This window comes from Syngnathus typhle, linkage group LG15, assembly GCF_033458585.1.
Source record: "Syngnathus typhle isolate RoL2023-S1 ecotype Sweden linkage group LG15, RoL_Styp_1.0, whole genome shotgun sequence".
Classification (NCBI taxonomy): domain Eukaryota; kingdom Metazoa; phylum Chordata; class Actinopteri; order Syngnathiformes; family Syngnathidae; genus Syngnathus; species Syngnathus typhle.
In genome coordinates, this window is record NC_083752.1 from 8434890 (window position 1) to 8684775 (window position 249886).

A 249886-nucleotide genomic window follows, 5' to 3' on the forward strand; every position below is an offset into this window, starting at 1 on the left:
GAGCCCCATCCACCGTCCCTGGACAGCCACCCGGCCGAGCGCCGGCCCCCGACTTCAATCCACGGAAGTGAAAGAGAGCTCCGTCGAGTCAATCTTTGTCCTTTATGTAAACAACCGCCGCGCCACGCCGCGTCACGCTGCTGACGTCACTTGAAATTCAAATCACAGTAATCCCTTGCTAGATTGCGGTTCGTTTATCGCGGTTTCACTATTTTTTATTTTATTTTTTATATTTTTGAAAGAAAACACATATAAGTCGCCCCTTATTATAAGTCGCCCCCCCACCCAAACAATGAAAAAACCCGCAATTTATAGTCCGAAAATTACGGTAGTCATTTATCAAGCTGGGAATATAACAAACAACCTAAAGTTGAAGACGTTCAACCTTTATCCCAATGATCAGTTGAAACTGTCTCGAGGGCAACTTTTGCTATTAATGAATAAAAGAAAAGAATCCACATTTCTGGACTGTGAGGAGGACATGCCAAACCATCCTGCCACAGCGTAATTCTTTCTCAAAAGTATGTTTTCATGAGAATGTGCACGGCAAGCACAGAGAGCAACGACAGTTTTACTAACCAAGAAAGGAAAGTCATCTCATTTCCTTGTGATGAAAGCCCCATTATATTGAGAAAGGACAGATACCAGGACCTACATTTAGTACTTCTATTCCTTGAAAAGCAAAAAATCCGACACTCTGCCTAATTAGAGCGATTCTACGAAGCATTGATGAGCTGGCCCCAACTCCACAATGAGCACCGCTGTGTTGTGATGTTAATTTTAAGATGCGTGTTTGTCTTCGTTTGAAGCCTTTTGTTTTTGTTTTTGAATAGTATTCAGTGAAAGTGTCCTTTCAGTTTCTGAATGGTGCCACTTTGTAATGCGTTCTCAACAGCTCCACAGCCAAAACGGCTCATTCGTGGAGGACAAGCAACCATACTCTGGCAATAGTGTTTGCAATTAAATTAATTAGTTCTTTACAAGTGCATGTTTCCTGTCAGTACCAGTTGAACATACAAAGTCAGCATTGTGTGTTATGTCGTGAGCTCCTTGGCAGCATTGGAAATTCTTACAGTTAAGCCATTTTCAAAACCAGAATGCAATATTTCATGTCGCCTTGCTGTGATGTTTGCAAGCCTCTGAGCTCATCCATCTTGTTTAGCTCAGTGTGCAGCCCCAGCTTGCTAGCTCTGCCTTTGTGCTGGTTCTTTGACTGCCTGCAACAAAAATGATCCCAGTCAACTGATGAGCTCCACTGGCATCCCCCTGTAGTGAAGGTGTGAGTCGATTCAATCTACTGCGGATTTTTTAGGAGATTATGGTAGTTGTTGGCTTGAGTATGTCTTTGTGGACCTCTTGGGAAAGCAAGCTCATCCTGTGTACTTTTATGAAATTTCCACCCTAAAATAGTTCCCTCAAGCTCAAGCACAGTTAAATCCTGCGTTTCTGCAGCTCTCAGTTTTTTGGACGTAGACTCAGATTTCTGTCGGTCTGTTTTACCAATTCCTCTTATTTATGCTATATCCACAAAGAAAGATTGTAAAATCTAAACACTGGGCACGTTATGCACCGCTTCGGACAAACGAGAATCCTTACAAGTTCAATGGCTGTACGTGATTAATTCAGCATAATGGCTCTGCTGCTTGCAAATAAAGTGCTTTTCTTCTGGAAGGCCGTGTTTTTGGTGTTTTATTTTTCTCCTGCTGGCGATTGACCAATGAGACGTTTGGTCAAAGAGAATAACCTCGAAATGAGCAATGTAGCCTACGACTGCGATGCATGGTTACCCCCAATCGAGATGGATGATCAAACGCATCCGAGTGAGCCAGCCTCAACCCAAAGAAATCCCAATGGTTTGGGTATGAAGGATGGAGTACGTCTGTGCTTGTCACAGCTCTTCTTCACCCTGATGAGAATGTAATGAACCAAGAGAACAAAAGTCTTTTTGATTTTACCTTTTTTTTTCATTCAATAAACATGCTATCCTTATAATGTGCTGTAGGATAAAACCAAAACCGAGTGAACCAGGGTTTCTTGTTATTTTGTTTGATTCATAAATAAACCCTTCACAAAGCAATAATAAAGGGAGAGCTTGTGGCGACAGTGAGTGGCTGTTATACAACATCCTCTATTACTATCTTCTGCACTGAACCTTCTCACACACATTTTTGTGCACCTCAGCTCGGTGAAACATCCACTAAACAAAAGTGCACCACCTGTGTTTGTTAGCAAACTTGTTAGCTTCTTCACAACATAACATAAACACAGACTACAGAGCTTAGGGTCACGTTTTTCTTGTGGAATGTTGATTTACCAACCAGTACATTGCAACAACTTTCTAGTGTGTTTGAATGACGTAGCCCAGTCAAAAAAAAAGTTTACCCCACATTAACAATTTCATTAAAAAATAATCAAAGTCCATTCAGAGTTTCATAGCCATCCCTGCCCTAAGTCAACTGAGATAGGCTCTAGATCACGAGCGACCCTAATGATGCCAAGAGGTCAAGGAAATAGATGGATGTAACCGCATTACAGAGATTGTCGATCAGACTATGGCAAACCACTGCAGGCAGGAGGGTGGGTATCTCAAAACAACACATCCTGACATTTATAATGCTGGACTTATAGATGCAATTAGGAGACGTATTACCATCCCACTTGAGTTCAGATCTAATTAGACTCCCTTTCATCCAAGTAATAGGGAATAAGGAGGAAGCACTTCTTATCTCAGTCAACCTTGCTTTGTAGGATGTGAAAGGAACCCAATCAATATCATGTAAACATCATCGGCCAAGCATGAGACAGATAAATGGCTTGCTGTGTACTGCTGTGAAAGGTAGAGAAAAGAATATGGTGGGAGTTTATATTACATGCTATGACCTATAGCTGGAAAATTCAGTTGTAACAAAACATTTTGGTTGGAGAGCTGCTGGTTTTGACAAAACTGTTCATTGTGCAGGACTTTTAGATTTTAAACCGAATTACAATCGGAGGAGGCGGTTCCAGTTTATCATCTATTCCTTTCATATTTTAACGTTCCTTTTGTAGTAAAGGATGACATAACTGGTACCTATTGGCTGCTGGGAATATCTTCTGTGGCAGGCAGCAGGCTTCTCAGAATAGCTGTGTAGTGCTGGCTATCAATTATTAATGTGTCAATGTTCTTTTGGAGACCCTCGCACATGAGGGATGTGCTGTCTCAGTATTATGGTTATTATCTGCTTTTTGACTCTTGGAAGTGTTTTTGTATTCAGGGTAGTCACCAAAAATTGTGTGAGGGAGACCCGGGACCATGTGATCATCGACAATCCGATAAAGCTGGGATGGAATGATGATAAATTAAAGATGTTAAATCCAGTCAATCGCTCCAGCTCATAGCTCTTGTACTTCCTGGCTTCTAATGTTTTACAGCCCATATTATTTTTACCGCGTAGGCTGTACGCTAGCATTGTCTGCTGTAAGTTGCTGTGAGAATAAGCATTATGTGATGGTAGAGCTCATACGGTGAAGAAAAAAAAATCAAGTGAAAGAGGTTGAGTGATTATTCAGTTTTCAAAATCCTCATTATGCTGTTTGTGATTGCAGAGCTTATATTGCAGTATGGCAAAGAAAAAAAGAGATGAACGAGGTTGAGTGATTAGTCAATTTTCATAAACCTCATTGTGCTGTTTATGGAGTAATTACCTTAGTATGTCTGTGCAAGAATAATATCAAATCACTGCGATAGATTGATGGAAACCGGACTGAGTTTGGCTCTTCAAGAGTTGGATTAGATTGGAAAACTCCTCTTGCATGCACACACTTCCATCGATCAAATATTATAGCCGGCGGACTTATGGCAGACCTTAACAACATTTAATTCATAAGAGAAGAAGACTGAGATGGAGGTAGGCAAGGGGGCGTGTTTGGGCTGACACGGTGATAAATCCATGGAGTCTTAAAGTAGCCCATGTTTTAAAGTGGAAAGAAGAGAAGGAAATATTTCTGGCGGAACATCAATAAAGCATCGTAAGATGTGAGACGATGCCTGAGCCGTATTACATAATAAACTGGCACTTTTCTTTTTTAATCAATGACCAATCAATGCCCCCCCCCCCCCGTCCTCTCTCTCGCTAGTATGCCGTTGCTCCTCTGGTTTTTGAGTCCCTCTTCTTCAGGATTTCTATGTCAAATTTTATAATATAATATAATTTTATAATCAGGAAGTTCGGCATCTCATATCATTGCTATGCGGACGACACCCAGCTATACCTCAAACTTGATCCCCCGCCCTCCATAACCCAGCCTTCTCCATCTCCCTCATCCATCCTCTCCCTGTGTCTGGAGGAGATAAAGGCGTGGATGAATCTCAGCTTCCTGCAAGTTAACAGTGACAAAACCCAAGCCATGTTAATTGGCAGTCCCCATCAGATCCATACCTGCCCAATAACAAGCATCTTATTCGCCGGTCTCACTATTCCCCTCTCAGCCACTGTCACCAACCTGGGTGTGAAACTGGACCCTCAACTCAACCTTGAGTCACACATAAAACACATCTGCAAAACCTCCTTCTTCCACCTCAGAAATATTTCCAAACTCCGCCCCACACTTACCCTGACGGATGCTGAGAAACTTGTCCACGCCTTTGTCTCCTCAAGGCTAGACTATTGTAACGCACTCCTCATCGGGATCCCTAGCAAGAGCCTCCAGAGGCTTCAGTACATTCAAAACAGCGCTGCTAGGATCCTGATGAGGGTGCGGAAAAGCAATCACATCACACCCATCCTCCGTTCTCTGCAGTGGCTCCCCATCAAATTCCGAATTGATTATAAGATCGCCCTCCTCACTCACCATTGTATCCTCGGACATGCTCCCCCATACCTCAAAGAACTCCTTGCCCTAAAACCTGCCACCCGAAGCCTCCGCTCATCCAATTCACACCTTCTCCACGTTCCAAAAACCAAGCTGCGCACCATGGGCAACCGGGCCTTCTGCCATACAGCCCCTACACTGTGGAACTCCCTCCCCGACCACCTAAGAGCACCCCAATCCACTGACTCTTTCAAAACCAGACTTAAAACTCACCTCTTTACATTAGCATTTCCGTAATTTCTCTCATATCTTGGTTGTTTTCCAGTTGTTTTAAACTTGTCCTTGTTTTGTTTTCTTTATCTGCCATGTAGCACTTTGAGATTTCCCCGAATGTAAAGTGCGTTATAAATATAATTTATTATTATTATTAAATTTTCAGCCTTGAAACATTTCAACAAATATAACAATTACAGCACACTCTTGTAGGCATTTATTATAGATCTTTGGAAAACACAGCAGGAAAACACTACTCTCCTGTAGCCCTTTTCCTCTGGATGAAAACACGACTTGGCTACGGCTGCTGTTGCCTTGGAAACCTGGTCACTCGCACTCCTTTACCCACACTCTTCCCCACTCGCTTCATTAAGTGCATTGCTACTGGCAATTAGAATGAAACCAGCGGCAGGCCTGGCTGTCTTGAAATGCAGTCTCCAATTAAATACTTTCAAATAGCAATGCTCCTTCAAGCTACATCTGCTCTCAATATAATAAACCACGCACCTGGGAGCTATGTTTCCAAAAGCCTGCACAGTTGTTCCTATATTGATGGATTACCTCAAAATCCATGTTTTCTTTTCTTTATTTCTGTTAACTTGTTTTAAAGTGAACGTGTCTTGTATTGTTAACGCAAGGCTTTTTCAAGCCGGCACTATGCGCTATAAATAGGTAAATGAATGTTCTCAACTTGATATTTCACTCTTGTCGAAGTGCAACACGTTACATAATATTAATATAAAAAACCAGAATGTTTTGTCAAGCATCAATGGCTTATCAACACATTTATTCAGAGTCACTCATTGTTTTAAGTGGATAAGCACACTTGAGAAATGCACGAGATACGTTTCATGTACAGTTGCGACATAGGAAGTGGAAGTAGAGCTATCCACGAATGAGACCGGTGATGGCTTGATCCTGCACTGGAGTTATTTTGTCCTTGAGCATAACGCTTGACCTTACACCTAACCACTCCTAATGCCTTTGCCACCAGTGGATAAATGCAATAGAAAAATGTGATGTCAATGTAATCCATTTACCTTTCAGTTTTTCTTGCTCATACTGGGAAAAAAGAAGTCTTTGTGACATGAGCTAATTAACTGATAAAGGCTATCGAGCTGCAATATCATGACACAGAAAACATGTTTATTTTTTTCTTGTTGTCCTATAAACTCAGCAGAGTGCAAAATACATTCATATGAAAATAACAGCTGTCACTCATGACTTCTCTATATACGTCTCGGAAATTAATATTCTCACTTCAATAAATCACTGTCCCAAAGAAGCCAGTGGCTGAATGCTACTCAACATTAATTCAAACGGAGCACAACACCAATGAGATGAAGCGTCTGTGGCAACAAGACCGCTCTTGGCAAGATCGTTGTAATGGTTTGTTTTACATGTAAGCTAAAGAATGACTGTAAGGTTAATAAGAGAAGGATTACTTGAATTCCTGGAAATACAAATATCAATCAGTGAATTCATTCACATTTTGACAGGCCAAGAGGAATGAAATTGTTGGAGACTAGTTGTGTATTTTGTCAAACTCTGCCGTTGCCATAGCATCAGCCTGGGCTCTAACTATTTGTGTTTTATTGAGATAAAATTAGCCCATCCATCATAGCTAATGGCAAGTAATGATACTGGAAGTGGTAAAGCAGCAAGCAATGTCAATCTTAAAAAGGCTTTCCAGACAATGTCACTGTCTGGCAAATGACTCGAAGAAAAAGTGTGCGCCTGCAAGAGACGGCCATCAGTAATATGTTGGTACGTTTATTTATTTTTCATCGGTCAACAAATGAGCCAATACAAATCAAGTGTCTTCACAAAACTCTGAGCATTGATTTATATAGCTACAGAATAAAATATCACCAATCAACATCGAAATCATGTATAAAAAGAACGGGACGTGTACTGTCGTTGACTTATACCATAATCAGCTGATGTGGCTCGTGGTGGTATTTATTGCTTAATTTTCCTTCTATACAACGCTTCCACACGCCCCCAAATCTGCATCTCATTAAATATATTAAACAACTTGTCTTTTCGTTGACACCGGCCATGTCTCATCCGCTGGTACCATCACCTTCTAAAGTGCACCTGCTGACTTTCCATTGGTGCTCAGGATTGATACAACTCAGGTGTTGGATTGCGGATTCACCACAGTTGGTTGTGGCCCGCTCGGCAAAGCAAGCCCACAAAAGGCTGTCAAGCTGGGTGTCGGCCATCTGAGCAGGTGAGCGATGCTGGGAATGCTATTTGACTTGTTTTATCTGTAAATGAAGAGGCACTTACAGAATGTAGCTCTCAGGAAATGACTGAAAGTAAAAGTGAATTTCCATTCAAATGAGAATAAATGAGTAAGAATGCAAATGTTGAAGTTTTGTGATAATCATGTCCAGATTCAATTGTTTTAGTGATCAGACTGAATGAAATCCCACACTAACCACATGACCTCTTACTTAGCTACTGGACAAATGTTCAATGCAGCCTTAAATGATACATCTAATGTTTCCATTTGCATTTCTTAACCTTACAAACATGGCATTCAAGCAATAATCTAATGAGGCAGCACTTATGCTCTATTAGGACATTCCAAATTTCCCTAATATAAATTCAGCATGCAGATATGCTCAAATGTTTCAACTGCATTTCTTTTCCTTTCCAATTATAATCAGTAAAGTGCTGCAGTGCATTTGCAATTTACTGCGTTGGACTAGTTTAATATGCTTGTATTGTGGACATGGAAGTCTTTGGTTTAGTCTTTTACTTACATTTTTATTCATGCATGAACATGAATGTACTTACTTTTATTGTTCTGTTGGTAGAAAATGACTGCTTGGCGCTACCTGTTTTTTTTTTTTATTAGGGTATTACAAAAAGTATAAACAGTACATGTAAGGTAATCCAATATAAAGATAAGATTATTTTTTCTGTTCCTCTTGACTTTGGAAGGTAATCCACAATATTACACTTTTTTTTCCAAGACATGGGTAATTCTGTGCTTGTATAAACAAGCAATGGATTATTGGACCACACTGATATTGCCTAATGGCCTGAACACTCTTTCATATACGTATGCAATATCGTATGAGAACAAAGACCGATGGAGCTCAGAGAAATGCTGCGGGGAGTGAAGATGTGGGACACTTTATGTAACCACCAGCTTTCTCAGCTGCCCTCGAGAAATTTCAAATCGATCATTGCACTCACACAAGGTGGCACTTGGGTGGGGACGGGTGCAGCACCACTCAGTCGAGAGACAAGTCAATAAGCAGTTATTGGGAGAGCTACTTGTTGTTTCGTTGTTTTTAAATTGAGAGAAAAGAAAGAACAAGATTTCAAATACAGACCACGGCGCACAGAAAACATGTAGGAAGAAATATAAAAACTGTTTGATAAAAACAGTCAATACGATACAATTCGGTCTGTTTAGCACAGCAGCATTGCTAGACCCACTACGTTAAAAGAATTTAAAAAAAAGAAAACAAAGACTTATACACCCCATGGTTTACAAACCACAGATAATAGATACAAGTGTTGGCAACCCTCCAATACATCTTTATGATATATAAAAAAAAGAAATATGTTAACATAGCCTTCGGCAGATCTGAGGTTTTTAAAATATGCAATAGAAGAGGTTAAGATCTGTTTAATTCATTACGAAATAAGATGCATTCATTACGAAATAAGATGCGGAACAGGAAACAGGATGTTACAACATAACCACCTAGAAATCTCACAGCAAATGAAACGTTAACAGAGTGTAAAGTACTATAATGGCCTCGGGCGTTGCAGTCTACTGTTGGATGATTGGCTTAGTTATGATAGCGTACACGCTCTGATTTGTAATTAAATGTTAAAACAAATTGTCGTTGATGAATTTCTATTCAAGAGTCTGCAGGAACCTCGCTCTCGCAAGTGCGTAGCTGAGGGGCTACATCTTGCTCCAACTGTGGGGTGATTAAAATACTACCCATGGCACTGGTATTTCTTTTTCAGTGATATCGTATAAGAAAAGCAGTTTCAACACTTTTGAGTGTTTGAATGTCTTAAACTGAGGAGCAAGGTCGTTAGAAGAGTTTTTCAGTGACTTATTGGTTCTTCGTTTTTAAACTTGATAATAGTTCGCTAAGCAAAACATATGAACTAATCACCCGCCTTACACAATCTGTCAACCTTTCATAGAAGCCTCTAGGTGACAGAATAATTGGTTGTGGTTTGCTTTCTTCTTGGGATGAATTCCTTTTTTGTTTTATGTTTCTCTCTCTCGCAGAGCGTATTTTGTTTTTTGGTGACAGTGGAGTCTGCCTTGTGCATAAAAGAAACTCCCATTGCCATTTTGAAGGCCGTAAAACTTTGCTGAACGCTGCAGTGAAACGCAGCCAACTGCCAGCACATCTCAATAATTGATTGGCTAATTAGGGTTGCTTCGTGCATATTTCGCCCATGGGACCATTCATGTAGTTTTTAATACTCTCATAACTGTTTAAACAAGGTTGATTTTTGCACGTAATTCACTGATGGTTTTGACACTCTTTTGAAACTCACAAATGTTTAACCTCACACTATGCAGATTATATCGTTAAAGGCTGTGGACTTTTCGGTCTTTGAATATTTTAAAAACATTTATCTATTATGAACGCTGTCTTTGCTGAGGTTCCGTCTGAGTAATATTAGTATGCTTCTTATTCATAAACTGCACCGTTTGTAGTGTTTGCAAGCTTACAAGTTATTCAGTCTTCATGTTATATTTCTTTTATGTGTCTTCCCTTTTTCAAACAGTACAGGTGTGTTTGTCACAAACCCATCTGGAGTGCGGTGTTAATCATGTATTGCTTTGAAGATGAATGCTCCTATTGTTTTTATCATTTATAGGGAAGAAAAACACTTTACCTTGAATATCCACGCAATAATTAGTGAACCGTTTAGCCGCCCTTCATTTTTCAGACACAAATACCTTTTCTGGTTATCATTATAAAGAGATGACTCTCCTTTTATGGAATAATACTAACCTTTAGAGGGAACTGACCCTTCTCCTCATGGGCGCTGTCAGTGCAGACAGCAAATTCACAGCAAGCGTTTTAAGAATCCGCCAAAAGGTTGAGGGGAATGGCAAACAACATATTGCTTGATAATTGGTTGTTCGGTTACTCTCCAGTGATTGCCAGTATAGGTTCAGCTCCTTGGGTGAGTCAGTTATTTTTGGGTTAGGCTGTATCTTGTGTGGTCAGCTGTTTACTTCACGTCCCCCGAATAAGAATGCATTTCTGGCATTGCAGTCAGTTATTCATGGCCCAGTTTCAAGATGGTTGTAAAAGATTTAGTGCTTCGGATGATATTCTGGATTCAGGTTGATAAACTAGAAATGGGAAACCATCTTTGAATTTTGTCTCTTATGGGCTGCCAGCGACGATCAAACTGGTGTGATTGACTTGAAGTGGATGTCGAGTGGGAGAGTTTTGGACCAGTTGTACTTTACGGATTTATTCAGTAGGGCAGTGAGAAGAAGTGAGTTGCAGTAATCGAGATGAGATGTGACTAGTGTATGAATAAGAGTGACAGGGTTGTTTGGAAGAAGGATGGAAAGAGAGAGTACATGTGGAGGTGAAAATAACCAGACTGAGAGATTGTGTGACTGGAATTACAGAATGATATCAAGGATGGCAAACCAGACACTTGACCTGTAAAATGGAGGAAATTAATTATTGAGCTAGATGGACACATTTTTCAAAGGGTAGCTTTCGTGCAATCTGAGAAAATTTCAGAGTTTTGTGATCAGATCAGTCAAATTGTATTTTTGATGCAGCAGCTATGCACTGGGTCAATTTGATCTAGTTCCTGTGCCACTTGTTTTTGTTGACTTTCTCTTTTCAGGCCGGGCGGGGCGGCTTCTGGGGTGCACTCGTTCATTGTTGCACACCTGCAGCAGCTGATCAGTAATTAACTGCGGGTCTTGAGATTACGCCTGATCCGTGTGCAGCTCCCATGAATGAAACAAAGGATCATTTACATGCCCATCTTGACTATGTTAAAACTCAGAGTAGCTTCCTTTGAATGCAATTGAAAATGAGGTGTACCTAATATTTCAACTAAGAAATTGGACATTTTAAATTACAGTTGTTGTTGTGGCCTGTAGATCTGTTTGTTGTGGGACTATTTCCAATGGTGTTTTTATCCCTGCAGCTTATAAATTTAATTTCACAACTTTTTGGTATATAAGCTAAATCCTTTGGGAATCAATTTTGAGATTTGTTTGCTTGAGTTTTGTTATTTTAAAACAAACCCGTTGAATTTAGGGGCTCAAGGAATCCAACTTTCCAATTGAGCTGCGAGTACAATCTGAGCCCCAGAGCAGCCTCACATAGCTGCCCATCTTGATAAATCGGCTGGTGAAACACTTTGATCTGAGAGTAAACGCCACAATCCTTCGGTGCCAAATCGTCCAATTTGTGTTGACTTTTCCCTTTAGTGTGCTTCTACTCACATTTGCTCGCAAGTGATATCGGAGAGTGCCCTAATTTTACCAAACATGCCCAGGAAGGAAAATATCTTGTGCCCAATAAAGTTGTCACTTCACGGTGTTGTGGGGTTCAACCGGTCTGGCAGCAAATGACAGCCGGTAATGAAATTTAAATTGGCAGCAAAGTAATTTGCTAACAAAACCAACTATAAGAGCTAATCACATATTCTATAAAATGTCACCTGTGATTGAAAAGATACACAATCTGTCTTACTCCCTTTGTTTCATTCAGTTATAATGAAAAAATTCATACAGTTTAGTGATCTCACTCGCAGAATGTTTTCTTTTCTTCACCCAATTAAAATCCACTACAACCTCTTTGCTTCACTTGTTAAAGGTCTCTGAGAGTGTCTGTTCTTCTCATCATCTAAAGGTCTGAATCACACTTTTCCTAACGCTGTCGGTTAAATTTCATTCAATATAATTCCATACTTTTTGTTGAAGGTATTTGACGAAATACAACATCTGTATAGTTCCATCATTTTGGAAGGTTTGTTTTAAAATGGCTGTTTTTCATCTGCAGTCAGCGTTCTTAATGCAAGTGTCATTTTCAAACCAATATTTGAGACCTTTTCTACTTATTCTTTCATCATAGCCTCGTTTCTGCTTTTACCAAGATAATAATGCTAAAACTAATCTGACATGTCATCGTTACGTTGTGTTGCTGACAATCTCATGACAAACTACAATGATAAATGTGAAGCTTAATGCCTCTCTGGTGTCAATAGAAAGATTATTATTTTTGTCAAGGCAAAATCTTTCTTTGTATATTGCTAGAAGTCTGCTAAAGTGTACCTAATGTGGCATGTCATTTCTTGTATTTGATTCTATTACTGTTGAATTACTCAATGCGGGGTATGGCTATATGAAGCTTGCGAGCCAGCTAAAACCCCGAAAAGACAACAAAGAGCATCCACTGCAGACTTAATTTCCCTGAGGTCTTTGCAGATTTTGCACCAATTTGTGAACTTGTATCAATAGTTGAAGCTCACTAAAAACCACAGGTCAACAGTCATGTCACTAAAATACGGAAAGTTCCTTCGCAAACCTAGTTAATTTTGTTTCGAAGCAACTTGAGAACCCAGCGGCTAGCTTTTTCCTCACTTGATGAGCAACAGCTGTTACATTCTGGATCCAGAGATTTCTGTGCCAAAACAACAATGACAGTGACTCAAGTGAACTGCCTCACTTTAGTGAGTGACTCAAAGTACCCAATAAATTCAAAAAAAGGTTTACCACCAGTCCAAGTTATTGACACAAATTATGTTGGAATGAAAGAATAACCTACAAATCCCTATTGTACTAAGCATCCGGACACCACGTCACTATAAATTGTGTCCGATCACGCTAAGCTGTTTCCTGCTTGTGTGTATTCTGAAGCTAATGGAGCCTCCTGATTTCCACCGCAATCCCTTGCTGAGATTAAATGTGACGTGAATTTAAATTTGGTTTTATTAAATGAAGCTCGCTGACAACACTTGTTTATTTGTAGGAGGTGTACATCTTTCTCCCCGGCACTTTGTGCCACATGCTGCGTGAGACGATACGGGGCTATGGTAAAGTGTATCTGCGTGTTAGACGGAGATAACGGCTGCGCATACTCCACTTCGGCTGTTTGTATCCTCCAGTCCAGGAAGTGTCTCTGAGAGCTAAATGGAGCCAAATTAAAAGCTCACATCTCACTCCAAATGCTTTATTGATTTATTGCATTTGGTGTAATCATGGTGGGCGCAACATGGATGACAGCTGTATGTCTGCTGCTAAACACCTCGGGCACAAACAAACCCGGACAAGCTAATTACAGTACCTAGTCAATGAAAAACCAAGACTTACTCCTGGTGGACAGACAAGGTTGGGGGGTATTCTAATACTTCTAATCTGTGAGGACATGGCGAAAACAAACCCTCAGCAGCTTTCAGCCACAGTGCCAGGGATCAACTCAAGCCAGCTACCTGGAAAGTAAAGACATGGCATTATCCCCTCACTCAAAGGAACCCATTCATGTAGTTGTTAATAACACCGTGTGAAGTCACTCTCCAGGTGCTTTTCGGCTGGATGCGCTCCAAACCTAACTCCATCACATGCAATTGGTGAGGCCTGTCTTTTTAAGTAGCAAACCTGCGCGTGTGTAATTCACGGGATGCTTTGTTGAAATTGAGCACTCACAGACGAAAAATGATGGAGATTCCTCCAACGAAGCGAAATCCCACCCGGCCAAGTCATGCAAAATTAAAGACACGGTTGTCTCTCATGTGTCTAGTTGTCCAACTAAGCGTGCTTGGCAATAATATGCAAGAGTAGTAACTAATTAGACACAGAGTATTATCCAAAGGACTTTGAATTTGTCATTGGAATGACATATAGCAATCCCCACAAGACTTTAAAATGACTGAAAGACTTTCTTGATTTGTAATATTTTCGCTACTGAACCACTTTTGTCCAAACATAATTTGGGATATTTTTTTTTACTATAGAGGACACATTGCATTAAAACAAAAAGCATACCATGGTCTTCTCGTTCCAGGAGCACAATATGCCCTGTCAAGAAATAATGTGTGCCTGTTTGGAATGATTGCACAGCCCACGTGTGTTGACTCTTTTTGTTGTGTGTTTTGCCATTGGGCTTTGCGAAACTTTGACAGTAAGCTAGATAGCAGGAGGTGTGTGCACTGCACCTGCTTTCCGTGGACACGTTCACATTTTACCTTATCAGAGTCCACAGAATAAATCAAATCTTTTTTGATGTACATGACTCATTGCCCCGAGGCAGCGTTTCTTATCAATTCTAAACGTTGTCACCTTCACTGTAATTTGTAACACTATCTCTTGCAAAACAGCAGATTAATAGCACGGGGAGCCAATAGTCACGCAAAAACTCGACCGCCAGATCGGATCAATCTTGGAAGTCGAAGTTGCTAAATGCATGGTAGGTTTGAGTTAAGTGTTCTATAATTACCGTATTTTCCACACTATTAGGCGCACTTAAAAACGTATATTTTACTCAAAAAAACACAGTGATATATAATGTAGAGCGCCTTATATATGGATCAATTGATGAATTTGTTTATCCATACTGGTTGTACACAGTGCTCTGCCAAAATGTTGCAGTACGTTTTCGTACGACTAGTAAATTACAAGGTCGCATCGCTTCCCAGCCTTACGGCAACCGTGGTCAGGCGGCGTCACTGAATAGCTGTTGTACCCGCGAATATCCAACAGAATCATAAATATGCAGCACCAATATGTTAAATCAGTCTTTAGTGGGTTCCGATCACTTTTATGGGAGAGAGTTTGAGAAACGTGATTGTTTTCAGGGGGCTGCAACGACACTTTGCTGAGGCTCATGGGAGTCGGCGAGCTGAGGCTCATGGGAGATTGCGGGTTAGCTATAATGCTATAATGATAGCTGCTATACACACGAGGCTATTTCATTTCAAAATAGGCTGCTCCCTTAATGTTTCGAGTAAATTTACGGATCGATATGGAAGCAAAACATAGGTAAGAAGTACCAATGTGTTAGATCAAACTTTAGTCAGTTCCGATCATTTTATAGGAGATAGTTTGAGAAACGCGATTGTTTACGGGGGCTGCCACGGCACTTTGCTGAGGCTCATGGGAGTCTGCGAGCTGAGGCTAATGGGAGTTTGTGGGTGGCTAATGCTATAATGATAGCTGCTATACTCACGAGGTTATTTCATTTCAAAATTGACTGCTCTGTTAATGTTTTGTGTAAATTTACGGATAAACATGGAAGGGAAACATAGGTAAGCAGTACCAATGTGTTAGATCGAACTTAAGTCAGTTCCGATCATCTTATAGGAGATAGTTTGTGAAACGTGATTGTTTACAGAGGGCTCATTGGTTATTGGCTAGTGGATGCATACCGCAACCCTAGTCAACCTCAGTTTATTGCAGTATAGCTTCTATTTTATGCGCCTTTTAATCCGGTGCGCCCTATATATGAAATAATTTCTAAAATAAAAAAGTCAAGAGGCTGCGGTGCGCCTTATAATCTAGTGCGCCTTTTGGTGCAAAAAATACGATAGTCATTTAGAAAGTGGCATGTTTTAAATTGCAGACACTAAAGTTTAGAATATGACATAGTATTTAAATAAAATGAAAATGAAAAAAAGCCATCCATCCATCCATGAACCAATTGCCAGCCAATCGTAGGGCATATCTAAATATGATGAAACCTAATTTTCACACTTGACTTTCTTTTACATTTGGAAGACAACAACCACTATTACCCCGGCACAGAAATCTTAGAGTAGCGTAAATTTGACAAGCCTGGCAGGCAGTGTTCCCTCTAAGTTGCGCAACTGCGCAATTGCCCACTGCTCGCCGAGTCTCTGCGCACAAGAAACTCCATGCTGCACACAAAATAAAATTCAGCATACTCTAGTTGCTCAGTATCTAATGTTAGACGTAATCTAATCTAATTAAGTGGACGGATGATTTTCTTTGTGCTTTTTTGTCGTGTAAATCAGTAATTGATAGGTGTCCAGCCAATATGATATGGTTCACTTACGCTAAATAGCCAATCATAGCATTGACAGTGCCTGAAAATGTGTTCTATCCATTCGTGCCGTGCAGGTTTGCTAGCTAACAACACTGCGGCGGAGTCAAGAGATGCAAATGCTAAGTTAGCGAACCCCTTATCATGGCAAAACGAACGAGCAGCGACGCATCCACTCGTCAAGCCAAAGTACTGTAAATAAGAGATGCCGCGGTTCTTTTAAGACGGAATGGTTGTCAGAGTGTGTGCAAATAAAAGAACAAACGGTGAAGCTGGGTGTGATTTTCTCTTTTTTGAGTGAGAATGGTTTTCTATGCAAAACATGCAGTGAAGCCAAAGTGGCGGGCGAGTTTACGGAGGGAAAAATATGGACTGAATGGAAGTTTGGCTACCTCAAGCGTCACATTTAGCAGAAATGACATTTGAAAGCTGTTGGAATTGTACAAAGACTCAAGATGGGACAGAGGATCGGTACATTATTGTGGGAGAGCGCAAAAGCCCGACAGAAAAGGAACGAGCTGTCACACAAAACCAATTCCGACCCTGAGTATGTTAAAGTTCTCGTTGACAATATTTTATTTATTACAGGGAGCGTGTGTGTTTGTACAGACACTTGAAAAATTAGAGGGAACATTGCTGGCAGATTACTTCTAGTCAACCACAAATTGAAGAGGAGAAAGCTGCAACTTCTGAAGCCAATTTCTTAAGTTTGCCCTATTTTCTTTCGGCCTCCTCTCACAAGAAAGGATTCAAAGAAACACGCCTCTTATCATATGATAATAACGTATCGTGGCCTGCATGTTTTTATGTGCCAAGTCATCTTCACATCATCAATTCCTTTTATTTTTGTGGTGCATTGTAATCCCACCCTCTTCGTCTGGGGGAAAAAAAAAAGGTACTTAGACGATCCTTCAGCTGAATAGTCCGTTTCCGTGCCGCTGAAGTGTGCCAAGAGAGAACATTTACTCTGAGATTCTTTGCACTATTCTGTTAAGACTCTGGATGCTGGTGACAAATCAAATGCATGTCAGTGGGAGTGTGAGAGGACAGGGAGAGAGCCAATCATGCAAAGCTGCATGGCCAAGCTGCCAAAAAAAAGATTCATATCATGAGTTGAATAGCTGTTTTTCTGGCGGGGAGCCCAAGACTACAAAACACCCACCAGCTCTTGCACCCACCACAAAGTATTGGAAATATCTATATTGATGCCAAATAACTAAACAATAGAATCTTAAAAAAAAAGAAATTTGACAAACATGATTTCATATCACAAGACATCGAAAAAATTGAGATTTTTTAATGCTTTTCTCTAGGCAATATAAACTTTTTTATTTCATAATGCACACAAAGTATAACATGAGGGCCAGGTGTAATATGTCATGTGAGGCATGTGATATGTTTTAATTGGACTTGTCAACCAGCTGGCAGCATCATATGCTGAGGTCCACAGGGGGAATGTCAATTGCTTTGAAATTTAATATATCATTTCATGATACCAATCACTGGACAGGACTTGATAGTCCTGGAGCGACTTTCTAGACATACTACAAGATGAGAAAAAACAGTGATGAAGACATTTAAAAGCCTGGCTGCGTTTGATTCAAACAGCATAAATACTTTGGGGTTAATAAATGGTGTAAAATTAAAAAAGAAAAAAACACAATGGGAGTAATTCCCCTATGTGACATTTCAGACCAGACCATGTGTTTGGTTTAGACGGACAGATAGGATGCATTCTGATAGAGATCTAAACCTTTTCCAGCATGAAAACCCAAATCATGTTTTCGACCTTTCCCACATTCTGACTGTCTGGAACTATCAATACTGTGTAAATGTGATATTTATTTTGCTGCAAATGAATCACATTCTTGCATTCCGATGTACTCATTTAGTTCAATTATATTTGTATTTCATCTTTCTTTGCTTTTGTGTTCAGTACTTCTTTTGTGCATGACTTTCCCTTGTGATTTATTTGCATCGTCTTCATCTCATTTGGAAACTACAGCAACAATGAAGATGTTACAACTACGGTACGGCTGTAATAATTCATTACAGACTTGACAGCATGCACCTTTTGACATGTGAGACGTTTTGTCTCTCAGCTCGACTTGTGATTTTTTTTAAACCTCATTATGGTGAATATTTGTTTATATGATTAAAGGTTTGCAAACAAACACAGCACACAATGCACACACAACTCATTGGGTCTGGGATGAAAGGAAAAAAAACTTAAGAACCCTAAGATAATAGAACTTGGCCCAGAGTAGAAATAATATTAGTCAGTGTTATTTTTAATTCATGCATTGACTCCAAATATTATTTTCTCAACTTACTAACAGCTCCAATGAGCAAGATCCTTAAAGGCTTTTCCATAATGCATTGTTTGTCCGTTGTGTTTTAATCCGCTCAGTGTAATTTTAGTTTGAGTGGCCTTTTCTTGCAACATGCATATTCATGTTTAGTGGTTGGTGTCCTTCACATTTCACAAGTGAGCATTTGGGCCACTGGAAATACTCTTACATAACTCGTGACATTTTTTTTTTTTTTGTGGAAGCTTCTAATAACTTTCCATTGCAAGTATTTGTGAGAATACGCCGCCTGAAATCACACATTTTGACCAATTTGGGATCAATATCAGTATTGGATCAGAATATTATGGTATTATAGCACATGTCTTCACAGATGCATTTTCCTCTTTGACAGATTTGCCCTCTTGTTTAATCTTTTTGACGTCAATGGACAAGATGTCAAATCACCTAGTATCATTTATTTATTTTTTTTAATTTGCGTGTCATTTCTATTAGTACTAGCCCAGATGGATTTATGAAACAGTCTTGTAAAACAAGCCATCTGGCATGTCAGTTTTGTTAATTTGCCCATACACAACTCTGCTTATCACAGCACAGCGGATTTCTCCATGATTTGGAGAAAAGGCCAAGACACTTGTCCTAATTACAGAAGCTCATGCGATACCTCTGGCTGTTTGTGCTGCTGCTGCTGCTGCTGCTGCTGCTGCTGCGGCTGCAGTGACGAAGATCAACAAATCACTCGGCTATATTTATTTGTGACTCCTCCTTCTCGGTGGAGTTATATAGGGATATTGGAGTCATTTGAGAGAAAGCTAATTCGGATGTGCACAGTGTTAGTGGTGGAATATCCAAGAATGGATACCCAAAGGTATTTTGCAACTGGTCGCAGTGAATTGGAGTAAAGCTCTTGCCATATGTCACGTTCTGAATATTTCCCTGGCTGTGTTGAGAAGAAGCTTTTACAGAATGGTGGCACAAACAGAAATCCCATCACGAGGCAATACTAAAGAAAGGTTTGCAAATGAAATGCATTGTCATACCTATTCATTATCTGGACCATATTTTGGTTTGATCTAATTTAGATATTGTTGCTAAGTGTTGTTGCTTAAAAGGAAACCTATATCTATCTAGCCACCTGTCCATCGGTCCGCAATACCAAAGAAAATAATGCAAATGAAATGCATTGTCATACAAATTCATTATCTGGGCCATATTTTGGTTTGATCTAATTTAGATATTGTTCCTAAGTGTTGTTGCTTAAAAGGAAACCTATATCTATCTAGCCACCTGTCCATCGCTCCGTCCGTCCAGTCCAATGACTACAAGATGAGCGAGTCACAGCTCACATAGAGATGTAGCATATCTATCTTCTTGATAGGGGAGCAGCTTTCTTTAATGGTTCTGCGGTGTTGTTTTTGGCCCAGCAGCAGTGCAAACATGTAACTGGGGGAAGTATGTACCTGCACTGTAATGTATTTACTGTCTAATTTGTGTCTCAGTGTGAGGCCATATATCCTGTTTAGGGAGTGACACCTCTCCTCCTCCACTTTATGGTGCTGCACAGGCATTTGATGAGGACGTGAACACGCTGTGCTGATGGATGAGCTTGTCAAGGTGCCACCATGATGCTCTGCGCCCCGCACACAGCACATGACTAAAGACACTCCAGCGAAGACAACAGTATAGGGCTGTTAGTCAAAACAGTTAACATTATTTTGTGGGTGCATATACTTTTAGTTGAAAGTGCTATAGTGCCATCATTTCTAATCTACTTGAAATTGTTTGACAAAGAAAGAAAAATGCAAATTTACCATCGTGACAGCTCCCTACGTATGTCAACAAGCTTTTATTTATTATTTAACAAATCATGCCTTTTTGTTGTTCCTGCTGTTTGCTTTCACTTCTCTGTGTCAGCTGCCAGTGTGCAATGTTGTACCTTTTGCCTCCACAGACAGAAATTCAGCTCAGGAATAGGAGTGTGATTCCCTGAGGCAGAAGTTCTGAATCACTGACAGCTATTTCAAAGTATTCAATTTGTGCAGGTTCTAAAACAAATCCTCGGGAAAAAAAAATCCTTTAACATGTCTTGCTTGAGTTTCTTTCAACACTATTTTGGTGCTTCTATTTTTGCTCTTGAATTTCAGATTGTAAAACAGCAACAGCAGAAGCCCATAACCGCATTTGTTTGAGCTGTTATCTGTAGACACACCAGCAAATTGTTATTGAAATAATATGAAACTTGTATCTTGTATTTATTTTATAATCTAGCCAAGAATTATAGTAAAATTCAACTGCCCTATACTACAACATGAGTTGGGGTGAAGATTTTTTTGGGGTGGGCGGGGGGTCTGGAATAATATGCTGGACAAACAGTTTTTCCATCTGGAAAACCAAGCAAATTGGAAATGTTATGTACGAGTACAGTCAACTGATGAAGAAAAATTGTGAGAGAGAAAGCATCGGCACAACATTCAATTCAATCCACTAATTAGGCACATTACACATCTCAAGTCATGGGAAAAAAAAAGCCTGCAGCATTATATGGTACCACTTGAGTTTATTTTTGTGTGTGTGTGAACCTCCATTTTCCCACTGAGGCATACTACGATGACATCCGTATGCTCGGATGAAGATGTCACAATGACAAAATGATGTGCGACAGTTTCGAAATCTGACCAAATGATTCATTTAAGTGCATCACTACCAAATGACAAACTATAGTAAGGCAAAGATTGACCTCCACGCCTTTGCGTACAAGGTTGTTTCCTTTAGTTGCGGATCGAAAGACGGCAAAAATGCAAATCTACGGAAATGATAATAACCTAGTCAATAATGACGCTGATCACAAAAAGCCAAGTGAAGCGATGACTTGAAGCCAACACAGCTGCATGTCTTTGTCTTTGGGTAGTGGCAGGAAAGCAGTGGTAGCTGATAGAGCCACAGAGCAGATCAGTGTTCCACACAAATGTCTTGCTCTGAGCTTCCATTAAGAACCTCCAAATATAAATGAGTTGTAAAAAAGAAACACACAAACACAACAAAGTCTTTGTGAGTATTTCTTATACTTAGACAAACTTTATTGTCATTTTGTCTGCACAGGGTGCATACAAAACGAAATTCCGTTGCATACAGCTTCCAACAATGGCGTGATATTGCGGTTGAATAAAAGTAACATTCTATATCAAAATATAAGATAAAAAAGATAAGTATAAAGTGCAGCAGTGATAAAGTATGTCATAATGCCGGAAACAAAACAGTATTTAAAAAGTGTGCAGAGGAATTCTGAAACCAGGTTGCGTACTTTTAAATTTACATGGTTTGTAGTATCATAATGTACAGATTCTGTGAATGTGTGATGCAGAGTCCAGTTTAGAGTTCGAAGGAAAGAGCGACACTACCAAATGTAATATTTCATATATTTTCCGTCATTTTCATTATTTTCATTATTTTTCATTATTTCATTATCCTGCATCATAGAGCTTAAACATTTACCTAGCATCAAGATTTGAGATGACTTTTACCTTATCTCAAACATGGCACAAGGTTGAGTATGTGTTGATGTTCTCCTTCATGTGTTTGCATGTGTCCGGTCCTCCTCAAGGCATTACCAAGACATCAATCCACACGAGCTGTCTGCAGTTATTTAACTTTCCTTTAATATTAATGGACACGTTCTCATGAAAAAAATACATGAAATATTAAACGACATTAATTCCCTCTGAAGATTGACATTAGTCATTTTACCTGCCACAGTCCCAAAGCCTGCATGTGAGGGAATTATTACAGTAAAAATCGAAAGTTGAGTGTCCACTGTGATAAAAGCCTCAGGTGGTCGACCCAGGCGGTCATTGACCTCAGCAGACAGCTGGTCAGAGCTGAATGCAGGCAGGCAGGCAGGCAGGCAGGCAGGCAGGCAGGCAGGCAGGCAGGCAGGCAGGCAGGCAGGCAGGCAGGATTTAGTTCAATCCCCGTGCGCGCTCATAAAAGCAGCACCTGCTTCAACAAGAACCGCATAACCTTTTGAAGAGCCATCTAACCTTTTGAACTACCATTAATTGTCGGCGGTGCTTCACATAATATTGGTAGAGTGTGAGCCACATGCAAAGTGCACAATACGTGGTGGAACACAAAGTAGACCTTTCCGCAATATTGATATTCCCCAGGATTTTATTTAATGTCATTGGCAGTGGGATATGACCAGGATCACCAACCTCCAATTATACTGAAGGTGTACCTACCATGAAGGCATCCTTCTATCGCCTTCACTTAATTTGGTGAAAGAAATAATAATTTTAGTCTATTACTTCCACCGCTGAGCACTGCTTTGCTAGATCAGGAAACAACCGGGCCCTTGTCAGAAATTCATTGTCTTCATTAAAGCATTATGATCTATTCTATGATTCATGATGTCCATGTAGGAGACTCATGTAATTGGATTGTGAGAGAGCGAGCGGGCGAGGGAGGAAAAAAAAGTGTCAGTACACAGAACGGGATTTGGACTGTGTGCTGGGAGAGTCGTTACCGTTCCTGCACCATTTGGTCTTTCCTTTTCTACTTGCACATCACATCAAAGTGACATTTCAAGCAGTGCCCAGCAGTAATGATTGCCCCACATTTCTGAAGCTTAAATGCATTGCTCCATTGAAGGTTTTTTTCCCTCCCACCGCAACTGTTTCTTGGCATTCTAATGTCAGTTTCCTGATTTTAGAACATTGTTGAATGTGGATAATGACTCCACTGTTAGTGAGAGTGGAACTGTAGGAGGTAGTATGTTTGCAAGTGGTACCTTTTTGACAAAAGATAAGATCAGAATAGTAAAGGTATGACATTCCCTCGTTTTTCTTTTTCTTTCTTTCAGTTATGGCTATTATTTTAGTTTCTCTACACAAACAGAAATGTTCCTCCTCTTATTATCCCTATTCACTTTCAATTTTAACCTTCAAATCACCTCAGACCAGTAGGCATAATATCCACATCAAAACAGGTAGAGGGCAACGTGTATAATAATCTCAACAATAGCCTGCTTGTGGCTTAATTTGATATTTTTGTTTTCCATTACCATTCAGTTGAAGTCTGTCATCAAATTTATGATAATTCTAAGAGGCATTTGGAGGCATCAAATTGCTGATCAGACAGTGATCAGCAGTTTGGTTTAATGCTTGTGTGTCTCCTAAGCAGTCTGCTCGGACTCTTCGTGGAGGATATTTGTGTATTTAATACCTGTTGTGATTTTGCTATCGCTTTCGCTGCAAACTCGTCTGGCAAGAGTCTAGATACAACTTAACATATACCGTATTGGCCCGAATATAATATAATATATATATATGTATATATAAATATAGTATAATTAATTATTAATTATTATTAATATTAATAATATAATTTTTTGCATTTAAATAGGACTGAAAAAGTGGGGGTCATCTTACATTCGAGGTCTAGACATTATACCCATTCACTTGTGGTATCGTCTGAGTATGTTGCTGTGATCGTGTGCGTCTTTGACACATATATTATGTATATACATACTATACATAGTACATACAGTTCATTGTTACTACTGCCCACTGTTGTGCCGTTTGTCCGATCGCGGTTTGCTTCGTGTGTGCGCAGTTAGATTGACAGCTCCGGCGCGCTCTTTTAAGTTTGCCTCGCATCGTACGAGTATACGAGTAGCTGTTACGCAGCGGCACGGCGGCTAACGGTCGCCAGCAAATGTATTTTGTTGTCTCCATGACTTATGTTTGGTGTGTTGCCGAGAGTATTTCATTTATGGTTATTTAGTATTGCAGACCTGTTATGCGCAGTTAGTTATGTAATGTGTGCCGTCTACTAGTGTTGTGTGACGTCAGAGGTTGAGCGTTGACTTACGTGCTGTATTTCTGTCTGTTGCAGAACCACGCACACACATCACCCCCACACACCCACACACGGTTCATACAATAATCTCACACACAAGAATCACATTCACACACCCAAAGAATCACCCATGTACACTACACACATCTGCTCTCACATCCTTACTACCAAACATGTGCTTATACCTTTTTGCCAGTTTGCCGATATTCCCGATGCCAATTCCACGCCACTGCTGAATATGTATGTTTTAAATTGTCCATATAATTCAGAAGTTTTGGTGGGCCCATTCTGTTCATAATTTCATGCAGGCTCACAAACATATAAAGAGTGAATCAGACTTATTATTTGCAAATCCTTTTTTTTTTGCGATAACTGCATCAAGCATTAGACCCATTGACATCAGAAAGTGAATGCAATATTGTGCATGCTCGATAAGGTTTGGGTCCTTTGACTTATTTCCCTTGATAAACTCTTTGGGGGTTTGGCAGTGCGCTTTGGGCCTTATGGGCCTTATCTTGCACCATGATGAAGGATTTGCAATTAGTTTGATTGCACTGCTCAAGTTAACAGAAAAAATGCTTCTGTAGTCTTCTCAGCTCATTTTGCTGCAGCCATCATGTTGTTTATCAATTAAAATTGTGATTAGTGAGCCTTTCCCAGATGAAACCATGTAAGTCCGAGCCATGACATTATTACCACTGTGTTTCACAGATGAGCTTTATTTTTCTTTTCAAAGACCGAAACACTTTCCAGCCTTGCTTTTCTATTCTTCTTGCTAATTAGTGTTTTGGATATTCTGTACTTTCCTCTGCGAACAGACGACACTTTTACCCTCTGGAGGTCGTTGTTGATGTCACCAAAAGTTGTTTTGGTGTCTTTTGACAGCTTTGAAAATGTTTTTGTCTCACCGCCTGCTGATGTTTTCCTTTGTCTGCACATTTGGCATTGAAATTCCATGAATCAATCCTCAAATTATTTTTCATGTGTTTTTATAAAGATGTGTTTCACTCTATTGTATAAGAGAAAAATAAAACATGCATCAACTAGTTTATGGGTGTAATTATTGCACATTGGGACAAGACCCCAAATCACATCATCTGTTCTGACATTACGGAGCTTCAATTTTCTTTGCCGGAGGAAACCTTTGTCGAAATCATATTAAAACTTACACATCTTAGTCAAAATGCTCACTATGTGTTTTAGTCACTTAGACCTCAGAAATATTTCATAGTGTGCAATGAAGCAACCAAATGAGGCGAGGCGACGACTTCTTCCAGGCCTGGCCGCACTTCTCGCATTAGACAGCCCATCAACGGCCACATTTGCACAGGGGGGTGGAAACGCTGATGGTGTGATGAGGCTAGAGGTCAATCCGAAGGCGTGAGCCAGGAGTTGATATCTTGAAATTCAAAGGCCATAAACATCGTCCATCCTGCTATCTGGCCACTTTGTCGATTTTTTTTTTTTCTTCTATTCCCATCAGTTGCAAATCATCAGTTAACATGTCTAAAATAAGGTAAAATGCGTTTTTCCAGCTGACCATTAGAAAGCAGAGTACATTTGCAACATTAGCTACGAGTCTTGAATTGTGGTGGAAGGACACAAGACAAATCTTTTAATCCTGTACAATCTGGACAGCAATTGGAGGGAAAAAAGAAAAAGGATGAGTGAATCTGTGTATAGCCATCTGGGTCCACAGATCGAAGCAAGTGTTGCCTGTACATTCACAAATTCCACTTCACATTAAACCGGTAACAAACCACGGACCCAAGATAGCTTGATGTTGTGAAAACATGAATTACGACTATTAAAAACTATTTTCACGAATCTCACTTCTTAAATCTCATGCTGATAAATATTCTTGTGTTTGAGTTTAGGACTTTTGGTCAGATACAAAAGTCACAAGAGAATGGCATTTTATAAAGTGAAGTTTTATCTTGCTCTCGCAGGAAAAAGAGTCTGGTGTGAGGAAATCTGTGTTTTGACAGAACAAATATCAGAATGTTGCAGCGCTCCGAAACAAAAAGCAATCTCGCTACTCCAGTATGAACAACAGAGGGACATTCATATTCTTTCAACAATTTTGTGTCAATTCAGAAAATTGATAATAATAATAATAATAGCTACATTTCATGATCCAATCAGATTGTGATTTACAATCTTTGCTTTTATGGATTTTCTCTCTTATTTTTGCAGGCCTCATCAAATCTATGTGCACAAAGGCAGGTGCGCTTTCTATTGTTTCAGAAAGCGCAAAAGCTGTCGACAGCACTTTCATACAATAACAGCCGCAGGAGCAAAAAAAAAAAAAAAAAAAAGGGATGTGAATCGTTACACTTGCCTTTGTCCATTGTACTCACTTTTCCCTCCCCCACTGACCAAATCTACTCATTAATACAATTGGCCAAATGAGTAGATATGATCAACCATTTTTAACAACAATGCGAACAAATACATAGACATTAAAGACAGTTTTGGCAAAGTCTCCATCGTTGCTATATTTGTATTTATTTCATTCTATATTTTTAAAAGTCAATATTCTGTGAGCCAAAACAGAGTTATGGTGTTGACGAAAGGGCATACAAAACTATGAGTAATACCCTATAAAACACCTTTGTATGTGTTTGGCCCAAGTCGACAACAAAGAAAGGCCACTGCTTGGGCTGCAGCAAATCTGGTCAGAGAACTGATGCTTGCATGACCTTCTGCCACCCACCAACCCACCCACCCAAGCTGAAATGCCCCAAGCAAGACTTTAAACAAGGCACGAACAAACTGCAGTGCACAGTGGGTTCCGACACCAACAAAACTATCTCACATCTGCAAATGGAGGCTTCAGCCACCCGCCCCATAGCAACTGCCGTATGAAGAATCGTATTTTGGAGTGAGCACAGCTTCTTATATACCAAGAATATCCCCACTATTTCTGTTGATGTGTCTGTGTGCTGCCTCTAGAGTGACAATCAGTTTGGTAGCCCTTTAAGTATTTGAAAAGTGGCTGCCTCCAAGCACTCCAGGCCCTTTTTCTTCTTTCTTTCGAGATGGGCACAAGTTGACTCAGCTATCTGAAAGAAGATTTGGCTTAATTGAGACTGTCACCATTCCAACAACTTGTGCTCAGCAGGATATAACTTGGCCCCCTAGGAATATGACTTCTTTGTTATTGTGTGTTATTTTTTTAATGGAATACGGTGCAGTATGTACGAATTGCATTTCTGCTAGTATTGAATATAGAGGTGCTTGGAAATGTTTATATAGAAACAATGTGGGAGGTAGGAACACGGAGAACTGCAGTTAATTAGTGGGATGGGGTCTGCCTTGTTCACTAATGAAAAAAAATACATTTTACATCAGGGCAAAGAAATTGCTCTGTTTCAGAGATTACTTTGAGCTTAAAATCATATCAGATGTGGGGCAAGTCTCCTGCAGCAGTCAGTGATAACATCCTTAGTGATCCATATTTGTCGGCAGTAATTAACTCAAGGTGAAGATTGTTGGAGATTTCCGCCTTCCACGCCATGTAGAATTCACATTGTGACCGACAAGGCCAACCCAATGTACGTCAGTGTAAGGAGAGATCCCCTTCTTTTGTTTTGAAATGAATAAATCATTGACTATACTTGAATTGCATTGAACTTGGGACGGCTTTCTAATTTATTAAAGGCTGCTCAAAGGTAGAAGCAAGGAAGTTAGAAATGAAAGTTGGAAATGTTTCAAAAATTACTTTGTATTTTGCCTTGACCTTAAATCTGTCTGTATAACATCCTTTATCTTAGAAATATGGATTTGGGCATATCTGCTCTGAATGTTGTTATGATTCCAAGGCAATAAAACAGATTGGGGTGACGACAAAGAATACTTTATAAATTCAAGATGATGAACTAAAATATTTCTATTTATATGACAATCCACTTGAGAACAGTGCTAAGATAACTAAAGTCCAAAAAGTACTTAGATAATATCACAAAATGTATAAAAAAAACTAAACAAAAGAAGCAATATGGTTGCAAGTTTGAGCTTTACTTGACTAAAGTAGCAGTTAATTGAAGTATATGATTCTTTTTAGGTAGGAGTCTATCGACATGGCACATCTTGACTTCGCTTTATCTGCCCAATCCTTCTTGTAAAAGCAATCTGAATCAATCAGATTGTAAGGGCACCTCGTGTGTCAGCCCTCTTTAGGTCACCCCGCAGATTTGCAATTAGATTCATGTCTTGGATTTGACTGGGCCATTCTAAAACAAACCTCTTCTTGTAGCAAAGACATTATTTTGCCGATTTGATTCCTTGACTGAATTACAGGTTCCGACTTCAATCAGAGAAGCTATTTATTTTGCGTTTTGGGGTTTATGGTTTGGGTTAAGTTAAGATTGTCTTCATTTTCATTTTACAGGCATGTCGGGAGATTTGATTTTTTTTTTTTTTTTGGAAAGTATTACAACCAGATGAAAACAATCCCAAAGCGTCACGCTGCCATCATCATGCTTCATTGTGAGTGTGGTTTACTTTTGGTGATTGGCATTGTTAGCTCCGGCAAGTAAAAAAGAGAGACGTGCTGAATTTGTTAATCATTTACCGGATGACAACACTAGCAATCAACGATGATTTAAAGAAGACTCATAATTGGAAAGTCGCAACGTTCCCGCCCAGCTTTACAGACAGGTTGTGTCGGAATCAAGAAGTAGCCTGTTAACTAACAAGCAGATGGACAAACACAGGCTGTCCCAGTTCAGCTTTGGCAGAGGCCCGGTCTGTACCGAGTGCCATATTTTTAGTTACTAGTAAGACCGCTGTTCCGACACTACGGTTTGAGCAGCGCCAGTTTTCCTCAGTCCTCTGCTTGGTGCTGCGGCTGCCATCTGTTGAGATCCATTGCCTGGCCTAGGAATTTTAGTTGGCCCTGGTGTCCCTGCCGTCCTCCTATAATGGCCTCGGTGAGACCCTTGGACCGTACTGCCTTAGAAAGTCCCCTTGTCCTAGAGATCTGTCCTTCCACACAGCCCACTTTTTTTCTGAACAGTTTGAATGTTGGATATTTGCACAGTGTAGCTAAACCAAACATTTTCATGTGGCTGTACAGTTCAGCTGTGCAGAAATCCCCAGTCTTTAATCGTGTCAAATAGTTGTCAACAAATGTCGTAAGACACCAGATATCCGTTTGTCAAGCGTGCCAAGAGTTGACGAGCTGTCACTTGGTCCTTATCGTGCTTCTAAACTTAAGCTAAATCATCTTTGTCATTGTATTGTATGCAAATATATTCTTAATGACCACTTAAGACACTGTGCCAACTGCCAAGATATAAAAAGAAATAGCTGTGTGTAATCAGAACTGCGATATTAGTTTTGATGGTTGATAGCGTTTAGCATGTGATAAACACCTATGTATATAGTAGCATCGCTTCTTAAATGACATTTTCTTTCATGAGCATTTTATAGAGTATATTAAAATTAGCCTTATGTCAAAACAATTGCAGTGACTACAAAAGGCGGAGCGTCTTTTAGCTAAAAGTCAATGGCTATGAATAAAAATTGCAATAAAAATTGTCATTGCTGCTGTGCTGCAAGGCCTTCAGTGAATAGTCCAATCATGAATTAATGATAAAGAGGCAAGACTTTTTATGATTACACATTAGCTAGTTCAAGAACAATTGAAAGCTTTGTGTGTCACTTCCCAATCCATTATATATCAATCACTAACCTTACAAAAAGCCATCTCTTGTGCTCTGTGATTACCACCGAACCCAGCAATGGGTTTGAATATTGAAGTTGCTGCTATTAACGGAATTAATTCCAGCCAGAAACACATCTCAGAGAGAACATACCAATTCCATTATCTCAGCTGGACGGTGGCCATTCTGAGCTTCTCTTCCGCTCTGCTTCCAAAGTGCTGCAAGCATGGAGCCCAACATAAGCGTCGCACTGCGAGATGCACCTACTCTCAAATGCACTCGATCAAAGCCGTACTGCTTGAAATATTCATCCAGCTGGAAAACCACATTGGAGTCTTTCGGGGGGGGAAAAAAGTACAAATATTTAATTTGTTTTGCATTTCCTTGAGTAAGTTTAAATGAAGTCAATGGAATAATTGGTTCACTTATTTGCCAATTGTGATTTTCTTGGGGCAATTTGGTATACATAGTTTCCATTTCCTTGCTGTTGAATGCATGCAGTGATTGTCACAAACAACAAATCAAAATTCAAAAACAGCCATGGAATGTCAGGACAGAAATTAAACTTAACAACCACCATGACTGACTGAACAGAAATACCATTATTGTAAGAACCATGTTTGCCATGCACTTGTTGTTCAGAAGAATGATATACATGCTTTTAATAAAGACCATCTCCAGTTCTAATTTGAAATAAAATAAATAAATACTAGTGACACCGCAAGGTCAACCCCCCCCCCCCAATCATAAAAAACAGCTTGGCATTTCTCTGAAGCTCCTTTGAGAAAGCACGGCTTGTTTGCGCTTCACAGTCAATTCATCACTTATACAGTCGGAATACATGAGGGAAATAAAGACACTGAAGGGTGCAATTATTTTCATTTGACAGGTTGTGCACTTCATGCCTCATGTAATACCTGAAGAGGATATTTATTCTTGACTACGTTAGGTACATGAAGTTCATGTGTTTGAGGGTGCGTGCGTGTGTTTTGTGCTTGCCTCACACAGCACGGTACGTGACAAAAGGGAAAACGATTATGATAAAGGTTTTAGCTGTTTTGCATGAAAATTTGTGTATCTTATGTATGGTTAAGAATATTCCATTTGGGTCCATGTTCTGCCTCCAACACCACTAAAGTCACAGATCAATGTGGTACTCTTTGTTAAATGCGTTTTAATCAAAACATTTCGAGACTGAAGAAAAAAGTGTCATCTTTAGAAGTACAACACTCTTGAGAATGTGAGAGAACACAACGGGATGTCAAACAACATCGCTGCACCATTTCATAATATGCAGAAATGCGACAAAGATTTATTACCGTTCCTTTGACATTGAGCAAAACTTATGTTCCTTCTCTCACAGAGGGGAGAGTGCACTCTGTCAAAAGAAAAAAAACAACTCAAATCTGTCTAAGACAAAAACAGAACAAGTGTATGTCTCGGTGTTGTTCAGAGCAAGCATCAAAGGGAGACGCACACACAACCTGACAAAGACGGAGAGGGAGCAGCATTATTCCATATGCAGCACACTCTTGTGCGATCGCCTGCTTCATGTGGGAAAAATCATAGGGAGTGTTAGATCAAAACAACAAAATGCAATGCCGGAGTCTTGTGCGGAGGATGTCGGCACAGACTTCCAAGATAGGGATAGAACATAAGTGACCAACTTGCCCACATTGGCAGCATAGAGTTTCAATCCGGCAAACAAAAACACGTTAATGACACAATTGCATCCTAAATATAACTTTTAGGGTACATGACAATAATATAAAATTCAGATTTACTGAAATTCACGCACTGATGCCTTAAGGATCACAAATTCACACCTTATCTCAGACCCTCATTTTCAATTATCTTAATTGATTCGTGAGTTGCAGAATCTGCTCAAAGGGTAATACTGTGCATAGAAACAGGAAATTTCATCTTTACAGATCTTATGGCACCGCTCCAAATATTGTGCGTGGTGTTCATAAAGGTTTACTGTGTCGGAAGAAAGGTGACTTGGTCATGATAAGCTTTTAAAGCTACTGAGCTTTGGAGAAAATATCAAGGGGTTGCACAGGTCACGTAACAAATGGCCAAGCACTGTTGTCAACTTATAAATAGAAACTATGAGAAAAATATGGCTCACTGACCGGACACTAACCCACCTTAAATGCCGTCTGTGTGCATTTGTGTTCAAGCGTACATATACATAGATACATACACACATATTTTTGCAACATCGCAGGAATATTGGCAGTGATGTATCATCTCGCAAAATGCTGCATGGCGCTTTCCACCCTTATGCCCACCTGTCGGTGCTCTAATCTTAATAAGTTGCAAAAAATGTTGACTGGTATTATTGTGCTGCTCGACCAAGCAAAAGAGCAAAAGGGAATACAAACACGGAAAGAAGATTAATATAGTGAAACGCTGCACATCGTAAAGGTTCAATGGGGTGGGACATTCCAGTTCCTCTCTGCTTTCGCATTGCGTCTAATTCATATTTATTGGATATTATTAATAGAGAATTTAAAAGGAGTTGAAACACTTCAAAGAAGAACACCTTGAAACTTGGACAATACGTTCACAATTTGCACTCTCAAATTTGGCAACAACGGTTGGAATAAATTAAACAACGCGACTGAGTTCTACCAATCCTTTTTGCATTCACAGACAATCACGATGATGATGAAGGCCACTATTCTTTGAAACACCATTAAATAAGATTGGATGTGCGAAGATGATTCTTTTACTTATTCTGCAAGCTGTCCTAGCACAGTGAATGCACTCAGGGCTGGTTCATTTAATTCGTGATTAATCCCAGCGAGTGTGGCTGATCAACCACATGTTTTTCAGCTGCCGTGCCAGAATTGAAGCAATTCTCAAAGGTGGGCCAAAAATAATTGTGTTTGTACTTGGAAAATATTTTGTGTTTGCAAACTTTCCAGCATGTTTGGATCTGTAAAGCGTAGACACTTGTACAGTGACTGCCATTGATCTATTTGTGGTTACAACGCCATTAATCTGGTGATCCATTGAAACAAAATAATTTGTGATCCAGAAATGTCAATGCTTATTGGAATAAAAATTATTCTGTATATATAGCCATTTGTCAGCTAAAATGCATAAGACCATGACTTTTACATTTAAAACTTGGAAGATGTGCATATGCAGATTTCTTTTTGATATTTTGGGACATGAGCACAGGTGATGCTCCTAATCTGCTGTAATAAATCCAACCAAACATGATCAAAACAAAATAGATGAATGAATTATAGACGTGTGTATCTAGAGCACTGCAACATGCTACATACCCTTCCAAATTAATTTTACCTTAAAGAAATCATCTCAAAAGAAATGAACAAAGTAATTATAAATGTCTTGTAGGCCTCCCAATCTTATAATTTCTAAAAAAGTGCAAGCAATTTCCTGCCAGTATGATTTTAAACAGTGCAAATTGTTTCCAACATTTCTTCAATTGTCTCTTCTTTGTATTCCGAATTTGAAATGTATTCCCTTTCCGCTGATACTTATGGGCCAACTTGTGTTCTTTCAGATCTTGAGATCGGAAACTGCTGTGCACAGTTTTGAGGTCTTCAGTGTATACAAGCTTTATAAATGAGCCTGCAGAGATCCTGTGTATGATCTCTGATGTCACATTGATGTACAGCCTGAAGCAGTTCTTTTACTTCAATGGAAGGGAAAGTGGTTGGTTGAATTTTTGCATGACAAGAAATATCGCTCAAGTTATTGTGTGGTGCGATTGCATTCCCGTTCGTCTCAGGTAGGCTACAAATATTGCCTCCTCACATTGAATATCCAACATTCACTTAAAGTAGTTAAAAATCAGATTTTGGGCTTGTTCCATTCATTACATACAGCTGAATCACAAGCTCACTCAAGAAGGCATGTTGTTTTTTTAGTTGTCCTTTTTTCCAATACAATCAAAAGACTAGCACAACCCCCCAAAATTAAAACCATCTATCTAATACAAGCACAGCATCAACAAGTCTAGCATTATAAATACTTGCCATTGCCCCGCAGTTTCTTTGAATGTCATTCCTATACTGCTCAAAAATCCCAAGGGCATAATTTGCAAACAACCTGGGATTGCTGTGATGTATGCGCTGGGGTCCCTGAGGAAATTCTTTCTTTGGCATGTTGGATTAGCCGCAGCTTCTCAGCATTCTTCTTAAGCACTTTATGTGGAATGTTCTTTTTGGCTAAAAAATGCCACATAATAATATTGTTACGTCGTCTACATACACATGAGCCGTAGCATAATATGTTTCGTGGCGCTAGTTTTTGGGTGGCTCATGCATCGAGTTAAAATCCCTCTTGGGCGACACGTTCTGGACACAGTGGAGCGACTGGCCTTGGGAATTCCCCGAAGAGCTGAACCAAGTAGCTGGGGAGAAGGAACTCTGGTCTTCCATGCTTAAGCTGCTCCCTCTGCGAAAGAAACCCAGATAAGCGGAAGAAGATAGATGGATGGAATTAGAAATCAGTTTAGTGTCTCAGTCTTGGGTTTATTTTTTTTACCCACCCTCCATGAAATGAACAAAATAAATTCCCAGTCACATCATTTGGATGTGTAATACATTATTGGAATTCAATGAGGCTTTTGTGATTTACAATTTGAAAAGCTCGAAATGATTTCTGTAGAAAGAAGAGCAGCATCTGCATGTTAAATGCCACTGAACAATTTCTGCTTTTATAGTGACTAAAAGGTTAAAGGCTTTTCATCCAGGAGGAAAAATGCTCTAGCCATGCATTTATTTATACCGTGGCTGTAACTGCTTTTTCAAGTGTTCCTACAGGAATGTCTCCACTTCCAGAACCTCTCCACTCCAACACACTTCCCCTAGTGGGTCTTGACCATGCTTGTGCACATGTAAAACTCCTCTCTGAGCACTCTCTCCTCTGCCTGGGGAATGACACCCTAAGAGAACACCTACATGAAAATGCAATTAAAAGCTTCATATCAGAATGGCACGGACTGTTTTTAGGGGCGAGTGGCGGGAAATGCAGGGTGAGAGCAACATCGTTTAGGATGGGAAGGAGCGAGCGAGGAGAACCACCATGTGCCATCTGCTTTCTCCATCCAATCTACTCACTCATCTTCCATCATTTCAGCACTCTGACTTAATTTAAGCATTTTTCTCTGATGAGACACACAGGCACACACTCTTCCTATTTATAGCTGTACTAAACTCAGTTTGCGGTCGGCTACATCGAAAAATGCAATATTTAACAAGCTTTTTTCCTGCATTTATGCACACAACTTAAAACTAATTGGATATATAGCTAAAAGAAATTACGATAATTTTCTACACATTTAAAATCAATCCCTAAAATGTGCAAGGTGCAGTCGATGTGAACGGACTGGCCAATTATGTGAATGTTTCTGTGAAGGATTAGTAGGATGTTTCAACTCCATGCATCTCGCCATGTGCTTTACTTATCGATTTTTAAGCTTTAACTAGCCCCAGAGAATTCAGGTAGTATATACTGGAGAGTACATTTACACTAGATCTTCATTAACCCAGATTTTATGAACTCAAGCAATTAAAAGAGCTCAGTGTTACATTATTCATTTGAACGCAACAACGGGTACTGCTAATGAAGACCTTTTGAGGAGAATACAAAAATTAAAAGTCCAAAAGTAAAGACATTGTCTTCACATTCATCATCAAACTGTTTTGTAGATATCTTGCATTGTTTGCATTTTAGCCCTTCAAATAATACAGTGATGGACAGCTAAACATGTTAACCTTTTTACAAGTTGAAGGGTGTTGATTTTAGGTGGGAAACGAAGGTGCAAGACAATGCTAGCGCCATTTTCATAACAACCCTGAAGGTAACGTAACACGTTTTGATTTGAGCTTGCATATTTAGTCGCTACTCTGAAACGAGCACAACTACAGCCTTAACATATTGTCATTATGCAAACAACTGTTGCCATGCAGGTGTCTTTTTTAAATGTCACTACCATGCAAGTGTGGCACTCCAACAGCCCATTACCACAAAAGGAAGTAATCTTGAGTTGCCATGGCAATAACAGAAGCACTCTTCTCCTTAGAACAAACCAGTGTCCCAGCCAAACAAATGGACCACAAGACAGTGTAGATCCAAGCAGCCCACAACATATTAGATTTGGATTCAATTGACATAGAACTTACCATCAGCCTCTCCCTATTTGGTTTCTTGGGACGCTCATTAAAGTGTATAGAAATGTCCTTTCATCACAAGAGGCGCCCACAATCTACATTAAAAAATAAAAAGCATGAGGTCTTTTTTCCATTTGCCACCAGGAATCTGGATGGCCTTGCCCTGAAAACATATTTATAATTAATCTGCAGAGTCTGGTGGTAAGTGGCTTCTTCGATTGAAAGGTCTGTGCACGACTCCAGCTAAATATGAAAAGATGTAAACTTGGCATGCACAATGATTGCATTTGAATTGATGCTTGCATAGAGAGCTTGCTGTTAGGGTGCTTGGGCTTGTTATGAGATGTAAACAGCAGGTCAGCCAGCACTAAGCATCACAAGTAATTTTAATTTGTCTGTTTGAAATTGGAATTAAATAAGACAACGTTCATAATGGTCACACTGGGTTATATCTTAAGTGCATAAATAAAGCAGTATGAAGTTGCTTTGCGGTTGAAGGTGCTGCCATCTTTAGTATTCAAATTGATGTAGATAGAGGTAAGCGAGGGCTTGGTGGACTTGATGAATATGAATGGGCCATGCGGTGCGGCAACAAACATTAAAAATCAAGAAGTGTTGCGCTTATGTGTTGCAACATTTGGAAACGTACAGAAATCCAAAAGCAGTGACTGCCACCAATGACTATGTTACAGCAAGGCAGGAAAGCTAATGGAGACAAGCTCTTTCCATTAGAGCACCATCTGCTCCACCACAAACGTACTGCTGGCAGCTGCATACATGTTGGAGCAAGACCTCCAAATTGAACGGAAAATTCGGTGCCCTGGCAATGGGTCAAGACCTCATCGGGTCAGTAATTCAAGGATAGAGAAATAAGCAGCTTAATTTCCTAAATTGTCTACTTTGCAAGAAAACAATACGAGTGTAGCTTTACATTTTGCCAATGGGGCCAGGGTAAAGGTCATAACTGCAACTAAATAAATCCCTCAAGTCATTAAAAAATAAACGTAAGCTACAAACTATGCATAAGGCATAATGAACTCATATTGATTCTAAGGTCTGAAGAAAAATGTAGATCAGCACTATGCAGAATAAAAACTAAAATCTACCAAATTGTTTTTTTCTTATTTACACTGGTCAAAGGATCAACTGTGAAGCCATTCTTCTACATTCAGCTGTATTTATCCAAATTCTCCTCGCACAACTTTTCAGCGGTAATAAGGCGTTTCTTTCCGCTTGGCCGTGCCAGTTGAACGACAGGAAGACTGTAGGCCATAATTATCCTGTTTGTTCAGTGGCCCAGTGCTTTTTATTATTTAAATCTCCCAGGGCTGTGTAAGTGCTGAGAGGCGATGCTTTCTCCCCATTTTTCCCCATGCTGCGTTACTCAATGTTAATGCTGCTCTGTAATTTTGTTGTTCAGTTTGCTTGGTATTCACCATCAAGAATGGGGTAGATGCCTTAACCTGGGAAAAGAAGTGTCATGACTGTGTAAACAAATAAAACGAACAAATTGCCTTCCAGACAGAATGCGGCAGGATTAAGAGCTGTTGATATTATTTCTGGCAGTTACCTTTCCACTTAAGCTTGAAAAAGACAAATGCATATGAGATAATCATAATTGAAAGAACGAAGCTACGTGAGGAGAGAGCTAGGTGTGACAGGTTAGTGCGAACCCCCCCAGCGAACCCCCGGAATGAGAGCCCAGCAGGGCAGTACTGTATCCTCCGTTAACTCAAGTGTGGCGGAATAAGTGAAAAGGCCATCAGCTCTGCCTTGGTTAAACCCTCTTGTCATTAGTAGTCATGCATGCCTTCCCATCCTTCGCTGTGTGGGTTTTACTTCTCTCCAGTTGACAATTTGCACAAGTTTTTAACAGACTTCAAGGAATTCTTCATGTGTTGATGGCGCCTACACTTAGAGATGGACCTTTTCAAGTATTTGCCCAAAATCTGTTGGGTGGAGGGAACAATTGTGATTTTAGGTTGTGTTCTCTCTCTGACTAAATGTGTCCCTTTACCCATCCCGTCTACTAGTTAGGTGTAACAAGTTCTAGTTAGCCATAAACATATGACAAGGAACACCTTGTCTCAGCCACTTGTGTCAAGGTGTGCCTTGTTGCCTCATTGGTTTGCTTGTGTTTAACTCCCTGCATTCTGTCAGTCTGTGCGTGGGCATTGTTGCTGTCACCTGTCATGTAACTGCTGTTGTCATTTTTTTAGGCTTCAGTGTTGTTTTGCTTCTCTTGCATCTCTTTATTTATGAGTGATTTTTGTGACTTTTAATTCAGTTTTTGCACTGGAGAAAACCAATTCTCAATGAAAACCAAGAATAGCCTCAATACACACTATGAATGACCTGACAAAATTCAAATGTAATGTCTTTGATAAAGTGAGGTGTTCTGTCCAACTTAGTTTGTAATAGATAGGGAGAGCGCCAAAAACTAGCAATGCTGCTTGAGCAGATCCAATCGAGGTCTGCTTTCAGGTCCCCGTTTGAGTTGTCACTCTCCATTATGATATCCTTCAGGAGGCATTTGTGGGTGCGTTCAATGATGCTGCACAAAGTTCTTTTGAGGGTAGAGGACCTCCTCATTCAGACATGGTCATTCATACTAGATTTTAGAAATTTTCAACCTACCTATTTGTTTGCATTTACAGTATTTCAATGTTTTCTTCATTCATCACCAAGTCCCCACAATAAATGGATGTACTTTCTTACCTCCCTGATCCTTTTCTTTACCTGCTCGATAAATCTGTCTCTAAATTTATACCTGCCTTATATTTACTACCCTTAAAAGCCATTTGACGGCCCCACTATCAATTTTAGTGGCATTTTTATCAGTAGCAAACCACACCCAACGTTTAAAGGAAACTATCCTTAACAGATACAGCAGTTGTTGTTCGAAAATTGCCTGGACTCCAACTGTAAGAAATTCACAACAAAAGGAACCATTATCTTTTTTTTTCCTTGGCTCCAAAGACACTAACATACAACATGACATTAAAGTCCAAGACCTAAGGGGGGCATTGTCCTTTTTATAAATGCTGAGAAGGCACAATGACACCCCCCCCCCCCCCCCCCCTCTCATATGCGGGTTGTTTACAGTAGGCTGAGTAACACACTTTGGGATTTATTGGCAGTTGTGCTATGGCTGAGCACAAACACATGAAAATGTCACACTTTGTTAAATGGCTTCTGACCTGAAAAGAGAAAAAAGGGGTCGAGCAGTGGAAGCAGCACGGTGTTCATTATAGCACAATGACCACAAACAAATACCTTTTATTTGAATGCACTTTTGCATCAAAGGTTCACTAATATGCAAAATAGATGTATTTTCTCCGTGTGAATGTACTTCACGGACCTCCAGCAGCTGTATGAACAAAAACACAACATGTAGTTTTTTGCATGAATAACCATTATTTTCCTGCAGCGTTAAATTAATGTAATCTTGCATGTGGACAGTCACTCATTCCACTGTCAACAGAAATAATACAAAACAAGCATATTCAAATGAAGCACAGGGCGCCACTTTCCTCCCAGCTTAACAGCATTTCATTGTGACAGAATGAATGGCACCTGCATGTGTTTAGCCCATTGCTTTGCAATTATCTTCTGTTATGATCCCCCCCTAGGAAAAAGAAAACATTTCACTCTCAGCCGCTAGAATAAATCATATCATGTGTTGATAAAAAAAAAATTAAGTACATTTCTGCATAACACTGGATCCTTATTAACATTAAAGGGGATACAAATACAGATCAACAAAGATGAACTGCGTCACCAACTTTTAGTCTAAAACAGAAATCTGGTTACAATCTACATCATTAAGACAAAATGTATTTTCATTACTTATGATGATGATGTGTCCCATTACTTTTGTCTAAAGCGGCCTGGAGTTTCATTCTACCTCCTGGATATTATCGCTTATCCAGAACTTTTTGTCCACAGACTGGAAATACCGTAAGTAAAGATGATGCTGATGTCTTATGAATTGTAGAGAATAAGAGTGCTGTCTTTGTATGCAACTGTACAGTACGACTGAGCTAGTGATGCTGCGTCCTGATGCTGCACTGCGATTTCTGCATTAGCACACAGTTCATGAACTTTTTCTTTTAAGTTTTACATTCCCCACAACAGAGAACAACCAATAAAAATGAGGTGTCATAATTACAAACTATCTTCATTTCAAGGGAAAGTAATACAGCGAGCCATTATCCAAGCATTAAATTGATAACTTCATATTGCTGTGTTCTGGACCATTTCTTAATTTGCTTGTAGAGATCAATTATGGCTAATGAATCCTGCTGAGTGGGCTGTGGCATTGAAGGAGAGACAGCTGTACAAATCTTACGTTTGAAAAACGGATTGTTCCGTGGGAGGATCAGCTTGTTTTGCATCACTGTCATTTTTTACAATCAAATGATGAAAATACTGACAATTAGTTTGGTTCACAAATATTGCTTAGATGATTAGGGTCACAGGCAAGCTGTCCCTACAGACAAACAAGATGTTTGTAGACAGGCGCGCAATGCACCATGTTAGCCATTTGTGATAGTCTACGTCTGTCTAATTCACCCGCACCGCTACGTCTCCAACATACCTATGTCACTTTTCTACCAAATGTCTTCTGCATATTTGTAATATCTATGATACTAGCAGGCAGGTATGCCATCTTGACATTTTAGGCCGATATTTTCACATGCCAGTACCAATAGGTTTCTCTCGCCGTCTCCCCATTCCCACTTTCCGCTTGAAATTTGTACGCCCACATGGCTTTGAAGGAAAGTGAATGTCAAGACATTTCACAAAGCAACAATCAACCTCCTGGTTATGAGTGCTGCCTGAAGCGAACTTTCTCTGCGTTTATTTTTTCCCCCTCCTGCTGCTTTTGTTCCTGCTTGTCAACAGCTTTCACCATGCTTGTCGAAAATAGTGACATAGCATTGAAGATGGATCCGAGACAAAGAGTTCAAGTCCTAATTATCCATACCCTTATTTTTCTTTTATTCGAAAGCAGTATACATACGAGTACATGTACCTATTTATTGTATGAATGTATGCATTTATAGTAGTGTATGTACGTGTGGCTGCAAATTACAAGAAGCTCGTGCCGACAAGACAGCGATGTGCACAGATAGACCCCTAGTGGTGCTTGCACCTCAAGTATGTCTTCTTTTTCTTTTTTTTTAAATATTATTCAGAAGCGGATATTCAAGATTTGATTTTTGCAGATACTGATGGCTTCATGGTTCATTTGTCTGACTTTTGTGCAGGTAGTGTGAGTTCATTTCCTTCTCAGTGACTGTGCAAATGGTTGTCTTTCTCTGTGTGTGCCCTTTTGCCCAGTCAATTGGGATAGGTTTGAGTTCTCTGTAAATCTGGAAAGGAAGAATATAGTTGAGGATGAGTAGGTGGGTGGTTCATTCTTACATTGAAAATGCAGAATATAGCAACACTCATTCCATTTTACATTGAAAAGATTTTTTTTTTTGAATGAGACTGGCAGAGTATGTTGTCATAAATGCATTGTGTCTTTACAACCACAAGATGACAGCAAAGCTCGTGGGTTTGACAACTGATTGTGGAGTGATTGAATGAAATTGATTTCTCAATATGATGCAAATCAAGCCCAAAATGCGAATCAAGTGTCCTCAAAGCAAAGTCACCTTGACCAAATGCAAACATTAATGTAGGGTTTAAAATATCAATTTGACGTGTACCATTCGTGTGGTTTTGAAGTGTACATTTGCCTTTAATTTTGTTGTTGAAAATGTACCGACAATCAACAAAACAATCAAAACGCTCACCCAACCATGTGCATCTGCAAGATTGTGCGCTTAATATAATAGTCTGTAAAGAATGTAAGAATGAAACTACCTTTATTTTTGTTATTGATAGTTTGCAGTAGCGTGCAGAATCATGCAGTTCTCTTTGATAATGCAAAAAGAGTGTCTCGTGTCTGTTACATTGGGCAAATTACTACGTTTGACCACTTGATGGCAGTGCAACTAAAGGGATGAAGACGCTCGAATGAATGCCGGCTTTGTGACGAAACGTAGTCAAACAAGATGTATGAACGTGCATTCACTAGTCGTCAATCAGAGAGATAAAGCAATATGTTATTTGTATGACACAAATACAAATGGCAGCCTATGTTTGCTTATTTAATAGAAAATGCAAGTCTTCATTACGGAATATATTTAAAGAAATGTTTTGTGTTTTTGAATTATTCTTGAATCTTCTTCCTCATACTTGGACACACTTGCATGTGCATCTTTCTTGTTCATTGGAGCAGAATTCCATTAGGCAAAGCTGTGTTTGAAATACAACAGTAAACAGCATCGCAGAGCTTGCGCCAGTGTTGGGAAGAGTCTGCAGCCTGCTGGCCACATTTTCATGTTAAACACGCCAGTGTTTACTATGCCCATATGAATATTTTACACTGCAGCAGCAAGCAGTCTGATGACCTCGGCATTGAGCAGAATTTCATTATTAGCATTCTGTGTCTATCTATTTTGATTGCTATGATGGGGTTTTATAAGTCAGGTAGGCAAAAAGATAAATGTTGATAATGTTATGTTAGCATCTGTAAATGAAAACTCTTGAAAGCATTGAAAGATTTGAGGCCATGAATAAATTCCTTATCATTATAATTGCAAATTCACTCTGTTTTTCCATTGCTTTTTAACTCCAAGAGAAATTAAGGCAGCTAGAAATGTACGTCAATCCAGTGGAAGAACAGTTTTTACATGCTTGTGTTCTGCCAATCACACGTCACCAAGCAAAAACAACTTAGTACAGCAGGGCATGTGACTTTGACCTCTGAGGTCAGAGTCCTTTACCCTCAATGAATTTTAAATCCTTTATTTTGAAATCCCAGAACTGCTCTTGCAAAGTCAGCACTCATGTCCAATATTCCCTTTGCACGCTGCCTCTATGCGTTGATGGCCTCTGCTTCCATTTTCATTAGCATCTCCAGCACAATTGACCACAGACATATTGACATTGTCTAAATGCTTTGCTCTGCCACTTGAGTATTTTCATTTTTTCGCGGTAGCATTTTATTGTGGCACCGAGTGGTTTGGTTAACTGAAAACCTCGGTGTGCACTTGTGTCAATGTTTAGGGTAAATTAACTTTTCTCAAGTCCTTCCTGTCATCCCAAGTTAGACTCTGTGGCTGTCATTCAGTGGGGAACATGGGCAAGTAGTACAAGGTGTGTCAGTGAGATAGCGGAGAGTCAAAAGCCCTCGGCGCCGCGTCTGCATTAAGGTTAATTTGAACTGATTAGATGAAGCAGGAGGGGGTTGTTGCTGTGGGGAGGGAAAGCATTGTCATGCGTCTGGCTGCGAACTGGGATTTATAGTTTTTTTTTTTCAAGTGTCATGTTGGAATTCCCGTTGGAAAATAACAGGTTGAATAGGTTCACTTTTTGATAGCTGGAGTGGCAAGTCTGCGAAGGAGCACTTATTCCTCCATTCTCCCTTAAATGTTGATTGTATTGAGTTCCATTTCTCCCTTGATGTGTCTCCAGTGAAGTCATTTCAAGGTGAATCTTTCATTCTCTCAGCACATATTTCATTCCATTTTTCTTCTTTGATACCATGCCACATTCTTGCTCTACATGCTTATTTTAAACCATGTTTAGCTTGTGCACTCGCAACCTTAGAAGATCTAATGTTCCCTTTTGAGGTTGGTGGTCACTTCATAAACACATTACTAGAAAGTAGAACTTGAATTTCTCCAAGGTTAAACGTGTCCAAACAAACCTCGAACATGCCACATTGCCATACGTGCAGTAAAATTCCCTCACCAAGCGATTGTTACCATGAACTCAAGAGTCTGCCAAAAAATAAGACTAGGAGATAATTTATGGTAATCCATCCAGCAGTTGTCAAGACGGTTCACAAAAGACTCAAACGTCTGCCTGTGGTGGCAGATGAATTTACTCTGGTGTGAAAAGTCTCACAATGACCATTTTCTTCTTTTATCATTTAGAAGCTGAAAGATTGGGCACAGCATGTTGGGACAAAATTATCATAAACAAATATGTCTATAAAATATCAATATTTTGCATGGTAATGATTTCTTTTTTTATTTCTTCTTTTGGCTCAGTTAAACTGTTTTATTTTCAAGGGTTTATTGTGGTAATTACACATGAATTAAAAATGAGAGAGAGAAAGTAAGCAATATAAGTCAATACAGATCTGCATTCAGTAAAATGTCTGCGAGAGAAAAATCCTCCAAGATGCTTGAAGAAACGATTAGCAGCTTGGATAAGCTGACAGGTCTTAAATCTGTTTGTGCTGGGACGCTGTATGGTGGAATTTTGCTCACGCCTGCTCAATTAGAATGATGGGGACAGATGGGAGTGGCAGGAAGAGGCACAAAGCACAACAAATTACCTGAAATTATCAATATCGGAGAATTGCGAAACATGAACTGAACACACTAATAATAGTGTTCATTTGGCTTGCATTAGGCTTTGTTAGGCTAGGTTTAGTTTTCAAGGACGGTGAATTGAACTGTTCTGAAATTTGTTTTCTATTGTCTCTATTGTCTCTGTGGTTACATACTTTAAGCCTTCCATGCAGCAGGACACAGATAACCTGTTTTTGTAAAAAGTCAAAATTATTATTTTCGTTGGATAGAAATGATAAGAACCCACTTTGAATTTCTTAATCCAAAAGTTTGAGGATTACATATCTTGCAATTTTAGAATATTTCTCGCTCCGGACTTTTTCGCACCAAGGAACTGTATATGTAATAGGATGGCAACTTTAAGCTGAATTTAAAATCTTCCTATCACAAGAAGAAATGAAATCTCACAGCTACAGGGTGGATTTGGGTGGTTCACTTGCATTAATGTTAACATGCATTAATGTGAAAATTGCATCAGCCGGGATTGAAAGTGTCTTTCCAACAAGTCTGCCTGTAGTACGTATTAACTGCTCAGCATAAATTGTAGAAATTGTAGGATGAAGTTCATCTTCACTTATTTGCAGGATGACGACATCCCAATTTAACTTTTTTTTTTTTTTTGACAAATATAAATGTTGCAATGTATCTTCATAAAAATACAAAGTAGGTTCTCCTGGATTTTTTTCTCACTTTCTCGTAATTGGTTTATTACCAAGTTTTAAGTTTCTTTTTAATTGATTACAGGACATGAAGTCAACCCCTTTAAAATTGTTGATTTTATGATAATTACTTTCTTCAAGCAAAAATGTTTGGATTTTTCCATGCCATGGAGTGAGACTGCGGATTCTTACGTATATGAGCGCCTTTGCTTCCTGAGCAGAACACCATATTTTATGTATGTGGAAGGAATATCATTTTTTCTCCCTGAATAATCTAAGAATAGTCTGATTTTCAAGCTAGATATGCAACGCGCCTCTCCTGGGAACGAATGCAAATGTGTTGGATAAATTCCTTTGTTTTTTTTTGCACTGTTGAGAGTGCCATCTATTTTATATTTATGTTTCAGCTTCTTGCATGTCTGTTTGACGCCCAAAACAAAAGCACTGAAGTGTTGAGAAGCTACTGGAAACACTAACATCTTCTGTCGTCTTTATTGTTGTACATTGTTTTGCATCAAATAGCAAAAAAGGTCTTGTATATATTTTAAACTCATTAAAAAAAAAAAAATCAGTATCTTGGCATTGGTGGTTGCTCTGTCGTCTTTGGATATTTGTGAGATTTTTGAAGGACTGAAATAAACGTTTCATATGTTGCAGAGCTGTCATAAAGACAGCGCTTGCAATCAAGTTGGACCAAGGATATCGCATGAAATTCACAAACATATATATTTTTTTAACTTATTTTTATTTTTCAGTCATGTAGTGCTTTTATGGATACCCTTGGGGCCATTTGACGGACAGTCAAAGCTAGAGAAGCATCCTGCAGACCAGAGCCTGTTAGGTGGCCATCTGAGCCAGTTCAACAATTGCGTTAGCTTCCCGAAGGCCTCAGGGACTTTGTTGTTGATGCTTGGGTCGCTCAGGACAGCTAACCACTTGGGTGGGAGCTGAGCAGCCTGTTGGGGATCATGTGTGCAGTGCTTAACAACATCGCTTGTGGTTGTTTGGCATTGTGGAAACTTCCAGGTACTAGGTGTGGCCTTGTGGTCCCTTTGTCTCTGTCTACTCCAAGCTACTACTCCACTGTATGCTCGCTGCTCTTCACACTGTCACACACACACACCATCTGTCTCCTCAAGCGCTCCTGGCTTGAATAAACATCGTCATAAGTAGGTAATGGCCCAGACACAACTCCTGACCTTGACATTGTCTCCTACGTGTGATCAACACCGAGAGAGCAAGTGTGAGAGAGCTACATCAGATTGATGAGAGAAGTCAGGAGCCCTTTTGAGTTTGGCTTGTGTTTGAGGTAGCATCCCACGTTGCCTGGAAACCTGTCCACGAGTGATGAAAGATGAGGGAGTCTTTTCTTGATGCAAATCAAATCACATCACTCAATACTAGACATGGGCTACACCAGTGGTCCCCAACCACCGGGCCGCGGACCGGTACCGGTCCGTGGGTCACTTGGTACCGGGCCGCCAAGCCGCACAGAAAAAAAAAAATAATATCGACGATCAATTAATTCAGGTCAAGACACTCGTCCCGGTCACGTGACATGTTTCCCCAGTCGAGCCCGCAAAGCTAATATGTGGCGACAGGCTAACTAACCAGGCAATGAAGCATTCCAAACTGCTTCTACACATGGAGAACAAGCATCCTGCAATAAAAGACAAACCTTAAACACTTCGGGTGTCATTGTCTCCGATTATGTCTAGATGGGACCGGCTCGTTTCTGAGAAACAAACTCAGTGCTTCCATTAATTCAACGTAATGGTGAGTTTTATTTTTGTCATTTGTACTTGTTTTTATGTCAGTCGTATCATTTTATTTCATCGTATTTATTTATTTATTTATTTATTTATTTATTTATTTATTTATTTATTTATTTATTTATTTTGTATTTATTTATTTATTTATTTATTTATTTATTTATTTATTTATTTATTTATTTATTTATTTATTTATTTATTTATTTATTTATTTATTTATTTATTTATTTATTTATATAAATGTATTATTTATTTATATAAATGTATTATTTATTTATATAAATGTATTATTTATTTATATAAATGTATTATTTATTTATATAAATGCCGGTCCGCGAAAATATTTCCGACATGTAACCGGTCCGTGGCGCAAAAAAGGTTGGGGACCACTGGGCTACACCATTTCTTATTTCAACCCAATGTTGGAAATTAAATGCCATCATGCATTCATAATTCCGACATGGAATTTTTATCTGGATTCATACATTTTAATGCAAAATTAAACCTTACTAGAGTGCACGTTGCTTGTTTTCAGTCAAACATAAGGGAGGTATTGTGGCTCAAGCAAAGATGTCCCACATTATAGTCAGTCAAGCGCTGCAATGAGCACATACGTATATTTATCCTCAGATTTACATGTATACAATAGCTAAATCCAATATAATTAATAAAAATGAAACAACATTGTAATCTCAGCTGAGTATGACGAGTGCAGATTTTTCCTCAAATGTCTGTAAGCCAGAGGCGTAGCCAGGAATTTTTCCAGTAGGGGCGCGCGCCCACAGGAAAAAAAATCGAACATCACCCACGCCGTTCGCTGATCGCTAAAACAACATCCGGGTCCGGGAGGCAAACGGTGAATGGATAACATCGCGCACATAGAATAGCGCTAGCACATTTGCTCAAGACCGAAAGAAAAAAACGGCATGAAAATGAAGAATCGAAAAAGCTCGATTTTTTTCAACCGGGGCGCAAGGAGTCCTAACCGGGGCGCCGCCCCGGTTCGCCCCGGCTTGGCTACGCCATGCTGTAAGCCTTATCATAATGATGGCGGAAGACGTGTGGGAGTGGAAGACGATCAAGTGCTTATAATAACAACTCATAATAATGCAGAGCACTGGGTAGTTGGCACAATTAAGTTTCCTCTTCATATTATTAAGATTCTCTTGGATTGATTTGGTGAGTCTTTATTTCTTTAGAAGCCAATTTATCATTCTCTCTTCTTGCATCACTGAAGAAAAAGACAAGATGAGCTTTGGGTTAAGGTCAGATAGAAGCGCCTTGCATACATTGACATTATTTTGCTTTCGTGCAGATCATGCCACTTAGCTGCACTTGAGATCTTGCAAAGGCGTGGACAATTCTGCTCAAAAGCCCATTGAGTGCAAAGAGGCTTCCACCACATCACAACGTGAGCTGTCGCCATAAGAACAATGAAAATGGGGAATGCTGTTGAACACATTGTTCCTTGATGAGTGAGATTGCTCCAATTTTAAAGATTGTATTCACTTTCCACCCTTAGCCACATGCTGACTCAATTAGCTATTGTCTGTAATTGTTATTCGACCCACTGGCATGAACACTGTGCCAAAAATGCTTTAATGTCAGCTTCTGGATCAATAGCAGCTCATATAGCCATTCTTAAAGCTGCCTTTATATCACTATTGACAATATTGAGCGATATTGACAACCAGCACCTTGGGCAGTGGGAAAGACTCACCTGCCATTTCTTTTTGCTATACACTCTTAATGACTCTTGCTAGCAATATATTAAATCAGCAGTGTGTGAAGCCAAAGATTTATTTCACCTTGCTTATTTTGCTTAACCGACTGTGTGATTTGATTTTTCGTTTTTAAATTAGTATTGGACTACTGAGAAAAGCTGTTACTCCAAGACCCCCGCCCCTTTTATACTGCGCTGCACAAAATATTGTACTTTCCAAAAGCCACTTAGCTAAGACTTCGATGTAAACACAAGGAAAAAAAGCATTAATCAAACTCATACGATTTGGACGTGTTTCATTTCTTATTCAGTTGGTTCCATTCTCCGTTTTTTTTTTCTGCACTCCCAAAGCATCAGCGTGGAGAAGGAGGGGCTCTGCGAGCTGCTGCGCGCGGTGCCCCTTCTCCTGCATAACCCCAACAGCGCTTCTCATCCCACAACTTGTCCCGCATGGCCAAGGGTGCGCTTCCCCGTCTCGAGAGCCGCTAAAAAAAAAAGTCCCGGTGGTTGAGAAGAATGTGTTCAGAGCCGGTCGGGTCCGCTTTAAAGTGTAGCGCGCGGGGCGTCGCTGGTGTTGTTTGCAGTTGGTGACTGCAGAAAGAACACCAACGTGTCCACAGACCGCCGCTCACCGGTGCGCTTTTATGGAGAAGATGAATGTGAACGAGAGCGCTGGTGTTTTTTTCTTCCCTCGCTGAACCGAGTGTCTTGATGGCTAACTTGAAACGGTAGACATTTCAAAGTCACAAAGGTGAAGACAGGATTGATTGATGAATTGATCGCTTTTTTTCCGCTTGAGGAGAAGGAATTCATGCGCCGCTAGCTGAAGGGGTCAATATGCCAGAATGGGTCCTATACAATATTTGGTTCTCTGTGGACTTTTATACGCCAAAATGAGCAACGGTAAGACCAAAATTATTCCATTTGATTTGTATAATCGTTTGTCTCAAATGTATTGTTATTAATACTCCATTATGTGTATGGAGCCATTACAAATAAATCATGTTTTATGTGGATGGCATTTTTCTCATCACACGCGCTAAATTATATACCGTGCACACAAATGTGTCGGATCGGCTATGATATGCATATTTTTTTACCATAATGGTTTGTTGTGTGCGCTGGTAAAACTTGAATGATGACTTCATGGAACAGTTTAACTCGCTTTTTGCCATTACAAAGTGCTACAAATAAGGTCATGATTCAAATTATGCGCAGCTTTCCCCAATATTGCCTTGCATGGGTCATTACTGTATTATGTGACTCAACAATTCATTTGCACAGGCAGATGATAGAGTTTATGTCCTGCAGTAATAACGGCTAATGTGCTGTGGAGAAGGTGCTTAGTTTGAAAACTGTCCTCTTGAGAATTTATATCCACAGGTTACTCATAAAGTAAAAGGGTATTCTGGACTCCCAGAGTTTGGATTATAGCAGGACTTCTTCCTGGGTTCTACAAGTCTCCCCCTCGTCCACTGTGTGTTTGCTAGTTCACGACTGATTAAATTCAGATGACATAGTTTGTGAATATGTACATATTAAAGTCATGACAATATGGTAATTTCTAACTAGCATCAACTTGAGAGTGACTCATCGGAACTGTATTGCTATGTAGAGTTGACGCCACCTCTATTTGAAAGTATCCCCAATAAGATTGCGACCCAGCATTTCAGCACCACGGATAGGTCCCGACAGTAGCCTAACGGAAAATCTGAGTTTGAATGAGAAAAAATGCGGTACTTGTGGACTGCAATGAGAGAATATTGCTTGCTCAAGTTTGGGTAACATTCCATCGCCACAAATTATTGATGTTTTGATGGCTCCACTGCTTTCCTTGAGTTTGTACTCATGGCTTTACAAAATGGAATTGTACTCTGCCTTTTCAGCCCTGGAAGAGCTACAAAGAGTTCACTTTAATTCCATTAAATTATCTCTTTGAGGTGCATCCGTGTAGGTTGTAGCTTGAAGGACAGAAATTGCATTCTTCTGCACCCCTACTTCCGACAAGTAAACAAGCTAAATGCACCAACCAAATGAAAAAAACCTGATGCAAAAAGGTTCAGTAATAACATGAACCTTCGGTTTACCTTCAGACAAAATAATATGGCAGCAACGGATATTAGATTGCATTTCCGAGGTAAACATTCATCTCCTAAAAGGGATTACATCACATTACAGATATACAAGATCTTGCAAAGAATGACGGAGAGGCTTGCTGAGATTACTCTCCTTTAAAATAAGACGTGTACTGATCCCATCTGTAAATGAATGAATCAAAATGGGTCACATTCCGACAAAGACACAATTAACCAACTTTCAAAGTAGAGTGCAACTGCCAAAGTTGAACACAATGACAAATGACAATAGTGTAAAAAAGTCATATCATTGCTGAGGATTAAGTGTAACAATAAGTGTTACTGCCTTAAAATAATTTAAGAGACTCCAGCTTTAAATTAGTAACAAGCATCACAGCTAGCTGGCAAGCAAATGTTGTCTGTTTGTGTCACGTCACACATGATGTCAGTAATGATAGTTTGCTTGTATTTGATTGGATGCCTTTGTTGCCCAGCAACCATTAACCAGACCAACGTTTGCAGAGATTCAACAAGAACTACTTATGTACTATTTTCCTAAAGGTCCTTTGAATCATACTCTTGTTTACGTCATGAATACAATGATGGTCATGATGCGTTCACGTATTCAAACGGAATGCTTCAACATTTTGGTCACCTGAGCTACTTGATCAAATAAATAACGCTATTGAATGATGACAGACAAAATGTAATGTTTCCTTGTGAGGACAGTCCATCATAGTCATATGCAGGATGCTGAATGTTGCAACATATCCATCAAGGACAAAACAAAGTAGGCGAAGGCATACCTCGCTATTGTTACAGTACAAAGTGAACCATCTGATGTACGGCTCGCTCTCTGTTGTACACTCACAGTGACAACATCTTTGATGATGCCAGCGTTTGATAGAACCCGTTAATGAAAAAGTTAATGAGACGTAATGACTTCTCAGTTCCTGCACGTGATGGCAAACATTAAAGCCTGTGTGTGAGAAAACTGCGCAGCCGAAAAGACCCCGATGCTAATTAATTTGGCTCTTGAGGACAGGACCCAAATGATCATTTCTTCCATCTGCAATTGCATGTACAAATTGGTATACATTGATTTACAGTCAAATTCAATCGGGACTGGATTTAGATTGGATGTTTGAAGTTATCAATAAGGAAGATGTGACAGTGATGTGACACCGTTGACTTCTAACGGAGTTTTGTGCTTGCTTCTGGCCCTCAAGGGTCTCGTCTTCGCCAGGAAGACGCCCCTCCCCGCATCGTGGAGCACCCCTCTGACCTGATTGTGTCCAAGGGGGAACCAGCCACTCTCAACTGCAAGGCAGAGGGCCGCCCAACCCCTACGGTGGAATGGTACAAGGACGGGGAGCCCGTCGAGACGGACCGCGACAACCCTCGCTCGCACCGCATGCTGCTGCCCAGGGGGTCCCTCTTCTTCCTACGCATTGTCCACGGGCGGAGGAGCAAGCCGGACGATGGCAGCTACGTGTGCGTTGCCCGCAACTATCTGGGGGAGGCTGTGAGCCGAAACGCATCTCTAGAAGTCGCGCGTAAGTCTGAGATTTCCTCTTACGCTTCTGGACTAGTGATGACCTGGCTAACACAGCGTGACAAGAGTGCAACATGAAAATAAATGACAGTATAATAGAATCATGCAACTTGAGGATATGTTGGCACTCTGATCTAAAAAGGTAGATTTCACACTAAATTAAGCATAACATTTTGTGGCTTTGGAATCCATAGATTCCATCTGTCATAATATGTGTAATGTCACCTATTCACTGAACCTACAAGTGAGTGAGTGCATGTGAATGTGTGCTCAGCATGCGTGTGCATATGTGTTTGTGTGTGTGTGAATATGCTTTCACCCTGCAAGTGAGACCTGTTTGGATGACCTGTTTGAGTAATGTATGGGCAAAGCTGTGAATTGCTCCAGGGGAGGAGAGAGAGAAAAAGGAGCCTAGATTTTAACCCGGCAAACTCCCTTTCACTATTTGGATTTGGAAAGATGCATCGTGCTCGCAGCCAGCACTCTCCCTGTGTGGGAGAGGGGCTTGGGGCTATTCGCATTTCCATTATGTGCTAAACTGAGCTGATTTCTTGCCATGAACAAGATGCACTCACGCTCAGATGCGCACACACAAACACCACAGATACTTGCTTGCACACATGAACACCCACACTTATTTCTCCTGCTCTCAATTTCTCATCTCGCAGTGAAATGAAATAGGTGGGAGCGAGAAATTCCACTCAACCAGCATTGTCCTGACTGAGAATGTGATTTAACGACACTGCCGGTGACTGCTGATGAATCCAGGCTGCTCAGTCAGCTGGGTTGCAACTTACTGCCACCCATAACAGGTCACGGTAGAAAACGGTGAGACCGATTGTGCATCAATCAAATGCAGTGTGTTCGCCAACCAGCCACAAAAACAATTGAGCAAAATCCTGCATCAAAAAAGGATGAACGATTGAATTGTGCTCCTGCTAAGATGAAGTCATACAGCTGTTTTTTTCACTGAGTTTATATTACATGAATGGAATATTGCTGGAAAAACCTTTTTATTTTTCTCTACACAAGTCCAACCTTTATGTTGCCATGACTTTTAGTTCGGGCACGCACACACACACACGCACACACACGCACACACACACACGCACACACACGCACACACACACACAATTCTTAATGTACACTCTGCAAAAATTCCACAGAAAATTTTAAGAAAAAAAAAATGTTAAACTGAGAAAATAATTTTTAGTATAAGCAAAATTATCTGGCAACAGAACAAGAACGATTTACCTGATGTACTTGACAAGATTTTGAAAAATAAGAAAATGATACTAGGCCCATATCTACAGCATTCTACAAACAAATTAGTATTTTCAAACTTAAATCAAGTAAAATATTTAAAATCTTAAAATAAGGAAATCAACATGAAACCATATTTTAGGTTCTTTGTTGTTGGACAGTCATCTTAAAATGTTGAAAGTGTTTGTTCTAAGCTTCATAGTAATTGAAATTGGCTTTTAATACTCATTGACAAGACTATAAGATCAAATAATATAATCAAGTAATAAGTATCTTGAAACAAGCTGAATGATCTTGCCTGACAATTTTATTTCAAGTAAAAATAACAACACAGCAAAATAAGCTTTTAGCTTGAATTTAAGAAATCATATCTTACTTAAGATTTCCCTTTTTACAGTGTATATGCGAGTCTAGCATGTGTTTTTGTACTCAACAGTGCATCCTTTTCATATGGCAATATGGAATGGCACTTGAAGAAAATGGATAATCTTCCAAAGAAAGAAGCCAGAGAATCAGGATTTTACTCTTTTAATCCCTTTCAATGAATAGAAGCCAACTCTAGGCACGACTGCTATGTAATGGCTGAGACATTTTGTGGGGCTTTCCTGGTTCTGCTCTAAAGCTAATTCACATTTGAAATTCAAAATATCAGTTAATCACCACATACCGTGCCTTGTCTGCCTACACAAGCTTCCAGTATTTTGCATGTTAGTTTTAGACTGTAAAGGGGCTTTCAGTATTGGATGAAATTTACAGGATGTAAATCCAAATCATGTTTGTTTTAACACAATCTGGAATTATGTAGCATATCCTAATGAATCATTTATGAGGCTTGGCTAACGTGTGTTAATGAATACATTTATAGTGTTGGGTTTATTTTCCCAAGAACATATTGTGAGAAGAAGTGGAGTGAAACCTTTTTCTCCCGCATCACAGTTAAAGGCCTGAGTGCCCACATCCCCAGTGGACATTAATTTTCGAGCATCTGCTGATGACTATGTGAGAATTTAATTGTCATCTTTCATCAGGATGGATATGAGTGGATGGTAAAGCCCGTCAGTTTTGTTGCCATAGTTTTAATAGATGTGTGTCAACACCTAGACATTGGAGGCTGCAGCACAATGTGAGAAATAAAAGTTGTATTCCAGGCATCATCTAATTTACGCGCTAAGGCTTGTCATAAATGACCTTGACCTCTGCTTGTGTTGCGTCTTTCCTGCCACGTCTCATTCTCTTGCTATGATTCCTTGTCACTGCGTTCTCTTCAGCGTTGAGCATTCCTTTGAGTCGTTCAGTGCCGCGGACTGTGCAGTAAACAACATTAGCCTAATTGGCATAATCTGAGAGTCAACGCCATGCTTTCCCCAGGCATGAAATGGTGTTCGAGCACAAAACGCCTCGCATGGATGGAATCATTTAGGCCCACCTCCGTGCAGTATTTGTGCTTTAGAGCTGGCACACACCATGTGGGCGGGCGGTGGATTACAAAGTATTTCTGTTTGGTCTAGATTCCAATAGTCAAGCCAGACTTCAAGGCGGTTGGGGATTGCAAACATAAGATTGTGGTCAGTCCATGAAAGACCGTTTTGGTGGCTATCTGAAATTTTATACGCTACTTTAAAGTTCAGAAGGGCTTGAGCTGGGAATTGGTCTTTGGTGTTTTGGAAGGTGGCACATTGCCCTTCATCAGGCATTTCACTCATAGCCGTTGCAATAATCCAAAGTGTTCTGGCTGCCAGCTCTGTGTGTTTCTAGGCAGATTGTCAATGTTTTCTGTGAGTAGATATGTTGACCACATTGCGCCATCTGTTGTCAGTCACAGACAGTCAGTCCTCTTGTGTACTTACAGTATCCACCAGACTTCATCATCCATCTTATAAACTCTTGGGATGGAAGTTTCGACCAAATCGTTTGATGCAACTTTGTGATAAGAACTCATTGTAATGTTTGTGTTATTTATGAAGTTGAATCTAAACGGTATCGGAATTACTCGCTTAACAACAGCTGTGCTTTCAGCATTTTTTACTTCAGAACATTTGGAGTCGAGTGAACAGCAGACATAGCACCCCGAGAAACCTACTAAGCTCGCCACTCAGGCAAAGTTTTCCAACCATGCAAATATTAAGGCTGTGATGGAGAATATAATCATAACGTGTCTCCGCTCATGTGTGTGGCAAGATAGCTGCTGCCTGGGCAGTCAGGAAGGACTCAAACATTCTTTTTCTTTTCTTTCTGTTGGCTCAAGACTGTGTGATAAGGGGCTAGCATCTGGTGATAACTGGACCATGCGTACTCCTTGGAGGCCTGCACATTATGAGAAATGGTAAGTTAGCTGAGGGCTAGCATCTGTTGTTAACTGGACCATGCAAACACCTTGAAGAGCTGAGGTGTACTTTCTTACAGTTGGTTGGGGATGAAAGCATATACCGGATATAAAGAAGCATACAAAATGTTTTGTCGCTTGTAGCCTTGTTTCAAGTGTTGAGTAAATTCATTATGCAACACAAAAGGTAGCGATATGTGCTTTTCATGTTTCTGCAGACAAAAGAAATCCCAGAAAATGATTTGGGTGTTTTTATTATATTTTGTGCAGCTTTTGCAACAGTATGAGACCTAGCAGGCTGTCAAACAGTGTAATGTACTGGTGACAGAGATAGAGCGATCCCTCTAGCACCAGAATTGTTTTTTTATTGTCTCAGCGTAACCATGCTGTCCATCTAAAAGCATAACAACATTCACACGCAGAGGCACACACGCACACGGACTTAAGCTGAAAGTGAGCAGTATCTACAGTACATAATGCCCGAGCTTTCCATGCCCTTGCAGATGTGTTTACTTTTTTCCACATTTATGAGACAAAAGCCACAATTACAAACCCACTTGACAGACAGAGTCATTGATCAATTCAAAGCATAGTTAGCCAATTGCACGCAACAAGGTCGGATCATGGATCAATAAGCGAGGCAGTCTAGACGAAGCAAGCTTTTTCAGCAAAACACCCCTTTGCCCCCGGACTCGTTGCAAACTGGGGCTTGAGTGTCAGGGGCTGCATCCTATTTTCTCCAACTCCAACCTAAAATGTTTTTGTCTGAAATAGCTGCCTTGTTAGCCGTGCCATCAATTGTTCTTCAAATGCACTGACAACCCATTAAATAAACGACACATCATCCCAAGTTTTCTTAGCAAACGGAAACTTTTTTTTCAGAATTGCTGATCTGTACAATCAGTTTACAGGGTGACTTTTTTAAAGAAATTAATATTCTATACTGCTGACTACAAACATGATGCCATACATTTTACATTACTAGGTGTAATTAAACGATGTAATATCCTAACATTATATTTTGAAATATGACTACATATCCCATTTTAAATGACTTGGCAGCGCCTTAAACTACTCCATTAGAACAACTCGGTGAGCCTTCATACGATACTGCGACGGCAATAAATCATTGCTGCCGTCATTGCTGGAAAACGTGTGGCACTCTGTTGCCAGGGACTTGAATCAAGTTATGTTTTATCGTGATTATGTATTCGGTTATTAAAATATAAAGATGTTCAATGGGGATAATGTTAAAGATGTAAAATGACTTTGGGAATATTAAAACCCGTGTTTGTCTGCTGGGAGGCAGGACACGGAGCACTCATGTCAACTTGCTTGGATCACGTCATTGGCTAAAAAGCCACGCAATGAAGGGGAGTTTGCCAAAATAGAGCTAGAGAGTTTTAAATTAAATGGGAACAATGATTTGTTATACAAGTAATATGGGTGATGGGCTCAGTCATGGAGCGGTTTATACTCCAGGTACCTCAGGAATGTCTTTAGGAACGTAAATGACTGATCAATCTGCCTTATTGGTCAAAGGAGCATCTTCAGCCAGTCAGAGGGTCTCCATAGTTCATTATTCATGTGGCCTATCCGACAACCAACATAATCTAGGCCAAAGCACTGTTAGTAGCGCTAAGTGTCCCATTCCAGACTTCCGCTCGTCCATTCATTCATCCCAAATGTCTCAGTTTGCCTTTAAAAGGTCAACCCCCCATCCATTGCATCTTTTGATTCATAAGAAGTCAACATCAAACGTAACAGCATATGCACCTCTGTGAGTGGACAACTATCGGGAACCTTTATTAATTCATGGAAACTAGTGAATGCAGCATCTTTCTTCAAAGGACATACACTAAAGCACCTGTTTTCTGGTGTGTTTTACCTGGATGCTTCATAAATGCATCCTTTATTCAAGACAAGAGTGACCTAGGTGGTCTTTTATAGCAGTGACTGTTCAGAGTGCTGCGGCTTAACAGCCCTTTATGCATCTTGGTGTTTGCGGCCATGCTATGCTTAATTCATTCTGGCTGTGGTGAACTAACGTGAGGTTGAAAACATTTCATACTTTTCCGCAATAACATGCCATGTAGTTGTATTTGTTGCACCCCCACCCCCTAAGTCTCTGAGGAAACTTTTTTTTCTATCAGCTATTTTTGTATCATGATTCCTCCTTTTACATTTTCATGGCTCTCTTTATACTCCAGGCACAGGCTTGGGAGCAAACCCTTAAAGAGTGTCAAGACCATTCATCGTATTTTAGCACTCATGCACTTAAAGGGGGAGCTGCAGTGAGAACATGACACGAGTTGAAAAGCATCCTTACAAATGAGGAGCTAAAAAAATGGAAGACAAAATGGAGCTGGTCAGTTGTAACTTCTAGCTTCTAGTCTTTTAAAAATAATTTCAACAAATTTTAAAGTGTACCAGTCTGAATTTTGTAGATTTTAGCCGCTCATAATCTCAGGTCTTCAGAATATCCCCAAATCTTTACAACTGTGAGCAAAAACTTGGCCATCGCCGAACTGTGTATTATTTTAAACGTTGCGCCTCAAAACTTTTAGTCTCAGACTGTATAGTCCATGGAGTGTCCTACATAACATTTGATTGGCTTTAAGTTTCAGAGACCAAGACTAAGTGACGCCTCACTCCTTTTAATTGCCCATCTATATTGCTGCCAATGACCTTTTGAATGTCTATTGGGTTTGATCACTGACACGGACAAAAACTAGCCTAAGGGAGGAACTTTTATCTTAGTGGAGCAATTAACTCTTGTAGATCAATGTTAAAATTGTATTTGAGTTAATGAGCTGTTCGATGAGAGTACCGTATTTTCCGGCCTATAAGGCGCACCGGACTATAAGGCGCACCTTCAATGAATGGCCCATTTTAAAACTTTATCCTTATATAAGGCGCACCGGACTATAAGGCGCACCATTAATGCATCATGTCAGATTTTTAATCCAAATCAAATCATTCTCCATTTTATCTTTTTTATTTCAACTTCAGACGGAACAAATTACTTTATAATCATAAAATAATGATCCATAGTCTTTTTGAGTCATGATTCATAGTCTTCAGCGGGCCACTTATGATTGATTTCATGACACAATGCTTTGGGCCAGTTTAAATTTAGGAATTTGGTCCATATATAAGGCGCACCGGACTATAAGGCGCACTGTTGGTTTTTGAGAAAATTTTAGGTTTTTAGGTGCACCTTATGGGGCGGAAAATACGGTACTATGGATTTATTGAAAATAGAAGAAGACAGAAAATGATTTTGAAAGGTTGACAATGAAAGAGAATGTAACACCACTTGATAACGCCACGGTGTTTTGCGTGTCGAGGACGGCGCCCTGGTGTTTTGTGGGATAGCTTGGTGTCACGCTCCAGTAGTTAATGTGCACTAGTTTATGGCTGCAGATGTTTTCCGCATTGGGGACCAGGACTGAGGAGTGACCAACACCGCTCAGCATGTGGAGGAATGGACCGTGTGCTGGAGAACAGATGTTTGCAGCCTCTGTGCGTTTGTCATTCGGGCTTTAATCTGGTCAGTGAAGGGCACCAAAGGCAATGTGCAGGGCTATTACATGCATGGGGACCCCACGTCTGCCCAAAGCTCCCAAGTCTTAAATGTAATGCCAAACATACAGCCAAATCAATAGTGACCGTACACATGCCGAGCAAAACCATCTACTTTGTAATTGGCTCAGATTTAGGCCACATGTTGTATTGTCAAACCTGTGGAGATTATGCTTTATGGTGAAATCTGCGGAGATTATGGAGCGGGAGGATATTATGCCTCCATTTTCTCTGATTGCTTTCTTTGTGTCGTTTCCCCTGCATGTGAACATCCAGCTTGTTTCATCCCTTGCTTTCTCCCCTAATGGTGCACCTTGTTCTTTCTCAATTCCCATCTGTTGTTCTGTATCCCCAGCCCTTCCAACCTTGCTACTGTTCTCTTCTTCCCCACCTCCTCCTCCTCCTACCCTTCTTTCCACCTCTTCTCCTTAGGGCCTCTGGCTGTCTCCCCACAAGTGATGTTCTCCTGGCCAGATGATGCATGCATATCTCTTGTGTCTTCTTGACGCTAACTCACGTCGACATTTGCACAGCATTGTGGGATTCTGCTCTCGGTCATATTTTGTGTAATGATGAAAATGATGATGGTGATGAGGAACTTGGGGCGGGGGGTGGGTTGATGGTTATTTTTTGCCCTTGTCTTTTCTTCAATATCAGCCAATGCGCTCGGTGGAGAGGGAAGATAATGAGTGTTTGTGGAATGGTTAAGCTTTAACTCTGCATGTGCTTATTTTGAGGCCCAATATAGTACATGCGGAGTACGTCATGCTTGTCAGGCAGCCATTGCAGTGTTGCTCAGTGTTGAACATTCGCTAATGACAAGAACTGTTCCTTACACCGGATTTGCCTCACAGGCCACCGCATTTGCCTCACAGGCCACCGCATTTAAAGTAACACCATGTGACAGGGGAGGGAAATTATCGTAAGGAGAATATTTTCTTTTCTTGTAAATGTGCAAACAAGGGGAAATTTGCTCCCAGTAAAAACCGAGTGAGAATAAACACATTCCGGGAGAGACGCGGGGGCTATGATTATTTGACTAACGCTGGAAAGAGAGCACGAGTGGGGTTACGCCTGCCTTTTTGCCCTCCAGCGGTGTCTCCTCGATGTGTGTGTGCGGGTGCGGTTAAAGTGCGGGTGGTAGCGTGCATAATTCAAGCATCTCTCTGTATGCAAAGCTGTGTCAGTTGAATACGCCACCTATGGAAGAAAGATTTTTTTCCCCCCCTGCAAACTTTGCTACACCCTAATTAATCTGCTTAAACCTGCAAGGCCCGTTTCCAGCACTCTTACACATCAGAAAAGCCAAGCAGCACTGAATCCAACCAGGATTTTCTCCATGGATGCTGCCAGTGGAAAATCACCCAAGCCTCACAGCTGACAGCTTTCTGTCAGAATGCGGCAAGACGCATATAAAGTAGAGCCAAGCATAGACCTCATCATTTCCCATGATAGATGTTGGGGGTTGTCACGAGGATCGTGAAGCCCCTGAAACTCAGGTTGTAGGGTTTGTATTGCCTAAATGCATCCCAGTGTTCACCGGGGAGGAGACACTTTGGTAGCCAACAGATGAGACAATTTACGGTCATCCGTGTTCCTTTGGTCTTGCCTTGGGCAATGACTGCGATCTGGTTCTCACACAAATGTCATGGGTTACAGCCATGTCGTGTCACTTTCACTCTCGGAGCTGGAATTGTTGGAAACAAGTCTCCCGGGGATAGCTAATGGAGTGAATCGTAAACTATGCAGTCGACTGCTTGTGGTTGCTGTTGTGGAGAACTCGGCAAGGATGATCTTGAATCGAGCAAACCCACATGATTTTGATTCATACTTTGATTTTACCATACCAACATTTTTACGTGTGTATATGTATATATCTATATCTATATATCTATATAGATATATAGATATATGTGTGTGTGTGTGTATTTTTTGGCTGGTTTTACATAAAGGATCTCTTTTCTTCAATTACATTCGGTGCATATGTGTCACAGATTCACAAAGTTCCAATTAAGTCAAGTCAAGTCAAGTTTATTTGTATAGCCCTAAATCACAAGCAGTCTCAAAGGGCTTCACATAGACAGAAATTGACAATTATTCTCAAAGCATCCCCTGATCTTAAGCTCCCAAAAGGGCAAGGAAAAACTTAAAAACCCCTACCAGGGGAAAATGAGAAACCTTGAGAAGGGACCACAGATGGAAGGATCCCCCTTTCAGGATCACCAGGTTGAAATGGATGCAGAGAGGGCACAAATGATACAACATGAAAATCAATTAAATAAAAAGTGGATGTCCATGTCATAGCAGAGGGCTGCCGAAGGAGCCCTCAATTGTCCTGGCAGTGTCTTCGAGGAGGTTGAGCTGCAGTTCCCCCATCCTGAATTGGCCCACGAGAATCCAGATAGCCGCTGTCAGCATGGGTGCCACCTAACCACCTCCCCGGCCGGGGAGGGGGGAGGGAGGGGGTGGAGAGGGAGAGAAAACAAACTCCAGCCGAATCGGCCACTACAGGTTAGTTAAAGGCCATGTCATAGAAATGTGTCTTTAAACGTGTCTTAAATGTTTCTACTGAGGTAGCAGTCCTAATATCCATTGGTAGGGCATTCCAAAGCTCTGGAGCCCGAATAGAAAATGCTCTAGAGCCTGCAGACATTTTCTTGGCCCTCGGTGTCGCTAAAAGGGTAGCGTTTTGTGAACGAAGGTTACGAGATGGAACATAAGGAACAACTAGGTCGACGAGATATGGAGGCGCTAAGCCATGCAGCGATTTATAGGTTAGTAGAAGAACCTTGAAGTCACATCTTAAATGGACCGGGAGCCAATGTAAGTTGGCTAGTATTGGGGTAATGTGATCAAATTTTCTTGTCCGAGAAAGCAGCCTTGCAGCAGCATTTTGTACTAACTGTAGACTTTTGATGCGGGACTTAGGAAGACCCGAAAATAGTACATTACAGTAGTCCAGGCGCGACGTGACGAACGCATGTATAATAGTTTCCGCATCACCAGTCGAGAGGATCGGACGAATCTTTGCAATATTACGAAGGTGAAAAAACGCAATTCTGGTTATATTCTTAATGTGCTTTTGAAAGGAGAGAGTTTGGTCAAATATTACCCCGAGATTAGTTACAGTATCGCTTTATTAATTAATTAATTAATTAATAATTGAATTAATTTCAATCATTTTAAGATATCATTTCCCCCCGTCTGCATGCTTAATATTTCCAAGCCCGTACAAAAACTGGGAAATCCTGTATGAGACAGGTTTACAATATAATAGCTACGGCTTAATCTAGGTAAGTGTGTTGTTCTCCCCCATTAAAATTCAATTTCAATAAAGCCTGACAGCCATTTTCATTATGCCAGGACACCAAAGTGCCAACTTGCTGAATATTTGACTCCTCCTTTTTGCTTACAGAAGATGACACCACAATGTATTCACAGCACATAGTAATTGAATTAATGTGACGTGTATTCAAAACACGTATGCCCAACTAAAGAGCTGGATTAAGCGGCACCAAAGAGAACTAATCTGTAGAAAAAATGTATTTCATGCTGTAAATTTCTGTGAGTGTGCTGGCCTCAGATAACCAGCTTCTGTGTTGACTCAGCTTCAAATTTGGTCCCTTGCAGTCACTCACACTGAATGATTTTCAACATCAAATGTGAATATTCTTCTTGTCCTGCTATGCACATTTTACTGAGTTATTTATAATTGCATCAAGTATTTATTGGGTTTTTTTTATTACATGATTTGATGACTTATTTAATCCCTCCGTGAGATACACACACAAAAAGAGAAATTATGTATATTCTTGTCTGGATAGAAGGATCAAGGCGTATCAGTCATTGCTTGAGTTGTATACATCATTTAAGTTGCAAAATAGTTTGTTATTTTAGTAAATTTGAAATAGAATGACAAAAACAAATTAACCTTTGAATGAAATTGGTCGGATATGTACTGATTTAACCAGACAGACATGACATTTAAAAAGATGAGGGTTCTTGCTTACATATTAAGAAATAAATCTCTGATCCTAAAGCTTTGTAAAATGATCACAATGATCTTATTTGATTTGAGTGACATTCAAAATAAATATGGTTCTTACAGTTTTGAAGAACATAGTACAGGCAATTGGTGCGCTAGATATTCTGATTTCACATATAGGAAAGAAAATTACAGTAGTACAAGCTTTTCAATGTGGATTCCACATACACTTGCAATCATGTACAAACATCTGCGACCTCGCTAATTTGCAGGAAAGAGGCAGGCAATCACTGTAATGATATCTTAATCAGACTTACAAGGACAAACGCGTGCACAAAATAATTCCAAAAACACCCTACTCTTTTTTTTTCTTTTTGGTTCGATTAATCCTTGATTGGCAACTGTTCTGTGCAAACTCAATCTGAGGCAACACGGAAATTGGTTTAGCATGCTTGGCCACGTTTGTTTCACTTACTATTGCCAGACAAGTTTCTCAAGTGTCAAATAGCTTACTTGCTGCACCTTCCTGTCGTTCTTTGATTTGCCATATTGGCAAGTGAATATTATTCTGACGTTAAATGCTTTAAGAGATGTTCCCACTCACTCCACTGTCTTGCTTTCCTAAATTTGCACTTGACGTCCAACACCCATTAGAACACTCCTGTCTTCATTCAAATAGGCTATTAGCAGTTCCTGAAAGAAAAAGAAATGTAAGCACATGATCAGAATGCAATGTGAACTTGGTTGCAACACATTTAGCGACACTTAATTAATCCTAATGGCTTCTGAAATAAGCCAGCCAAACAAATATCTTAACCATAAATTACTATTCACGATTCCATACCACTCAAGGCCACAAAGCACTCCCCACGGGCACTTTAACTCCCGCATTAATGTATGTGAGTGTACCATACTCGATTCTACACAGTATGTATGTTCAAATGGACACAGCAGACATGACATGAAACATAGTCCTACAATCATGACAGTTTTCATCCCACCAAGTTAGATGAAAACATTTGATGAGTGTTTTATGTTGACTAGATTTAGTTTTGTTTCATGTTGTCATGTTTTACTGTGTCAGGTTTTCGTTACCACCCATGTTCCTCGTCTTCTATCAGCTAACTCTGGGCACTCGTGCTTCGTCCAGATGTACCTCATTGTCTTGCCGGTTTGTTTGCATTTAGTTTCCTGGTTTCTTTCAGTCTGTGGCTGTTAGTTGTTGACGTCATATGTCAGAGTCATTGTCATGTTATCTCAAAAGACTTGAATGTTAAGTGATTTGTTAAATTTTTTATTTGAATGCTTTTGTTTTGTGTTTTTGGTGGCTACATTCCTTTTCAATTTGATCAAATTATTTCCGATGCAGAATTATACAGGCATACCCAATGATGTGCCAGTGAGTAGAGACATCGTCCAAGTAGACATTTTTGTTGTCGATTCCATTTAAACGCAGTCACGCTTGAATAGAAGTTTCCGCGTTTTGTATTTCTTGGAGTATGTTTGTTTTTATGTAAGGTGGATATGTGTGTGCTTTTGTGCACAAGGCATCTGCTGCAGCTTCCTTATCACCTCCTCGCACACCCGCTTAACTTGAAGCCTGAGCTTTTCCTCTTCTTCATGTCTCCTCATCAAAGTCAGATCCCACCTTGTTTGCAGCACACCTCCCCCACCGCCTGCCTGCATGCGTTTGCTCTTCCCCTGCCCCTTCTACCTGTCCTGGCTTTCAATCAAAAGCTCCACCTTGTCGTCCAAGCAGACCTTGCTATCGTATCATCGCCGGGAGGAAAAGTCATGCTGCTCCGACGACTTACAGCCAGGTGTTGTGGTCATCGGAAACACTAATAAGGATTAGCAAGGATGACAACGTTGTTGGAAATGGAAGGAAGGACATTTTGTTGCACACTGTGTTTGAACTAAGCCCAGCAGAGTTAAAAATGAAAGTCATATACTGTAAATGTCATAATGATCCAATCTTTTAACCCTATTAGTAACACCATCACTAGTGACGGGTATATTTTACCCGATATAATATCCCAGTTTTCATCAATTCATGTATGCTAAATTGTAGTTTGCCAATAGTCAGATTCCCGTAAAAAGATAAATAGATGCATGGCAGCACTCGTGCCAGCGTCTGGTAAGACATAAACAATATTATCAGACAATTTTTGAGAACTGATTGTCGGGTAATAATATTTGCACCACGGTCCCGACTTTCTGCTGTTTCCTTTATTGCAGCTTGGGACTTCCTTTGAACTGAAGACATTTGAGGGTTTGCCATCATTCCCCTTCCCGGTTCAATATCAATACCATTTACAAAAACCAATGACATGGAGGGGAAAAAACGGGAGAACGGGAGCTTTGACGGCTATTGTAAAGCCTTCCTTCAATCTGATATCCACATGCGATCATGTAATTGCCTTGGCATTAGTGTACATACAACATGAAATTTCCAATCACTTATTTTCTAACTCGTGCTCTTGTATGTTTCCTTCCACAGTTCACATGTAATAATTGGATGGCAAAAGTGTCCAGATTTTTAATTAACTGTGGCCAAAGATGGAACGTCTTTGGATTTCTAATTAACAAGGCTGAGGTTTAAGTACATTGGAAAAGTAAAATGGAAAATGTTCCTTCTTTGTCTCCCTCTTTTAGTAGTAATTGTGCATGGGCCATTTTCCATGTAGTGCAGGGTTATCATATCTCAGCATGAAGCGCTTTTCTGCTGGAGTTGATTAAAAAAAATGTCAGTTAAAGGATTTTTTTTTTTAGTTATGCTTTTGTAGTGAATGTGCTATTCCTCACTTGATGGGAACAGTTATTTTCTACTTGTGCCCATGCAAATGACAATTGTAGATTGGATTGTCTAAACAAAAATAAGTGTATAACTCATCACTGTACTGTGGGGGAAAAAAGCTATGAGAATATTCAATGATATCAGATTCATTCACCACACAAATCTATTGTTCCTACACTCTAAAATTTAGAGTGCATGTTTATTTGTTGTTATTTTATTACATGTTTAAATAAACATAGAGAGAAAAGGAATAAAAAGAAAACCGTATTCAGACACCCTGGGTTATAAGGTTATAAAGTCAAACTTTATTCAACTTCACTTCAACATCCCTATATAAGGCACACCTGATTATAAATACAATGTACTCCCCCACTCACACATTTATTACTGAACGTTGCATTGAATCCATGCATGGAATGCAAAAAAAGCAAGTCATAAAGCTTATGGGACAACATCTGTCTGAGCAGCGTGTGTCCCTTCCTCATTCCCTAATTCCCCCCTCCCCCCACTCCGACCCCTAGGGAACGGCATTAATAACTGTAAGTGGATAATGCCCTAGCTAGAATTCCGATCAAGGTTTAATAAGAGCGTGATTCAGTTTGCCGCTGGAGGCAGGAGCCACTTGTGTGTGTGTGTGTGTGTGTGTACGTGCCTTATATATTGTAGCTGAATTCTTGCAATCTTTACTGACATTTTGACTCAATTACAAAACCCAGCCAACAACATAATGTGCCCTTGATAATATAACAGGGAAGATAAGGTAGCCATATTCTATTTGGTTCCAAACCACAACAGTAGCACGCTTTGGACTCTTGCCAGGTTGACAATGATGATTTTGTCTTTGCTTGATCTTGCGCATCGACGCGCTGGCTTCGTGCTTGCGGTTGTTAATTGCACACCATTGTCACACTGTTGATGTAAGATACTAGATGTTATAGCTCTCTGCATACATGTAGTCTCCAGTGATGTATGAAACAGGCTCCCAAGGGTTAATTATAGCATCGCATGGATTCCATATGTGCATGTCATTAATCGAGAGAGACTGGTGCACCCAAATAAAATTTTGTATTTACAGCAAGTTGAACATGAAACTAACAGCGGATGTCATTTCGATGCAGAACTATAATTTGTGTTGGGAAGAAGTGTGTTTTGCTGAGAGTGGGAATCATTTAGCATACTCTCTGTTCATTGCCATTAACTCCAAATGATGCAAGAGCCAACCTGACTCTGACATCTAATCCTCTTACTCGGAAGAGGACTAATGCGTGCAAAGTATAAAGTACATAAAGTACATCCGACAAACAGATTCATTTTTTATCTGCGTGTCTCAAATGCTACAGTATTGACGAGCCGAAGACCTTGTTTACTTTGTCTCCTCAAACTCGTTGGACTCCCCTTCTCTATTCCCTCAATCGTTCCAAGCAGATGGCTTCCCTCTAACAGAGCAGTGACACCAGATGTGCAGTTTCAGTGTCAACTCAGGGACCAGCTGGGCCGAGTGTGCCAGTGGTTCTTTTAATGAAAATGGCTTCACTGTTACTGTGTGCATGTGTGAGTGGGTGGATGTGTGTGTGCTGTTCACAATGCTTCAGTGGCATGTGACAGTTGTGGAAGTCTCTGTGGGCGGAGGCTTTGAGAGTGAGCCACAGCCAGTTGCACTGCAGCTCAACTCAGCCATGCAGTTGCAAACAGCACAAGCACTGAGCCTGAAAGAATCCAACTCGGGTCCAGAATAAACTCCACACCACATCCACTTCAATATCACCTATTCCCACCCTATTAATATATTCTTACTTTTAACATATTTAGCAATAATGAGACCACTGGGCGTATTGCTAATTAATGAGTTAAAAGAGTTCAAGGTGAGTTTTCATTTCTTATGAAGACAATAGAGTTGAAACGTGATTGCCAGGTACTTGATAATGAACACTTCCTACTGATACAATCTGGAGACCTGCCTAATAAAGTTGCCACTACATGCTGCGCTCTGTAATTTATGTCTTTGCTTTGAAACAATTCATTATTAAGCGTCATTCTTCTGATCAATTAAATGATAACGAAACACGTGCCATCCTGTTTGCTTGGCTATTATTCTGACTTCTCAGTATGAAGACCAACTCGTCAAGGGGGAAGAAAATCCTCCAAGTAATCCAAGGGGGAGAAAAAAGTGTTTCTTGGGTTGGAGAAAATAAAATATGTAAGTGATACATCTTGGTGAGTCAGTTTTCTCTACTGATAGAGATGTGCCCTTATTTTCCTGCAAGATTATTAGGTGTGCTTTTAATACCCTCACCAAATGGCTGACCATTGTCTTTTAAAAGCAGGGGTTCCACTCATCATTAAGGTTTTAGCAGCAGAAATGGCAGAATAAAACTTGGATTTAAAAGCATTTGATTCAGCATATAACACCAAGAGAATCCGGGTAAGGATTAAGGACATTTAGTTCTCGAGTAATCACTTTTGACAACACCACGGAATACTTATCTATAGAAACGAGTAATTGGGTTTTTCCTTTACTTCCTGTATTTTTCTGCTGCATTGTGGAAATCTTTGGAGGTAGGATACACTGATGACCTGGTCTTGATGGTGCCACATGGACAACACAGTCAAACACATTTACACCTTCAAGCTGTTAAGATCCTCGCTAACCTTAGAGTGACTTCTGTGTCTATTTGATAGCCAGGCAGAACATTTGAAAAACACCAGTCATGTAGGCTCAGCCAAATAATACTTTTGCGAGAGACAACATGCTCCAGTGGGTGTGGTGATCCATTGCCCTCATCAATTACATTCCCCTGAGAGAAAACGCGTGGCAGTTTTCGGTTTCTTCAAATACTGGATTTAATGGTGCTTCCATCAAGCGCCTCTTCAAGCCAGTAATTGTTGCTGCAAAACAAACATACTCTTTCAGATGAAAAGGCTGAATAGAGCTTTATTAATAATATCCAAACCTGTATTGATCGTGTTTTCCCTTTTAAACCATCCGTTGACATGATTCCAGACAAATTAGAAATTACACTGAATATTTAGGAACTAAGGGAAGATTAGCCGGATATTTTGTTGTGTTCCATATGGGGTTGCAGTTTGATTATTCTCATCCACAAGATTAAAATGATCTTTGTCAGTTTCCTTACGCCTGTTACCTAGAGAATATGGCTGGCTTGCATCTTTCAGTCAGCCGTTGCGTGTCTTACACTACTGACCTTTCCTCTCGCAGAAACGTGACACAGATGTTGTCTCGTCTCTTTTGCCTGCTTGTTCATCTGTCCACAGACAATCGGGTTTGGCACGTGGAGTTGCATGCAGATCAGACGACAAGACTGGCTGCAGTATGTCACCGTCAATTTTGACAGTGATTCAAAGGACTTATTACATCGCCGGAAGAAGCCTCCCTGGGGGCACTATACTTTATTTCATGTCAGTCAGAAGTCATATTGACACGCTGTGGAACATCAGAAAAATGATTTGATCTTGATGAAATGTGTTGACGGTTGGTTAGTAAATCAACTGATAGTGATACTTTTTCGCTTAAATTGAAACTGTGCATAGCAACAAGCATTTACACGATTTTGGCACATTGTTAATTGAGGGAGAATGGACCAAACCAGCTCCAATGATACAAATACCGTACATACGGTGTTTTGGTGATATCTAAAAGCAAAATAATTGAGGCTGCGCGTCAGGCTCCACCAGACCCACAGTTTATTATGCTGGGGGAAAAAAATGGGCACGGGAGCAGTCTGCTGGCTTTTTAGCCCAATTGGCAGCCTGGTGGCTGTTGCTCATCTGTCCCCAAGCCAACAATGAGCACATCACAGATCTGGACTAGGATTAAAGGACCTCACACTAACAGCTGGCCTGAGATTAGCCGTGTCAGTATTTACAGTTATTTTGTTGACTTGCACACCGCTTTCTGTGCAAATAATGGACTACTATATCATGTTACTTTTTATTGAACTCGATTGGACTTGGTCTTATTTTGTCCCCCAAGGTTGTCGGATAGCTGGATGCAGGGGAACAAGTTGAGTCTTTTCTTTGTTCATGAGCCTGGCTGTCTGAATTGGAAAACGTTGAGTGAGTGTTTACACAATCGCACAGTGGGACTTCATCACCCCATGATGGTCCATCTAAGAAAGGTTGAACACATTTTTCATACCTGTCTGTCAACACAAATGTCACCGAGCGCAATTTGACAGCAGCACTGGCTGTTCGTCTTCTAGATGTTTGGATGCTTTATGAAATTGAAGTCTTTGAAAGACATCCTGGGAAGCTGTGGGAGAGAAGGTCAAACAAATGCTGCTCCTTTACCGTCTCGATATGAGTCTGTTGGGTGGTCTTGTGCCTAGTAGAGGGGCTGTGCACGAATGTGATTAACAGAGATTTGGGGTGAATCATCTCCTAAGCTGCTCATTGGTGCTGTTGGCTGGCGAGTGCATGGGAGGAGTAGTGAGATACTGACATATATCCTCTGACACTCATTGAGCTCAGAAGATCACATGAAGGGAATTTTTAGATTCGTTAGATCATGTAGAAGCGTTGGAATACCACATTTCAGGTTTTGCAGCGGTGTGAATTAAACAGTTCCATTTATTGAAATGAATTCATCTCTATAGCATTGCACTATGTAAATAGTGTGGGTCATCTGCATGTTTCCATGGAAAGCTAGGATGTTGTGCAAACAGAGCTCGGTGCCACAATCTCTGGTGGCCATCATGGAATGTGTTTGATCATGCTGGATGATGCAGATCCACAGATAATCTCATGGGTGAATTCTTTTCCAATGAACTATAATCAAGACAAAAGATAAAATGTGATATTGCCGTTTACATGAAACATATTCAGACTTACATTGAGTGTAAGACAAGTAAAGATGTAATTACGGCATTTCAAACCTTCAGGTTGTGTGAGAGGTACTGTTCTTTAAAAGCCGGGTTCAATTACAAAGTGATGACGACAAAGATGACTATAGAACAGAGCAGCATACATAATTTGGTTTGGAGAAGACGACTGCTTGTAAGACAGCACTTTCTCCCGCGGGTGACCACTTCTTCAGTGAAATAAGGCAGATAAAAGGCTAAATTCTCATCTCTGACTCACTCCTTCCCCAGCCCATGTACAATATTGCTGTGAGGGTCGATGATTTTCCTTTGTCTCACAGACACGACTTGCGCTTTTATTTATGAACTCTGGAGAATATGTGCATCATATTCACGGTCACTCTCAAACAGTTAGATTAGCAGGATGGAACTTTATTAGGTTGAGTTTAGCATTCTTAAATGCAAAAGCATGACCTTTGCATAATGCTGTGCGGACGCCTGCATTCACATTTGCAGGTGTAATTTGATGAGATAGTCCGCGAGGCAGACATAAGCAAATTTACACAGTCTTGGAAGCGGCGGAATGTGCTCTCATGAAAAAATACATGGAGACAGGAGTAATTAATTATAGATGTGGAAATGTGGTCCGAGGGAACGCTGTTACAGTAACTGGAGGGATGGCGAGCGAGAGATGTGAGGATGAAGTTGAGGGAGGAGGGGAGCGGGAGAACCTTGGTCCTATACCATCCACAACTCCCATTTTCATTACATGACAGGAGAATGAGAGTTAATTAAACATGACAATGGTGAATCGTTTATTGTTAACCCTTGGTGGTGGCTTCACATGCAAAGGCCAAAGAATGCATACGAGATGTGTTGTGTTCTCGCCTAAAGTGTAAATCCACATTCAAATATGGAAATTGTGGGGAAATGACTCATTGTGCTCTATGTGGCACTGAACTGAAACTAATGATTGTGGTTTAATTTTACTTAAGATAACAAAATAATGTTTCTTGTCTTTGGGTGAGCCACAAATGGAATATTTGACTGTAATGATGGTCTGCAGAAATGAAACCGCTTTTAGCTGATGATGAGAGCGACTCACCATCTTTTCACCTCATCTATTATGTTGATGCTGATTGAATTTGACACTAATGAGTCCAAAAAGCAAAAGCAAGCGGTGCTACTTGCTTACAAATTCGAGGATGTCTTATCCCCTTCTGCCACTGGACATTCCGGTTTTATTTTACTGGATTAAAAAATGTAGCACAGTAATAAATATCAGATTCTGGAATCGAGCTGTGAGATAAATATTAGTTATAACCTTCATTATCAGCAGAATATTTTTTTTCCCACAAGGCCAGGCTTTGTGATTTCTTGATTGCCCCTATCTTGTGTAAGATGCTGTTGTTGAATGCAGAATGATATTGGACGAGGTGATGTACATCTGCTGGATTTGTAGCCTTCGGGGGACGAGTAAATGCTCCTCATATCCCGGCGCATCACCGTCCTGACTGATTGCTGATGACTTTTTTAGGGCACAAGGATGTTAAGTTGTTTTTGTATTCAAATAAATAAATAACAAAAGGCCAGATATTTGCTACTCCCCGATTGTGTTGGCACAACTGTCTCTCTTTTTGTTCCGACTTCCTGAGCTGGGATGATTTGTTGTGGTCATCAGCAAAGTTTGCGATAAGAACAGGGCAGCTGTTTTTTTTTGCTTGTGCGTGTGTGTGTGTTTGCATCAGTGTGTGTTTTCTGCTTGTGACAGATATGGGACAGCCTTGACTCCAGTTGAGAAAGTGACACACCCCTACAGGCTATCGTGTTAAAAAACAAATCTTCAGCAAACTTCAATGTACTCCTGTCATATGAAATTTCTCAACTACTCTAATGTGTTTTGTGCGACGGGATCGTCACATACCTGAAATCAAATGCATACATCGTCTATTGACTTAAAAAAGAAAAAAAAAAGGACTTTATTGCTTTTTAAACCTGCTGGCTTTGTTTGCACGCTGCATATCAATTCTTTGCACGAGATCCCCAAATTGAAATGCAGCCATCTGTTATATGCGGCAACTCACAAGGTGTCTTCATCTTTCCTCTCCACTCATACATTATTCTGTTTCTTTCTGCCTTTGCTGTGTTGTCGTACCAGAAAAACACAGTTGGGTTGGGCTGGGCTGGGCTGGGAGCGCTGAAGCAGTATTCCTGTACTGGACCACCCACCTTCCTTCATGCACATCAACAAACACGCACACACTCATAGTCAGTCACACATGAACGTGCTTGGGTAAGGAATTCCTGCATAGGGTTTATAAATTAATTGGGTTGTACATCTTTCACCCATAACCATCTGTTTTTCAACACATGGCTATTTAGCATTTTATGTTGGGAAGTCACTGCGGTATTCTTTTAATTAATAAGCACTGTTGCCCCCCCCCCCCTTCTTAAAAAAAAATCCCTCTCTTTAAAGGTGCATAAAATGATTTGTTAGCCCGGTGCACATGAGCAGGTTTAAAGGTGGAAAGGGTAGAAAACGGCACTCGGTCTGTCTAGTGTACATGATTCACAGTTGCGCAATGGAATGGACAGAGACACAACAACAAAGCAAGGACATCAGGAGAATGCAGACAAAGGACAAAAGAACATCCACCCAGAATAGTTGACAGGAAGTTGCATGGAAAAAAGATATACTGTACCACCACCTCAGCAGGTTATTTTGTTTATGTAAAAAAGGTTTAGTTTTTTTTTCAAATTTTACAATACAATTATACAATAAATTATACATTACTATATAATATTTCTAATATTTAAATACCCTTCCATGGCCTATTGTGGGCAAAAACAAAACTTGAGAATGCGATCCAAAAATCTATTTTTAGCTTGACCTCTGAAGGCAACAACACCTTATGTCTCTTCTCACCTTTTTTGAGGGTGTTATCTTAATTTTACTTGCCACCATTTTCCCTCTTACAGCCAATTACTGCTGTAGCTCTTACAGATACTTTTTGAACCATGTTTACACGATTAGTTCTAAAAGCCGAAGAACATGGCTTTAGGTTTGAAACTATATATTTTTAAGAGACATGATGTAATATACACAACAACAACTTTGACTGATTGTCAATACCAGCAAGCAACTAATGGATACACCTGGCATTAATTGTACAAATGCAGCGTCTGGTAAATGCAGCGTCTAGGTAGGTTGTCAACATGTTTTTAAAGCAGCGTCAACTTACTGTATATGATTTATGATGATCATCTCAAGAGCTTTCAAGCTTGCATCAACATGTAAAGTCGAGACCTCACGGAACATCAATAATGCTTATTCAGGGAATATTAATTCAGGAGACGATACGGAGGAAACTGTACCCCAATCCCCAGCACATGCATGGTGACGCTTATTTGTCATGGTTTTGCCCACCAATTTAGCCAATTAAAAGGCAACTGAGGCTGCCAATGGGCTCTCTTGAATAATTGACCACAGGACAATCAGACAAGCATTCTTGCATGCTCCCCACAGTCTGAAATTACCACCCGGCAGCAACCTACACATCAGTGCTTCCTGGAGTGGGGCTCAATAGATTGGAACGCAACCCCCCACCGCACGGCTCATGTGCCTCGGTTTGTACACACAGCGAGCACCTCATTAAGCACCACTTTCTCATATTTTTTTCTTCAAATAAAAGGAATTTGAGAAAGTGCGTTATTGTACACACTTGTGTTCTTTCACCATAGCAAATAACAACCGATAAACCATGAGCATCGTTTTCAAAACATAGACTGCTATCACTACAATGCCCCCACCCCACACCCTTTTTAATTCACCATAGCTGATGACCAAGAAATTACATTATATCAGTCCCTCACTTCTCATTTATTAAAACATGAAATCGTATGTACATCATCAATCAGAATAGGAGGTAGGTGACAGAGTGTGATCCTCGCAAAGTGAGGGTAATCTCTTGAAATTGCTCCAGTGCTGATGAAGATATGACCTTAGATCCCAACTATCCCATACATTTATGGTTCCGTTAGAATACAAAACTATAAATCAAAATTATATTATTTCAGGATGTATTTTTATGTTGCCACCGGTTCAATGTCATTGTATCTAGATATAGCAGTTTGATGGCTTTCATTTATCAGATTCACAAGTGTTACATTAGCATTATTGTAATTTGGCATTGTGATTGCTGCAACACAACACTTAATACATACCAAAGCGCTGTTCGGCTAATACTGAAAACAGCATGTCAGAAGCTATTAAATAGAAGTGGAAATACTTCTTCACAGGAGCCAAATGATTTTTTGGGGATAATAATTCAGTTGTACAAACATCCATGTAGCCACTCTGCAGAATTATCTTTGCAAATTATATTTAGGGTAACAGCTTTGACAGAATTGGGAAGATTTCAAGCATGTAACTTAGCAGCACATTCAGCGATGCTTCTCTAGACGCACCGGTGTGGCTGTTAAGTTGACAATTCTTCAAGACTAGATTTCTTTGAGTGCACCAAATAAAGTGCAGAACTGTTTGTAGAACAGAGGCATACAATTGAAAATGCTCATAAATAGAATTCTGCTGAACTGAATATGTCACAGCTTAGAAAAAGTACTATTTTTTGCTGGTAATGTTAATTAAGATGGGTCCTTATATTCAAATACTGACGCGGCATGTCTTTAAGAATATTTCCCAAGAGTGTGATGTGACATGCGGGTAGCGAGATCTGCCGAGGACGCATTTGAAAACTATTTTACCAACAAATCCCTATACATTAGCATCAAGACAAACAAATGTATGTGATATATTCCTTAAGAAACAAGAAGAATTGAAGCCTTTCCAGATGGACTCAATACAAATTCATATTCTGTTTACCGCTACAATTACACAAAAGTGCTTGTACTTGCTCAGACTAAAATGAAACTGTTAACTCCTTCACACTCCGAAGAGGATTGTTTTTTTTTTAAAGGTAGTTCGTTGGATATAGTGGCATTTATCTATGGTAGGACACTCGTTGTAGGGCTTTAGAGATGTAGCGTGTGAATTATTAATGCTCAATTTCCCACTTGCTCCTCTCAACTCCCTTTCCCCCTTGCTCTTTTTGCATTCTTCTTGCACTCTGGGTATCTCTTCCTTATATATTGTCGTGTTAATTCTGCTAGGCTGTACATCTCCCGTGCCTACAGTTACTGCTATAAGGGAACAACTCTCTAGGCTTCCACCTAAACAAAAAATAAAAAAGTAGAATAACACTAAGAACGGTTGTATTGTTTACTTGAATGTGTAATATGTCTTGTCATTGGGATAGTAGGAAACACAATTTCGATCTCTTTGTATGTCTTGACATGTGAAGAAATTGACAATAAAGCTGACTTTGACTTTGAATGATCATGCTTATAGCACACTTGATATCCACTTGTCATATTCTGGTTGAAAACAGTCAATACTGGGCTGGACAACGTAGCACCTTTGTTGTTGTGACTTCATTAGCTAATATTTTTCAAAAAGGCAACTAGCAAAAAATAAATAAAAATTGGTGGTTTTATTGGCTTCTGACACTGAGACTAAATCCATGTTCACCCAGTCATTACCAGACTGCAAATGAGTTATGATTCCAAACAGTGGCTGATTAAAATAATAATATAACTTCACATATGAGTGATTTTTTTGGTGTCCTCTTTTGTATTGTAGTGTTACGGGATGACTTCCGACAGAACCCGCAGGATGTGGTGGTGGCTGTTGGGGAGACGGCCACCCTGGAATGTCAACCACCACGTGGGCATCCTGAGCCCACCACCTACTGGAAGAAAGACAAGGCTCGTCTTGATCTTAAAGATGAAAGGATCACAGTGAGTGTTAAAAAAAAAATTTAAATGGAAATTCAAATTGTCAAACAGTATCTATAGTTTCTATGCTTTTTTTTCAGGTTCGTGGAGGAAAACTGACCATCTCCAACACTCAAAAGACTGATGTAGGGATTTATGTGTGTGTGGCCGTCAACATGGTCGGCGAGCGAGAGAGTGAAAAGGCTCAACTCTCCGTGTTTGGTAAGAACTCCGGGATCTAAAGTTTTCAAAAGCAATAAAGCATGACTTTCTAAAGTATATACTGCTCACCATCCCATTCAGTATTTATCACCGTCTTACAAGTAAATTTAGCCTCCCTTTATATGTGCACATCCAGAGAGACCAGTGTTTGTGCAGCGGCCTGTGAACCAGGTGGTCTTAGTGGATGAGAATGTGGAGTTCAGGTGTCAGGTCCACGGTGACCCACCTCCAACTCTGCGCTGGAAAAAGGAAGACGTGGATATTCCCCGGGGCAGGTGAGGCAAATGCGTGTGCGTGTGTTGCGCTCGTTTAATGAAGGCTTGTGTGCACATCAACGTGGTAAAAGTGATGACGTGGAGGTGCTGAAGCGAAGCTAATGAGTCCCTCAAGAAGCAATTTGACATGTTACTCGTGGACTTTCATCAGTGCGGCAGAAATCATTTATTAGCCACAGAGAATCTCATTATTTGCTGCGTGAACGGCTGTGCTCACAGAGGAGCATTTGATTGCTTCAAACTCTCCAAACAGCACTGTTCTTTTGATGTTGCACATAAGGCTCATTTTGGTCCGGTCAGAGCCGACGTTATATTGGCCCTTGTTTCATCTAAAGTAATCCGATACCCGGCCCACAAAGATTTGTTTCTATATGAAGCAAACGTTGTCTCACTAATACAGCCAGCCAGATATTTACTGCTCAAAGTTTGGAAGCCATTTGTCGAGGTGTGCAATGTTTCAACTGCAGTATCCACATTATAAAATACTTCAATTGCCATGTTCTGGCACTAGTTTGCACTCATGTGACTTCTCCACATTTGTTGTGGTCGTCAACAAAGGATGTTGCAATCCATCACTGATCTAATCAATCCTAGACACAGACTATGATCAGCATCAGGGGCAGTCTGGTTGTTGTCAATTTTTATTTTGTGCCCTTTGACTGAAGAAACATGTCCTGGTTCTCGTCCAGCCTTCCACTTTTTTTATTCTTTTCACGAACCCGTCGTCCTCATGGGAACTGTGTATCTGGGTCAGAGATGTTCTGTGAATCCGGTCCTCGCCCAACTCTGGAATGAGCCCGCCCCCACATTGATACCCCCCCCACCCCCTGCACGCTCCTTCACATCTGACTTTTCTCACCCCTTGTGCCATTTCTCTGCCTGACTTGTCTTCTATGTGGAAATCAACATGGCTGACTGCACAATTTCACAAGATGTCTCATGTCAAAAAGACCCCAGAGAGGTGGAGCTGACTCCTTTGCCCCTCCACTCATTCGGAGTCTAGCCCCTCTTATCAGAACCGGCTGAGATGTCCCTCTGAAGCAATTGTGCCCTTAAAGTAGAAAATTCTGCACTGGTGGCTGCACAATATGAATTTATAGAATTCAGATTGTCAGAGTGAGCCGCTCCTTTTCTCGCAGACACTCTGTCCGTCTGACTCTTATGTCCTTACGGCTTGCACTCTCCCTCCGTCATAGCAAACCGCACATCACAGTGGGTGCGATCGTTATAAATATTGAAAGAGTGGCACAGTCAGGGTTCCATCTGAAAGCCCCTTTAATTTTGCCTTTGTGATGGTGTAATTGCTTTGCTCATTTTGTTTCTGCAGCAGTATGTGCACGTCGGGGAGTCTTAATCTGTTCAGAAAGTGAGGTGCCTTCAAACAATCATAAATGACAAAACCTTTGGAAATAAGTTTTGGGTCGCTGTGTTTAGAGAAGAAAAATAAGACTATACCCTTTTGAGATTGTGATTGTGAAACTTTATCTGGTTTCACTATATCAACCAACATCTTTTCCACCATAACATTAATGTTAAAATGGAATCATTTAATTCGTTTTTTATTCCAGGCAAATTGAAAATCGACTTTCTATCAGTTTTTGTCACACCCCTATGCACACTACTTACTGTGGATGTCAATTTATTTTTTTGAAAATTGAGGTTTCGGTGTTACCACTTTGTCACCAGGTATGACATCAGATATGAAAAAGAGGATCTTTTGCTGAGGATAAAGAAAGCCAGCGTGAGTGATCAGGGGACCTTCACCTGCCTAGCAGAGAACCGCGTGGGCAAAGTGGAGGCCTCCGCTTACCTGACTATCAGAGGTGCGCTCTCATCAATCCTATCTTTTATTGTCACTCCCAACCCACAGAACAATCACTCCTTTATTGCACATTTTACCAGTGTTATTGCCCCCCCGCTGAAAGGTTGGGTCTGGCCTGGCTTCAAGCTTTCTTTTCACAGACAGAACAAAGCACTTGACAGCTTTACATTTCAGACCACCACTAGGCAGTTTTAAGTGGGAGGTTTTCAATAAGCCCACTCTCTCTATATTTTTATTCACTAACTGTGTTTTTATCGGGATATTTTTTGTATTCAATGACATTGATATGTTTTAGTTTGTTTTTGACGATATTGAAAGGGAATGACGAACCTATCTAACCCAATTTCAATTGATTTCATTTCTACATGCAGATTTGTTATTGTTTGCGTGAATGTGAATTAAGGGTAAGGGTCTTTAAGGGTGCCAAGCCAGTGATAAGCAATTGTGACCCGTATTATGCTTACCATCAGGAATTAGTTCATGGCATTGGTTCTTTTCCTTCTACATACCGTGGCAATTGAGAGCCATCTGTCCTCCAAACACCATGGATGGAAACCCAACACCATCTCATGAATTTCTGATTTTCATTATTTTGCTTTCTTTCCCTCTACTCCTCTGCTTTCGTTCGCTCTGTGTTGTGACTTAATCTCACCCACACTATTGTTGTCACCAGTTCGCCCTGTTGGTAAGTAACAGCTGATCCCATTGTGCATGTGTTTTTCTTTTTCTTTTGGGGTTTCACCCTTTGAGCACTGCTGTGAGATTCCATATACTCATTCATCAAAATGATTTTTTACTGGCACATCTCTCAATCACTGACTTTCCCTGTTCTGAGCCACTCCATGGATGTAGTGTCACTTTAGGATTGTATTTTGACTTTGAGGCGTTATGGGCACCCTTATATATGTGATGTTCAGTTTACCGGTAGTTTGAGAAATACCCCTTGTGCATGACCGCAAATAAGCTACTGTATTGCACGCTACTGTAATATTCAGAGGCGCCGCAGTTTGTGGTGCGACCCCGTGACCAGATTGTGGCTCAAGGACGAACGGCGACCTTTCCCTGTGAGACCAGAGGCAAACCTCAACCGACTGTGTTCTGGCAACGAGATGGCAGCCAGGTGAGATTTTGGCGAGATGTTTTCCATAGTGTGCAGACAGCTCATGGTGAGAGATATATTTGGTGTCATGCTAGGAAAGACATCAATATTGCAACAGCTGTATTAAAAAAATAGAAAAAATGAAACGGTAAACTGATCAAACCAGGGTGACATTGTGGGTGGGTTTTTGTGGCTCCCACAGATAATAAAGCGGTCATTCATCATCAGTTGATGCTGTTCTGACCAGCCGGCTCACATTAGAGTCATTAATGAAAGCAGGCTAATGTCCTTTCCTGCCAGCATGTCTGCTTGGGGTGCAGAAACAGACAAAGCTGATGCCTCAACTCTTGTAAGTGCAGTACAAAACACTGCGGGGGGACATTGAGGTCTGTCAGAAGCTTCTTTGCAACTTGATGGTGCATCATTTTGGGGGAATATAAAGTCTTGAGAATCCTTTTTCAACAAGACATCTCATAAAAGCAAAAGACATTGTGAATGTGGATGCCAACATGGATTTGTGTCATACTAGTCCTGGTTGTATTGGGAATATTTGTTTTTTCATTTGACAATATGCCCGTGCAGATTTTACAGATCCATAGAAAGAAACGATGTACTGTCATTTGGGTGTTTTACTTTCCAATTTCACCCCCCGTAGGATCTTCTGTTTCCCAGCCAGCCAACACAGGGTGACAGTCGTGTATCTGTGTCTATGAATGGAGAGTTGACCATTTCATCAGTGCAGCGTTCAGACGCGGGCTATTATATCTGCCAAGCCCTCACGGTAGCAGGCAGCATCTTGGCCAAAGCCCAGTTGGAGGTGGCAGACGGTAAGTAAGGAGACCAAAGCGTGCACACCCACTTCATCCGACACATCAAAGTTCATCAACACAAGAAACAGAACAAAATGTTGGCATTTTGCATTCCCCCAAACAATGCAATGTCTGTTTTAAACAATTGATTTTCTGTATGATTTCTTTCGGCGCTTAGTATGTCTTGTTTTACCAAAATCTACTGACAACACAACACAACATAGAACAAAGTTATGTTAGTTTAGCTGTATAAACAATGTCATGTAGTAAAATGCATTATAGTTAATGACTTTTAATAATTTATGATACTTTTTTTTCATATTGCTGCAAATTGAGCCTTAAAATCGCATAAAACGCATAAACGGATCAACTTGAAGCCTTGTTTAGATAATTGATGACAGTATTTAAGGCCGCCCATATTTTTATTTGCAAGCCTCCATTTTCAAGCCGCAAATGCCAAGCAGTCACCAACAATTATTATTTTTACAACCTCTCGCTGTGATAAATGTAAGTGGTCCAAGAGCACATAAAATGAAACTCTCCTTGATGGAACAGACACATTTTCGACAAATCTTTAATGTCAGCAGTAATTGCTACGCTGTTTCCTTATCAGTGCGGTTGATGCCCTTATCCACTTTTGTGTCTTTTAATGCATATAAAGAAAGAGGCTGAATGAAACATGCAGGATGGATCGTTGCTAATGTACTTCTGTCAGGTTGGGGTGAGAGTTTTAACAAATCTGACGAATCAATTTCACCCAACATAGAAAGAAAGGCACACATCTCCAGCGTAGTCGGCGTGCTTGTAATTATACGACTACTCGCATTAGCTTTGCGTACGTTCACAGACTTAAAGGTTGAGAAGTTCTTTGCCACAAATGCTCTGGATATCCCTTGACTAGCTGTGCTGAAAACATGCTCATTTTATGCAATAGTTTAAAATTATTGCAGGTTCGGACCCATTCCTATCAACCACCATTCGGTTGTAACATTAACGTACACAAGCTAAAATTAAAACAGCCAACGACAAGTACTGCAATTGTCACTCTGTATTTGCAAAGTGTTTCAATTTATTCATAATTAATCCCCCACATTGTTCATTCCAAATGCGGAATTAAGCAGTACCACATGTATTGATTAGAAAGTCCGCTTGAACAGAGGAGTTAATCAATTGTTGGCGTATGTGATGGGACGGTGAAGCATTTAATCTGAAATTGTTAATTATGATATGCTTTCATACTTACTGTGTAAAACGGTGTCAAACGATATTGATGGAGCCTTACCGAGGTGTGGATGAATATTTGTGTTGCTTTTAATTTGGTTCTCACGAGAATTCTGAGCTTGATTTAAAAAAAAAAAGCAAAGGGACCTGTTGTAAACACTTGTGAATATGGAGACAAACCTGATAAGAGTTGAAAGCAATAGTGAGAAAATTGGAAGCCGGGGAGTTGTTACAAGGCCTGGAGAGAGCCAACACTCCAGAAATTACTGTTGCAGAGTGCACACGCTGTTTTCTGGATGATATAACATACTTTAAAAAGCTTTTAAAGCAATGCATTGTTGTCCTCCTTGGCATGCTAATTTAAGAGTTTAATTTGTTGTGGTGGAACGGAGAAAAAAAAAACAGGGGTGGTTGAGGGGAAGTCATTGTAGGCCTCAACCGACTGGATGTGTTGAAAAGCGTTATAAAGAAGGTACGGTAATTAGCGCCACAGGTTAAGCATCATTAATCCTCACCTAGTAATTAAAACTGAAAGGTGCGATGCAGTGCCATGAGGTCACTGCTCGACTCTGGAAAAGGCTCAAAACAGTCGCTTCCTTTTCCAGCAAATCCATCAGATTGAATTTTAACATATTGGGACTCCAATTATTTCAATCGCTAATTAGAACCTTTTTATGATCTCGTGTATTTTTTTCTTGCAATATTTTGCCACTGGAGAGAGTTGCAAGTCGACAATTGATGTTGAGACGGTGCTATCAAATTAAAGTTTCAATGACGATAACGTCTCGTCCGTCATGATTATCCTCAGCCCTGAAGGACCGCCCACCGCCAATCATCCGTCAAGGCCCCTACAACCAAACACAGGCATTAGGGAGTGTGACAATACTCAGGTGTCAGGCTTCAGGGGAGCCACAACCCACGATTACCTGGCGAAAGAACGGCATCAGTCTTCTTGGCAAAGACGCACGGTTTTCGCTGCTGGAACACGGCAGCCTTCAAATACAGAGTGCCAAGGTGAGTTTATTCACCCTCATTATTTTTACAGTATTTACATTTCTACACTAACTGAGTAAACTCTGAGTCACACCTTTAAACATTAAAATAGCTCAGTTGTCCGTGTCAGAGGAAATCATTAGAAATATCTTTGTTGTTGTATTTGTGGGCTAAAAACATTCCACATCGTGCTCAGAGCTCTATCTAATAGCTTGACTCTGATGAAGTGATATTTACATTTGAATTGAATTTACACTACGCAGCATCTCTGGATTGTTTCTGAATTATTCTTGAATTCCCTCTTAATTGGCTCCAAAGTGATGCAATTGAATCAAACCATAGATTCATTGTCCAGTTTGTATCGCTCATGTGACATCATAAAGCCACTTAAAGTTGACAATATCTAAATTATATTTTATTTTTTAATTAAAATGTTATTTAACAGAGTATTAGCATTATCTTTTTTTCGCAATTTCAACTGTGATCTGTATCAGTGTCTGTGAAAATCTAATCGCATTGTCTCTATAGGGGATGAAAGATTTATTGACACAAACAAAGAGTTCCTAATGAATCTCTTTATCACAAACAAAGTAGCTCGCAGCTTAATCAAGTCAATCTATTGCGCATACAAGCATAAGTTGTTAAAGACTGCCGTTTGGTTGGATCCGTGACCGTACCAACCTGATTCAAGGACTCAAGGACAAGAACTGTTAAAGGCATTCTTACGGGGCTGATATAATGGAGGGACTTAAATATGCAGGGTCCTGTCTCTGTGTCAAAGTGCTCCGCTTATGTCGCTCACCTCCTCGAGAGAGTGAGAGAACCCAACTGCCTGCGGTCCCAAAGGCTTTGCCAATATGAGCAAGATGATCATATCGCTGCTTCAGTATTTCCCGTGTCAGCACTCCTGATGATAATGTTGATGGTTCTGGGAATGGAGGACGACTATTATTGGAAAAAATCAATTAAGGAAATTAATGTCAGCTTTTACTGTGCTCTTCTTTTTTTTTCATTGGGTGGCTTTAAGGTTTTCTCTCATCCACTCTCAAGCTTGTCTCGAGCCAAATGCAGGCCAGTGAAGGTTAATGCATTTTTACTGTACTACTAGCCGCAAACCTCCTTCCGACTGATGCAAGAGCTTGTAGCAACCAACTGGGATCACAGTTGCAAAGACGATTCGATTCACGCTCGCACACCTACGGAACATGTCTGCAAGCTATGCTTTTTGCAGTTTGGATGAGCAAAGAACGCTGAGACATCTGCGATTAGAAAAATAGAGTACCAAAAGCTTAAAAAATATTTGCACGCCAATCCCAGCATTTTATACTATGTAAATTAAAATTTACATTCAAGCAAGAAAATGTTAACACTGTTTGATAATCATCATTTTGTTTTTCTTCTTAGCTCTCTGATTCTGGTTTGTACACGTGTGTGGCAACCAGCTCCAGTGGAGAAACATCATGGAGTGCTTACTTGGATATCACAGGTATGCAACAGAAAATGTTCAAACTGTTGCTATGTAACTTTGCTTCATTTGCATTTTGGGGCTTGTATTATTATTATTATTATTTCTTCTTCTTTGTCAGATTCCACTGACCCCATTGACTTCCTGTCCACCAACCTGACAGCCCTACCGGGGCCTCCCTCCAAGCCAGAGGTCACTGATGTCACCAAAAGCAGCATCTCGTTGTCATGGGAACCGGGGCCAGAGGCTGGCTCCCCGGTGTCCTCCTATGTCATTGAGGCCTTTGGGTACGTCTGTGACCCATGGCCGTCAGCCATGTTTAGTGACCCCAAAAAAAAGCAGATGGGAGGGGGGGTTGTTTAAAGCAGACCAAATAGATAGTCCAAGTAGCAAAGATTTAACTGTTAAACAATAGTCACATTTATTTGTTTTACCTACCTTTTGGTGTGCACTTCAATTTTCTGTCTGGTCGATACAAAAAAAGGATTCTCTCCAGTTCATGTGAATTAATCTTGCTTTCCCAACAGCCAGTCAGTAAGTAACAGCTGGCAGACAGTGGCAGACCATGTGAAGACCACAGAGTTCACCGTCAGTGACCTACGACCGAATACTGTTTACCTGTTCATTATCAGGGCAGTCAATGTTCAAGGGCTGGGAGACCCGAGCCCCATGTCTGAGCCTGTGCGGACACAAGGTACCAAAAAAAAAATCTCAAGGATAGTCCTTAGAAATAAGCCACACAAATTTAAATCACTTGCTCTTCTCGCTGTTGCAGACATTAGTCCAACTGCGCAGGGAGTGGATCATCGTCACGTCCAGAAAGAGTTAGGGGACGTGGTGGTCAGCATGCATAACCCCGTAGTTCTCAGCTCCACTTCAGTGCAAGTCACATGGACTGTAAGGACACAGCATTAAGATACTGTTCCCATCTACATGACGAGAAGCTAACTTATCTCTTCTTTCAGGTGGACAACCCATCCCGATTTATTCAAGGCTACCGTGTCCTGTACCGGCAGACATCGGGGCTGCCTTCCCCAGGACCATGGCAGATCCAGGACTTAAAAGTCTCCTCGCAGAGGGACATGACTCTTTTGGGCCTGAAGAAAGGAATTGTCTATGAGATTAAAGTACGACCGTACTTTAATGAGTTCCAAGGCGCGGACAGTGAGTCCATGACTGCGCGGACTATGGAAGAAGGTAAATGATTGTGCACATCGCTCACATCTAGCGCTTATTATGTTCAGGATTGATAATGATTTGATGTTGAAAAATGATAGCTGACAATCCTTGGGCAAAAATCCAATCCTAACTTTTTCCTTATGTAAAAAGATCAGTATACATGATAACTAAGCTGGCGCTAAACTGGCTATTAGGAAAAATACCCTGGAAGGTTTTTTTTTTCAGTCGCATTTGATTTGATAAAATAGTGTTTCCGACCGTTAATGCTGTATCAAATCAAAAGTGATGTTATTTCCAGTGAACAAATCTGGGAGCAGATCTACAAACTGGCTTTCTGGTGGGTGTGACGATAGGGAGTGTATCTCCAAATGTATTTGCAACCTGGCCAGGTGCTGCATCAGCCGAAGCGGGCAGGGGTCCAGCTCGCACTGAGAGCTTGTCAAGATAAGGCCATTAATGTGAACGAAATCTCCAACTTGCAGAATTTATGTTTCATGGCAACACATAAGAGGGTCTATCTGGGATTTTGAACACGCACGTCTGCAAAAAAAAAAAAAAAAAAAAAAAAAAAGAACCTTACCTCACTGGAGCCCAATTAAAATGGCCACACGGGATTACTGAAGGATTTTTCCAACTGAGGTAGCAATTTTACTTCCTCTGGATCCTGGAAAAGGTATTAAGGAACAGAAAAAAATGTCCATTAATCTAGAGCCAGAAATGGATTGCACAGCAGAATCTTTTCAGAAAAACACTTATTATCTGCCTGTGGCAGATATCCACAGCATTTGTTGAACCTTGTGGGGGGGCTCTGAGGGCTAACAGAGAAAGCACATGGTCAGGTGTTCAACTCTTAAATCACAGTTTAAATTTAAATATGTCACGTGGCTAATGTTGGCAGCAAAGAAGGAAGACAATGTGGTACTTTTTCCCATTACCATCACAAATGTGAGTGTGGGGGCGTAATTCACATCTCAAGTAGCTTGCGCGATGGGCTCATTAGCAGAGCAAGTTATGTTTACCAGATTGCATTCTGCAAAGAAGCAAATTAAGCAGCTTTAGCACATTTTGTTCTTGTGGCTACGATTTGGTAGTACGCATCATTTAGATCAGCTGTGTATTTATTTGCAGGTATTATTAAGGAGCATATTTCTTTGGATTTAGTGATATCGTCCTGATTCAATGTTTGAATATTCGTATTTATTATGATTTAACTGTATTCATTCATTGGCAGACAGACTCAGACATTGTATGTGTGGAGAATTCAAAACAAATCTTCAATTTCAACCATTTAGAGGTAATGAGCATTGGTGACATTCTCCCTCCCCCTTTTGTCAACTGCAAACGTCGAGTCACAGTGAGCATTTTGCCGTGCAGCCAGGTGGCGGACAATACAATCACAGCACGGCCCACCTCCTTTGCACATCTCTGCAATGTTGTACATATCAGAGCGTTGCCTAAAGATAGCATTATTATTTTCTATCTTTTTAATTGGGTTTTTGCTCATCAAAAGAGTCGAATGGAAAGTATGGGCCCCAAGCAGTTTAATGGTCCATTCTGAGAAGATAATGTGTTAAATTGCATAGATTATAGTGTTGGAACCCAGCTGGCCACAATCTCATTATATCTCATGTGGGTCAACAGTCCAGGTAGCAACATGTCGAAATTAATTTGAATTTTCCTCGCAAAGCATTACATGTCTCAAAAGATAAAGCACAATGACCATTTCTATTCATTTAATTTTCTTTTTGACCCATCAGCACCCGGTGCACCCCCTCAGCAAGTGACAGTGTTGACTGTAGGAAGCAATAATAGCACCTCCATCAGCGTGTCATGGGACCCTCCACCCTCTGAGCAGCAGAATGGAATCATCCAGGAATACAAGGTAGAGTCGGTGTGATTGGACAAAAACGTCCTGATACATTTGAATATATATTGTAACCTTCAAATGGATTCTCTCAATCTGTTTGTCTTTGTCAGATCTGGTGTTTGACTAATGAAACCCAGTTCCATGTCAATAAGTCTGTGGATGCAACCATCCGTTCAGTGGTTGTCGGGGGTCTGCAGGCTGGAGTGCAGTACCGCGTGGAGGTTGCTGCAAGCACCAGTGCAGGGGTGGGGGTCAAGAGTGCGCCCCAGCTCATCACCTTGGGTAATCCACTCGTACACGCACGCGTACACACAAAGTCGGGATAAAATGACCAAATAATGGGGAGACCAAGGTGTCCATCATGGTTTGGGGTCTGAGAAAATGATTTATCAATTTAGCACCCTGCAGAAAGAAGATTGCTCTTTACACTGTGGACATCTGCTGAAAAATCAATAGTGGTTCATTACATGTAGTGTTTGGTAACACTGCCAAGTACTGTTAGCCGTATCAATAATCCACTTCAATATATGGGCTGCAGTCACTAACAAAGTAGAATGATTTTTTTTTTTTTTTTTGCTGGAGCTTATCAGCCTATCAGTCCTTATAAAATAGCAAAAGGATGCTCAGACTCTATAAGCCCAGAGTCAATATTGGAGCCCAGGACAGATGCTCCTCATCTATGACTCTTGACTGATAAATAATAACAGCCTTAACAGACAGGGGAAGGGAAACACAAGCCTGTGGGCTGCGGTTTAATGACGTGTGTGTGTGTGTGTGTGTGCGTGTGTGTGTGTGGGTGCGCGTGTGTGTGCGCGCGCGTGTGTGTGCGCGCGCGTGTGTGTGTGTGTCAGTGTCAGGATTGGGGGTTCCTGCTGGAGAATGTGAATCTAATTTCACAGCACAGTAGCTGCAACATAAAATCAAACTCTGTCAGAGCTGCTCTGTCAATCTCGTGTCTTTTAGGCTCAACTTGATAAGTGCTCTGCTGAATTGATTAACTCTGCCTGTATATTGAATGCACTGATGCTGTTTATTTGTATTTAGTTATTTTATTTGTTTTCCAAGCCTCCAAGCTAGGGTTTTTTTTTTTTGTTACATGTAATATTTTTGTCCAGTGACACTACTGACATGCTCCACTTCCCATGAAAACGTTTTATTTGTATGTCTTCATTTTTACGTATTTTTCCATTGGGGGTCCCCAGGTGCAGAACAGAGGGATGTAATGACGGGATCGGAGGGCAACAATAGCATCTCAGATGTGGTGAAACAACCGGCCTTCATCGCGGGGTTGGGCGGAGCCTGCTGGATTGTTCTCATGGGCTTCAGTGCCTGGCTTTACTGGAGGAGAAAAAAGAGGAAAGGACTCAGCAACTATGCAGGTAAAAAAAAAATCAATTTACATGGTTCCGCATCGATACGGAATCTCAAAGCTCATTTGGTCTCTCGCCCCAATGAGACTTGATGTCATCACAGATTTGACTCCATTTGAGCTGGCTAAAAGGCAGAACGATGTGAATATATTCAACACTGGTGGAAATAGGCTGTATTTACTTTTACCCACTGTGCATTGGTGTGCATCAAATGTGCCACGCTCTATCAGTGGCGTGCTTCAGCACTGTCATACATTCATGCGAGATAAGTCATTTAACATCACCCCCCCATTATCAGACCTTTGACAGCGTTGTTTGCACATTAACATGAAGCCCATCTAGGTTTAAAGATGAAATGTATATTTTTAGTCATTTGGTGAGCATGGCCATTATCATAATTTGTATTCCAGCAGTGACTTGGTTTTCAGGTTTAAGAGGGATTTACGTAATTGAGTGATGCATCTGATCCCTTTTCTCAATCTCAGTTAAAAATATTATTGTACAACAATAAACAAATCAATGAGTAAATAAAACAAAAAAATCAGACTTAAATGGTTTGCTTCATTGAAATGAAACATGATTAATCCTGACAATACACAGACAGGCTGAAATTCCTCAATAGCTGTTCTGATTTGTGTATGAGTGGAATCTGTTTTGCCCTTTTTGATATGCATTACTCTTTTTTTATCATTGCAGTTCAATCTTTCACTTTTACCCGAGCAGGTATGCATTTACACTGTTATTTATATATTGCAATTTAGCTTCATACCAAAATGGCAGCAATATGTATGTATTCTTGGATGTGAATATCAAATTGACTTGTGTGTTTTTTTTCCCCTCTTTACTTTTAAGTCACATTCCAAAGAGACAGAGGTCTGATCAGAAATGGAAGGTGAGTTGTTTTTACTTTCTAGAATGACCTTCACTCTGTCTACCTTCTCAATAAGTACTTATTTTAATGCCTTAACACAAGTCATTTCCTGAATCCAGAATTAGAATTCGCCAATCTTTTCTTCTCAGACTAGTGTGTAATTTTCACTGATGTACTGTACATTCGATCATCAATCACCCCTTTCCTTATGAATGCTGCTAATTAATGAAGGCAGGCTGCCGTATTTCTTCATTGCTAATATGAGGGCGAGCAAAGAGGTCATGAGACGACGGGAGAGGTGATGAATGTGCTACTTAAAAAAATGTCAACCTATTTGACTTTGTGCTCCTTCATAAAAGTTTGAAAGAACAGAGTTTGAAACTCTCTGATTTATGGTTGAGGTAGCCATGAGCCAGAAATTTCCCTAACAATACATCCATCCATCCATCCATCCATTTTCTGAACCGCTTAGTCCCCACAAGGGTCGCAGGCGTGCTGGAGCCTATCCCAGCCGTCATCGGGCAGTAGGCGGGGGACACCCTGAACTGGTTGCCAGCCAATCGCAGGGCTCACAGAGACAAACAGCCACTTGCACTCACACCTAGGGACAATTTGGAGTCTCCAATCGGCCTACCAAGCATGTTGTTGGGATGTGGGAGGAAACCGGAGTGCCCGGAGAAAACCCACGTGGGCCCCGGGAGAACATGCAAATCGAACCCGCACCCTCCTAACTGTGCGGCGGACGTGCTACCCAGTGCCCCACCGAGCCGCCCCTAACAATAGATTCGTACAAAAAAAAAAAAAAGCTCTGGCAACTTCTTTAGTTGGCTGCAAGAAAACATGCTCATGACAATAAAAGGGTCTTAATCTGAATCTCAATCTTAATTAGAAATATGTGCTTGCTAAAAAAAATCTTAAATTAGGCCTCATTATGAGTGTTTCAATTTACCCAAAAGCAGGCCAATCATTTGAGCGGAAAAGGAAATAGATAAGAAAGCACAATTAATGCGACGCCAGCTAAACAATCAGATAATTCCATAGCCATGATGGACTAAAATAAACATCCCGACAGATTAACAAACACACGCACACGTTGTTACGGTAACATTGGCACGTGCTTCATGATGTATGCAAATGTGTATTTTACAATGGAAATTATTGATATAATTGTTAAACACCTTTGAGCTATCACCAAGTCAGCTGTAAACAATTCCCTTGGTTCTCGGCGAGTCAGGCCCAGTGAAAAATTCCCTGCGTGTACGAGCGCATTAAGTCAACATGCGACCAGGACGCCTGAACCATGCATATGTTTAGTTTTTTTTCCTCCCTGATTTGCTGCTCACAACTTTTATTTTCTCAAGTCAATGATTGTATACATTACCACTGTATTTCACAGCATCAAAGTCAGCGCCACATTTCCTATGCCCCCCCCCCGATGGTCCTTTTCTGTCTCTGTTGCCATGGAGACAATGCAGCCATGTAGTTGCTCTGCCAGAGGCGGTCCATGATTCTCAATTTAAAATGTAAATTTTTGTTGTGCTAAGGCTATAAAGCGGATTAAGTGTGTATTCAGGCCTGCCTGGTTTCTCCTGGGAGAGTTTTGGCTTGTGGAGTTGAAGGGGAGGCACAAGTCTGATATATAGACCTGCCATGTTATGCCCCGCATGTTTTCTGCACTCTTGTTTGTGCTTCAGGCTTTTTTGATGGGCTAAAATATATTCACTTTGGGTTCATTTTATTTTTAACACAGTAGGAAAAACATTATTAAAGTGCATGCTGATATTTATTTTATTATATAAGCCTCTAATCTTCTAAGGTCTTCCTTTCTCTGTGAATATCCGTCCCTCAGTCGTCCAGGGCTGTTGAAAGCGGGTGACCCTGGTCTACCCTGGCTGGCGGACTCGTGGCCCTCCACAAGCCTTCCAGCCAACGGAGGATTGGGAAGTCCGAAAGGCAGCAGTAACTTTGGCCGAGGAGGTAAACATGGCTGGCTGATGGGAGTTCTAGCGCGCGTTGCCCGGTCCGACAGTTTTGATGTTCGTCATTTGTTATTCACAGTGACAAGGCCTGACATTAAAACAAACACGCAGAGAAATTAAAAGTGCCTTTGAGGGCTACACTTTGCTAATGTGATTTGACAAGCCTGATATTTGGGATTCAATTTGTGTTATTACATTGACTTTTTGCCCCCGATTTCTCTCCTGCTCTGCTTTTATGAGACGGGTTTGAGACTTTAATAAGGCTTTACATGCATCCTGCGTTTGCATGTTCGTCAAGCTCAGGAGAGGTCTGGTCAGCTGCAGGGCTGAGCATCATCATGTGAGCACTCCACCGGGCTTCCTCAGCATGATGCATGTTAATTATGGTTGCAGACCATCACTTCCATTCAGATCAAATCTATTTGTGAGCTGTTTTTGTTTAACAAATGGGGAGAGCAAGAGCAGCGGGGAGCGTTAATGACCTTAAAGATTGTTAAAATCATGTCATCTAATCTGTGGATGATCCCTGTAACGCCTGGCTTCTTTGTTGTAGATGTCTTACCATCTGCAGCGGTGGAGAAGACAGGCACCATGCTGTCGGATGGGGCCATCTACAGCAGTATTGACTTCATGGGGAAAGCTGCTTACAGCAGCCCGGTGCAAGACAGCCACCCCACCCCCTATGCCACCACCCAGATACTGCAGTCCAACAGCTTCCACGAGTTGGCTGTAGACAGACCAGATCCACGCTGGAAGGCTTCTCTGCAGGCCCAGCAGGAAATAGCCAACCTGGGCTACTCGCTAACTGATAGACGCCCGGCCACCGGTACAATTTTGTGCTTTTTTTTCCATGAGTGCTTGAGAGAATTGCCCAGGAAGAAAATAGTGTGTGACGGTTATTTTTTTAGAAGTATAATTCCTGCAAGGGAGTTGGCAAACGGAGCCACAGAAGGTGCAAAATGGAAAAGAGTCTATTTATTTACATATTCACTGCAAATGAACCCTTAGGATAATGCTCTTAATTAGTCTGCCATCTTCATCAGAGTTCTACCCTGGGAGCTTATCTAGCCCAGAAATGTCAGACAATCATGACGCATTTCTTTGGGTTAACTTGATTGCCAATGAGTTATGTATAGGCTACTGTGTTCGCGTAGTTGCTAGTAGCATCATGGAGGCATTTCTGTGCGCGCTTTTGACGATTCACAATAAGCTTTGTGCTCAGCTAAATGTCACGACGACCAGAGATAAAGCAGAAGAAGCTTTACGGAAGAGGCTCGCCTCAGGTTTTGATGCCTATTTAAGAAATATCATAACATTTTGAAATCATCGTATGCCTTCAGCATACCAAAAGGTGGTTGATGAATACAAAAGGTTGGATGGAAAAATATAGACTAAAAGCCAATTCTTGGTGCATAGAAACGGGTTAACTGTCATCTGTTAGCATGGCACCAAACAAAAACACTTAAATCTTGTTACCCACCCTCAGGTGCAAAGGTAGGGAAGAAAAAGAAGGTGAAAGGTGGAACAAAGACCCCTAAATCCAACGGGACATGTTGGGCGAACATGCCCCTGCCTCCACCACCCATGCACCCTCTGCCTGGAACTGAGGTTGACCTTGACCATTACCCTCAGGAAAGCCACAGAGGAGGGTAAGATGTGTTCACATCTCATCAGTTGACTCACATGCAAACGTAAAACAACAAGTACACTTCTAAGCTCACACAGAAACAGAGGTCAGATCTCCACCACCACCACCTGTGTCCCCATCATTCCAACATAGATATTTTACGTGTTTTTTCAGCGTTCATGTTGTGTGGTATTCTAACTCTCTACCTACCAGATACGACAACAACAGTTGGGCCCCGCCTCTCTCGCTCCCTTCTTACCGTCACCAAAGTTTGGAGAATGATGTTGAGGAGGAAAGGGGACCTACTCCACCTCTAAGAGGAAGAGCCTCCTCACCGGCGACGGCAGCATCTTACAACCAGCCTTCATCGTCGTCTCTCAGCTCAGCCCACCATGAGGAAATGCAGTCGATTTTGCAAGCCCATTTGGATGAGCTGACCAGAGCTTACCAGTATGAAGTTGCCAAGCAAGCATGGTAAACAGCATTACCGGTTTGAATTTCAATTTGATAGAAGGGAAAAAGTGCATACGTATTGGACAGATGAGCATAAAACCTATCAGACGGTGGCTGATCGGACGGAGCCAATGTCGTAATCTTCCATCCATAATGCTTCTAATGGAACCTTGTAAAACAACATAATGGTGGACATGCATGCAACGGAATACGTGGGTTTAGAAAAGCTCTCTGGTCTAACGTCAGTAAATAGAGTCGATAATTAGGCATGCATTGCCTTGATGGCGGGCGGAGAACTGTCATGCAGAACAGCTGTAAAAGAGATAAAAGCCGTGTTGGTGACAGCCTTTGACCACCCAGATACCCTTTATCCACTCCATTTAGAACCCCACTGTTTGCATACCACCCACCAGCACTAAGCATGTAATCAGTTAAGTGTCTGCAGACTTTTTGGATGTGCACTCCTTCTGCATCCTGGTCTTTTTGTTGCTTTGTATGTAATCCTTGTGTTGGGTTTCTTATAAGTCCTTTTTATCTATTAGGAACATGAAGAGCAATTCAAATATGTCCAACACTACCATTCCTCCGATGGACTTTATGTCTTCAACGCTGGGCTCAGATTTGGGAGACACCCGCCTCTCCGAGGATGAAGAGGAAGACAGATACGCTATGGTGTCAAAGAATTTGTGCAGCTTTGATTACACTCCTGGACCAACTATGGATAACCTTGAGGTCTCAGGTACGTTGACACTGTGAAGGCAAACCAACAACTTAGGTTGCACGTCTAACAACCTCATTTGGATTCAGTGCTGACATGGGATTTGTTTTGTTTGGGTAGACGTGTCTGTGTGTGTGCTGATTGTGTCAGGGTCACATTAACTGGGTTGATGCAGTGCGTTAGTGTATTCGGCAGTCACATTGACAGCTTGTCACGTGGAGGATTTTGTTGTTGTGGTGGGGTGCAGGCAGAAGGCAAGGGACATGAGCACAGGTAGTCCGTTTTTCCGTGATTCTCCACCCGTCTGTCATCAGTCCGTTGTTATATTAAGACAAACCAAAACTGCGTCTGTCATCGTTATCTTTACCGTGCTTCCATCATCGGAACATTTAGAGTTTGACATGGCTTTTTTAGGAATATTACCCAGCCTGTTAATCTGTCATTGCTGTTTTAACTGTGATTCTGTCATTGCTAAATCACATTTTGTCTCCATAATTTTAGGAATAGTCAAATATTGTTCATCTTTTTCTCGAAATAAAACCTACAATCATCTTCTAAAATATGCACATTCAAATGAGGTTCCTTTCTGTCACTGTACATTAAATATTTGTTAATGTTCAATCTTGACGGGTTTCTAGAATTCCTTTGAAGTTATTTAAGGACATCAAAACCATAACACTGTATATATAGTAAGTGCAGCGCTCTGCTGAAAAGTTTGATATTTTAAAGTTATAAATAGGATTCCTTTCTGCACAGAGAGACGAGACAATGTCTCCCACAGGGATTCAAATACACCATTTTTGATGCACTTGTTTGATAGGGTAACAGGGGGACTCGTAGTGCATCTTAAATATTTGTCTTTATCGTTTAATATGTTATTGTTGGACAAAATACAGATCAGTGGGACTAAAAATAATCACATATATTAGCAATGCAAACAGTAATTATTGTTTGCTCTGCTGTCAAATTTGGTGCGAACAAAGCCACGATTGATGCGACAATTTTCATTTTTATACTTGAGCCACACTGACCTTGTTTTCAGACAACGTATAATCCTTCTTATTCAGAAAGACAAATATTCCTTTTTATTTGTAGGTAAAGGCACACAGTTGTGTCGTTCAGACAGCCCCGGTACAGCAGATTGTGGACCGCAGAACACACACAGCCTTGGTCACAAGAGGGTACAACTAACCGGCCTCAAATCACAATCAAACAAGGTTGGGACACTGCCCAGACGAAAAGACACTCATCAAGAAGGTAAGCTAAGTCTTCCTAAATTTCAGATGCATTAGACTGGAACATTACCATGTCCACGTTGTTTGCGAAATGTGTCTATCTGCTCAGCAACCCATGCACCTCAAGCGAAGGGTCTTCACAGTACCAGTTCCCGCATGAACAGTTCATGGGCCAGTGCGGCCTCGGAGCCTCCAGAGGAGTGCATGGTGACCGTTTCCACGCTAGAGCGGCAGCACATGGGTTCCTGGGGCGACACCTCAGCATCCAACAGGGCCACACTGAGTCGAGCTTCCCACAAGAAGCCTGCCGCAGAAGCGTCCCACAACGGGCATCTTCTCTCAAACAGCAAAGAGAAAAGGGATCACTGTGAGTGTCAACTATAGTAGTATTTTGTGTATTTGTGGTGCTGCGGCTGCCGTCGTATGTTGGAGCTGTCATATAAGACTACCTTATACGTATATGTATGCTGCCTATGTACGCTATATGGGCTGTTGTCTAACAGGTATGCACATAAAATTGCAGCAGACAAGATTTATTTCCATTTCAGCTTTTGCAAGTTTAATGGCCAGTTATTCCACTTTACCACATTGTGTGATAATACTGCAACCCAACCGCTTTTGAAGATGCAGTCAAAGCAATATTCCTGCTGAGATTTTATACTGCTCTCTTGCTCTTTCAGAATCTGTTGGATACATTTCCCTGCACACCTTGTTTCCAAATGCTCTGAGATTGTCTCTCTGTGAGTGACTCGCAATGCTGATTGGAAGCCAGAGAGACGACAGGATGAAGTCAAAGGAACATGCAAATGAAAATAAAGAACTGTAAATTCCATGTACAGGACAGACACCAAACTCACAATGTTCCCTTCATACCCCTATTTGAAATGAGTAAACTGTGTGGCCACCTCTGTTACGTATCTCTCACTTGGTGTACAATAATTCACACAGAGGATTGAAAAATCACAACAAAATGACAAATGAAAAAGGACTTGCATAATTTGTAAATACATTTTGTATCTATCTGTATACTTTTCTTTTGCTTTGCTATGCAAGCTACCCTAATGTCTGTCTTTTTTTTTATTTATTTATTACGTTGACTCATTTTTCATTGGCACTCAAACCATTTGCTAATCTTGATGAAGCTACTGTATTATTGTACTTTGCACAGAGCGTTTTGGTGGAAATAAGCACAAACCCATTGTTTGCAAAGCCGAAGAGAAGAATAATGACGTTGGGAATACTTACTGAAAACACCTCCTATGTCGAGCATTAAAAACAGAGCAAGAAAGGTGATAATGGGGTTTTTAATAAGCCAAGAAACGGTGTAATGTAATATTTGCTGTGAATTTTATGATGCATTAACGACTACTTGCAAAATGTTCCACTTTTATGGTAACAAAGCGACACATCACCTGTGATATCCAAAGCAAGGCAAATGGGTATTGTGTGTGTCCCTTCACGCCCTTTCCTTGAAAGTATGTTAATATAATATACAGTATATATATTTATTACTTTGGGTACTTCGATTTCAATTGCTTACAATGATAAGATAAGAGTGCAATATTCAAAACACGATGCCACTATACAGTAGATTGTAATGCTCTGTTTTAAATACCGATATTTGGCAGAACAAAATTCTGATAACCGACTAATCGGTTAACTTTTTTTACTTTGCTTTATGTCTTTGTATTTGTTTAGTTTAACAACAGAGGGAAAGGTTTTTTTTGTTTCTTTGTTTTCGGGGGTGTTTGAATCTCATATTCGTATTATGTTGTAGCTGTTAATGTGTATAAAAAAAGAACACAATCGACAAATTTTGCTGATTAAAATGTCTAATATGGGCTGATTAAATCGTGTGAATCAGTCAGATGTATGGTACAAACCCCAATCCCAATGAAGTTGGGACTTTTTAGTAAAACATACCGTATTGGCCCCAATATAACACGACCCTGATTATAAGAGGACCCCCTCTTTTTCAAGACTCAAGTTTGAAAAAAAGACTTTTTTGAACACCAAATTTAATTTTTATATAGAAAATAATTACAGTACATCTGAAACAAATGATTATAAAAATATATTCGAGAGAAAAATCATGTTATTTTGCCTCATTCAAATCATGCAAAAACTTAAAATCTTATGTTTCTTCTTCGTGACAGGGGTTTGCTTTGGGAGTTAAGTTCAGCATTCGCTTTAAATATATCTGGCGCCATCTAGCGTTGTGAATGGGTATAATGTCTAGACCCCGAATGTAAGACGATCCCCACTTGTTCAGTCTTTTTTCAATGCATAAAACACCGTCTTATATTCGGGCCAGTATGGTAATTAAAACTGGAATACAATGATTTGCAAGTTTAATGTTGAAACTGATGAACTTTATTGTTGCAAATATTCACTTTTATTTTATGCCTGCAACACATTCCATAAAATTCTGTGACAGGGGCATGTTTACCACAGTATTCCATCATCCTTTTGGAACTGAGGACGTTACTTGGTGGAGCTTTGGAAGTGGAATTGTTCCCCATTCTTGATTCAAAGCTTAAGTTGCTTAACATCCAACACTGTAGTATTTTGGTTTTGGATTGTTTATTTCTGGTAATGGGAATCTTTACCTGCCACAGACTGGTTTGCCCTCAGGAATACACAACCACACACAGTAGGGGCAATTTTCAATCCTTTGATGCAAAATAAAATGTGTACGTGAAAATGAGCAATGTTTCCTTCCATTTATTCTACTTGCCATTCAAAACTGTTGGAAATTGCTTTATTGCATACAGAAAAATACAAATTTAGTGATGTATTTGTATTTCGACAATCTGAAGCAAAACCAATGATGGTTAATCTTTATTCAAAGTAATTCAGGAGTATCTGTTTTTTTATCATATGCAGTTAGAATTATTGTGCTAGGTTGGCCTGATTTTATTGATCTATTCTTATTTCATTCCTTAAAAGCAGCTCATGAAAAATTCATCCACAAGGCTGACAAATGCAAGTGCTATAGTAGAATTTAAAATGCATCATCACACGGTCACTTTGTAAAAGGGATCACAATGAATGTGATTTTGCACAGCCTCGCCCATTACAAGCTCTGACTGCCACATTGTATAAATATAAAAAGATAACCCAAAACACGATTCTGTCTCGGCCGTCTCATGAATTTTGTTTGGCACGTATGCCATGGCTTGGTTGAAAAATCACATTGTTTCTCGTTAAACGAGAGCCAGCAGAGATATGCTTTGGTTAGCTTGAGGCTATCTGTGAAATCCTGTCTATAACAATGTCTCCAGATTGATCGACCGAGATCAGAGATTGTCTGCAGATATTGTGCAAAAAACTGGGAATTATTGGCTACACTTCACTCATGCTTTAAATCCAGGTGGGTTGGATTTTTCAGAAGTCGCGTGAAGGCACAGAGTGAGTATTTTTTTTCTCTTTTCTTGTCACAACTTGGCTGAGAAAATAAAAATGGTTAAAAACAGTTGTCAGATGTGTTATCGATGAGAACATCCAAAGACAATCATTTGATATCAATATTTTAAACTTAGAACACTTTGTGAAACCTTTTGGGTTATTTTGAAAACATTATCATGAAAGCCCATGACCATGGTGGATTTTTTTTTGTATTATTATTCCTGAATATAACAATGCTACCAAGAATAAATTATAGCCAGCTAAAAAATGTGCACAGTATATCCGTGAAGACTTTTTGTTCATTTTCATAAAACCGTGCGGATCAGCTGGACTTCATTTAAAAAGAAATAATAAAAGATTTGATTTTGTTTCATGTTGTGTGTTGTTTTCCTAATGTCTCCTCGTTTGTTTGTTTGTTTGTTTGTTTGTTTGTTTATTGTCTCCACCTGTTCTCAGCAGCTCAGAACCTCGTCTCATCCAATCAGATCCCTCTAGCCAGTCATCTCTCGATCATGTGTGCCTCATCGTCTCGACCATGTGTGCCTCGTAGTCTCGTCAATTTGTGTGTATTTAGTTCCCTGCTTTAGTTCATTTGGTTTTGGTTCCTTGTTGTATTAGTTGTAGAGGAGAATGTTTCCTTGAGTTTTTTGGTTATTTTGAAGTTGTTTTTGTTGGGTGAGGAGAATCTCTGTGAATGATAATCGAATGATATTATGTTTTGTTTTGTTTGTACTTTTTGGAGAGCCTGCTTTTCTTCAAATTTGCTCTTGCTTTCAGTGGGCCAAGAGTGGGCACAAGTAAAAATAATGACATCACATTAATGCATGTGCAGTATTTTTTTATACTGATGCTAATATGAGGATGTTTGTGGTAATCTTAGCAGCATAATTCCACAGCTACTTGGTTAAAAAATATAAATTAAATTATTATATAATTAATATAAATTTATATATATATATATATATATATATATATATATATATACTTTTAACAGCATGATGTTTCTTCCTTAGACAGCAATACTGTCCTCTTGGCATCAAACTATGCACACTCCCATTTCACAGTCAGTGACAGACAGCCTTATATCTCCTTAAACAAATTTAAATTTACTACTGCTGCTGAAAGCTCCCTCTCACCCAGCACATTGATTATCTCCGACACGTCTTAATTCCTCACCAACTGTCTGCTTGAACAGAAACTAATCTTTCTCAAACAAACCTTCCATCAAATTGAAGTCTTACATCCCAGCTCCATCACTCACCCTCTCGAAGACACATAACTCATGTGCTTCACACGCGCGTCGCCACGTTGTCTATTGTTCTCAATGTTCTTCATTTTAATCACTTTAAATTACAGTGGTCCCTTGAGAAACGAGTCACAAACATTTTCAAGATATGACCTGTCATTTGGCAGATTTTCTTTGCTCAAATGAGATCGCTTTACAATAAGCAGCAGTTTGGCAAATATTGAACAATGCAAAAGTTTCAATCTGTTCAATGTCCCTTATGGCTGAGTTCATCTGGTGGTGCAGAAGAACCATAGCTACGTAGTTGTCTCATATAGAATGCAAAGAGTTGACAGCCCCCCACCCCCACCCCTCAACATTTCTGCAGTTCCGCCACATTTGCTTTGACTTGTCAAGGCCAGCTCTTCGTCAACAGATTGCAGAGAAGCTGCTGGATAAACTTGGTATAATTTGAAAATGAAATTTGGCAGAATACACACACTCAGATGAAACACACACACACACAGTCTCTCAGAAAACAAGCACGTCTGAATAACCTCCTGTAGACAGCTGTCCTTGGTGAGAAGCAAAACAAACCTAGAGAGCAAAATAGAGGCAGACATCCACAGTATAGTGAATTTCCGTAGAAGAATATTTCAAGCAACATTTGAACATTTCCAACTGTTATAAAGTGGTTAAAGACTTGAATGATATATAAATGACAGGAATGGGTTTGCACTTAGCATGCTAAGTGGTAAAATCTCATCCCTTCTTTACTCATCACATTGCTCACTACGAGTTTCCTCATAACTCCTTTCACAAAAATGACTCAATACATATTGAGCGCCATGACACATCTGACAAAAAAATCCAATGGCATTGGTAAATCAGGTTTAATTCATAAACAGTGGGACAAAATAATTTCCAAGTAAATGTATACAATTCTCTGGAATACTACAGTGGTGCCCTAAGAAATGAACTGAACATTTTCCACAAGATTGATGCTCCCTCTTCTACTGTTTACAATTCATAAGCTTTCGATACTGTCAGCTGAAGCATAAAATAAATAAACTTAATGAGTTGAATCTTTTGCACATGACTGGTTAAGGAAGATTAGAAAAGGAGAAAACGGGTGCAGACAAGTGTGTAGCTCAAGCAATCACTGATGAGCAGTCAGGACCGACCGACCGTTGGTTGATAATTGGTTGAATGCTGTTAGAAAAGCGAAATTACCTTTATACCCCAGTTACATCCCAAATCCGATAAAATTAAAAATGTCATATAACAAGTCGACCTTTGGCCTCAGTCACATCACTGTCAAAATACAGAAATCTCAGAGAATATATTAGCGTGATTTACATTCATGTTCTTGAAAAGATAACATGCCTGTGTGTGTGTGCGTGCGTGCGTGTGTGTGTGTGCATGCGTGTGTGTGTGTGTGTTTGTGTTACATCCTTATTTAGCATCAGCAGAGAAAAAACAACAACTATGCATGTATCCATATAATTTCTTTTGGCTCTAGATTATGTAATTTTACTGACCATTGTTTGCAGACAGAAGGAAATTGTAAGCATGTGACTTTATTCTTCAAAACCTAAAATCAGAGCACAGCAAGGCAAATCACAGAGAGAGCGATCGAATGGAAATTAGAAACGATCACTGGGTTTACTTCAAATGACAGAGTACCGTTAGTTGTTCCTGTGCATTATAGGCATCTGACAAAAATAGACCTGTTAGGTTTTGTTTTGTTTACCATTCTGGAATATGTCATTCAAGGTGACTTATAGGTAGCATTGACTTTCATTTTTTCTTTCATAAATGAATATTGTGATATTGTTTAGGTGCACTTTGATATTCACTTAGTTCTGTATTACTGTCATGGAGTACAGCAATTGTATCATACTGAGGCTAACCCTTCTGATTTCCCAAGCTAATGACATTTAATCAATTTACTGGCAAACTGTTTTATGAATCCATTTAGGTCAGGATGAGTAATAAGAGAATGGAGACAGTAGATTTAATTTTAAAAAGTTTGGGACAAGGTCAAGTGAGGGGAAAAAAAGCAGGTGAATGAAAATAATTATAATAATAAAATAAAGGTCCAGGAGCAGAATATTTTAGTAATCCATCCATTAGGATAATGTGCATGCAAAAAAATACTCAAAAACAGAGATCTCACTTCTGACTGAAAGCAGCTTAAAATGTACGCAACTGGATGCACAATTGAGATCAACATTCATTTTCTTTGAATCAAGTCAAAAGATCAAATGATTTACACAATTCCACAAAATGCGTACAATTATGATCAGAAAAATAAGTGATTGTGCTTTTCTAACCCAAAGTAGAACAAACCATACAAGGACGCAAGATGTACATCACTAAGAAAACATTAACACTGTCACATAAAATTTCAATTTGAAGCACTTCTGTGGCAGTCAACAATTTACAAGCTGTCTGGAAATGACACAAGCTTTTTTTAGAATACACAAGTAACGCTCATTATGAAGAATAGTTTTGTAGACAATCACATCAGCCATAACGTGCGCATTTATCTTACATCATCGGCTGAGCCTTTTGTTCAGGTCAGCCAGAATAAAGTCCACAGACATAAACATGAACACTTTTTTTTTCAAACCAACATTGATTGAGAAATTCAATATAAAAAAAACAGCATTTATTGTGCAGTAATTTACTAGTTGTGTTTGTTGTTTTAGTTTTGCCCACACCACCGACCCCAAGTCGTTCAGTGAGGCAGCTGTCGGAGCAGCTGTTATGGTGTCATCAAAAGGCTTCTCAGCTTCTCAGGAACTAGGAAAAGAGAGAACAAAAAGTGTGTTGCTAGACAAAATGTTTAACTCAATACTAGTTGTTATTAATTTATACTCCATTTTTCTGGCACTTAGAATCCTTTATTTTCCCTCAAAAATCAGCAGCGTGCCTTATAATCAGATACTCCTTACGTTTGGATGTTGACTTATTTCTTGTACTGGTTTAAATGTGCCTTCTAACCTGGTGTGCCTTATATCCCGTGCAGGCTAAACAAGGGAAATTTCCAAAAATACACCCGTTCATTGAGACTGGACCCTTATAACTCACCTCACCTCTCTGCTAAATGTTTCTGTTATATCCTAATGTGTCTGTCTGTTTTGATTCCTGGCTTACCTCATCTACTACCGGAGACTCCATCTGTCCTCTGTGTTTGATCCTCGAGTCTTCATAAAGTATAAAGCTGGATGCATTGGGGTCATCAGGCTCATTTTCAGCTGGACCTGATGGTAAAGCGGTACGATTGTACAGAAGAATGTCCCCACATTCTGAGTCATTTTGAGAATGACTAATCCCTCGATGCGACATGCTGAAACACTTTCCATGTGGTACCTGAGTGTTGCTTGCTTTTGCCACCTTCATTTCCGCTTGGTTGAATCTTGTCAATGACCTGGCTCTCTCCCTCCTCAAATGGAGCCTCTCTGACCCGGTGAGTCCCGGTGCTGCCTCTTCGGCCTCGGGTTTCTCCAGATCCCATCCGGGGTAAGGTGGCCCCCCTTTCTCTCGAGTCGCTATGGGACATTTGACTGGGGAAATTCAGAGGCATGAACGAATCTGGAGAGGCAGAGGAGTAAAGTAGAGCACAGGCAAATTAATTAGATCACATTTCCTGTATCAATTATTTTTCCATGTTTTACCGTCATTGAAGACATCTTTGGGATGGTAGCTTGGTTGCACACACTGGTTCTGCTTAAACCTTCTGGGCCTTTTCTGCATTATTGCAGGACTCATGTTGCTGTCTGTTGACATGGGACTGCTGGGCCGCTGATGTCGCTGCCCTGAGGTGTAATTTAAAAATTTGTTTGTGTGGTGCTAAGAATTTAAACACGCAATATCATTGAGCCATACTAAATAGTTTCTGGAGCTATTTATCTTATTTTTGTAAAAAGAAATCTGACCCAAAGTATGCTTGCTTGGGCTCCATAAAGTCACCTCACCTGACTCCTCTGGGTATCTGCACATACGCACGCCTTCTGGCTGGCTGAAATCTCCATCCGTGAAAAAAGATCCTTCTGAGGTGCTGACAATGCTGGACCTGCCTGATGATAAGTTCTCCTCAGATGCAGAACCCCAGCTGTTTACCATGGACCCTGTGACCGATCTATCCAGCTCCCCTGTGCTGGAGGCTGGGGTCTGTTCCAGCCTGTGGAAAAGCAGTTTGTGCGGGGAGTTATGAGGCAACTTTTGTTTGTGCTGTTGGTTTTTGTGCAGATGGTAGTGGTTTTCGGTAAGCGTTGTCTCGTCTTCCGCGTCCTCGTCTTGTTCATCACTTTCCATGTACAGAGGGTTGGAGCTGTCAAGAGATGGCAAGAGTGATTTGTAGCTTTTAAAAGCCAGTCACTGGACATTTTCTTTTTAGTGGCAGATTTTTTTCTTTATATTGGGTATTATAAAATGCACAGGTCGTGTTCAATCTCGATGTAATATTTTATCGTTTTGTTACCTGAGATGATTGTTTCCATCATGCACACCATTGCTCATGATTCCGTGTGGATGTGTGGCAGTATGGCAACTATTAGACATGTCAGGGGGAGATGATGCTGCCCCTCTAATTGGTGGAATTGGGCAGCCTTCTGTTCTTTTCTCTGGATCATAGCTGGGGAAAAAAAACTCCTTACATGAGATGTTGATCAACAGAGTAAAAATGGAGTGTCACTCAATATGTGGGTGGATTTAGTGTAAATCAGTAAAAAAAGACTGTCTGCCCATTAGCGGTTAACATTTTTGGGTGCAAAGTGAAAACAACTTCCCTCAATGTCTCTTAGTACATCAGATTTTATTTGAATGCATCATTTTTGCACTCGTGCATCCGACGAAGAGATTTGTTAATAATGAAAATAGAAGTCCACCTCTTCTCCATGGGGAGACTGTATTCATCACCGTTCCAGGCAATAGCATGAGGAGGAGAAAGAGCATCTCCCCAGCTAACCGCAGTATGTTTTGGAGTCTTCATGGCCCGAGGTCCTTTCTTTTGGTTTTGACTTCCTGAGAAATTAGTAGAAAAGTCAAAGAGTGCACCTTTTGGCTTGATTTGTTTCAAAGCGGTATAGCCCTGAGCGTTCGTTACCTGAGGTGCTGTTGCTACCCCTGTCTGAGCTGTGATGCGAGCCTCCCATACTGTGATCTTGGTTATGGTTGTAGGGGCTGCTTTTGTGATGTACTAAGCCTTCATTTCCTTCTAGATGATCTGAACAAAGAGGAGTGTTAAAATGTGGTGTTAATTTTATTCTCTCTGTCAAATTTGATCCTACTTTACCTTTATTTCGAACGTTTTGCTCTATGATGTTGTATTGCATCTGTGTGGCCATCTCTTTTGGGAGTGGAGGAGGATTTGGTGGCTGATTCCAGCAGGGCATGTTCATCGACTCCGATGTATGAGTCTTGTTTTTAATATTGGCCTGAATAAGTTGGGTGGTAGCATAGGGGATCGGTTCATAGCCATCTGAGGAATCTCCTCCGGGACTTGCATAGCACAGGTTGGAATTGTTGAATGTCTTGATTTCATTGAGCTTGTTGCTGAAGTTGACATCCGTATAAAAAGTAGTCTCTGAGCCAAGCTGTCCCCCGTGTGTGTTGTCTGGGTGCTTTCCATAGTTGGCGATGCAATCGGCTAAAGAGGACATATAACAGCAGCAATAATAGAAATGAAAACACAGTTGTTCCCAGTTGTTATGATTGATGACACAAAGCACGTCAGAGACCCGACACTCACTAACCTGGTCGGCTGTATGTTGTCATGTTACTGTCACTGGTGCCGTTACCGTTATTGCAGCAGTTGATGCTGCAGTCCTTATGATTGGCGCATGCATTCGGCCAATTATCCGGCAGCCACAACTGGTTCAGAGGTTCACCCATGCCGAGAAGGCCGGGCCTGCAACCCAGAGGGGCCATCACTCAAAACCTCCTGCTTTCATATCTTTAACGAGCATGACTTTTACAATGGGTAGACAACACCTCCTAGCGTTTCAACAATGCAGCTGCAATACAATTCCAAAAAGACTCAAAATACTACTTGCCTGCCAGCGCTGCACACAGATTCTCCTCTTTGATATGCAACTGAAAAATAAGGTGGAAAACATTTATTGTTGATGAGCTGTCACAAACAGGAAGTGCCAGAGGCAAAGAAGAAATACGGCAGACAAGAAAAGTCAGGAGTTTATGCCAACTTTTTTTAGGGCATGAAGTCTGACTTGGTCGCATTGGAGGGAAAAAATAAACAAATTCTTTAAACAAAATGTCTTAATGTCACAATTGATCAAGTGATACAATTGTATTGTTTTTACCTGTTGGTGTGAAGGTGAACGATGGCACTGAAGAGAAAGAAAAGAAGTTAATTAATTAACATGGTAAGCAGCAACAATAGCTACTCATCCCTTCATTTATCTGATGCTGTGTGCCCACCATATTGATGATGAGCTCTAAGTCAAAGATTTAAAAAGCACGCAATCAATCATCAGTATCTATCTTAGGCATGTGAAAAGGTTAATCAGAGACTTGAGGGATAAGGGAAATTTAACACTGGAATTGCACTGAAGGTAATGGCAGGTTGACAGGTCTGTGTGTCCAAACACAGCAGTGAGAAAATGACGTTCGAGCATCGAAAGGTCAGCCTTCAAACGTCTGTGTTGCGTGCATGCGGCAGGTCTTAATTGTGTCTGAAGACTCAGTGCCAAAAGACAGATTAGAAAACATTATCCCCTCCTCTTTGACTCACTAATCACCAATTTGAAACGTGTTTCAATGTCATTAATAAAAATAGATATCGTGTTTAAACATAAGTCACCTCTAAAGGATGATTATTAGGCCAATTTCGTAGATCTCGCTTTCTGAAGCCTTGTATGTTCTATGTGGGTGTTAGTTTTTTACTAATTATAGACCAATCTTAAATATTGATAAGGCCTTACTCTCTGATGATGCAACATTATTTGTTGAACGGTTCTTGTCTCCTGATAGGTGATTATTATGGAGATACGTGATATGCACATTTATTTATATAAATGTATCATCGACATAAAGATCACAGACCCTTGCGGATGCCGGTGTACGTGCTGCTGAGGCCACTTCTCTTCTTGCGGTGACGGTACAGCCAGACACTGAAAATCATAAGAACGAACCAGCAGGTGGCGCCAATGCCTGCAATAAATGCTGGTTGCTTCACCACGTCTGAAATGTGTGACAATGTGTCCTTTTCGTCACTCAGATCCATCATCTGACCAGCAGAGTCTAGGAAACAAAAATACATTACACATGGGTCAAAATCTAGTAATGATGCTTCAGGTTGATGGTTATACAACACGGTGACTATTCTTTAGCAGTTTTGAGGTTACTCTCGCTTCCTCCAGGTACACCTTACTTTTTTTTACTTTACTACCAAAACAAATCTCCTGTAAACCTACTTTATAATATGTTCCACACTGCCATACAAGTGTAATGGCTCGGAGCCAAATACTATTTACAATTCAGGACTCTTACCAAACTGAAAGAACATGACCTTGCTCTTGACCCCAGGTCCGGCACCATTGCTTGCCGCGACCTCTACACTGTAGCGAATCCCCGGTGCCAAACCGGGAACCAGTACAGAGAAGGTGTAGCTGTCAACAGATTGGTTCACGTGATAGCGACTCTCATTACCCAGGCACCAGATCTGTCAAAAAAAAAGACACGGTGAGAAAGAGAAGATAACAGTGATTGCCTCAGGGACATCAGTGGTACCTCAAAGACACAGTTTAGACTTTAAATTGAATACACATGACTGTAAGCGTGACTTGAGGGGAGCAAAGGACAGATATTCTTTTCATACCTTGTACTCCTGAATGACTTGTGCCTCCTCGGGGACTGGAGGTGCTTTCCATGATACGAGGATTGCAGTACCATTGGTATCGCTCTTTGTTACAGTAACATCCTGAGGTGCTCGTCTTGGTGCTACAAAAGAACAAATGTAGATATGTAAACACTAACCTGGCGAGGATACTGATAACAAAAATACACACCTATAATAATGAGTAAAACTAAAAATGAGCAATTCACCTTCTTCCAACGTTCTGATCACCTTCACCTCACTGTCGGCTCCCTGGAATTCATCAAAAAAGGGCCGCACTTTGAACTCATAGATGGCGCCTTTCTTGAGCTGACCGATCAACACTCCGTCCTTATGTGGGGCACGTACATCCAGGACAGTCCACTGGCCCTCAGGTTGACCGTGCTCAGCTGAGGGCCTGTACAACAGCTTGTAGCCTTGAATGTACACAGAGTGCTGCTCAACCTGGTGCAGAAAAAAACCCCATCAATGTCAATTTCACGCCACAACAGAGACTCTATATAAGGATCTCAGTCTATATTGAATACAATTAAAATGAAGCTTTCCTCCCATTTTATTTTTCATTCTGGAGAAGCCAATTAACCCTGAATGATGCTCACAAACGTAACCATGGCAACTGAAGCAGCGCAACACTCAACTGCCCAACGACGATCCGTAAAAACTTGTAAACATTATGCTTAGTTCTCACAACAAAGGCTGTGTCAAAGTTACTTCAGTCCACTTACCATCCAGTTCACCCGGACCGCAGAGGACGACACAACCGTGGGAGTGTTTAGGTGGATCACCACATCCCCCAACTCCCTCTGGATGTGACTTGGGTCTGTTCCCTCAGCTGTATAAGTGTTGTCTTTTCGTCACAAAAAGAGACAAAAACACTGCGGTTATGTTCAAATGGGAACTAAAATGTATATTCCGAGAATGTTCCCACTGACCGAGCGTCCGGATTGAATCTGAAATGGTACTGGGGTCGCTGAGGCCGTAAGCGTTGACAGCTCTGATCATAAAAAGGTAAACGGTGCCAGGTTTCAGGTTCTTCAGGACAAAAGTCTGCATCTGGACATGCTCGGCTAAGGTCACCCATCTGCTGCCTAAAGTATGACTGCAGAAGAAATGAAAACATAATATATATATTCAATGTTTTATAGATAATGTGTGGGAAATGTATTGTGAGGTGATACCGAAGATATTTTCGAGACATCTCACCTGAATGCTTCTATTAGGTAAGATGTAGGCGTTGCACCACCATTGGTGCTGGCTTTCCATGAAAGAGTGACAGAAGTGGGGCTAACGTCAGTAATCTCTGGTTTTGTTGGGGCACCAGGCAGCATGGCGGGGCCTGAAGGTCCATTGGTCTGGACAATGACTCCAAACTCTGACATGTACAAAAATATACATTCCGTTGCTAACAAACTGGGTGAATCTGAGTTTTGCCGTATTTGTTTGTGACAAGGATATAGTATTGTGTTAAAATCCTTCATCTCACTGCTCCGAAATGGCGCAATATTAAAAAATCTTTTGGTTTATAATCTTAAACCAGGGGTGGGCAAACTTTTTGACTCGCGGGCCGAACTGGGTTCTAAATTTGGACCGGAGGGCCGAACCAGGAGCAGATGGACGTAGGCTTTGTGTGAAGTCATATAAGCGACCTGCAAAGGTCATTGCATAAAAGATTTTGGCCTTTAGTAGGTAGTAAAGCATGGATATTCCAAACAAGTTTTTTGAAAACAAATGCATTTATTAACAGCATTAAATAATAATAATAATAATAATAATTCACTAAAAAACTGCTATCAGTGATTCTCATAAAATACGACACTGTTATTATGAATAACAGTCTCCATCACTTCAGTGCCTGCAGGTCAGATTAATGAAAGATGTTTATCTTATGAGATCACATCAAACGGCAAACATTCTGACCAAATATTCTTGAATTCTTGCAGAATCGGTGAAAGCATACATCCAAATAAAGTAATCAAAACAGCAACACGGTGAGGGGTATCTGAAAATCAGAGCAGAGTTTTACCTCGCAAACACCTGGTAACAGAGGTGAGGAAACGGGAAACACCTCCTTAAAGTAAGCCTTAAGAACTTTACAGGTTAAGATTAGTCGCAAATAGGTGGTGCATCAATGTCCTTGAGCATCCTGCATTGTTTGAAAATGAGAATGGTCGCTAGTTTCAATCCCTGCTATGTGTACAAATCATATTCAAAATGCATTTTTTTTTACAATAAACTTGAGAGCCTCCCGTTCATTTTCAGTGGGAACAGTGTTGTTGGTCTCCCTTTTTTGCTAGTGCGTCATAGTCTGGAGTAAAATTTGTTGTGGAAATTCTTAGGAGAGATGCGAGGTGTTGGTCCGTTTACCTCGATCTGTGACGGGTTGATATTGACGTTCATGTGGCTGAACGTCACGTCGCGTACGTCGGGCCAAATTGGCCACTCTCTTTTAAACGCTCGGCACTGTGTCCACCTTGCGTTTCCTTGGGCGACTCATTTTAATGGAAAGATTCCAGGGGAAGGTTTGTGGGTGGCTTTAGCGCAAAACTGCATCCGAAAGCTCAGCGCGCGAATTACAAGAATGCTGTCGTCGAAGCCCACGCTCTAAATTCGGGACTGATACGAATAGAGCGAGAGTGCGCCATGTCCGTACTACTGAGTACGTACACGCACTTGTGAGTGTACACCGAGCTTTCTGACACGGCTTCCGGTAGTAAATGCGCAGGCGAGCGCTTCGCCATCTACTGGGGAAACGCAGTCATTGCAGGCAAAATGACCAAAAAAAAAAAGTTTAATAATACAATTTGTTCAGGGTTGGCGGGCCGGATTAAACGGTCCCGTGGGCCGGATGTGGCCCGCGGGCCGTAGTTTGCCCACCCCTGTCTTAAACTGTTTTTTCTTTTTCTAATCCCGTCATACACCCTTAAGCAACATTTACATACCCTCTACTTGTAAATATGCTGTCCAGGAGGCCTCTCCATTGGGACTAGAAGCCACACAAGTATAGAAGCCGGTATCTCCAAGCTGAGGAATTAAATAAAAAATGTTTGCCACGGATAAGTGATCATTATCAAATCAAATAATTGTGCCCCACTGTACCTTTGTGTAGCGAATCTCAAGTGAGCCGCTTTCTGCTATGGACAAACGTGTGTCCAGTGGTGACAGCACGGCACCGTCCTTCTTCCAGTGTACCGACGGAGGTGGCATGCCAGCTGTATGGCAACTCAACACTGCTGTGCTGTCCACAGGAACCGTCTGATTGACCGGGCCCTGTCTAATTACAGGGGGAGGTAATTCTGAGCCAGCTATAGGAAAGAGGAGAAAGCAAGGACATGGATGAAAATACACTTACCCATTGATCCCTAACACAATAAATATTGAGGTATTACACAGGTATTATTACACGCAACTGAAACGCCAAACAGGCATTTTAGTTTTTTTGCACAAGTATATTAACCATTAAAAAAACACACACACAACTGGTCGATTAATCCTTTTATTGTCCAACTGATTCAATTCTGTGGATAATATAGCTACGCAACAATAGGAATTTAAAAACTTCGAACTGATGTCCGAGCCATTCTGAGAGTGAAAACGCTGCCTCAAATTGAAAAAAAACGATAAGAGATAGAAGATATTTAGAGGAAAGTTGCTAAAGCGAGAGAACAATAGAAGGATGTGCAGCCAGTGGAGGAAAAAGAAATCAACTTCTCCCCTCCAGCAGAGCAACTAATCATTCGTTCGGCAGTAGGTAGTGATGGAGGTGGCTTCGAGCGCAGCCTTACTAAGATAACACAGCCCTCCCTCTTCACTTCCCATCTTCCATTTTAAAGCCCGGTGAAATGGGACAGGGCTTCTAAATAAATAAGACTAACCAAAAAAAGTTGATGGAAACATGCCTTTAAAACCGCCAGAGGTATTACCAGCTGGTTATTTCCATACAAATGTGGTCCTCCAAATGGGGATGAAAGAGATGTAGCGGGATGGAGAGAGAGAGAAAGAGTAAAGTGCTAATAGATCACAGCAAAATGGGGGGAAAAAAACGCCCTGTGTTTCTTGATTCGTATTACCTCAACCAGCTTTCATAGTGTAGATGGCTAATTTTCTTTTTAAAGCCATTGCTTCGGTGCTGACGAGTGAAAGCTGCAGTCTACCTACAAACTAGCCAGTAAACCCTTGGGCAGTTTATTTCATTAATTTTGAATATATACTGACAAAGAGACATGCACATGTGAGCACGTGAGTCATTGAACAATGTTTAACCCTTTGATGCTGAATGCAAATCGGTAATGCGGCAGCCGTGTGTATGTATTGTGATGGCTAAAATAGAATTATGGAGGTCAAAAGACCGTCACTCACAATTTGTGACCTCCAACAGTGCTTTGGTAATAACGCTGCCAGCAATATTGAGAGCCTGACAGCTGTACAGGCCGCCATCAGATTGTTGAACATCGGTGATGGTCAAACTGCCCATCTGGGAGACTGACACACGGCTGAAGGGCTGCGGTGCCGAGAACAAAAGACTCTGCAGGGAGAGTTCGAACAAACTCATGAGTTCATTTCAATCATCTTCTTTTGTGAAGAGACAGAAAGGCTGAAGGTCATTCTTACCTCACTGCCCTCCCTCTGCCAGAAGATAGCGGGCTGCGGGTTACCCGTGGCCTCACACTGGAAGGTGACAGTCCTTCCTATTGCCGCCACCTGGTTTCTGGGGCGTAAGGCAAATGCTGGTCTCACTGCGGAGGACAAAGAGTCGGAATGACGACAAACAGCTTAAAAGACTATTTTCAAAAACGTGTGTGCAATATAAATTCTCAACCTTCCTCTGAACAGAGTTACACCGCAAAAGAGTATATAAGCATGGACATACTGTTGCTGGCTGATGGTGGGTGAAGGATGGATGACAAACTTACCGGAGTTGACTATAAGGGGGAGAAAACACAGAAAATAACAATGTGATGAGTAATGGAGGCAGATGTAGTTCTAATCCTAGTCATGCAAGAGCTGTCACTTTGTTAAATGAGGAAGCACAATGGAATTAGAAAAATAGGTCACTGAAATGAAATAAAATGTAAAAATGTATTTGGCTAAGAAGGTTTGGTGGCTGTAGCCATTGCATAACATTCACTTTTTTGTTTTGTTTACATTTTGTGTTATAGTTTTAATCTCGTGAAGCACATTGTATAGGAAATAAAATTGCCTTGTTTTGCATAGACTTTTTTTTAAATTACAGTCAAAATGTATTCAATTACAGTAGTAAATGGTTAGCTCATGCACATTTGTAACCCTAGAAGACAGGATTAGTTCTCTTCTCTGGCTTATAAATAGTTGTCATAAATGTCAAGGATTTGGATTTAAAAAAAAAGCCTTTTTGAGCTGCAGCAAGAGAATGTGTCAAGGGCATTAAATATTAAGGCGGACTGACCGTGAACAGTAAGCATAGCAGATGTTTCAGACTTGCCAACCATGTTCTCCACCACACATGTATAGGAACCCTCATCTGAAGAGGTCACTTGGCGAACAATCAAAGTGTGGTCTTCTAGGATTTCATATCTAAAAGAATGGAGGGAGGGGGGAGAGGTATTACTTGATGGAAGGGAGAGGTTGAACCATTGTGTTGTCGTGTTTAAAAAAAAAAAAAAAGTGGGTGTAATTTACCTGCCCTTAGGTAGCTCAGAATCATCTTTCCTCCAGCGGACCGTCGGAACAGGATCACCTTGAGCCGCACAGTGGAATTCCACACTCCCGTCTGCCAGCACCACTGCACTGCTGGGCCGCTTGAGGAACGTTGGACGCTCTAGTGGCCAAATACTTCAATTCAATCTCAGAATTCTTGACATCATTCCTCTTCCACATCAAAATCATCTTTCACTATAGACGTTCCTTTTTACACAACAGAGTAGAATCTTCATATTAGGCCAAATGTATTTTTAAAGATCCTCGTAATGATTACTTGCATGTCTACTTCAAAGGTCATTAGTGGTGTATTACGTTTGGAGTATTTTCACCTTTGGAGTGCATTCTGCAAGATTATTCCCACAGCCTTGAATAGCTTTATACGGCTTTAGACGGTAGATTCCACACCCCAACCAAGGTCATCTCGCTGGGATACTGATAAGAGCTCAATTCCAATGGGAGATGTTTAGAAAAAGGGGTGGGAGGGATTGAGAATTAAGGCTGAAGGCTAAACTTTGGTTGTGGAAGGGAGTAAGATGCTCTTCAGGATTTTAACATCTTTAGTATTTTTAACACATTGACCGAAAGGATATTTGGACAAAGTGATGCATTCTAACATTCAGGGAAAAAGAATTGCAAAGGTGCTGATGTTACCAAGCACAGTGAGTTCGGCGATTTCACTCTCACGCTCCCCAACCATGTTGGTTCCAACACAAATGTATTTTCCTGCGTCGCTCTTCCTGCTGTTGGTGATCATCAGCTTGCCACTGCGGATCTAAACGTAAAAGCACACAGAATATTTACACAGCTGTATTTGCACAAGCCCCTAGCAGAACTCTCTGCGCATCATTTGTTAGTCACAAAGTGTGCGTGATTTGGCCATAACTGCGGAACTTTGTATTAAAACGTACTACACATGTTTAAATGTGAATAATTACTTCTTGCTGTACCTTTTGTTCATGTAACCATACCTTATGAGTAGCTTATAGTGTAATAATATATCTGTGTACATCTGTATGCATCACAGAAGGTACACTGCCTTGAGTCTTTACCAAAGGTCAACCGATATAGTTACATAATTCATAACCGAGAACAAAGACCCTCCGCTTCTTTGTCGAGAGCCCCCTCTGATCTCCTGTCTGCTTACTTTGCCTTTAACAAACTTTTTAACTTTACTATTCTCATATCAGCAAACACACATCACGGTGTTTGCATTTTTTTATATTATCCACTCTGCAACCCCGCAGGGCGCAAAAGCTGTCTTTATCTGAATGGAAGCCTTTGCGCAAATAGTCTTTCACTTCCCACTGTTGTAGATAATGCTTGTAGCACAACACAGCAGCAACCGACTACAATAAGGAAGCAAACACACAAGGCCGAAACAAAATGACGACAACCTTCTTTACAAAAATAAGCACTTGGCTTTTATAATAAAGCTTTTTTAATTCAAGGACTTCTATTAATACTTAGCAGAGGTCAAGAAGTCAAAGGTCAAGGCTGCCCGCTGTGTCGCGCTAGCTAAGGAAGCCGGGGTATTCAGCGTCACGCTGAATAGCACCTGATGGCCACTCAATAGCATATGGATAGAAACCCTCATTAAATTGATGCTGCGGGGAGATATTCAACATATACCAGAACGAGCCCCTCACCCACAAAAATGATCTGTCGATAAAGCAGCTCTAGCATTTGAAAAGTAAAAAAACTGTGGTTTGTAAGCATTACGCGCATCTCTTGTAATTCAGTACATTGTACAGATTCAGTTAATCCTTCCAGTATTCAGTGGCTTCGTCAGAGATTTGCGCTATTGGAAAAATAAATAAATGAAATATTATGCAGGTATTTGTGGGAATTAGGTTTGCTGAGTCTACAACATTAAGATACATAAACCCATTTTAAAATTAGCAGCAGTACAATGACATCAGCGAACTATCCCTTAAAGGCTGTTAAAAACATCTTCCACTAACATTTGTGGTGTGTTGTACCGATGCACTTTTAGCAACTGATTAAAGAGTTAGCTTATTTTTTTTCTCCCGGAGTGACCACTTCCTATTTTAGCTGCAATTTCAGTGGCAAGAAAATTGGTTTGTTGAGCCTTCATGTGCAACCCCAAAACCTCAACTTTCAGTCCTGTTCTGCATAAATAAGGTCTGTTGAGATACACGCACTCCGTGATAGCTTAATGGTGCGTGTTCAGCAGCTTATTGCAAAGTGCATAGTTGAAACGCAACTTTAATGAAAAACGCTAAATCGCTGTTGTGTGTAAGAGAACTTTGTGAATACAAAAACATCTTTTAAATGCACATGGACAATGGCGAAGCCAGGATTTTTTTTTTCTTGGGGCGGGGGGTAGGGTGACCAAGGAGATCTCGGGGTCTCCAAAATAATTTTTTTACAAACCTCCAAAGATTCTTCAGAAAATGCTGATAAGATTTCATTATGATTGGAATATAGGAAAAAAAATCCCTAAAGTGAATTATCTGTCCTGGCACCTGAGGGGGGGAGGCTCCTCCACGCATAACTCTGGAAGGGCCAGTGCCACCAGTGCACATTAGGGGTGTAACGATTCATCGATACACATCGATTAATCGATATAATGCTCTACGATTTATTGACATCGATGCTAAACGTAAACATCGATTTATATCGCCGTGTTTGACCTCGGACATTAGACGCGACTTTATTTTGAAATCCAGTTCATTGTTGCTTGCTTCCTCTTTCCGGGAGCAGTGCGCGGCGTGTTGTGTTGTGTTGTGAGCAGAGCAGAGCAGAGCAGGCACGTGAAAGGGGAGCCGACAACTACGCGGCTCCTGGGCTGATGCTATGGCTAGTGTCCAAGAAGACGGGGAAATTCGCTCCCCTTTGGGCTTAAAGTCATTCGTTTGGAAGCACTTTGTAATTTCCTAAATAAAGAGTTTGCAGTACCTTGCTGATTTTGCGTATGAATTGTTATAAATCAGGATATTGTTCTATATCGATCGTAGAGCACTATATCGTGATGTATCGTGAATGAATCACAGCAGGCTTAAAGATATCGGCAAATATCGTATCGTGATTCTTTGTATCGATATGATATCGTATCGCGACAAAACCCGCGATTTACACCCCTAGTGCACATACATCACAAAGGAAACAAGGTGGCACTTTTGATCTACTTCTATTTTCTTTGAAAAGTAAATTGTCTTTTAGGTGAACTTTTGTGGCAAAGTCATATTTCCATAGTTGGGAGGACAAAGACAGGCGTGCAAGGAGTACAAAGCAAAAGAAGCCTTTGTATTTGTCTCACAGGAGCCTCTGCATGGTTCTGATCCCTGCCTCTCCTTAAATCACAGCTTGCTGCTGTGTCCATCACAACCCCCGAGAGACACTCTACCTGTCACTGTGCACTAACTGAACTTTCAAACATGCAACACATCAACGCAAAACTCCTTGCCAACATTTATTAAAGACATGCAAGTTTGACGTCATGGCTTGTAGTGCACAGCGCATGACGTAATGGCCAGAGGCGTAGCCAAGGACTCCCTGCGCCCCGGTTGAAAAAAAATCAAGCTTTTTCGATTCTTCATTTTCGTGCCGTTTTTTTCTTTCGGTCTTGCGCGAATGTGCTTGCGCTATTCTATGTGCGCAATGTTATCCATTCACCGTTTGCCTCCCGGACCCGGATGTTGTTTTAGCGATCAGCGAACGGCGTTGGTGATGTTTGATTTTTTTTCCTGTAGGCGTGCGCCCCTACTGGAAAAATTCCTGGCTACGCCTCTGGTAATGCCGTAAAGTGCATCAAATGCAAAGTCGACGTATCTTACTGTAATTCGTTCCTCTCTGTCGTCTATGTTCAATCCATTTTTCCTCCACGAGATAGTGGGCTCGGGATGTCCACGGGGTGGCTGGCACTCCAGCACTGCGGGCTCGCCCACTGCAACCATGACATCGACTGGGTTCTGTCTGAAGTCATCACGTAGAACTGAAACAGAAAACATCAAAGGTGTATATGCATATCAGTCACAGGTATTATTATTGACTTGGTTGCTTTAATAGCAGGTTGCCAACTTGCAACCTGACATGTTAATTAAAGTATTGTGAAATAATAACAGATGAAGAACTATAATCCTACTGTGTATGTCAGAAGGTTCCATACTGACCAATATCAACTCGTGAGCTTGAGACAGTTCTGTTACTGGCAGTGGTAAGCCAACATTATCACATTTCAACAGCAAAGAGGCTGCACACAGAAAATGCGCTCGCCGCCAAAAGTTGAACTGAAGACAAAGGAAACTTGTGTCTATCCAAAGTTGTCCAAACAATGACTATAATTTGCGGTAGTCATTGGCAGCTCATTCTCAAGCTCAATGTACAACACGTGTCAAAAATCATACCAAAATAAAGTTGGCTAAAAATACCGCACTGGTTGAAGATTTGCTGATTTGTGCAGGATGAATTTGAACGTGAAGGAATCCTAAAGCAAAAAGCCAAACTTACTGAAGTGATTCTTGATAGTGACGAGTTGAAGAATGTATTTGAATGCAGGCGCCTAGGCTTGAGTGACTGCTCTAAAGCATGCCCGGTCTTAAATTACATGGGGGGGGGGGGGGTTAAGAACCTGAACATGCCAAGGGAGTTAAGCCAACATAGTCAGCAGACCAGCAGTTGAGTTCTCTTAGAAAAGACAGGAAACAATAAGGAAAAAGGCATAATCACTCCCAGATGGAGGCAAACACGTTCATCCGTGGATTTGTACATGACACTAGGTTAGTTAGACCGAGATGCCGGATGAAACGCTGTCAATATGGGAGAACAAATTGGGATGGCCTCGTAATTGGAGCTACTTTGACCCCTGTATCTTTCGGGGTTGAATTCTGCTGCTGTGATGCTCTGGGCAGGCTTCTGACGGGCTCACTAGTACAGTTGACTGAGCGCTTATGGGAAACAGCTGTCCGAACAGCCCTTTTTCCATCTCCGCCAATAACATTGTGTCACATGACAAAAGGCATTCCTCCTGGGATGCAAAAACATGGTTGAGATTACTTCAGACAGGAAGAAAGTGAGACTATTGCAATCGTGGGTACAGCAGTGTGCATCTTTGTACATGCTTGTTGATTGATCAAGTGATACCATGTATATTCTAGGGATGATGGGAATTAGGTTACACATCTTCTCTGATGTGTCGTCGTTTGTAGGACTGCTCCCGCAAATCTCAAAATGTATTTGTTTGTAGTCAAGTAAAGGGAGCTGCGTTACTAAATCTGGCCCTCCTTGCAAAAAGTTTGGACATCCCTTATACATATACGTATAGGTGTACGTATATGTATAAGTGTATGTATATATAGTATACATGTATGTACGTATATGTATACATATATGTATATGTATATGTACAAACTACTATATTTGCACCTTTCCCGTTGACAAATAGAAACATTAAAGGCAGTGAAAAAGAAAAATAATCTTAGACAATTATATTGGCACTGCCCTCTCCTGAAATGTTCGGACCACTCCTGGTCGGATGATTGACTTTTCAGTATTTTACTTTTTTTTTCAGGAACATCTTCCCACATTTACCCCCAATCCCTCATAGGTATCATATAATGAATGTGTCTCAGCATTTTCTGAAGAATTTATATGCCCACCCCAAGGAAAAAATTCCAAGCTCCGCAAGTGTTTATATGATTCTCTTCATACAAGAGACAAATGCAAACAATGGATTCATTACTTACTTGATACACACTGTACGTTTTATGTTTCCATGTTGTAGACAAAATGTGGGTATGCTGACAAAGTACACGAATAACAATACAACAAATTATCCCGAGCTCAAAAACATGTTTCAATATGCTTTGAAAGCAGAATTGCAGAAACCCACTTTTGACTTTCCATCAATGTTTTGTTATTCTTTAGCAATCTATCGCCACACCTCCCGAAGCCAACCCAATGTGCCTGTTTAGTTGGAGCTTTGCACCTCTCACTCTGTGGATCTGATCTCCTCCAGATGAGAATCTCATGGCCCACTTCAAAGCAATAGCCCTTGGCCTCGCTTCCCTGACTTGTTAGTCCTCTGGAGCTTGAGCCTACTGCAGCAGAGCGCCAATAATCCTCTCGGCAGAATCCAACTGGCGGAACACAATCTAGCCCACAGACGGTGACGGACAGTGTACACATAGGAACCTTGTCACCTGACATCACCGCATGAGGTTATCAGCTTTTGAAATTGAGCCAAAATAACTCTGCTAATTGCTCTTGAGCCCTGCATTCAGAAACTCGGTTTCCTTAAAATAAACCAAGTACTTTTCAAAAGACTGTGATCATGAAAACACAATGCAATAAATATCACAAGTCTCTGGACAATGAAATCGCTAAGTGTTTCTAACCAAACAACAGAGAGGGTCGTACTGCTGGCCATATTTTGCCCACTCGTTTTCAGGTATATTGTAATCAATCTGCACGTGTTTAACAATAAGATTTTCAAATAATTAATATAATTAATATAATATTTGCTTCTCTACAACAAATGGCTAACTACTGGTTTATCATCAAACCTGAAGATTATACCTTACAAGACATTTCCAATGTCTTAGAAAAACATGACAGTTCAAATTTCATGAACCCACTTTCAGTAGAACATTCCATAGGAGTGAATGTCAATTATCCAAAGACAATAAATATCTGAAGCAATGGAAGCTTCCAACTTTAAACAGGTAGTTATCACGCAATCCCAGCAGATAAAACCCTTGAATTTATTCTGACAATCTATCTCATGACCTCCTTCTACCCTCATTTCTGCATCTGAGACCCCCCACTTGCACCTCAACCAGCTCCTTCTCTTCTCCCCTGCCTCATTTCTGCGGCAAAGCCGTCTGGAGGGACAAAAAGCTGCAGGAGAAACAGCTGCTCCACAAACAATTGAATATGTGCAGTCCATGTATACTGTAGGTGGTCAGACAGGCTTTAGGCACGCACACACGCACGCACACACACGCACACACACACACACACACACACACACACACACACACACACACACACACACACACACACATGGCCGCTGGGAGGTGTAGCTCCTTTGCAAGCATAAACCAAAGCAAATAACAGATTATCAGCAGCAACCAAGCAAATCCAATAAAAAAGCAAAGATCCCGCACATAAAAAGAGGATACAGCCGTCGTGCAGTCTCATAACGATGGCACATGAGATTTGTAAAATACACACAGGTTTCCTGAACACAGCGCCTGGAACTTATGAAGGAAACAGAGTTCCTTGCCGGGCCTCCCCAAGCTCCACTATTTGAATATCATTTTTCAACGAAATGATATTTAAGACTCCTGAGGCAAAGCAAGGTTTTTTGCATGGATAACCGTGAATCTTTCAAACATTTGGCAAGTCAATTCATTCCATAGTGAAATGTCTGAAAGAGCTTTGGTATTTCTTAGGTAGATTACCTCAGTAGTTTTACCTCTTTGTCATACTTTTAGTTCTGGGAATTTATAATGTCAACTTAATTGTTATCTTTATCATGATTATGTATTATTACCTCTGGCAGAAGGCTTGTTTTCATGACGGTGATTGCGTTTTGGATGCTTGTATCCGATTGGTTGGTTCTGATATAGTATAGCTTTTCCGTGTTGGATTAGTTAGGATCAGTTGCTATTACGCTTTATCCTGGTTCCATTCAGATCACACTTTTAATTGCAACTGTAATCTGTAAAAATTGATCAGCTCAGGATTTGATGGAAATTTAACTTTATGTGCATCTTATTCTTAAACCTTTGTAGTCCAAACACATTTCTCTCGGAGTAGGAGACACAAGAATAAAAATAAAAAAAATAAAAAAAGAATTCTAGACGTAGAGGTATACCTAACTGAGAAATCGGGTCACGGGAACTATAGAGACGTCACCGTACGTGTGAGTGTAGTTTGTGTGTGTGGAAGGGGGGCGGGGGGTGTACATGACAGCAAATCTTGTTTAGATCCTGTATGTACAAAACATAGCACTGGAAAATAAGCCGACGTTACTAAGCAGCTAACAAGGTTGCACAACAGTAGTTGTAAGAATCCTATACTGCCAGAAGGAAAGCAGGCTAGACAAAGTGAGAGGCTGACAATGTAGAAAAGGGTAGATGCAGCCAGATGGAGATATGAAGCATATCAGGAGAATTAGTCAAGTGGCAGAAAAACTGGGCGAATCAGAAGTTGAAGAGCTTGCATCGATTTAGATATCGTACATGACTGCTAAGTATACACATTTTTTGTCTAATGACCATCCCCCCCCAAAAAAAATTGTTATATACCAGGGGTGGCCAACCGGTCAGAGACTAAGAGCCACGTTTTTTTACTGTGCACCGCAAAGAGCCACATTTTTCGTCTTTTATCGATCGTCCTTTGTCAACAATGCCGTGTGCCGCGCCTCAGTTCAAATTATTCCACAGGCCCATAAAACGACATATAAACTATATTTTAAATAACTATCACATAAACAACAATATTAACAAACAATTTGTGTCACTCCAAATCATTAAATCCATCGATCAAATTTCTCGTCCTTTATGTCATCCTGGTGACAGAGGACATGTCCAGAGGACATGGCGCTTTAAAGTGTTAATTACTTTATTTGATTTTTTGTATCTCTAATTTTCATGTTTTGAATATGTTCAAGATAAAGATATCAAAGCATGTGAAATGATCAACTATACAAAAAATAACATGTGAAGTGGTCAACTATACCTGTAAGTAAGTGATGTGTTAAAGATCAAGTAAAAATTTGTGAAAAAAACATATAGAAGTCGCTCCTGAGTATAAGTCGCCCCCCCACCCAAACTATGAAAAAAAATGCGACTTATAGTCCGAAAATTACGGTACATAGAAAGCCAGCTCTTGGTGACATTTTATCGGGATCACTCCGCTCAATACATTAGTTGTTGGAATTTAAGGCACCAGAATAATACAGCTATCAGGAAATACATACATGCTAGTGAGCACAAGAATAATAGCAAATCAAGCCTATTGTGAGTGGTGGAGAGAGATAAACGCAGCTGAGATGTAGCTCTTTCTCTCTTCTGCAGGAAAAACACACACTGTCAACCTTTAACCCTCTCATTAGTGTTATCCCACCAAAGCAGAGTAAATTGTCATGAATAAATCCACTTGGAAGCCACTGAATGAAAGACTTTCACTCTGACATAGTCACATTACCATTTCAATAACCGTGCAACACTGCAAAACGCCAGGACTATTTGAGTAATTGGAAACCTTAACGAGTAGATAAAATATGCAAGACAAGTGTGCATGTATGTCCTTTTTTTTTTTTTTTTTTTTTCACAAAGACCAAAAAGTCAGATTTTCTGGCTAATATAGAGAATAAAAATGAATGTGGGACATAGTAGACCGGAAAGATGCTGTTGCTTTGTTTGGTAAAACAAAAGAACTAAAGTGCCGACAGCAGTCAGACCTTGAGACAAATGTATTCAGGAATACAACCCTTTAAGCAAACCTTTGTTTGAGCAGCGTAACCTCGGTGGAGGTGCCAAAGAAATGTCCTTGGGCTGTGTAAAGTTAAAAGAGCACCCCAGTGAAACTAAACCAGCATTCCATCATCATTAAGGAAAGATGGCACAAACCGAATGTGTACATTTTAAACAACTCACATTCAAGTCATTCCAATCTGGACTATGTTTGCTAAAAAAGAAGAGTCCGTAGGAATAATAAGAGGGCAACCCTCACAAGAAGCGCACCACTGAGGGAATGCACCTGCAGGTCAAAGAAAGAGGCGGTGGAGAGGAGGATGAGGATGAGTAGGTGGAGGAGGGTGTGTTGCACCATGTAAGCCAGACAAAGACATACATGCACAGGGGAGTGAAACAGACAAAGAAACAAAGACTACAGAAAAATATAACACAGAACTAAATCTTTTTTTATTCACTATGCTGTCTAGTTTTGGTCTTTTCATTGCAGTGCTCATTTTGTTACCCTCAAGTGACCTAATCATTCCCCACTGCCATCAATCTGAGAGACAATTTAACACCCAGGAGAGAAACGGACTCTTGGGAGGTATCTGAAACTCTTCACGACGAACTGAGGCAAAGGTACTTCAGCCAAAACATACAGGATAGAACTCCATGGCACATAACTAACCTACTGAAATATCCAAGATTGTATCACTATTGTATTAGTATGCAAAGAAAACACTTCACTACAGAGACGGTATTAGTCAACTATGTAAAATGCTGACAGTGCGTACGCGGATAAGAGAATTGTATGACTGCAAGACATTTACTGAGGCTTCATTTTAAATCATCCTTTGTGTTATTTTCTCATAGTCGAGAGGACACATACCTAATGATCACGTCTTGGCAGCTATTTAATGGTATTAATGGACTGAGGAGCACAAGAGGTGATGTAAGAGGTACTCGGATAGATATTTGTCTTTGGCTCATCCTTTAAAGTTGCCAAGAGGATATAGGTTGTTGAATTTACGAGCTTGTTTGGTTTGGACTGCCCTGCGAAAAAGGGATAAATGAATGGGGAAAGAAAATGAACGAGGGGTGAAAGATGAAACTTTAATTATCTCTCCGGGGAAATCGGGTCATCAGCGGGCACGGTGCGAACGGAAAGGATGAGCGCCATTGTGGCTAACACAAGTAATTAAAACACAGCTTGCAATAATTGGAATCACCTTTTACATTTATGGCTATTAGACACCACTTCAAATATGTATAAAATGGCAGATGGGGGCTCTTTGGAGGTACGACACTTGTCTCCTGTGAGATCTTTGGCTCGTCAAACATCGAAAGTCGCAGATGGGGAAGACGATAGGAACAACAGCTTGAGCAGAGGAGGCAGACCGAGAGCCGAGGCGCTACTCGGCCACATTAATTGGGAGGAAGCAGCGAGCCTCTGAATAAACACGCGGCACCGAAGAGAGCCCGGCTCATTTTTCCTCCCCTTGCACTTTGTCTCCTGAGCAGTCAAAGCAAAGATAACTTAGAAGCCTACTCTTCCTTCTTTTTGCAGTGTATCCTTGCGTTGCTGGCGTGATAAGCCGAGCACCATCTCAGGACTACCAAATATGACAACATGCTGTGATCCCTCAATTCTGTAGCCAGTACTCTTCACCTCCGCCTTTTTTATATTCGCCTCACTCACAGGCCCACAGTCCTCTGCTGGTTTCTGCTTTTTCGTTCCCTCCCTAATTATCTCACAGGGCTGTGAAGGTAGACCCGACCATCCCCCTACGATTCCGCAAACGGAGAGACCCTGATGAATAATTTCACGTTTCTCTTGCCTTCTCTTTCCACATGTTCTCAAATTGATTATTGTACAGAAGGCCCAGCTAAGAGAGCAGCCCGCTGGGTAATTTGCCTTTCTGACGAACATCGTCAATGCGTAGGTGTGGGGGAGGGAGAGGCAGAATGTGCAAAGTGATAAAAAAAAAAGGAGTAAAAAAAAAAAAAAAAGTGATTATAGCCAAAAAAAAAAAGATTGGTTGGACTGGAAGATTTGTGGCTGCTCTTGGCTTTTGATTGGTGATTCTGTTTGATGTTGTGGTCTGAGGCACTAGTGAAGAGTGGACATTTGTTGAGCGGTATGCAAATGGAGAACATACTTTGAGAAAGGTTGACTCCAGAGAGGTGTCGCTATGCATGCGAAGCACGTTCTAAAAGAAAGCTAATACAGCATCATGCACGGCAGTGCACGCAAGCGCACCAGCACGGCAGATTGAATAACGCGCTCCAGTTCAAGTCTGTAGAAGAATGCAGCTCAGTCAGTCACATAGCTGTCAGCCAATTGCCTCAAGTCCATGGTAGCAAACCAAGATGAGGTCAAAAGTGCGCATCACTGACAAGTTTGGTTTCAGCACACGGAAACATAAGAATTTGTGTTGCACTCCAAGTAATAAGATGCTCATAAGTTTCACATTTGCAATTCCGGTGCAAGCTCCACCAAGTGGCTTTGAACTCCACCACCCCCCCTCTCCCAACCCCATCTCCAGCACATGCACTGTACACCCACATCACTTCCCATTCTCCTCCCCTGTCTTCTAACTTGAGTCTCTCATCTTCTTTGTTTCCTCCAAGCTATCTCAGCATCAAGCTTAGCACCTCCTGCATTCTGCACCTCTCTCCTGATGTAAAATCTTTCAGCGCCGCTCGATTTCCCTTACTAGTCTTTTTTTTTTTTTTTTTTTTTGGGAAGGGCCTTTTTCTTCCCTCTTTTACCGATCCTGTTGTGCATTCTCTTTCCCTGCCCCCACCTCCTCCATTCCAAAAAAAACTCTTAATGGAATCCATGTCAGCAGAATACCAGAGTGAACCGCACAACTTCACTGTGGCTTTATGTCTGTCTTTCTCTTCTTGGATGGCTCCCTCTGAGAAAAAAAAAAGCAGTTGGAGAATTGAAAGGAAGCAAAATAAAGTGGCGTATAAATGTTAGAGATGATGTTTAAAATGACTCTAAACACTATGGGCCTACATTCTTGGACAAACTCAGTCCAATCTTCATGAAATTTAAGAAGGGCACTTTTTGCACTCTACCTCCGAGTGTGTATTTGGTGAAGGCATAATGTTTGGACTGAGATTTATATTGTTTGTGTTTCACATGTCCTTGAAAGACGGAATATGAGATGATCTATGTATTATGTTGCTTCTGGGAACTATTCACTAACCGCCCCATTAATCTACTATCCAATGAAATCCAACTCAGGAGAATATAAAGAGGGTTTGTACAAAACAGAGTGCAAAAAAAAAGGAGAAGGTGTCGCTTGTTCGCAATTGCCTTTGCAATGAGTAAGTCTTGAGTGGTAGTGTGACAGACGACCTGATAAAGGAGTGAAGGGAACAAAGTGGCACATTGCCGCTTTGCTACGGTGTACTTGTTCCTGGAGAAGCATTGACAGTGACAAATTGAGCAGGTTTCCAATTATTTATCTATCTGTTGTTTACGCCACAGAACACATGCTGACACACACCCCCTATAAATCTTTATTTGGAGTACACAACACCAATCTACCAGTAGATTATTCTTCTAAGCAGCACGAACTAATCAAACATGCGCTTATTCGGTGAGTGCAAAGTGTTAAATGACGTTCATCTACCCATTCAGCGGATACTCATGGACATCTGCACACACTTGGTGCAAACGGAATGGAAGAATCCACAGAATAAAATCACCTTCACTTATAAACGATAATGTATTCTGTTCTGGGAATAGAGGGGAAAGCCAGGGGGAGTGATGGGATGGGGGCCAAAGGGGAGGCACACATTTAAACACTTTAGATCCGATAAGGCAGCTGGAAATTGCTGAGAGAGGCTTCCACTTGTACAGACACGAGCCGCCTGCCAGTCTGTCGCGGAGATTCCAGACAGCCAGAGGTTGACCGAGAGAGCTCTCGCATGATACAGGGTCCCCTCTGCTTTAAAACATTGCTGACACCTCGTCTCCATCGATGGAGGCCAACTCAGTGTGCCACACACAAACAAGAAGGACACTTTACAGCAAACATCTGCATTCCCGTTTAAAATCAAATTGCCTACTATCACTTGGAATTTTAAAAAAATTGCATCTTTTTGTACCAACTAATCTTTCTCATCACTCTACCTGATTTTGGCATTCACTTTGTAAATGCTCTAACTCTTCTGATTTTGTCAAATTAACTGACAGAATAATGTTATTTACTGCAAAGCAAGGTTACTTACTTCTGGGCAGTCAGTGGTGAATGGTTGAGCCTCTGGATTTAATTAGTCTAGCACCCATATGGATGATAATAAAAAAAAAGAACTTGTATGTGTGTGTGTGTTTGTATATACACATGCACACACGCCCAGTCTGTCACACTCCTACCTGCACTGCCAAACACACTGCACGCCTGAGTGGCAAAAGGAGGGGCGGCTCCATAATCAGCTGATTCCGTGCTGTTAATTTAATTGATATTAGCAGTGGTGCAAAGCAAGACGTCGAGGTTCACTTCCTGTGCCATGTGCACGTGGAGAAACAGCTGCGTTGTTGGGCGGGGGTGGGGGGTCGGAGAATGAGACATATTGTGAGATAAATGATTTTTAAAACCACCACTAAGGTTGATAAACACGCTGTCAAGAAGATGAGACGATGCAGATGGAAGAAAGGGCAATCACTCTCAACTTGCTCTGTGACTATTTATAGATGTTTTTTCCATCCAGTGAATCACAAAACAGTGGCAAGAAAGGTGGAAAGCGCCATGGCAATCTCAGAATGATAGCAAATGTGATTGCGTGATGCTTACTGAATGAATTCCGAGCAAGTAGACTTTTGTCTTGCCTATAAAAAAGTAAACACGTGAGGTGTGATGATGCTCATGGTTGTTGCTCAGATCAAAATGAAAAAAAGTGTAATCCGGCACTATTATAGACAGATATCTTATAATTAGCTCCCTGTAATCCTTTCAGCTGTCTTCCTCTAAGCAGACTGAGCCCTGTCTGGAACCAAATAAGAGAGAAAAAAAAAAGAAGAGGATGGAAAAAAGAGAATCTGTTTGTCCTTCAGTCTATTGGACAATGTTTGGAGTAGACGTCAGGGTCAAGTTGAGGTCTCTGTTAATTATCATTTCTTCCCACACAACACTTCCACACAACAGATTGCATTGACAATTAAACATTTATTATTTTTTCAAGCAATGGTTGACTTACCGTTAATTCCTCTTATTAGTCGCAAATTGCAGCAAGCGTTTGAATTAATTGGGTTGGGTGATGCACAACCACTCGAGCTGCTAAAAATACAGAATGAGGGATGAGATGAAAACAGGAGCACCTACGCAGTGATGTGAGAATGTACAGGTGAGCTTACAATGTTCTGATGACAACTGATTATACCTGGTTGGTGTGGGTAGCGAAAGCTAGGTCATGTTTGATGGCATCTATTGAAGCGTGATGACGAACATGCACGGCCCTGCTCTTTCTGCCAGTGTAGTTGAGGACACGACTATGAAACATGGCAGGCTGTATATACTGTCAACAGTGCACAGCACATTCCCCACTGTGTGTCCAGAGGAGTGTGAAGCATTATAAGCGTCAGCCTCCTAGAAGTAATTTCGTTGGTCTTAGTATGCCGCGACGGGGAAGCATTTATATTCAACAAGGTTTGATGTTTATCCACAGAACACAGGCTGTGTTTGCGAACACAGTCGGGGTGAAAAACAGGGTCTTTTGCTTCAGTCAATTCCCCTTGTGCTACTTTCTCTTTGCTGCCATTTAAGCACATCGTACACAAAGCAACAAATTCCACATCACTACTTAGGTCTCATCTGTATTTCACAGCTAGTTTCCATTAGTTGCTAACTGTTTGTGCTATTATGTAGTACCTCAATCACAAAAAACTTTCAACGCGGTTTTGTCTGTCTTCGCAAATAGTGCACATCCAAATCCATTCCCCTACATAATCTACCTATTTCATTCCCTAGGCCTTGTAAGGTGTGAAACCGTATGCACTTTTCTGAATCCCTATGGGATTTCTTCACTTGTCAGTATGCAGGGCGGCATCACGAGGAAGCACACATGTAATACGAATAATGCTGGTCTAAGTTGAGGGCTAACAGCAAGAGCAAATGGAAGGAGACAGAAGGTTTGGTTCTAGAGAAGTGAAAATATAAGTATATATTGTTGTTTTAATTGTTTCATGATGTTCCATTTCTTATGAATGAATGGATATAGTATTTATTTGCAGAGGATGTTATAGATATGACGTGGTGTCTCTCCACGTTGTCAATAAAGCTCAAGGAACACCTGCCAACCCAAGTGCAGGTTTCCATTGTCTATTAGAGCATAAAAAATGTCCTACACTGTCAATAAAGGAGAGCCTGTAACAGAAGCATCTGTCAATTACAATGCTAATCTTGAGAAGCTTCCCGCAATTATAGTTCAGTGACAGACAGGTGAGTTACGCGGGAGCCTCATGTTTGTCGGGGTGGCTCTGGATGTTTGATTGTCTGCTGGCATTTTGGAGCAAGACCTTTGGCAAGACAACATCCTGGAATATGTGGCATGAGACATTTGGAATAAGGCCACCGGGAGAAGGGCTACAGCAGACAATAAAAAGGCATTGCTGATTGTTATGTGGAAGAATGTTGGAATCTGTTTTCTATGGTGGAGGATTTTAATTAGAGAGTTAACAAACCACTGCTGACACGCAATGAAAATGCCTCCAAAAACATTTCTCGATCATTTCTTTTTGTGATGAAACACCTGTGTTTATTATGCTAGCAGCCAGGCTTGGATTGTTTCCAAGAAACAAAGATAAAGCTAAAACCTATTTCAGATTTTTGATTCTTGCCTGTTTTTAAGTCTCATACAATAACCCTGTTGTGATAATAAGAATTCCAATTTACAGCTGGTATTAAAGATAACAGAGGAGAAAGCGACACTGATTTAGCTTCTAAATGCAGTATGAAAAAATATAAAAGCATCACATTTAGAGTTTATTAACTGACACTCGTGGATGTGTGTTTGGGTGGGATTAAGTGTCCGATGCACAAGTGCTACAGGCTATATCACCATGAAGATCAATTTAATGATCTCTTCAGTGTCTCCCGGTTATAATGTACTTCTCGGCTAAATCCTCCATTTCCGCAAGCAAATGGTAATATCACGCTGTATTTATTTGTTGCGCCGCATTGTTATATCCTGGAAATAGCCTTGGGATGTCTGTGATGAACAGCGAAGGTGCATTCCAGTGAGAAAATTGTGCAAACAGAAAGGGGGGTGCAAAATGAAATATATCACCGCTTTAATAATTCATGATGTGTAACGTGTTTAATGTTCACCCATAAGAATAGGGAATGTATCAATAGTGTATCTCCTACCTTGGAATTTGAGGGAAAAATTTGAGGGGCATACACACTTTTCAGTTTTTTGTCTTTCAAAGTAAGTAATCATTCTCCATTTTCACTAACGGCATGTTTGGGTGTCATTTTGTCAATGTCGTTTGGACTAAATTCAAAGAAAATTCATAGAAAAAAATAATTAATGTCTTGAGCCACTACTGAAGCTCCCTCACAAACCTTTTCTGAAACATTCTAGGCTATTCCCACGAGAGAAAGATGAAGCGATGCTCTGCAAACAGGCGGATGGGGGGGGGGTAGTAAGAGAAGAGGCTGAGTTGACAAGCAGGCGGCAACAGTAATGGCTGCACTGCTTTGGAGATGTTCCCCTCATTATTCACGATTCCACTGAGGAACCACTCCTTTTTCTCGCTCTTTGTTCTGTATGTTCATGTTATAAATCTCGACATCTATGCAGGCAATTAAAGAAGACAGCATTGACGTTAAGCAGTAGGAACTCGACAGCGTATACATATTCATTTTATACTTATATACTACTTTACGTTGCTCTTCCGTCAAATATGCAGTCAGCTATTTTATTTTGGCTTGATAAACCTAATGACTCTGTTTTAGCTATACTTTATTCAAATTTGGCCTAAAGCGAAACATATATAAAATACATATTTTCCAAACTCCTTTCTATGAATTGTGTTATGTGATGGAAGCCCCTCCCAAACTGGGTGTTGATTGTTCTGTACATAGCACATTCATGAGCCATGTGTTCCTTCTCAGAAGCTCTGGTGTCCTCTAGCCTCTCTTTTCACTAAGCTCCAGTCTAAACAAACTCTTCCAAGCATCCTGACACCATGTCACAAATCCAGCTCTTGGAACCACTTATCGTGGATCAAGCAAGTAAAATGCTTTGGATGACGCTCTGCACAAAATAAACACAATCCAGCTGCATCTGACGTGGGATTTGCTGAATGATCACATCGCATTGCAATGGTAGAAAGCAGGATGAGGGACAAGAGGCTCGCAACCATTCCCAGTCCTTCATCGGAAATGTGAACCAAACACAGATTGCTGCTTTGGTGCTTTTGGATCAACGACATGCAATTGCCTATCATTCCTCAACCATATGGAGGGAAAATAATTTTCTCAGCGATAACGCTCACGTGGCGACTTAGGACTTTGCATTCATCCAGAGAGTTGACAGGCAGGATGTTGTCAGTGACAGCTATTTGAAGTCATTAGTTAATGGAGAGGCTGGCAAGAGAGGGAACCCTGACCTCGAAGAATCCGCCTCTCTCGCCGCCGCCTCCGTACGCTCGCTCATTGCCGCCGAAAGACTCCAATCAAAGAGGAGCGAACGGGGGTCCCAGCACACGCTGTCAAACTCACAGTCTGACTGAGCCGTGCATATCCCATGATCCACTTCACAGAGCGTCTTCACTTCACTGAACATGTCCATCACGTTAATGCATTCGCCTAATTACCGACATGTTTACCTCCTGCCTTCATTTGAAAGCTATTTTCAGGGTGTTCAAATAAAAATTGCATGGAAACTGAGCTGGAAGTATATTTAAAACCAGATGATAATGAACTCCAAATGCAGTATTGTAGTTGTAAAAGGCTGATAAGCAATAATGTGACCAAGCTCAATGAATAATCAAAAGAATAGAAATCCAAAGGTAGGGTTTGCTCTGCGGCATATCATTCGAGTGTGACTCTCTTCTTCATGCTCTGCTCAGGTTGTAGCACATTAGAAACACCTGGCCCATGTTCCTGTTTGATTTATTTGTACCTCCTCAGGGGCTCATTGACGAGTGGGGAGCAGTTTGGTCAGCATCCTCTCGACACAGCACCAGGTGTTAAATGTACTATTCCACAGTCATCCAGCCAACATTAACACACATTCACAGCTAAGGGCAAATCTCCTGCTCATCAAAAATGCACATGGACGTTTTTTTATTGCGGGAAGTCTCAATGTGGAAATGCTAAAAAAATTCAATCTTGTGTGAGGAATTGTGCATTAAAATCTCATGAGGATGGACAATAAATAGGCAGAAATATATTTTGAGTGACTGTTCTTTTTTGTGTCACTCAGGCATCCTTGGATACATTGTTTAGATCTTAAATGTGGTTTAATATTAATAATAGATTCTATATGCATATAAATAGACAATTGCAATTTTCTGATTTGAGCTATTCTCATTTATTGCTAGCATATGTCTAAAATGCTCAAAGAAAAATTACCATTTCGGTGAGAGCCTGTTACCATGGTAACACGTCCATGTTACTTTTGACTTTGTGTGAAAAGCTACACATAAATAATAAACATATACAAAAACGACTTTCCTTTTTTTAACCTCCAGTGCATTCATAACAAGAAGGTTGTCTTTCCTTGCCGCTTATTACTTTACTGTGGAGTTGTGCCTTGACCTTCATCCCTAGCATGAGCCACACTTTCTTCGAGCAAATGGCAATGTCCAATTAGTTTAAGAATAGCATTTATTCCTCTCTCTTCTCGAAACGAGGAAACAGTTCTACTACCCAATAACCTTTAGCGTACAGAGGCTGTGACTTTGCTTTCACCTCAATAAAGCTCTCTGTGATTGAATCAAGTGGCCGAGGTCAATAGGACATATGTTCATTTCCCAAGGTCCTCTAGGGTCTCTAGGCAGAAAGAAATGTGCTGAGTGTCTTCTGTGACATTTATAGGCTAGGAACTGAATTATATGTCTTTTCCCCTTTTACGCATTCAATTCCAGTTTGATTCCTTCCGTGTGTTTCTGTGTACTTGCGTTGCATTCCGAGCCTGTGGTCATGCTTCAGGCACCGGCACAATTCACATCTGTCACTGGCTCTACCACGTCACCTCAATTTTCTGCAAACAAGTTTCACTTTCTATGCCTGGAAGGAAAGTCACTTCATCCTTTCGCTCATCAGCTTCTGTCTGCCTCTGTCAATGCCCTCCCGCTCTTGTTGTCTTACATCTGTCAGAGTCATAGACGGTCTTTTGTCAGCCGTCAACTGTCAGAGGAGTACGATTCAAAAGAGAAAATTAAATTGGACTGTGGTGACTGTGCTATGTATAAGAGCAGGGTGGTAGACCACCATTTTGAAATCAACGTTTGCGGTAAAAATGTGCATTTATATGGTCAATAATAAAACCTACCAAGTATGGGAGTTCCATTCATGGAGAAGATTCGGTTGAAATTAGGGCCCTACGTACATATACTTGAAAATGATTTAAGCATACAAAGTGCTGTAGCTAAATGGCAAATATCTGGACAAGTTGTCTATTTACAGAGTACACAGCAGGGTCACTTCCTATTTAATCCTGCACTGATTCACACTCCCCTCTTTAAACTTCTTAACTCAGCAGAATTGACTAAAAAGCCGTCTGTTGTTGCCCGGTCCCGTTGTGACCCGTGAATCTGCGCGACCTCAACCGGATAAGACAAGGAGACATAACTCATCCAGGCAGCTTCAACAAGTCCTCCTTGTGTTCGAGCTCAGCCTTAGAAGCTGCCGGTAAATTTAGTCAACTCCACAACTAATGAACTCTCACCCTTGGGGGCTTTGCTTCTCTGAGTTGGAGTGCTGATCGAGCATTATCCTGATACCGTTTGACCCTCTCTTTCATTATAATTCAAAAGGAGAAAGTGATTCTAGAGCGGTATTATTATTCTCAAACCTTGGTGAAATATTTGCCCTGGAGACAAATTGAGATTAGAGCAGTGTGAGCTGACAGAGCTGAGAAAATCAGTAGGATCGACGCTATAGAATGAGATGCTTTCAAGCTTGTCAGGGCTCTGACTGGTAAATCTCATCTTCGAGTCTTGCTTTAGTTGATTCTCAGTTGAGTTGAAGAAATTCAATTGGCTTTACCTTTTACTTGTACTCTGCTGCTAAACATTTGCCTGTCAGATTCCCGCTTGAGACATACTGCGGGAAAAAGCCGTTTAGCAAGCGACAGCAGACACTTGACTCTGCAAGTCGACACTGTCACCTGTTAGGAACACGCGCAGAGATTGGTAAAAAGTGCAGACTAAAGCTGATGCACAGCTGCTGCGTGACTGACAGGTGTGTCGCAAAGCCACCTCGCAAGTCTTTCCATCTACAAAGTTGGCTTCAGGGCATATCTTCCAACCAGGTGGAAGGAAAAATTAAAAAAAAGCCAGCATGAACAGTTTGTGTAATATTTTATAGCTTGTGAGTGTCCATTCACCCAAGAGGTCAGGCGGGGTCAGAGGCACACTCCATCACAGTTGTGCTGTTTCATTCCAAAGTGTTTCAAGATGACAACTTACTAGCTACTTCCAGCGATGCATTGTGACTGACTGCCTGGCCCAGATAGTTGCGGGCCACGCAGACGTAGCTGCCGTCGTCAGGCTTGCTCCTCCGTCCGTGGACAATACGTAAGAAGAAGAGCGAGCCGCTCGGCAAGAGCATGCGGTGCGAGCGAGGGTTGTCCCGATCCGTCTCCACACGTTCCCCATCCTTGTACCACTCCACCGTAGGTGGCGGACGGCCTTCTGCTTTACAGTTGAGAGTGGCTGGTTCCCCTTTGGACACAATCAGGTCAGAGGGGTGCTCAACGATGCGGGGAGGGGAGTCCTCTTGGCGAAGACGAGACCCTGGAGGGAGGGATGACAAAAACTCAGTTAAGCATTAAGTGCCACACGGGTTCCATTGTAGTCACTCTTACAATCGTGTGCTAATGAAAACGGTAGCAGGGCTGAAAGGATTTGACAAGGCGTGTTATATATTGTTGTGCAAGTATTAACAATAATCTAGTTTGACAATATAATTAGCCGACAATTTATGTCGCTCATGAGGTGTTTTTCTTTGCTTTCAGCTGATGGAGCCCACGAGGCATTCATTGTAAATGAGTAAACAATGTTGAAGTATGAAATCATCTGGCTGCCTTTCAATGTCTGCTTGAATGGAAGAAAATTATTCAGGTTGTCGGTGACTTCTTTTTTATTTATTTTTTAATGAGTGAAAGGGCGTTACATTATGACGGGCAATTTGTAAGTCTTTCAATCTTCATGAATGAAGCAGTATAGGAAATTGATGGATGGCCGAATGAATGGATGGATGGTTTTTAGTCACCAAAGCAAGCACAATCATTAAATCTGTCTGACTAGTTCACCAGAACTACGAACCATAAAATAACCTTTCATACTTCACTGTTAAGATGTCAATCCTTCAGTTCAGCTCTAAGATCACCAAGTGAGTTCCTTTGAGGCAGAACCTCCCTAATGAGGATCACCTTCAGATGCCCTGCCTGCATGTCCTCACAGCTCCTTGACATCGACTGTTCATCCAGCCATCCTTGTCGGATTGTTGGCTACTGTTGAGGTGATCGGGAGCCAGGCACTGTCCCCACCCTGCAGCACTGTTTGCATTTTTCTATTTACAGCAGAGTGCAAGCTGAATTTCGCTTTCAAGGATAATAAGGAGTCTAATAATTGGGCACTTAGACCTGCAGGGTGGATCCTACCAAGAATTCAGACAACCACACGTCATACCTACGGGCAAATTATATTCCCAAATTAACCTCACACCCAGCATTTTTTGAGAGCAATGACATGAGCTCTAGAGAACGGCTAAAAGCACAAGGAGAAGATTCGACACTCAAGCAATGAACCCGAATCGATCTTGCTGTGAGCGACATGGAATTGAGGTGCTCGATTAATAGGGGTGTAACGATACATCGATACACATCGATTAATCGATATAATGCTCTACGATTTATTGGCATCGATGCTAAAGGTAAACATCGATTTATATCGCCGTGTTTGACCTCGGACATTAGACGCGACTTTATTTTGAAATCCAGTTCATTGTTGCTTGCTTCCTCTTTCCGGAAGCATGGAGCAGTGCGCGGCGTTGTGTTGTGAGCAGAGCACGCACGTGAAAGGGGAGGCGACAACTAGTCCGCGGCTCCTGGGCTGCTGCTATGGCTAGTGTCCAAAAAAACGAGGAAATTTGCTCCCCTTTAGGCTTCAAGTCATTCGTTTGGAAGCACTTTGGATTCCAAAGAAAAGATGGCTCAACCGACAAGACACGTGCAGTTTGTAAATCCTGCCATGCGGTGATCAAATATTCAGGGAGCACAAATCTCGCCGCACATTTAAAGAAAAAACACGACATCAAAGTTCAGTGTTAAAGTAAGCAATTTGTATACTACAATACTCTTGTCATTTCCTAAATAAAGAGTTTGCAGTACCTTGTTGATTTTGCGTATGAATTGTTATAAATCAGGATATTGTTCTCTATTTTTTATTAAAAAAAAAAAAAAAAAAAACGATCGTAGAGCACTATATCGCGATATATCGTGAATGAATCGCAGCAGGCTTTACGATATCGGCAAATATCGTATCGTCGTTCTTTACATCGATATTATATCGTATCGTGACAAAACCCGCGATTTACACACCTATCGATTAAGTCTCGATGTTTTACTTTGTTTTTGCTCATAACAGTTTATTCCTTAATCTCACAGGACTGGTAAACCTTGCTGGAAGGATGCATACAAATGATTATGCATTATTTAAAACTTTTGGAAATGTAATATTTTTGCCATGGAGTAAAAAAGTCATGCAAATGAGGCTCAAGTGACAAACCTACAAAATAAGGAATAATTTAAACCTGTTGTCTTTCAAATGGGAGACACTAAATCAAATGAGGTTCCACTGGCAATGGATCACATTTTCCTCCCTCACCCCCCTACACTGCTCTAACAAAGGAATAAACAAGGCTACCCCTGTGGTCTCTTGTCCCTGTTTACGGCACACATGCTTCTTTCCTTGTTCTTAATTGTGCTGGGCTGCTGCCTGTGGGTTTTAGCAGCTCCCTAAGCTCTCTGGCTACACAGACAGGCAATATCAGCCCGCCACAAGTGGGGGGGGGGGTCTCACAAAATCAGGCCTTATCTGTAAAGGGCCAGCAGCCAGCGGCAAAATCAGTATGCAAAAACATGCACACAGATGCACAATTGAGTACATGCATATACAAGGAAGGTCATTTGTAGCACCTGTGCCCTGACAAGTACAGTAAGTTGTTTCTTTTTAACTCAGTCATGCCTGAGGCAACAATGTTGGCTTAAAGTTCTAGGGAGCGGCAAGAAAAGAAGCGTAACGGGGAGAGCAGTGTTTGGGCTGAGTGGCAAAGAGGTGGGTGCAGAGATACTCAAAAGTCTGATAAAATGTACAACTTTGCTGCATTGCTTTTTATTAGTGTAGGCTGGGTGAATATTCGTGGGGAGGAGACGAAATTAGCTGATAAAGGGTCAAGGCAGAATCTTAGAAACAACAACACACGAGCACTGAGATCATGGCAATAACAAGGGAGACATGTTAATGTAATTTTCTAGCATGTTGGTGGTCTGGGCTCGACCCACCCCAGTGAAACTTGGAGAATAACACTGCGTGTATTTATACAGTATGGAAGAAGAGTACCATGTGACCGAGCCAAAGTGAAGTTATTGCGTTGAGGTCACAAAAACTGTCAGCTCAAGATGAAGAATCCCACAAGGCCTAACGCTTCAGACGTGGTGTCTGACACGGATGCACGCAGTTCCCCAAAATAACTAAGTGTTTTACAGCTGGTGGTTTGGAGAGGACACTAAAAAGGCTGGATCCTGGAGACTTAAAACCTCGCAGATCATTTGCAGCAGAGCCCCAGTTGTGGGGATGATAAATCCCAGCCTGGGGCAACGTGGGATTATTACCTGAACTCGAGTACCAACGCCACCCTGGAGGACTCCAATAAACTATGTTCAAAATGTTTTGTTGAGGACATTTTGCCTGAGGAGAAGTAATTTAATTTTCTTTTGTAGTCACAATGGGATGGACATTGGCTCCAAATCCGCATTTCCTAAGAGAAAGACAAAGATTTCCATATTCTAGCTAGTCAAGATCCTTATTTTAAAAAAAGTAACGTTTTTTTTATTTTGACAATAAAACGGGCAATTAATGTTTTTTTATCATGATTTTCAGTGTCTGTTTTTCATGTCTCGTCTACTTCTTTCAGTTTGTCCACCTGTTCTCGTCGGCCGTTTTTTTTGTGTCAACCAATCGGAGACGTCCTGTCAGATCTTGCCCAGGCGTGTTTGGTTTCTCATCAGTTTTGTTTGTATATATAGCTCCTTGCTTTCATTCAGTTCAAGTTGGTTAGTGATGCTGTTTCTGTCATGTCATGTTGTTCTTTTTATGCCATGATTCCTGTGGAGTGATTGCTTTCATTCAACCACAGTACACCCTACCATGTTGGTTGCAGCAGGAATGTAAGTCTGAACAACCAGCAAAAATTATAAATGCAGAAAGGAGCAGAGACTTCTGAATGCATATGTCGTGGTAATAATGTAGAGTTAAAAATAACATCATGCCACAGATTTAAACTCAAAATATTGTTTGAGTGACAGCTGGCACAGAGAGACTTTTAAGATTACTTGAGGGATTCAGTTAAGACAACTGACAAAGCTTAAAAACAAAAAAATCCACAGCCAGAGGACTTGGACTGGCTCTGCTTGGTCATGTTCAATACTGAATCCTTTCAAAAATGTGGAATAAACAAGCAATGTATATTGTATGCTGAAAGATGCTGCAAGGCAGATTTTTCTTGCCCCTGAACAGAGCTAGTCTCTATTTAACAGTCATGACCTGTGTTGTGATGAACATTAATAAACAACGGGGAAAAATGTAAACACACATTGTGCTAACATGAATTTGTTGCTTGACTCAAACCTTGAAGACATGCACTTCAATCATTCACTCTTCAATTTGTGAGGCAAAACAAGGGGAAGCCAATAAATTCCAGAAATTCTTTCCCAGGTGGTATAAACTGCAATTTAGTTAAACAATTAAACACTGTCATTCACAAATGTCAGGGTGGTCGGTAAGAGCCGTCTACAGACACGCTTCTTGGCAACAATTGAGCCTTCCAAAATTGCATTCATGGAAGAGCTTTTTAATCTGGGTTCATCAATATTTCTCTCCCCCTGGCATGCAGACTTTTAATAACACAATGGCCAATACAAACGTCCCTGGAGATGAAAGGCAAGGTCATGGACATGATAACAACTCCCATTACTGTAGTGCAAAGCCAGATGTTGAGTAAACCAAGTGAACATGTAAGCAGAAATGATATACAAACTGGGCATACTGCAGATGTGTAATTTTATGATGATTCAAGTCTTGTAACATTTTTTTCTTTTTCACAGTGTTGTTAATACAAAAATTATTACCGGGGAAAAGAGGAAGGAATGAAATACTTGAATTGCCATCTGTTAAATGTTCACTGGGAAGGTAACATGCAATTAGGTCCCCAGGGCAGAATCAGACAAGAACACTGCTGGTACGTGATAAAAATCTGAGCCAACTAGGTCAACGGCATACTTAAAGAACAGAATCAATCCATCAAGCATATTTTGTACCTTACTTCCAATTCCTTATGCATAAACAAGATGCAGAGGGTGCAACCTCCCGCTGTTCACCACTACCAGGAGGCCAGCAGTGAAGCTGACATGCTTCTCCTCACTCCATTAAATGTACAATGGAAAGTCCGGTTTCTGCTTTTGTCATTGGGTTTTTCTCAAGCAGAGCTAAAAGTCAGACTTCCAGTGACGGACGCAGACATTGAAGTGGCCCATGTGTATTTTCTAAGAAATTGGACATTTAACAGTGTACTTACTCTGAAATGAGAGAATCACTTTAATGACGTGCATGATGTGATTTGTCCTCCTGGAGTGTGATTGTCATTTCCCCATCGTCACCATTTAAACAAGATTTTTTTTCTTAACAAATTCAATTAATACATTATTTCTATTAGATTTAAATGGTGTCATTGTGTGATGTATGGGAACATCTGGATGACCTCAATTCATTTTTGGACTTAATTAAGCCTCTGGTAGAAGCAACCCAGATGTGAGTAACTGTCATGATGACTCAATAGAGCGAGACTTTCCTCAGTGAGTCTGAAAGATGTCAAATCCTGTCTGGATTGTTAATTTTCATCAGGACATTGTTGTCCGTTTATTTGTGCTGGAATAGTGGTATCGGGTGCTTTGTATTGGTAACAATGAATATTCATATGAAACAAAATTCATTCAACTAGATGAGATTTAACTTTGCGGCGAAAGATTTGGCCTACATGACTTCAGCCTGGTGCTTCATTTTTAGATGGCATACAGAATGTGTGGGGTGGTTTACCCTCCACAACCTCCTTATTACATGCTGGAAGAAGAAGCAACGCTGCCACAGCAATAAAGTAGTGCAGAAGAAACTGATGTCAAGAGTTCAGCAAGGATGAGAAATGGCTGCTGGAAGTCCATCATATGCTGACCTTTCTTCCACAACAAACCTGCTTGTGTCAATCAGTTCCTCTGAGCAAATACTGTTCAAAATGTGGACGTACAAATTGCTTTTCACCCCCCCCCCCCCACCTCACTCGTATGATGGGATTGAAAAGATCCTTTTTTTTCTCTCTTTTTACAGAAAAGACCACAGCCATTTCAAACCATTACTATTAAAACTCTCAACTTTCAAAAAGGTCTGCAAGAGGGTGATAAAATTATATGGCCAGACAGTAATCTGGGAATATATTATGCTTGTGTGCTTAAATGTGTTTTATTTGGCTGGATTGATTGGGGCCAGAAGGGGAAATAGTGGTTCTGACGAATGCAAGTTGGTAGTTGCTGACCAAATGGGAAAGAAAAACAAAAAATAAAGACATGTGAGTCCTAAAATAATATGGAGTTGATCAGCCAACAGATTGCACTTGCCTATGGTACCTTTGATTTTTTGGAAGTGCAGCATCCAAAGTCCAGTCACTAAAATGAGTCACGATTGTTGGATGGCCTTCTGCCAGCGGTTATCACCTTGATGCAGCCATGTGATAAGCGCCCCAAGCACAATGATTATCTAAACTTGCCATGATTGGCAACATTTCCCAGATGGACCCGGAGGGACTCTCAAGTAAGGGGTCGTAAACTTGCATCCAATTTAAAAATTGTTGGCAACAGTTGATGTTGATGATTTCATTCATTGATATCTCAAATGTAACAAAATAATTGAGTTAATTAGAAGCTGTAGGCAGATTTCATTTTAATTGGCCAGCAAAATGAAGAGATGATTGGAAGGAGCTTTAAACAAATGAAAACAGAAATGACTGCTGGTAGTTTGGATGATTGGAGGTGAAGCTTTCCGGAGTCAGATAAACTACGGGGACAAAAAGTCGAGTAGATTAATGGACTGCCTCCAGTTTTCTTTTTAATCTTTTGGTTCTTATTTTAAAAATCTGCACGTGGGGTAATTGCAATAATTCCAGCCACATATGTCTGTCAAAGACAACACAGCTCATCCAGACACTGATGCAATTCCCCTTCACTTCTTTTCCAATTTACCCACCTCATTAACCTGAAGCAGTTTATTTCAATCATGTGGAATTTTAATTGCTTGTCTTTCCACTCAACTTAGTTGACTGAAGGCTCTTGGCTCTAAACCATAATTCAGCTTTCTGTTCTTTTGATTGAAATTTCTATAAATGAGTCAATGTCAAAAGCACACGCTGACGGCTTTACCTCAGAAAATACTTGGCTCTTCAATGCCCTTAATCAAAATAAAGCATGACCCCTTGATAATGCATTATTGCCTATTGTGCTGTATTTACATTAATACCCTGCTTTCAAATCTACTAATAATACACAATCATCACTTCATAAGCTTTAGTCTTGCCTGAATTCAAGTGAATTCAAAGCTATACCATCTAACAATGGCTCTAATTAAATGCATTATGGTTATTCTCTCTGTGAGAGAAGCTCTGGTGGGAAAAAGACTTTTTATCCCGCAATCTTGCCACATAGTGCTTTGAACATTGTCAGTAATGACAGACGAATTGAAGAGGAAAGATGAGAAGGATGGAAGGGATGGCAGAGAGATGAGCTGCACGACTCATGTGCTCCCTTTCTAATAGTAATCCATTAGGGTTCCCTTTTTTTTTTTTTGCAATTAATTTGTGCCGACTTAAATGATTTGTGAGTCTGCATCCACCTCTGATGCGAGAATGTGTCCTCTTGCATTTTGCTGTGAAAGTGAAAATAGCGTGGAAGATTTTCCACAAAGCATATTGATGGTATTGATTATAGAACGCTCCACTGGAAAAGAGATGGTTCACACAGATGTAACCTCAAGAAGCATCTCTGAGGTCATACTATTTCCATGACCTTTAAAGCTGTCTTTTCAAAATATTCATTCGCTTGACGTCTGTTAAAAGCCACATCCTAGAGAAGCAGAGAATGCATTCCGAGAGCACCTCAATCATCGCCAGATTCTCTTCAATCATACATGTACAACTTGCAGGGTCAAAGGGGTACAACATTTTGTTCCCATTTGAGGAATAACCACACATTAGAAGTCACTTGAACTACTTCAAAACACATGGCTATGAAAGCCTTGAATTATCCACACAAGTCGTAAATATAGAAATATAAAACCAGAAGTGTCTTTGGGAATTGAAAAAATAAAAAGTCTTAAGACGGTGTTTGCAGACTACTTAAAATAATCAAATTTGTCTAATTTTAATGTGATGACAAGTAATTATTTTTTATGGATGTGTATTTTGAAATACTTACATGCATAGATCAGAACTTTGACCAAAATGCTTTTCCTCTTCTTCCACAGACAAATGATGGACGCAAACGGAATACTACAGGTGTAGGAGGTTCCCTTAGGCAAGGAACCGACAACTCTCAGCATGGCAGGCAGTAATCGATCCCATTCAAAATTGGGAGTTATGTGTGTGTGTCGGAGTGTATGTGCATGCCTTTGTGCAAGTGTGATGACCTGTGAACTTGAACACCCGCCCCCTTACTCTCACAAGGGTTGGCAATCGTGCTTAGACTCCACAAAGCGTTGCAGGAAACCATCACAGATTTCCATAAGAGTCAAAAACACTTGGATAGCAAGCTGAGATAACATCATTCCAAATGCATGAATGCATATTCATTCTCAACCAAATACTGATATCCACTTGGGTTCGACAAAATTTCATGCATTATCGTTTGTATAATAACGAGAAAATTTGATGACGATTCCATCCGATACGCCAAAATGAGTCCTCATCGGTTACAAAGATATCCCATATCATCCACAGAGGGAGAAAAAAAAGGCCTCATTAGCCGAAAGCCTCAGCTCATCACTGTCAACTCAGGAAAGACCCCGGAGAGTCTTGTTACCTTGGGAGAGGCTACGAGAAGGTAGTTCCCTCCAATCAGGCTATCATTACTCGAGGTCCAGCCTTCTGTAACAAGTGTCATGTCAATATGTTGGTCAACCTCTAGCAGCCAAGAGTGTCAGTTGCCAAAACTGGAAGAGTAATAAGCCATGTCAACCCAAAACCGGTTTACTACCAATTCCAGTCAGCCCGATGTCTCCAGCAGTTTGTACTCATCCAATTCCATTATGAAAAAAAAAAAACACGCTGGCAAAATGGCAAGCGGACTGTAGCTCATTGTAACGGAGTAAAATTTATTGTTTATATTATTCATTGTATTCATGTCAAAACAAAAAGTCAGTTGCCAAACTACTCTGACCAGAGCGTTTTCACCCCCCAAAAAATATTGGATAATTGTAATGAAATAAAGGTCGCTTTTAACCACTCATCTATGTCCATGTACTGCCCAAGTTTTGTTGAGATTGATATTTTCTTCCAAGTATTGAAGCGATCAAAACATAACCTCTGGCAGAAAATCATTCCTAATGGTACTGTGATGATAACTTTCCTTCCTTCCTCTGCTCTGATTCTTCTTCTTCTACTTGTTTTTATTTGGCCTAATAGCAGCTTCATCTCAGCAATCAAACTCAATTGAAGAGCAAAATGTGTTGTACAGGCGTGTTGAGAGCTATTTCTGAGTCCTAACCACATCCTGATTCCAAAACATGACATTTTCTGTAATACGTAAAAAGAGCAAAGGTGAGAAAATGCTCCCATGTTTTAAAAGCATTTGTTTGGGCCTTTTTTTTTGCTCAAGGGCAGCATTTCAATTTTGGAATAATTGTAACGTCTACTGGTAAAAAGCTGTCAACAGGGAAAGCACATAATGGCACATTGATTTCCACCTTGTTTCAAAAGCTATGTTTACAGACCATCCAAACAAAGCAGGTGAAATAGCATGGCTAGTCACAGCATCACTCTGGGGATGTATAATTAAAATGTGCGGGACAAACGCACATGGGCACAAGTGCATGTTTGTTTGTTTTTTTAATGATGGCCATTTAGACTGTTATGTATCATCTGGCATCCATTACTGGTGGTAGCTTTATAAAGCCAGAGATTAAACTCCCAAAGTAATTCCAGGTGGCCTGTCACGGCACAACAGAAATACTTAACCTCACACTTTAAGAGCTCAGTGTTATAATATTACAAACAACTTTCAACATGATGCACAAATACAATGCATACTGGCAGTTCTAAGAATTGACTGCTGTTTTCTAATATCGGTGATCTGTGCTACAAATGGATTTTTCCGAGTTGATCAGTGAATGTTTGTAATACTCGAAATGCTTTATTCCAAAGAAGAATCTCACGAGAAGCCAAAATGTTAGTTTATTCATTGCTCAATATTATTGAGTCGTTCCTGTAGGGCATGACTTTCATGTCAGGCATCTTCAGCTGAATAAATCAATAGAATTACCAGCTTGTTGCCGACGGTTTCGTTAATTTTGAAGTAAGCGCATCTTCGAACAGGGCTGAAAAACAGATCTGAGGTCTGTTTCAAGAATAACTGGCAGAACATGAAAGAAGAATGACTTATGGAGAGAACTGCTGGAGCTCTCATAGTAAAGGTCTGTGGTCGGTGCGGTGAGACCAAAATTTGTCAGTTTGGAATGGTAAAGACAACAAAGCGGAAACCTGTTGTCGTGGGGTTTATTTTTGAGCTCTTGATGTGGAGAAGGTCTGCATTTTGTGTCTGGCTACATTGGAGTCACAACAAACATGGTCAGAAGAGCTCAACCTCACAATAGAGGCGCTGTTGTCGCCTTTTATTGCGCAATGGTATGCAAATCAAACCATTCCGTATTAACCTACAGCCATTGTGAAGTTGATAAATCCGTACAGTTCTACAATAGCTGCACTAAATAAACCCATCAGTCAATGTCTGACATTTACGGTGAATGAATGAATGAATGATATTGACAGCTGTCTTTGTCTGTGCGGACAAAGTAAGGCAGGTGCAAACAAAACATTTGGATTTTTTTTCCCCTCTCTCTACTTTTTGGGTGACCATGAACTTTATTTTTACCACATTTTGGAATAAAAAATGATCTGAACATTAATTTGATGCGTTCTACTTTTTCTGTACACTAGGACACCGTGTTACATGACTCTTATGCACTATATATGCTTTAATGCCAAAGCAGTATATATGTAGAAGTAAGTCCTTTCATATTACAACTAACTCGCCAGCTTTGCATCTGCATCACCAGATTTCCATTTGCATCCCTAATAATGTGACTTTTTACAGTCTACTACATGCCACACAAAGGTGACACACCCATTCTGTATGTCTACCGATAAAGCACAACACAATCTCAAATAATGAGCAGGTAACCTTGTTGTTATTGTTAAGCGTCCTTTAGGGTAGGTAGCCCCTTGAAGATTTTCTTTCTTGTAATGAGCCCATCTGCAGAACGAGTGACAGTGCACAAGGGCCTCATTTCCCATCCAGTTAAAATACCAGACATGTACTGGTTTGACTGGTGGGACTGTTCCAGTGCAGTCTTCCTCATTAACCGACAGCTCCTGTGCCGCATACGCCCACTGAGGGCTGAAGATGGTAGGCAGCTACACACATGCCAACGCTCTTATGCATAAAACCTACTTTCGCATAAATCCTCTCCCCCATTTTGACACCTATTATGGCAATTAACTTCCCCGGGTGAGATAAGAGCTGAATAAAAGAGGCTTACAAGAGATACCTATATGTACAGGAAATGGATACTAGGGAACACTTGAGGGCACACTTAGTGATGGGAAAAAAAGAAAAGAAAAAAGAAAAACACAGGTGTGTATATAGTACAACTTGCATCCACACTGGTACCTTCCACCTTCTTATCTGAACAAACTTGGAAATGGTCAAACAGTTACATTTTCAATCTACCATCTGCATCTCATCATAGCCCCTTTCACGTTGCCTTAGAATAAAATAAGAACATACCTGAACAAAGGTGCAGAAATGCCAAAAGCCAATAAATCCCCTTGGAACGGGCAGGCATCATTCAAAGAAGCAGCAGTCGGAGTATTCCAGACTTTGAATGCGCGTTGTGGTTACACTTAGTTCTTCTAAATCCGAACTTGTGAGCCCGAGTTGCTGTCAGGCTTGGTCGAATTAAAGAGTCTCAGAGACACTCCTCACGGAGAGATGCCCGCTTAAAGTTCAGATGAATTCTCGATGAAGTATCCCACTCGAGACAAAATAGGGGGCTTTCTCCACGCGGCTCCTCACTTCGGACCGGCGACGGCAACTTCACCGCATCCATCGCCTGAGTCCAATCGGCATTTCGCGCAAGTAGGAAATGACCTAATAGAAATATTGTGGCAAGCACTTTTTAGCGAGGTTTCAATGTGGAGCCCGTGCACGCCAGACTGCTGCAAAAGTGGAAGCGGCGTTGGTTGGGTGAGACGCTTGTGCGTCTGCGTCAGTGCGCACACGAGGAGAAGTGGGCTCGGATTTTACCGCTGCTGCTCAGGAGATTCCACCCTTGACTACCCACGATTACTAATTTGTAGCACTTAAAAAGTGCCAATATTTAATAAATATTTGGTAAGAAGTGCTCACTGTGGATATTAAACGATTTCATTCAAGTGCGAGGATGGGGGTTGACTTTTTTGTCATTTTTAATCATGCTTGAAATGTCAATTATTTGCACAATATATCCATGTTGCTCAAATGTGAACCTTTTAATCAAATAAACTAATAATTTATTACCAGTGGTCTCTTAACCCCAAAGGGGCTGTAATTTAAACCATTTGTGGACCAGCTCATGTTGTAGTGTAGGGGAGAAGGGGTCATCATAATGAGCCAGCCAGCAGCATTGTTTTTTTTGTTTTTTTCAAGATGACCAAAAATCGATTCACTTCTCACCCCCTGACCTCTCAGCGTGCCATTGGGGAAATTAGATATGAATGGAATTGCATTACAGTTGTGATGCTGCTGAACATTTCACGCCACGAAATGACACATGTTGACGAAACCGTCACACGCTGAATCCAAACAGTGCATATTTAAATGAGGAAAGTTATTTTTCACTGTAACTAGAGCAAATACCCAGCAAGCGCTCAGAATATTATTGTCAAAATGTAAGCACGCCCCCTAGAGGATGAAAAGACGCAGTGCGGAAACCATCATGTGCCTATATCGCCTCAACAACAGGTGCCGCAACAAAAGAAGGTCACGTGAATTCTGACAAATATTTAGACCATTGCTCACATTTCAAAGCAGTGGAATATTTTCCAGGAATAGATGGTGAAAATATTGTCACAAAGACATGCCTGTTTTCATGGCAACACAAAGCATGCAAGGGCAAAGCCAGAGACTGAGAACTGTTTTTCACTTCAAAATAAATATTAGGATGACAAATATCTCATACGTTTTCACTCTATAATGGAATGTGCATTGTTGCATGTGCATTTAACTCATAAATGCAGATGGTTATGATTAATCGAAGGCAGTCTGCCTTCCCCATTTCATATCTCTGTCAATTCATTGGGTTTTTCAGTTTGTTTCACTCATTCATAGCTTTGCCTGTCTGTCACTGCACATCAATGCGGTTACTCTGCATCATACAAAGCCCTGTATGAATGAGAAACAACCTTCACGTTCTTCACCCAAATCACAGCAGTGGAATCTGATGCAATAGCTAGCTGCATCTCTTCTTCTCTCTGTCTCTCGAAATGAGCAGCTTGGTAACCAGTCTCATTCCACTCTTTAAAGAATGAAGAGCCTTTCATGTCCTTACAGTCTCGCTGCCGTGTTTTTTTTCTTTTTCTTCTGGCTGGAGCATAAAGACTCACATTTTTTGAGGGAAAAAAATGTTTTTCATCTTGAAAGGAGAAAAAGGGAGATCAAAACTATTTCATCAACCATGAGAAATAGCCAGTACAAGCTTCAATTTAGATGCAGTCTTTTTAGATACTTGCATGCCTGGTAATAGTGCTATAGTATGTCACTTTTTTCATATTACAAATTAATTTGGAGAAGTACAGTGACAGCACATCTGTCTCTCGAATAAGCGGTATCGGGTTTGAATTCCATGATTTCATGGGCTTTTTCCAAGTAGGGTTAGGGTGAAGTCAATGCCACATTATTAGTTGTGTGCCTTCCATCTCACTGTTTTCTTGCAAAATAATTCACATACCCTCCAAGAATGTCTCAGACCACGTTTTTGTTCTTTGAGTTTGAAATTCTTATTACATCTATTTTGAAGGATTCCAATAATCCGGAGAATAATATTAGAAGCGGACATATTTTTGCGGGGCGTACCATTGTTGTGCAAATGCTTGTCTCGCGGCACAATGGGGGGCCTTTGTTGGCTTTAGACAAAACGCTGGATGTGTCCAGCTGCTTAACTGTTATTAAGCTACATTGTCTGTCAGCACATGAAAACAAAGTCCCATTCCTAGAAATTGGGGTCGCCGTTATAGCTTACAGTGGTCTAGAATTATACACCCATTACTCGAACCTCTGCTTGTGCATATTTCTGACATTTTCTGTGATTTAATAGATCATTGGTTAATGCTTCAAAACAAGTTATTATGTAAATGATGCAGATGGACCCAAATGTTGTCAATATTAAAGAGCTTGTACTGGACAGTACCTTTGTATCCATAGCTGCTGTCTTGGTCTGCTGCAGGTTGCATTTCAGGTTTTGGGGTGATTACGTCACGGTTTCGTCTGTATTTATCTGTTTGGAAATGAATCACATTGTCACTGTCTTTCATTTTTACATACTTGTCTCTTAAAAAATTAAATAAAAAATGCATAAATAAAAGTCAGATACGTGAAGCGAGGAGCAGGTTTTGGATGTAAAAGTGACAGTAACAGTCTACTGTAGCTAGGGCTTGTTTCTTTTCAACCGCTAGAGGGCAGTATAACTGCATCGACCAACAGCTGTTCTGTTTCGAAGGATGGCGTTCCTCTTCCTCATCTTAGAAACTATTTGATGCACCTCTTGTATTGGTTCTAAACTAAATGTGCATGTAGCTGATGCTGAGCTGAAGGTATTTCAACTTTGCTTTCATTATATAATGTGAAAAGAGCTAGCCATTATTTCAACTATAATTAAAGGTTTAACACATCCTAGGTCTAATGAGTAATTTGATGAGACACGAGCACATGTACTTGCTCATCGGAACAATTTCTTACCTGACAAAATGTCCACAGCACTGCCGCACCCCACTCGCTCGACACCAAGCATGCTGATGAGAATGAATGTGGTGGCAAGTGCCAGCATGATTCCTGGCTCTGCCTTTAATTGGGACTTAATGCACCTAGAATCAAACACATTTGAATAATTAGCGAGAAATATGTGGTAGCATTTGCAAACAATCTCTACAATTTTTAAGAACCATTTGAGTGATTACAATGTCACGACGCAAATGCTTCACACCACCAATCCTGCTGCTATGCACCATGCAAAGCCATGCTCTTTGAGGAAGAGGGATGGGCTTCCTTCTAAATCCCGCACAGCATGTAGTCAAATTGTGATGCTTTCTTCTTGAGTCTGAGCACGTCCTTACGAAGTGAGAAAATGAAGATTACTGCAGTTTCAGGGTTAACTCCAGTATCTTTGCTTGACCCTGCAAGTATGCCGTAAATCAAACAGTCTGCACATTTGAACGAAAATGAGAGCTGCTTTTATCAAGATATTATTACACAATTGTGCTTTCATACAGCTCTGACCAGGTGTCCCTAATGATGTGGTTGGTGAATTTTAACTCCCAATCCAAGATCAAGTAAAATCCACATCCTTCCCATTTCCACCCGGTCCTTTACAGAGAAACTTAACAGCAGAAATAATAAGTCGGTTCTTCTGATCAGCCATCTGTGCTACAAAAAGCCTTGCAACTGTTCCCGTCTGTCCGATGGTCAGCCAGATTCCCGGGATGTCTTGGCGCCCACCGCCCACCATCATCATGTGCCACTTTAATTGTTCTGCAAAATGAACGTCCACAGCCAGAACTACAAATATGCCAAAACACTTGAGCAAAAAAGTGTCCACCCATTGACAAGGAGAGACCATAATTGTTTTGGAGGTGTAAGCAATGCCACAAAGTAGCTGTAAGCAGTTTGTATCCATACAAATGTGTTGCATAGCTCAAACACAAGTCTCGCTATAGTCTGAGTCTGGTTAATGAGATTGTGTGGAGTCTTGTCAACGAATGTAGCGGTGTGGCATATCAGCATGCTCGACACGTCAATGAAAGAATCTCATAAAGATGCTTTGAGGCAGAAAGAATAATATCCAGCAGCTATACCATATTCAGTATCAATGATATTAATATTCAGGACTACTGTCTCGAAAAAAATCTGCATGTAATATTTGAGCGAGGGATATTGCATTTTGCAGACTAGTGAAAATTAAATGTGATAGCAACATTATTGCATTATTTTGTTAAAGAAAATGCATCATATGGGAAATACAGACAGAAGAATGCCAGAATTGTTGTAAATACCAGTAGAATTTCTGATATACCTCTCACATGACTCTTATTATTCCATGCAGGTGTACCTAATACAGTGTCCAATAACTTCAAAGGCTCCCTGCTGAAATATATAACAATATCTGTTAGACTCATCTTCTCGCGCATTGGAGCGAGGGGCAAGCCTTCCGATCAAAGGTGACGGGAGAGCTGATTTCTTTCCTCCCTCCGACTGCTGGGGACTAATCACAGCTCACCATCTAACATATTGTCAATAAGAAAGAGCAGAAGCTCCTCTTGTAACACTGCAGACAGATCACAATACTCCAGCAAGCAGGAGAGCGTGACCAGAATCAGCTTCAGGTGCACCCCAACCCCCTCTCTGAGCGCGCAACAGCCGATAGATAGGCCATCTTCACTTGCATCCAACTTGCTTTTGTGCGGGCGCTGATAATATTCCCCATAGAAAATGATACAGGTTGTACGTAGAAACATGAGTAGCATTTGTAGGATGACATTATTCATCCCACATCGCATGTCTGTACGTTGTGAAACCAAACATGTACCGTTTTTTTCCATGTATAATGTGCCCCATGTATAATACGCACCCTAAAAATGGCATGTCGATGCTGGAAAAAAGCCTGTACCCATGTATAATACGCACCCAAATTTTGACTCCTACTTAAGTCCGTAAACGTAAAATTATTTCAGAAAAAAGATCATCTTTGGGAACAACCGGATGTTATTCTGCCGGTCAGTATCACTGCGCATGCGCTAGCAAACTCGATAGCAAAGAAATGTTTTGGATTTGTGTAGGGTACATTGTGACAGCAAACAAGAGCATTGTGTTCGTATGGAGCGTGTTTAAAGTGAACAGCAGAGAAGAAAGGAACAATGCAAAGTGTTGTGAAATTAAATATTACCTGTCGAGAGAGAACTGAACTCTCGCTCTTTATACAGCTGATGTGTCTTGCGCATCCGTTCTGCGCATCTGTCATGGCGGCCTCCGTATGATATCAGGTTTGCGATGGAGATTAAAAAACAAACAATATTTGACAATAACACACCATCAAGGATTGCACCATCGCATCAAACGATGTGTCGTCAATTATAATTTCGAGAAAGATTTTCTTCTTCTAAAAAAAAATCAAAAATTGGACCCATGTATAATGCGCACCCCAGATTTTAGGACAATAAATTTGTTAAATTTTGCGCATTATATGGAAAAAAACGGTACTTTTATAAACGCCAGTGGATAAGTCTACACACCCCTGTTCAAATGCCAGGTATTTGTGATGTAGAAATAAGAGACCCAGATTCTGTAAATTATTTCAAAACTTTCACCTCCTTTAATCTGACCAATGACCTGTACAACTTGTTTCAGCTTAATGTCCAGCTCTATGTCCGTCAACCTTTTACTTGGCATGTTTTATGAGATCCTCATATTGGATGATGGAAACCTTCATGGTTGTCTGAACAACCGTTAACTTCTTTTTTTTTTAACCAGTCCGACTGAATGGGCTGTGAGATGTGACGTCTGAAAGCATCACCAGAGTACAGAAAGGCAGCAGGGGGCAGAACCAGGAAGTATGATTCACTGATAATTGAAGTTGGAAGAGGAGCTGCTGTGAGAAGGCAAAGCCTTGTTCTATTGAGACAAATTCAAATTTTTGATGTGAGCAAATATTCACTACGCCAACTGTCAATCAAAAACTGCAAAACAACAAACGGGTGGTATTTTGTCCAGGAATGGAGGGTGACAGATACATGTTTTCATCACTGACACGACACGTATTGGGAGTTATCAGAACAAGACAAATGGTGTTCTAAGTATGATAGGCTTCATCTGGGGCTTTGTCAGAGCTCAGTAACAAGTCATAGTCAGCTCAGCAGCCATTGTGGAGGAAGGAAATCTAGCCTGAGGGGTAAGAGATGATCCAATGAACCGGCCACAAAGGGCACTGACCTCTGGTCCCAGAAGATGAATGACCCAATATGTCAGCAGCAGATCCCAGTATAAATACAGCCTATATGTGGTGAGATGAATCTGGAGATTTTGCTGGAAATAGGAATGTGAGTGATTCACGATCACGAGCAATCTGCCTTAAAGCACAGAGTATTTTGCATTTGGAAATGGATTGATGGATGGGTGGAAACATTTTTGGATTTATGAGTCAACAGTTCCGTTGCCAGTATTGCGTGGGAGCATTTTTGGGGGTAGCAGGATGTGTTCCGTGGAATGCAATTCCAACACTTCCAAAAACCTAATCCCTTTTGGGTTTTCAAGACCACTAAAGGATTTCCTATATCAGAAGTCGAAAAAAGCAACCAAATGATAACCCTAAGAGAGACGAGCGAGGATCTTGATGAAGTTAGTGTAATTTTTTTTAATGAGTTAGAATATTCAAAGTTTCAAAACAAAATGGCCTCATTTCCTTAAACATTAACCTTAAACATGAACACATGCTGTGAAACATTTTTATAACCCTGTGAAAATAAACCAAACTTTGATTTCCTGAACAAAAATACTGATAAATACTCCAGGCATAGTTAAACATGATATCAGATATTATTTTGAAAAAATTGAGTTTTGTGGAAATGCTTTGTCACTTTGTGCACAAAACAACCAGAATGAATCTGAATTAATAGGCAAGAAAAACAATTAAAACACATATAATAATAATAATAATAAAGAGGTAACTCTAAAAAGAAAGACTCGCAACTTCACAACTTACCCTCCCAGGTGATTCCTCCAATATTACAGCTCCATTCATCAGTATAACCAAATCTGCCAGTGTGCTTCTTTCAGGCATTCAAGCATTTAACCACGAGTGTTGAAGGAGAAAAAGCAAGAAGACCTGCAAGAAGATGAGCAGGAAAATCAAAAGGAGTTGGCCATACTAAATGAAAATCCTTCCTAATCCATCTGTGATCCAAGAGGCGCTATCGGATGGGGTGCATACAAATTGCAAAGCTACCTCTGCAGCAACGTAGGTCCACTTTTTCCTCAGGGTCCTAAAGCTGTACATTTACAGAGCAGATTCTGTGGCACTAGAAACATGTTAGCTTCTGTTGTGGCTTGAACATTTTGAATTCTTTAAAAGATTCTTTAATCTTTTTAATTCAATCTAATGGAAAAAAAATATACAATAAGCCCGCTGGCATTTCTCACAATGTTGTTTTCTCATTTGCATTTAATCATGGGTTTAACAATAACTGTTTTGCATATTGGTGTTTATCCACAGATAAAGATGGTGTATGTTTTTTTTTTCCTGGTTTCCTGCAGCCATTGTTCTAATATGGATAGCCACTGCTGCACAGACTGCAGAAATGTATCCCACTGTGTTCTGCAACAAAGCAATCTTGCCACTGTCTTTTTCACCAAATTAAACTGAATGAATTTCTTTCCTTACCGCTTTGTTTTCAATTGCACTGACAAAAACATACTCAGGTTATACGCTGCAGAGCGATCATAGATAAAAGCCAGACCTTTTACGCATTTCTTCGGCTACGTGTGGGTTTGACCACAGAATTATATTTTTCTAAGTCCTCTTTTTCATGTTGGGTTTTTGCTCTCCTCCCCGATATACTAAATTGATTGAATCACTTTATAATTGATTGGGGTATTTTCTTATCGGCTAGATTTCATTGAGGAAAACGTGGCTACGATGAATGATAAATGCATCCTCTGCTGTGTAATGATGTGTGCAACAAAAGAGAAGAATTGATCTGAAAATGCACTTCGATCTAACCTCACACGCATGCGCACGTACACACAATTGATGGGCTGAAATGCGAAGAATGCTGTCTTTTTCATGTTGTCACATTCTCAGAAGCCATTGAGCAATTAAAACCCAGTCTGACCGACTTGTAAAGATGATTCAAGTAAACCGTTTATTTTTGTGTTTTTTTTTAATAGCAAGTTGAGAAGCATTCAAGAGAGCTAAATAGATTTCCCCAAAAGTACCACAGAAAATAACTACATTTAACAAATACCGACCTAGATGCTAAATTGTTTCATTATTCTTCAGTTTGAGTAGTATTTGTATGAACACCTTTTGCCTTAAATTCCTTCATCTCACTCAGCAGTCCAGTTTTGAATTAACCTGAAGTCAATAGCATGGCCATCTATCATTCTTGCCGGAGTGGGCTCGAGAGTGCTATTGGACAGATAATCATCTCGTGACGAAAGAGGCTTTTCTTTAGCAAGATTCTCGCTTAACTGGTCTGAAGTGCGTGACGATTTTTGTTTGATCACAGGGTGAAAAATGAGCAAGTCGTGGCAGTTTAACATACTGTAGTTCGGCTGCCCACAAATACTCTCATTTATTCAGGCCGAGCCCGGATTCTCTCACCCCATTAATGCAAAATGTACAGAAGGTCATGACGAGCCTGCTACTTTGACAAATAACCCAAAACCAAATGAAAAATGTCATATATTTGTTCGTCTGCTCTACACCTGGTACCTTACTAATTCATCATTTCAAATTGTTTTCATAAGGCAGGGGAAAGTTTTTCACCAAGCGGATGTGTGATGCTTCTCTCATAGTTTTAACTTTGATTTGCTTCCATATTTATATGGTAATATTCAAATCCCTATTTCCACTTCCCCTGCTTTGGTTGTGTTGACTGACACTTCTGCATTTACGCAAAAAAGCCAAACAAAGCCATTTTCATGGATGGGTCATTATACAAGAGCTGCATGGGGAATCAGTAAGAATGCAATTCAGGTGTCATTGCCCCTTTTGTAATGCGTTTCGTCTTCAGGAATTCATTTTCTCCGCAGCTTCACTTGAAAATGGCATTCTGACACCATTTACATGGAAATCACTTTGCCTCTTCATCTCTAATAGCGGCCTATGTGCAGACAGGACCTCAGAGACCTGGCCTATTAATAAGAGGAGGAAGAACGAAAGAAAGCGATGGAGTTTTCAAGGCAAAAGTCAAGGTCTGGGTGAGGATGAAGGAAAAATTTAAATGTTATGTTTGTTCAGCATGGACAGTATCCCCCTCTCTTTCACTTTGGTGTTCTTTCTCAAACACACTTGTGTGAGCCCAGGCATGCAAATATGATCAGGATATAAAAGAAAAAGAACAAAGGTTTTTATAGGATATACTAAACAGGTGTTAGGTTAATGACAAGGGTGTGATACCGTTTGTTTACTGATTGACGCACCAATAGCATGTTAAGTGAACATAACCGTGAAGTGTCTATTTCTAAAAGCGAGGGAAAAAACATGTATTTGTCTGGATTAATACTGCCTCCACATGGCACTACTGCAGCACTGCTCGGTGAAATACTGTACCTGTCATGCATAACACTGTACCTGTTTTAATCAACATCATAGTCATGCATTGGTTGGCTGGATACAATTTTGTGAGTGAATACTAACTGACTTTGTAACTGACATTAATTACAAAGCAGTTGTAATGATGCAGATGAGATTTAAATAAAATATGAAACATACCATGAACCGTCTTGTTATAATGTTTAAGTTGCGCCAAAAACAAATATTCTTCTTCTGTAAAATAATGGAGAGGGAATCAGGATAGGGCTGCTATTGCCCGAACGTTAGTTTTAAAGAATATTTTAACTCCAGCAAGCATTGCATCAATAGAATGTCATATTACTTTGAATTGGAAAATTGTAAACATTTAACAATTCTGAATAAGACATGCGTTACTGTCAAATAACTGCCTAACCATAGACTATTCCTCTACCAAATCATAAAATTAAAGTGCTTTGTTTTTATACAAAATGTTGTTGTTGTTCCACATTATGTATTTATACGGAGAAAAAAAATGTAAATTATGAGACTGCAGACGAAGGGTGTCAGAACAGCGTCATGACGTCATGACGCACAACGTGACGCGTGACGTGCGAAAAAGGATAAACAAAAAAGGAAGGAAGCCGTCGGCCATACAATCGCGGCAAAATCGGTTCAAAATTTTAGCCCGTGAGCTGCAGTTAGTCGCTACGTGCACCCTTTTGTTGTCTCGGTAGGCAGCATTGGGTGTTAGCAATCATGGACGATGCAATCATATTTCGTATGAGTGCGTTTTCCGAGCAAGGAGGGAGGAAATACATGGAGGATGTTGTCGAGATCAGAATCGAATATGAGCCGACGTCGGCGGCTAGCGAAGACTACACAAAGTCACACGGACATGTGGGACAGGACAACGCGGAGAGCGACTCGCCGAAATCCAGCGAAAGCGAGCTGCAAGCGAAGAATGCGGCAACCGAGCCTGGCCCGGTTTCTGCGATGTGGGTTGAAAGCCTGTCTAGCAAGGACACCAGCGACCACGGCGCGCCGCTATCAGACGAAAAAGTCGAGGAGCGTCTTGTGGACACTCGGAGATCCGTGGCGTTTTTCGCCGTGTTTGACGGTCACGGCGGCCGCGAAGCGGCCCATTTTGCCAGGGAACATTTGTGGGATTTATTAAAAAGACAGAGGGGCTTTTGGTCAAAGGATCATTCGGAAGTATGCGCGGCTCTCCGGAAAGGATTCATCGCCTGCCACCATGCAATGTGGAAACAACTACGTAAGCCTTGCCTTATATTTTGTTCATGTAGGCGGTCACGCCTTAAACATCAACCTACACTCTTTATGGAGGCAGGAGCTTATTCAGCTGAGCTGGTTATATGACATCATAAAAAAAAAACCCACCGATGCCACCTAGGTGTGTTTTAATGATTAGGGAACGTCCGCACACCGGCCAAGGGGGAGACCCAATACAGAACAGTCCAGAACAATGGGCAATAAAAATATGCACCCAATTGTTTACAATTATTATTATTAACCTATCTGTTTAGTCAGATTTGCTTTGTTCTCTTCCTTTCTTTTGGTGTCGTTTTTGTCGTGTCCGATGTTTATATTGTCTGTTTATTTATGTAGTTAACTGCAGGCAACTGAAAAGTATCTATTTACCTATTTTGACAACTTGGCACAACGGGGAAAATTTGTTTAACTCGTTTACTAAGTTAAATGTGCAAACACTGTTTTTTTTTTAATGTGCAGAAACCAATAAATATTAAGAAAAGAAAAAAAAAGATTAACCAGACAGCTGACCCAATTGTTAAAATCATGGCAAACAGTGAATTGAGTGCGTGGACGGTTTAGTTACTGCAAAAGGAGATGAAACAACATTAGTATTAGTGGTGACCCCTTTCAAGTAAGCTAGAAATACCATCTGGGAGAAACCAAACGGCCAGTAACCATAGATTAGAGCTGCCCATGAGAATAGCGTTCAGCCTTCTTAGTGGGAGTGTTCCTTGTGTCCCTCAATGGATGGAAGCAATATTTTTCATGATCACTTCATTTTGCAGGTTTACCTGATAATCAAATTTTCCAAGAAAATCTCTGAATTGACTTCTACTTCAAGCAACCATTAAAATGCATGAAACTATTGAGAATATTGACATTTGCATTGCAATGCACGTCAGAATAAGTCATTTTTCTCTTTTTATTTTATTTGCAGCGGAATGGCCTAAAACAATAACAGGCCTGCCCAGTACGTCAGGCACCACAGCCAGTGTGATTGTGATCCGTGGTGTTCACATGTATGTTGCTCATGTGGGAGATTCAGCGGTAGTGGTTGGAGTGAAAGAAAATGAATCGGATATTACACTTCAAGCACTGGAAGTCACACAAGACCATAAACCTGAACTACCGAAAGAGAAGGAAAGAATCGAGCGATTGGGTGGAAGGTGAGTGGGGCAGGATGGTTTATTTTGCAGGATTCAATACTTTTTGTCATCTCACATAAGTAGTAGCAGTTGTTTAATTCAGAAGGATTTAGATTTGTCTGGCGACAAATGCTTATTGGCCCCTGTGTGACATGCTGTTATTTACTTGACTGCAGTGTAATGAAGAAGTCTGGGGTGAACCGCGTTGTGTGGAAGAGACCCCGACTTACCCACAACGGGCCAGTGAGAAGAAGCACGGTCATCGACCAGATCCCCTTCTTGGCAGTGGCACGATCGCTTGGTAAAGGCACTCACCCCAAAAAATATTCCGCTTAACACTGCAGTTTATTTGACACGCTATAATGTCAATGACACATTTTATTCTCTGCTGAAAGGTGATTTATGGAGCTACGATTTCTACAGTGGAGAGTTTGTGGTGTCGCCAGAGCCCGATACCACAGTGATGACCCTCGACCCCAAACGACATCGCTACGTTATTCTTGGCAGTGACGGTTTATGGAACATGATGCCTCCGAAGAATGCCGTCAATATGTGTTATAGCCATGACAAAATGGTGGTGCGTAATGAATGAACATATCTTGTAGCATTTGTTAGCGTGCTTGCTTTTTTAACTGTAATTGCAATTTTTTTTTTGCTATTTAGGGGCCAAAAGGAATGTCTTGCGCCTGCCGGTTGGGATGCACCGCGCTACTCTTTTGGAAAGAGCGCATGCTTCGCGCAGACAACACAACAGTGATTGTACTGGCGCTGCAGGAGCGCGGTGGCCCTACTATCCCGACGCATCGAGACGAAATTATGGTGGATATGGCTCAAGGAATCGACCACATTCCCTTCCCGGGAACCCCTTATAACGTATATGAGGTTCCAAAGGTCAGTGAACTTCAGTTCGTCCAAACTGAACCACTGAGACAGGATCTGTTTCAAGAATATATTGTTGGTTTATTCTCCACCTTTCCCTGTGTCGCTTTTTAAAAAAATATATCGATATGCTATTATGCTAGCTTCAGAGACACAAGTTCAAAGAAGACTTTCTCAGTGGAACAGTGGTTCATCGTATCATTCTTTTGTTTTCGGGGCCAATAGGCGGAGCGCGAGGATGGCATGTTTCATGAAGAAGATGAGATATATGGAGAAGAACATGAGGGATGGACATGCCTGGAGTGGTAGTCAGGTGAATGCTCATAAAACTGTGTCAAACTATCAGTGTCCAAGCTAGAGTAGCCAGTAGCATATGCACTATTTCTCACAAATCAAAAACAAATTGACCTTAAAGTTAATTGACGTTTCCATTTAAAAATAGAAAAAATACTCATTCAGCAGATTGGCATACTTAAAATTTCATCTTGAATTCCAAAATATTATTTCCTTCAGTTTATGGTCAGAAAAATATGGTATGTTCTTAAGGTTTCCCTCCATCTCATTATTGAATTTAAAATGATAAGTTTGTATGGTAACAGGTATGGTATTAGTTGAGTAATGGAATGCAATGGTTTTTTTATATATATATATATATATCATGTTCTTGTTGTTACTGCCTTTTTCAGCAGCACGAAGCAAAGAATGCTTCCTGTCTACATCCTAAGACTTTGGAGCAGGCATTTGGGACGTATGAGGCAGCTTTCTTTGCCAGCGCGCATGTCTTGCCTGACGTAGACTCGTGGGAGCCCCGCTGTCCCCCTTAGACAGGCCACTGAATGGGTTTCAAAAGCAGGAGTCAGCACTTCAGATGGACCGGACTTCTGAGTCGCTCTTCGGCCGTTGCTCCTGACGTCGTCGGTCAGTGTGGTCAATCCCAAAATAAAAGTTTGCCTCATAAGATTCCTCGCAGCAAAAGCGAACAATGGTGCGATATTCACAAGCGAGAGAGCGACAACACGGCCACAGTAACACCAGGCTTTCTTGTGTGTGTACTGAGTGGACAAGCCTCTTTGGACATATTTTGACTCTATATGTATAGACATTTATTTGTAAATAGATGGAAAACGATGAGATTTTCAATGTGCTTGCTTTTTATAATTTTATCATTTGGCTAAAGTCCCTGCCCCACCTTTAAATTTTAGTGTTTACAGATCTTGTAGATTATGTTCAATGTATGCTGTCTATTTTCATACTTATACATGAATATAATGACAATAGTATATATCGACAGGATATTTTGATGGGTAAAAGTTTCACCAGTCACTTAGAAGGATTTTCCTCTTTAGAAATCAAAGTCTATTATAGAATTATTGGGATTTTATCACTTTCTTTTATCTAATGTGTCTAGAATTCAGACCAGTCTTCAGCAGGACCCAGACATTCTGCTGCGGATATTTAAATTTTCCCCTCAGTACTGCAATGCTATTTTTATGCCCCATGAGCCTCATGAATTGTGGGAGCGACTTCCGGGTGGGTTTTGCTGCTTGATTCATATTCCACAAACGCAATATTGATCTAAATACCGTGTTTCGACTTTTAGGGGTTATAATCATTTTAAAAAGGGAAAAAGAGTCTTGGAAAGAAATCCAATTAAATTTGTGTTAACATGTTTGTGCTCTCCACCAGTATCTCGTCATCTTCCTCTATTGTTTTAATCGGTACATATAGTAACCTATTTAAACGATTTACACTCGGCTAATGAGATTCAATGACCTCTTGTGTACATTTGTAGGAGATTTGTGTCTTAATCCACCCCGATATGGTACTGTCTTAGAATGAGTACCCATTATCGCATCAATTCCATCTTGATGTGGCAGCTGAATTGTTTTAGTTGATTCCGTTGCCTTTTTTGTTACATGAATTGTTGCCTTAGCACAAACAAGTTGGTGCTTTTCATACAAAAAAATCAAGATATGTAAGACGTTCCCTGATACTTTGACCTGTGGTTTATTTTATTTATCGTGCACCTTCGATTTTCCACACCAACGTCACAGAACATGAACTTTTAGGCTGTGACATGGAATCTCCTGCTACAGCTACAGGCATTTTTGTTTCTTTTGTACAGTATGTCATTATGCAATAGGAGTTTGTACAGTACATTATTATGCAAAGTAATCGGATTTCCAGAAGTATGGCATGCTCAGATCAATTCTGTGTTCTGAAGTTTGCGGGACTAATGGATGTTAATGGACGTGCTGTGTTTTGACAATTGCAACACTTTTGTTTTCCTGTCACCGCCACTTCTCAGGACTAACTGTGTGAGGTACATTCTTCAAAAGTGACTGGATATACACCCTCTGTGTTGTAATAAAGTTTCCATTTTACAATTGGAGCGTTTGGGTTTGATGAGAGGGTTTCACAGGCTGACACTTGCAAAGATGTCTTCTACCAGTAGATGGCAGCAATTGTTATGGAAAAAAAGTTTCATCTTTAACAAAACGCCACTTTTCTTTAGCTGAGCTTCACTGGCATCTCTTTTGTAGTGTTTTAGTGTACCCTTCTACTAGCCACTCTTGATTAACACTAAATGGGATATTTGATTTTTATTGATCATACAGTGAGTTGAGCAATATTGCGACATATGTCTTGTATATGAAGGGGGTAAAAAATATACGTACATGCATTAACACTTTTGACCTTATGTTAATTTAAGGGGATGCAGGGTGCCACTTATGTGGTGTTATCTACTCATCCTATAAATTCATTGTTCTTTCACCATCAGCCATACCTGTGGGTTAAACAAAGCTGAAAATACTTAATCCGTTTTTAAAAATTGTTTTAATGAAGCCACTGCCAAGTGGATCTGAGAGGTTCCAATAGATTGTTGGCTAAAAAGTAAGAAAACGCAATCTTTCAAACCTTGCCTTAAAAGGTTTTGAAATGTTTACCATATATTTCCATTGCAAACATACGGACAAAGATTACAAAGTGATGGTAGTGGTGTCTGGCCCTGAATATTTCATGCGTTGTCAGCCCAACATCTGCTGACCTACCTCGCACGCAACTACCCACTCTTGCTGCATAAACTGTCACTCTCCATTAGCCGACACATCATCACCGGTGTCTCCCACTTGTCTCACGACTCTTCTGCTCGGATTCCTAACAAATATGCATCTACAGCAAACCGTGTGGGAGTTACTTTAACACTTTGTTTTTTTTGCATAACTTCATTCCCACCTGCTTTCAACTCCCACTCGCACTTTTCAACTCAACACGGATGTGCCGCTTTCCGTCTCGCCCGCATCCTTAGGCGGGGCCTCAGTTCTCCCCACGTCTGCTGTCCCCCTTCTGACAGTATCAGTGATGTTTCAACAGGGTTTTAATGGTCTGTCGTCTGGTACACTGGGGAGGCTGTGGGCTAAGTACTAAAAGGAGCAAGACCGCTCAGGATAATGGGAGATGACGTGACCTTGTTTCCTCTCTCGCCTTGATCGAAGCAGTCTCCTTGATTTCATGCACACTGATCAAATGCGATTTCGAAATAATCACTCTTGGAAAGGAGTTCCCCAAAAAGTTTTGTGATCCTCTTGTCAGCTGTTTATCGCTGGCTTCATTGGACTCACATTTATGAGCTGATCCTAATGACAGCAACAAATAAGGGGAACTTGTTGCACAACATGGGCTCTGGCTGCTTGCTTAGTGCCTCTAAACTATCGTCCCATCTGTATGTACTCTTTGATCATTATCATGTGGACATTTGCAGTATAGTGAATATGGTAAACATGACCTCTGACATATTTCAGGGTCAGCACTACGCAGGTTCTATTCCTATCTATCAAACAGGACTCACCGAGTGGTCCGTGGCAATGCGACCTCTGAGCTCTATAACGTTACGTGTGGTGTCCCGCAGGGATCGGTACTCAAACCAATTCTATTTCATATTTATATGATTCCGCCTGAGGACATAATATGTAAATATAACATTGGTTTTCAATGGTACGCGGATGACACTCAATTATATATGCCGTTATCGATGACAAATCCAGATGTGTGTGTGAGACGATCATTGGGACTTTAACCTTAACTTAAATCTGCGGGGCTGTTGTAATCTTGACGCGTGCCTTGCGGAGATGAAACAATGGATGTCTCTCAATTTCCTTCATCTTAACCCAGATAAAACTGAGATGTTGATAATTGGTCCAGCTCGTTATCACCACTTACTTAAGGAAACCACTATAAATATGGATGACTGTACTATCACTCAGAGCGATACTGTAACTAATAGGGGTGTAACGATTCATCGATACACATCGATTAATCGATATAATGCCCTACGATTTATTGGCATCGATGCTAAACGTAAACATCGATTTATATCGCCGTGTTTGACATCGGACATTAGACGCAACTTTATTTTGAAATCCAGTTCATTGTTGCTTGCTTCCTCTTTCCGGGAGCAGTGCGCGGCGTTGTTGTGTTGTGAGCAGAGGAGGCACGTGAAAGGGGAGTCGACAACTAGTACGCGGCTCCTGGGCTGGTGCTATGGCTAGTGTCCAAAAAGACGAGGAAATTTGCTCCCCTTTAGACTTCAAATCATTTGTTTGGAAGCACTTTGGATTCCAAAGAAAAGATGGCTCAACGGACAAGACACGTGCAGTTTGTAAATCCTCCCATGCGGTGATCAAATATTCAGGGATCACAAATCTCTATATTTATATTTAAAGAAAAAACACGACATCAAAGTTCAGTGTTAAAATAAGCACTTTGTATACTACAATACTCTTGTAATTTCCTATATAAAGAGTTTGCAGTACCTTGTTGATTTTGCGTATGAATTGTTATAAATCAGGATATTGTTCTATATTTTTTATTTAAAAAAAATATATACATATCGATCGTAGAGCACTATATCGTGATATATCGTTAATGAATCGCACCAGGCTTTAAGATATCGGCAAATATCGTATCGTAGTTCTTTGTATCGATATGATATCGTATCGTGACAAAACCCGCGATTTACACCCCTACTAATTATAGATGTAGGGTTGTAAATATATATAGTGTCAGTATAACCAGAACAGAAATGTACAAGCGGAGTAAGACTGATGAATAAATATATAGATTATATAGAATTATATGCAGATATGGACAGTATATGCAGGTAATACAAGTGTTATTTTGGTGGGGTTATTGTGCTGCAGGGTTCAGCATGATAAGAGTTCAGGGGGATGACAGGGGTGTTGTGCTGCAGAGTTTAGGGCGATGACGACAGAGTGGAAAAAGCTTTTCCTCAGTCTACTCGTCTTGACCCAAAGACTTAGGGTCAGTGTAATAAGCTTACTGAATTAACAATTTAGAGGGGATAGTTCGCTCTTTGCATCTTAGCTGGCTGTGAATTAGTCTTTAAAGTAACTGTGAGCCTTTTTGCTCACGATATACGCTATGTGTTTGCAGGTATAACCCACACCTTTCAATTGATTTGAGAAAATTAAACGACTTTGACGTTGGCATTACCAGATTGATAAAGGCCCTTTTCTAATATTGAAATGTTGACGTACTTCAGTCGAATCCATGCCAAACATACTAAGAAACAAAACATTCTGAGAAACCTCAGTGGTAAATACGTTCTACCGTCAAATGGGAGCTGTGACCTAAAGATCTCATTTTGGGACTGGATTTAAAGGGTCGCTCAGGTTAAGAACCTTAACTGCCCGTAAATCGCTCGATAGACATACAGTGAAGGAAATGCTTTGATTGAGGGGACGTAGATTGTACTCTATATGCGCAGTATGAAAGCAGAATTGCGCATGTTTTTGTGCGAGGTTTAGTTAAAAGCTCTGTTTCTTAAGTCAATGGATCAAAAGAAAATGTGAGGGCTAGTTCCTGAGCAAAAGCCAAGATGTTTGAAAGGTTGATAGAAAATGTTTTATTGATATGCTGAAATGAAAATTGGATAATTGAGTGACACCGTTGGACCTTTGTTAAGTCTCAATTGACTTTCTGGAAAGTATAGTGCGAGTGTGCAAAATCTCATTTGTGTTATAGCATTTCTGTTGCCTTGCGCAACCATGGCAGGAAGTAATAAATAATCCTCTGCCATAGTCTTGTTCCAGCCGGGCTCCCAGTAGTTTCTAATGCGCTTACACTCACCAAACCTTTGAATCCTGGATTGAAATGTCATAGGGGGTCATTGCAGTGATCCAAAGGTAAGAAGTGTCACCTGTGACACCTGTGTTTTATTAAAAGATCCAACTCGATTGACCCGATGGTTATATACACCTCTTGGAACTTGACTGACCAAGCTTGTTTTCCGTCCAAAGATATATTGCCTTTGATCATATTTTCCCATACCACTGCCTTATTCAATATGTTAATAAAAGAAGGATAGTATTTTGTGAGTTGGTTTTTAATCAAATTACCCTAATGAGCACATATAATCAACAGTAAAAATCTATTGTAACTTTTAGTTTGTACGTTTTACCAAAAACAGAAGGTGAATCAGTTCTACTTTTACCAGTTCTTTTTTTTATGGGTGTATCTGTTCTTCTACTTAAGTACACAGTCTGAGTACCTTTGCCATCACTGTTGGTTTGTGAGTGATTTACTTCACAGGATCACACAACCCCCCCCAAAAAAAACATGTGGAAGGGGAAGTTGCCAAGGAAGAACCCATTACATTTGATTGCGGATGTGGCTATACGGTAGATGCTCATAAAGGATTGTAATACCTCTGTTGGAGTCACTACGGCCTCAATGGAACCCTCAAACCTCTTCACCATGTCCTTTGAATCCATGGAAATTCTGGATATGTTAGGTGACTGTAACCTAAGCATCTCCCTGTGCTTATGCTGGAATTCTGCAAAGCTGTGGAGGATTTTTTTTTTTTTAGTCCTCCCAAATTAGAAAAAAAGGGAGAACAAAGACATTGCCAGATCCAGGAAATTCGGCTCAGTTAGAACAAACCACCGGAACAAGAATTTTTTAAGTATTCACCAAAGTGTTGTGAACTCCTTCATGGAGGAGGCAAGTGACATCATATTCAAGTAAATGATTCCACATATGTCAAAAGTTTACTTCGTGACAGCAGAATCAATTTATAAAGTCAGTGTTAAAAAAACAAAACAAACCATACTTAGCGCCTTGACAGCATATTGTGGCATTGCATGTTTCGTGTGACGCTTCGCGGTGAGGAGGGCTAAGTAGAGATAAGTGAGGGCCTGTGATATCAACATCGAAGAGTGGAAGAGAATTCCAGTGGTGAATTCCATGCCTAAAAGGGTTACGGCAGAGCTGGAAAATAATGGTGGCCACACAAAATATTGACATTTGGGTCCAATTTTGACATTTTCAGTTGGGGTGTACTCACTTTTGTTGTCAGCATTTTACACATTCATTGTTGTATTTTGAGTTACTTTGAAGTAACAATAAATTTACTTTGCTATTCAAGCTCTACAGTGACTACTTTACATTGTCTCAAAGTGTCATTTCTTCAGTGTTGCCCCATGACAAGATATAATCAAAACATTGCAGAAATGAGAGGGGTGTAGTACCACAGGCTTAAAAAAAGGTAGGCCAAGGGGATTTCATTCCCTGAATCAATGCAGGAGAGCAGCTTAAGGTGACGTCTTTTAGTTTGTAGTATTATTTTAGATGTATTTATGCTGCATACAATATACCTTATTAGGTATATTGCAATATTACTATTCCACCTAATTAGGGTGGAATAGTAATATTGTATTCAACTGATTCTGTCCTCCTTGCTAAAACCGTTTTCAAAAGAGTCAATATTGTGAGCAAACATAACAATTACTTTCAAACCACGGAGCCACAAATATCCGTCCGTCCGCCCGTCCGTCCGTCCATCCATCCATCCATCCATCCATCCATCCATCCATCCATCCATCCATCCATCCATCCATCCATCCATCCATCCATCCATCCATCCATCCATCCATCCATCCATCCATCCATCCATTTTCTATACCACTTGTCCCCACGGGGGTCGTAGAGGTGCTGGAGCCTATCCCAGCAGTCATCGGGCAGTAGGCGACGGACACACTGAACCGGTTGCCAGCCAATAGCAGAGCACACAGAGATGAACAACCATCCACACTCACACTCACACTTACGGGCAATTTGGAGTGTTCAATTAGCCTCCCAAGCATGTTTTTGGGGAAGTGGGAGGAAACCAGAGTGCCCAGAGAAAACCCACGCAGGCACAGGGAGAACATGCTATCTCCACCCAGGGAGGGCCGGAGGTGGAATCAAACACACACCTCTGAACTGTGAGGCGGACGTGCTAACTAGTGTCCACCGTGCCGCCTCAAGCCTCAAATAGTTCTACTGAAATAAATGCAGTACGTACAATAATTCCTGTGCACAAAGTATACGTAGGCCAGGTTAAAACATTTATTAAACCTTAACGTACCTTTGAAATCATCTGATCACTTGGATCGTGGCTGAGTGTCAGCAGTTATCACATTAATGTGAAGATGTGATACTAAATGATAGAGGGACTACCGGGGTGTTTCATGTAGAACATGGAGCCGATTCTGTCCCGTCACTGTGTGTAAATTTTTCGACACAGCCCCGACAAAAATAGACTTTAAACATGCATTTTTAACTGAGCACAGAGAAGGGTCCACTTCTGGGACTCCTCTCAAAGTGTGCCACTTCTTATGGAATCATGGTGATTTTCCAGAGTGGGCACGTAGGAATGGGAATGCATTGGAGATGGACTTTCCAATCTATATTACTTATTTGGCCGTCACATACTTTATTGTTGGAAACATAGTAAAAGCATAGCATAAATATTGAGTTTTGCTGCGGCCCACGCCCCACACAACAATAACATTTTGTGGAAATAAATATTTTAGTATTTTTTAGTGTGCATATTCCCCTACCAGTAAACGAAAGGCAACAAAAACATACCCCGCCCAGAACTGTGGACTGGTGTGGAGAAGTAAAGGCAACCACTAACTATGCTTTTCTGGTGGTATGTGTGATTTTCAAAGCATTAATTTTGACGTATGATTTCATATATGCATATATATATATGTATATACTATGTGCATATGTGTATATGTGTTTACACATGTGTCAAATATATTTATGTTATATGGTTATGTTATATGTTTCTTTTTTACCTGAAAAAAATATTAATTTTGAAGCTGTATACCAGAGGGTAGGATGGTCTTTTGCGTTTTCAGAACCCTCTGTGGAAATACAGTCATCTGTTATGTCGCTCAGATTCTACTGAGCTTTCGTCTTCATTCGCTCCCCATATATTTGGGTTGTCTTCAGCTTAAGGTCGTCATAAAGTTATAATGATGATACAATCCCACATGCCTGGAGCCTGCAAAGTGCACTCAAGTCTGGACTTGGTTTAGTGGATGTTTCCATGCAGCAATCCATGTAAGCACCACATTGATGTAACAGCACACATGCACTTATTGTCGAGTAAATGTGTTAATATTGGTGTGTCGTATGTTTTAATGACAGACAACACCAAACGTATTAGCCTTTATTTATTCATGGGAAGTTTCACCTAAATTATTGGTGTGTTATCACACAGATCCACAATACCTTTAAAACATTTATTCAAATTCATTACAAGAATCTCTCTGAATAACAGACACTGAACGGCCGTGACATTCGATCCCTCAGGCTGTACTGCATTAAAATCCATCATGAGTCTCAAAGGGATTTTGCTGCTTCAGTTCGCAGACACTTTGGAGACATTGTCAGCAAACAGAACCCACATCCAGCAACTGTGTATGACCTGAACGATGCATATATTTTTGATTCTTAATGATAAATTAGGAAATTATCATTCATATTCTGCAAATGCAATAATTGAGCAACACTTGCTGTCATCTATCAAGGCATTGGAACCTTTTGTTTTTCTATTGTTCAGTGAATAGCAATTTAACAAAATGCACTGTCTTTTTGCACAAGTGAGGTAATTCAGCACACAAGTAAAACAACATGGATGCGTTTTGGAAGGGAAAAATGTTGGTGACAATCATAATGAATAAAACATTTCTCAAGCAAGTCTCAAAAGTCTTGAAGCGCCTTCAGTCAGGGAAGTTAAACTCCGCCCATATCTACACTGACAGCTCAGACACAGAACTTCAGTTTCTGGAGCTATTTCAGTGTTTGGACTGGAGCTTCTTTGGAATTCATGAACTCTTGGATATTGTGGGGTTTTTTTCACCTCCAAAAAGAAAAACTCCACTTTTGGGAGGATATGAGGCAGCGTGCATCCTGGACAAGCGGTTCGAACTATTCTTGCCCTGTTTGATGGGGGAACGCTTAATGCATGCTCGCCATGGCTTATTATCCTTTCCAAGCGCAGCGACCGGATGCCTTGCCCTTGCCATCCTTTCTTTCCGCCTCACAAGTCTCCTTTCCTCCCACGCTGTGTATCCCGGCCGTGGCGTCCCGCTCCGAGGTTGAGCCAGAGCAGGTGGGCTCCGAGGCGGGACTGCACGCGGCTCTGAGCCGGCAGCACCAAGCTGCCCAGTTGCGCTCCTTGAAGAACCCGCAGCCAGGGGACGGGTTGTGCGATGATCCCAAAGTCACTCTGGAATCACAGGATTTATGGAACCAATTCCACAAAATGGGAACGGAGATGGTTATTACTAAATCGGGACGGTGAGTGAGTGATGGACGAAAAAGAAAATATGAATCAATGAAATTAATTGGTTGAGAATTGGCATTTATTTACCGTGTAAATATCCATTTAATTGTTTGACCAATTTCATTGCATCTAATTGTTTATATACTTTTGGTTTCCTGATTTTCATATTAACCTAAAAATATTTGCTTTCATACAACAATCCTAATTGTATACAAAACAGAAAAAGTCTTTTTGGGATTCAAAAATATTTGTTGCAGTTAACGGTCCCCTTGAGTGTCTACCAGTACAGTGAGTTCTTATAAAAACACTGGGAAAAGAAAGACATTGATATGATTTATTCTCTTCATTCCTTACAGAAGGATGTTCCCACCTTTCAAAGTCAACGTTGATGGACTTAATAAAGCATCCAAATACATCTTACTAATGGACATTGTCACTGTTGATGACTTTCGTTATAAGTTTCACAATTCCCACTGGATAGTAGCTGGAAAAGCGGACCCGGAGATGCCGAAGCGCATGTACATTCATCCTGACAGTCCGTCCAAGGGAGAACAGTGGATGAGCAAGCCAGTTGCATTCCATAAACTGAAACTCACCAATAATATATCGGATAAACATGGATTTGTAAGTAGTCATATATGTCACATATGAAATCACTTTTAATATATTGTTGTCTCGCAATTTGTTCGTTTTTGTTTTCTAATTTACCTGTCTTTAATTCCTCAGACAATTTTGAATTCAATGCATAAATACCAGCCCAGATTTCATATTGTGAGAGCCAACGACATCATGAAACTTCCATACAGCACGTTCATGACGTATGTTTTCCCGGAGACTGAATTTATTGCTGTCACTGCATATCAAAATGAGAAGGTACCTCACCCAAATCACCCGTATGAGACATTAACACACGGAATACAACTTGAACCAAATGGTCACACATTGAGGGTGTCATATAAACTGTTAAGCATGTTCTGATAAGAGACTAACGAGCAACTTGTTTTGCAAGATTACCCAGCTAAAAATTGACAACAACCCATTTGCCAAAGGATTCAGGGACACGGGAAACGGGAGACGAGAAAAGAGGTAGTCTACTTGTAAATGTGCAGCCGTTGATTGTCTTTACAGAGACAAAATTAATCTCACTTCACGATCTGCAGGAATAATCCTTTAAACATCTCTCCGCCGGATGAGAACAAAACATACTGTGCTGATTCTGATGACTCATGGGAACAGCCCAGAACCAGTGACCCGTTTCACTCCCCTCAAGAATCATGGGCTGTGACATCCATGCCAACCTGTCAAGGTGACACAATAACCATTTTGTTCTTGTTGTTGTACTTTTTGCACCATGTACACATTTTTTTAGGAATCGCAAGAAGACTAGTCAAGATTAGTCACTAAAGTCACATTTGAAATCATAATTGGTTAAAGGCATAACATTTCCCACCAAAACAAAGGTTGGAAAAAAAACATGCAAAATAGGTTGAAGTCAGTGATGATTGTGTAAATATGGATTGCTTTTCTGTAATCCTTAATTATAAAATAATAAACAATTGAAATCTTAGTTTGTGCACTAATATTTAGCTAAAATGACTTCTTAATGTTTTCCCTTATGTTTTGTGATTTTTTTTTAGTGATTGCTTATGTGTAGCGGAAGGTGTCATGTGCAAAGTGAGTCTGGCAGGGTGTTGATGAGCATGTAACAGGAATGATTTAGTTATTCGGGTCAGTTATATAAAGAGCATCAGACAAGGAGAGAAGTTGTTCAAAGGTTGATCCCAACAACAAGCATGATTCAATTTGTAGCACCCAGAGTAGTTAGAGTCAGCTGGAAGTCAAGTCTGGCGCCTTGACTCGAATCACACTGTCCCATTTTATTTTTTTTTCCCTCCAATATATGTGGTCAAATTCTATCAAGTAAGGCATCAAAATATGCTGCAACTGTTTTGCTCCCAACAGATGAGAACAACACTGGAAGTGATTCAGATATTGAGCTACAAGGTGAGGATGATGGTCAAGCCGGCCATTCTCGGACGGAATCTTCATTTCGGCTGATGGTGAAGAGTAACAAGAAGGAGCCGGCAATGTTGAGTAAGAAGTTTTCCATGGAGAGTGAATCCCCACAAAGCTGCGGGAGTAAAATAAAAGATGCCACATCCCGTATGTTATTGGAAGCACAGAGCTCTCCATCATTCAGTGCCGGACATCTACAGACGGTTGCTCTGTCCAACAGCCAGCAGTGTCTTGAGCTTGGACCATCGTTGATGTTTCACCAGGGACAGATGTTGATGAAAACGGGGGCTATTCAGTCTACATCTATGGGAAATCTATTGTCCTCTTTCTCAGGAGTAAATGGTGGTGTATCTTCTCAAAACACCACCTCGCCATCTCCGTTTATGTTTCAGCTGTCACAGCAGGTGTTGGTACCACAGGTAAGTGTATGCTGGGATACAAAGCTTTTTCGTGATAAGGAAATGCTGAAATGCTAATGTACCAATAACTTTTCTTTCTATCAACAGGGACTTTCGCTACCACCTTTTGGAGGATTGCTTTCATACCCATGGAGCTACTTGACATCACCTGCCGCAATGAATTCACCGCTCCCAACTAGTTCCACAACATCAGCGTTTCTAAGAAACCGCACTTTTCACAGTGCTTTACCATGGTTGCGGATGAGCCCCTATCAGATCCCAGCTTCTGCCATATCAAGCCAAAAGTTGCTGACAGCAAGTTTGAACTCGAATGAATTTGAACATAAACTGTACAGTCGAGGGAATAGTCCAGGGTCTGATAATCACACCAATGGCAAGTCCGGAAGTGAGCAGATTGTCTCACTAAAAAATGTTCACGTTTCCTCTGATGGACTCCAAAACATTCAAAATGTTGTGTTTGATAAATCAGTTACTCTATAACTATGATCACCTCTGAGTGAAACTCTGGATCAGAGTCAACTTTTTTTCAGCTGATTTGAACTTCTAGCAATCACAGATTAGTTTGTGGGAACCATTCATTGTAAATCCAAGATTTACCACTATTTATTCTTAATTATATAGATGACACCTGCCTGTTTATGTAAATATAATTGTTTTTGTCTTTTTTTTTTTAAATCGCACTTTGTAAAATACCCATCTTGAAAAAAATTCAAACATATAATGTCATGATCAAAATTGCCAAAGTTGTGAAGTCATTTGATCACCTGTCACCTGTACATGTTTACATTGTTTTGATATAGCAGAGAAACACTATGCACATATTAGCAAACTCAGGATACTTATTGTGTGTGTTTTCACAAATAAAATAAGAGCACATATTATGCTGTCTCTTAAAATACTGCTGTCTCCAGGCAAATTACAAAATTAAATAAAACCACCTACGATATGCCACTGTTTATTAGGCATAATTATACAATCACTGCCTATTTCAGAATATAGGATTAGAAATGTGGAGGTGAATTTTAGTAGGAATGTATCTGTTGTAAAAGTGCACACATTTTGTTCTGCCTATTTCTCGTTAGAATGTTCATGGCATGACACAAAATTGCAGTTCTTTGAGCCAAGAGGTCAGGTAGTCCCCCAAAAGGAAAATAGAACTGGGGGAGTAAAAAAAAAAAAAATCGTGCATGTGCTGTTGTGCGAATTTTCTCCTTGACTGAACTGGGCTTGATACTGAGAGAACATGTCCACTGGCTCGGAAACGTGGCAAGCGGGTCAGTAGCCAAGTTTGGCGGTCAGAACAAAACTTACAATTCAGGGAGTGCTGGTAGGTTGGACTGTGTTAGTTTAATATGCACAAGAGTAGGATTCTACATAAAGTCAAATATATATTCTGAGATGTTCGTAATTAAAGTAAATTCCCGGTTACAGTGTAAAAGCAAATGTTTACCTGAACACTGTTAATTAAGTATATTGTGATACGTTTGATTCTCAGTTTCAAGGACAGAGACAATGAAAGTAGGGTGTAATTTTCAGTTCCAGTGCTTCTTAGCATTTGTCTCATTCGTCTCACTCTCCCGTGGGAAGCAAATTAACATGATTGGCGTTTCTTTTTTTTTTGGGTAGTTGGAATACAGCAGGCTGCACATTGCACCACTGGATTTTACCGCCACCTAGCGGATTATAATTGTACGGACGATATGTACACAATTAGAGTGTGGTGGTGGCTCCTTTCGGCTTTTCCCCGAAGGGGTCGCCACAGCGAAAGACCCGTTTTTGTCCAGATGATTCGCACGAGAAGTGTTTGGCACAGTTTTGACGCCGGATGCCCTTCCTGACGCAACCCTCTGCATTTACCCGGGCACAGGGGAGACACTGACATTTGCCCCACTATGCACATCTAGTGTGTATAGTTTAAATAATAAATACGGTTTAATTAATAAATAAAGAGGGAAGGCTTCCGATAAGATTGTGGTTGCCAAATTGTTTGCTAAAGTAATGCATGTTTTCCTGTGAATCGTGATATTAAAGGCTCAATAATATTGTTTTAAGAACGTAAAACTGTGGTTCTTGTTAATAAATGACTGAATATTATCGGGGCTCTCAATACGGAATTTGACAGTTGACATAGGTGGAAAGGATATAATAAAAATGTGATATTAATTTCCATGGTTCTGTTACGGTACAATGCTGCACACGCGCGGAGAAGGCCACCCCTTCATCAGGCTTAGAAATCTTCCTAACCCCGCCCACAGAAACGCCCCTCACATTTCATTGGTTCTCAGAATGAGGTCGTCTCAATCAATAACTGCACTTTTTTATTAGAACGGTCTGCATAAAATGAATCTCAAAGGAAATAAGATTATTTTCTTTTTTAAAAAGTGTAGTTTTTTAGATGAATCGTTTTTTGAAAGCCAATGAAGTATTTTGCTGGTTATATTGTGACCATCTCTTTGGTCAAACACGTCTTTTGCAATCATTTTACAAATTGTATTTTGTGGTGTTAGCGGTGTAGACAATCTTTAGATTAAAATTTGCATCAAAAACCGATAATTGTTACGTTATTATTATTTCCACACACGCAAGAGGCGTTTTCGGGGCGGGGTCATTTCTATCTCGCGTGTTTCTATGTCGGAAGTTGGGGTCAGAGGGGAATGCACAAAAGTAACCCCGTTGAGTAGCGTCACATCGCCCCACACTCTGATGTTCTCCGCCGGGAACTGTGACCTCACCATGATGTGAATTCACCACGGAAGCAGATATGTCTTCTCCAATCGATTAATTCATTGAAGTCTTCGCTCAACTGTTCAGGATTGCGTGCCGGTTTATCTCCACCGGTGAGTAGACGCTGAAAACGTCTTTAGCGAGCCGCTTAAACGGACGATCCATCACCGTCCCGCAGATAGCGAGGACAAGACACCGGCTACTGCATCGATGAGCTTTATAGTTGGCTCGCTAGCAAGCATTTTTGCTGACTTTGCTTTGGTGTTCATGCTAAAACGGCATCGTTAGCTATCATTAGCTACTACTTGACAGTTGACAATTGCATGACAACTTGTCTAAGAAGCTCCCTCTTTATAGGGGAATTCTGTATCGTTCTACTCAGTCGTGTTAATTCTAAACTGTGTTTGATCGCAGTACTCTGGTTGTTTTTCTGGTCCTTCCTGCAGCTTTGTGTTGCAGGTGGGTATTTAGTGTCATCACGATGGTCCATTTGTCTAAGATGCTGGGGTGACGAACGTGTCCTCGTGATTGATGATCATAGGCATCTTGTTTCGCATTACCCTTGATGGATTTATGATCAAGAGACTAGCTACTTTGTGACTGCTTTTGTCTTTGTGGTCTGCTGTATGTATATGCAATATTAGTATTAAATGTGTGCATGCTTCTATGAAATATCCAACATGTATAATCTCTCCAAAGATCAAACTATCCAAGTTTACACAATGTCTGAAGAAGTTAATTGTCTACAAGTTTGTGTTCAGACTGTCCATGTCTGAATTATGGTGTTGCAATAGCTATTGCGTGATCATTCTGCTATCTTGTTAATCAAGTCAAACAGCATCACCCGCCAACTGACTGTGTACTGATGTTCAGATTCTTGGCCGCCATTGATAACTTGTGTGGTCATTTTTCTTCCTTGTCCAGTGGTTGCAGCCTGTGTGTGTCACCCAGCCATGGCAAAGCAGGAAAATCCTGCCAAGAAGCACCCAGCTATGGCGGCGGTCCACCCCCACTTCATCGTGGGATCGGTGTCCGAGGAGAATTCAGAAGATGAAATCCAAGGGAAGCCGGATGTGCAGCTGGAGGAGAAGGAGGGTCGTTCTTTGTCACCCTCATCCGGGAGCTCGGATAGCACCAATGACATGAGCTTTGAACACATTGATGGCTCCCTGCACAACAATTTAAGGTTAGAAACCAGACCTGATGATAAAGTGTGTGTGTTTTTTTTTTTTTTTACTTTTTTGATTCCATTTCCTTTTTGCGGTACAGTACTGTTATTTCAAACTTTTTTTTTTTGCTGCGGTACAGTATTGTCTTTTGCAAAAATTGTTAGATCAAACGTATTTTTAAAGTGCTCATTAAAAATCTATTGAGACTGACAAATTCATTCTGCGCTCTAGTAAGAGCACCAAACCTCTACCTTACCTTCCAATGTAACACTTGTGTCACACTTAGGGAGACTTCACCCGGAGTTTCACGCCTATGGTTTGCCCATTTTGTAGCATGAGTGAAAAATGTGCTTTCATTGGCTACTCTCTGCTGAAAAGAGTGCCTCTTATGTCCCCCTGGTTTGCGCGGTTTGGCTGGAAAGTGCTGGAATTTAGATTGAGCAATACATATTCCTGAATGCCCCATCTGTGGTGCTCTTCAGTTTGCTGATGCAACCTTGTAGCTTCAGATAGTAGTTTTGGTGTTATGGGTTATTTAGTGGTTTGACTTTCAAAATAAGATTTTACATCTGGGTTGGAATAATCTGTTTTGTTTTCTGGCATCAATTTGAAAAAGATTCAAAAGGATTACTTTTTTGCCCTCTTCCAATATTACAATATTTATAATGTTTATAATATTGCGCTCTTGAGATGGATTTTAATTGAAGGAAACAGAAGTGTCGTTTTTTTCTGATAACGTCGAGAGTGGAGGTTATTCACGCAATCACATCAGGCCACAAAAACCAGCCAGCCAAACGGGCTCAGGCACCGCCACACCCTGCAGTTGAGTGTAACGTCCCTCCCCTCTGTACAAACCCCCAGTTGGGTGGAGTTTGAGTCAAAAAAGCTTGCCAAGTCTAGCTTTTTCTAATATATGATGAAATCCAACCTTTTTTCACTCTTTTCCTTCAATGTTGAATAGATTTCCATTTTGTGAAGTTCTTTTCACAAATGTGGAATGTGTCACAGAAGTTGTCATCTTCTAACTAAATGAACTAACTATTACAAGTATGTATTATAATTATAAGGTGCAGTGGATGTTGAGCACTGTGTACATTGTTCAATGTTGCAAAGCAACCACAGCTTTGACTTGAGTCTTCTGGAATCCAAAGCTCCTGCGTCCATAACCATGTGATTATTGACATTGTTGATAACCATTACAAAGCTGCTCAAGATTTTTTTTTTGAAAATAAGCACCTAGTAGGTTTCTAAATATTTCTACTTCTGTTAACTGGCCGAGCATGTCTGGGCTGCACTTGATGAAGCAAAATCGCGACCGCCGAAGAATTGACCTGCAGAGGGACTTCACTGTGGCATCTCCTGCTGAGTTTGTCACACGTTTTGGTGGCAACAAGGTCATTGAGAAGGTAAGTGTCTTGCTGTCATGCTCAATGTCCCAGCTGCAAAACAAAATGCGAGTCTCTGTCATTAGCACAGACTATGATGCAGAACTATAACAATCATATTTGTGCTTTCCCAGGTGCTTATCGCCAATAATGGCATTGCCGCAGTCAAGTGCATGCGCTCGATCCGTCGGTGGGCTTACGAGATGTTTCGGAACGAACGGGCAATTCGATTTGTGGTGATGGTGACCCCGGAGGACCTGAAGGCCAACGCTGGTGAGGATTGGCAAGACTATCCTGAAGCATATCATTTAATCGAAAGTTAATATGTTGTCAGATAGCACAGCAAAACATCGGGCGCTCCAAATTCAATATCCTCCTAAATTTGATCTGGAGAGAACAACAAACTTTATTGGGCCAAGATTTTGTTCTTTGAGTCTATCAGTGCAAAAATGACAACAGTTCATCAGACTTTGTTAAAATTGAAGGGCAGATAAAATCTTCTTTTTTTTTTAAGTACACAAAGCATGAATGTTTGACTCCATTCAAAGTGAAGCTTCGTTGAACTTCAGCTCGTAACGCATACGCGAAACATGGTAAAATTGAATATTTCTGTGGTTTGTTTTTTCCCATCAGAGTACATAAAAATAGCAGATCATTACGTGCCTGTGCCAGGGGGGACTAATAACAACAACTATGCCAATGTGGAGCTCATTTTGGACATAGCAAAACGAATACCTGTGCAGGTACCCCCACGGAATTAACACACCTTTCTTTTGCACTGTAATGCCTAAGGTGGTTAATTTCTAGACGTTTTCTTTCAGGCTGTGTGGGCTGGATGGGGTCATGCCTCAGAGAACCCCAAACTGCCAGAGCTGCTCCATAAGAACGGCATTGCTTTTATGGGTAAGAGAAGTTTTTCCTGACATAATGTTTAAGCTTTGGGGCTTGAAATAATGCAGACTGCCCGCTCCCTCCTCAGGCCCGCCCAGTCAGGCAATGTGGGCACTAGGAGATAAGATTGCTTCTTCCATTGTGGCTCAGACAGCTGGCATCCCCACTTTGCCATGGAGTGGAGCAGGTAGGATTGCTGCCAGGATGTCACTTGTGAAGATCCTTTTTATGTCTGCATCTCCTCAGACTCAGATATAATGGAGAAGACCGATCCATACACTTTAATTTTTTTTAAAAATGCACTGAGACATTTTTGGTGTTTCTTTCTCCCAGGCCTGACAGTGGAATGGTCCGAAGGCAATCCAAAGAAACCAAATATCAGCGTTCCTCGTGACTTGTATGAACTTGGTTGCATCCAGGATGTAGACAACGGCTTGGAAGTAAGTGCATTGTCAAAGTGAGCATTCAGAGCCTCCAATGTCACATACTGCAGTGGGCTGTGAAAAACTGCACATATGTGACAAAGTTGTCTGTTTCCACCAACAGGCTGCTGAAAAGATCGGCTACCCTGTTATGGTGAAGGCCTCAGAAGGAGGGGGAGGTAAAGGCATCCGTAAAGTCAATTGCGCGGATGATTTCCCAAACCTATACAGACAAGTATGTCGAAATGAACCACCAAGATTAAATTCATGATTTAATTGTTGCAATTTATTATATTAAAGGGTTTTTTTTTTGCTTCCAGGTCCAGGCAGAAGTTCCAGGTTCCCCTGTGTTCATCATGCAGCTCGCTAAACATGCCCGCCACTTGGAGGTTCAGATCTTGGCAGACCAATACGGCAATGCCATTTCCTTGTTTGGCAGAGATTGTTCAGTTCAGCGGCGACATCAGAAAATTATAGAGGAGGCGCCTGCTACCATTGCCACATCGGATGTCTTTGAGGATATGGAAAGGGTAAATATACATTTTGAGATTGCAGTACTTTCTCCTAGCTGTGGAAAATGGATGATGTCATCACATTTAATGTGTTCTGTATCCAGTGTGCTGTCAAGTTGGCAAAGATGGTGGGCTATGTGAGTGCGGGCACAGTGGAATACCTCTACAGCCAAGATGGCAGCTTCTACTTCCTGGAGCTCAACCCTCGTCTGCAGGTTGAACACCCCTGCACTGAGATGGTGGCTGATGTCAACCTACCCGCTGCCCAGCTGCAAGTGAGTTCCGAATACAGTTGGGCTGGTAGGTGGGGGGGGGGGAAGACAAGCTGTATACCACGCCTATTATGTCTGACTTTTGGATAGCAGACTGTATTTGTGCTTGATTGCATCCAATAGTCTGTTAGACGAGGGCCTTGTCTCCATGGCAACTAACTGCCCAAGTGAGCTATCAGTGTTGCCGATGTAGTGGTTGAAGCGGCAATTGGTCACATGGCGTGCACCCGCTGTGTTCACAATTGTGCTTGTATTTAGGTCAGCGGCAGTCAAGCTGAAGGGCAGCGTTGTGGAGGAAACTGCTACTTTTAAGCTGATGGGACGTCACTATTGAGAGTGACATGCCTGTACGAGTATACTGTGTGCTCAGTATCTTTTTGCAAGATGGTGTATTTCAGTTGATTGAGAGATTAAAGTCATAGTTCTAGAATATTCCTATCCCCAGTTTTGTTTGCACGATGGAGATCATTAGCATCAGTCATTTTAAAACGCCTCCGTTCAATTGGTGCCACTGGAACTACAAGCACAATAATAAACGTATTTGTTAGGGTGGTATTTTTGGTTTATACAATTTTTTTTTCTTTTTTTTTTTTTATTTATTTATTTTTTTTCTTTGAGGATCCTCAATGCAGGTTTAAATTGACCTCTCACCAAATTCTCTCTGCAGTCAATTTATCCTACCAGTCGCACTCTCAACACACAAACACCAACGCTTTTTATTTTTAGGCCTATCCAACATGGGTCTAAAACCCTCCAACACAGCTTGGAAGAACGGACAAAAAAAAGAATCTACGCCCTCCTTCAATTAAGAAAAAGAAGCTCTGTTTTTTTCTTAGCCCGTTCCTTCCACTGGGACTTGAACCCAAGCTGTTCTTTGGCCGGAAAAACGTACAAAGAAAAATCTACACTCTTCTTTGACTAACAAAAAAGAAGCTCCGTGTTTCTTAGCACGTTCCTTCCACTGGGACTCTAACCCAAGCCAGATCCCTCAGCTTGGAAAAACAGACAAAGAAGACTCTACGCACTTCTTCGATGAACGAAAAAGAAGCTCTGCTTTTCTTAGCCTGTTTCTTCCTCTGGGACTTGAACCCAAGCTGTCTCCCGTATGGGTGTAAAACCCTCTAACACAGCTTGGAAGAACGGACAAAAAAAGAATCTACGCCCTCCTTCAATTACGAAAAAGAAGCTCTGTTCTTTTTCTTAGCCCGTTCCTTCCACTGGGACTTGAACCCAAGCTGTCTCCTGTGCACCCTTTACGCGTTTCACAACCACACAATTTTTTAACTTACCTGACCCCTGGTCCATTGCATTGCGGGAACCCGTCAATCCACCCTTGGCAGACGAAGGCAGACCTAAGATGCTGGCCCAGCGAAGAAATTCTCTTCCCAGGACTTTCTTTTCCAGGTCCCCCTAAAGGACGCTGGGTTGTCGACAATGTAGCACGTCCTCCTCCGTCAGCCAGATGGCGGGTATGAGGGTCCCGGGTTTCGGCACCAAAATGTTAGGGTGGTGCTCACTCTAACTTATTTTGCGAGAACCACACAGGAGTCAAGCAAGTCATTTTAGACACCTGCAGGCGGAGAGTTCACTCGTCGCTGTGCTTACAGCGATGGTCGAATGAAGTCTGACTCAGGCCTCGTCAGGTGCTTATTTATTGAGAGAAACAGAGTGGGGTTGAAAGTGGGGGTTGAAAGTAGGGGTGTGGGTTAGGGTTAGGGGTGGATAGGGTGGAGACGCACCCCTGCTGATCAAAGCATAGCAGGGGACCTTTTACGACGTTCTGTAAACAAAGCAACTTTGATTGCTTCCTCTGTAGCTAGTCAATAAGTTGAAAAGATCTTAGCACTTTGGTAAACTAATTTTGTCTAGACAGGACAAACTAGTTAAATTATTACAGGTTATATTTCAACATAATCATACGATGAAGATATTCAGCAAACCCTAACAGTATTGATAAATGAATACCCATCTGTGAATCCAGATAACTTTGGGCTCTTTTTATAGATTGCAATGGGCATCCCTCTTCACCGAATCAAAGACATCAGGATGCTTTATGGGACGCAGCCCTGGGGTGACTCTCCCATCGACTTTGAGAGTCTGTCGACAGTCGCCTCCCCACGAGGACATGTCATTGCAGCTCGTATCACCAGTGAAAATCCAGATGAGGTATGCTTGGTGCTCCTCATAGTTCTGGATGTTTGTTTGATCAGATTTTGTCGCTTTCCAGGGTTTCAAGCCAAGCTCCGGAACAGTACAAGAGCTGAACTTTCGCAGCAATAAGAATGTGTGGGGCTACTTCAGTGTTGCAGCTGCTGGTGGACTGCATGAGTTTGCAGACTCCCAATTTGGACACTGTTTTTCTTGGGGAGAGAATCGTGAAGAAGCCATCTCGTGAGTGTGTTTTACATTGTTACCGGATTTATGAAATCCTTTATTATCTGCTTGCTTTGATGTTAACATTTAGGGAAATGTGTGATTTCTTAGTAACATGGTGGTAGCTTTGAAAGAGCTGTCTATCCGAGGAGACTTTAGGACTACTGTGGAATACCTCATAAAGCTGCTGGAAACAGAAACCTTTCAGCGCAACACCATCGACACGGGCTGGCTGGATAGGCTGATCTCTGAGAAAATGCAGGTGGGCAGTTGCTATCAACGCTAGTCCCCAAATGATGATTAGTGGCCCCAAAATTCTGAACAACCAAATAATGTACTGTGACGTTCCAAAAATGATTTGTTCCATTCAGGCTGAGCGTCCTGACACGATGCTGGGACTTGTGAGTGGAGCACTTCATGTGGCAGATGTTAATCTGAGGAACAGCGTGTCCATTTTCTTGCATTCTCTGGAGAGGTAAGCATGTCCTTGATACGTTCGGATACTGTCTTGAGCACTACGGAAGATGTTCCGTGTGCAATGCTGAAGAGAACTACTCATAGGTTCCGTACATTGTGCCTCCAGGGGTCAGGTGCTGCCAGCACACACACTTCTCAACACGGTGGATGTGGAGTTGATCTATGAATGTGTCAAGTACATCCTGACTGTGACTCGCCAGTCTCCCAATTCGTACGTGCTAATCATGAACCAGTCCACCGTCGAAGTGGATGTCCATCGGCTAAGCGATGGAGGTTTGTTGCTGTCCTATGATGGCAGCAGCTACACTACCTACATGAAGGAAGAGGTAGACAGGTGAGAAAAAATCTATTTGCTATTTAGTACTACCGAGATAAGCTTAATTTGCTGATGATCTCAACTGGTTATCTTCTCCAAAGGTATCGCATCACCATAGGCAACAAGACCTGTGTTTTCGAAAAGGAGAACGACCCATCGCTGTTGCGATCTCCTTCGGCAGGAAAACTCATCCAGTACACAGTTGAGGACGGTGGTCATGTTTTTGCTGGCCAGTGTTATGCTGAAATAGAGGTACGTCACCTTTTTTGCATTCCAGACTTTACGCATTATGCGTGTCGGTTGAGTCGATTGCCTTGATTGCAATTGCAGGTGATGAAGATGGTCATGACCCTCACAGCTGTTGAGTCCGGTTGTATTCACTATGTGAAGAGGGCCGGAGCATCGCTGGATCCTGGTTGCGTCATCGCCAAACTTCAGCTCGATGACCCCACCCGGGTCCAACAGGTGATGTCAAGTAGCAATTTCTGCTCGCCTCATTGATAGTATTCCTGTTTAAATGCACCTTTTTCTACTTTGCAGTGCTTTTATTCACTTTCAGTTCATCTATATCAGTGGTCCCCAACTTTTTTTGCGTCACGGACCGGTTACATGTCAGAAATATTTTCGCCGACCGGCATTTATATAAATAAATAAATAATACATTTATATAAATAAATAAATAATACATTTATAATAGATATATAAATACGATGAAATAAAATGATACGACTGACATAAAAACAAGTACAAATGACAAAAATAAAACTCACCATTACGTTGAATTAGTGGGAGCACTGAGTTGCATGTTTCTAAATATTTGTTTGTATCTGCAGGCCGACCTGCATACAGGTACTTTGCCCTCGACCCAGGCCGTTGCTCTGCGAGGGGAGAAGCTGCATAGAATTTTCCACAACACACTGGATCACCTTGTTCACGTCATGAATGGCTACTGCCTCCCTGAGCCATTCTTTAGCGCCAAGGTGAAATCTCAAAACAAACATAAAAGAAAAAAGAAAAGCAGGCAGTCTCTTGAGCACGCTAACTTTTTTATTACCAGTTAAAAGAGTGGGTCGAAAGGCTGATGAAAACCATGCGTGACCCCTCGTTGCCGCTGCTGGAGCTTCAAGACATTATGACCAGCGTTTCAGGTCGCATCCCCCCTGCTGTGGAGAAAGCCATCAAGAAGGAGATGGCGCAGTATGCCAGCAACATCACCTCAGTGCTCTGCCAGTTCCCCAGTCAGCAGGTGGTCCACACCACACATGCCAACACACACACAATGCTGAACCAATGCAGAATTGTCATGATAAATCACAAAAATATTTACCATTTTGCCAATCATGTGCATGTATGTTCTTTGTTATGCAGTAGTAAAAACAAAGCTTTATAATGTATGTACCTATAAATGTCACAAGGTGGCAGAAAAGCACTACATTTATTTAACTGGGACTCATCAACTCATGACGAAAAATTAGGTCAATAGATTTCTAAAATAGGTGCTGGTTGGGCTACATGCTATTATTGAATGTTTCCCTACTTCACAGATTGCAAACATCCTGGACAGTCATGCTGCAACTCTTAACAAGAAGTCTGAAAGAGAAGTCTTCTTTATGAACACGCAAAGCATTGTTCAGCTGGTGCAAAAGTGAGCGCCTTAGTCTCTACTTTCCAACACTTGCCTGCAACTTGTCTACAATGCATCAAACAGACTGACGTCTTGTATTAAAAAAGTTTGACTACTATAAGATATTAGTTAGCTACATATTACAATTCGCCCCATCTGTCCATACCTGTCGATGATGTTGATTTTTATCACAGATATCGGAGTGGAATCCGAGGTTACATGAAGGCAGTGGTGATCGACTTGCTCCGACAATACCTGAAAGTAGAGATTCAGTTTCAGAATGGTGAGAAATTGTAGTAACACACCATGGGCTGATGTAATGCTACTTCGCTCCGTTGGGTGTCACTCATTCTCAATGAATAACAGCGTGGCTTGAGTTTCAGTGTTGTGTGGTCCCAATATGTTTGCTTGTTTGATAGGATACAATGACAAGTGTGTGCTTGCTTGTTTGATAGGACACTATGACAAGTGTGTGTTTGCCCTGCGTGAAGAAAACAAAGGTGACATGGCAAATGTGCTCAACTACATCTTCTCCCATGCCCAAGTCACCAAAAAGAACCTGCTGGTTACAATGTTGATTGTAAGTAGAATCTTTTTTACCCCCCCCCCCAAGCTCTGATGTATTTATTAAAATAGCTTGTTATCATAATTGCACTGCATGCAGACACTTGGTAATGTGTTTTTATTCTCTGGAAGCAGTAATACTGTGTATCCTCTCCTCAGGACCAGTTGTGTGGCCGTGATCCGACACTGACAGAAGAACTGATGGCCATGTTGACGGAATTCACCCAACTCAGCAAGACAACAAACGCAAAGGTGGCACTTCGTGCACGGCAGGTTGGTTGTTCAGTTCAAAACTGTATGTGTGTACTTTGTAGTATTGTGTGCCATAAAAATATATATCCTGAAAGAAAGGCTAATGTCTTCTAACAAATCAGTCGGGGTGTACTCATTTATGTTGCGCGCTGTATGAACATATAAAAGACAATGTCTGAAGATAATAAAATTCAATGAGGTATGAAATCCTTAATAATATCATTCTCTGCAGGTGTTGATAGCATCTCACCTCCCCTCTTATGAGCTCCGTCACAACCAGGTGGAGTCCATCTTCCTCTCTGCCATTGACATGTACGGCCACCAATTCTGTATTGAGAACCTCCAGGTAGGCAAGAGCAACCTGTACATGTGATCGACTTTGCAAGTGTTTCTGACCATACATTGATCTTCCAGAAACTGATCCTTTCCGAAACATCCATCTTCGATGTTTTGCCCAACTTTTTCTACCACAGTAATCAGGTTGTCCGAATGGCTGCCCTTGAGGTTAGATCCTTATTTCTCTTTGCCCTCATTTATTTTGAATGCTCACAAATGTATAATAATGCACCTTCGTCTCCGACCCACCGCAGGTGTATGTGCGCCGAGCGTACATTGCTTATGAGCTCAACAGCGTGCAGCATCGCCAGTTGAAGGACAACACGTGTATCGTTGAGTTCCAGTTCATGCTCCCAAGCTCGCATCCAAACAGGTATCAGTCATGCCCAAAGGCTAACAGTTTTATGACTCACTTTGCCTCCTGCTCTCCTCTGCAGGATGCGTCTTTCTATTATGTTCATATTTCCGTGGTGGGTTGCTTGACCCAGCTGTGGCCCATTGTGTAAATGCTCCTTTATTTGCTAAGTAGAATGCAAGACCTGACTGATTGGTTAAAAACGTGTGTGCAGGCAATCAAAGCTCTCCCGCCTGCAGTACCTCGTGTTAGCTCGTCATCCTAGGGGGCACTGTTGCCATAGATAAATGGACACATTTGAGGATTGTTCTTGTGAACATGCTTGTAGCTCTGAATCATGGCGTTTCTGTTGCGTTTGTGATCCCAGTGCGTGATTGTGTTGCGGTTGTTTGAGAGTTTGCTCCTGCTGCGCATGACTCGTATGCTTGCTTCAAGTCCAAAAGTGAACTGAAGAAAGCTGTCAACATGCGCATGACAGCCACAATTTTAGGGACACCTGCACTCTTGAATGAAACGATGGCTTACTTACTGCCGTTGCGAGGAAATGTGTATCCTGCATGTTAATGTGTATTACATGTTTGTGTCATGATTGTGAAATAACCGTCCTGTTTTGCTTGTTGCTAAAAAACAGCATGAAGTGCCCTTCTGCCTTAGTTGAGAACAGAGCTTAACAAAAGGCAGCCTAAACGTCTCATGATGCATGTTGTACAGGGAGCAGTCAAGAAGTAAAATGTGTGCTCAACCTTTTGACTCCCGGTTGCATTCGTTGCGATATTGACTAGTGCATAGTAAAGCGTTGCCGAGATGAACACACTGCTGCAACTTGACTGACTTCCTGTCCTGATGCCTGCCACTAACCCAATAGTAATCAATGTTGTTTGATTGCAGAGGGAACATCCCCACTCTAAACAGGTATTGTAAACATTCTTTTTATTGCGTAGACTACATGCTTAGACTGGTTTAGACGCTTGGCCAGAGCACAAATTTACATTAAAAGTAATCTAGTTGTTAATGAAGCAGTTTGGTGCTCTTTAAATTTCAAATAAACATGGTACTGGTGGAATAACTGGAGAAGTACTAAGTGCAGGCTTGATTCATTTTATTTGCAACAGCATGGCCCTCAGCTCATAGCCTCTTTTTAATGTCTGCTTGTGAGTCCTTGTGAGGTTTCGACTAACAAAGTCAATAATGTAACTGTCCTGCTAGGAAAATGTCTGCTCCTTCAGTCCTGGACATTTCAAAAGGCAAAACTGTGTCATATTTGGACCCTCCAGACAGGTTTGATGCAAAAGTAGTCTCAGTTGGTGTAACCTTAACAATACAGCTTATTTATGGGGTCCTACTGGTTTATTTGTATTTCATTGTTGTGTGAGAATGTTTTGAATCTGAGCAGAGTGACATGACAAAATGAAATTTGGTCTCTTTGGCCATGCTACAGCCCTACTCCCAACTCTGCAAAATTAGCCCTCAAGCATTATGACTTTTCTCATTTTAGTCAATGCAGCTGAGGTCAAAGATCACCTGATCATGTTCTTTTTCAAAATTTCTTGACTTAATTTGGCCTTCTGGGGTTTTGATGTGTCAAAACAATGCTGACTCTTATTTAATAAGTGGTTCCAAATTTCACATTGTCATCACTCTATGGGTTATCAATGCTCGGTGCGTTTCCTCCACTTATATACTTTATGGCAGGGGTCACCAAACTACGGCCCGCGGGCCGGATACGGCCCACGGGACCGTTCAATCCGGCCCGCCAACCCTGAAAAAATTGTATTAAACTTTTTTTTTTTGTCATTTTGCCTGCAATGACTGCGTTTCCCCAGTAGATGGGGAAGCGCTCGTTTGCGCATTTACTACCGGAAGCCGTGTCAGAAAGCTCGGTGCACACTCACAAGTGCGTGTACGGACATGGCGCACTCGCGCTCTATTTGTATCAGTCCCAAATTTAGAGCGTGGGCTGTGACGACAGCATTCTTGTAATTCGCGCGCTGAGCTTTCAGATGCAGTTTTGCGCTAAAGCCACCCACAAACCTTCCCCTGGAATCCTTCCATTAAAATGAGTGGCCCGAAAAAAAGAAGTGAGTGCCGAATGTTAAAAAAGAGTGGCCAATTTGGCTCGACGTACGCGACGTGACGTTCAGCCACATGAACGGCAACATCTACCCGTAACAGATCGAGGTAAACGGACCAACACCTCGGATCTCGCCTAAGAATTGCCACAACAAATTTTACTCCAGACTATGACGCACTATCAAACTTTAACAAAAAAGACAGCGGTGTCTACAAGCCTACTGGAACCTACAAAAGGATTATAAGGAAGGAACACAAGAACTTTAAGAGACTGCTCATATGTGTCAGAGAGGTTCTGCTCTGACAACTGAGCTGAACTTTTATCTGTTAAGATTGTGCATGGCACAACAGAAAGTTAATGTTCCATGGTTTTTTTTCTATGAAGAACCCAGAGAGAGTTATTTAGTTATTATTTATTTCCCGATTTTTCTGTGAAGAACTCGGAGAGGGTTATTTAGTTATTATTTATTTCATTAATAGTGTTATTAGTTTCCTGACTTTTTTTGTGTAAAGAACCTGGAAAGGGTTATTAAATAACCGTTATTTGGTTATGTGTGGCTTTCTGGAAAACAATAACTTTTTTAAGCTCGCCTACGATCGTCACACTTTTTCTGTTACAAACTGACACCGGCCCGCCATCAGAGAAGGGAAAGGTTATGTGGCCCTCACAGGAAAAAGTTTGGGGACCCCTGCTTTATGGGGACATGGGAAATTTTATACGTATGTCCAATTTGACTAACATTCTGTGAAATATCTTTGATAGTGTGAACAGCTGATTCAAATGTTCTTACTTCCTAGTTGTTGTTTGAGCTCCATTCAGTGTAACAATCTTCATAGCATCAAAAAAGTGTGTTCAAAAATCTTACACTTGGGATTCTCAATAGGTGGATGGAAAATGTCTTCATATCATTCATCAAGGAGTAGATTCTCATTTGAATCGCTTTCACCTCAGGTCGTCATTCTCAGCAAACCTGAACCACTATGGGATGGTGCATATGGCTAGCGTGAGCGATGTTTTGCTGGACACATCCTTTACGCCCCCCTGTCAAAGAATGGGCGCCATGGTCTCTTTTCGCTCGTTCCAGGAGTTCACCAAGTTAGTGTGAACAATTTAAATCATTTCAAAGGGAAATGTGAATGTGTTGGATGATTAAAGCACGCTTGCCTGTTTTTAAGGAACATAGCAGATGTGTTGAGTTGCTTCACTGACTCTCCTCCCCCAAGCCCGACCTTTCCCGAGGGAGGCAATCCCGTCCTGTACGGTGAAGAGGACAACAAGGTGGCAAAAGCTTATTGTTCTTGTAGGCGGCTTTAACAACTACGTGCGGTGCAACTGAAAATGCTGATGTGCATTTTTTTTTTTTTTTGGTGGTGGTGGTCCAGAGCACCCAAGATGAACCCATCCATATACTGAATGTGGCTATAAAAACCGACAGTGATATGGAAGATGATGGCCTGGCAGCCATGTTTCGGGAGTTCACTCTGTCAAAGGTTGGAAGTGGAACGATCACCAACAAGGCTGCTGTTGATTTGAACAAGTTTTGTACTGGTCTAACTCATTCTATTATTTCCTCCCAATCAATTTAAGAAATCTCTGCTGTTCGAACACGGAATCCGTCGCTTGACTTTCCTTGTGGCTCAGAAGGTAAGACTTGTTCTGTATTCCCGTATTTTCTCATTTTCTGTGTTTGTTTGCTTCACAATCTACCTCGCATGTCATCCTTTTTAATTGTTATGGCTGCTATAATTGACCAAGTAACTAATATTCCCTAATGGTATTTGTGCACAGCATATTTTGTGTGGTGTTCTTCAGATAATTTGCATTGTAAATTCAGCCTTGTCTCTCCTTGTATCTCCTTTGCATGCCTTGCTTTCGCGACATTTATGATGACAGGATTTCAGGAAGCAAATCAACTATGAGGTGGACCAAAGGTTTCATGTAAGTAGAGGCAAAGGGGGATGGAGGGCAGCAAGAAATAAGACAAAAAGCGGGTTGCATAGAAAAACATGCATGGCCGGTATACTGCACACCGTAGTAGCCACAACGAGCAAACGTGAACGATTTCAATCAATGCAAAATAATTGTGTTTTATTGTTGCTGATTCCTCTCTCTGATTCCGTACATTTCTACACTAGTGCAACCTATAATAATAATAATAACAACAGTGCAATGTCGGCTTAACTTTTTAAAGGCAAACACAACTTTTATATTTAATGATTTAAAAAATGTCGAGCTGAATGCTACCATTCACATGTGCAGCACTTTTGGTCCAAATGCCAATAGTATTGTGATGATGCCAATAAGGAGGGCATTGCGGGAAGTATCCTGCCTTTTGATCCTCTTGACAATGGGGTTTGCTTCACCCCCCCCCCCCCCCCCCCCCTTTTCATGGGCCCTTATGCGTCCGAGAACTAATCATGCTCAGTGGTGTGGGTGCCATTACGTGCACCTCGTTAAACAGAGGGAATTCCTTTTTTTTGAGTGTGTGTTTAGCACTCCGCCTCAAAAATGTTTTCCTCCATTTACGATATTCTCGACAGAATGTGTAATCAGTGTCAAATTGTGTTGGTGGAGATTTCAGTTTGTGTCCAATTGCGAGCCTGCTTTCATCCTGTAGCATGAGGAGAGAAAAGCGTCTCCAATCGGGCTGGCATTGTTGTGGAACACTTCATCTGATATCATTCACCAGGGCAAGCGGGCATTTAGAGGATCAAGAGTCTCTGAAAGAGTAACATGTTTTATTCATTTGCAAAAGCAATGTATACTTTAACTACGCAGACTATTCTTATATGTACTTACCATCAGAATAAATTCAGTGAGGTACAAATAACTTCTTTAAGCTTCTTGTGATTGCATTGATAGGTTGCGCATACGTAAATACTGTTTTTATTTTTGGATGTTGTATGTTGTATAGTTATTCCTTTTTCATCTATTTTCTACGCAGAGAGAATTCCCCAAATTTTTCACATTCCGTGCCAGAGATAAGGTAAGGCGTGTCTTGATTCTAAACCGTTAAAGTTTTCTGTTTTAAAACATGGTAATGGTAAAGCTAAAGTTGCTACAAGGGGTGCTTAAGGACACTTTGGAATTAGGGATCAGAGAACCGGTTTAGCACCAACGCTTTACGTTGACTATTTTTTTAGATTGATTGTTGAAACAACTTTTCACCCCCGGCTTCATTGGATTTCCTCCATTGTAGACATTTTGATGGCTCCTTCTCTCTCTTAGCCCTGATAGTTTGACTACAACGACACCGGCAAAACTCATTAAAGTAATGAACTCTTTAATTATGTCCCTCATTTAAGAGAAATGACACCCATTAGCGGCTCTCTGAGAATGAGATTGCCCACGATTTCATTTACTTAATACTGTGTGTAGCTCTTGGGCATCTTTTTACTTTTATTGGGAGATGGTGTTCTTGAAACTGCCATTGATATAATCTCGGTTAATAGCAGTTTTTCCTTGTGCTTGCCTTGTGGAAAAAAAAAGGTCATACTTTTTCAAGCACGCGTGTGTTGCTTTGTTGTTTATGATGACATGCTGCCTTTTTCCTCAACAGTTTGTGGAAGATAGGATCTACCGGCACTTGGAGCCGGCTTTAGCCTTCCAGCTGGAGCTCAACCGAATGCGCAACTTTGCCCTAACGGCCATTCCTTGTGCCAACCACAAGATGCACCTCTATTTGGGTGCAGCACGTGTGGAAGTGGGAGCGGAAGTTACGGACTACCGATTCTTTGTGCGAGCCATTATCCGACATTCTGATTTAGTCACAAAAGTAAGAAATGGAACTGAGTCCTTATTCTTGATCAGCTGTACTCCTTGCTGATTCTTTTCTCTCCCTTTACCAGGAGGCCTCTTTTGAGTACCTTCACAATGAGGCTGAGCGTTTGCTACTTGAGGCCATGGATGAGCTTGAGGTCGCTTTTAACAACACAACTGTGCGTACGGACTGTAATCACATCTTCCTCAATTTTGTGCCCACAGTCATCATGGACCCTTCAAAGGTACAATATGTCAGACCATTGTAAAATGAACTACAGCGTAATCTTCCCCATTGTGCTTTGCTTACCATCAACCTTACCTAATATGCCTCCGTGAACAGATCGAGGAGTCTGTTCGGTCCATGGTCATGCGTTACGGCAGCCGGCTTTGGAAACTGCGTGTCTTGCAAGCTGAGCTGAAAATCAACATCCGCCTGACTCCGACAGGAAAGCAAATCCCCATTCGCTTGTTTCTCACAAATGAATCCGGCTACTATCTGGACATCAGCCTCTACAAAGAGGTCACCGACTCCCGAACGGGACAGGTGGGGCCCAAAGACCGCCAGGTGGGGCACTCATACATTTTCCATGTCATCCGCTTTGTGCTTCTGTTCCATTAGGGAGCTCTCATCTACTTTCAGGTTGCAATTTCATGGCCTCTTTGTTTGTGGTTTTCTCAAACAGCAGAACATTTCTAGCTGTGAAATATTTGGATTCAGTGATGCTATCTCAAAAATTATGATGAAGTTTAATATTAATAACTTGCAGCAAATGAAGGCTTGACTAATGTCACTCTTAGTGAAATTTCATTTTATAATATATAGGTTATGAAATGAGTGACCAAAATATTACATTTCTTAATGATATTCTAATTTTTGGAGATGCCCGTATGCGTCTCCATCAGGTGGTCAGGTAAGTTATACTTGATGCTTCCAGCCATTATTGCACCATTTTATCATCATGCCCATCTACAGTGAAAGACCCCAGCTGATGTTTGAACCCTTAACTTCTGAATGTGAGACGGATGTGCTGACTACATGCACTGCCATCTTTTAATTTAAATCACAGTGGAATGGTTGTCACATGCTCTAGAAGATAAAACTTTTCTTAAGGTGTCTGCTTGGGATTGTAATTTGAATGTGAGCACACTATATCGTTCCATCACATCAAGTGGCTGCTGTGGGGATAAGAAGTGCTCACTGACATCCAGTCATCATCATCATTCAATCAGTCACCTAAATGCCAAGATTGTAAAGAAAGACTGATGTATTTGTTATTATATTCCCTCATTTCTATTGTGCAGATCATGTTCCAGGCATATGGAGAAAAGCAGGGCCCTTTGCACGGCATGCTCATCAACACGCCATATGTCACCAAGGACCTGCTGCAGTCAAAGCGCTTTCAGGCACAGTCACTGGGCACTACCTATGTCTATGACTTTCCAGAAATGTTTAGACAGGTACAATATTTTGATTCATAAACTGGTTCAGAGCACAATTCCTTGCGTTGAAGTCAATGTTAATAGTTGCTTTTGATGCAATCAGTACATCTGACGGAACTCTTTATCCAGGCTCTGAAAAAGTTGTGGCACTCAAGCCAGGCACATGCTTTCGTACCCAATTGCCCTCTTCCATCGGAGTTGCTCACCTTCACCGAGCTGGTGTTGGACGCCCAAGGTCAACTGGTGCAGATGAACCGGCTGCCAGGTGGCAATGAGGTTTGTTATGTGTTAAGAAATGAATTTGCAGTACCCCATAGGTAAATCTTGGCATATTTTTTTTGTTTAAATGTAACCAAAATGTTTTGTAAACCTATTTAATTCCGTATGGATCCATTTTATTTTTCGTCTAGATCGGTATGGTGGCATGGCGAATGACCCTCCATACACCAGAATATCCAGCAGGGCGCGAGATCATAGTCATCAGTAATGACATCACACACAAGATCGGCTCATTCGGACCGCAGGAGGATGTGCTGTTTCTGCGCGCCTCCGAGATGGCCCGAGAAAGCGGCATCCCTCGTATCTACATTGCGGCCAACAGCGGCGCCCGCATTGGCCTGGCTGAGGAAATCCGACACATGTTCCACGTGGCCTGGGAAGATCCAGCTGACCCATACAAGGTCCGTTGGTGTCCTACTTCAAATTTCAAGATCAAAATATCATCTGCATGTTGAAGTCAAGATCAGTGACAGAGCTGTCACCGTATGGCCGCTGCAGGGTTTCAAGTATCTCTACCTGACGCCTCAGGATTATAAGAAGGTCTCAGCCCTGAACTCTGTACATTGTGAACATGTGGAGGATGAGGGTGAATCCAGGTACATATAGATCACTCAAATATGCATAGTGATTAAGATAAAAGTAGAAAGGGAGATTGTTGGCTGGTCATTCCTGAAAAGACCGATCCACATGATTTACTGTCATATAGGTATAAGATCACTGACATCATTGGAAAAGACGATGGCTTGGGTGTGGAGAACCTGAAAGGGTCTGGCATGATTGCTGGAGAATCCTCTGCGGCTTATGAGGAGATCATCACTATGAACCTGGTAAGAGCACGTGTGTGAAAAACACACACTGCTTTTAACTGTCAACTTGGTGTCAAGAAGCCTTAACGTTGATTGTCTCGCTTAAAAGGTAACGTGCCGAGCCATTGGAATCGGAGCCTATCTTGTGAGACTTGGTCAGAGAACCATTCAGGTGGACAACTCGCACATTATTCTTACTGGGGCTGGAGCACTCAACAAGGTACAACAAAAGCATTGTCCTAAAAATGTGTTCATTTTTTTTATTCCATTATTTTGAGAGCATAGCAGAGAACTTTAATTGTTTAAAAATATAAATTACAGTACTATGATATACATTACTGAGCTGTAAAGAATTTTACTGAAAGCTACAGTGGATGTGGCAGTGTCAGATTTTTTTATTTCCTCCAACCCCCCCCCCCTCTCCTTATAATTTGTTATGTTCCACAAGGATACCCTCGCAAACCGGGACCCCCTACCGTCATTGTTAAATAATTGAAGGCAAACCATGAAGTTCTATTTGCTTTGCTGGAGGCTGCAATGCAGGACATCCGCATTATTTGTTTTCCATTAAAATGAATGTTTTGCTGAGACAGGTTTTCTGCTTGTTGTTGATTGGTGCGAGTGCTGGTTGTTTGAGCCTGCACGCTTTACTACACCTCCTGTTTTTTCCTATTTTCGCCCCCGTTCAATCTACCTTGTCAGTGTAATAAGATGTCTCCATTTCAAATTAATTGACAGGCAGCAGCATGAGAAATCATGCAAATGGCAGGCTGATGGCGCACCTATTTGCCGAAGCCTCTGTTGTTTTTAGACCAGCCCACTGTTAAGCTGTTTATGAGGAGACAAGTTGTTATTGAAGTGTCCACATTTCAGGCTAATAGCCAAATGCTCTCAATTTAAGTAGATTGTAGTTTTTGTAAGATTGTGAACAAGATTCCCCCCCCCCCCCAATTCTTCATGTGACTTCCTGGCTATTAACTGAAACTTAATTGAGAGCAGGAGGCTGCCACCTCAAGATCATCATTTAATTAGCCTCTAGAAAGCTTCCATATTTTCACGGGCTTTGGATAGTAACTACTAGCACAAATACCCCAATGAGCTGTTCCATCGACTTGGCCTCTCTTTTCTCTCTCCTGGCGATCTCCCTCCTTTCTCGCTCCTACAGCCCCTTGCTGTCTCTGCGCAGCAGAATCTTAATGAAGCCGCGATGGCCGGAGGCTCAGAGGCTTTGTGTGTGTCAAGGTGACTGCGATGTTTCTTGGGGCCGCAGGCTTTCCTGACAGCTTTAGGAGAGCGCCCTAGATTTGTAGCCAGATACATAACCATTAATGGTAATAAAGAAAGTAAATGATGGCAGAAAAGGTGAAAGCCGAGGCTAGGGAGTGACCGCCTCTGATTTTTACTGAGCCATGTCAGGGCCCTGCCACCTGTTCCTGCCTGCTTATGAAAATAGGCTGCGCTGAGGTGAAGACTTTACAGCTTTAGGTTGGTTCAGGGTCACTTTGCCGGTAAAAGTAGTGTGGTTGGTTCTATTGATAGTACTGTCTATAGGAAATGATTGCTATTTTTTTAAGTGTGTCGCCATGGGCATACAATATACACGTAAAACTCAAACAGGCAATGTAACACTCCTGTTGTACAAAAATAACAATAGTATATATTATATAATGTTTGAATGACTGACTGAGAACACATTGCTGTATGTTATCTAAAGCTCCCCTGTGTGATTATAATAATACCCAGCTCCCATCCGAATCCTTCATTATAACTTAGGGTGAGCTCGGTTGCTTCCCCTGAAAACCCTACATTGTAGTTTTAAAAGGCAAATCCGAAGAAGTATCGTGTGCTCAATCACGCTCATGTTTGTGTTGTGTGTCCGTCCGTCTGATGCCAGGTGCTGGGCAGAGAGGTTTATACATCCAATAACCAGCTCGGTGGAATCCAAATCATGCACAACAATGGTGTGACCCACAGCACTGTTTGTGATGACTTTGAGGGAGTCTTCACTCTCCTGCAGTGGCTCTCTTACATGCCCAAGGTAGGATCTAAATATTGCTGACTTAAGTTCATTTTTATGGTGTGATACATTAAAAAACATTCATGAGTAATAGTCTTTTTTTTTTTTTTCCCCCAGTGCAAATTTAGTCCAGTCCCAATTTTGAGTGCCAAGGACCCCATAGATAGAACTGTTGCATTTGTGCCAACAAAAACACCGTATGACCCTCGTTGGATGTTAGCTGGTCGTCCGAGCCAGAGTAAGTGCCTGTTGATATTTCGGTTGTATTTTGTCAACTGAATTTTTTGTGACTACGTCTTGCGATGCTGTTCAGACAATATTGTTGGACATTATTTCAAATGGATTGATCAAGCATCTCATGAATACATTTGAATACTTTCTAGCTTGAAGTCCAAGTTTGCAGTACTACATTGTGTTTAGGTGGGCTAATAAGTAAATGCCTTGGACACAGGTCATGATGATTTCTTTTTTGTTACCTCAAGTAAATATAAAGATTTATCATGTCCAGCAAATGTGCCATGAGTTAGAAGTTGCAATTACTCATTTCAAGAGAGCCTCCGGGAAGCCACTAAAAGAGAAACAGTTAAGTCTGCTATCATGCTCCAAGAGACAAGATCAAGATAGCACCAAAATGGATGTGGCTGTGTTTCCCCACTGCAAGCTTGGACTGTGCAGCTCCTGTAACGGTGTAATTATAGCTCGAGAGCACAGAGATGTCGAAGGATGGCGCAGAAAGTGGTCCACGTTGGTGGTCGGGATGAGCGGCAAGTCTTAATTGAACAGTAACCTCATAGTGTATGGCGTGTTTCTCAGGTTTAGCAAGCAAAAAAAGAGCTTGGCAAGCCTTTTGTAGCCAATCATCCATCACGTTTCCCGCTTGTTTTATGTTTCCCGCCACTCTATTAAGAAGGAGCTTCTGAAATGAATTCCTGCTTACATTTCTTACAAGTGACTGTCTATGTTTCTTTTAATCTCTGAATAACACTCACTTCAATTAATGTGTATGAAGATCCAAAAGGCTCTTGGCAGAGCGGCTTCTTTGACCATGGCTCCTTCATGGAGATAATGCAGCCATGGGCTCAGAGTGTGGTAGTTGGCAGAGCTCGGTAAGCCCCAAATAAACACATAACATAGTTGAGAATGGATTTCTCGTGTTGTAGTTAAATTTCCTCACTGCCAGTGCTCCATACTCTATTCCCGCAGACTGGGAGGAATACCTACCGGAGTGGTTGCTGTGGAAACTAGGTCAGTGGAGCTGTCAATCCCAGCTGATCCAGCTAATTTGGACTCAGAGGCCAAGGTGAGGCAGGTCACTCGCTGCGCATACTCAAGTATGAGCCAAGTGTTTCATTGTCTCGAGATGGAGTGATTGTGATCTTCCCATATGTCTCTCTAGATCATCCAGCAGGCGGGACAGGTGTGGTTCCCTGATTCGGCCTTCAAAACAGCCCAAGCGATTAAGGACCTGAACAGAGAGGGGCTGCCTCTCTTTGTATTTGCCAACTGGAGGGGCTTTTCTGGAGGAATGAAAGGTGTGGGGGCAGAGCTTGTGTGGATGCTGATTTACAATTGATGATTTACAATTCTCTAATATGGCTTTGCTTCCTTCTTTTCTACCCAGACATGTATGACCAGGTGTTGAAGTTTGGCGCCTATATTGTGGATGGGCTACGGGAGTACAAGCAGCCCGTCCTGGTTTACATCCCACCCCAGGCCGAGCTGCGAGGAGGTTCCTGGGTGGTCATAGATCCCACCATCAACCCTCGTCACATGGAGATGTACGCCGACAAAGACAGCCGGTAAGACAATTGCAATTGAGGAAAGATTCATGTCTGCCTTAACACTTGGTCCACTGAAGCCATTGGTGTGCTCAGAGGTGGAGTGCTCGAGCCTGAGGGGACAGTTGAGATCAAGTTTAGGAGGAAGGACCTGGTCAAGACCATGAGACGAGTAGATCCCATCTACATGAGCTTGGCTGAAAGTCTGGGTCAGTCGTCATCTTCACTTCCAATCAATGTTCTTTAGTGGCCGCAGTCTACTTAATTTGTAGTCCTTCTCCCTCCCATTCCCTGTCAGTAAGGAGCAGGGGACTGGGAGGGGGGGGCTGTGTACCTTCACCCTTCTTTATCTGTGGATGGTATCATCTTTGCTGTGCTCCCCTGAGAGACACGTCAATCACAGCTGCCTTGGATCAATTGTCAGCTCTCCTGCCTCCCTGGCGCAACCTATCGATTTAACTCACAGCTCGCAGGAACTGTGATCCAATGTTGCGTGCGTTTGCCGCTTTGGGAAAAGTGGTGCCGCGTTATTGAGGAGGGTTTGAGAGGAACAGATTGGAATTGACAGAAATCAGTCAGCAGCTCCAAGCTAAATAAAACGCTGTTAGTGCGGCTTAAGTCACTGCTGCATTTTACGTCCAGCAATTAAAACATTCGGTATTCGTTCCATCTACTTACATTGTGATTTGTCTTCTAATTCTCAATATTTTTTGTCTCTCCTAAAGCCAAGGACAGTCTTCACAGTGATAATTTTGTCAGCAGTTTTGGTTACACACACACAATGTGTAAACTTAGCTGCTTAGTAATAGAAGTAGAGCAAACTTATTTCTGAGTGGTACAGGTCTTGAGTTTAAGTTTCAATAGCGAGTCTTGCCAAGTTTTATCTCAGTGACTCAAGTCAGCCATTTTGATGACATATTTAGCTACAGCAGTGTTTAGTGCATTTATTTGGACTTTGTGTTAAAACTTCTCCTTCTCCCCAAAAGGAACCCCAGAGTTGAGCCCTCCTGACCGTAAAGAGCTGGAGACAAAACTTAAAGAGCGGGAAGAGTTTTTGTTGCCAATCTACCACCAGGTAGCTGTCCAGTTTGCAGACCTACACGACACGCCAGGCCGCATGCAGGAGAAGGGCGTCATCACGGTAGGTGTTTTGCTTCAAAGTCTTGAAAGACTGCTCTGTGAAAAGTCAACACAGTTTTGTCACAATCAAATCTGAGTTAAAAAGGTTTTAATGTTAGTTGGGCCGTCCTTGTTTTTATGTTGCATCAAATATCACATTAATTTTAACAACATGGTTCGTGACATTTAATGTCAACATGATTTAATTAACAAGATGTTTGTCCTTTTTTCCTCTGGAAGGATATCCTGGAGTGGCAAACATCCCGGCAGTTCTTCTACTGGCGCCTGCGGCGCCTCCTCCTGGAAGAGACGGTAAAGAGAAAGATCCAAGCAGCCAACAGCGAGCTGACAGACGGACAAATCCAGGCAATGCTGCGCCGCTGGTTCGTTGAGGCGGAAGGTGCTGTCAAGGTAACACAGCCATTCACAATTTTACTATGATATGTTTGTGTTTCAAAATATGATCTCCCGTTTTATTTGAAATCTAATCATTTGTACTACATAGAAATGCGTTGTCCACAAAAATAGTGATTTAAATAAAGATACAAAAGAACCACAGTTACTTCAGGCCCAATCTTCGCCTCAGAGGACCGGCAGGCAGAATCTGTCAGGAGCCATGTTTCCTGCAAAGTGGCCTTCTTGTCTGCAAGAACACTAACCCCATCAGAACTCAGTGTCTTAAGCCACAATTAATCACAGCCCTGGCACGTGCTGATAGGAGAGCAACACGCTGTCTCTTAATTAAAAGCAAACAGATTAAAAATGATTAATAAGGGCATTAAATGTTCTTGCGGACCTCAAGCGGGGCTATTCATATAAAGGCAAGGGCCTATTAAACCCCTCCACCCTCAAGTCTTTAAGCCCCTCCAGCCCGGCTTTGTTTGGGATCAGAGATGCCGGTACTCATGAATACTAATATTGCTATCAGGCCCAAATCAACGAGACGTCATGCGTCTACTTTGAGCTGGTCCACTTCTTTTGTTTGTTTTCGTATTGATTTGTGCACACTCAACCAGTCCAATTTTGTCAGACTTGTCATAATGGCCACACTGGTTAAACATGACAATGACATCACACAGGCCTATCTGTGGGACAACAACGAAGAGGTGGTGGCTTGGCTTGAGAGGCAACTGGCCGAAGACGACGGAGCCAGGTCCGTCATCGACGAGAACATCAAGTACATTCGTCGTGATCACATCCTCAAGCAGATTCGCAGGTTCACCCCTTTTGAGATTTGCTTTGTTTCCATAGATACCAATCAAGTGGTTTTGTTGTTTTTTTTTCACATGCACTTGATTTATTTACCATGTTTTTTTATTTTTGTGTTTGGTCTTATGCTTCCAGCTTTGTTCAAGCTAACCCAGAGGTGGCAATGGATTCCATCGTGCACATGACCCAGCACATCTCACCCACACAGAGAGCTGAGGTGGTGCGCATCTTGTCCACTATGGAGACCTCTGCTTCCTCGTAGGGTCCACAGCCGTCCAGCCCGTCTCTGGGCTGGCAAGAAGGAAGGTTGGAAGGAGCTGACGTGAGGAGAACCAGGGGAACCTATGTATCGTTGGCAATGATTCTAACGACCCACTAATACTACTTGGTGACCAATTTGATCTGTTGTGAGGTGTAAACCAATAATGTGGATTTTCTTTTCCCAATGTATACTGCTTTTAGACAATACAGTCATAGTTAAATATTTTGACGACAACCCCAGCAGCCTTGGCAAGAAAGGGTCTCATAAACTACCAACCAGAGTGCACTTAGTTACTGAGCAGAAAAATAGCTGGGACGTTCTAACCCATTTGGACAGAAGAGCACAGCAGGGAGCAAAAGGAGCCCTTTTAGACGCTGACTGCTTCCCAGTTCTCCTGCGGTGAACACAAAACTACAGCTGTCCCTTCTGTTCTGACTTGACGCTGCTCCACATGCACTTTATACTGCGTCGCTGTTCACATTGCATACAGAACTAAACCCGTTCTTGCTGTAAATGTAGTATCCATGTCATCAGGCTCACTGTTACACACGTTCAATTGAATCGGGTAATGGTACGACACACAGAGATAATACAAAATAAATGTGAGAAGAGGATCATTTTGCTGCTCTTCAAAACAATCATTGAAAATAGCATCATTATCATTCAATTGTCTTTGTAAGAGAAAATATTTTGAATACATGATGAGATCACACCTCTGTTCAGTGATTCATGTAGTGTAAACGAATGTCAAACTGTAATCCGTGTTAACTTTTTGTTTATACTATTTTGTACTAAATGTTGCTTATTTGTAACAACAGTTTATTCTTATTTGCATATTTCCCTGCTGGTGATTTGGTTAAAAAAAAAAATAATCTTGAGTGACAATGGGTAAAGAACACTGGATTGTTAAAGTCCGGCGCTTGACATTACTGCCTCGTTATTTCATTGTACAATGTGAAAACAGCTTTGTGGTCATTGCTGTGCCTTTTTTTTCCTGACCTGCATTGACTTACCAGCTAGTTGTTGTTTTTTAACACACTAGTTGTAACCTTGAAAAATAAAGGTGAAATAATGACATGTTAGCAATCTAAATAAAGATTTGACCCATTAAATTTTTGGCCATGTCTTTAACAAAAGGTCTGAAAATGTGTACCACTTTGAATGTAGCCGGTTGTTATATACTGTAAATGCACATGATGATTTCCAGGACAGATACAGAAATGAAAGTAGTTCAAATTGGAACAGTCAGAATAGGGACTATTACACTGGGGAGACATTTTCTGATTATTCCAAAATGATACTCTTTGCATTCCTTAACCCAAAGACGATTAAAGTGTCTTTTTCTTTTTTTTTTTTTCCCCACCGCCTTTGCCTTTTAAACTTCAACAGTCTTAAGAAGGATGAAACGGATCAAACAAATACTGAGGGAGCTATCTCCTCCTTTTATTTATTTAATTTTGTCTTATTTCGTTTGTATCGTCCCCTCGGCTGTGTCAACTTTGTTATCGTCCCACCAACAAATATGTAAGACAAATTGAGTTGCATGTGCCCAATACCCACAACAATTACGAGCAGTCCAAAAAGAAGAAAGTCATTTGGTGCTATAATTGGAAATGTGTGTTGCGTGGTCCCCCTTGTCTCCCACAGGGTTTTACTCATTTGTGGTGGTGTGCGCGGCGGGATAATTCTTTTGATCTGTGACAAAATGCAGATTCATTTTCTTCCTCAGACATTGAAGTTGAGAAAGCACCGTTGTTGTGGAGAACTCACACAATACCTAGTCTTTTTTCATAAGAAAGGTAACATAAAAAGGGCCAATGTATTTCCTATGATCAATTAACATGCAAAAATGCAAAAATCTGGATGCTTTTATTAAGGCAGCAGGTGATTTAGTGTCGAAACTATATGGTCCTTGCGATCTAATTTTTCATCCAAAGTCAGTTGAGAGGACAGGCTCTCTCGACAATGGATGTTTTAAACTATTCTTTCATGGGATGAATGGATATAAAGCATCAAATTATCAATTCACTAAACTACAATCCAAATGTGTCTTTTAGTGGCTGTGACATCACACTGAACATTTGTCAACACAGAGTCTTGACCATCCACATTGTTGACCACCCGCATCACAATAATCTTTACAGACATCCGATCATCCGGAGGAGGCGGGTTTAAAATTGTTCGCATTATACATCCATCCATCCATTTTCCGAACAACTTTTCCTCTTAAGGGTCGTGGGCGTGCTGGCCTATCCCAGCGCTCCCCGGGTACCCTGAACTGGGCTTGTTTCTATTATCTATCTGCCGTTAGTTTAATCAGTTCTTGGCACTTGGGGTCTATCCAGCTGTTTGTCATCTCTTTGCGCATTTGGCATTTGTGGTTGTCTATGCCTTGTTGCCATCTCTTTGCGCGTTTGGCATTTGAGGTTGTCTGTGCTTTGTTGTCAGTGGCCCCCAAAACAATGAAGACTGGTTTTGTGCAAATGTGTTGTATTTGGTTTGATCCTTGTCATTTTACTGTGACACAAATTTAAAATGGATGCTGAAAATAAACAATTAAAGAAAATAAAGAGAAAAGGTGTTTGCTACATCAAGTCTTCATATACTATGTCAACAGTACACTTGCTATTTTTCCAGCAGGGACTATTGGTAGGAAAGTCAGGGGGGACTTTTGGGGGGTGGGGGTGGAAGATGCCTGCAATGAGATTGAAATGGAGGAATTAAGATAGCTCAAAGGGGAGACTCAATCATGCATCTAGGGAGAACCATAATTCCACATTCATGTGTCTCAATGGCTTGACAGCACTTGAGAGACAATGCATCTGACCCAGATGCAGGATTCCAATTAGCCGGCTGTATGCAACAGTTGAGATGAAACGCAAACGGGGTCTTTACAGAGCCCCTGGGCTGCCTGATTACTGCCTGAAAACAAAAAGTCTTTTGCCCATGATAAAGAGTCGACTGACACACGGGGAGTGTGAGGCCCCAGCTGTTCGCCGTCTCTCTCCAGGCTAAGGGCTTCGATAGAAAAGCTCCTCAATGCTTGCATGTCTGCCTTTTTAGGTTTGGACCGCATTGCAAAGTGTACAGCGGCTCAGTCACACTAAGATGCTTTAGATGTGTTTCATAAGTTGAATAACTGGTGAAAGATTAACTATACGTTGTCAGCCTTCTCCCTGCTTATCGACATATGTAGTAAGCAGTGAACCCCAACATTTTTTTTTTTTTGGAAGGGGGGGGGGGGGGCAATTCATCATTGACTAAAATTGCATATAAAAGTGTGTTGAGGGTGGATTTACTAAATGTTCAATCTTTTTGACACCCATTGCTGGTATCATGCCAAATGTGCGCCTTGTCACTTTTTTGCAATCAAAGTCAGATGTCTGAAATATTATCATGCTGATTTGATTTATACTGTGGTGTGGGTGCGTGTTGAGGATGACTTTTCCTCCCTGAATGCTCGTAAAACAATCAAGGACAGTAAGCGGTCACAAATCTCTGGGTGTCTGGTAAACACCAATTATTGCAGAGCGAACAAATACGCTGATGGAGGTTTGTATTTGATAGTCCACACTGCTATTCCAGTTTATTAATTGTCTTAATTTCCTTTTTTTTGATAATACATTTTCTGGGAGACAGTCTAGATACTTTTGTAAATATCGAATACGAAACAAACTGATTACTGTGCATGAAGTGTAATGAAAAGCAAAAAACGAACAGAGTGATGAATAATTTAGATGACTGCCCAATCGTTAATTTCAAACAAGATGCGTGGATGTCAACAATGTCCTTGCACATTTCAAAAGCAGCTTACTTTACACTGGAGAGTAAAAAGGGTCTTAGTGTCCCAGTGTTTTTACAGAGAGGGAGCGAGGATGTGAATCTCTTTGGGGGCGGCCTGTCAGCCAGCTGCACCACGGGCTTAATCCCCAATCCATGTTTAAAATGTGTCACAGGGGTCAAAGATTTCAACACCCGGTGATCATCACCCACATAATGCACACATTGTCATTCTGCCAGGGCTTGGTAAACATTGGCTGAGGGCTTCTGACTCACGAAAGATGGGGATGAGGCCCAGACACTGCCACTTTAGCCAGGAAGGAGACATATGTGCGTGACACATTTTGGTTTCCATCTCCTTGAAGACGATTAATAGGAAATTACAGTTTTCACTATAAAAAAAAAAAGTACAATTTTCCAGATGCTTATGTTTTTATTTTTAAATCACTACAATTATGCATATTGATGAATGTTGTGTACGTGCCCTCCACAACAAGAGAGTGTGTTTCCTTTACACTGCAGCCCCTCCTTTCCCCACTCCCCTCGCACGTCTGACATTAACATTCATGGAGCCAGTGAAGTGTGGCGAGCCGCGCACAGCGAGCCGTTGACGAGATGTGTGGAGGAGGAGAGAAAAGGTGCCGGTGATGTGGAGGAGGAGAAAAGGGGGCGCGGGGGGTTGCTGGCTAGATACGAAGAGGGATGAAGCGTAGAGACCCTGACTTAGGTGAGAGGGAAAAAAACAGGCACGCTAGTGAAGAATTGTAGGAAAGGTCAGCAAGCAAGGTGGCGCATCTTGGGCCATAGATCACTATTATTACTGTGGGTCATTGTCTGGTGCAACACTTATAAGGGCAGGGAAACCGTCTGCAAGGCAGCTTGAGAAGTAGGCAAGGGGAAGAAGAAATCATTGGAAGATGTCTCAGCAAAACTCATTCAAGAATTTGAATTTTGACATGTGTACTTTTTTACGATAGTACTCTATACCAAACATGGATTACATAAACACCAAAATAGGGCAATTTACTAAAAATTTAAAAAATAAATAAAAAAGGGCATAAAAAGTGTTTAAAGCGACCCAAAGTTTGTCATCGTCACTGCAGTCAGCTTCTACTAATTTAGCAATTTTAATACAGCACCCAACTAAATTCTTATCAAAATTAAAAGAAAACAGCTTTCATTGTCACTTTTATTGAGATAATTTAAGTTTACTTTAAGTTTAAGTCTAGCCTGTTTTTTCTGTATTTTGTTTTACTGCAGCAACGCATTTGAAACATCTCACCTTGTTGTAATTGCTGGCTGTCCATTTTGAGAATGAAATGAATGTGCCATAAACAGACCATGAATAATGTTTAACAAAATCAATAACACCCACAATAACATGAATTTCATAAATAATAACAATAACAGTAATGCAATATTTCAGCCCCAAACATTTGTGAAAACAATGATGTTGATGCATACAGGCTACTGAGTTGCTGACAATGAGTTCTCCTCACATAGCTGAATACAAACAGTTCAGACCCGCAGCAGCCCTCTTTGAAAGGTCGGATCTATTAAAATGCATACATTAGGGCATATCATCGGAGCGTGTAAAGCCATCTCCCTATGGAAATGTTGGTTTACTCTTCCTCATGGGGTCCGTACAATGGTTGCATGTATGACCAATGTCCTTTGGGCCTGAAGGACAAAGACAACCAGCCGGGGGTGAAATGTCGCAGTGTGCCACTTTTAAAATAGACACGTGATATTTGAACCTTGAAAAGAAATCCTTCGTTAGAGTACTGCTGGTTTTATTTTGTCAATGTGAATGTTCTTAAATATATTTCAAATATTGTATATTTAAGGTGGGACTTCTCTCACCTTGCAGCCAGACAGACCGCAGGAATGGAGACTTGGCAGAACCATGTCTGCTGATCTGCCACTGCTACCCTTCAAGACACCAACACGCACGCACGCACACACACACACACACACACACACACACACACACACACACACACACGCACACACACCACAGTCGTAGATTTTTGCAGAGCAGACTATTTGCCGCTGAAACGTTTAACGCTCGATTGCAAATGAGAGAATCATCAAGCATATGCAATGCTCTAATGCTCGGGTTTCTTTGTCTGTCGACTGCATGACTCAAATATCTACTGCACAGTGTAAAAGTCCAAAGCTACCATTCAATTTCTAATTAAAACACCAAAGCAAGTGACTTTTCACAGGAACGTATATCATTTATTTCGTATTACATCATCTTTTGCCCAAAGCAATTTTCAAATTTCACAGGTTTCTACTGATACGGTCGTATTGTCGTTAAAAAACTGCAAACATTGTGAGATGCAGTCGTTGTCCATTACAAGCGTGCAGCGTCAATGTCTAAGTCAATAACACTTCACTGCGCTGATGCTAGCGTAGCCGGAAATTTAAATCCATTGTCTTTATAATCTCCCAAAATGTAGCGCGAGTGATATGGTGATTAAAGTCATAACAAGCGTATCTGGCTTGACTTTTGTGAGCAAATGACTTGTCAATAGCTATAACACGCTCTTACATCTTGTCAGCCCTTGGCCTTGCAGATGGAAGCGGTGCACAGAAAGAGAGAAAGTAGGTGGGGAACACTTAGGATTCTGTCTTCTTCAACTTTAATCAAAAGTACACTGACGTGCTGCAGCTCCCTCCCTCTCTGTCATAATAATGGGCCGCTAAAAATTCAGGAGGCAGGCTCCACATCAATCACTCGCCAGATTTGAGTCCAATGCAATAAATATGTAAATGAGGAGAAGCCAATGTCTCGTAGCTTTGAGATCAGCACAAGAAGGGGGGAAAAAGGGAGGGCTGGGCTAGTGTATTAATTGCCCGTGGCCAGAGGAATCCTATTACTGTGGGCATTGATTATAAAATTGTATGTGTGAGTGATTTTCATGCAGAAAGTGGACTACCAAGCCTGAAGCCAAAAGTAAAGAAAGGGTCAAATTAGCAAATTGAACCAGATTGTTCAAGTGACTAAGAAGAAGCAGCAATGACAGAAAGGCCAAATCTAAATTCGCACAAGATCGCAATTATTACAATTTCCTACCCGCCAAACTAGCAAGAGAAATGTACAATGCAGTGCTTAAGTGTCAACAATTGTAAGTTTGATTCTAAGCGCTCGCCTTAAGCAGTATTACGGCATTTTATTGGTGTGCAATTGCAAAGAAAAATGTAAACGTTTTGAAATTACCGTAATTTTCGGACTATAAATCGCACCGGAGTATAAACCGCACCAGCCATAAAATGCCCAAAAATGTGAAAAAAAACGTATATAAGTCGCTCCGGAGTATAAGTCGCATTTTGGGGTGCAATTTATTCGACAAAATCCAACACCAAGAACAGACATGAACGAGCAACAACAGGCTAAACGATACGGTATGCTAACGTGACAAACACAAACGAGGAGCTGAGAACGGGCCTGACGTAACATTCAGTTATTTAAAAAAAACTATTACATAAATAACACGTTTATAAAACCATCTGTGTCACTCCAATTCATTAAATCCATCGATTGTCCTTTGTCAACAATGCCGTGTGCCGCGCCGCAGTTCAAATTATTCCACAGGCCCATACAACGATATATAAACTATATTTTAAATAACTATCACATAAACAACAATATTATCAAACCATTTGTGTCGCTCCAAATCATTAAATCCATCGATCAAATTTCTCGTCCTTTATGTCATCCTGGTGACAGAGGACATGTCCAGAGGATATGGCGCTTTAAAGTGTTAATTACTTTATTTGATTTTTTCTCTCTATTTTTCATGTTTTGAATATGTTCAAGATAAAGATATCAAAGCATGTGAAGTGATCAACTATACTAAAAATAACATGTGAAGTGGTCAACTATACTTGTAAGTAAATTATGTGTTAATGATCAAGTAAAAATTTGTGAAAAAAAACATGTAAGTCGCTCCTGGGTATAAGTGGCCCCCCACCCAAACTATTAGAAACTGGCCAACAATGTTGTGGATTTTACTGACTTGCTTCCAACCAATGGCAGCGACTCCTCTCATTCCTTTGAAATTCAGTGCAGTTCACGCAGGAGATTGACATAAGGAACTGCAAGATCTCCACTTGCAGATGTTGTAAAGTTCGCTAGGGCAATGGCACCAGAACCAGAAGGGGTTTTTAAGTTTTCCCTTGCCCTTTTGGGAGCTTAAGATCAGGGGATGCTTTGAGAATAATTGTCAATTTCTGTCTATGTGAAGCCCTTTGAGACTGCTTGTGATTTAGGGCTATACAAATAAACTTGACTTGACTTGACTTAGAACGACAATGACAACAAAACGGCTTCAACACATAAAAATACATCTTCTGGAAATGTCGAGTCACAGTCTTTTCCTGAACTCGATCGACTTTTTGTGCGTATTTTCAAGCCGGAGTCCTGCAGACAGTGTAAGTATTTTGACAATTTGCAATCATCCAATATTTCTTCTCACCATTAAGCAAGTCTAATGTGCAACTACTGCAAGAGGTTTAGTTGATGTTATTGCAAATGTCATGGTTACTGGCTCATCAGGGCCTGTGTCTTGTTGCGTGTTGTTAATGATGTCCGTTGTTGACCAAGGAAAATAAAAGATGTGGAGAAACAGTTGGTTCTCTATTGGCAAGATCTTGGGTTGTTTAATGGCAGCCAGTACACGAGGCACGGCAGGAGATGAAACAACAACCCCCGTCTCCAGGTCAGAAGGTTTTATACTGTCCGGAAAAGGCGGGAAAGTGCCCCCTTGACAATTTGGTACATATGTGTGTTGGGTGGTTGCCGCCCCTCTGTGCGTGTGTGTATGTGTGTGTGCGCGCGTGTGCGTGCGTGTGTGTGTGCGTGTGTGAGTGTGTGCGTGCGTGTGTGTGTGTCCACCGTCTGTGCCCATGTGTATTGGGAGGCCACAAAGCTCTGGGTGCTGTATCCATGTTCTGATTGAGCAGTTAATAATAATAAGATTTGCACACATGAACATGAAAAAGTATATGAGTGTGTCTAACTTAACAAAATATGTACACATTGTTGTTTCACCCACTTCACTATCTAAACGCCAGCTTTCCTAGTCTCACTTTTGTTTAGTCACTGACAAGACAACACTGGTGTTACTCTGTGTGGGGTGGGAATAGGATTGTTGGATATAGTTGAAACTGTTACTACAGTTTATTTGAAAATTCATCTTAGTGTGTTGTTAGTTTCCCCCCCAAATATCTGACTGAAAAAAACTTTATTTTGGTGTCATGAATAGCTCAAGGGCGAGAGGCTCATCCGACATCACCCTTTCTTTTGTTTTGTTTTGTTCTGATTGCTTGAAAAAAATTATCATGAATTCAAATAATGTCGGGAAGCAAAGTGGATGACAAATCTGCAGCTTTGCAGCCAAAAAAGATTCTCATTTACAAAATGTTGCTCATGTATATTTGTGTGTGTGTGTACGTACGTATATATATACGTACTATATATATATACACACATACATACATACATACATACATACATACATACATACATACATACATACATACATACATACATACATACATACATACATACATACATACATACATACATACATACATACATACATACATACATACATACATACATACATACATACATACATACATACATATATGCATATATGTATATATGTATATATATATATAGTATGCATATACGTATGTGTATATATGCATATATACCAACTAAATGTATAGGTGTGCAAATGCATATACGTATTAGTGTATATATGTATGTGTGGATATGTATATATGTACATATGTGTGTATATGCAAATATATATGTGTGTGCATGTTTCAGTGTTAATTTAAGGTTATATTCATGTGTATATGTAGTATGTGCACATGTGAGTGTTTGTGAGTATAAGTGTATACTTATTTTTTATAAATGTGTATATATATGTGTCTATATATATGTATACATATGTATCTATATATATGTGTATATGCTTATATATATGTGTATGTATGTCTGTCTGTACTGGATGTTTATATGTGTATGTATGTGCATGCGTGTAAATGTAGTATATGCATCTATCTTGTTTCTATGTATTTAGCTGTTTATGTTTGTGTTTATATGTGTTAAAATGTATATGTATATAATAATGTCAGAGAAACTTTAAAAAAAATAAAGTCTGTACACAAAGTTTTATCTAACTGTTTTTTGGGGAAAAAACAGCTAGTTCCACAGCAAAGCAAAAGTTGCAAAGCGGAATAAATAACCTTTATTGTACAAATACAAAGATCAAAGTTCATCCCACTATTACAATAAGCACAGTCAGCTTGGTGTAAATTGATTTGCTGGTCTCGTGTTTGACTTGCAAATCTCTCTCTTAATCAAGGCATTTTGCTCAGATAAACAGGGATTAGTTTGATTAACAGCATAGCATAATCGCCAAGCAGGAAACAGAATGATAGATAACTTTCCATTGTGTTTGTTTTACAGACAATGAAAACAATTTGAATAACAGATGCATTCATTTGATTTTTTTTATGGTGATATTTTTTCAATCATGTAAAAAGCCATTCAAAAGTATAATTCTGCTTTCTCTTGGGTGAGTGCCGACTGAATCAAACGAGATGAAAATAAAACTGTGATTCATGTCAGTTGTGATCAAATCATGACGGTCCCAAAAAACGTTTATTGTTTCTCTATTCAGAAAACAGTGCAAGTTACCCACCGTGTTGATACAGTTGCACCACAATATCCTGATTATCAATCCATCACAAAAGTGACGATCCTTTGTCGATTTTCAAGCAAGCCAGATGCTTTTTATTTTCCTACATGTGTTTGATTTCACTATATGTTTCTCCAACTGTGAAATCATACACGCCGGGTGCTGGTTTAATTGATTACATGCCACAATTCATTTTTCTTGCCGTGATTTGACAAAAATGTGCATATTTAGGCTTGGTTAGCTGTCTTCTCAAGCAGAAATACCACAAAAAAGTGTGTGGTGGTAGTGTCACAAGGCTACAAATTAAAGTCACTGTGTGGTTGTTTATATTTTTTTTCTGGAATATGGATAGGCTGTAGTCTTGATTTCCCAGCACATAGCGGCCGTTTCACTTTCCCAGGCTCGGCTCGTCTGAACGATGGCTCAGCCCCATCTTGCATTGCCGCAGTCATTTCCAACCATATGTACCTCCCCTTTTGACCTCATCTGGATTGTGCGAGCAACACATTGGAGGAGAAAATGAATCTTAAAAATGTCCCCTTGGTCCATGCTTCCCTGCAGTTTATGGTTTACAACCCTCTGGGTTTTCTGTCTCAGCCCCCCTCACCCCCCTCCTGCCCCAGCGGCTTCACGGCCTCAGCGGTTACAGTCAGCAGTCTTTGTGCGGCCTTCATGTTTAAGATATTGACTTTGGCCGCCAGACAATCAGAGATGCTTTAATGTGGCTGCCGAGTCATATTTGCAGATGTGAACGTGTCTTTACTGCAGTATATATTAGACTACATATGCATAGTTATAGACATCCAAGTGACATTCTAGGTGCAATTATTTATGATACCATCTCAAGCAACAAAGATTTCAATCATTTGGTCAGCAGCAATTGATTTATGCGGAATTCATGTTTTAACTTCACCTGCTAGGAAATGATCACACTGAGGCTGAATTTGCAGGTCAAAGTCCCTAATTCCAATTTAATGCTAGTATTCTTTTTTTATAGCAGTTCTCCAAAGGGTGTTTTTTGATAAAGTCAAACTTGTATTCTCACAAAATCTAACATCAGATATGAATGTTTATGTTGCTGCATTGGCATATATCTAATCATTAAATTTTAATGCGTATCTTATTTTCATCTACGCTTAGAAGATCTGAACAGATCTAATTCCATGTCTTTATTTTGGCTATGTAGTTTGCAATGATAAATATCTGAATTGCACCACTCAGAAATTAGATTAGATTAGATATTTCTTTATACACCCCACATGGGGGAATTCCAGTATACAGCAGCGACCATTTAGGAAAATTTGAAAATGAAAAACTGGAGATAAAAACAATGGAGCTGCTGCCAGAAGTAAAAAATAATTCTGAATTTTGTCACCAAATTCGTGCAAGATAGCTACAGATTGATAGAGGAGGAAATATATGTATTTTTTTAATTCGAGTGTTTTATATGCATCAATGTGCTAACACAATCTGCTTATTTGCTGTTTTCTCACCATTGTTTTCTTGTCTTTCTTTGGCACCTGCGATGTGTTTGCAAGCATTCTGCTATAATGAGGTCTGAGTCGCAGGTTGAATTGTTTGTCACATGTTGCTACACTGTGCAGCAGCAGTTTTTATTGATTATGCAGATTGGATATTTCTTCAAACCGTAACTTCAAGGGCGATGTATTGTGAGTACATCTGGATTATAAAGAATTAATTTGAGATTTTAGATGCAGTATTGTTATACAATTACTTGGTAGGAAATCAAGGTATCCCATCAGTGGTGAGCTATTTGTTTGAACAGGCTGCGCGTTTGGTCCTTGGGGGTTTATCTGGAGTCCGCAGGCGACATGTTGGTGACCCGTGGTGTAAGGCCATAACTCAAAATCAAAATTCAGATCATGAGCCACAAAATGCAATTTTATTGTTTGTTTGGGGAAATGTAGTTTTCACATCGTGGTTGCACATATCCTACAAAATCGTAGCAAAATATTTGGCGGTGTGCAAACTGGCGCTGCCAACATTTTCTCTGTGTTTTCTATTGTTTGCTCTCATTGTAAGATTTGTGCAGGTTGCTCTCGAAGGAAAAATATCAGGGTGGCAAATATAAATTGTTGATGAAAGCTTTCGAGGTTTCCTTTGTCGTTGCTTTGCTTTCAATTGTATGTTTATTCTTTCAGTATGTACTCTACATTAATTGTGGCAGAATATTAAGGGTTCTAAAAATATTGGCTTCGTGTGTAAATGGCAGAAAAGTCACAGTGAGGTGGCCAGAGAATGACAAAAGGTGGTCATGGCCAAACTAAGTCACCTAATTCAGCACGGTGGATTAAACATGACATATATGCATATTCACTTTCTTTTTGTCAGTTTGTCACTTTGCAAAATAATTACCATCAATGTTGATATCGCCAGGCTTTAGAAAAAGTGAACATTTGTTATATCCAGTCCACATCATTTTATTTGACTTAATATTTTAAGTAACACAATTAAACATACAAAACTATTTGCAAAACATATTTACTGCAAATATGGGTGCAAGAGATTGCAGTTGGTCTTTGAACCGATGAAGCTAATATTTGTGTCCAAAGTCAATTTCTACAAATAACAATCAGAATGTATTTCATCATACTGTGAATGGTCAGAAACATCCGTTTCAGCCTTATTTGAACAATCATCTCATTACAAACATTAGCTACTGCTGGCATTATGCATACGAGTGTATTTTGTAGACATCAAGAATCAGCCGCAACTTCACAAGTTGTTTTTTCATCATTTGACAACTGAGTGTGTGCGTGCGTGCGTGCGTGTGTGCGTGTGTGCGTGCGTGTGTGTGTGGGTGCGTTTGTGTGTTTCCAATTACAAACTAGCACAGCGAGCAATCGCACAAACATAGCTACAGAGGTTTGGTTCATCTTTGTGCTCCAGGATCCATTTCCACAATCCATCAGGTTTTATACAGGGATATTTAAATACTGGGGCTCAAAGTAAACAGTTGACTGCCCTTCACTAATATTCTGTATTTATAATCTTGAACTCATCGTCTTCATAAAGCGCGATCAGTTTCTATACAAATGCGTTCTTTCAGACGTCTCGTGTCCTTTTGAAGGCAAACCTGTTTTGACACAGCCGACAAATGAAATATAAAAAGCAAAGCTTAGACAGTCCTGAGAGAGGTTTTTGGTCAAATGCGACAAACTTGACAATCACAATCTAAAACCTTGTATTCACCATTAGCTGTAGAGAGCCGCTTTTTAATACTGAAAGGTGATTTTTAAACAAATACCCTAATGAGCAGACCATGAACGGATGAATGGATTTACATGCATAGCCTACATATACTGTTCTTTGAAAAAAATTGTCTCAAAAATTAGTGTTTATGCATTTATTGCTCCGTCAAAGAGGTTCAGCACTAAACCAGCACATAGTACTCGAGTCCCATGCGAATAAAATCAACGTGTTAACGATTATTTTGTTATTCAAAACTTGACATAAATAAATAAGTTATACAAATAAATAAAGTGATAAATAAATAGGTGCATAAATAAATAAATAAATAAATAAATAAATAAAGTGACAAATGAATAAATAAAGTGATGATTTGCCTTCAGAACACCCAGGGCTACCACACAGTTCCTTCGCTCACCTCGGACGAGGGCTGTGACAGTTGGTTGGTGTAGCCGTTGTCGCCGAGAGTGATGGCGGTGAACGGCGTGCTGGGCCCACACATCTCACTGGAGATGCTGTGCATGGAGCCCGGTGCATTGGGTTCCGGGCTGGGTGAGTTAACCGGGTGGTGTGACACCGTGTCAGGGTAACACTGCACCTCTCCTGGACAGTGGTGCCCGGGGTGGCGGTGCTCGATGGCCCCTAAGGGGGTGCCGGCAGGGACTGCTGAGGGCACGAAGCCCAAGTCTGCTGGCGTCTGCGCCTGGGATGATGGTGGGCCTTGGTAGTATTCGTAATTCCCAGCTGGGCCGTAATATTCACCAGGATAATCTGCACTCATTCAGAAGGAACATATTACATGAGTTGGGTGAGAATAGACATTAAGTTGCCACATTAAGGTGCACAGTCTAATAAGAACCAAAGCAATGAATATTATAATGATGCTCTGCTCTGGTTGACAACCTCAGAGTGGTAATACTAAACATCAAACAAACAGTAGTTGGCCACTACATTAGGCACTATATTTGAATGAACCCAATTGCAAATCATTTTCATGCGCGCTGAGTGACAATCACAGAGATTCTCTTTAAACAATGCTATTATTTTTATATCTGCATAACATGGCCATTTTGACTCTCTTGAAAGAGGTCCAAAATGAAATGAAATGACATAAATATTTCTAATACATTGTGGTCACCTTATTTAGATTGAGGTCACTTTACGGTGACCAAGTTATATTAGAAACACCTCTCAATAGGATGTGATCCAGTAAAAACATCCACAATAATATTGTATTATTGTGGATGTTTTTACTGGATCACATCCTATTGAGAGGTGTTCTAATATACCCTTGACACCGTCAAAAGTGACCTCAATCTAAATAAGGTGACCACAATGTATTAGAAATATTTACTGTACATTTCATTATCATTATGGACCCATCTATCAAGAGAGTACAAACATGGCCATGTTATGCTGACTAATAACATGCTCGCCACCTCTATAGTAAGAGAAATGGCCAAGCTCGGCGGTGTCCACCCGTTCTCCTAGAGCTCGCATCCTTCTCGGGCTGCGGAAGAACATGTGTCTCCTGGCACTGAGCGCGCTCAGTTGCTTCATGCGCCTCTCTTTGGACCGCCGGTTTTGGAACCACACCTTTTTAAAAACCAAGGTGACACAAAATACATCGATAAAATATATCAGTATGTTCAACAAATAAAACGATATTTGGGCACTGTTGCGCAATTGAGGATTCTTTATGCGTTCAAATAAGTAATAAATTATATATATATATATATATATATAATGTACAGTGAATGTACATATAACAGGAGTTCTGATATTGTATTTTTCTTGTGAATAATCGATTCACAAATGCATTAGAAGCACAGTCCCATTGACAATTAGGTGCGTAAAAGTCATAGTTTTGCGCACAAACGCTACGCTTATTATATTGCGGTAGAAAGCTTCGTTTTCTAGTTTTCTGCCGCATTTTACCTGGATGACTCTCATGTTGAGACCAGTCTCCCGTGACAGCTGCTCTCGAATGTGTCTGGTGGGCTTCGGTGTGGCCGCAAAAGCCGCTTTCAGGGTTTCCAGCTGCTTGGCCTTGATGGTGGTCCGAGGCCCGCGTCTTTTCCCAACTGCGCCCTGCTCGTCGTTCTCATTGGGGCAAACGTCTTTGTCCGACAAATGGCCGGCTTCTGAGTCCTTGCAGTCATCCTGCTGCAGGTCCTGGGAGTCCGGAGATAAACTGGGCTCGCTACACGTCGTCACTGCCAATGCATGGAAATGCCCTTAGCGAACTAATTTGTCACGTGGTCGTTTGATTTTAGGAGACAAGGCAAGCCAATTTTACAGCACAGCAAATCTATCCGCGATTCACAGAAATATGAGTGCAATAAATTCACTTCTTTCTTTTTAAATTGTACCAAATAGCAGTCAGGCTAAGGTGCATGAAATTTAGTCAAATACGCTCCATATTCACGCGATATCAGCAGATTACAAAACATAGAGAAAGTAATTGAACAAATAAACTAAAACAGTAAAATATTAACAGAGCAAAAAATAAATTATTTTGACAGTTAAATAAAACACATTGCCTTCAATTATCAAATATATTACACAAATAAGAAATTATTACATTTAACTACAATAATATAATAATAATAATAATAATAATTAAAAAAAATAAAGAAAATAACAATAATAATAATAATAATAATAATAATAATAATAACCTGAGAGCTGAATGGTGTCTTTGCCGTTATTGTTGTGGTAGTCCTCTTTACAAACGAACTTGAATTCGTCCAGGATGTAGAGCTCCTCGCCGGTTGACAACTGCTTGTTGCACATCACGCAAGTGAAACAGTTGAGGTGGAACACTTTGCTCTTCGCCCTCCGGACAAGATCACTGGGCAGAATCCCCTGGGAGCAACCTCCACACTTGGTCCCAAATTTCCTGTGGCAGCCAAGAAGACAGTAGAGCTATTCATGTGACATACACAACACCACAGGGCATTGGAAAGTATTATTATTACTATTATTATCATTACTATAAATTATTATTATTATTATTATTATTATTATTATTATTACATAACAAACTAATTGAGGTTTTCAGTCTTCGAAAAAGGACCACAGCAGTTGCGATGTATTTTATTCGAATTCAAAAGTGAATCAAAAGGAAAATAAACATACAGCAATGTAAACAATTATATCTGCCACACGCATAATGCAGAATATATGTAGAATATGAAAATATTTACAATTGGCGTGTTTGGTTGTGAGCTTAATTGCTCTTTTACAGTGCATCGTCTAATAGCATATTTTTTGGTTTTATATGTGATTATAATTATTTTGATATTATTATTATTAAGATATTATTATTATCTAGATATTATTATTATTATTTAGATACGATATTATTATTATTTAGATATTATTGCTATATTATTTAGGTATTTCACCCTTTTCCTGTTCAACACACCTTACGTCTCTTTACCAGACGGATGAATAGGTAGATAAATAAATCGATAATAGTTAATCGTAGTGGTTTAATTAGACTTACCTGAAGAAGTCATTCTTGCAATAGAGTCTGCCTTCTCGTGAAAAACACTTTTCTGTCAAAGTGCACTTGCATTCGCAGCATTGTACACACTGAACGTGCCACGGTCGGTCCAGAACTTTGAGCAGGAACCGATCTACAATTGGTTTTTCGCAGTTGGCGCAATGAATCATCGTGCAGAGTTAATTCCAAAAAATAAATCTATTTTTACAGACAATGCTACGGGGTGTATTCCAGTCTCCTCGTCACCTCGGCGCTCTTATCCAAGGATCCCCGCGCATCCAAGTCAATGTGAATAATGACAAGGATTATCCAAAGGATTTGAACATGTCAAAACAATCCACATAAAATCAACAGCTCCAAACAACAGGTCATCTGTTGAAAAAAGACTGGTAGAAAACATTTCTGTCATAAATACGAAAACGATGGGCCAATCAAAATGAGCTCAGAAATAGCAGAGTCAATATCAACCCACGTCTGCGTGTCTGTCAGTATATCCCGGATTGTGTGAAGAATAGTGAAAAAATAACGAGGGATTCTGTCAGTGTGTCCAACCTTGCCATTTGAGTCCCATTTTGCCTCTGTTGTAATGTCAGTATAGAAGGACGCACTAATGAGGTCCCTACTTAGCGAATAGCCAATGGTACACCAAGAAATTGGTGACATCACGAAGACGAAAGCCAATAAAAAAAACTCCCTTCTCGAAGAAACACCAACTGTATTAAAAGATATTAAAGCTAAATGTTAATGCATAATATCATTGAACTCAGTCTTATATTAAATACAAATTCAAAGAAAATAGACATTTTCCCGCTAAAACAAAATGTGATAGTATTGTACATTTGAAAGTTATTTTACATCTTAAGTAAAACAAATTGCATTCTCATTTTTGTTCATGGTCGACATTTTTGCCACAACCCTTTATACATTTAATGCAGGTCAGACATATGATGACTTTTGCCAAAAGATTTCGCTATGAGTATCAGTGCTGACTGACATCATTAGTACCACCTCTGTGCTTTCCATACATACGAGGTCCTTGCATTAGTCTTCATTTGGTTTCAAAGGACAAGGCTGATTAACAGGAATAATTCTTCACTATATAGGCTACATTTGAGATCATACTGAGATAGATGGTGCACTGGGGATGGAGACTGCACAATTTTTTTTAGCTCTCGTTCCAAGTCTCTTGTCATTCATGATTGTAGATGATCTGAAGTTCTTGAAAGAAACATCACATTGAAAAGGAAAGTTAGCTTTGTAGCTCTCAACTCACAGATGGAAAATGTATTTCTGTCTAATATTAAAGTGGCTGATATGTAGATTTTGCAGTGCAAATCGGCAGAGCCTCATAAAAAAAAGTTCAATGGGCCCAGTCCGCATCATTGTTAAATGCATTTAGTTGTTGGCAAGAGATTTTTTTTGTATGAAACACGAGCTTTTTCAGGTGACACAAAAATATACTGCGCTCAGCTAATTGCAGTGCAATATTTGACACAAAAGTTCACAAGTGGAAAATTAATGCTTTTGTTTCTTTTTACATTCATTTAATTCTAACTGTTACTTGGTAGTGTGTAATATTTGTATGGCAGCATCCTTTAGTCAATTTCTACATTTTTGGCTGATTTGTGTGACTGGCTGCACTACAATTCAACAATAGTAACACATTTGGTTTAATTCCAACTCAACTTTTTAAAGGCAGCCGATTTATGGCTCAATGCTGGGATTGTGTTATAAAATGGCACACAGTATTTGTGATGATTACACAAACAATCCCAAAACCATTGTCACTGTAGTGACAATGACTCAACCAGGAGGTACAAAGCAATTATCATGGTGGCATTCCAAGTGCGAGTGTGTATAAGTGACTCCTTCTGGGTCTGGCTTTCTCCACTCTAGGTGTTGATGAGCCACCCTGCCCAGTGTGCTGATCCCCCATGCCTCTCGTGCACAAGAGGTCGTTCACAAGCACCGGAATCTGGCATGGTGCACACTTTTTGTTTTGGAAGGGGTGCGAGGGGCATGTCATTAGTGTTTGTTAATTGCTGCTAATTGGCCGCAACAATATGATGAGCCCACCCACAGGGACTATATGAATAAACAAAAATAAAAAATAATTACTGAAGGCTAATTAAAAACAGTTGGCAATTCATGAGATTCTTTCAAAAAATTTGCTTGGAAAAAAAATTAAATACGACATACAATTATTCTTTAGGCTAAATTAAGTTTCTAGAATTGACCCTAATATTTTCAGGCATATTGTGACTGTATTCAATTACAGAGAGCTTGTTTGTGGGAACTGTTTGTTTGCAATAACAACAGAAAGTTTAGTAAAGAAGACTTCTTTTCTGATGTCTGGTCTTTCCTGTCCCATCTTAACACAACAAACTTTAAACATGAATCCATGACAATCCATTAAAGAAACTACCATGCTTTTTTGTCATGAATATTAATATTTTGCTTACTGTATCATGGGCATCCATTTGGCTCTTTCCAATGTTTTTGTAATGTACTTGTCTATTAAGCCAACCAGACCCTACAGCCTCAAACACTCCCGACTGTACTCCATTACTGTAACCCTTACTCAGCACCGCACCGACGTGGACAGACTTCAAGCGCAGTGAGACAGAGGGATGTCTCTCCCATCTGAGGGCCGAGCGAGAGCTGCGCCTGAGGGGCCGTTCTTTGAGAGGGCCCATGAGACAGAGTGCCCTCAGCCTCTTGGTGATGATGGTGATTGATGCAGGCACAATTCAGACACCCCAGACGTTACAGCAAATTAAAAGGCTATTTTGTAAAGTTATAAAGGAGCAGAATGGCAGGGCGGGGCTGAAAGGAAGGGAAGGGGGGTCCTTTCCCCTGCCCCCTCCTGCCCCGAGCTCTGTCACACCATCAGCTTCTGTTTAGCTTCCTCAGCGTCATGAGTCCCTCAGGGGTGCTGTCACAAACCTTTCACAGCAATGGTGCGTACGCCAATGTCGCTTGTACACAGATGGGAGTTTGTGTGCGAGATGAAAAAAAAAAAAAAAAAAATATATATATATATATATATATATATATATATATAATATATATATAAATCCATCCACGAGCTAAGATTGCACTCTTTATTTGTGAGTCGGAGAAAGTCAGCAAGCACACATTGGCGAGGAGGTTTCTTCAATCAGACAAGAACAAGGCAGTTGATGGAATGAATGGTCTTTAGTGTGAAGTCCTACGCAAACAGGGATGGATGTCTTTGCATCAGGTTTATGCTTTTGGAAAGTGACTTTGTCTCTGCAAATAATGCGCCTAAAGGCAAAGCAGCAGCATGGCCTCCATCGACGGTGTATTCGGCTCTTATCTACATGATTTACAAATCATTTATCTTCAATTTGAATTTAATTGACCCGGCTGACCTGAGGATGCGCACGTTGTTGGAGGTGCGCCCTGCCTGGGAGCAGCGTGTGTGGGGAGAAGAGATACGAAGCCAGACTGCGTGAGGCGAGGCGGAGCAGCCTGCAGGGTGGACAAGTCACACGGCTCAGGTCAAAGCAGTGTCAAGTGGGGAGAAAGGCCAGCTGAGCTGCCTTGGCGCACACATTGTGCTCATCAATGCAGCTGCCCTCAGTTATCGGGAGTGCCGGCAAAAAGGGGAGGCCCCCTTGGCCCGAGGGGGGTGGGGCTCAGGAGCGTGCGTCAAAGAGTGGGGGATTGGACCCTGGAGACATATGGTTCTACTAGCAGGAAAAAAAGGCTTTTCCACAGGACACATGACAGGTCTCTCACTAACACGTCACCTGTCTCGCAAAACAAATGATCAGTTTAAAATATGATTTCCACTAATGCAATCACTGGAATGTTTGTTCTGTGCAACCATTGATGTTACAACTATATACTACCTAAACATATATACGTGAAATATATGTTCACAGACACATACTAACATCCAATAGAAGGTCTTAGACTTCTGACATTAGTATCATCATCTGTTCCCACTGGTGACAACGAGAGAAGGGGAGCCAACTGAATGAATCGATCCGCTCCGTCGCTGTTGAGAGGTCACAGACGACCTGCGATATGTACACAGGCGAGTCAATGGAAAATATTAGCCAAACAGATTAAGAAAGCACGGGAGAGAGGTGGACCGACGGTGTCACGCATGGCGGCATGCATTTGTGCATCTGTCATAGGCACGTCCCAGTCTGCTTCTTCTCTGTGTCAGCAGCTGTCAGTCTCTGATCTCTGAGTTGTATGCAAGCAGGGGAGTCCTGGATTCAACATAAGAATACAAGTGGACTGCACAAGTGTCACAGACAGACTGCGTCCCGAAGCCGCCGCCCACACTTGTCCTTTCAGCTGGGCCTTCTCATGCTCACTCTTTTATCAGCGGCAGCTCTTTGGGACCGGGCTTTTCTCAATGCACAAAACAGATGGATGTCTTACAAAGGGCCAGGCTTTTTTGCAAGCTGGTGTTCTACATGGCTGATTACACCTAAATGCCAAAACCAAAATTGATACAGTGGCTTGTGGTCATTTTATGCAATGAGCTTTGCAAAGCAGATAGAGGGGAAAATCAAACCGGTGACTATTGTTGGCAAATGTCAATAAATTTTCCAAATGAAAGTACATGCTGTTTGATGCAATTTGTATATATGTATGTGTATATATGTGTGTACGTATGTGTATATTGTATGTATATATGTGTATATGTATCTATATATGTTTATATATGTATATAAACGTATGTGTGTACGTTTATACGTATATACTGTACGTGTATATATGTATATACGTATATGTGTGTGTATACGTACGTGTATTTATGTGGTATATAAGTGTATATGTGTGTGTATACGGGTATATGTAACACATAGTATATACACCTTGGTGTATATTTGTATATGTGCACACGCGTGTGTATATATACTACGTACGTGTATATATATATATATATATATATACTACATATATATATATATGTAGTATATATGCCTGTGTAGAAATGAAAATGATAAAAAAGCAGCACCTAAAAAACAAGCTGTATTCCTTATCAGCAGCTGTGTCCTTCCCTTCTCTCTTTCCGGCTGCCCGACCATCCCTGTCTGGCCTCCCAGATATGCTAATTGCTATGTAAGAATATCCTGTTAGATAATTAGCATACATTACCCCGCGCTCATCTCCGGATTAAGTCTTCGTGTGCATAATCGCATTTGCGCTTCTTTTCGAGCCCGGTGTTATAGGTGAGATGTGGGTAAATACAATTTATGCTGATCGTACTATGTCGTGTGGCATGCATTAGGAACTCATAGAACTCTTTCAGGACATATTCTGCGGACTGAGTTGGCTGAATGAAGACAATTATCTTGCCAGTAATAAACTGATTTCTGGTCTTGCAATCCAAGTGCGGAAGGGTTCATTGTGAATATCTATGCGTTGGTCTTTGCTGTTTACTGGTTACTTTACAACATAAGAATACAAGTGGACTGCACAAGTGTCACAGATTGTTGATTTCAATGCACCTGTCTATGGGGCCGTTTTCATTAAGCAGCGTTTTCATTAAGTGCGAAGCAACCAGTATAACTACGGCAATTGCACGGTTGTTGTATTGCTGCTGAGCGCTTCTCCAGCAAAATGTGGGATGACACAAGAGGAATTTGTATGTACTCTTAAGTGCTATGATTTTCATCTGTACCCTGAGTACAACACTATCATGACTGGACTTTTTAAAAGAAAACTACAAATCTTATCTGGCTCATTGTATGAGTTTGAATTGCTGGGAAAAAGTGTAGCCAATTGGCATTTGAATCATATCACACAAGAACCGCACATGTATTGATAGCCACCCCTCTACTTTTATATCTCATTTGAATATATTGAGTGAGGCCATCTGTAAGCCATTTATCTACATCCAAAAGCCGTTAGAAGTGTTGCGTCCTTCCCCTGGCCCGGCCCCCCAGCCTCTGGGGCACAAATCAACATGCATGTATGTGATCAGACTCATGTGGAAACACCTTTAGGAAAAATAGCAGGCAAGAAAAGAAAAAAGAATCCACCGTTAAGCTACAGTGTATAAATTTGTTCCCAACACTGATAATTTCATTTGCAGCCTTTGTTGCCTGCTTTAATATGCTCCTCCAACCATCTGATGCCGGTGACGCAGCTTCAGCAAAGACCTGCCGAGGCTGTCACACATTACAAGAGAAATGGGCAAATTTAACAGTTCGCCTCGGCACACCTGGGTACCGGACCCAGGCCGTATATTTCCACTGACAGTTCAACATTTCTGCAATGTACTGCAACTTTACTGGCAGTCAATAAAGCCACAGTGAGAGAGGAGCGCTTTTAAAGCTGTCACGTGTTTGAGGGATCTCATACGTGACAGGCCCACGAGGCAGAGCGGGGAGGGCAGACATTTATGTTAATTCTGCAACCTTTATGCTTCATGGATTGTGTACATTAAATTCACACTTCTGTTTTGTGTGAGATATTAAATGTCTCCCCTAGCAGAGCCTGAGGCAGAACAAGGCGTCTTCATTCATTACCTTTTGCACTTATTCAAACTGTTAAGTCATTTTTGTTTTTTTTTTACTAAATTGACTCCATTCTCATAACTTCTCTGACATTATAGTATTTTACCGTTTTTTTCCATGTATAATGCGCAAAATTTAACAAATTGATTGTCTTAAAATCTGGGGTGCGCATTATACATGGGTACAATACATTCTTTATTTTTATTTTTAATTTTTTAAATCCGGATATCATACGGAGGCTGCCATTACAGATGCGCTTTCTTCTCTGCTGTTCACTTCAAACACGCTCCATACGAACACAATGCTCTCGTATCAGACGCTTGCTAGATCACCTGCTCGTTTGCTGTCACAATGTACCCTACACAAATCCGAAACATTTCTTCGCTATTGAGTATGCTAGCGCAGTGATACTGACCGGCAGAATAACATCTGGTTGTTCCCAAAGATGATCTTTTTTCTGAAATAATTTTACGTTCACGGACTTAAGTAGGAGTCAAAATTTGGGTGCGTATTATACTTGGGTACAGGCTTTTTTTCCATGCCATTTTTAGGGTGCGCATTATACATGGAAAGAAACGGTAATTTAAATGACTGTCGACTATCAGTAAGTAACAGAGATAGCTTCATGAAGCACTTTGGGTCCAAATGAATGATGTCAATTCCATACCGTTGTTTTCCCATTTCCATTTCCTCCATTGTTACATGATTATTCCTGTATAAAAGTGCAAGCAACATTTTATCTTTTGTTCCCGCTTTTTTCAGCTCACCCTTTAAGTATGTAACGTAACACTTTGGTGTCAAAATAAATTCAAAAACACATGCTCTCAATTACTCTACATTTTTTTATACGATGACAGAAATATGACGTTTGTGAATCGGATCTGCATCTTCACCCACTGAGCTACGAGAGCGTTGTGTCCGTAGGGAAGTGGGTGGCGAGCGTCGGGGGGAATGTACAGAGTGAAGTGCTAATGGAGCAGCTGATCTCACCCTGAGCGTCTGCCAGTCCCAACGCTGTGTGACTCTTGACTAAGACATATGCTCATGACAAAACACGTCTGTGGCTGCAGCTTTGGCACCCCTGCTGCTCTTTATTCAAGCACCCCGCCCGGTAAAATCTCTGCGGGCCTGAGCCTACATCCCCAATATTGTATTTCTGCCCCATTTCAAGGAAAGCAACCGACTGCGTCTGCTGAACTGCTCTGCCGTCACAAAAGACCGTTTCTGGCATGCGAGGCATTACCATGCAAACTGTTTGTTGAAACTGCTTCATCAACACAGATGTTACCAATGCCATGTCAATAAAGCTATTTGCAGGCTGTCACATCGGACTTGTTGGCTCCCATAGGGTGCGAGCACAAATGACAGAGCCGGCGGCAGCAGAAGGAGCGAGAATCATTGATTCTTCACGTGACCTCAGATAATATCACCGGACCGGTGATCAGCTCTCCGCAGTGTCTTGCTGCTCTCCGTTGTTGGTCTCTTCTCTCCAGAGATGCAGAGAGATGTGAAAGTAAAAGTACATACACCATGCTCCTCGATCAGGAGTGGTCAGAGATCAGCATCGCCCCCCACACACACACTTTTATTCCTTCCCCCGAGGGGAGTGAGTTTCTACAATTGCCATGTCAGGTTTGATTCACTCGCTCTTTGACATTCGCCAAGACCATTACTTGGTGCCTTTTCTATTCAAGGATGAAGGAGATGATCAAGCAAAAGCCCGGATTGCTCCTTTCCCTGCTTGTGGTCATCCCTATTGTGGGTGACAGAAAAGATATAGCTCTCTGCTGAACAAAGGTTTCTTGGGAGATCAATTTCTCCCTTTACCCAGTGTCACAAAGAATTAATACTATGTGGGCCTTATCCTCTTAGCGGTGGCGAGGTGAGCAATCATTGAATATTTTCATTCCGGCCTCACTCACTGAAGTCTTGTGGCCTGTGGTTAAAGGTTTGTGTTATGTATTGATCATCTTCGTCCACTCTGTCAGTAGACAAGAGGAAAATTAGCGCTTAAAGGCTGCTCAACTTTAAAGCCGAATGAGGAAGGCACATATACGCACACACGCGGGACACTTTCAGCCTATGTTGGGTCTTTGCTGTTGCAAGTCCCCGATTTGCTCATGTTTCATGTCCTGTTGAGTATTTTGTTTACCTGTGTTCTTTGTTGCTCTGAAATTACCATTTGAGCTTTGTCAATACCTTGAAGTATTTGTCTGATTGCCTTGTTATTTTCCCTTCATAATTCTACACACATCTATTTCTGCAAGATCAAACCTGAACGGTCTGTTGCTCCCTTCATTTGAAATATTTTGGTTAATCGACTAATATACAGTGTGAACAGAACGATCGCCTTCCTCATGTAAATGACGTCTTTCTCTCAAGGCATTCAGTAATGACGGTATTAACTGCCGGCAAGTCTCAGTCAAATCTGCTTGTGTTAAAGCAAATACATTGTGATGGAAGATATGATTCACACTAGGCTTTGCATTAGACAGGGTTTACGCACCATTACTTTCACTATGCTCATGACCAGCTACTCTGAGATATGTAAATAATACACTGGAGTAATAAGTGTGCAGCACAGCAGTAGGGAGGGGTGGGAATCAGCCTACAAACTGTCAATTCCAAACAATATTGTGTGTTTATATTTTAGATAAAGGTGAAGGTGTTTCCTTCGCACGTCGTCAAGGGGTGAACAACACTATCGGTTGGCTGTGTGAATGGCTCGTCTAGTAGCCACCAGGTTCTACCGTTCTGTCTTCTGTTTGTCAATTTGGTAGTGGTAGTGTAGTGCAGTGTGTCGCAACCATTATTGAGCCAATTACGGCACACATTTTACAGCAAAAACCATCTCAGGGCACACACAGGTAAAAGTACATTTTATGGCTTCCAAAGTTCACAATTGTTTTATGTATTTGTTGATTTTCAGTTATTCCACTGAATGGCATGAACCGCATTGAAATTTGGACTTGTTTATGATTTATGATGGGGTATGCAAAGATTTTAAAAAGAAAGTAGCAAATACAAAGCACCAGTGAGCTGAGAGACATACTCCTGACAATGAAAAGGGTGAAATGGGACAATCTGTCAGGACTTGTGATGAATGGAAATGCACCTTTGTCTCCATCCAGCAAGCAGCACAGCAGTATTCTCCACCGTCATGGATGACATTTCTCTCATCAGTCATGTTCTATACATCGGTGGTAAATTACTCCATCGGACTTGGCTTGCACCTGTCTGTCAGACAAATGGAACAGTTGATGTCTCCCAGACAGGTGAGTGACGAGCACGACTATTGGGAGGGGAAAAAAACATCTAAAAGTGAGAAGCAAGAGGATGAAAAAGATGGCTTGGGGCAATGGGCCAGAGACCATTTCAACTTGAATTCCCTGTGTTGGACTCCAGTATCAGTCAATCTCAAATGTGAGAAATTAAATATCCTGTTTGTATTTGAAAATGCAGGCACATGCTCGAATCAGAATCAGTGTGAATCATTGACAAAGGGAGCTGACTGGAGGCGCACTGGGTTACGGAGAGCAGGGAGTCAGAAGAGAAGCTAGAACAGATGGTGAGATTTGGGTTTCTTGCAGGGAGTGCATAATGTGCCACGAGGTGGCAATGTCTAAATTAATATGATTTGTTCACCTTTGATATATAAGCGGATTATAGCTAATGTTCAAACATGGAATTGTGAATAGCCTTGGATGAGAAGTGACATTGAGTGGAATAGTATTAGCGGCCCCTGAAGGACTCATTGTTAACTTCTTGCCTAATCCTTATTAGGACTCACAGGTCTAAGGGAACTGTCCGTGGCCACGGGGACATGTGCCCCCATTGTGCTGCTGATGGTTAATCACGCCGTCATGGCAGGAGGAGGGGAAAGCCAATGAAAGGGAATGAAGGATCAAGAAAGTATATAAAGGCCCCCTGCCCTTAATGGGTGTTACTGAGTCTTGCCGAGCGCTGATCCGCCTTCTTGGCTTTGAGGAACGAGTGCAGAACCTTCCACTCAGCATGTGCAAATGAGACACAGACAATAGATTAAACACAGGTACAGATGGAATGAATGCATAGTTGACTTTAAATAAATTTTGACAAATCGTGCCAGCAAGATTTTTTTTAAAGCTATCGCTCATCAATGAATTAAATTTCATGTCTTGCCTAATCTAACTAGACCCTTGTGTCCACGTTTATATGGACGCATTTATTTGTATTAAAAGCCTGATCAGACTAAAAATGCTTCACATACACACCAGGAATATTATGATCGCGTCAAGCCCATTCCCATCAAGATGATATTCCAAATGAAAGGGTGGTGGTTTATGTCAATTGGTAATCCGATCAGCGCGCATGAAATAACTTGACAGTAAATAATGATGCATATCGTCCTGTATTTTATATATTCCCTCTCACCTATTCTTAGGAATGCAATGATCTTGTTTTCCTCTGGGTGTGTTCCTTCCGATAACCTATGACTCCCCTCTCACTTACACATGTCACGCCAAAGTCCACCACTCCAGTCCTCTAGGAAGGTGCTAAGGCACAATGTGCTACCACTATCATGTAAATGACTCCATTTGAAGTACCTTTGCAAGATCGGTGGTTTGGCAGAGATCACCCTTCGGGAGCATCTCTACATTGTGCCGTCACAAAGGGCAGCTGTGGCATTCCAATTGACAGACCAAAGGTCAGTGTTGATACAAAGAGAGGTGCATGTATTAAAAGGAAATCAGGTTGTGGAAAAGTATGATTTTAAAAACTGGGTAAGGAGGAAACCCCCTGCAAGTTTATTCTATCCCCCGCAAGATATATAGGGGATCTCCTACATTATCGTCAAGCTGAAAACTAAAGCATGCAACATTGCGTATATAAAATGGCAGTAAAAACAAATTTGTCTGAAAAACAAAATACTTGATTGTTGGGTAAATGGATTCTATAACCCATTATCTATGCTGCACCAATAACAGAGCGTAACAGCAGCAACACCATCCAATTGTGAATTCCAGCGCCTGCAGAGCCAGCAATCAAAATGCTATTAAATTATGAAGTGACACACACTGAGCTTGTCGCGAAACTCACGCTTGTTTGTTTTGCCTTCATTAGAGGCCGAGAGCTGGCAATTGTCAACACAAACAAAGCCGAGCTTCGACGTGTCCACCCCCACCCCTCCATCGCTCCCGTTGCCTAACGGCTCGTAAAGGGTGGATGAAGTAGAAAACCCCCAAAAGTGTTCCTACAAATTGAAAGAAAGAGACAGATATGAATTATTTAATATATTCTGTCTTTTGAGCTGCAAAGAACATTTGGCTTCTATATTATGATAATATCAAGATTGTCAATAATTCAAGAAATGCTAGAAATCAGCAGACACTTGCAACCTGTAGACTGCTACAAGCTAACCACGTAGTATATGAAACTTCCCACCTGAGGCGACCTCAAAAATGACCTTTTTACAACCAATCTATTTCCTGTTGTTGGCTTTTGTTCACATGTCTGTTTTGGGCCTTTGTTTGGAGTGACGCAGCACTCTGCCCCTCAGCTTTTGTTTATCCTCAGAAAATTGGACCTGTTAAGGAACAGAGTCTCGCACCAATCTAACCAACAATTCATCCTCACCCTTTCGTTTACTGAAAAAGAAAAAGCCTATATAGTTCCCATTAAATGTGTTGTACTGTTCCTCTAAATAAATAGCATGATTGCGGTAGTTAGATGGGTAAACGCTCTGTAAGCTGCCATTAGAGGCGAGCAGACAGCACAGAAAGCAGACGGCAAGCCAACATGCTGTAGCCACCTCCAATTTTCCATAATAGCGGGACCATTTGCTAACAACACCCAGGTCTGGCCAAGTATTATTTAAACAGTTTGTGGACTGTGATGGGAAGATGTTTTGTCAGTAAACGGTGCCATGCGACTTAAAATAAATGTTTAACCTTACCAGCTGATCGAGCTATTACAGAAATTGAGTTTTAGTGAGGCAAATAATTCTCAATGTTAGAAAATTTGATGGACAGAGTGCATCCCAATCAATGTCTCCTCAATGACCAGTAAGAGCTTTTCATTTCATTTGGGTTATATTACAAGTGTTAAAAACAAGATGAGACCTCCACTTGATGATAAAAGCAAAGAGAATGTGGCGTGTGTCATCTGCTCAATGTTAGGAGCTGGCACTTGACTTCTGACTCATTGCATTCATTTAGTTAGCTCCCATTCTCTTAAGTCTCTAAATCAGGGGTGTCCAACTTATTTTTGTCGCGGGCCACATCATAGTCATAGTTTGCCTTAAAGGGCCATTAAAATTGTCAACCTAAATAAATGTATGAACGTCTCATATTGTATATATAGTATAGGCTAAACAATAAACTGATGAATAACTAGTTTTCAAAACACAGTAATAAAAACCGTTCAAATATTTAAAAATGAAATATTGAAGTCAAATCAAATTAAATCTTAAAAAATAAAACCTATTTAAAAAAAAAAGAATGATAATAAAAATTGTTAACTATATCTCTATATTTTAAAAGTGAAAACAATTTGAAATTTTGGAATTGACACATGAATTCGAAGCACAATTTGTTTTCGCGGGCCACCTAGAATGATGTGGTGGGCCGTATCTGGGCGCCGGGCCTTGACTTTGACACCTGTGCTCTAAATAATGGGTAGGGAACTCCAGTTCTTCAAAAGCAGTATCCTGTTTCCATAACATACCGGATTCAAATTCAGCTCATCAGCAATCTCTGTGGAAGCCTTTTCCTGATCCTTTGAATGTGGTGCGTTGGAGGAGGGCGACGTCAAAAACAACCGGTACGCGGCTCTAGGGGAACTGGAGTTCCCTATGTCTGCCTGCTCCAAATATATGATTGAGATTAATGGGGATAACCTGGTAATAGAGTAAACATAAACTTGTGTTTGTGTGCGTGTGGACCTCAAGATAAAAGATGTTATTAGATTTGAACCAAGGGTTAATGTTCTTTAAAGCGATACATACGCGCAGTTGAAGATCACAATCCTCAAAACTGATTTAAGATGAACCTCATTAAATCAGCAGTCATTTTGCTTACAATCTTGACATACTATATTTCTGTCTGTATAATGAATTGTGTTTGACTTACATGAGTACCCATTGTGACCATAAGCTCTATACCTATTCATCTAGCTACAATAAAATGAAACAATGATTGAAAATTAACAAATACAACAGTGGCCATGACAGTCAAAATGTATGGACGGTATGTTTGTAGCAGTAATTACTAGTATTACACTGATTAACGTGGATATATGAGGGAAAGTATATTATAGTAGTCCAGATAAGTGGAGCAGCATTGCATGAAATCAAAATATCATCAAACATTACATTCACCCATTAAGGGCACTAAGGCTACGTAGAACATCAATAGCCAAAATTAATTCATATCATGACACATTTGCTCAACAAGACAGTGATATATTCTTAGCCATTAAATAAGTATTTACAAATGATATTATTTGGCACAAGGGATGGTAAAACTGCAAAAGTACCTTCTTTGATTATGCCATCACATCTAAATATTTCTTATAAACACGTGTTGGTTAAATTACGTTCACATCATTTTTGCTGCAGCTACAACTGAAAGGGACTAATGGTAGTCATTTGGAAATACATTTCCAGAAAAGTCATCAATCAAGTCCCGTGATTAACATATTAAGAATGTGTTAATATTTTATGTTTAATTAAAATGAAATATTTAGCACCTTTTAGGTGCCAGGTGCTGATAATCATTCTTGTCGTTATGATCCTTTGGCTAACAAAATTTAAAACAATGAAGTGTCTTTGTGTTTCAAGGTTGCCCAAATATTCCAAATAGAATATTTTTGAAAATATTCTAAATTAATTTAACAAGTTGTCTAATGTCATGAAAATATGCTGCTGCTGCTGCTGTGGTGACATTGAGTGAAGAAAAAAAGAAAAAGCATTTTCTGTGTTTTCTCCTAAATTTATGCGCCAGCAGCAAACAACTTTGGTTTTGAATGTGATGAGCCCAAACATATGTAAGTGCTTGTTCATGATAATCATTGTTTTCTTTCAATTTCCTGCTGGCTGTGATTCTCTCCGGTGGTCACAAATAAAAAATAAATCAGAAAAAAGGATGCAAATGTGCAAGCTCTGCAAACTGTGTGCTGTTTACTCCTCTTTGCATCTCATGCATCCAAATTAAGCAGCAAGACAAACTTTACCACCCACCCTTGAGGCCCTCAAATCAGGAATCAGGCTTGATAATGACTATGCAGGGATAAAATACGGAAGGGAGACCAAAAAAAAAAGGGAACCAACTGACATGAGCGGGCTATTGTTCCTCTTGTGGCACAGAGTATCTTACAAGGAGAAATCATGATTTATTTCAGTGGTAGGAGAGATGTCAGGTTGAGCAAGGGATGGAGGTACGAGTCAATAATGATAAATTCCTCCCGCCACATAAGCGACCAACCCCCGGTGTTCACGCCATGATTAGAGGGGAAGAATTCAGCACCTCTGTGCCATTACCACATTTTCATCATCAGGTAGAGAGAGAGAAATGTATCGAAGAATATATTACAGTATGTATTTAGGAAAAAAATGTAATGTTGAAAAGTGTGCTGTGCCTCAAGCAAGATAAACCTATACCTCTCACAGTAGAACAATGAAAGATTTATTTTTGCAGTTCTGACAATGTTTAATTCAATGGCGACAGTAAGTGGATTCAATTTTGTTTGCTTGACATTTCTAGTCTCAGTAATGATCTTACACTAATTACTATTGAATTTGGCATCAATGACAGCTTGATCCTTTATAGAATTATTGAACTGGTCATCAGTGAAATATCAAATGAAAGTGAGCATGGCGTGATCAACGTTCATTAATCACCAATCATCAGTGGGAATGCGCCGCTACGTTGATTTTTCTACCGATGAGACTTGCGTATATGTAGTAAGAAATGATGCTGACTACTCACAATGGCAACTCTGATGGGACGTTTGGTCCCTATAAGCTAGTAGAAAGGAAATTGGCTGTTGTATTTACAGGATGTACGGCCAAAAGATAGGAGTTTGATGATAAACAAAGTGGGCAGAGGAAAGATCCTTGAGGAACACCAGTTGAAAGGATTTGGGTTGAATGAAAGCCTCAGCCCCAGGTGTCAGATTCCGACAGACGTAAGACTGTCATTAAAAACGTTACGGGAGATTATTTTGCACTCAAATTGAAGAGGTTGTGGATGGTTAGCAGTCCAGTCAGCTGCCAAGGGGAGGTCATTTTATGATTTTTGACAAGACGATTAACGGGCTATAGAGGAAGTGAGGAATCTAATTGCCCAAAAAGGTTATTATCCAAGAGATGAGTGTGAACCTGAGAACCTATATAATCTTTTTTGAGGATTTTTGAGACAGTGGACACTGTTTCAGTCTTAGACAGTTTTTTTCAGTATGGGGATGAATTGTTGCTGGTAAATGGACGAAGAGGAAAAGAGAAAAATAAATTTAGATTTAAGTGCTGCGGTCATGTTATTTTTATTGTCATATGATGAATTTATGTAATAAATAATGCAAAATCACTATGTAGGACCCCAAATGGGCAAATAATAACATTACAGTTATATAAACATAATTTTACTTCAAGTCATTGTTTTTATTGGCAAATCATATGAAACTGCTTCGTATGCTGAGGTGCTTAAGTAAATATTTGTGTGATGAATAAGTCCCACCGCCCTTTTATATTTGGAATGTGGAACACATATTCTTTCATTTTAAGTCTTGCGCAAACACAATTGGAGGCTGAATAAATGATGTTCTTTTTTTGTTAGCCTATTAATGTGATCTCTCAAAAATAGATTTAATATACTGTATTTAATAAACAGTATTCGTGCAAAATGAGTAATAATAGTAAACTTCATTTATGTGTGCCTTTCTGTGTACTCAAGTACATCATGCCATCATATCATATAAATTGGCAGTCGCCGTTTATTTATCCTCATAATATTGGGTAGGAGAAGAACAATAGAAGAGGCAGCTGACAAAAAAAACGTCTCTTCCAAGCAGGAACATGTTGAAAATACTAATCAAACATCATTTACAACATGCTTTTATTGAGCCTCCTAAGAGAGCGGCTCAGCCCGCTTCTTCGCCATGGTAACCAGGGATTCATTTCAGAGGTGTCATGCTGCATTATCATCTCACCGGTTCATCCGCTCCCCTCCGCCCTCTGGCTTGCTTGCTTTTGTCCCCCCTCCGTTCAGAGCCCTCAATCTCAAACCTGCTCAGCGTCCTGGAAGGAAAACATCTCGTATAAAGCTCTGTCTCCCATCATGTGCACCACACAGACTCACAACCGCACACTTGCATACAGATCATTGCGGAACACACAAAGTATACTGTATTTTACCAACATGACCTCAAAAATATAGTCACCGGTTATGGAATGTCATTGAGGTATATACTTGATTCTATGGTTTTCGTTCTGTGGTGAGGCCATGCATGCAAAAATAATACAATGAAATCACTTCACAGTCACATTTTATGGGAAAGTTACCTTCTGGTCCATAATTGTATTCAGATATTGTGACATTTTCATGGTGCTTCTTTTTGAAACTCTCAGCTAAGGGTTTGCTCAAAGACATATTGTCGAAAATGTTTTCTCAATAAACACGCCTGCCCTCATTTTGAGACTGTTTGTAATGAATTTACACACACGCACAGGCACTATTACTAAATACTATTGAACGAGTCATTAGCCCCAATTAAACGATGTCTCATAAAATGTATCCCACAGCGCATGGAAAGTGTACTGTCTGCTCCCCCCCAGGCTGCACACGCTTAGCGGGAGGTCTCTAATGGTCTACTGTATTAAGTGCCATGCTCTGGTCTCCTCTGGATTGTGAGCTGGTCTCATTTTGATTGTGAGCCCCTGTGAACAACAGAAGACCTTCATCAGACATGCATGATACTGGGGATGGATGCATGACTCGGTAGTATACTGCCACCTGGTGGTAGAGTATGTTAATGCGCAAGGTGTTCCTAGAAAGGGAAAATACTGTGCAAGTAGTCCTGTTTATAGACTAAGAAGAATGTACAGTGCCCTGCGAAATTATTCGGCCCCCTTGAACCTTTCAACATTTCGCCACATTCCAGGCTTCAAACTTAAAGATATAAAAGTTTAATTTTTTGTCAAGAATCAACAAGTGGGACACAATCGTGAAGTGGAACAAAAGTTATTGGATAATTTAAACTTTTTTAACAAATAAAAAACCGAAAAGTGGGGCGTGCAATATTATTCGGCCCCCTTGCGCTAATACTTTGTAGCGCCACCTTTTGCTGCAAATACAGCTGCAAGTCGCTTGGGGTATGTCTCTATCAGTTTTGCACATCGAGAGACTGGAATTCTTGCCCATTCTCAGTGAGGTTGGATGGAGAGCGTTTGTGAACAGCAGTCTTCAGCTCTTTCCACAGATTCTCGATTGGATTCAGGTCTGGACTTTGACTTGGCCATTCTAACACCTGGATATGTTTATTTGTGAACCATTCCATTGTAGATTTGGCTTTATGTTTTGGATCATTGTCCTGTTGGAAGATAAATCTCCGTCCCAGTCTCAGGTCTTTTGCAGACTCCAACAGGTTTTCTTCCAGAATGGTCCTGTATTTGGCTCCATCCATCTTCCCATCAAATTTAGCCATCTTCTCTGTCCCTGCTGAAGAAAAGCAGGCCCGAACCATGATGCTGCCACCACCATGTTTGACAGTGGGGATGGTGTGTTCAGGGTGATGAGCTGTGTTGCTTTTACGCCAAACATATCGTCTTGCATTGTGGCCAAAAAGTTCGATTTTGGTTTCATCTGACCAGAGCACCTTCTTCCACATGTTTGGTGTGTCTCCCAGGTGGCTTGTGGCAAACTTTAAACGAGACCTTTTATGGATATCTTTGAGAAATGGCTTTCTTCTTGCCACTCTTCCATAAAGGCCAGATTTGTGCAGTGCACGACTGATTGTTGTCCTATGGACAGACTCTCCCACCTCAGTTGTAGTTAGGTGGTTTGAACTACTCCCCTCCGGACGGCGTTATAGAGCTCGGTACGCCAAAACCAGCAGACACAGAGACAGCTTCTTCCCCCAGGCTGTTGCTCTGATGAACTCACACCACTCTTAGAGTCTCAGAGTCATTACTGTGCAATAACATCCTGCTCTCCACACCTTTTTGGAATTTAGACTTAGACTTAGACAGACTTTATTGTCATTTTGTAAACACTCAGTGCACACAAAACAAAATTACGTTGCATACGGCTCTCAACAAAGGAATGACATTTCGGCTGGATAAAAAGTGACATTTCTATATAAATATGAAATAAGATAAGATAAACAAGGTAAATATAAAGTGCAGCAATGAAGGAAACAAAAACAGAATTTACAAAGTGCGCAGGGGAATGCTAGGCTGACTGTTCAACAGTCTGACAACAGTAGGGAAAAAAACGATTGCAGAACCTGGTAGACCTGCAGCGGATGCTGCGAAACCTCTTCCCAGAGGGTAGCAGGGAGAACAGTCCTTGGTGGGGGTGTGATGGGTCACTAATAATATTTCGGGCTCGGGACACGCAGCGCTGGGATGACAAGTCCTGACTGGAGGGAAGAGGAGCCCCGATGATCCTCTCTGCTGTCCTCACCACTCTCCTTACGTTCTTCCAATCGGAGGCGCTGCAACCCCCACATCACACCGAGAGACAGCTCGTCAGAATGCTCTCTATGGTGCTTCGGTAGAACGTCCTCATGATGGGTGGGGGCAGGTGGGCTCTCCTCATCTTCCGCAGGAAGTACAATCGCTTCTGTGCCCTCTTGACCAGTGTCGTGGTGGTCCCAGTCCAGGTGAGGTCGTCTGTGATGTGGACCCCCAGGAATCTAGTGCTGCTGACCACCTCCACATCTGAGCTGTTGATGATCAGTGGAGCGTGGTGAGGCTGGTTCTTCCTGAAGTCGACGATGATCTCCTTCGTCTTCTCCACATTCAGGATCAGGCCATTGTCTCTGCACCAGCCCACCAACTGCTCCACCTCCTCCCTATAGTCCAGGTCGTCGTTATCGCTGATGAGGCCTACCACCGTTGTGTCGTCTGCAAACTTCACGATGTGATTGGTGGTGAACCTGGGGACGCAGTCGTGTGTCATCAGGGTGAACAGCAGGGGGCTCAGGACGCAGCCCTGAGGGGAGCCTGTGCTGAGGGTGATGACATCTGAGGTGTTCTGTCTACACTGTTTGTACTATGTGTCCTCTCTGCATCCATTGCAGCCTGGTCATCCTGGAAGAGGGACCCTCCCATCTGTGGTCTCTTCTCAAGGTTTCTCATTTCCCCTAGCTGGAGTTTTGAGTTTTTCCTTGCCCTTTTGGGAGTTTAAGATCAGGGGATGTTTGAGAATATTTGCTATATATTTTTCACATGTACTGAGTGTTGTTAGTCACCTAAATGTTAAACAGAGGGTGTGATTTACCGAAGTCAACTTTCTTGTTTGGCACGCTCAAACATGGCGAATAAAAACTCTTGAATCTTTCTCTGCTCCTCCCTGACATTCTGCCGCAGGACTTGGTCTCCTACAGCAAAATTGTCGTCCCTACTTGACTTCAACTTTCTCTTCCTCACCTCCTCCTGCAATCTGGCCACATTTAATTTTGCCTTTTCAAAGTGGACAGGCAGTTCCTGACGGCCAGTGAATAGAGACTCGTTACCCGCAAGCTCTTCAACCATTTCATTATCAACCTGAAAGAAATGAGAAATTACAGACAATATTTGATCAATTAGTAAGATTAATAATAGTATTATTAATAGTTGAATGCACTCACAAGAAAGTCATCAGGGATCTGGGAACGGTAACGAGCCTCTCTACCAAAAAGTAAATAAAAAGGAGAGTACTGCGTCGTCAGTTGTTTCTTGGTTCTAATGGCAAATAGTGTGGCAGAAAGGTGATAGTCCCATGTTTGGGGCTTGTTCGCCACAAGTTTGCCGAGAACCCTGAAAGAACATTCTACAATATAGTAATACCTCCTACCTCTTGTGAAATGCATGCCAGACTGTCATGCTTCGGAGGGAGTTGGAAATGGAGCAGGGCGACCATGTGCAGCTTGGACCAGGGTTTATTGGAAGAACTCAAAATACATACTTGGTACACTAACCTAACTCACTGACAAAACCTAACAACAAGACTGACCGAAAAATACAAGGAACAAAAATACATCATGACGTTAACACAACTATAACTAGACTGACTGACCAGGACGTGAGACAAGAAAACAATAGGACCTGACGACAACAACACATGCAATGATCCGACGGTGAGCGAGGGGCAGACAGGACTTAAATACAAAACACGAAACACGAGGCATTGATTGAGGCATTAGTAAAATACCTTTGTATGGTGCTATTAATTTTTTCCACCAAACCATTTGTCTGTGGGTGGAAGGGAGCACAGAGGCTCCTCTCTATCCCAAGCTGTTGACATAGCCCATAATTGACCTGCAAAATAAGGTGTCAGAGTAAATAAGTAATAAGCACACAATCAAAGACAACCCTAAGGAGTACGTTTTTTTTCCATGTATAATGCGCAAAATTTAACAAATTTATTGTCCTAAAATCTGGGGTGCGCATTATACATGGATGAATTTTTTTTTTTTTTTTAAGAAAATCTCCCTCGAAATAAAACTTGAAATCACCTTTCTTCTTGTTTGTTGTCAATCGCGCATCGCATTCAGCCATCCTGCCCAACACAGTCAGTAAAATTCATAATTGACGACACATCGTTTGATGCGATGGTGCAATCCTTGATGGTGTGTTATTGTCAAATATTGTTTGTTTTTTAATCTCCATCGCAAACCGGATATCATACGGAGGCCACCATTACAGATGCGCAGAACGGATGCGCAAGGCACGTCACCTATATAAAGAGCGAGAGTTCAGTTCTCTACCTAAATGCGTATTACAGGTAATATTTTATTTCACAACACTTTGCCTTGTTCCTTTCTTCTCTGCTGTTCACTTCAAACACGCTCCATACGAACACAATGCTCTCGTATCAGACGCTTGCTCGATCACCTGCTCGTTTGCTGTCACAATGTACCCTACACAAATCCGAAACATTTCTTCACTATCGAGTTTGCTAGCGCATGCGCAGTGATACTGACCGGCAGAATAACATCCGGTTGTTCCCAAAGATAATCTTTTTTCTGAAATAATTTTACGTTTACGGACTTAAGTAGGAGCCAAAATTTGGGTGCGTATTATACATGGGTACAGGCTTTTTTCCAGCATCGACATGCCATTTTTAGGGTGCGTATTATACATGGGGGCACATTATACATGGAAAAAAACGGTAATTCTTGAGTTGACTGCCTTAACATTTTCCATCCATCCATTTTCTGTACCGCTTAGTCCCCACGGGGGTCGCGGGCGTGCTGGAGCCTATCCCAGCCGTCATCGGGCAGTAGGCGGGGGACACCCTGAACTGGTTGCCAGCCAATTGCAGGGCACACAGAGACAAACAACCATACGCGCTCACACCTAGGGACAATTTGGAGTGCTCAATCGGCCCAACAAGCATGTTTTTGGGATGTGGGAGGAAACCGGAGTGCCCGGAGAAAACCCACGCGGGCCCGGGGAGAACATGCAAACTCCACACAGGGAGGGCAGGAGGTGGAATCGAAACCGCCCCCTCCTAACTGTGAGGCGGACGTGCTACCCAGTGCCCCACCGAGCCGCCTGCCTTAACATTTTGAAAAATGCAATTACTTACCCAATTGCGAATATCAAGCTGCATTCCAGGCCAATAGAAACGCTTGCTGATGGCATCATGCATCTTTTCCATGCCGCAACGACCCCCATGACTGGTGACATGCATATCATGAAAAATGTAGCTGGCCTCGGCAGCTGTTTTAACGACTTTGGCCAAGGGTGTGACGCCCTTGCGGCGTCTGCATATATAATGTAGATCAGCGGTCCTCAACATTTTTTGCGCCACGGACCGGTAACGTGTCAGACATTTTTTCACGGACCGGCCTTTATCAGGGATGAGAACGGCAAATGAAAACAGAACACTGAAAAGTAGCCGGGGTCAGGGGGTTGCAGTGGTCTACGGTCCACAGGCCCCCATTGGGGTTCACAGGGCCCACAGGCCCCCCATTGGGAGCCAGGGGCAACGCCCTGGAGGGGGCTCAGGGGACAAAGCTCCCTGGAAACACCTGGATTTTGGCAGTATAGCAACCCTAAAACTATTAATTCTATCACTCATCACACATCAAAATGGCACAACCAATTCTGGAGTTTTTCCATTTGATGAAAAGTGTTAATTTTTTTTTTTACTTGGTCTGAGGAAATATTCTATTTTTTTGTGATAGGATTTTTGAGTTTTCTTAAGATGTAAGCCAAAATCAGCAGTATTAAAATAATAAAAGGCTTGCAATATTTCAGTTGATTTGTAATGAATCCAGAATGTATGACATTTTTGTTTTTTTTATTGCATTACAGAAAATAAAGAACTTTATCACAATATTCTTACATCCTCTATGCAGAGTGTGCTTGGCGCCAGAGTCACCTGTGGCGATAAACCCTTATTTTAAGTATAGGACTCCAGAAATGTTATTTTAAATGCAGCTTTCCTTTTCTTAGAAGTCGTAGCCTCTTCTACTTCCGTCTCCTCATTGGGCTTTTTTCCATTTCTGAAGAAGCTTTCCAAACATCTCTGTTTCTTGCTCATATTTGCTTGCTTTGTGGGCTCGACTGAGGTGACATGTCACGTGACCGAGACGAGCGTCTTGACCTGAACCGACGGATGTAATTGGGAGAGAATCGCCAATATTTTATATTTTTCAAAATAAATTACAACTCATTTTTGCTAGCTTTGCGGGCTTGACTGGGTAAACATGTCACGTGACCAGGGTGAGCGTCTTGACCTGAATTAATTGATCGTCGATAAAAAAAAAAAGAAAAGGTTTTTTTTCTGTGCTGTTTGGCGGCCTGGTACTAAGTAACCCGCGGACCGGGGGTTGGGGACCCCTGATGTAGATGACTGTATGGTAAAGGCAGAAAGTATAGTTCAAAGACAATTATTTATACGTTTTGTATTTGTATCATACAATTGAACAGTTTTGCATTATCTATAGTGTTAATATGCACAAGTAAATTAAGTTTAAAAAATGTGAAATGCTTACCCTTCATAATGTAATTTCGAGCTCTTCTTCAAAGGCCTGCCCGTTCCGTTTTTGTGAAGTCACACGAAAAGGTGTGATGAATCAGAAATTGTTCTAATTCATTTAGTATCTTTCCATCCATCTCTGTATTTACGTATGTGGTTCGTTCCTGTATCTGTGTGTCCGTGTGTATATGTATGTACAGTATATGTATGTGTTCTACCTGTTTGTTTGTTTCTATATGTCTTTGTGTGTCCGTGTCTCCTAGACTGACTGCATATTTTAAGGATTTTTGGGGCCTTTTTATAGACTAGTAATACACAGGTGTGGGTCAATAAATGTAACTATCTCCCCAAGCTATCAATCTAACGAGACATGTTTCGGCGGTTTCTTCCGCCTTCATCAGTGTCACTGATGTGGTTGTGACGCGTCTTTATCAGCTGATGGATGAAGGAGTGACTCACCTGTCAAATCTTCTGCTGTCCGTTCATCTCTCCAGAATGCTGTTCCAGGTTGTAGAGAGCATCTAGGCTCCCTCGTCCCTGTTGATGGTCCTCGGGCCCCGCTTGTGGATCTCAATGGCCTCCCTGATCCAACGCTGATGTTTGTTTTCTTCAGTGCGGATGACTGGCCTTTTCCCAGTCCATGATGTGGTTTTCTCTTTTGGAGTGGTCAGTAATGGCTGACTTGTAGCGTGACTCAAATCTGACAGGTGAGCCACACCTTCATCCATCAACTGATAAAGACACGTCACAACCACATCAGTGACACTCTGATGAAGGCGGAAGAAACCGGCGAAACACGTCAGGTAATGCACCTAAAATCATTTGTTTGATAGAAAAGAACCAGTGAAGTGATTAAAAAAGAAAAACAAGATGAAGTTAGTACAACTATTTAATGTCTTCAGTTGGACCCTGTGAGTTCCCCTCTCAAAATACCTGATACAGTGATGCAAACAAACTTGATCATTCAAACTAAGTGTGTGTCGGGAAAAAGGTTGTTTTCTGCAGGGAATTGCACATTTTGTATAGAACCCATCCACCAAACAACAACATGGAGTTATTTGATAGAAAGTATCTACGTATTTTATTTTGCAGATTATTTGTATTTGTAGAGTGTGTAGGGCGGAAGATTTGGAAGAAGTAGTCGATTGGGTAGGACCTGACAACATCCAGATAAGCTTTACATTTTGTTAGAATATACAGTATATTCTGCTTTTGTGCCCCACAGATTGTGCTCCTTTTGCGGTACGTGGTACCATTTGAAATGTGTGGGGGAACCAAATGCGGAGAAGGAGTACTGTTGCCCTTTATGTATTTGAGCTTTTTTTTTTTTCTTTTTTTTCTGGCATTAATGTAAGGGATTGGACAGTACAGCCAAGTGCGTAGCGATAGAGACTTTATTGCGGGCGGGGGGTAAGGTGGGAGTAGCTGGAGCTGGCGCTGGATCGGCGATCAGGCTGGGAAGAACAAGCTGTTCTGCGGTATCTTCGATTCTTCATGGACGCCAGTTTGTCGTGGACCGGAGAGCGAAGCAATATCATGCGACAGACGGACACTCGGGTCTGCGCTGGCGGCGTTGATATAGCGCTGTCCCTGAGCCTGTGGCAGGTGGCGGCGATTCCGCTGATAGGGGGGCGTGGTCCTGTCACAGGTGGCGCCGGTACGTGACAGAACCCCCTCCCACAAGGGACGGCTCCCGACGTCCCCAGAGCACTAAAACACAAAGAAGACCAAAGGACTCCCGTACGACCAGTCCTCGTCAGACGCAGGATCGACGGACGCGGGGGCAGAAGACTCCGGCACCGGCGGACAAGGCCGCCTTGGGCCCTTACCCCTGGGCCCCTCAACCGCCCTCGGCCGTCCGCGCCGGGGGCCTGGTGGGTCCGGATGACAGCGATGGAACTACGTGATGAGCGAACGGTCGAGGATCCAGCGGCTCGGGACCCAGGAGCGGTGGGCGTCGTCATAGCCCTCCCAATCCACCAGGTATTGGAAGCCACAACCGCGCCGCCGCGATCGGAGCAGGGAGCGGACGCCGTAAGCCGGGCCCCCCTCGACGAGCTGGGGCGGCAGCACGGGCACCGGCGCCAATGCGCTCTCAAAGACATGGGACACGTGGAACGTGGGGTGTACCTTCATGGACTCCGGAAGGAGGAGACGGACGGCGGACGGGCTGATCACCTTCTGGATGGGAAACGGTCCAACAAAGCGCGGCGCCAGCTTGCGGGATTCCGTTCGCTGCGGCAAATCCTGCGTCGAGAGCCACACCCGCTGGCCCACTCTGTACTCCGGAGCCGGCGACCGGCGCTTGTTTGCCTGGCGGGCGTAGCCTGAAACAGAGCGGAGAGAGCGGTCCGGGCCCTCGCCCAGGCACGACGACAACGGCGGACACAAGCCTGGGCCGACGGGCACGCCGTGTCACGTTCCTGGTGGGCGAACAAGGGTGGCCGGTACCCGAAGACACAGTGGAAGGGCGACAGTCCCGTAGCCGAGCTGCGGAGGGAATTGTGGGTGTACTCCACCCAAGGAAGCTGTTGGACCCACCCACGCTGGTCCCCGGCGGCCATGCATCGGAGGGACCTGCCCAGCTCCTGGTTCAGACGCTCCGCTTGACCATTGGACCGAGGGATCCGTCGAGATGGACCCAGAGAAAGTGCAAGCGGTCACGTCATGGCCTGTCCCCGAGACACGCAAGCGGCTGCAACAATTCTTGGGGTTCGCGAACTTCTATCGCCGTTTCATCCGTGGGTACAGCACGGTGGCCGCGCCCCTCACCGCCCTCACCAGCCCCGCCTCCCCGTACAAATGGACGGAACGGGCAGAACAGGCGTTTCAGGAGCTCAAGAGGAGGTTCACATCCGCTCCCATCCTCCGAGTCCCCGATCCTGACCGGCAGTTCGTGGTCGAGGTGGACGCCTCGAACGTGGCTGTTGGGGCTGTGCTGTCCCAACGCAGCTGCCAGGACGATCGCCTCCACCCGTGCACCTTTTTTTCTCGCCGCTTGTCGGCTTCGGAGCGGAACTATGACATCGGCAACCGGGAGCTCCTCGCCATCAAGTTGGCCTTGGAAGAGTGGCGGCATTGGAATCCACCAGGGCAGCCACGTTCCGGTCGCCCGCCGCGAGCTGGACACGTGCCTGTAACGTGAGCGTACTGGGACTGGGCGAGCCTGTGCTGGTCGAGCTCGCGTGGATTCCCCCAGGCCGCATGAGCCCCGGCCTCCTGACGGGCACCCCGTCACTCGATGACCCCCCTCCCAGATCCATGGGCTCGGCGGATGGTGCGGTTGCCGGGTTTCGCAGGGACCTCCGCTCCCGATCGCACCGCCCCTTCCGGATCCGCCGGTCTACTCGGGCCGCCAAGTTCATCGCGTCCTTCAGGGTTCGCGGCCGATCGCGGGAAACTAGTTCGTCCTTCATGTACTCCGCGAGACCGTTGAGGAACGTGCTGACGAGCGCCGGCTCGTTCCACCCGCTCCTGCCGGCCAGGGTCTGGAACTTAAGGGCGTAATCTGCGACCGATCGGCTACCTTGACGCAGCGTCGCCAGTTCCTCGGCGGCGTCTTCGGCGGCAGAGCCCAGGTCGAGCAGGCAGAGCAACTCCTCCGCGAATACGTCGAACGCGTCACAAGCCGGGACCTTCTTCTCGTATTCGGCCAGCCCCCACAGCCGCGCCTTGTCCGTGAGGTGGGTTAGGGCGAACCCGACTTTGGCAGCCTCCGATGCAAACGTGACAGGCTGGAGACCAAACAGTATACGGCAGTTAGTCACGAACGCCCTCACGTGTTTGGGATCTCCGCTGAATTTTTCGATGTTGCCGAGGCGGGGCTCCGGAACGTCCATGAGCCTCCTGGCCTCGGTCGACGGGCGGGGCGGGGGTGCCGTGACAGGCGGGGGCGCAGCCACCGACAAACTCTGGAGGGCTTGGGCCATTTCCTGCTGCTGTTGCCGTTGGCCCACCTCAATCAGGTTCCGGATGTCGGCAGATAGGCTGCTAATGGCGGTCTCGGCTCGCTCCAGTCGGACGATTGTCGTCTCTTTGTTCGCTGGCTGCATAGTGTTGGTCCGTCTGTACTGTAAGGGATTGGACAGTACAGCCAAGTGGGTAGCGATAGAGACTTTATTGCGGGCGGGGGTAAGGTGGGAGTAGCTGGAGCGGCGATCAGGCTGGGAAGAACAAGCTGTTCTGCGGTATCTTCGATTCTTCATGGACGCCAGTTTGTCGTGAACCGGAGAGCGAAGCAATATCATGCGACAGACGGACACTCGGGTCTGCGCTGGCGGCGTTGATATAGCGCTGTCCCTGAGTCTGTGGCAGGTGGCGGCGATTCCGCTGATAGGGGGTCGTGGTCCTGTCACAGGTGGCGCCGGTACGTGACAATTAAAAGTTACGTATTGCCTTCCCCACAGAGCTACTTAAATAAAGATGTTTACCTGATCTGTTAAGTTGTGTTCCATTTGGAGTTCTCCATCATGAGCAAATGGTTGAGGCACACAGCTTCCTCGCACAAGCCTAGTTTATGTATTGTGTTATGACGTTATTTTTGTGTTACATAAGTAAAACTCGCCTTTATTGACTTTACAGTTGTTTGTCTCTGATTATTCATCACATTTTAACGGTCCTTACACTACTATTTCAAAATCCATGCATTGACATCATCCCTAACATGGTGGTGCAAACAAACTTGAACGTTGGGCGCGCGTGTATTCTAATACCTCTGAGGACTTTTGAATGTCAAAATTGTGCAGAGTGCTCTGATGTCAAACCTACTATTTCTTTCCTTTTTTTTTTTAGTGTTTGCTATTTCTTGCAGCCAGTCGGAAAAGCAAACGAGACGTTTCCCTCAGTGTTTTTATTTGGAATTTGAACAGTTTTGTGATCAGGGAAGGTCCAGGTCGCTTGTGACGAATCTGCAGTTGCAAAACGCAAAACTGTGCAACTCGCTTTACCATCACACTCGTAACTCGGAACAGGGAGCAAGATACCATGGGAGCAATTTGACATGTAACACCGGGCGTTTCAAATTCAACCGGCCCAATAGCAGGCGCACAGGGATAATAGAGCACCGCTATATCACTTAACTCCACATTTATGTCTGACTGTGGGTGTCCATCACAGAAAGTGAAAAGTTAGTTAAAAGATGAAACATTTTTCTCACTCACCACTACTTTAATGTCACTATGAAGGCCCCCTAAAGAAGCGAAGCAATGGTGTACTACAAGCCGTCTTGATCTGACTGAAGTGCTGTCAACAGGCTTGCAGCTGACGATAAATTCATGCTCGTAGCTCCAGCGTCTGATTAAAATGTCCACAAGTGAACACAAGAATAAACGCCATTGTAGTTTATGTCAAACGAGTCCATAAATGTACACTGAAATACCATACTTATTAGGCGTGTAAATCGGGGGTTTTGTCACGATACGATATCATATCGATACAAAGAACCATGATACGATATTTGCCGATATCGTAAAGCCTGCTGTGATTCATTCACGATACATCACGATATAGTGCTCTACGATCGATATAGAACAATATCCTGATTCATACGCAAAATCAACAAGGTATTGCAAAGTCTTTATTTAGGAAATTACAAAGTGCTTCCAAACGAATGACTTGAAGTCCAAAGGCGAGCGAATTTCCTCGTCTTCTTGGACACTAGCCATAGCACCAGCCCAGGAGCCGCGTAGTTGTCGTAGAGCATCATATCGATTAATCGATGTGTATCGATGAATCGTTACACCCCTAATACTTACCAGACGAACGGTAGTAACGTGACAGGAACACAACAGATACTGGGTAACGCCTTGATGTCGTCACTGTATACCTGGCCGCAATCGTTGGCCCCTCTGAATGACAACAGTGACATTGAGTGGTTGTAACAAACATTTTGGCTCCGACATCATCTATAAACATTTGGGAAACAAAGACATGTTGATGCTGGAAAAATCCCACTAAAGGCAAGGGGGGTATAAATAACGTTTGAATTAAAATACTGAAAATAAACAAATATATATTTCTTTTGCTGTAAAAACACATTACAAACCTCGCAGATTATATACAGAACACAACTAAAACTTGCTTTAGATAATACACCAAATAAACCAAGCAATCAGAGATAGCAGACCTAAGGGCAGTTGAATAAAAAGTCAAGTAACTACAGCATCAATGTGTGCAAGCGGAACACTAGTATCCGCAACTTTTGTTTCTAAACCATTTATTAGTATAGTGTTAATTTAATTTAATTAAATTACGCACAGTTTATTATACAAAAACACAGGTGGTTAGTAGACTACTGTAGCATTTAAAGTATGTTTTATGTTGCATTATGTCTGAGGTGGACTACCTCCTCGCAGACACTGCCATGATAACTGAGGGCATCTTCCTCCAGCTCTTCATTTTGACAATGGACATCTACTTTTTTTTTTTTAATTGTTTTATATTGTGTGTTCAATGTTGCCCACTCTGCATCCATTGCAGCCTGGTCATCCTGGAAGGGGGATCCTCCCATCTGCGGTCCCTGTTGGGATTTAAGATCAGGGGATATTGAGAATAATTGTCAATTTAGGCCATGTGAAGCTCCTTGAGACTTGTCTCTGATTAAGGGTTGTATAAATAAACTTGACTTGACATAATGATTATTGTTTCCTATTAATAAAATTATATACAGTATACCTATCTTCTGAAATGCAAGATGCATAGGTTAAAAAGCACATAGCCTCCTACAGATTGTAACCTATATTTTGGTCATTGAGTAATGACCACCGTCATCTTTGGAGAGGTGCAACAGTGCCCGCTATTGACACCGATGTAATTAAACTGATGCTTCATTCATTGCTCAATGGTTTAATTTAAAAAATCATCTTGTCATCTATTTAAAGATCCAGGAAAAAAATAAAAATATATTCTTTGGCCGTTGTATTGTTATCATATAATACAACCTTTGAATATTTGAGTATTTACTTTTGTGTATTTATGGGCATTTTAGTTGGCCATCACTGTTCATGTTGTAATTGTTTCAATATTTATAAATTCTACATTTAATTTATTTTAATGTTTTATACCCCTCTTGTTTGCTTAACCTAGCGTTATTTGGTGCCTCCATTACAATACTTGATGTTTTTGTTCTGTTTTTGTCAAGATGGAAATCAAGACTAAACAATGATCCCATTGAT

General features: G+C 41.2%; 6 protein-coding genes across 21 annotated transcripts; 4 read left to right on the forward strand and 2 right to left on the reverse strand.

Annotated features, from left to right (window-relative positions):
• The first annotated feature begins 49161 nt into the window (after positions 1–49161).
• On the forward strand, positions 49162–98813 carry LOC133168589 (roundabout homolog 2-like). Its single transcript, XM_061300249.1, has 28 exons — positions 49162–49572; positions 51974–52300; positions 76768–76925; positions 77003–77123; positions 77260–77398; positions 79085–79221; positions 79894–79905; positions 80216–80340; positions 80975–81146; positions 83158–83363; positions 84747–84828; positions 84929–85094; positions 85335–85501; positions 85583–85704; positions 85773–86004; positions 87744–87868; positions 87964–88135; positions 89056–89232; positions 89920–89946; positions 90076–90115; positions 91944–92071; positions 92627–92899; positions 93560–93722; positions 93914–94174; positions 94696–94892; positions 95967–96128; positions 96216–96473; positions 96787–98813. Coding segments are annotated over exons 1-28 (4209 nt in total). The 5' UTR covers positions 49162–49514; the 3' UTR covers positions 96789–98813.
• A 3486-nt stretch (positions 98814–102299) lies between these two features.
• On the reverse strand, positions 102300–147758 carry LOC133168433 (roundabout homolog 1-like). Of its 3 annotated transcripts, none has more exons than XM_061299999.1 (29): positions 147273–147758; positions 135361–135687; positions 118077–118234; positions 114931–115051; positions 114259–114397; positions 114026–114153; positions 113212–113336; positions 112960–113125; positions 111700–111905; positions 111543–111624; positions 109807–109975; positions 109536–109702; positions 109329–109450; positions 108813–109047; positions 108586–108707; positions 108258–108429; positions 107811–108008; positions 107069–107095; positions 106802–106841; positions 106547–106656; positions 106042–106395; positions 105853–105972; positions 105635–105770; positions 105229–105381; positions 104723–105078; positions 104423–104563; positions 104118–104339; positions 103902–104008; positions 102300–103547 (listed from the first exon to the last, which is right to left on the reverse strand). In XM_061299999.1, the coding sequence occupies exons 1-29, from the start codon at positions 147331–147333 to the stop codon at positions 103533–103535; spliced, it is 4479 nt and encodes a 1492-aa protein (XP_061155983.1). In that variant the 5' UTR covers positions 147334–147758; the 3' UTR covers positions 102300–103532. The 3 variants fall into 3 exon arrangements, with proteins under 3 accessions (XP_061155983.1, XP_061155982.1, XP_061155984.1); XM_061299998.1 differs by having other exon boundaries at positions 106502–106656; XM_061300000.1 differs by lacking the exons at positions 114931–115051; positions 118077–118234; positions 135361–135687; positions 147273–147758 and adding an exon at positions 114609–114919 and having other exon boundaries at positions 106502–106656.
• Positions 147759–157632: 9874 nt separating this feature from the next.
• ppm1db (protein phosphatase, Mg2+/Mn2+ dependent, 1Db) lies at positions 157633–162714 on the forward strand. 2 transcript variants are annotated; one of them, XM_061300007.1, is made up of 7 exons: positions 157633–158299; positions 159236–159464; positions 159620–159744; positions 159839–160020; positions 160107–160334; positions 160548–160635; positions 161009–162714. In XM_061300007.1, the coding sequence occupies exons 1-6, from the start codon at positions 157783–157785 to the stop codon at positions 160629–160631; spliced, it is 1365 nt and encodes a 454-aa protein (XP_061155991.1). In that variant the 5' UTR covers positions 157633–157782; the 3' UTR covers positions 160632–160635; positions 161009–162714. The 2 variants fall into 2 exon arrangements, with proteins under 2 accessions (XP_061155991.1, XP_061155992.1); XM_061300008.1 differs by having other exon boundaries at positions 161012–162714.
• A 7770-nt stretch (positions 162715–170484) lies between these two features.
• On the forward strand, positions 170485–174260 carry LOC133168296 (T-box transcription factor TBX2b-like). The gene is made up of 7 exons (XM_061299759.1): positions 170485–170978; positions 171321–171588; positions 171691–171837; positions 171974–172050; positions 172125–172270; positions 172927–173399; positions 173487–174260. The coding sequence occupies exons 1-7, from the start codon at positions 170644–170646 to the stop codon at positions 173877–173879; spliced, it is 1839 nt and encodes a 612-aa protein (XP_061155743.1). The 5' UTR covers positions 170485–170643; the 3' UTR covers positions 173880–174260.
• Positions 174261–176019: 1759 nt separating this feature from the next.
• On the forward strand, positions 176020–202926 carry acaca (acetyl-CoA carboxylase alpha). 13 transcript variants are annotated; one of them, XM_061298949.1, is made up of 56 exons: positions 176020–176236; positions 177048–177308; positions 178565–178698; positions 178812–178950; positions 179311–179420; positions 179499–179580; positions 179657–179755; positions 179902–180008; positions 180115–180225; positions 180311–180520; positions 180607–180777; positions 182779–182940; positions 183002–183165; positions 183259–183409; positions 183519–183622; positions 183731–183958; positions 184042–184192; positions 184271–184405; positions 184774–184920; positions 184998–185186; positions 185485–185585; positions 185759–185847; positions 186020–186144; positions 186288–186401; positions 186613–186726; positions 186795–186884; positions 186971–187089; positions 187960–187983; positions 188278–188349; positions 190094–190237; positions 190318–190420; positions 190525–190632; positions 190730–190786; positions 191036–191080; positions 191760–191870; positions 192087–192128; positions 192702–192917; positions 192991–193146; positions 193245–193448; positions 194207–194362; positions 194474–194620; positions 194755–195024; positions 195122–195219; positions 195330–195450; positions 195539–195649; positions 197324–197467; positions 197564–197684; positions 198456–198552; positions 198650–198746; positions 198843–198978; positions 199068–199245; positions 199321–199433; positions 200211–200365; positions 200584–200754; positions 201423–201559; positions 201688–202926. In XM_061298949.1, the coding sequence occupies exons 2-56, from the start codon at positions 177077–177079 to the stop codon at positions 201812–201814; spliced, it is 7239 nt and encodes a 2412-aa protein (XP_061154933.1). In that variant the 5' UTR covers positions 176020–176236; positions 177048–177076; the 3' UTR covers positions 201815–202926. The 13 variants fall into 13 exon arrangements, with proteins under 13 accessions (XP_061154933.1, XP_061154935.1, XP_061154932.1 ...); XM_061298948.1 differs by having other exon boundaries at positions 176021–176236; positions 193245–193469; XM_061298952.1 differs by lacking the exon at positions 191760–191870 and having other exon boundaries at positions 176021–176236; positions 193245–193469.
• Positions 202927–215920: 12994 nt separating this feature from the next.
• On the reverse strand, positions 215921–219207 carry lhx1b (LIM homeobox 1b). The gene is made up of 5 exons (XM_061300027.1): positions 219038–219207; positions 218208–218428; positions 217465–217742; positions 216966–217122; positions 215921–216297 (listed from the first exon to the last, which is right to left on the reverse strand). The coding sequence occupies exons 1-5, from the start codon at positions 219205–219207 to the stop codon at positions 215921–215923; spliced, it is 1203 nt and encodes a 400-aa protein (XP_061156011.1).
• Positions 219208–249886: the final 30679 nt, after the last annotated feature.

What these genes read in the sequence shown, in the direction of transcription:
- LOC133168296 (XM_061299759.1), top strand. Translation starts at nt 170,644, where the DNA reads ATGCTCGCCATGGCTTATTATCCTTTCCAAGCGCAGCGACCGGATGCC. An exon ending in CTGCATATCAAAATGAGAAG is followed by an intron (nt 171,838 to 171,973) that starts GTACCTCACCCA and finishes TTGTTTTGCAAG; the next exon opens with ATTACCCAGCTAAAAATTGA. An exon ending in AACGGGAGACGAGAAAAGAG is followed by an intron (nt 172,051 to 172,124) that starts GTAGTCTACTTG and finishes CACGATCTGCAG; the next exon opens with GAATAATCCTTTAAACATCT.
- acaca (XM_061298948.1), top strand. Translation starts at nt 177,077, where the DNA reads ATGGCAAAGCAGGAAAATCCTGCCAAGAAGCACCCAGCTATGGCGGCG. An exon ending in AGATCATCACTATGAACCTG is followed by an intron (nt 195,451 to 195,538) that starts GTAAGAGCACGT and finishes CTCGCTTAAAAG; the next exon opens with GTAACGTGCCGAGCCATTGG. An exon ending in AGCTGGTCGTCCGAGCCAGA is followed by an intron (nt 197,685 to 198,455) that starts GTAAGTGCCTGT and finishes ATGTGTATGAAG; the next exon opens with ATCCAAAAGGCTCTTGGCAG.
- ppm1db (XM_061300007.1), top strand. Translation starts at nt 157,783, where the DNA reads ATGGACGATGCAATCATATTTCGTATGAGTGCGTTTTCCGAGCAAGGA. An exon ending in ATCGAGCGATTGGGTGGAAG is followed by an intron (nt 159,465 to 159,619) that starts GTGAGTGGGGCA and finishes ACTTGACTGCAG; the next exon opens with TGTAATGAAGAAGTCTGGGG. An exon ending in GGCAGTGGCACGATCGCTTG is followed by an intron (nt 159,745 to 159,838) that starts GTAAAGGCACTC and finishes CTCTGCTGAAAG; the next exon opens with GTGATTTATGGAGCTACGAT.
- LOC133168589 (XM_061300249.1), top strand. Translation starts at nt 49,515, where the DNA reads ATGGGTCCTATACAATATTTGGTTCTCTGTGGACTTTTATACGCCAAA. An exon ending in TTAAAGATGAAAGGATCACA is followed by an intron (nt 76,926 to 77,002) that starts GTGAGTGTTAAA and finishes CTTTTTTTTCAG; the next exon opens with GTTCGTGGAGGAAAACTGAC. An exon ending in TTTCACTTTTACCCGAGCAG is followed by an intron (nt 89,947 to 90,075) that starts GTATGCATTTAC and finishes TTTACTTTTAAG; the next exon opens with TCACATTCCAAAGAGACAGA.
- LOC133168433 (XM_061299998.1), bottom strand. Translation starts at nt 147,333, where the DNA reads ATGATGCCTGCCCGTTCCAAGGGGATTTATTGGCTTTTGGCATTTCTG. An exon ending in ATTTCTGCACCTTTGTTCAG is followed by an intron (nt 135,688 to 147,272) that starts GTATGTTCTTAT and finishes CCCTCCCTCCAG; the next exon opens with GGTCTCGTCTTCGCCAAGAG. An exon ending in GACAACATACAGCCGACCAG is followed by an intron (nt 106,396 to 106,501) that starts GTTAGTGAGTGT and finishes TGTCCTCTTTAG; the next exon opens with CCGATTGCATCGCCAACTAT.
- lhx1b (XM_061300027.1), bottom strand. Translation starts at nt 219,207, where the DNA reads ATGATTCATTGCGCCAACTGCGAAAAACCAATTGTAGATCGGTTCCTG. An exon ending in AGACACCATTCAGCTCTCAG is followed by an intron (nt 217,743 to 218,207) that starts GTTATTATTATT and finishes ATGCATTGGCAG; the next exon opens with TGACGACGTGTAGCGAGCCC. An exon ending in CCATTTCTCTTACTATAGAG is followed by an intron (nt 216,298 to 216,965) that starts GTGGCGAGCATG and finishes GAATGAGTGCAG; the next exon opens with ATTATCCTGGTGAATATTAC.